Source organism: Lissotriton helveticus, assembly GCF_964261635.1.
Source record: "Lissotriton helveticus chromosome 1_1 unlocalized genomic scaffold, aLisHel1.1 SUPER_1_unloc_25, whole genome shotgun sequence".
NCBI lineage: Eukaryota > Metazoa > Chordata > Amphibia > Caudata > Salamandridae > Lissotriton > Lissotriton helveticus.
Genome location: NW_027611665.1, coordinates 15,346 through 303,703, shown reverse-complemented (window position 1 = coordinate 303,703; position 288,358 = coordinate 15,346). Strand labels below are relative to the sequence as shown.

The window sequence follows — 288,358 nt, the reverse complement described above, 5'->3', positions numbered from 1 at the left end:
GCTCATCTCCCTTCAAGATTTTACTCTCCACAACTGCAGTGCTCCTAAAATCAGAGTTGGAGTCAGCGTCGGGGTCAGGATCGGGGTTAAGTTTCGAATCCAAGACCGTGGTAATATTAGGCACCGATGCAGGCTCTGCTGGGAACAACCTCCCGGGTGGCAGCCTTTTCCCCGCTTTCGTTTCTCTGCTCCTCCGCTGGGCTCTCCCCCCCAGGAGTCCGCGAGCCGCCGCTCTGCGACTCCGCCGAAGCTCCACGGCTGCCTCCGACCACCGTAGGAGAGAGGCGGGGGATGGAACGAGGCTTACGCACATCAGCTGCGCCGCGCCGGAACCGCTTCCAAAGCCGAGAGCCTCTCTCCTCACTGCCAAGGAGCCCCACAAAAGGAGCGAAAAGGGAAAAGAAAACAAAAGGGACAGCTCTTCTTGCCTCTGAGGTCTCCGTCGCACAGATCAGCCGACTCCGCGGCCGCCATGTTTTCCTCCTATGAGCTCCTGTGAGCAGTGGGTTGGACATCTTATTTCACAAATTGCTGGGGGTTTGCACACAACGGACATGGCAGGACCCCCCTTAGCAGATATATAACTTTGTCAAGGTTCAGATACCCATTGAATCTTTGTGTGTGGGCTCTATCTGTGCCCTGGCAGCTGACAAACTTCTGCTCTCCTTTGGACGGCCAGGGTATTCATGAGGGGGGTGCTGGAATATGGCACCTTGACAAGTCCAGAAACCATACCACCAGGCAACCCCGAGACTGGTTCATCCTCTCTGACATTATTGATGTTCATGCCTTGATGGATCCATGGTGGTTGACTCACCTGAGGGACATGGACTATACTTTCACCTCCTGCATCCATTGCAAACGTTTACGCCTTGATCCTCCCAAACAGTACCTCTGATCATGATCTTCTGCTACTCGACCATAAACTTCGATTGTTGCAAACCCCTCAGGGCCGTTGGCATATGTATACAGCGTGGTATAAAGCCCCTGAAAACAAGCACAGATGGTGCTAATATCTGAGCCAGTACTTGGAGGAAAACATTGGGTCCACGTCCTCTGCACAGGTGCAGTGAGAGGGCAGGAAGGCCTTTTAGAGGTAATTTGATGAATGATTTGGCTGCCTATAAGTGCCACTGTGAGGCATATTAGCGTTGGTTGACTGACTTCACGTTTCACCTGGCTCAGACGTATAACGCACTGCTGACACCTGCTCTTCTCAAGGAGCTGCTTGGGGCCAAGAATGATCTGAACTCCGATTACACAGTGGAGGACCAGAGGGATACGCTATGCTGACGATAAGTAAGGGACGGTGAGTTGGCCCCCTTTGCTACACTCATGCGTGATTATGGGCTGCCACAGTCGCATCACTGACAGTACCGACAGCTCATGCAGAGCCTGCCACACATGCTGGGTGCTCCCCCTTACGATCTAGAGACTGACCCAATGTTGCATTATATCGTGTTGTGGAAAGGATTCAAGGACACTATGGTGGGATTGTATGTTACCACTATGGACAGCCTTTTTTCGAACACCACTGCCCATACTTTATGCTGTGTGTTGGAGCAGAGGCTGTGCCTCTCACTGTCTGAGCAGGACGGACACGACCTTTGGAAAGACCATGGCAGTTTCCTCCAGGAGGTCAGGTTGAAATTCAGTTATTTCAAGTTCCTACACCACTGGCACTGGACGCCGGAGGGGATCTATAAAGCAAATACGGCAGACGATTCCAAGTGCTGGAGGTGCTGAAGGTGTGGCGCACTCGCCTCTGACATTTTACATTTCCTGCCGACTGTACAGTGCTTTGTGCTACCGGGGCTCCGTTTGGGATACCTTGATGACCAACCTAGGGGTGGCACCGCAATTCATGGCCCGTCTGACCTTGCTTCACAAAATGTCAGCATTCCAGGATTTAACCCACCACTGTAAGAGTTAGCTGGCTACGGCCTTCATGGTGGGAGTTGGCTTTTTGGGGGCGACCATGGGGCTTGGCACCCTGACTTTTTTTTTCCTGTTCCCATGTCCCTTCCCCTTGTGTTCTCCCTTGTCCTCCTTCCCTGATCATCTGCGGGATCTCCTGAGCCATATCACCTCTATCTAGAGGGGTTATTTCATTTATTGTTTTTCCTGTTCCTACAAGTTCTAGTTTTCACAGTATCTTGGACTCTGCTGGATCGATAAACTTCCATCCCTGTAATATGCTCATTGTATATGAAAACTCAATAGAGAATTAAGGTATTTAAAAAAGGCACAGGGAGTGGTGTCACTTAACATTTGACTTTGACAATTCCAAGGGAAGAGAATTTACTGAATTTATAGACATAATCAGAAGAAATGTAAAGTGATAAGATTGACAACCAAGTCTCTCTAAAATAGACATTCAATGTAACATTCTACTGAACTGTGTGCAGTACTCATGGTGAAATATGAGAAAAGTTTTGCACCAAAATGTTGGACAAAGGGTCTGCTCTGTGCTGAATAGTCATGTGTGAAGTTCTAGTTAATCCCAATAGTTTGGAAGAATGGGCTAGGTTGTGTGAGACCTCAGCACGACCTCCAAATGCGTTAGTGTCACTCGTGATGAGTGACGCTTGAAGGCTCTGATATATGCACGTCCAAATTAATGTTGCTGTCGAGGCACTCATGGTTGCTTGCATGACAATGCTACAAAGAGTTGACTCACTCACTAACCATGGTGTATTGATGACGAGTGTACAGTGATATAGGGGCCTATGTGAAGGAGTAGAATATTTTCGAGTAAAGAAATGTCCCTCCCCTGTTCTTCAGGCCAGTAACACCCACTCATTTTTATGATACAATGCAAACTGTGTGAGAAATTTCTGGTTCATACTTGGTTGCCCTATCTTAGGAATTATTTGTTTCAAAGATAAAATGCTTTATTTTTTGTCAGTGAATCTTTGTTGAGAGAGAATGGTGGTTACTGTAAACAAAACAAGAAAGCCTGGAAGAGGCCGCTATCTTAATATTTTAGGAGACAGTTGTGCTCTTAAACCAGAAGCTCAAAACCTAATTAGAACCTACAATTCAGTCTTGTTCGAGGATATAAAACCAAATTAAATATAAGGAATAAGCCACAGACATAGGAAAATTATAAATAAGCTGTTCCTTCAATTGTCGCTTTGACACATGACCTATGCCTCATTGTCACTGATCTGGTGTTTAAAACTCCATGGTATTTACCTCGGTTTACTTTGCTATCTAGGACGTTGTGGATTTGAAAAACTGCAAATAAATTATTTAAAAGAATAAATAAGCTGCTCAGTTTAATTGGAAAACTGACTGATATTCCGATATATTCTTTGAAATACAGATATATTCATTGAAATACAGACTGTCACTTCCAGTTGTCACCTTTCTGTAAATACTCTTAAGTCCTTTACGTCAGGGTTTGGAAGATGCTCATCTGAAGTGAAGCTACAAATACTTTTCTACAGCAGCAAAGTGTGAGGCCCTGTACTTGAACTGTCAGACGCTTAAAAACATTCACGTCTGTGACATCTGAAATCCCAGGTCTTTACAGGTATAAATGCTTTTTGTGTAAGCCTGGAGGTGGCGGTTCCGTCAGCACCCACCAGAGGGCGCTCCTCGCCTGCTGATGAAACCCACTGAGCTGCACATTGGATAAAAGGGAGAAGGGTTTCCTCTTCCGGGTCAGCGGCGGCAGAGACAGCACCAGCAGCAAATGCTGACATCACTTTCTGGCTCTCCGCGTGTTCAGCCTGCTGCAGAGGAGGAAGGAGCCCTGTCTGGTGGACAGATACCGCCATCTACAGCCCATCACAGACCCCCCCAGACCTCATATCTGCCCCCCCAGGAGGAGTAGAGAGCCTGGACAGATTTCTACTCAGGTAGGAGAGCTGCTGACTCACTTGGCTGCAATTTATTAATACATGGATCTTCCTCCTGCTGAGCCTGAGTGGGGTACAGAGGAGGAGAGGCCTGTCCAGGGGTCAGAGGAGGTGAGGCCTGTCCAGGGGTGCAGAGGAGGTGAGGCCTGTCCAGGGGTGCAGAGGAGGTGAGACCTGTCCAGGGGTGCAGAGGAGGAGAGGCCTGCCCAGAGGTGCAGAGGAGGAGAGGCCTGTCCAGGGGTGCAGGGGAGGGGAGGCCTGTCCAGGGGTGCAGTAGAGGAGAGGCCTGTCCAGGGGTGCAGAGGAGGAGAGGCCTGTCCAGAGGAGGGGCAGAAGAGGAGAGGCCTGTCCAGGGGTGCAGAAGAGAAGAGGCCTGTCCAGGTGGGCAGAGGAGGTGAGGCCTGTCAAGGGGTGCAGAGGAGGAGAGGCCTGTCCAGGGGTGCAGAGGAGGGGAGGCCTGTCCAGGGGTGCAGAAGAGGAGAGGCTTGTCCAGGGGTGCAGAGGAGGAGAGGCCTGTCCAGGGGTACAGAGGAGGGGAGGCCTGTCCAGAGGAGGGGCAGATGAGGTGAGGCCTGTCCAGGGGTGCAAGGAGGAGAGTCCTGTCCAGGGGTGCAGAGGAGGTGAGGCCTGTCCAGGGGTGCAAGGAGGAGAGGCCTGTCCAGGGGTGCAGAGGAGGAGGGGCCTGTCCAGGGGTGCAGAGGAGGTGAGGCTTGTCCAGGGGGTACAGAGGAGGTGAGGCCTGTCCAGGGGGTGCAGAAGAGGTGAGGCCTGTCCAGGCGTATAGAGGAGGTGAGGCCTGTCCAGGGGGAAGGAGAGGCCTGTCCAGGGGTGCAGAGGAGGAGAGGCCTGTCCAGGGGTGCGGAGGAGGTGAGGCCTGTCCAGGGGTGCAGAGGAGGAGAGGCCTGTCCAGGGTGAAGGAGAGGCCTGTCCAGGGGTGCAGAGGAGGAGAGGCCTGTCAAGGGGTGCGGAGGAGGTGAGGCCTGTCCAGGGGTGCAGAGAAGGAGAGGCCTGTCCAAGGGATGCAGAGGAGGTGAGGCCTGTCCAGGGATGCAGTAGAGGTGAGGCCTGTCCAGGGGTGCAGAAGAGGAGAGGCCTGTCCAGAGGAGGGGCAGAGGAGGAGAGGCCAGTCCAGAGGTGCAGAGGAGGTGAGACCTGTCCAGGGGTGCAGAGGAGGAGAGGCCTGTCCAGGGGTGCAGAGGAGAAGAGGCCTGTCCAAGGGTGCAGAGGAGGTGAGGCCTGTCCAGGGGTGCAAGGAGGAGAGGCCTGTCCAGGGGTGCAGAGGAGAAGGGGCCTGTCCAGGGGTGCAGAGGAGGTGAGGCTTGTCCAGGGGGTACAGAGGAGGTGAGGCCTGTCCATTGGGTGCAGAAGAGGTGAGGCCTGTCCAGGCGTATAGAGGAGGTGAGGCCTCCCCAGGGGGAGGAGAGGAGGTGAGGCCTGTTCATGTGTGCAGAGGTGATGAGGCCTGCGAAGCGGGTGCAGAAGAATTGAGGCCTGTTCCGTGGTGGTTCAGAGGAAGTGATGCCTGTCTTGAGGGATGCAGAGGAAATGCCTGTCCGGGGGAGCAGAAGGGGTGATGCCTGTCCTGAGGGGTGCAGAGAAGGTGAGGCCTGTCCCGGGGTGTGCAGATGAGGTGAGACCTGTCCAGGGGTGCAGAGGAGGTGAGGCCTGTCCAGGGGTACAGAGGAGGTGAGGTCTGTCCAGGGGTGCAGAGGAGGTGAGGCCTGTCTAGGGGTGCAGAGGAAGAGTGGCCTGTCCAGGGGTGCAGAGGAGGCGAGGCCTGTCCAGGGGTGCAGAGGAGGTGAAACCTGTCCTGGGGAGCAGAGGAAGTGAGGCCTGTCCAGGGGTGCAGAGGAGGAGAGGCCTGTCTAGGGGTGCAGAGGAGGTGAGGCCTGGCCAGGGGTGCACAGGAGGTGAGGCTTGTCCAAAGGGGGCAAAGGAGGTGAGGCATGTCCTTTTCAGGGGGGGTTGCAAAGAAGGTGACGCCTGTCAAGAGGTGCAGAGGAGGTGATGCATCCTCAGGGGGAGGAGAGGAGGTAAGGCCTGTCCATGGGTGCAGAGGTGATGAGGCCTGCGAAGCTGGTGCAGAAGAGTTGAGGCCTGTTCCGTGGGGGTGCAAAGGAGGAGAGGCCTGTCCAGGGGTGCAGAGGAGGAGAGGCCTATCCAGAGGTGCAGAGTAGGAGAGGTCTGTCTAGGGGTGCAGGGGAGGTGAAGCCTGTCCAGGGGTGCAGAGGAGGTGAGGCCTGTCCTGAGGGGTGCAGGGGAGATGCCTGTCCGGGGTGCAGAGGAGGTGAAGCATGTCCTGTCCATGGGGTTAGGTGTAGGTGAGGCTTGTCCAGGAGTGCAGAGGAGGTGAGGCCCGTCCAGAGGTGCAGAGGAGGAGAGGCCTGTCCAGGGGTGCAGAGGAGGAGAGGTCTGTTCAGGGGTGCAGGGGAGGTGAAGCCTGTCCTGGGGGGCAGAGGAGGTGAGGCCTGTACAGAGGGGTGCAGGGGAGATGCCTGTCTAGGGGGAGCAGAGGAGGCAAGGCCTGTCCTGGGTGCAGAGGAGGTGAAGCATGTCCTGTTAAATCTGGTAGTAAATATTTGGCACACTCCGAGATGCAAGTAACGCTGAATGGCCAGTCCCACACGAAATACAGGCTGTGCAAGGGGTTTGCACCGCGTGGGACGGGATCATCCACTCGTAAAATCGATATATAGCAAGGATTTTGACTTCAGCGTTTAATAATAGCTCCCGGGAATTCTGTGCTACATGTACACGCGTGCAGTGGGTGGTGACAGGGCTTGTGAAAAGATATTACACCCATTGAATAATTTGGTAAAAACTTAAGTGCCAGGGATCTCGTCAGGAGACATGTTAAGTACAGCACATACCAACATTATAATTAAAACAAGAAGCACGTGCAACAAGCCCGGGAGTTGTGCGCGCACACGTGCAAAAAAACACGCGAGTGGTGCGCACGAAAGAAGGAGAGGCCAGGCGCTGAAAGCTGGTGGCTGCGAGCGTGAATGCAAGCGCTAGGCCGTGTGGCAGCACTTTTAAAAGCCCTAACAAAATGTTTAGCAGACAGCGCATGCGCTGGCTCAGGCGAGACCTAAAAAGGGAAAGTTAACTAAGGGCAAGCGGGGAGAAATTATCCCGCATTAGCAGGAGTATGCCCAAGCATATAGATTATTAGATGTCTTGGAGAGACAGCGCATGCACGCTGCCTAGGCGAGACCTAAAAACCACCAACTGAAACAAATGAAAATGATGAGACACCAACAATCAGCCTAATTATTCTAGTGAAAACACATCACATTTCATTTTTAGGTCGAGCCTAGAACAGCGCATGCGCTGTTTGCTCGACTTATAGTAAAGGGCAACCCGAAAGTGCTACCCAGGATTTCATGGCTGGCTACAAGCTTGAGTGCACATGGGCGTGCACACGCAGAACAGCCATCTGTCTCCTCCGTCATGGGTCATTAAATTGCTTTCCTCTCTGCCTCCGTCCGATCACTTTAACTTTCGCTTTCGTGGCTTGGCTTGTTTATACTGGTGGGGTGATGCAAAGCTCCTTATTTGTGTCCTTTGAAAAGCTTGCAATGTCCTTGTTTCCCTTGCCATGGCAAAGTTTGTTTGCATTTTGAAATAACTGTTATTTTATTGCGAAATAATGTCCCCCTCAGCCAAACTTTCTTCCCCTTTTCCCCTCTTTTTTTAAAGGAAAAATAGCTGACAGGTTCAGCCTATGTCCCTTGTTGCTAGTGCCAAAGTGAGGCGGCCAATCGTGCCAATCGTGCTACATCCACCAATCGTGCCGCGCGTCTACCACCAGCACATCCACCACCACGTCTACCACCACCACGTCCACCACCACCACAACCGTAAACCACCACCACCATGTCCACCACCGCCACCACATCACCACTAGCACGTCCACCACATCCACCACCACCACGTCCACCACCACATCCACCACCACCACCCTGTCCACCACCACATCCACCACCACGTCCAACACCACATCCACCACCACCACCACATCCACCACCACCATCACCAAGTCCACCACCACCCCCACCACGTCCACCACTAGCATGTCCACCACCACCACCACATCCACCATCACCACCATGTCCACCACCACGTCGACCACCACCACCACATCCACCAACACCACATCCACTACCACCACAAATACTACCACCACCACATCCACCACCACCACATCCACCACCACGTCCACCAGCACCCACACCAACACCATGTCCACCAGCACCCCCACCACCACCACGTCCACCACTAACACGTCACCCACCACCATGTCCACCACCACCACGTTCACCACCACCACGTCCACCACCACATCCCCCACCACCACCACATCCACCAATACCACGTCCACCACCACCACCACATCCACCACCACCATGACCACCACCAACATATCCACCACATCCACCAACATGTCCACCACCATCACCACGTCCATCACCACCACATCCACCACCACAAAGTCCATCACCACCACGTCCATCACCACCACGTCCACAACCACCACGTCCACCATGTCCACCACCAGGTCCACCACCCCCACATCCACCACACCCACCACCACCATGTCCACCACCACTGCATCCACCACCACCGTGTCCAACACCACCGTGTCCATCACCACTATGTCCAACACCACCACATCCACCACCACCACATCCACCACCACAATGTCGTCCACAGCCACCACCACATCCACCACCACCATGTCCACCACCACCACATCCACCACCACTATGTCCACCACCACCATTTCAACCACCCCCACACCCACCACCACCACCACCACTACCACCACCACTAAGTCCACCACCGCCATGTCCACCATGTCCACCACCACCATGTCCACCACCATCACATCCACTACCACCACATCCATGTCCTCCACCACTACATCCACCACTACCATGTCCACCACCAACACCACCACATCCACCACCGTATCCACCACCACCACATCTACCACCACCACCACGTCCACCACCTCGTCCACCACTACCACATCTACCACCACCCCATCCACCACCACCACCACCATGTCCACCACCACCGCGTCCACCACCACATCCACCACCACCTTCACATCCACCACCACCATGTCCACCACCACCACCACGTGCGTCACCACCACATCCACCACGTTCACCACCATGTCCACCAACACCACATCCACCTCCACCACCACCACGTCCACCACCACCACACCCACCACCACCACACCCACCACCACCACGTCCACCACCACTACGTCCACCACTATCACATCCACTACCAAAACCACGTCCACCACCACGTCCACCACCACCACTACCACATCCACCACATCTTCCACAATCACGTCCCCACCACCACGTCCATCACTACCACCACCATGTCCACCACCACATCCACCACCACTATGTCCACCACCACTGCTTCCACGGCGTCCACCACCACCGCGTCCACCACCACCATCACATCTACCACCACCAAGTCCACCGCCAGCATGTCCACCACATCCACCACCACCATGCCCACCACCACCACCATGTCTACCACCACTACGTCCACCACCACCATGTCCACCACAACCACATCCACTAACAACCTCACGTCCACCACCACGTCCACCACCACGTCCACCACCACGTCCACCATTACATCCACCACTACATCCACCACCACCACATCCACCACCACCTCCATCACCACCACCTCCACCACCACCACATCCACCACCACCACATACACCACCACTATATCCACCACCACCATGTCCACCACATCCACCACCACGTCCACCACCACCACCTCGTCAATTACTACCACATCCACAACCACCACGTCCACCACCACCATGTCTACCACCACCATGTCCACCACAATGTCTACCACCACCCCCACCACCACCATGTTCACCACCCCCACCCCCACACCCACCACCACCACAACCACTACCATCACCACCAAGTCCACCACCGCCATGTCCCCCACGTCCACCACCACCATGTCCACCACCATTACGTCCACCACCAACACATCCACCACCACCACGTCCATGTCCTCCACCAATACATCCACCACTACCATGTCCACCACCAACACCACCACATCCACCACCATATCCACAACCACCACATCTACCACCACCACCATGTCCACCACCACGTCCACCACCACCACGTCCACCACCACCACATCCACCACCACCACGTCCACCACCACGTCCACCACTACCATGTCCACCACCACACCGTCCACCACCACCACCATGTCCACCACCACCGCGTCCATCACCACGTCCACCACCATCTTCACATCCACCACCACCACATCCACCACGATCACCATCACCATGTTCACCAACACCACACCCACCTCCACCACCACCACGTCCACCACGACCACGTCCACCACCACCACACCCACCACCACCACGTCCACCACCACTACGTCCACCACCATCACATCCACTACCACCACCACGTCCACCACACCACATCCACTACTACCACGTCCATCACGTCCTCCACCATCACGTCCCCACCGCCACTCCACCACTACCACGTCCACTACCACCATGTCCACCACCACCACCATGTCCACCACCACTATGTCCACCACCACTGCTTACACCACATCCACCACCACTGCGTCCACCACCACCATCACATCTACCACCACCACGTCCACCACCACCATGTCCACCACATCCACCACCACCATGTCCACCACCACCACCATGTCCACCACCACCACGTCCACCTCCACCATGTCTACCACAACCACATCCACTAACAACATCACGTCCACCACCACGTCCACCACCACGTCCACCACTACATCCACCACTACATCCACCACCACCACATCCACCACCACTATGTTCACCACCACCACATCCACCACCACTATGTCCACCACCACCATGTCCACCACATCCACCACCATGTCCACCACCTCGTCAATTACCACCACGTCCACAACCACCACGTCCACCACCACCATGTCCACCACCACCATATCCACCACCACCACGTTCACCACCACCACGTCCACCACCATCATGTCTTCCACCACCACTACCATGTCCACCACCACCACCATGTCCACCACCACCGCATCCAACACCACCATGTCCACCACCATAATTTTCTATACAATGAATAACGTTAACAGATTTTTCAGTGGCGCATATGCAGAAAAATCCTCTTCCTGTTGGAAATTAAGAGAAACTTAACCCCTCACCCAAACAATACATTTATGAAAAGAATGGACTGAATGAGAGCCGTGGCCTGCGGCCTTAGTGCTCCAGTATTATTACACCTGGCGGCCAAGAAACCAAGTGCGTAGAAGTCCTGCGCGCACGGCCGCAGAGCCGCAGACGCACGCACTGCGGCGGCCATCTGTGGGTTCTTCCCCGGTAGCTTGCGTGGTTTAATGTAACAGGCGATTGGCTTTGAATAGATCCCACGGACTTCCCAGGGGCGGGATACACTTACAGGGACAGATTTAAACTTCCATGAAAAATCTGTGGGATGCCAGTGAAGCATGGGACAAAGAGGCGTGAGCGGTTTATAGCTGCTGCCAAAGCTACCAGTGGACAAGACTTCTCCAAACAGTATCTGTCCATCTTCACCTTTGACCCAGTAATGCACACCAGAACCGGAGTCCTCAAGGACAACTGTGGCAATCAAACCACACACACAGGTATCTAGGTAATCCATAGGATTGGTTCTGTTGTGGGGTGGGAAGGGGGAATTCCATAAATCTAATGCCATTTGAATATAATTAAATTGGGGACATTACTATAAGGACAATAGTACTTCAAAGAAGTACGCAGGCACCGAGGCATTTATGCCACACACATTTTTATTTGTTGACAGGAAAATACACTATGCAAAATGTTTCAGTAACAGATAGCTTTTGGTTCAACCTGGGTAGAATCATTCAAATTCAAACTTTGTTGACAACAAATTAGAAATGCATGGTTGTGTGTACAGCGCCCTTGGCCATAAGGGCCCACACAAAAGCTTCAAATTCAAGTTTTCTAATGTTACTAAAAAGACCATGAGACGGAAGATAACAAGCATTTGGGAAGCAACAGGTCGCACATTTACACAAGTTTAAGCTATTGGGATTGTAAATGACAAAGCATTTTATTTATGTTTTGAAAACCAAAACATAAATAAAAGGCGCTGTCATTTACAATGCCAATAGCTCAAACTTGTGTAAATGCGAGACAAATTGCTTTGCAAATGCTTGTTCCAGTTTGTTGTGTGTCCAAACACCCATTTGGTAGCTTGTAGCTGGTATACCCCAACTGCCTGGTATTTAGTGAATATCAAATGAATCGCTAGTGGGCTGCCAACTATCAGAGTCGCACCGAGATAAAGAATATTTACCGGCACCAAAATAAAAATGCTCACCATTAGTGAATTAAATAGCTGAAGAAGTGGCATCTATAAGCTAACTGTAATACTCGCTATCATGCAAAAGGAAATTAGTAATAGACTACTGCGTAGAATATCTGTGCAATGCAGTAAAAAAAAAAGTACATCGATATGCAAGTCAGATTCAGAGAGGACTATATTCATTCTATATCATGCATTACAATATTTTAGCTTTCTCCCACTGGAAACTTGCTCTGCCCAATAAAAGTTAATGTTAACATGTTCCCACACGTTTCGTTAAAACTCTCCCACATTGTTGTACCAAAATACATTTAAGCCTTCTTTATTTATGTACATGAGAGCATACACTGCTCACGTGCGTGCTTATAATATGTGAATCATGGTTCATTACCATTAAAGAGAGGTATAATAAACTTGCATTGTCCCTCTCTGTGACATTACTGCACACTGCCTATGCTACTTTGCAAACCCTGCCCCTCTAAAACCTATTTTTTGTTTTGTTTAGGGCTGGTGCCCCCTGTACTCTGCATTTTCGTACTTGTGGTTTGCTGTTTTCAGTATCTGTATAGACTTAAATATACAAAAGTGATGTTAGTACAAGCCTTAAAATAGCAAATGTGTCACAAATTGTGGAGGGACAGGAGACTGATTAGTTAAGTGGTGAATAAATACACCAGCCTCGTCACACTCACACTTCCTTGAAGACTTGACGAGCCTGTCTCCTCTGACACTTCTGGAAAGTTAGGGAAGGATTAGCAGAATGAGCAGCTTTTACTCCCATGGGACCACCGAGAGCAAAGGAGATACAGCGGCCCCGGGCTCAACCCTACCCCTTTTTGAAGAACATGGAAATACACATGTAGCTGGGGTGGTCGCCGGGAGGATCTAGATCAGTGATACTCAAGGTACGGCCCGGGGGCCACATAAGGCCCTTCAGGTCTTTACATGCGGACCCCTGGGCAGCACCAGCACTGGGCTCCCGTTTACTTGATTCAGAACTAACATGAAAAAGAAACGTACATATACAGCAAACACTTATTTACAGGTTAATTGCAGTTAGGAAAAGAGGTAACTAGGACTTTAACTTTAGGAACACCTTCATTCTTAAAGGCAGCCACTAGATATACATGCTTTGTTTTCCTACCCCGACTTTACTCCCCGCTGGCATCAGGGCGGCCCTCGGTCACATCATAGACCAAACTTTGCGGCCCCCGGGAAAATGTTTATGAGTACCCGTGACCTAGATCAACAAAAGGCGGAAGTAGTTTGACACGAGGACCAAACAGAAGCATGCATCTCTAAAAGGCACGAACAGGAACCTATGATAACAAGCATTGGCAGCAAATAGGTCTTGCCTTTGGGACCTTATAAGTGTTTAGCCATGCAACAGTTGATGTTGTTGCACCAAGGATATTGTGCTGGATAACTAAACACCTATAAGATCCTAAAGGTGAGACCTACCGGCTATGCCAATGCTTGTTTACCTGATGGGCATTGGCTGACCGCTACCTGGTTACTGAGGCCCTAGTGAGGTTGAGACATATTTGGGAGAGTTTTAGTCTCATCAGATGATGCTGTGCACGCCCAGCCTAGGTGCAATGAGGCGCAGTCGGTGCTGACTGGGAGTGCGTTCTTTCACTTTCAATTGACGGGGCTGCCCCCTTTTACTCTGGTGAAAGCCAAAAACGGAATTCAAGTCGATCTTCTTATCACACAGACTTTTCAGGTGAAAAAAATGTAAATGATTGCTGAGGCCTTCAAAAAAATGACCTAACTCCACCAGTGAGGGCCAATGAGCATTGTTGATACAAAATAATCATTGATCGATGCAGACAACAACAACAAACATGAATCCCGTACAGCAGGCTTGAGACCCTCCCAGCACCAGACAATCTTTGTATCTCATGACCTCACCTGGGGTTTCATACGGGGTCTGTGCTCCCTGCTGTGGGTTATGACCTCACCTGGGGTTTCATACGGGGCCTGTGCTCCCTGCTGTGCACGGGCGTCCTCCGCCGGCCCTACTGAGACTGAGGCCAGGACTGAACCATGAGCGCGGGATTAACAGCGCATGTGCTGAGGACAGACACTGCCTCCCGCCACGGAGCATGAGGCGCCTCGCACCACAGCACACGCTGAGATTTATGTGCAAAGGTCCTCGGGATGGCTCCTCTATGTGGAGGGGGGTAAGTGTCTTTCCTCTGCGCAGGCGCACTGAAACTGAGATATATGTCCAGGGCAGTTCACAGGGCACAGGCTGCATTCCGTGCAAGGTCCTATCTCGGCGATAGGAAGTTGTGTCTTCGCCCTGCACGTGCGCAGCTGTGACGCGCGGTGCTGCGCGTGCGCAGCAGTGAGACTCCATGTTTGTTCGTGCGCGTAGATGGGGTCAAGCCCTGAATCAGCTGCGCTTAACCCGGAATAACAACAACCACCGAAGAGAGACTGAAGTCAGAGGTATCCAAGGAGGCAAAGGTTTGATTCAAACCAGAAAGCGCTCGGAGACACATGCACAAGACAACAGAGGCCGCAAGGAGCCTCTGGGCATGAGGGTTATTAATAATAGGATTGCAGCATTTGTGGCCGTGAGCTCAGCCTGGTGACAGAAAGGATGCTCTGCAGCCACAGTGTGTGTCACAAGTTTACAAGTCGATGGGTTTAAAGCAGAGATTCAGGGCATGCATTCATTTCATTTGATGTAAGCACCGTGAAGAAATGATGCTTTGTATTTATTAGCAGGTAAACATGTGTACTTTCTACAGAGGAATAGTATTTGTATCTGTTCACATGCTTCTTTCATAGAGTCATACGCGGGGCTTTAAGTGGGACGGGTCTATATCTAGCAGGGCCACCCTTCACTCTTTATGTCAATTCAAAGAGACTCCTTATAGTTCTTTCACAGTCTCATCATTTCAGAAATGATGGTTTGTGTTTATTAGCAGGTAAACATGCGTACTTTCTACAGAGGAATAGTATTTGTATCTGTTCACAGGCTTCTTTCATATTGTCATACGCAGGGCTTTAAGTGGGACGGGTCTCTATCTAGCAGGACCACCCTTCACTATGTATGGCAATTCAAAGAGACTCCTTATAGTTCTTTCACAGTCTCATCATTTCAGAAATGATGCTTTGTGTTTATTAGCAGGTAAACATGCGCACTTTCTACAGAGGAATAGTATTTGTATCTGTTCACAGGCTTCTTTCATATTGTCATACGCAGGGCTTTAAGTGGGACGGGTCTCTATCTAGCAGGACCACCCTTCACTATGTATGGCAATTCAAAGAGACTCCTTATAGTTCTTTTACAGTCTCATCATTAAAGAAGTGAAGCATTTTCAATATTCTACACAACGAAGCCATAGTCGTTGCTTTTTTATCTTATGCAACTAGGGTGAGTAACTAGCATGGGTGCATTTTCAGGACACTGAGAGTAAACATTCAGGGCAATGGGCTGTATAGTGGTTTCCATACATTTGTGACTTAAGAAAATAAAGTGCATTCATATTGGATCCATTTATATAGAATATGGGACCCCCTCTATGGATGCTTTTATGACCAGGGAAAAGAGAGGATTACACTATAAATCAAAAATTACCAATGTTCCCCCATGGTCAATACATAATTCATTTTCTGGCTTAGCTCTCAAATTACAACAATTGACATTTACATTTAGTACAGGAACGACAACATTTTGTCTTTCATTTAAATATCTTTTATTTCTTTTTTTTAAAGTGTGAATTTTATCAAAATTATTTAAAACTGTTTTTTTCTCATTTTGAATCTTTTTTCATACTGATCATCAGTTCATTGACATTTGTATTAATCCAAGACAATTTAGACAGTGCATAAGTGAATATCATAGTTTATATAATCCAAAATATATTGTTTATTCTAAAAAGTAAATAAGAAAGAGAACAATAACCCTGTTGCACACACTGACTAGCTTACATACATATCATTCATACCGTTTCACACTCTTGCAAATCCAAAAACAATCTCTAAGTTTGGGATGACACAGATCTTATATGTTTCCTAACGCCAGGTCTACGCGCGTTTCGGTGGGTTGCGACCACCTTCCTCAGGACCAGCTTAGAAATGGCTTTCTCCTTTCATCCTCATGTGAGTGCAGGGTATCTTTTACAATGTTACTGCAAATCAGTGTGGATCTTTTCCAAAATTATTTTCAAGGGCACACTGTATTGAAAATCCAGTTATCCAACTACTAATCTTTCAACAATGGCCCTGTGTGGGACTACTTCTTGTTCCCTTGTTTCTGTAGCAGTTTATTCTTGTAGATTTTCACGATTGTTTTGCCTTTTGCGTTGTTGTGGGGCCTATTCTTTCCTTTTCTTTGCCAGCAGAGCGCAGGTTCGAATATCTTTATTTTTGTGCCTCGTTTCCTATTTATCCTGGGTAGAACTTGTAATGAAGGCAGCCATAAATTTTCTTTGTATTCTGCCTGGAATCTTTTCCATTCTGTGTCAGATTGACACCACTGTGGGATATTGCTGCACCAGAATTGTGGCACCGTTCAGAAGAGAAGGTTATCAGACAGCATGTTGGAAAAACTTGATTCAAAATCAAGTTTTTCCAACATGCTGTCTGATAACCTTCTCTTCTGAAATGAACGTTGTTTTAAAATAGAATGGAAAAAGGCAATTGAATGAGTACAATCTTGTGTCTGGAAACGGAAGTGGTGCCACAATTCTGGTGCAGCAATATCCCACAGTGGTGTCAATCTGACACAGAATGGAAAAGATTCCAGGCGGAATCCAAAGAAAATGTATGGCTGCCTTCATTACAAGTTCTACCCAGGATAAATAGGAAACGAGGCACAAAAATAAAGATATTCGAACCTGCGCTCTGCTGGCAAAGAAAAGGAAAGAATAGGCCCCACAACAACGCAAAAGGCAAAACAATCGTGAAAATCTACAAGAATAAACTGCTACAGAAACAAGGGAACAAGAAGTAGTCCCACACAGGGCCATTGTTGAAAGATTAGTGGTTGGATAACTGGATTTTCAATACAGTGTGCCATTGAAAATAATTTTGGAAAAGGTCCACACTGATTTGCAGTAACATTGTAAAAGATACCCTGCACTCACATGAGGATGAAAGGAGAAAGCCATTTCTAAGCTGGTCCTGAGGAAGGTGGTCGCAACCCACCGAAACGCGCGTAGACCTGGCGTTAGGAAACATATAAGATCTGTGTCATCCCAAACTTAGAGATTGTTTTTGGATTTGCAAGAGTGTGAAACGGTATGAATGATATGTATGTAAGCTAGTCAGTGTGTGCAACAGGGTTATTGTTCTCTTTCTTACTTACTTTTTAGAATAAACAATATATTTTGGATTATATAAACTATGATATTCACTTATGCACTGTCTAAATTGTCTTGGATTAATACAAATGTCAATGAACTGATGATCAGTATGAAAAAAGATTCAAAATGAGAAAAAAACTGTTTTAAATAATTTTGATAAAATTCACACTTTAAAAAAAAGAAATAAAAGATATTTAAATGAAAGACAAAATGTTGTAGTTCCTGTACTAAATGTAAATGTCAATTGTTGTAATTTGAGAGCTAAGCCAGAAAATGAATTATGTATTGACCATGGGGGAACATTGGTAATTTTTTATTCAAATCGAATCCGTACAGTCCCCGCAGCGCCATAGTGCACTCTCAATGATCTGGGAAAGTGAAGCCTGCCAGAAATGAATGATGTCACACAAGACATACAGCCACTTAGCAGTTTCACATTCATCTGCTCGTGTTCTCTTCTTTGTAACTTACACCACTGATAACTAGTGTTCTTCCCTGCATAGAACTGCACACGTTACCTTTCATTATTTGCCTTTCTCAAACAAGCCATAACGCTTTTTAAAAGTTCCTTTAAATTATATTGTAGACCTGCTCACCAAGCTAAAACTTAAAAAAAAATTACTAATCAGATAGGAGAAACGTAATGCATTTACCAATGCTTGTTTACATTGTACTACAGTTCATTAGATATTCAACATACATTAAAAAGCATTGGCATAGCCAATAGGTCTCGCCTTTGGGACCTTGATGTTGTTGCACCAAGGATATTGTGCTGCATAACTAAATAGTTATAAGGTCCCAAAAGCGAGACCTATTGGCAATGACAAGGCTTGTTTTCCATTTGTCACTTCGAGTGGGCCGGGTAGGCCCGGACGTTCGTCCCACACTTTCCATGCCACTGGAGTCAAGCTATCCTGGCTGATGAGGGATTAAAGCCCGAAACCGGTCCTAGGATACCAGTTTCCAGTTCAGGAAGGGCCTGGCAATTCGGGCCGGACTGTTCCCATTGGGCGCAGGGTCAAGATTGATTTGCATATGACTGGGTCCAAACTGGAATGGCATGGTGAGCAAAAAAAAATTGATTCAGGCCCAGATCTCTGTACTGGGGTGAATATATGACATTGTTCTGCATTCTGTCCATCAATTGTTCTTTTTGCATTTGTCACCCGAGTGGGATGGGTATGCCCAGACATGGGCCCCGCAGTCTCCATGCCACTGGAGTCAAGCTAGCCTGGCTGATGGGGATTATACACAAATCCGGTCCCAGTATGCCTGTTTCCACGGAGGACCTGGCCTGTTCCCATTGGGTGCAGGATCAAGATTGATTTGCATAAAGCTGGGTTTAAACTGGAATGGCGTGAGAAGTGAAAAAAACTATGAATTTGGGCCTAGATCTCTGTACTGGGGGGAATGTTTGACATTGTTCCACATTCTGTCCATCAATTATTCTTTTTGTATCCATCTGGAAGACCAGTTCCTATGTGGAGTGAAAAACCCATTCATTAATAGTGGTCAGCTGCACCGCCCAATAATATTTCTGGATGTTTGGTAGTGTCAGTCCCCCATCATACCATCCCACTTGTGTGACTAGGCCTGGTACCCGCGGCAGGTAATGGCCCAAAACGTACTATGGAGACTTCAAAATTATCACTTGCAAAACTACCTGGTTTTGCTAGGCAGTCACCTGCATTTTTGGTCCCGGGCTCACCGACCATCTTTGGAAATCTACCAAACCCAGATATTTCTGTATAATCCGTCACTAGAATAAATCCAAAACGAAATGAAATGAAATGAAAAAGAAATTTATAGAGCGCTCTGTGGCCATGCGGCTTCCTGGCGCTGAGGAACACATCGGAATCTGCCTAACTGGTGCGGGAGAGATTAGCCCGGGAAAGCCTGAAGAAAGAAAAAAGTTTTGAGGGCTTTCCGAAAATGGGAAAAAATGGGAATGGAGCGGATAGAGAGGGGAAGAGAGTTCCAGATTTGTGGAGCACGCACAGAGAAGCGGGTGCCCCCTGTGCGGGACTTACGGAAGCGGGGAACGTGAAGAAGAGAGAGGGAGGAAGATCGGAGGGAGCGAAGAGGGGCATGGGAGGAGATCAGAGAATTGATGAAGAGAGGAGCGGACCGGGCCTGCGCCCTAAAGGCCAGGCAGGCAAGTTTGAACTGGGACCTGAACTGAACGGGGAGCCAGTGAAGGGTTTTTAGGGCGGGAGTGATGTGAGAGAACTTAGGTAAACGAAGGACAAGACGGGCCGCCTGGTTCTGGATGGCCTGGAGACGACGGGTCTCGTAGGCAGGAATGCCTACATACAGGCCATTACCATAATCCAGGCGGGATGTGATGAGGGCAGTGATGATAACTTTAAGGGCATCAACAGAAAAAAACCGGGAGATCTTACGGATGAGGCGGAGGGAGAGAAAACAAGAGGATACGACAGAACTAATGTGCGCATGCATCGAGAGGTCATTGCTGACCTTGATGCCCAGAGTCCGGACAGAGGGAACCGGGGAAGGTGGGGGACCAAAAGAAAGGGGCCAGTGGGCCGAGGACCAGGGGTTAGAGGGGCCACCAGTGAGGACAAGCTCTGTCTTGTCAGGGTTGAGCTTCAAGTGATTGAAGCTCATCCACTGAGAAATAAAGACAAGACGAGGATGTCCTGTACACATTCAAGGGAATTTTTCACCCTCACTTCTTTATCAAGAACATGTACACAATTATTTTATGTTAATCCACATTTGGTGGACTCCTCTGTATCTTGGGGTTGACGCGTTTCGACCTTAATCAAATAGGCCTCATCAGGACAGTTGCGGCAGAGAAAATAATACCCAATATTAGCTGTTTTATTTGAAAGGTTTTATATAGCGCTGGCTAGACCAGGGGGTATCAGAGCGCTTTACATGAGTATCAGACCATAGTTGAAGGTTGCATCGTTACAAAGTTTAAACAGTTTTTGAGCAAAGCTACATAGTTACATGTTAGGTCGAGACAAACACGTAAGGGAAAAAGCAGGCAAAGGGGGAGATTATAGGGAGAGGGGGTAAGAGCAGGGGAAGTAGACAGAGAACAAAGGAGGGAAAGAGGGGGAGTGTGAGACATAGCCTGAAAGAGGAGGAGGAGGCTGATGGGGGCACAAACCGGTAGACGAGTAATAGCTGCGACGAAAGTCCAGTACGCTGTGATCCCAGGAGAAGTGGTATCATTCCCCGATCTCCATTGCGAGAGGCTCCCTTTACGCTTTGGACTCTCTCAGAGGGGTCTCTGAGACTCCAAGGCCTATCTACTGGATCCTTCCCCAAAAAGGGAAAAAAAGCTGTTGGCGGAGCATCTATCAGGAAGTCATTTGATTTATCCCAATTCACACAGTCCTTACAACTGGCTAAAATCATCAAAAGCCTTAAACGCACCCTCCAAATCTGAGCTTAGCCCTCTGTGGTACACTTATAGATCATCCGCATATAGGGAGATATCAATTGGGTGTTCGTCAATCACCATTCATCAATAATGATGGGTGGTGCAGAGCATCAGGACCAGAGGTTTAACAGCCATTGCAAATGGCACCGGCGACAGCGGGCAACCCTGTCGGGTGCTGGAGAGCTACCGGGCGGACTAGCAACATGGCCGCACTCGAGTGAGCCTCCTGCTGCATGGGACTAAACATCACTGTGATCACACTGGCCATATAGCTTGCTAACCGTGCAGCACAGAGTATTGTAAGGTGCCGCAATGTATCTGGATGGCTTCTTATCTGTGGAACCTCATGCAGAGAGCCTGGCGATCAGAGAGGCCTCCGAACTTGTGGTGCCTTCATGAATCCCGAGATGGCGGCCGCAGGAGCGGGACAATGAGATGCCTGCGACCGCTCCACTGAGTGAGTGCCAGGTTGCATGACAGATGTGGGTGGTGAGAGCTGGAAGATCCTTGCGCTGGGGGCTCGCTGCAGACTGCTGAGAGCTCGTTGTGGTGCTCTACCCGAGGAGAGGGCGGGCTGGCTGATTGCTTGGATGTGGGAACGTTGCGGAGGCTGCTGCAGCCCAGAGGTGAGAGAATGGCGGAGCTGCTGCATTTCTACAAGACCAAAATTCTTTGCAGGCCCACAGGACATCCTTAACCCCAGTCGCATAGCTTGTGGCCCAGACCAGGGACGAGTGCTATACCACCCCAGCACATTGCGTGAGCGGAGGGGCCTATATACCTGTGGCGTACTTAAACATACTTCCTTCGGCCACCCTGTCCCCCTCCCGTTTGCCTGTAGTGTGACCGGCCTATGCTACAGTGCTGTGGTAGGCCTTCCTGCACATATGAAGACCACATCATGTGTGTGGGTCTGCTTGTGCCCCCTCTGGAGGGTTTGACAGGGCGAGGCGGAACCTGGGGACTACAAACTGAGGATCACCGGTACTAGTAGCATGGGGGCTCAAATCAGGATTGAACCTGCCTCGCTGGCCCTGGCCTCCCGTATCACTGGGCAACTTACTACACACCCTTCCGAGATGAGCAGAATGGAGGGGAAACAATCAAAGCTACCTTTTAAGTCCTGCAAATCATCCAGAATCATAGCAACGATGCAGACCCCACAATGGCCGAGTGGATGTGGACGGGCCAATAATCCAGCGAGGATGACATGAAATTACTCCTCATCACGATGAAGCATAGCCTCACCTCTATAGAATCCAAGATGTACTCCATGTGCACATACATAGACTTTATCACCCAAGAGCTGGGGAGAGGATGTAGCCTTCTGGCTAGAGCAGCGACCTCGAAGCTGGGGAACAGGGTTCGCATCTTGGCAGCGACTCTCAACCTCCTGTGATTCTGGGTAAATCACTTAATCTCCCTGTGCCCAACAAAAATGAATGTGTCCTCATGTAACGAAACTGGTGCTCATGTAAAGCGCTCCGATACCCGATCTCTCGGGTCTAGTTCGTGCTATGTAAAACCCTAAAAAAACAAACAATGTCTCGGGGGGGCAGGGCACAGAGTATCGGATTTGGGAGACTCCTCTTCGCAGAGAGAAGACCAAGTCCTTAATATGGAACTTATACTAAAAGTTATAGTAGCAAAGAATGAGGACCTGGAGGCTTGGTTGTGCAGAAAAAATATACAAATTCTAGTGATTCAAGAGTTCACCAATACAGGTAAAATGGAGCAGTACATGGAACGCTTGCTCACCACTCCTTTTGAAACTGACGCTTTCTCTCCACTGTTGGTGGTGGAAAGGGCTCATCGCTTGCTGATGGCCCGTCCTCCTCCAGGCACCACCCCACGGCCCATTGTGGCTAGATTTTTAAATGATCGTGACTCAGCCTTCCGTCTAGCCAAGGAGTGGCGCACACTCACTTTTGAAGGCAACACAATACCCATATACCCTGACTTTACTATGGCAGTCCAGGAAGCCCGAAAAAAGTTCTTCCCGGTCAAAAAAAAAACTTCAACAAGCCAACATCACTTATGCAATGCCGTACCCTGCTTGCCTTGAAATTACCCACCAGGGGAAGCAGCATTTTGTCACCAACTCACAGCATGTCACAGATTTCTTACGACCTATTCCTTGCAATTCGCCTCCGACCACATTGGAGTTGCCTGGGATCAGATCCGCATCCCCTATGTCAGAACCAGGTCACGCTGCTTCCCCTTTGAAGATAAACTGTGCCCTGGCAGGGGTGAGGGGGGGGGACGAATTGGCAGACCACACACCAGATTAAACGCTTAAGACATCATCTACTTAATTAGCCCTGAATCATTGCTTCTGCATGGACATATCGTTCGATAACTTTATTTCGGCCTCAAAGGACCATAAAAGTGCATAGAAATGTGTTCAATACAAATATTAAGACAATAAATATGAAATGCTTCTAAAATACATTAAGTATACAATAGAATCAATACATAGTAAAATAAAATTAAACTATATTTCATTATCGAACTTACATTTGATTGTGGCAGGAGTACATACTAGGCGCTAATCAATTTCCTACGCCGATGCCACATTGCATTCAGAAAACTCGACACAGCAAAGACAATAGGGGGTGGGAGTCGTATTTTAGGACTCTCATTGCGCGTGAGCACTGGCGAAATTCCAAGTTTCTAAAAGTAGGGATTAGCCAGTACTTTCGTGCGCCCTGATACCCTGGGCAAAAGAAAAAGACATGTATGTCATTTTCCAAGGAATATCCACAAACGGGGCATTCTTTCTGGTTGCTTTTGTCCCATTTACTGGAGAAAACTCTAAGAGGCAAAGTGCCCAATCTGAATTGCATATAGAGTTTTCTTGCTGGTGCATGGAATACCACGTCCAGGAATTCTTCCCTTTTATATTCTGCCTTGACCTCAAGGAACTCTGTGGTCAGTCTTCCCACTCCAGAGCTCGCCTGAAGGGTGGCTAGATTGTAGTTCTTATAATGGCGGATGACCTCAGCCTTGGTGATCTCCGGGCAGGCAACATCCGGGGTCTCCCAAAGCTCAGGTAAGCCTATCCTACTACTAATGTACTTTATATAAGACAGCTACCTAATGTTCTTGCCTCTCAAGGCATCCCATATATCCCTGAATTCATTTCTATAGGGCACAAGTTCCGGGACGGACCATAATCTTTTCCAAAATGTTAGAGGGCGTGATGACATAACCTCTTCAATGGAGGGCAACCCTAGGTCCAGACGCAGTGGGACGAGTGGAGTGCTCACAGGGAGGCCCAGTATGTTCCTTAGAAAGGTGTGTTCAACCTTCGTTAAACTGGGGGAGTTGTGATGCCCCCAGAGTTCGGCCTCATAAAGGGCTGCTGCTCTGGCCTGCACACTATACATTTCTATGACTGGGGTCGCCGGTTTGAACTCAGACTCGGTGGAGATTCTGCATCCCCCCACCACTCTTGTTAGTTTAAGTGTAGCTTTGGCCAACTGCGGATCCCACTGGAAGTGTTCACCCAGGGTATGCCCAAATATTCAAAGATTTTATTTCTCTTTAGAGGAGTTCCTCCCAACAGCGGGTTCGGGCGTGTCTGCCTTGGGGGATTGAAGATCATAAACTTGGTACCCGGCAGGGGTGCCCGCTCTCCCCAGTTCTCTTCGCGATCTCCATTGAGCCCCTGGTGGGCAAACTCCGGCAACATCCCAATCACCACTCTTTAATATACCCGGAACGCCAGCTGCTCATTGCATTATATGCTGATGACATGACCTTATATGTACGCAAACCGCAAGATAACCTTAACCTTCTGCTGCGCGAGATCACCAAATTCGGAGCCATATCGGGGATACAGATAAACTGGTCGAAGTCTGCTCTTTTCCCCTTGACGGACAAGACCTTGCGCTTCCCTCTGGATTACCCCCTAATGTGGGAGACAGATGAAATAAAATACTTGGGCATCACAGTGACCAGAAACTGGGAAGCTCTCATTAGGGCTAATTATGGTACTGTCCTGGATAAACTGACCGACACCATCACTAAGTGGATCCATCTCCCACTGTCAATGGCGGGGCGCATCTCCCTGATTAAGATGGTAGTCCTCCCCAAGCTCCTATATCTTTTTACTAATATACCGTAAAGTCCAGGCTCATACTTCTTCCACGCCCTCAATTCCCAATTATCACGGCTCATTTGGGGCGGCAAACAGGCCAGGATTAGTCTGAAGACACTCATGTTACCTTATCACCAAGGTGGATTTGATGTTCCAAATTTTCAACGATATTATGACTGTGCCCAGGGCCACTTTGTTGTGTACTGGCTACATCCTCCTCCCTTTATGGCTCACCTGGCGGTGGAAGACGGCTATATGAGGCCCGCCCAACCATCAGGTTATTTATACGCTCCGGCTCGTGTTATAGACCGAGACCCTACCACGGTAGACTGTACGGTGCAGGCTTGGAAGCGCATAGCTGATAATATGGGGGTCAAGTTCCTATATTCACCATGTATGCCTCTAGCGCACGATCCCAGGCTAAGTGTCTCCTGTGAGGAGATTGGCCGTAAAATGCTCACGAAACATGCGACCCGTACATGGGGCGATCTATACCTACAGGGGCAATTTCACACGTCGGCTCAATTCTTTGGGGATAACGCCCCCTCAGTAATGGATACGTTCCTTTATATTCGGCTGCGTCAGAATGTCAAGGCGGTCACACCCAGTTTCCCTGATGAGCCGGATACTATGGCACCCCTGCACGCCCTCCTACAAGCGGACACCCCGAAACATGTAGTATCCATGCTATATAAACATGCGCAAGCTGCCCCATCTCCCCCGTCACTAAGAGCGCGATGCGACTGGGACAGGGATCTAGACGTACCATTGTCGGACGAGCAATGGGAAGAAAGCTGCTCGCATACCAACGCTGTGACAGGCAATGCACGTCTCAGACTGGTTCATTTAAAATTTTTACACCGACTCTACTATACCCCTGCCAAACTGTTCCGCTTTGGACTCCGGGACAATGACAGATGTTTACGATGCAGAAGCGAAGGTGCAGACTTCCTCCACCTGGCATGGAGGTGCCCTGCCGTAGCGGCATATTGGGATGAGATATTTAAGGCATTGTCTGACATGATCGGGGTAGACACTGTACCTTGTCCTAGGATTGCCCTACTGGGCCAGTCGAGTCCAGCGATAAAAGCACATAGGAAATTTTTTGCGCTAGGCCTCCTATTAGCTAAAAGTCATGTTGCGTGTCGTTGGGGCCGGGGCCGAGCGCCTAAATTCAAGATATGGTTGAACACGATGTCTACTTGGCAGGAGCAACTGCACACTTATGCCGAACTTCTACCACAAAAGTCACGTCCTATAGACCTATGGGGTCCCCTCACTACATATCTTCTTTGTGTGCAGAGCGAGGATACGTCAGAGGCAGGAAGTAACAGAGAAACAGGCTAAGCTAGCCTGTTCACTTTACTCACGCCTGAACCAGGATCCCGGAGGGCGGGGACTAGTAGACTCCGTCCCCTCCCTATGCATCATTTTACTTTAAGTTAGCCTGCCTGATAGGCCCTAGGGTGGATAGCTTGGGACACTGTGCTGTCCTTGACATTGCAGGTGATTAGAACACATACCGTACCAGCTACTGCTACCCAGCAGATGGCTTGAGTGCCGTTCGTCCCCATCACCAGATAGTTTATGTACCACACTAGAATGTCATATGTAGCACAGCTTCCAAAGACGTCATATACTGTTGTACTCACAGATCGAATCATAGACTACCCCCCTCTCCCCTCCCATCTCAGCCAGAAAGGTTAATTGGGTGCAGAATGCCATTATCCCAGACGCGGGTCAATTTTCGACATAGGCAGCGCCGCTCTGCAGCTCTGCACCTCAAGATACTTCATGCCACATACTAAGTATGGTGGGAAATCATGGGAGGGAACAGTGTATGTTGATTTTTTTCAGTTCGTTATAAATGATAAAAGGAACCTCAAGTAGATACAGTTTGAATATACCTTGCTAACTTACTTGCTAGATAATGCATTCATAAACAGCTTACATCGACTTTACATTGCGGCCGGCCCAACTGGGTTGTAGGCGACATGCTGTGTTAAATAACTGCTGCTTTACCTTGCTAGATGTAAATGCTCACATGACTCTGTCTGCGGACGCAGGTTGTAGGCATGAAGCTGTGTACTCTTTATTCTGTCACTAATAAAGGTTTTAAAAAAAAAAGATCATAAACTTGGTTTTGTCCAGGTTTATCTCCAATCCCCGCGAGACACAAAAGTCCGCGAAGCCATCCAAGATGCGCTGGATGCCCGTCGATGTCTTGGACAACAGAAAAGTGTCGTCCGCGAAAGCGGGCACCCGGCCAGTGACTAGCCTCGGGGCATCTATGTTTCCGATCCCAAGCAGGTGATCTACCAGGCCGTTATTGTACAGGCAAAAAAGGGTGGGCGCCAGTACACAGCCCTGGCGAACCCCCTGCCTGACCTGGAAACGTGGAGACAGTTCACCCTTCCGCACCTCACCTGGGCAAAGTTATCAGTGTGGAGCCTAGCTAGAACATTGAGGAGGTAACCTGGTAAAACCAACTCATGTAACACCTTCCAAAGTTTAGCTCTGGGCACCGGGTCAAACGATGACCGCAAGTCTACAAAGATCATGTAGAGGCTGCCACCCTCTACAGTCACTGTTCTCCGGTATAGAACCTGGAGTCTAAATAACTGGTCCACAGTTGATGTTCCCTGCCTGAAACCAGCCTGATAGGTAGACAAGACCTCATGTTCCTCCATCCAAGTCTGTATTTTGCCCAGGATAATGCGTCCCATCAGTTTTTGGGTGACGTCTATAAGGCTGATTGGCCTATAGTTGGACGGTTTCAAAGGGCAACCTTTTTTATAAATAGGGACGATTTCCGCAACCCGCCATGAGTCCGGAGGATCCATGCCTTTTAGAATGACATTATATAAAACACAGAGATAGGGGGCCCATATGTTCGGCTCTGAGCGGTACAGGTCACCCGGTAGCTTGTCCAAGCCAGGGGCTTTATTTGGGTACAGGTTCAGAATGGCAGACTCAACCTCCGCAGGTGTGATCTCCCAGGCCCCCTGCAGTCGATACTCGTGGGGGGGCCATGGGAGAGTCTCTAGTTCGTCATTGCTCGGGAGGGAGTACAACCCCCTAAAATGTATCTCCCAAGCCGAAGCAGCTATATTGGGTTCATTCGTCAGTTTTCCTTTCTTGCTCCTACAACTAACAATTGACCAAAAGGATTTAGAGTCTTTGGCCTTGAGTGCAGTTCTTAAGTCTTCCCAATTGTCTGCCTCCCACTCCTTCCTGGCCCTCATCGTAGCCAACTTGTACAAACGCCGGTAAATCTTGATCTTGTCTTTATCCTGGAGCCTGACCGCACAGACCAGTTCATTTTTAGCTTTCCTACAGTTGGCGTTGCACCATGGTTGGACTGTGGCTGTTTTTGCCTTAGATCTCCCCTCTGGGTAGAACACATCACCAAGGTCCCGCACGAGCCCCTGGTGCATAATTAGGGGCTCCATGCGGACTACTGGAATTTCCTCCACCTCCGCCATACCGGAAAGGTGGGGCAGGGCCCTTTGATAGACATCAGCCAGTTTGTTAGGAGAACCCAATATATATGGCCATTTAACTCTCCGCCTGTTATTAGTTAAGGATAGCGGAGGGGTGATTAAATTTTGATCGGAACCTGGGTTAGACAGGCCCAGGCTCCCAGGTTTCAGATACATGACCAGGGGATTGTGGTCACTCTTTCCTAGGAAAGATTTTGAAGTCTGAGACCATACCCCAGGTTCTAGCTTCCACCAGGATATAATCCAGGAGGGAATTTTGGCCCTCCCTATTAAATGTCATTTGGGCTGGTCTATCTGAGTTGGTCCTCCCATTACAGGCTCTGAGAGTGGTCGAAAGAGTGAGGGAATTAATTTGTAAGACCAAAGGGGTCCATGCTCTCACCACCTGAATCTGCGGTTCCGTGATGAGCTAGAGCTGGTCCTCTTCGTCTGGGCCGTCGTGGGATGAGTCAGTGAGTGGCTCGAACTGGCAATTAAAATCTTCACCCACAATTAGCGTTACTGCTGGGTCCAGAGTTGGAATGAACTGCACAAGTTGATCTATAGTTGGAGACTCCTTCCCACTTACAGTGGGTCTCGAGTAGCAATTAATTAGCGCAGCTTGCCTGTTTCAAGAGAGTGTACGTAACACACATTGCACATCTCGGAACTCAGTGGGAACCTGGACAGCCTGTGCCCCCAGGTGTGTGCCGACCCAAATGCTGAGGCCCCCAGAAGGTCTACCCCTCCCCTTCTTAACTGCTGGTTCGCTAAAGGTTGAGTACCCGCAACTTTGTTCGCCTACCAGTGCCCAAGTTTCCTGGAATAGGCAGACATCATTACGTTCCACAAAAGCTCCCCAGTCTGGGCACAACAGTTTGTTTTTAATTCCAGCCACATTCCAGGAGAGAATTTTAATAGAATCTTTTCCCAACCCCTCCCTGTTTTCGGAGACCACTAGGTTCAAGGTGTCCCCCCAAACAGGTCCCTCCTCTGGTGTGTTTGTAGGGAGTGATTGCCCTGCCTTAGGTGGCTCACTGTCTATGGGCACCTCCTCAGCCTCCGAGGCGGCAATAGACTGGCCCTCCACTCCGCCCAAAGGGGGGCACCCTGAGCCCCTAGAGGGGCGTCAATCAAGTTGGTCTAACACACTAAATCTATTGGTGAGGGCGAGCAGATCACTCCTAGGGCCGTTGTTATTATTCCTCATCCAGGGGATCCGGGTATCATGCGGACTAGGGTCCAGAATACCCTGGTCACCCCTGTTCTGTGACCCTCTCACCCTGTTTGACGTGGGATAGAAATAAGTCAGGTGAAGAGATTGAACTAGTGATTCGGGACACCCTGAGGCCCAGTTAGAGATATAGTCCACCACCCTACTATCCCTGAAATTTATGACTATACAGTTTCCCTCTATGTTTTTCACCCGTGGCCCTACCCAACTTTCACGTTGTGCAAAAAGAATTTCACTCGATACGTGCAGTGGCAATGGCCTATTATAGTTGAGCCAATGTATACATTTATTCTTAAGGATGGCATAATCCTCCCTGCTCTCTTGGCCCAGGGCTGGCACTCCAGAAAGGACAACCACATACGGGGCGGACTCACGTGGAAGATCCAGACAATTTGTTTCTAAAATAGAGGATGGGGGATTCAGAGTTACACACCTGGAAGGACTAGTATGGGGATTGGCGAGCCCACCACCCCTCGCCTGCTCAAGGGGTCTATGCCCCTCTATATGCCCAACGGTGCCCTCCCAAGCTAGATCCCCCTGACTCCGAGCCTGGAGTCTCTGGGGTAGCAGGTCTATGGGCTTGTCTGTTGGCAGTACCGGGGGGTTACAGGACACATTATTCAACCCAGATGGCCTCAATGGACTGTCCTTAGTTGCTAATGTATCAGAAACCACCCCCTCCCCTAGGACGACAGAGTGCAATTGTTCCAAGCATGTGAGTCTATTTTGATTGGCATTCAGTCTATCGTACAAAGGGCCACAAGTATTGACAAAGATATTTTCCATTTTGGCCCAGAAATCTTCACCCAAGTCCGTGTGGCAGGCATCATTAAAGTCTGAGGATGCCCTAGATGCATGATCTGGCCGCTGGTCCGCTGATGGACTCACAACGACCGTTGGCAATTGGTCCTTTCCCCCGCCATTAAATTTTTGCATTTTTGCCTTCCTTTTGTTCATGGGTGCGCCCCCCGCTTCCTTTTGGCTGATGCTACCGCAGCCTCTGTAATTCTCTTCTGACTGGTAGCGGAGCGAGTTTCGAGGTTCCTGGAGGTAGGGCCCGGGGCTTCAATCCTGGTCGCCAATGTATCCTGTACAGAAGATAGAGCGTCCTCCCCAACTAAGGATACCTGAGGTCTTATTTCTATTTGCACCTGGTGACTCTCTCCACTGCCCCCTCTGTTAGATGTTTCAGGTGATGCCAACCTAATAGGTGATGGGACCTGTGCAAACCGACCCAGAGAAGACCGTTTGTCGAAATTGGGATCCAGAGATAGCCTTTTTTCAGTAATGTCTATCTGTTGGGCCAGCATAGACGATGCCCTAGTGAGAAATTGGTCAAGAGTTCCAATAAAGGACCCACCAGGGATCGATTTTCTACCCTTTCCCAATTTTGTGCCTGCCATAACTAATTGGAATATTTTTATATAGAAAAACAATGGTTCCTATGGCATACGATTTTGTGTAACTTAATATTTATAACATGCTCATAACTAATTGGAAGCCACAGTACTTTTAATCAAGGGCAATGAAATAAAGCGGGCACTACAAAACTCTGCTGAGGGTTGAGGGCTGAAACAATCAAAATTAAATCACACCAACCTTGGCTTGGACTTTTGCGGTGAAGATGAAAGAGGGTGGGCCCATCCCGTCCTCACCCGGCCTCGAACGGGCTCAAACGGGCCCGCCCTTGGCCGGGGCTACGCCCGGCACGCGCCCGCGCACCTTCCGTGGGTCGTAAATAGGATTCTGGTTAAATACACCTATGCGTGGGCGTGGCGGTGTAGCTGGTCGTGGCCCCGCTGTCTTCTGGGGAGCGTGGTTCTCCCGGATTCGTGTGCCCCTCTGCTGTTTCAAAACACTGCTACTGCCTCCAGGTCTGCGAGCGTTTGTGGCGAAGCGGGAAACGCAAGAAGTATTTAGGCACCTGTGCGTGGGTTTGGCGGTGTAGCTGGTCGTGGCCCCGCTGTCTTCTGGGGAGCGTGGTTCTCCCGGATTCGTGTGCCCCTCTGCTGCTTCAAAACACTGCTACTGCCTCCATGTCTGCGAGCGTTTCCCATGCACATATCACTTAAGGAACTCTGAATCGTGCTCCACATATGGCCAGACATGGATGCTCTACTGCTAATGCTGCAGAAGCAGAATTGCTGCATTCCAGGCCGTCCGGCTGAGGCCTCAAACAACTGTCCTGGACGCCCTTATTAACTGAAGGAGGACCAACCCTGCCCTTTTGCGATACCACGGAAGGATACCCATTTTAGAGACTACTTTATTACTCTTCCTTCTCCTCTACCGCCTTCTTCTTGTGCTTACTGTTCCCTACTTGCTCTCCTCCTGTATCCGAGGCCTCACTAAGGTGCAATGTCTCGACTACTCGCAACCCCTACCTCTGCTGATCCTCTGCCTTCTGTCTTTCTTCGTATTATCTTCTCATCTCTTCTGCCTACTCTGTAACTATACTTGTGGTTTGAGTCATAGGGTTCAATGCCGACGTTGGGGTGTTTTGGGGGAAGTGTGAGGGTAGAGTGATTGTCTGTAGTGGGTTTGGGCTCATGTTGTGGGAGGGGGTGGGATTGGGTTGGGGTTACTATTTTGCGTGATGCATTTCACAACGTATTGGTCGCCTGTGTCTGCTCACCGTAGGCCCATGGAGACATTTGGACTTCCCACAGCAGCTTCTCATCAAACTCCACATGTGCTAGGGGAACCGCCTTCATTATCTGAAAAAACACTCCAAGTGCACACTTGACATACGTGTTGTATGCATGTTCAGAATTGAGATTATCCAAAGTGTAAAGAGTCAGAAAGTCTAGACTATTATGTATTTCATTCCTAGCTTTATCAGCATCCACGTTAAACGCAGTTACAAAAAGACTACACTTCCCAGAACCCATTGGAATGCATGAGTACAGAAAACTGCACCTGGTGCACCGTCATGGCACACTAGGTCTCATAGTTAATCCTCCCGTGCAATGAGTACCATTGAGTTGGGTAACAACAAACATCTGCTATTCAGCGCCAGGAAACCTTCGGGTAATCGTGCGCTATACAAATGCACCTGTTATGTTATGTTATGTTGTGTTATGTTGTGTTATGTTATGAAGCAAGTCCTCTTCTCTGATAATGAACATTAAAAACAAGATGCACAGGCTTTTCTGTTTTTTTCCAGTGTTTTACTAATTTAAAATAAATACATCTTATTTTTTATCTTTAAACATTTACTGGGCTGATGTTTATCCTAAAAAAAGTTGTTTCTTTCTTTCTCTTGTTTGTTCCTATTGCCGTTTCTAATATCCGTCTATCTTCTAACTCTTTGCTCTTTCAGGTAATGTTTCATTTTTTCCTTACCTCCACACCTGTCTCGTTTACCGTCGATCTCTTTCCAACAGTCTAGTCCCTCCACACAAGCGGAACAGAGGTATGTTTGCACCTCATTAATTTTTGATGGTAGCAGACAAAAGGTTAATGTTTGGCATTTAACACCCCTTCCTGTTCCTCTATTCTTCAGACAGAGGTAGAGTGGCTGAAATGGGTTGCTCAGTACTGTGCTTTTGTAAGTCATCTTCATTGTACCCGGTTCTTTATCTCAAAATGGTACTAGGCTATAAATGTATTATTTTTGTCTGTTCTGGGTCTGTACCTGCTTTACCTGATAGCAGAGGAGAAATGTGCAAAGGAATGAGCGCACATGCTGTTAGTTACAGGCTCTTCGGTCACAATGCAGCTATTAACCCATCATCCTGCTAACCTCAACTATCACTCGTAGACTCTGTGCCTGACTTGTTCTGATAGGGAGCAGCACTGATTTTTTGGCTAGGTGTGTGCTGTACAAATACCACATGCATAATACCTTTTTTAAAGGAAGAACACTTTGGTGCCAGCAACCTGTGCTGCTGTAGTAAGGCCCAGCTGAAATAGTAAAGAAATCTGGTGGCCGCCCCACGCTTTGGATCATTTGTCGGTGCGTTTTGCTCCATTAATTTATTTTATTTTACATTGTTAACCTGTGCCTATGGGATTTTGTGTGTATTGGAAAAGCAGTGCTAAGCATGTGGGCCTTAGCAAAAGCTGTGTAGGGACTGTGTACTTGCTGGGCATGTGCGAGAGTCGCAGAAGGCACGTTATCTTTCTGTGATGTGGAGCGTGTGCTGTTCTGGTGCATTCTTCATCCTGTGGAATGAATGAGCGCACCTCAGTATTGTTCCATTAAATGTGGCCACGGTGGTTTGTACAGGTGATGTTGAAAAGAATGAGTGGGAGGAAAGACCCATGAAAAGTCATAGGAATTACGTGGTTCGAAAATCTTGTTCAAAGGCTTCTGGGGTAGAAAGGGAATGTTGACAGCAGGGATATGCTAGCGAGGTGCAGGTGAATAAGGGCAAGAACAGGTCCTACTTTATGGCTGAAAGCGTGGAGGGCAGCCGAGGTGTAGGAGGTCTTGACAGAGCCATATGACTTGAGCGCCTCGGGTCCTGGTCCAGGAGTGAAAGGATGCTAACAGGCTTTGGTTTTGGCTCACCATTCATGCCCTCGCTACACAGATGCACCACAGCTGTCAACTAGTAGGCCGCCAGGCTAGTGTGCTATCTCAAGCTCTAAAGTTCAAGGTGGGACAACTAAACAACAGACCAGCCCAGCCTCAAAGCTGGCAAACTAAAAATGGCTAAAAAATATTTGAGAAAAGTAAAACCACAAAGTAAATAAAATCAATAAACTGCTGCTCTACAACATAATGTGGGGGTAGTGAATGAAATCCAGGCCCCTCTGCAAACAGTCAGATTTGATGTATGGTGCAGCATTCTGATGTTCACGCTGCTGTCTTGGGTCTTCAATGTATATCTATTACTCCAAGAGCTGTTCTTGTTTTAACAAAATCTTGACCATATGCCTCTGCGTAGAGCTGTAACTAGTGTATGAGTGCTATGCGACTGCGCCCTTGTAAAAACATTTTTTTTTACTAAGTTGCTCCATGAACACTGGTAAAAACCACTTTTGCTGAAATAAATAAGATGTGGCATGTTCAACAGAATTTTTATTTAAATATCTGTGTACGGTATACGTATGAAGGTACTGTGAGCCTTCATATGTTTCAGAGATGGCAATGAAGAGATGTTTTTACAATTAAAATGTCTATGCCCGTTCCAATATGTTTCCATTTAAGTAATGTTAAATCTCTTTACATCCAACAGAAAAAAATCCTTGAATTTACAAAATGTTTAAGACCAATGAAGATAATACTGTAAATCTGCAAAAACGTAGTCCGAAATATTGAGTTCCAGTGTTCAGGAAAATATAAGTGCAGTCAGAGACAGATGAACCAAAACATAAACTGACAGATCCTGGATGAAGCGTCGAGGAAAATTCCGTGATACTGCGAGTCGGAGCTGGGCACATCAATGCCTCAAGATGAAGAAATGACCTCTAGAAAATTAAGACAACCCTGATAAACCACCTCCTTTGGAAACATGTCCAATAGCAGCTCTGATTGTGCGAATGTAGTATGTGACTACAGCACTGCTTTCATTTCTAAAGTGATATCAAACCACTATTCAGTGCTAGAGGTGCATTGTAAATGATTTCAGGCCGTTCCACAGCAACCAGAGAAAAGCACAATGGAGTGGAGCCAAACAACTAAAAGTTAAAGTAAAGAGGAGTTATGCTGTCTACAATACAGAGTACTGTCCCAATTTTCACCGACCAGAAGGAGAACAGATCTAAAGACACAATTGCCCACAAAGAAGCCTTACACACATTATAAGTGTGGCAAGTAGTTGGTGACCATTAAACTTTGTTGTTAAATCGAAATGCAAATGTGCAAAATATCACACACATACAGGGAATGCAAGAATAATACAAGTGCTTTATCAGCCATGTTGGCCCATCAGGAAGTACAGTCATGGTATGTAAACAAATATATACCCAACTCAGAGACACTAACCAAGAGCGAAGTATCAGACACATGCTGTGCGTGCTTTAGTTGGTCATCAGAACTAATGCAGCCTCAGCAAATGCACACAGGAGAAAAACAATTCAAATGCACTGAATGTGTAAAGAGCTTTAAGAAATTATCAGTCCTACAAAGACATCAACGAACACACACAGGGGAAAAACCATACCATTGCACTGAATGTGTAAAGAGTTTTAGTCAGTTATCATCTTGCCAAAAACATCAGCAAACACACACAGGGGAAAAACCATATGATTGCAGTGAATGTGAAAGTAGTTTTATGTATTCGTCAACATTAAGAAAGCATCAACAAACACACACAGGGGAAAAGCCATACAAATGCAGTGAATGTGTGAAGACCTTTAGTCAATCGGCACACCTAAAACGGCATCAGGCAACACACACTGGGGAAAAACCCTTTCATTGCAGTGAATGTGGAAATAGTTTTAGGGATTCTTCAACATTAAGGAAGCATCAGCGAACACACACAGGGGAAAAACCATTCAAGTGCAGTGAATGTCTGAGGAGCTTTAGTCAATCATCAGACCTAAAACACCATCAGAGAACACACACAGGGGAAAAACCATATCATTGCAGTGAATGTGTGAAGAGGTTTAGTCGATTATCACAACTAAAAGAGCATCAGAGAACACACACTGGAGAAAAACCATATAATTGCAGTGAATGTGGGAAGAGATTTATGTACTTATCAAGACTAAAACAGCATCAGAGAACACACAAAGGGGAAAAATTATTCAAGTGCAGCGAATGTGGAAGTAGTTTTAGTCAATCTTCAACATTAAGGATTCATCATCGAACACACACAGGGGAAAAACCATACCAGTGCAGTGAATGTGAAAGTAGTTTTAGTCGATCTTCAACATTAAGGATTCATCATCGAACACACACCGGGGAAAAACCATACCAGTGCAGTGAATGTAAGAAGAGCTTTGTTCGATTATCAGACATAAAACGGCATCAGAGAACGCACACAGGGAAAAATCATTCAAGTTCAGTGAATCTGGAAGTCGTTTTAGTGAATCTTCAACATTAAGGATTCATCAGCAAACTCACACCGGGGAAAAAACATTCAAGTGCAATGAATGTCTGAAGAGCTTTAGTCGATTATCACACCTAAAACAGCATCACAGAACACACACTGGAGAAAAACCATATAATTGCAGTGAATTCTGGAAGAGATTTATGTACTTATCAAGACTAAAACAGCATCAGAGAACACACAAAGGGGAAAAATCATTCAAGTGGAGCGAATGTGGAAGTAGTTTTAGTGAATCTTCAACATTAAGGATTCATCAGCGAACACACATAGGAGAAAAACGATACCATTGCAGTGAATGTGGGAAGAGCTTTATATATTTATCAGGATTAACACAGCATCAGAAAAATACACACAGGGGAAAAACCATTCAAGTGCAGTGAATGTGGAAGTAGTTTTAGTGAGTCTTCAACATTAAGGATTAATCAGCGAACACACACAGGGGAAGACGCATACGACTGCAGTGAATGTGAAACTTGTTTTAGTTACTCTTCAGCATTAAGTTGTCATCAGTAAACACACACTGGGGAAAACTATTCAAGTGCAGTGAATGTGGTAAGCGCTTTAGTCAATTATCACACCTAAAACCGCTTCAGAGAACACACACTGGAGGAAAAATCATTCTAGTGCACAGAAAGCCAAAGTAGTTTTAGTTATTATTCATTATTGCGGTATCCTCAGTGAACACACCCAGGAGAAAATCTATTCAAGTGCTGTGAATTTGTGAAGAGCTTTTGCCAATTTTTAACCCTACAAAGGCATCAGCAAATACTCACCATCACTCAACACGCATGGAAAAAAAACAGAGATGCAGTGAATTTGGTAAGGATTTTAAGTACTTCAACAATAATACTGTTCCATCTGTAGACATACACTGAAGCAAAAAAGTACAGTTATTGTGGAATGAAGGCTGTAGGACTTGGCCTTTTTGGTTCCCAAAACTTTTTGCTTTCCCCCTAGACTATTTTCCTGACCTAGAGATGCCAATTTAGATGCTTTGGGTACTTTGCCACTGCTGATCAGTGGCAAAGTAAACTGTAATGGTGATTGGTTGGCCATGATTGGTATGTTGCCTTACTAGTAAAAGTTCCTAGTGATGTGCACTATGTGTGCAAGGGCTAGTAATGCAAGGGTGCTCAGAGAAGGGAACTCAGGCCTTTAGTGTAGGGCCTGCGTGCAGAATGCTAAGTTAGCATGTGTCCTGACAAATGTAACCACTTGTCAGGCCTGCCCTTCCCTTTTACATACACATGGGGCACCCCTGGGTAGGGTGCTGTGTAGGTGAAAGGCAGAACATAAACTGTGTGTGTGTTATGTTCTGTAACTGAAAATCTCACCATTTCGTTTTTCACTGTTGAAAGGCCATTCTGTCCATATGACAGAATGGGGGAGGCTGGGTGTTGTGTTTGTTAGCCTAGTTTTCCGTCAGTTTATAATGGAGAGGTGAAGTTTGTTATGTATGGACTTACAGTGTCATAATGCATCTTTCTGTGTAGGTGGTTTTGTCACTGTGTGTTTAAAGCCACTCTTTTAGAAAGTGTCTGAGTTTGTAGTCTGAGCATTTCTGTGTGTCTCTGAAATGTGGATTGTCTGTCTGGAATTGAAAGGTGAGAGGAGCTGGGAGAGGTCTTGACCCAGGGAGGGGTTTAGCTGGCACCAGGCTGCCCTGCATCTGGAGAGTAGGGGGAGGAGAAGCCCTGGAGGTGAAAAGGCCTGGCTGGTGTTGCAAACCAATTTACCCATCTCCTGCTGAAGGATTAAGGCTCCAGACCCCCAGTATCAAAGGGAGAGAGGTGACACTGGGAGGGAGACACCCAGAACTGATTTAGGGAAGGGGTCAGGGACCCCTGAGCACATACAAACTTCAAAGACAGTTAGGGGTATAACTATGAGAGCTAAAACCCCTGAACGTTGGAATGAAACAGATATGGATTGAGACTGAAAAGGCTTGGACCCATTTTGTTGTCAAGAGGACCCTCTGCTAAAGAAGGAGCAACTGAAGAAACTGCAGGGGAAAGTTTAATCCTTGCTTCGTGATCTGGGGCTGGTCTGCAGTTTGCTTTTCTAACTAAGGAAGATGCTGTTGGGACAGTGTTTGGAGGTGCTGGGTCCCCCTGCTTGAAAAAAGACTATGGTTTGTGCTGTGTCTTGAAATCCCAAGGGCCCGAGGTGAGCGGGCACCCTGTTTTGGAAACTCAGGAATATAAAAGTTTCCAGAGAAGACTCTCAGATACACCGTGGGTGTGTGTTGTCTGTCTAGCCTGAGACCTTCGCAAGTTGTGCCCTGTGATCTTGGGCACCTGGAGTTCCAAGGGAAAAACGGACGCACTAGTTGCGTGTTGTGGTGCAGCCCGGGTGTTGGTGAGGAGCGCCTGGGTCTCAGAGGCACCAAAAGAAGAAGTGAATCTCTGATGTGCATGAGTGCGTGTCGTGGTGCAGCCAGGGCATTGGTGAAGAGTGCCTGGACATTGTGTGCACCGGGAGAAGAGGAGAGGCTCAAACGCACAGGGTGCGTGTTGATGTGCAAGTGGAGCCTTGGTGAAGAGTGCTGGATCGCTGTGAGCACCAAAGAAGAGGCGAGTCTCGGACGTACGGTGTGCGTGTTGAGGTGCTAGCGAGGAGTGCTGGGTTCGAGTGTGCCCCGAGTTGAAGTAAAGTCTCCACAGTGCTGAGGGTGGGTCTTGGTGTGAACTGAGACTGCCGGAGTGAGGGCCAAGTCATTGGGGCCCTCAGAGTCAATCAGCAGCAGCCCAAACCAGCAGCCACAAAAGAACTGAGCCACTGGCCCGAGTCCGCCACAACCCGTGAAGGAGTTCTGGATCACGGCCTAAGTCGCTGACGTCGGGGAGGAGAATGGGATTGCGCCCCCTCAGGTAACATTGATTAACACCAGGGGTGGGGTGTGGGCCCGGAGGGACACTCTCCTGGCCTCCCACTTCAGTCAGCTGCGCGAGCCATTGCTTCGGCTCTGATCCTGGCCCGTGCTGACCCAGGATGGGGCAGTACTGGGACCAGAGTGGGAAGCAGTACTTTTTGTGTCAACATTTGATCCATAGCGGGGGCACTGTTAACGGAGCACGTAAAACCGCTGTATTACACTTTACCTAATTGCTGCTAACGAACTATCGAACCGTCGTATGACGCCTGACCACATTTGTGCATGACAAACTTTATGCTTGGTGCGCTACGCACTACGTTATTTCTCCCTTGCATATTACCTTATTGTAATGTGGCGAATTGCATTATTTCTTCAGTGCACAGTATCTGAGTATAACGTGGCACAGAGTATTATTTCTATATTGCACTGTACAGGATTGTAGCATGACGCATTGCTTTGTTTCTTCCTGGTACAGGGCATGCTGATGGTGATACACATTGCATTATTCCTTAATTTGCAAGTACATGACTGTGGTGCTACGTATGGCATTGTTTCTCTGTTGCACTGTATAAGAGAATATCGACACGCATTGCAGCATTGTTTCCTTTTGCAACATGTGTGATTCTAGCAATACGATTTGCATAACCTTTTGGGAAATGGTTAGAAGTGAGCTTAACTGTTGGTTAAGAAGCGGTGTTTGGGATTAGAACCTACCCACCCACCGGAAATAATACTACCCATTCTTATATGTTGATTTTGTATCATGTGGTTGGAGCGTATAATTGCTTATATAAAGATTATACTCCTTTTTATCAATACTCGTATGGAGTCTATTTGTGATGACATCATGGGGTTACTGTGAGCTTGGTTGCGCATACTGAACACTCGTGCCATGGAGATAAGCCTGGCTGCTCTTACCAAGCTTCTAAGGGGGTGAGCAGGGCTATCTCAGATGGTGTCCTTACTTAGCCTAACGATGAAGCAAGGGTCCGGACACGCACGCCCCCAGCATTTGGTGGTGTCTATAGGCGATAGGGACCTCCAGTTCCAATAAAGGCATTATAGAAAATTATATCATTACAATTATCTGGGACATTCACATACTAGCTGAAAAAAGCAGATGTTAGAAGACTGAACTAGTAAGAAAGAAAAACAAGAAATATATTAAAGAAATTATAAAAGAGTATTTTCCCTGCTGTTGATCATTTCCCTACTTTTGGGGGTGAAACATGGAATACCAGAAAACATTTGGGAGCCTATATGGAAAGAAACATTGTTGGTTTTTATTCTGTGAGAGAGTTATGACAAAATAAAAATCCAAGCACACCTGATTGTGTTGCTTGTAAAAGCAACACCATGAACAATGCTTGGATTTAAAAGGGTATTTCAGCTAATTTGAGAGATTAGTGATAAAACACAAACACCCAACACACTCATGCCAATTTAACAAGCTCCTAATGGAGAATGTTCAGATCGGGTTGTGGTGTTTGTTGATTTTATTCATCATTGATGATTCTGTGACAGTGGCCAGTGAACAGTGTAGAAAGCAGGAGAAGTGAAAGCAGAAAAATGTGAGCTGCAGCTCTCAGGGTTAACCCTCGCAGTGCTGACATTTACCTCTGAAGCTCTGATGTAGAACCCTTCCATCATCATTCAATCAAATCCGAGGAGACGGAGATGTTGAAACATTTTAGTTATTTACAGGTTTCTGAAAGCTTGACGGCTAGGTAAAGAAGCTGGAATGCAGAACTACTGACTCTCTGCTTTACAGTTCTGGTCCCTTGGCCTAGAACAGAAATCTGGATTCAGAAGAGAAGGAGCATGAATGATATTTATTTCTGACACAAAGAATATTCTGTGTTTTGTTTATGAGCAAAACGGAACCCTCATTTTACATAAACCATGCTGTTGTACGCTGTTCCTGACCAACTGCGGACAAAAAGATACGACTCGTAAATTACCTCCGCGAATACCAAAAGTCGTAAAGTTAGAATTTTGTCTCAGATTACCTGTGTGAATCGGGCCCAGAGTATTTGATTCAGTAGACACACTACAGTAACTATAACTCCTGCCTTCTCCATGAACTACTTCTACTGTTTTATATTATCTCACTTATACTGTCTAAAATATTAGTGTTTACAAGAACAGTAATGCCATTGCAGATCAAATCTTTTGTGAGAACAGAGTGCATGGTAGAGTGGCAAGTTATAGTTAGAGAAGCTTGGCTACTGAATACACTCTGTATGGAGGTGCATGAGTTATAATAATTTGTTATATGTGTTATTTATAATAAAGTTCTTCAATTAGGGTTTGTTTTACCCAGACATAAATCCCCTGAACAACTAACCATGATGGTCTCTTATGCTTTTTAGGTCTAGCTTGATGGCGCTGGTTTTTGCACATCTGTTCAGCCGCGGGCCGTGCAGGTAACAGCGGTGGAGCGATGGGGCCGGGTTGGGTTGGATTTTGAGGGACGATGCTGAATAAAAATTATTTATTTATTTAATTTTCCCTCAGCATCGTCCCTCGAAATCCCCCCCAACCTGGCCTCACCTCCCCAATATTGTTACCTGCACGGGCCGCGGCTGCACCTGTTGTTATCAAGTTGTGCACTGAGTGAGCTAAGGCTACAACCAAACAAGAATATCCTTTTCCCCTCATGCTATTGGCTATTTAGTATGATTATTCCTCCTCTTATGGAATATTTCCTTTGCAATGCTTGGCGGACCATTTCACCATCTGAAAAGTATATTTAATTATCACATAATTTTTTTAAATCTCATAAATGCATTGTGTACTGAAAGCAATCATTGTTATATAGTTTTTTTCACTCCAGCAGGCTTTTCTTTAATTTGTGAGCCAGGACACACAATGCAAGCATGACCGGTCGGCTTTGCCAAAGCCTGTTGTGATGTGGTTGGGTAGTTTTGATATCTGGACATTTGGTTTGGTGGTAATTCTGATCTACTGGGAATTTAAAAAAAACATTCTAATTGGCTGAGATAGCGTTGTTTTCTTGTTGGTCAACTTGAGAGTGGTCCCGTGGGGTTGAGCGATGTTACTGTCTGGTTGCAACATCGAGAGAAATGTTGCGGCCGCACTTACAGGACATAGAGACTCGGTTCCTGTGTCCTGCATGTCACAAAAAAATAGTACATAAGGGGGCAGGGTAGGGATACCCTAATCTAATTCAATGAATCTAGCGTCATCACAGAGCGCCAAGCGGCGCTTTAAAACCACATCAACCCGGTCGAGTGGGCGACCCGTTTTGCAGCAGTAAACCAGCACCTCCTTTGACCACGAGGAATTGCCAGGGACAGAGGGAACAGAGGGAACAGTTTCACGCAGCCTGGACCCGCCCGCCTGTCTCCAGCCGCTGCCCGCCTTTGAGCCAACGAAGAGCGGGGCCGCCTGGAGGAGACCGGCGAGGGGCTGAAAACTACATCACCCAGCAGCCCTCACTGGGGTCCAGCGTCATCACAGAGCGCCAAGCGGCGCTTTAAAACCACATCAACCCCGTCTCGCGGGACGCGAGCGGGACGCCCGGAGCGAAGCCCGGGCAAAGGGCGGGCCCTCTGTGGCCCTCCGGGGACCGAGGAGACCGGGACGGGGCCATCCCCCTGAGATCCTGCATAGCTGTCATCTACTAAGGTAAACGCCCAGTGCTATTTCAACCTTCTGCACCTCCAAGCTATTACTTCTTCCAACTGCAACATCTCCTATAGCTTGCTAGGATGAATAAATGCCGTAATACTCCCGTGACTACACGATCTGCCACCAGACTGAAAGACGTCACCAATAGCCCTCTTCCCACTATAACCGCCATAGACTTAATGCTACAAAAAACGATCAATGTCGTGGCGGATGCAATTCAGGACTCTGAAAGACGCCTCTCACTCACCCCAGATTTATGTTTTCCTGACCTTTCCTTACACACCACAGGCAACATTAACATTCTGGACAACACCACAAATTCTGAAGAGTCCATCTTAATGTTGTCATTCACAGGGCTTCCCAGCCCTCAGACAAGAGACAATACGCAAACACTCTTGCCTATCTCATCTACAGGCAACAGTAGGAATAACAGTCTTGCGTTAATTGGTGAAAACGGCAGTAGCACCCATATGTCACCCATAGCACATTTACACCCAGTAGCCCCCTCCTTGGGTGGTTTTTCTTCTACAACGTCGAAACCCGTCACTAAAGTCAGTCGCTTGATAAAGAGCAAAACTAGGACTACCGGCAAACGAGGCAAACTTAAGTCATCCATAGCAAAAAAACAAAAATCTCATCTCAAGGCTAAACATCTGAGCTTGGCTAAAGATGTTTGGTCTACTTTTAGACTGGCCAAACCTGCCCCAGAAACAGCGACCTTATGTCCTTTCATAAGCAGTCAAGACTCAGATTTGTTTTTGAATAAAGAGACGGCAGTACCTATAAATACGTCCACACACACCACAGTTAGGCCCGATCTTACAACGATAAACACAAAATCACTTCTGAGTGACCTAGAAAGCCTAATTAAGTCCCTTCTGTTACCTATCAGTGAGAGAGTCCTTAACATCGAGAACGCCTTAGGGAAGTTTGAAAGGGCCCAAAATGATGCAACATCTATTTTGCTTAAATCACTGAAGGTATCACAACCAATTTCTACCTTCGCACCAGCTAGTAACTCCCTTGCTTTGATTAGCAACAAAAACCCTAGGGTAAAAAAAGCCATAGCCATCTCTACCCCTGTCAGTAAGCAAACCCAGTTAACATGCCAGGAAAAGACTCCTCCAATTATCCCAGCGACAATTCAAGACAGAGGTACTAATATATCCCATCCAGTGGATGCCATACCAAGTAGCTCTCAAACCTTACCTGACGCTGAGATAGAAGATTGTGAATGGGCCGCCGAAAGCTCTCCAATCAAAATAGTAACTACCCAGGTAAAACAAACGAGTTCAACTAAAAACCTCAAACAGGGCATACCTTTAAAACAATCAGGTGTTACCCTGACAAAACCGGTGGTAGTTAAGAGACCACTTCATGTTAACCTCCCGCCTGAATCTAGCCCGTACACCATTGTAATGATAGGTGTACCTAAACTGGTGGGGGACAGGGTAGAATCCCATGGGGACTTAAAAAATAAGGTGAGCCATTGGCTTACAACTCATAGACCGATCCCCAAACATATTAACGGTCATATTGCACAGGTAAGAAGAGTAGATTGGGTGGGAAATAGATTTAAATCGACCGAGGGTGACTGTATTGTGGTAACCCTTGGGGACAGCCGTGCTGCCAGTTTCATAAGTAGCTGGAAAAGTGGTGTGACAAACAGTTTGATCCGTACCATGGCCTTAAGTTACTTTTACCCAAATGACCATGGTCGTCGTCCTACACAAGTACAGCCAATCTACGCACAGGAGGGGATGCTCGAGCCAACAGTTGATAATCAATCTGGGCCCTATATACTGCCTATTGGTCCATATACCCGATCAAATCTTACTGACTATAGGCTTGAACAGCCATGGCAGAGTAGGCCTAGCAACCACCCCAGTAGATATCAGGAAAGAAGTGAGTTTTTTACTCGCCCCCAGCAGCAGCTCTATTCATACCCCCAATATTCAGACACCCAATATGGGGTTCCCATCTCTAATAGATTTGGTGCTCTTTATAACACTGATTATCTAGATGAGATAGATTGACAAATCGTATCTCCATCTTCCCACTCTATCCCTACTGAGCCCCCAACCAAGGTAGCTCCCCCCCACAGAGTACCAAGTATTTGTTTAGAGGGCATAAGTGTTTCTTTCCCAGAGGCTAGTGAAGTGTCCATGACATCCCCCTCAGCACAATCCCATGAAAATACACTGAATGTGAGTGTGCGTAGCCATCCAGGTCTCTCAAACCAAATTCAACGCATAGTGCATAAAGGAGCAAAGAACTCTCTAACCACTAGTAATGTAATGCATGAACATTTAATTACGGATCATGGGGTTCAAGCAATCTCTCCTTTCACAGATAAGGTCCAGATGGCAGATATGGGCCTTATTGAACAACGTCCCATACATCTTCTATCCTGGAACATAGCCGGACTAGCTGCTAAGGTTAATGATCCAGCGTGGTTAGCCTATGTAAAAAAGTATACAATCTTATGCTTCCAAGAAACCTGGTTAACAGAGGAAAATGCACATATCGAGGGCTTTCAAAGTTTCTTCTTACCAGCAGCCCCATCAAACAGTGGAAGATCCAAAGGGGGCCTGGTAACTTACATAAGCCTTACACTTAGCTGCCAGGTCTCAAATAGAGCACTGGACAATAAACATATTCAAATCTTGGTGCTCAGGAACGGTAAAAAGGCACTGACCCTTATTAATTTTTACAACGCGGTGTCATCAAATAAGGAGTGTAACATTCTTAAATTACAAAACTTTTTACAAGCAAAAGCGGATAGTCTACCTCGAAATATCATCATCGCCGGTGACTTTAACGCTTACCCTTGTGGTAACCCTGAAACGACACCTATTGGCCTCTTAGGCTGCAACAAGAGGTCTGGCTTTCACTTCGACCACTCGCCTCGAGGCACTTGTATCAATAATCTAATTGATGGTAGGAATCTAACCGTCGCAATGACCACGCTGGAGGACTCTTACAAATTTAATGTCCCCACATACAAAGGCCACGGTAAAGGCTCCTACATAGATCACATGTTCCTCTCAAGAGATCTAGTTGATTTAGCCACTGACTTTGAAATTCAAACAAGCATCTTCAGCGACCATAATCCTTTGTCGATCAGGCTTGGAGGTGACCTTTTTGAACATAGGAAGCCGCGACCTGATCATGGTATCCTAAAACCCATCAACGGAAACCGTCGCCTGAAGTGGTCAAAGGTTAACAGTGACTCCTTGTATGGTTCAATCATCACTAGCTGTGGCAGTGACCTAGATCTTTGTGTTTCATCATCTACCTTACCCGAAGCAACTTTGACTGCCTTTGCTGCTGTTATTGACAAAATTGGCCAATTGCTGTCAGTACCAATAAAGGGTCATCATGAACACCAACCAGGGTGGTTTGATCAAGCTTGTTCAAAGGCTGGACGAGACTTAAAAAAAGCACTTAAGGCTACCCCAAGAGACCCTGTTCTTATAAAGTCATTGCGAACTAATTATAAGACAGTCCTGGCAGCGCGGAAAAAAGAAGTAAAAGCTGGAGTTTGGGAGAAGCTATGCGACCCTGCAATTCTGGGCAATAGCTCCAAGTTCTGGAGTATTGTAAACAAACCTTTGTTTGACGTCCCTATTAACTCCATGGTTGGGACTAATATATCTGAGGAAGAGTGGACGTCACATTACAGTACAATTTTTAAAAGTGATAATTCACAAGCAGATTCTGTTTTTAAATCTTTTGATGAAAATGTGTTGTGTTTCACAGTGGGGGAGATAGAAAAGGGGATACAAGGATTAACCTGCAACAAAGCACCTGGCCCCGATGGTATACCACCCGATTTATTTAAATCAAACATTTCTTTATGGGCACCAGTTATAACCGCAGTTGTAAATGCAGGAGTTCTGGCAGGTTGCCCGAAAGCCTGGGGGTCTTCGACCATCGTCCCTGTTTTCAAGAAGGGTGATCGTGGTAGTGTTACTTGCTATAGACCCATATCCCTGATTAACTCAGTTACAAAGGTGGTGGGGGGTATCATCCTAAACAGATTAACAGCTTGGGCCAATGATAATAATATACTGTCACCAATACAATATGGGTTCAGACTAGGCCACTCTACGATAACCCAATGTCTGAATCTATATTTAATAAACAGCAAATACACCTTAGCAAGAAAAGGGACGATCCATATGGCCTTTATGGATTTATCGTCCGCGTTTGACTGTGTAGACAGAGGCAGGCTTTGGGAGGTCCTGCTAAAAATGGGGGTGGAACAAAACCTGGTCAACCTTCTTGTTGACCTCCACTCGGACACAAGAGCAAATGTCCGCTATACCCATGACATGAAGGTAACAAGAGATTTTAGAATAACCCGAGGTGTCAGACAAGGGTGCATCCTTGCCCCTTTTCTTTTTAATCTTTATATTAATGAGTTGGAGGAGCACCTTTTAAAAACCGGTACAGATTTTCCTTACATTGGCAAGAAGGGCATACCTGTCCTATTATATGCGGACGACGCCGTTTTAATATCTAGAACGGCGCTCGGACTCCAAACCTTGCTAGACTCTTTTAATAATTTCATGAACTCCCGTGGCCTGAGTATTAATAACTCGAAATCCTTTACAATGATGACAGGTGTATCTTCAAAAAAAATATACCCTCACTTTGTAAATGGAGACAAAATACCCACCACCAAGACCTTTTCGTACCTTGGGGTCCTTTTCGATCATAAATTAACCTGGGCACCAGCAATACAAAAGAAAAAGGGCGAGGTAGTGCGGGCCAATGCAGCAATACTGGACTTCACTAGAAAAATGGGCAATAGCCCGGTGGCTGCTGTCCTGAAGTTATACCAAGCCAAAAGCACCGCAATTGCACGTTACGGAAGTGAAATATGGGGATCAGAATTACTAGGCGCCCTTGAAGTTACTGAGAATAACTTCTTAAAACAGGTCTTAAGGTTACCTAGGGGTACAGCCAACTTCCCAGTACACGAGGAACTTGGCATTCCACATCTAAGTGATAAGCTGGCCGTGAATCCATTGTTATGCTGGCTGAACAGCTGGCTAAACACAGCCATACCTCTTACCAGAAAAATTCTTCGAGAGGCACTACAGTGGGATGGTAGACTCAAGATCCCATGGTTAAAATATGTGCGAATGTGGCTTTTTGAACTAGGCCGACCAGAATTATTTCTATCCCCCGAAACAATAACCAAGACTGACGTAACCTTTGTTAGGAACACATTTATGCTGTCCAGGTGCATGACACGGGAGGAAAACGAATACAAGAAAAGCAGTGTGAGACAGTATGCTTTAACCAAAACCTGTTTACATATGGAACCCTACCTGTCTTGGCCCATGTCCGGTTATGACCGTTTTTTATTATCAAGGTTTCGATTTAATATGTTCCATTTTTTATTAGCTGTACCAAGCGGAGCACATAGAGGACAAGTGTTGCCAGCTTGCGGCTGCGACAATAAGTCTCCGCAAGATCTGGCACACTTTTTATTTTTTTGCCAGTTTTATATACTCCCCCGTAATCTGTTTTTAAAACCTTTACTTAAGCACCTGAATTTTGTACAACTCAGACCTGCACTTTGTCACCTTCAAATGCTAAATAGTGAATGTATTATGTTTGTATGTAGTTTTTTAAAACTCGCAGTTAAATACAGAAAAAGCATGGAAGGGTAACTAATTTTGCTGCTGATTGTACTTTTATTCCCATTGTATTTTTACCCTTTTTAACTATTTTATTGTGTCTATGCTTGTGAATGTCTTGTTGTAGTACCACTCTTCCTATTTTTATCATTATCGTATAGATCAACTTTTATGAAATGTTCTTTTATGATTGTTATATGCAAACAATCGAATAAAGATTTTCTATTCTATTCTAATCTAATTCCCCCGACCTGAACCACATTGGAGAGATGGGCAGTGACAAGGGGGCTCTTTTGTTTTCTGACACCGCCTTTCCCCTGTCAGACTTTCTGATGAGTGGCACTCTCGCTTGTGGGCTTTTGAATGTGAGATCTTTACCCAAGCACGGTGTGGAGGTACAGCTGTTGCTTGAGGTTCATGAGCTTGATGCCTTATTTATGACAGAAACGTGGACTTTCCCTGAGTGTAAGGTCGATGCCAGGAAGGCCTGTCCGCCAGGGTATAAAATCCGCCATATGCCTAGATCGAATGATAGGAGAGGCGGGGTGGGTGTGATTTATAAGGACACGCTGAACTTGACTGTCATTGAGATCGATGCATGTGATGGGTGTGAATTATTTGGGTTTTCTATCAAGAATGCTCAGAAGCATCTCTTAACGGGTATTATCTGCTATAGACCCCCTGGGACTTTCACCTTACTGCGGCAGCAGCTGTTATTGGAAGTGTTCACCAACATGGCTGCTACTCATAGGCAATTACTGATTCTCAGAGATTTCAATCTGTGGTTGAATGACTCCCTGGATGTAGGTTTTTCTAATGTGCTTCATTCATGTGAAGGTCTTGGCCTCTTTCAGCGGGTCTCAGGCCCCCCATGTAGGTGGACACCTGTTGGACTTACTCTTTTCTGAGTCCAATCTCCTCAAGGTGGGAGATATTTTACCCATGGTCTGGACTGACCATTTTTTGATAAAAATGTTCGTGAAGTCTGGCACGTGTAATGTTAGGACATCCAGTCAAGTGAGGGAGTATGTTAGTAGGGAATGGAAGACTCTTGTTCGGAAAAGAGGCGTGTCACCCTTGTTCAAGGTCGAGGAGTGCTTCTCCCCTGCTAGGCAGATTGAGAAGAATTATGCATCACTCTGCTCGAAGATCACCTCGGTCCTAGATGATTCCGCTCCGTTAAAACTTCAAAGGAGCAGGGGGAGACCATCTGCCCCCTGGTTCACGGATAGCCTTAAGAGCTTGAAATTAGAATGCAAGCAAGTGGAGAGGAAATGGAGACATGCATACCTGGATAAGGATAGGCTTACTTGGAAAGCTAGGCTGATGGATTACAAAGCGGAACTCCATAGGGGGAAGGCAGCACACTTTTCCAAGCTGATTCTTGATGCCCTGAATAGTTCTCGAAGTATTTTTAATATTTTGAACAGTCTCACTAGCCTGGACTGCTCCAAGAATGAGTTTTCCCCTCCCAGGAACTTTGTGAGAACCTGGCTAGGTTCTTTCAGGATAAACTTTAAATGATTATTGATGATTTGGGGGGTGGAGCAGCAACAGATTGGAGCCGTTTCCTTGGTGTTGGGTAGCTGTGGCGGTTTTTTGGAGCAGGTTTTAGTGGATCCTGGTGCCGTCTCTGAACAGGGGGGAGATAAGTCCCTTTTGGAGTTTGCGCTGCTGACTGCAGACGAGTTCAGTAGAGTGGCCCTTGGTATTATGTCTGGGTCTCCGCTTGATCCGATTCCATTAACAATCTAGAAAGAGTTTGAGGCCGAGCTTTTCCCTACGCTCCGAATTGTTTGTAACCATTCTCTTTCCACAGGAGTGGTCCCACCTCAGTGGAAACAAGCGATGGTGACCCCATTGTTGAAATAACCCTCCCTTGATCCTGAGTGCTTGAAGAATTTTAGGCCTATTTCACCTATACCCTACCCTTCAAAAATTGTGGAGTGGGTGGTGGCAGGTACTCTCTCCAGGCACTTAGAACAGCATAATCTCCTGGAGAAAGTCCAGTTTGGCTTCAGGCCAGCCCATGGAACCAAGACGGCTCTGGTGACCGTGTTGGTTGAGCTTCGTTGGCGGGCAGACAGGGGCCAGGCAGGTGTTTTGATCCTGCTTGACCTGTCTGCCACCTTCGACATGGTGAACCATGGGATCCTGTTGGATAGGCTGAAAGAGGTGGGGGTTACAGGTAGTGCCCTTGGGTGGTTTCAGTCCTTTCTCCAGGACAGACAACAAGCTGTGTCCCTCTCTCCTTACCAATCCGCCTTTTCCACCATCTCGCAGGGCGTTCCTCAAGGCTCGGCAATCAGTCCGATTTTATTCAACATCTATATGAAGTCCTTGATTGCGGTCATCAAGCAATATAACATCGAGATCGTCAATTACGCTGATGACACGCAGATGATTCTCTCTTTGGAGGGAGATCATTCAACTGCTTTGGAAGTATTTCACAACTGCCTGCGAGACACAGCGGGTTGGCTGAAGGCTAATTCCCTGCAATTAAATGCAGGTAAAACGGAGGTGCTTTACTGCCCAAGAGCCAGGGTTCAATCTGTCCTACCTTGCAACTTCTGGCCTGCTGATTTCTCTCTATTGGTTCAGTCAGTGAAGGCTGTTCGGAACCTGGGTGTTATATTTAACAGTAGCCTCATCTAGGAGGTGCAGGTTTTGAAGATAGTGGCTGGTTGTCTGGCCATTATTAGATTGCTCAGGAAAATCCTTCCTCTGCAGCCTTCCTCAGCCCGGGTGGAGGTGGTGCGCTGCACCGTGCTCAGTAGGCTAGATTACTGTAACTCTCTGCTGCTGGAGTTCCCAAATTATCTTCTGCACAGACTTCAGAGAATTCAGTCTGCCGCGGCCAAGCTAGCCCAGGGGTGGCATACCAGGTCTTCCTCCTCTAGGGCTCTGGCTCAGCTGCATTAGCTCCCATTGAGACAGAGAGTTCGATTCAAGTCTCTCTGCCTGGTGTTTAAAGCCCTCCATCGGTTGGGCCCTGCTCTTCTGCAAAGGAAGTTCGCGTGGCATACGCTGGTGCGTAACCTTCGATCCTCCTCGGCTAGACTGGTGAGGATACCAAGGTTTAAGAGAGCTAAAGGAGGAGGCAGATCATTGGTGTAGCGGCAGCGAAATTGTGGAATGCTCTTCCGGTCGAGCTTAGACCAATCTCTGACCTCCTACCGTTCAGGAGGAGTTTAAAAACCTGGCTATTCCCGAAGTCCTAGATTGTCACCAGTCTTGACCCCCCTCTGTTTCGAGCCTGCCAGTGCCAGGATGCCTGCTAGCTGACAGTGCGCTTTAGAAATGAAATAAATAAATAAATACATTTGCACAGTGAATTTCCTAGTTTTTTTTAACGTAAAGTAAGATATTAGTCTCGAGCCTAACCATAATGTCATTTTAATTTCAGCAATTATCCTTCGAGCACTCCAAGTCTACAGTAGTTCGATGTATGGTAGTCCAGTCACTGTTAATGTTCAAATTCTTCTTTATTAGACCTCTAGACAGGATGTGCTGTTTATTGATACAACTTCATTGGGGCTAGAAAACCATACAACATATAAAAAGGTTACCAACAAAATCTACAAAAAATACTATTAAAAGAGTAACCACAACCAAAAACAGTTACTGCTACATTCATGCCAAAAGACCATCTCCAATAGCAACTACAAGGTGTACCCATGTGTTCACTAGTCAGCTAACAGAAACATTAGTAGAAAAAAAGACCCAGAAATGCTCCACAACAAACAGGTTCTTTCTCATCAAGAACTCTGTTGCATCAAGAACAAAAAAGACACCTCCAAAAGTGTACAAGACCTCGAGCCCCTAGGCATGAAGAACACCACTTGATTTCCAGTGTACCTGTGGAAAGGTCCCCACCTATGAAACATCCAAGTGGTTGGATCCTGATCAGTTCTATCAAAAATCCACCCTCACAATCTGTATTTCATTCAGAAATGTTCAATCCTTTCAAACAAATGTTTTACGCCATGAAATATACAATCACACTTAAAACTCCACTCCTGAATTAATGTAAGCATTCTTATAATCACGCTGTATATGCATAATGAACAAATACCATCAGGAACACTCTCCCAAAACAAATATTATGTAAATCTTAAGACCATCAATGTCTGTAACTAGTTTGCCATCTAAGTTGGTTTTAGATGTCAACCCTGTCTGTCACATCTAGAAATCTAAAACACCCAGGTATAAATGCTTGTTTATGTGAAATGTATTCACTGCTGGAGCCTGGAGGTGGCGGTTCCGTCAGCGGCCACCAGAGGGCGCTCCTCGCCTGCTGATGAAATCCACTGAGCTGCACATTGTATGAAAGGGAGAAGTGTTTCCTCTTCCGGGTCAGCGGTGATGACATCACTTCCGGCCTCTCCTGGTGTGTCCAGCCTGCTGCAGAGGAGGAAGGAGCCCTGTCTGGTGGCAGTTATCTTCATTACCCCCCCGCAAGCCCAAGGGGGGGAGAGAGCCTGGACATGTCTGCACAGGTTTCTGCTCAGGTAGGAGATTGTCAGCACCTTCTTTTGTGTTTGTAGAAATAGACTAAATAATCCTGAAGAGAATCTCTGCAGGAGCCGGCTGGGCTCTTCTATCTGGGGGCCCCTGGGGCTGAGCTGGGCTCGTCTATCCAGGAGCCCCCGGGGCTGAGCTGGGTTCTTCTATCCGAGGCCCCTGGGGCTGAGCTGGGCTCTTCTATCTGGGGGCCCTGGGGCTGAGCTGGGCTCTTCTATCCGGGGGGCCCTGGGGCTGAACTGGGCTCTTGTACCCGGGGGCCCCTGGGGCTGAGCTGGACTCTTCTAACCGGGGCCCCTGGGGCTGAGCTGGGCTCTTGTATCCAGGGCCCCTGGGGCTGAGCTGGGCTCTTCTTTCCGGGGCCCCTGGTGCTGAGCTGGGCTCTTCTATCCGGGGGCCTGATAGAGCATGCAGGTCACCCAACCAACAATTTTACCATAAGTACCTTTGGGCCCATAAATTCAATTTATCATATTCATAAATCGGGTAACCTACACACTACTAACAGTAACCCTGTTCCTTCCTATTTATTTCCACTGTTCTCGACTTACCAATCCACTGTTACGGGTACCTATGATCACAATGGATCAAGGAGCTAGCTGTAAAAGAAAGGCAGTCACAAAATCTATAATACCATTTTTATACTTTGCACTCATATAATAACCACAGACTCGAGAAGTTTTAAAACCTTTATCTAATTTTCATCAAGTTCAGAAAGCATAAGATTCACAGTAAGTAAACAGTCAATGACCAAGATTATAAAGAGCACGTATCCATATAGGAAGTAAATGAGACCAACCATTTAAGAGTCTAAAGGAAGGTAAGAACAGGGAACATGCTAGTAAGCAGTTTCAGAATTCAGACTTAATTAAGGAGTGACTAAAGGACGGGGAAAACAAAGAACATACTAGAATGTCACAGTTGAATTACCCCTACAAAATGGGTATGGAAAAGAACTTTAGTTTGTACTACAAAAATTCTGAGATACCATGTAACTATGGGAAGGTAAAATTGGAACACGCTAACATTCAAAGCAATTACTGTAATTCATTAAAGGATGGGTAAAGAGAAGGAACATCTATTTATTCAGAAACCGTGTTCTATTCACCTATAGGTAAGAAAATGGAACATGCAAGTATGACAACTATAATGTAGGACTTTATCATTTGTCTGAAAGGAGGGTAAGAAAAGGTACAAAAGCAAGTACGATTTTATTCAAAGCAAAGAAAATAGAGAAATGCAAAATAAATGAATGGGTTCCCTCAGATTTATATTTACCTAGAACGGTGTGGAGGCCACGGGTCAGTTAAGGACAAGAGAAACCCAAGGAAAAACAGTCGCCAGTAGGCCAGCAGGTACAGAATGGACACCCAGGACAGGATAGGAAGACCAGATTAGGATCAGGACAGGACCACCAAGGTAAGACCAGCACCCGCAGTTCGGAAGCAACGCCTGCGCTCCACCCTCTCTGCAGCTATCAGTCAGAACCCCGATTGGGTTTTCAAATTTCTCAGCAAAGTGCTCCGCCAGCACTTAAGGTTTCCCAAAACCCCCCTTGGTCTATGGAAATTACGGACAGAGTGCTCCGCAGCTCCTCTATTTCAGGATCAGCTATTGAGTGCATTGGGTCAGTGACAGGTCAGCTATTCGGACAAGTCGGACAATTTCTCTAGCTAAACCTAGGCTAGTTATACTGTTTTCGGGTCAGTGTACCTCCGCCCAAATGTTGCAAGTGTAAGAATCCCAAATTTCGATTGGTCCACAAGTAGGACAGGTCAACACACCAACCAGGACAAGACTTTCTCAAGTACCACTTTACATCTTTTGGGACCGCCTATTGAATTTGGGGTTCCCATGACATAGTTCTCCATACTACAATGGCATATACAAATTTTATTACAATTGTTTCAAATGCAGTACATTTCGGCTCAGTTAGCTGGGCTTCAGGTCGGTTCCCAGGAGCATCTTGACTGTGGCTGCCAGCTGGCTGAGTTCCACTGGTACAAGGTTTTCTTCCCTCTGCTAGGATGACATGCGCAGTAGGGACTTCAAAGATGGAGTTTCAAATCCCTCCCAGACCCAAAAGATTCACCACATGAAAAGTAAAGGAAAACAATTTAGAACACAGAAATAAATGAATACACTGTACACCAGGAATCCCTATATGACTCCCCTTACTTTATACTAATGATAGCATTAATATTGGTGCAGAACGAACAGCAATGCAAAAGCTGCAGGGCAAACATCGGCATGTGAGAACACAAAGCGGCCATTTTAAAGGTAGTGCGCAAGCGCAAAGATTTCCCACCAGAACTGCGAGTACGTCACATCACGCGAGTGTGACCGACGCATGCGCAGAGGAAATTCCCACTAAGCAGCTGCCATTTTAATGGCAAGCGTATTAAGGTTAGTAGACACATATGCAAGCTTCACTGGGACACCCAAAATGTCAGAATAAATGGGAAATTAGTGAGACAAACAGATTGATTTAGTTTATTAAGGTTATTCGAGGTTCTTGAATACGATCAAGTCGCTTTACGTGTGAATCCTTGCTCCGTCAATCCCCTCTTTGATGATATTTTATATCATCACAAATCAAATAGAACCAGATGCCAACTTTTCACAATTTGCCCAATTCAATTTCTTCAAACATTCGATTCAGCTTCTCCTTTGTCTCTTTATTAGGGTGAGAATTTTTCACCCTTTTATAAATCTGATTATTCATTTCCTCTAATTCAAGCTCATCCACATTTCTTTTCACTCCTCTCTTGTTCACAGTGTATTTCTTCTGGTGCTTTTGACATTTGCAACATATGAATATAATGAATATTGCTAAACTTATTCCCGCAATTGGCATCAGTACTTTAATCAAAAGACTTTTACCTAAGTTAGAAAAACAATGACCTACGGCGGAGAGCCCATCAGTAAGTCTCTTCCAGGCACTGTCAACCTCCAGTGGTTTGAGTTCTTTTTCCAAATTTGTAATGTTCCTTACATACCTTTTGATTTCCACACTTTTATCAGGTATGTAAGTGCAACAATGTTGCGCTTTCAACATTCTGCAGACTCCGCCCTCTTTTGCCAATAGAGTATCAAGAGCAAGTCTGTTCTGTAAAACCATCGATCTGACCGCAACCATTTCGGTATTGATCATCAGGAAACCTCCAGCAGTGTCAGTAGATAACCGGTGCACTACTGTTGACAATTTGCAAATTCTGTGTGTGTTCAGAACCACTCCCACTGTAGATATCATTGCACTAAAAATATCTCCTACAATTTCAGCAGCACTTTCTCTTTTACTACGTACTAATTGATTTGTTTTTTCAATGCTTCCAGTGATTTTCCCCACATGATATATCTTTGGGAAGACAATACCAAAATAACATCTCCCGTACCAATGGTCGGGTAATTTGAAGTAAGCCTTATTCCCACATATAAAATAAATTCCTGGAAACACAGGCTCTGACCCATCTTTGAACCCCCAACCTCCAATTACCTTGTAATTATGTTCGCACTCACTGGAACGAATGAAAACATTGTTATAATAACTAGTCATTTCTCTTTTAAGACACAGTTTCCCCTTCTTTTCGAAATCCAAAAGCATTGCAGCATTAGCTCCACCATTTGAGGTGCTCCCTACACTCTCTGTCCATTTAGGGATTTTCTAGTTCTTGTCTTTGGCTTTCTTTTGAAAATGTTCTCTTCTCTTTTCTACCATGTCTAAAAATTCTTTCTCCTTTTCATGTAATGAACAGGTCAGGTTATTTTTGTGTGCATCATCTATATTAATTTTTCCTACAGTTAGAAAATAATCACTCATGTATTTAGCTACATCTCTAGTCGTATGTACAGGGTTCAGGTTTCTTCGAACAGGAAGTTCAGAAAATGTCACATCAAGGTTTGAGTAATAATACTGTAAAGGTCCTCTTTTATAAAATAAGCTAGTTAGTATACTACAAGAAATTCCATAGGTTAAAGGCAAGTGGTGATAAGTCACACCTTCAGCCACTGAAGTGGGTAGCTTCATACAGACATAACAATCGTCTATTTCCATAGTTTCTATATAAAGCAATAACAGGTTTGCGAAAACATTTAAAGTGTTTTATTTTTAATCTTGTTAAAGTGTAATCCTTCCTCATCTGGTGCTTCTAAATCTAGGCTTGTTTGTTTCAGGCTAAGTGGTTTGTCTAGTACGTCTACTCTTCGTGGTGTACTTCTAGTGTGCGATTCTACAATGTCATCAGGTAGGTTATTATTTAGGTACAAACTCGGGTTTTTACTCATCATAGAAGGAATAGTTATTGTTAGTCCTATCCACAGTATCAGTACTATGGCTACACTACATAAACATACTTGGCAGCATGTTTTACAACAACTCCGTCTCGGTCTCCCATTCTCAGAAGAATCAGACATTTTTGCTCAAAAGAAGCTTCAACCCCTCTTTGTAACTCTGCACAGCTTGCTTACTCGAGTAACTTTTCAGGTTGGGTTTGCTTCTTCACTGGTCTGTTCAGCAATCACTTCTTCATCACTTTCATCACTTTCGTCGCTTATTTCAAGATTCTCGAATTCTTCCAATACAAAGTAAGTCCACTCTGGACTCGAGTACTTGTTTTTTTAATTTCTTGATACGAGCACTTCTTCTCTTTGGTTTTGTCACTACTGGGTCAGTTTGGCTCGAGACCTCATTTATTTGTTCAGGCTCCTCGTTTATTGTCTTCAGACGCAATCTCAGCCTTTTCACAAATCGAGGTACTGAGTCACCTTTTCTGAGTCTTTTAACTGGCACTGTGTCTTGGCCTTCGTCCAACACTCTTTTGTTTTCGTTCAGTTGTGGCACATTGGGATCAAGTTCATCTTCTGTATTGTTCCCTAATTGACTAGGTCCAGGTCATTCATCTGTTTCTTCTGCCTGGTCCCTAAACTGGCCTTGTTCAGGTGTATGCTGCTTTTGGCTTTGATCTGTTTCGATCTCTTCTTCCTGAACACAATTGTCTAATCCTACCTGTTCCTGTTCAAGCTCTTCGAACTCTTGATTTTCTTCCGCATGAACTTCCGCCCTAATTTCTATCTGTCCCTTTTCTGGTGCAGGTGTTCTTGGTGGAGTGTCAATTACCTGCTCTTCCCCTATCTGGTCCTCCTCAGAATCAGATTTTACATGGATTTCGGTGATCTGAGTAGCTTCTTCTTTACCTGTCTCGTCCTCACTATCCCACTGTCTTTCTAACTGAGCTCGACTTCTAGTTCGTATAGGGTCGATTGTCAGGTCGATAAATGGGACCCAATCTTCTTGACTGGAGCTCGGTTGTTCTTCAGCTACTTCAGGACCGATGTCTTGGGATCCTTCAGCTGCGCAACCTTCAGCCTCAGTTTCGTCAGGTTCAGTCACTTTCTTCGTGTGGCTGGCATGAATCCAGCGAGGTACTCCTGCACACTTCACAGCTGCGGTGGTAACCAGGATCACTTGTCGTGGCTTTCCCCACCTGGGTTCAAGGCAACTTTTCCGAGTGTGCTTCTTTATTACGACCCAGTCACCCGGATTTAGGCCATATGCTGGAGTCGTTGGCCTAGCGACATCTTCTCCCCCAACCTGACGAGAGATAGAACGTACTTGGTCAGCCAGCTCTTTACAGTATTCCAGTACCAAATCATCAGATATGCTTATTATTTTGTATCCTGGCACCCATGCTTGTCGCATTGCTCTTCCCATCAGGATTTCATGGGGACTCAATCCCGTGTTCCGATCTGGAATACTTCTGAGTCCCATCAACACAAGAGGCTGAGCATCTGGCCATTCCAGTTGAGTGTATTCACACATCTTTCCCAATCTTGATTTGATTGTGCCATTTATCTGTTCTTCCACTCCAGAAGCCTCTGGACGATATGCACAGTGCGTGATTTTGAATGCTTCACAGATTTGACTTATTATTTCATTCTGGAAATGACTTCCTCTGTCAGATTCAATTAAGACTGGGAAACCGTAACGAGGTATAAGTTCCCTAAGTAACAATTTTGCTACTGTGATGCTGTCATTTCTACGTGCAGGGAAAGCTTCCACCCATTTCGAAAACAGGCAGACAATGACAAGTAGGTATTTCATTCCTCGACAAGGGGGCAACTGAATGAAGTCAAGTTGTAGTCTAATTAAAAGGGTCTTCTGCCTTTCTAATTTTCCCTGGTAACACTATGGTTTTCTTTCCAGGGTTAAATTGTTGGCAGGTCAAACACCTCTGGCAGAGTGCCTCTGCTACACTTCTGAATTTCGAATTGAACCATGTCTGACGGAACATGAGAATCATCGCATCTCTGCCTACATGTGTGTTTCCATGAATTAATCTAGCCATAGGAGCAAGCATACAGTCTGGCAACACAGGCATATCATCAAGGTAAACAATGACACCATCTGCATTTCTCCTTCGACAACCGAAGTTCCTCCATCTCTGTTTCTCCTGTGGCTCTGCTGCTTCCTGTAAGTCTCTCACTTCCTCCCATGTATTCACTCCCTCTAGCATCAAAAGTTGGCAGCTGTTTCCAGTTCCACCAACCCTTATATTGATTGAAATGTTGTACTTTGCACAATGTTGGGCTAACTGGTCAGCATATCGATTACCTGCTGTCACATTGTCATCGCCAGATTTGTGAGCAGCACACTTGACCACAGCCAATTCTTTTGGTAACTGGATTGATTCCAGTAAATCCTGCACATATTTTCCATTTCGGATAGGGGTGCCTGAAGAAGTCAGGAACTCCCTCTGTAGCCACAATTGGCCAAAGTCATGCATAACCCCATAACCATACTGGCTATCAGTATATATGGTTATTCTCAAATTTCTCCCAAATTTACAAGCTTTTGTCAATGCAATTAATATTCCATACAAATAGGATGCTTCCACTGGACGCTCTAGAGTGCTCACTGAGTAGGCAGCGCTCAGGCCACCATCCGCATGTCTCATGCATGAGCCGTCTACAAACAGCTCATAATCTTCACTGTACAGAGTGTTCTCTCTGATGTCTGGGCGTGGTTTTGTACTGAATTCAGTCAAGTCAATGCAATCATGCGCAAATTCTTCCCTCACTTCTTCTGCAAATGAGCTAGGTAGTAAGGTAGCTGGATTCAAAATGTCACATCGTTCGATGGTTAAGTTTCCTGCACCTACAAGGATTCTCTCATATTCAGTCAGCCGACTAGGGGTGAGATACTGAGTCTTGGTTCTTGTCATCAAAATTACAACGGAATGTGGAACATATAAAGTTACTGGATGTCCCATCACAATGGACTCACTCTGTTCAAGACTCATGCAGGTTGCAGCTACAGCTTTCAAACACCCAGGTAATTCAGCTGCTACAGGGTCCAATGTGGAAGAAAAGTATGCCACTGGACGTCGCGTTAAACCATGAATTTGGGTCAGGACTGAAAGTGCACAATTGTCTTGTGTGTCACAGAACAGTGCAAAATCTTTTGAATAGTCAGGCATTCCTAAGGCAGGAGCAGTACAGAGACAGTCTCGTAATTTTATAAAAGCTGTCATGCTTTCGTCATCCCACTCCACTGGGTCCTTTGCTGATTTCTTTGTCATTTTTATCAATGGTCTTGCGAGGACTGCAAATCCCACAATCCACTGCCTACAGTAGCCTACAACTCCAAGGAACATTCTGATTTCCTTCTGGGTATTTTGTAATTCCATGTTTCGAATTATCCTGATTCTTTCTGAGGTGACTTTCCTGATACCTCTCTCTATCTGGTGCCCCAGATATTTCACTGATGTTGTACAGAATTGCAGCTTTTCTGGTGATACTTTATGCCCTCCTTCACCTAAATGGTTCAGCAAGGCAATGGTGTCAGTAACACAGTCTCTTCGACTTTTAGACGCCACCAAGAGGTCATCTATGTACTGCACCAAAACTGATTTTCCGGGCAAGATTAGGGTCTCAAGGCACTTTTTCAGAATCTGATTAAAGATTGAGGGGCTTTCTGTATACCCCTGAGGGACGCGATTCCAGACATACACGTGACTGTCGAACTCAAATGAGAAAATAAATTTGCTGTCTGGATGCAATGGAATCGAAAAGAATGCATGACATAGGCCAATGACGGTAAACCATCCCGCATTCCATGGAATTTGGTATAGAATCACTGCAGGGTTTGGCACGACAGGACAACAAGGAACCACAATTTTGTTAACCTTGCGCAGGTCCTGTACTACCCTGTACTTACCGCTAGGTTTCTTGATTCCAATTATGGGCGAATTGCATAGACTGCTCATTACTTCTTGTATGATTTTGGCTTCTAACAATCTTTTTATTTCAGTGGCAACCCCTGCTTTCACCTCTGCACTCATTTTGTACTGTTTAATATTTGGGTATACTGCATTTTCTTTTATGGCTATTTTAATTGGGTCAACATTTTCCATTAATCCTACATCCTTTCCAGTAAAATCCCATACTTCTGGTTTCACTGTTTCTTGGAGCTCTTCAGGTAAGTCTTTTATTGTCAGTCTTTTAATTTCTGAGTCGGGTCTTGCTAACATTAATTTGTATATTCCATCTTCGTCTGGGGTTTGAATTTCAACGCCATTTGGTGGTGCAAAAGATAGTACAGTTCATTTTACACAACAAATCTCGTCCTAGCAGGTTTACAGGACTGGAATCGCAAACAACAAATCTATGCATCTCTTTAAAATTTCCAATTTTAATTTCCATGGGTTCTGTAACTGGGGTACTAATTAGCTGATTAGAAACACCCACCACCTGGATTGCTTCTCCTGAGAGGGGTAGGTTTGGAACGTCTGCTGTTCTCACAGTAGAACGGGTGGCACCAGTGTCCAACAGAAAGGTGACGTCATTTCCTTCAACCTTTCCTTCAATGTATGGCCCTGTCTGGTCCACCAGCAAGGAGGCGCCAAGTACGCACTTCTCATCCTCCCCCCTCAGGCACCGTCAGTAGGTGTCATCACAGAGAAACGTGTCATTTAACAGACACTGTGAAGTGGCTGCATTTTTATTCTCCCTTACTTCCCACACTTCGGTGTCTTCACCCTGTTGTGCTTTGCTTCTAAAATTTTGTCTAGGTGCACGAGGCAACTGATTCTGCTTTACCTGTTGCTGGGTCTTTCGTGGTTTCTCATTCTGCATCTGTGGATTTAAATCATTTATTTGTATGTTACCATTCTGTACAGCTGGACACTCGTCTCTCCAGTGACCTATTTGTCTGCACCCGTGACAGGGGAATTTCTTTTTGGCCTCCTCTCGGCTCATCTTTACCCTGGGCTTTCCCCACCCCAGGGGCCTTGACTCTGATTACTGGCCAATTTCTTTAACTGCTGTTCTTGGTGTTCTGCTAATTTTACCTGTGCCCACATAACTTTTTCTTTTAATTCTTTTCGTTTGTCTGCCAATTCATCCTCACAATATTTTGCATACTTCAGGACCTCATCAATTGGTTTAGACTGCCAGCAGATTTTATTGTCTTTGATCCACTGCGAAATTTCAGGTCTTAATCCTAGGACAAATCTGTAAATGAAATGGGTCATGTCCTTCATCTCAATGTTGTCTAAACCACTGTACGTCTTGAACACCTGTAACAGTCGTTCATAATAGGAATGCACAGTTTCATCTCTATTCTGGGTAGTTCTGTCTATTCGGGTCCAATCAGTTTCCTTTGCACGCACCTTTTTCTTCAAATACAACACTACCTGATTATACTTTTTCATGACATCTGCTGAAGGTGCCCCTGTATTTGGGTCTCTTGGGTATTCCTCACTAGGCCAATCAATAGCAATTTTACATTCTGTCCACAGATCTACAGGCACTACAATGTCGAAGAACCCATCTAAATCTTTCCAGAGACACTTCTGGACCTTCACAAATATCTCAACCTGTCTGTACCAATCTACAGGTTTTTCTCGTAGTTTTGGGAAGTCATTAGTAAAGGACACAATATCCTGTCTGGATCATGGAACATGCACATACTTTCCACCTGGCACTTCTCGCATAGGATACAATTTTTCTGCGTTGCCTGCTTCTTGTAACACGTACTCAGATGTCATTTGCTTTGATCTATTATCTTCCTTTTTCTGGGCCCACCTGGCTTTCCATTTGTCTAAGTTTCCCCATTTTTGTAACAGATTTATCAATTCTCTAATCTGTACCTTCTTTCCTGACTCATTCATGTTTTCCAGATCCTTGTCTGTGAATTCTGCTCGGTAGGGTTTTTGTAAGACTTTTGATTTACTAACATCTATTCCAATACTAGCCGCAGTGTCCATTAATTTCTCATGATAAATTCTGGTATTTCGGGTCAGACTTTTACAAATGAATAACAATTCCTCCTCCGTTAAGGTGTTCAGTCTGTCTAACCCCACATTTCCAGCTGATAGTTCTTCCATTTCTATTCTTAGTTTGTAAATGTCTAATGGTTTCGGCTGAGGATTTTGTTTCTCTAATTCTCGGCTCCATCTTTCAATTTCTTCAGGAGTCACTACTGTGACATTTCTAGTACCTGAAGTTGATTCCATTTGAATTTCTCTCGAAGTGAAAGGAGTATTCTTTCTCTGTGACCCCCTTTCCGGTTCCCTTACTGGTAAATTCATCAAGGAAATCACAGATTCACATTCACTTGCCTGATCATCCACAATTAAGGGCTCTTTTCTCTGCTGCACTACAGCTGGGGTAATAATCGGAGTCTTTGGACTCCCCTGTTTATCCCCTTACAAAGGAATAACTGGTCCAATAGTTATCTGAATTGTCAAGGCTTCAGGACTTGTATTTAGTTGGGAGATTTTCTGAATTAATTCTGTTCTCTGTTTGGCTAGAGCCTCTCGCTCTCTATCCTGTAGTACCCTTTCCATGGAGTTTTCATGCAATATTTGCGGAGTCAAGGTTGGAGTGTAATTCGGGGCAGTTGGATGTGTCATACTTGGTCCTTCACCATAATTAGGTTTCAGGAAGGGATTTCCTGCACTAAAAGGTCTTGCCTCCTCCCGATATGAAGGTCGTAGGCAGGTATCTCTTGCATCTAGGGATCTTGATCCCTCCTGGTAAGGTGGTCTTAGGCAAGTATCTCCTACACTTGAGGATCTGGGTTCCTCTTTATAAGGTGGAGGATTCTTCATTAATACTTCTGGTAAACTTTTACAATGCGGGAGTTACACACCTGAATGAGGGCTATATAACTCTGCTGGGGTCTGTATTACAGGATAGCATCTTGAAAGTTCAGAGTTATCACTGCATTTGATTAACAGGGGATTTTAACACTCATATTTGTGGGGACATTAGGCACAGAGGTGTGGAAGCTATGGGCTGTGCACGACAAGCAGGCTTACACATTGAACATACTACCCAGGGTATTGAGCTCAACTCCATCTTGCTTGAATATGATGTAACATCTGTAATGAATAAGTTGCCTCCGGGGAAAATAGACATTACATCCACCTTTATTGGAAGTGGGTGTGAGACCTTTATTGAATTCACCTCTGTATCTACACCCCTTATTCTCTATTTACAGATTTTTCTGTGCAGGCGAGTGAATGTAGTGACCACAACCCCATTTGTGTCTTAACAGGTTAGACCCGAACACTCTGACATACCAAGGTGGGCGGGGGCTGGTGTCCCCCTTAAAGCGGTGGAAGTAGGAAGGAGCGTAAAGTGGGTGTGTATTGTTCTAGAGCTACTCCACGAGTCCCGTTTTACTCAGTGTCGCAGCAAGTTTGCAACCTGTCTCGATGATGAGGCAAGTGCTCCGGACATCATGGGTGCATTTGGATCCATGTCTGCTGTCATAAGGAAGTTACCTGACCTGACCCTGTCAGAGCCGGTTGCTCCACCCGCCGCGTGGCTCCTCCTGAGTGCGCCGGTTCCCCCTGCTGCTGACGCCTGTTCGCCGCAGCCCCCTGGGCTTAGGTGCCCCTTGGTTGTGTTTCTCTGCTTTTGTGCCATTTTTGTGTTTATTGTTTGACCGTTGTGCCCCTGTATTTGCCCAATTTTTTGTGCCTCTCTGCCGCCTGTTTCCCGCTGTTTTTCCCCGCTCCCGACCTCTGCTCCCCCACGGCCCAGCCCCCCTTCTTTGTTCTGTACCCTCGACCCCTCCTATTCGCCACCCCACTCCCGCCTCCCAGCTGCTCCTCCCTCCCACTGGCTACTTAGGCGGAGGACACGCGACGAGGAGCTGTGACCTGACCTGACCAGACCTTGTCAGAGCCGGTCGCTCCACCCGCCGTGTGGCTCCTCCTGAGTGCGCCGGTTCACCCTGCTGCTGACGCCTGTTTGCCGCTGCCCCCTTGGCTTAGGTGCTCCTTGGTTGTCTTTCTCTGCTTTTGTGCCATTTTTGTGTTTATTGTTTGACCGTTGTACCCCTGTATTTGCCCGATTTTTGGTGCCTCTCTGCTGCCTGTTTCCCGCTGTTTTTCCCCGCTCCCCGCTCCCTGCCGCTGCTCCCCCGCGGCCCAGCCCCCCTTCTTTGTTCTGTACCCTCGACCCCTCCTATTCGCCACCCCGCTCCCGCCTCCCAGCTGCTCCTCCGTTCACGTGCAGCGATCGTGCCGATTGTGCGCCAAAGGCGCGCCAAAGGCAAGCCCGTCTGCACCCGTCCGTGCCAGGACCCCTGGCCGCCGACGATGCCAGCCCACACGACGGACCTACGACGCCGCCACACTCAACGCACTCAATCCCGACCAGAACCCCCCCTGCTACCGAGCCACCCCGAAACGCACCCACGGACCCTTCAGCTGACAAGCCTGCAAGTTCACCTGCCTCCGGACCGGCACCGCACCCAAAAGACCAGGCACCAGCAACAACCACCTCAAGTGCATCCTGATCAACACCCGATCCGTCCACAGACACGCCGTCGAACTCTGGAACCTGCTCGACACAACAGCACCAGACGTCGCCTTCCTCACGGAAACCTGGATGAACGCCTCCTCAGCGCCCGACATCGCCATAGCCATCCCGGACGGATACAAGATCACCCGGAGGGACCGCGTCAACCAGACCGGAGGAGGCATCGCCATCGTCCACAGGAACACCATACGCATCATGAGCAACTCCGACGACACCCTCACCGCCGCCGAGCACCTCCACTTCCAGATACACACCGACCCCAAGACCACCCTCAGAGGCACCCTCATCTACAGACCCCCGGGACCACGCACCCAATTCAGTGAAGACATCGCAGACTTCATCAGCCCGCACGCCCTCCCCTCTGCCGACTACATCCTCCTAGGGGACCTCAACTTCCACCTGGAGAGAAAAAACGACACCAACAACACCCCCCTGCTGGACAACCTCGCCAACCTCGGACTCAAGCAGCTGGTGAATACCCCCACCCACTGCGCTGGCCACACGCTTGACCCCATCTTCTCCTCCAGCAAGCACATCTCCTTCAGCCACTCCACGGAACTTCATTGGACGGATCACAGCTGCGTCCACTTCAGCTTCAGAAGAACCACGACCCACCACCACCCGCAACAGGTTCCTCGCAGGAGCTGGAGCAAGATCACTGCCGACCAGCTCACCACCTCCCTCAGCCTGAACCCTCCCGCCAGCGCAACAGACCCCAACGAAGCAGCCCGCACCTTCACACAGTGGCTCACCAACTGCGCCGATGACCTCGCACCACTGAAGAACCCTCCCAGCAGACCGGCAGCAAGAAAGCCTCGTGGTTCACCGACGAACTCAAAACATCCAAGAAAAACTGCCGCACCCTTGAAAAAGCCTGGTGCCACGACCAGACCACAGAAAACATGACTGCCCTCAAGAACGTCACCCGTAAACACCACCAGCTGATCCGCACCACCAAAAGGACAACATTCAAAGAACGACTGGACAACAACACCCACAACAGCAAGGAACTCTTCAGCATCGTGAAAGAGTTCTCCAACACCAACGTCGGAAACAACGACATCACACCCTCGCAAGACCTCTGCGACTCACTCGCCACCTTCTTCCACGGCAAGATCGCCGACATACACAACAGCTTCGGCGCACAAACCACACACACAACAGCCCCCCACCACCAGCCTCTGCACCTCGACCCCGGTCAGCACCAAAGACACCACCCGCACGATGAACACCATCCACTCCGGATCACCAACTGACCCCTGCCCCCACCACGTCTTCAACAAGGCCGACTCCATCATCGCACCCCAACTCCGGGACATCATCAACACCTCCGTCAACACCGCCACCTTCCCGGAGAGCTGGAAGCACGCCGAGCTCAGCGCCCTCCTGAAGAAACCAACAGCGGACCCCACCGACCTCAAGAACTTCCGCCCCATCTCGCTCCTCCCTTTTCCTGCCAAAGTCATTGCGAAGACCGTCAACAGACAGCTCGCCGCCTTCCTCGAAACCAACGGATCTCTCGACCCTTCGCAGTCTGGTTTCCGAGCCAACCATAGCACCGAGACCGCCCTCATCGGAGCCACCGATGACATCAGATCCCTGCTCGACAACGGGGAAACAGCGGCCCTCATCCTCCTGGACCTATCTGCGGCGTTCGACACTGTCTGCCACCGCACCCTAGTACAGTGCCTCAACAACATCGGAATCCAAGGGAAGGCCCTGGAGTTGATCATCTCGTTCCTCGCCGGAAGAACGCAGAGAGTCCGCCTCCCCCGTTCAGATCCGAGGCCACCGAAGTCATCTGCGGCGTACCACCAGGATCCTCACTCAGCCCCACCCTCTTCAACGTCTACATGAGCCCTCTCACAGCCATCGCACGCCAACACAACCTCAACATCATCTCCTACGCCGACGACACCCAGCTGATCCTCTCCCTCACCAACGACCCCACCACCGCCAGAGCCAGCCTACACGAAGGGATGAAAGACGTCGCCGAGTGGATGAAGAACAGCCGCCTAATACTGAACTCAGACAAGACGGAAGTCCTCATCCTGGGATCATCGCCCTTCACCTGGGACGACTCCTGGTGGCCCCCTGCCCTGGGCACCACCCCCAAGGCAACGGACCACGCACGAAACCTGGGCTTCATCCTGGACTCCTCCCTTTCGATGACCAGACAAGTAAACGCTATATCGTCATCGTGCTTCAACACCCTGCGCATGCTCCGTAGGATATTCCGATGGATCCCCACCGAAACCAGGAAGACAGTCACCCAGGCACTTGTCACCAGCCGACTGGACTACGGGAACACCCTCTACGCGGGAACCACCGCCAAACTACAGAAAAGACTCCAGCGCATACAGAACACCTCCGCATGACTCATCCTGGACATCCCTCGCCACAGCCACATCTCAACCCACCTGCGAGACCTGCACTGGCTCCCCGTTGACAAGAGGATCACGTTCAGACTCCTCACCCACGCACACAAGGCTCTCCACAACATAGGCCCGAAGTACCTCAACAGCCGCCTGAGTTTCTACACACCCACCCGCCAGCTACGATCGGCCAGCCTCGCCCTCGCCGCCGCACCACGCATTCGCAGAGCCACTGCTGGAGGAAGATCCTTCTCCTACCTGGCGGCCAAGACATGGAACTCCCTCCCCATCCACCTACGGCTGACCCAGGACCACCTCTCCTTCAGGAAACAACTCAAGACCTGGCTTTTTGAGCAGTAACGGACCCCTCCCCCCAGCGCCTTGAGACCCTTCTGGGTGAGTAGCGTGCTATACAAAATTGCTGATTGATTGATTGACTACGGGCCTCAGGTGGGGGCTGTAAGCAACCAGGTCCATGATGGTTCGACGTGCTCCCAGGCTTCCAGGAACCTGAGACAGGCATTGGGTGTTAAGCCCAGAGACTGGGTGGCTCTCAAAGGTCACGAAGAGCATATAAGGCTGCTTTAGCAACTCGTGAGTCGGCCCTGAAGATGGAGGCCTGGATCGATTTAGTGGAGGCTAGTACACTGCGTAATAGTTCAAAGTTCTGGGGCTTTTTTTTTTTTAGTTCAAATCATTTTTATTGAAAAAGAAAAAATAAAGAAGAAAGAAAAGAAAAGGAAAGCAAAACTACATCATACAATACATTGAATCATATAATGAGTGACATACATATTTCAACAAAATCATACCAAATAAGAACAGGGTAATACATAATTACATAGGTACGTAAAAATATATAGCATGGAGTCCGAGTGCGACAACCATATCAACAAATACTACACAAACATATACAGTTGCATATACATCGGGCCTATCCAGGGCACTGCATCTACAATATCTAAGGATGTCCCTGTAGCGCTTACCAGCGGTGCTAGGTTCAGAAAGGGACAAATAGCGTTGGTCAGACGATGTGGTTACCGCATATCGCCACTGGAGGGAGCCTGGCGGTTGCGGAACTACATTCCCCAGAGGCCCAGCAGACACGGAAACGGAAGCGTTGTATTGACAAAAGCCTTCCGAGGTAACGGCTCGGGGCTTGTCAATCAGGACCTTGAGTGAGGACTGGACGGAGCCTTGCCTGTTAAGTCGGAGCGGATTTCCAGGTACTTTGTTTGCCTTGAGCAGAACGAATTCTGCTTCCCAGTATTTCTCGAGACTGTTTTCTGTATTCTAGTCACGTTAGCGAGTCCCCGCATCTATAAGACGGGCGGCCTCGCTATTTTGAGTGGCGTTTGTGAGACCCGCGCAGGAGCGCGTTGTCGTCTCCGTCACTGGTGTTCCTCATGGGAAATTACTTTTTGTGAATCCTGGCGTGCCGGTACCGGTACGTGCTACACGAAGAAACTCCTTGATGATTTTGTTTATTCTTTGTTTATCATTCCTTGCTGATTTTGTCGACAATCGAAACCTTTGCTGAAACGGTACTGCCGTCATTTGTCAGGCTGCTCCTGAGGAGGCTTGGTTCCACTCGACTATCTGCTGTTTCTTGGTTTATTTTCCTGAGGGTTTTTCAGGCGCTCCAGTCCACCTCAACATAAACAACCGGGGGTTCTTAGAGACTGGCGAGAGAGTGGGTGGACGGCCTACAGACATTTCTTCGGAAGCCCCTCTGGACAACCTTTATTATTTTATCCCCTTCCCTTTTTCCCCGGGAGGCATTTATACATAGTTGTGTTACCCTTGCACTGTGTATTGTGCGTTCTGGAGAGGAGGGGGAATATTCATCTATCCATCGTTCCTGCTGACATCTTTCAGAGGTTAGTGGTAAATACCATTGACGTCGTGACAGATTGACAAGCCCACGAAATTCGTCAGCCTGAGCGATGGATACTAATACTGTGTTGGCTTCCTTGTTGGAGAGTTTATCTGCTCTCCAACAGGAGGTACATGCCACACGACAGGAGAATGTGGACCTCCGAACGGAAGTGAGTTCACTAAGACGTGAGGTGGCTGGCATTACTCGGAAAGGGAGGAGTTATATCAGAGAGGGAACACTTCCCCCCCCAAATCCGGATGGGGCGTCTATGGGGGGTGGGTTCTTTGCTTCTCAACCCTCTACTCCCTCTCCTTTAGGTCCCGGTCCCACAGTCCATGTCATTCAAAATCCAGGTATACCATTAGCACCTCCTGAGCGATTCTATGGGGACACCAAGAAGTTTGAAACATTTTTAAATCAGTGTAGGCTCCATTTCCTCTGTAAACCAACCATTTCCGTGGATGATGCATCAAAAACATCGTTCATGATGTCATACATGGGGGGCAATGCTGCCAGTTGGACTATTCCGTTGATGGAAAGGAATGACCCAGTGCTACACAACTTCCAGGATTTTTGTAGTGAGATGAGAAAGTTGTTTGATAGGAAAACACACATGCTGTCTCTAGATCGTGAACTGATGACGCTTCGTCAAGGATCACAGGATTTGTTGACCTACATTACCACCTTTAATCGGCTAATAGTGGAAACAGAATGGCCCCCTGAGAAACGCACCTCTTTGTTTTATCAAGGATTACGTGGGGAGTTAAAAGACGTGCTCTCCCAAGTTGTACAATTACCCAAGACATGTGATGAAATGATAGAACTTGCTGTTCAGCTTGACCACAGAGTGCAAGATAGAAAAGGGGATAAGAACAGAGGGGAAATACGTTCGTATTTTCCGAAGTCTCGCCCTCCTCCAGAGGATTATTCCAAACCTGGGATGGGAGTAGAACCCATGCAAATCGGAGGGGTGAGGGGTCCTTTGACTCCTGAAGAAAGAGAGAAAAGACGCCTGCAAAAGCTGTGTCACTATTGTGGGAAAAGTGGCCATTTTATCAGAGAATGTCGGGCTAGAGGAAAAACGTCAAATCCTAGTCTGGGTCCCCGGAAACAAGTTGCAGTAACACAGGAGTCGGAAAACTGAAGAGCCCAAGTACGGACGGGGTCTCCGTCTTGGGTTTGGAAGAAGAGGAAAGGATCCCGTTATACCTTGCAAATACCATGCAACCTTCAGTGGCTCATATGAACATTACTATTTCTTTGAGAATAACTGAGGATAATTCGCTTACAGTGTCTGCCCTATTGGATTCAGGGGCCACAGGGAATTTTATTGATCAACAGTATGCCTGGAGGATGGGCATTCCCTATGAGAAGAAAAAGATCCCTGAAATGGTGAAAGCCGTGGATGGAAAGGCACTGACCTCTGGCCCTGTTCGCTTTCACACAGTACCCCTTGTAATGCACGTAGGTGCGAATCATCAGGAGATCATACATTTCGACATCATTGACGCTCCCCAGTTCCGCCTGATCCTCGGCATGCCCTGGTTGACTTTACATGATCCAGTTGTGAAATGGGCTGCACGTTCGGTGTCTTTGACATCCCAGTACTGTCGAGAACATTGCTGCCCTCCAGTGGTATCCGGTGAAAACATTGAAACACAGGCTACTCTTCTTGCCCAGGGATGCATAGAAGGAAAGTACTGCTGTGCTACCTCTCTTCCAAGAGAATACTCGACTTATCTAGATGTCTTCGACAAAAGGAAAGCAACAAGGCTACCACCACACAGACCTTACGATTGTCGTATAGATCTTGTTCCGGGGGCGGATATACCCTGCAGTCGAGTGTATGCCCTCACCGAGCCTGAAACGCGTTACTTGAAGACATATTTGGAGGAACACCTTGCTTCGGGGTTTATTCGCCATTCTACCTCCCCTGCTTCTTCTCCTCTCTTCTTCATATCGAAAAAAGACTGTGATGAACTCCGAACGTGTATAGACTATAGGTCTATCAACAAAGTGACCATAAAAAATAGATACCCGTTGCCCCTCATACCCGTCCTTTTGGACTAGCTTCGAGGGGCTCAGGTGTTTACCAAACTGGACCTCCGTAGTGCTTATCACTTGGTACGTGTAAAGCCCGGTGATGAATGGAAAACCGCCTTTCGTACGAAGTTTGGTTTATTCGAGTACCAAGTGATGCCTTTTGGGCTATGCAACGCCCCTGCCGCTTTTCAGTACTTCATGGATGAAGTATTAAGAGGACTGTTGGAAACAATCTGCATCGTATATATCGATGATATTTTGGTCTATTCTCGTAACATCACAGAACACATATGCCACGTGAAAACAGTACTAGATCGCCTTCGTGTCCATTCCCTGTTCGCCAAGCTGGACAAGTGCCTCTTTCATGTTGATGAGGTTGCCTTCTTGGGATATGTCATTAACGCCCAGGGGTTCCAAATGGATATGAGCAAGGTAGAAGCGATAACCCAGTGGGCAGCTCCTTCTCATGTTAAGTCTGTACAGAGTTTCCTTGGGTTTGCTAATTATTACAGACGGTTTATCAAGGATTTCTCTCGCATTATCACTCCAATATCCAGACTACTGAGAAAGAATGTACCCTTTGAGTGGACTCCTGAAGCAGATCAAGCATTTGAAACGTTGAAAAGGCGATTCACTCAAGCTCCTATCCTGCGGCATCCGGATCCCAATCTGCCGTTTGTGGTTGAAACGGACGCCTCACAGTATGCATTGGGTGGGGTGTTGTCCCAGCGACATCCAGATACGGGACAATTACATCCGGTGGCCTTTTATTCCAGCAAACTCACACCCTGTGAGGTGAATTATTCTATCACAGACAAAGAACTGCTGGCCATTAAACGGGCATGTGAGGAATGGAGGCATTATTTGTTAGGGGCTCTACATACAGTCGAGATGTATACGGATCATCGGAATCTGTTATTTCTGAAAACTGCAAGAGCACTGACGCCCAGGCAGCTAAGGTGGTCGCTCTTTTTCTCGGACTATGATTTTATCATAAAATATAGACCTGGACCCCAGAATGGTAAGGCAGACGCTCTATCCCGTAGGGTAGACCTCACAGGACCCCCTCAGAATGACGATACAGTGCCTCCTACCATCCTTTCTCCCTCGGCTTTTCCGGAATTGACGCTGGACTTTGTGATATCACATGATTTCTTGGAAGATATTAAAGTAGCTGTGTCTGGAATTGATGGCGCTTCATGGATACAGGAAGAACCGGAACATAGAAGCTCCAAGGATGATCTGCTGTACCATTATCATGCTTTATACGTTCCCTTGAGCACACTCCAGGAACAGATTATGCTTTGGTGTCATGATTCTACGTTGGGAGGTCATCTGGGAGTATACAAGACCATCGCTAATATTGAACGTTCCTTTTGGTGGCCCTCGCTGCGAAAAGATGCCAAAGACTATGTACAGAAATGTGCTGTTTGCGCTCAGAGTAAATCCAGCCATTCCAAGCCTGTGGGGTTGCTACGCCCCATCCCAATTCCTCCTTCTCCTTGGTATACAGTATCAATGGATTTTATAGTTGAATTGCCCCCTTGTGAGACCTATACCACGATTCTAGTCTTAATTGATCATTTGACGAAAATGGGTCATTTCATTCCCCTGAAAAAGCTGCCTACCTCTTCCGAATTGGCCTTGGTGTTTCTCCAGCATGTAGTGAGAGCTCATGGTATACCTAGAGTCCTAATCACTGACAGAGGATCTCAATTTACCTCTCGCTTTTGGAAAGCTCTCTGTCAGGCCTTGCATATGGAAGCTCGGTTATCGACCAGTTTCCATCCCCAGACAGATGGTAAAACCGAGCGGCTTAACCAGTCCCTGGAACAATACTTACGGTGCTTCACACTGCAGAACTCGGGTGACTGGTTTCCTCTGGTATGGATGGCGGAATTCGCCTACAATAACGCAGAACACTCCACATTAGGGTGCTCACCTTTCTTTTGTTCCTATGGGTTCCATCCTGATATGCTCCCTTTCGAATGGCCGGTCACCTCCACTCACCCTTCCATTCAGGAGCATCATGCTCACCTCAGGGCTGTATTGATTGACGCTAGGAACCAATTGGCTCTATCTCAAGCAGCCAAAAAACGATGTGCAGATCGGAAGCGGGTCCCTGAACCCGAGTACAAGGTGGGGGATAAGGTTTGGTTATCCACTAAGAACCTGCGTCTGAAAGGGAGGGGTAAGTTGGCTCCTAAGTACATAGGGCCCTATGGGATTGAGGGGATAGTCAACCCTGTGGCTGTCCGTTTGTCACTCCCCCTTTCTTGGCGAATCCACCCCGTGTTCCATGTGTCCCTGCTTCGACCCTGTCGGGTGGGTGTGCGTCTTCCCTCACGCCCTGGCCCCATTGATCTTGACGGGGATGATGAGTACGAGGTGGAGGAGATTTTGGATTCCCGTCTGTCCCATGGGAGGTTGCAGTACCTGGTATCGTGGAAGGGGTTTGGAGTAGAGGACAGGACCTGGGAACCTTCAGCCAACTTGCATTGCCCTCTGTTGGTGGAACGGTTTCATGCAGCTCATCCTGGCAAGCCTGGTCGACCGCCGGGACGTCGGTCCTTGAGAGGGGGCTCTGTAGCGCTTACCAGGGGTGCTAGGTTCAGAAAGGGACAAATAGCGTTGGTCAGACGATGTGGTTACCGCATATCGCCACTGGAGGGAGCCTGGCGGTTGCGGAACTACATTCCCCAGAGGCCCAGCAGACACGGAAATGGAAGCGTTGTATTGACAAAAGCCTTCCGAGGTAACGGCTCGGGGCTTGTCAATCAGGACCTTGAGTGAGGACTGGACGGAGCCTTGCCTGTTAAGTCGGAGCGGATTTCCAGGTACTTTGCCTTGAGCAGAACGAATTCTGCTTCCCAGCATTTCTCGAGACTGTTTTCTGTATTCTAGTCACGTTAGCGAGTCCCCGCATCTATAAGACGGGCGGCCTCGCTATTTTGAGTGGCGTTTGTGAGACCCGCGCAGGAGCGCGTTGTCGTCTCCGTCACTGGTGTTCTTCATGGGAAATTACTTTTTGTGAATCCTGGCGTGCCGGTACCGGTACGTGCTACACGAAGAAACTCCTTGATGATTTTGTTAATTCTTTGTTTATCATTCCTTGCTGATTTTGTCGACATTCTAAACCTTTGCTGAAACGGTACTGCCGCCATTTGTCAGGCTGCTCCTGAGGAGGCTTGGTTCCACTCGACTATCTGCTGTTTCTTGGTTTATTTTCCTGAGGGTTTTTCAGGCGCTCCAGTCCACCTCAACATAAACAACCAGGGGTTCTTAGAGACTGGCGAGAGAGTGGGTGGACGGCCTACAGACATTTCTTCGGAAGCCCCTCTGGACAACCTTTATTATTTTATCCCCTTCCCTTTTTCCCCGGGAGGCATTTATACATAGTTGTGTTACCCTTGCACTGTGTATTGTGCGTTCTGGAGAGGAGGGGGAATATTCATCTATCCATCGTTCCTGCTGACATCTTTCAGAGGTTAGTGATAAATACCATTGACGTCGTGACAGTCCCACAAATAGAGTGTCACTTGATAGTAGTACCATTAAGGTGATGATTTGCCCACGAATCCCTACAGAGTCCATGGTATGTTAACATGAAGTATACAATGTCTTGTGGACTATACCACACTATCAGGCGCTAGCTTTTACTTACAGTGTCTCACGGTGGGTCAAATGAAAAAGAGGAAGCATCAAAAGATTTCCATAGTTTTTTGTGAGAAGCGTGCCATGGGGAGGAATGTAGGGCAGGGTTATCCGCTCCTCTTAAAAATGATAGCCATTCTTGCCACATCTTGAAGGACACCTCGGAAGCATTCTTCCACTTACATAGCACTACTTTACAGGCCAGGGTGAGCAGTAAATCAAGGAGGTGGCGGTCATTATCATTAACCAGCTTCGGGTCAAGCACTGCTAGTAGGACATAAACAAATTCCATCGCAGGCTTGATGTTAAAAATATGCTCTATGCAGTCAAACATTCTACCCCTGTATTTTCCCAGGGATGGGCAGTTAAAAAGCATATGGGCCAGATCCCCTACCTCTGAGTCACAGTTCCAACATTTAGGGTTGTCTCTTAGGTGGAGTCTAAAAAGCTTGTCTGGTGTCCAGTATGTTCTGTTGATCAGCATATATTTGGTTTGTGATAGTATTGGGGAGACTTTGTTTAAGAAAGCAGTAGTATGAATTGTGTCCCACTCAAAAGTTATACCCGTTGAATTGGGTTCCGCTTCCCATCGTGTCTCATTCCATCTGTGAGTTTTCCCGGGTAGAGGAAGGAGAAGCTTATATACTCTTGAGACAAAATGCCCCGCTGCCCTGATACGTATTATATGGGTCTTAAGCCATGGCTCGGAGGGTTTCAAAGAACGAGTAGACAGGAGTGCTTTTAGTTTCAGGAAGTCATAAAAGACTATCGGTGCGAGAAGGTGTGTGGCCTGGAGTGAGGAGAACGGTATTAGGTTCAATCCATCGTAAAGGTCACTCACCAAATGAATGCCTTTTCTAGACCAATATTCCCATTGGAGGGGTTCCCCGTTGATTTTAAGGGCAGGGTTACGCAATTGGGCTACTAAGGTATTGTCTTTGAGTTTTAAACCAGTTTTGTGGGATTGATCGAGTCTCAAAAGGGCACGTCTTGTGTTCAGTAAGATGTATTTTGAATGGGGGAGGTGTGTCAAGTCCATGGTGAGTAGGGCAGGGAGGGGAACATTGCCAATGAGGGATCTTTCAACATCTAACCACAGCGGGGTGTATGCCGAATCTTCGACTAACCTTGCTTACAGTGGTGGAGGCGGTTCGGGCTGCCAAGATTCCGGCGGCACTCCTCCTGGCAGACATTGACAGAGCATTCGACTCTCTGAGTTGGGTCTATCTCGTGCGCTCCTGTCTCGCCTGAACCAATGTGGGATCTTTCAACATCTAGCCACAGCGGGGTGTATGCCGAATCTTCGACTATCCTTGCTTACATAGGAACGCAGTTTGGTAATGTCTAAAGTTGGGGAGGCCCAGGCCGCCTTTTTCTTTAGCTAATTGTAGCTTCTTCATTGATACCCTGGGCTTCTTCCCTTGCAACAAGAACGTACCAAAGAGCTTATCAACCTTTTGTAAGAAGTTGTCTGAAAAGGTCATCGGGAGCATACTTGCTAAATAGTTCACCAGTGGAGTTACCATCATTTTCAGGGTTTCAGCCCTACCCCACCAAGACAGATATTTAGGAGACCAGCCGTCGAGTAATTTGGAGATTTTCATTAGGAGTATGTTTTCATTAATTCATAATGTAGAGGTCTAATCCTTATCAAAGTCCAACCCGGGGGCGTGGCCAAGGCGGCAAGCATGGCGGACGCAATCTAAGCGCGCTCCGTCCCGCCGGGGCAATATCCTCGTAACTATGCTGCATCGCCCCAACCCAAAGAAGCCCAGGCTGGGTGACTGACTGTTGGAGGCGGAGGGGGAGCCCCGGTGGCGATTTGGGCGACATCGGAGCGCAAATTCTGGCGATATGAGTCCTGCGACGGTGAGGCCTGCGCCGCACGCGGAAGCCGGGACCTCGAGTTTGGTGAGGTCCGGCCGGAAGTGCGGCGGTGCTGGGGTTGGCGGAGAGAGGTGTGCCCGCTTCCATTTTCGGCCACAGAAGATCCGGGGCCGCAGACCCCGGTGGGGGAACGACACGCAAAAAAGGGCTGCAGAAGGGTCCTGGCGCCATCCTGGAGTTGGGGCACCAGCAGATGCGGGGTAAGCTGCCATTGTGAGGCGAGCGGCTTTAAGGGGGGAGGGGTCACTCCCTCAGAACGGGCCGCTTCCATTCGGCGGTCGAGTTGGACCGCGGGAGCCCGGTAGCCCGGGAGTATTGGGGGCTCCTGGCTTCTTCCCCCCCCCGACATCCCCCCGCCGGCTGAGGCTTGGGCGCCGGGACGAGGTGTGTTGTTGCTGGAGGTGGCGGCTTAGTATGAGCCCTGTCCGGTCTGTGAGCCGCTGCACTACACATACGGGTGCCCCTCGTTCGGACGCTAAGTCGGGCCACGGAGCAGACGCCCCCCCCCCGGGGGACTGTGAGGACTTGGTAACCGACATCTGGACAACGACGTGTGGGGCTAGTCGGGCGCATGTTCCTCCGCGAATCTGCGGTGCAAGCCCGTAACGGGGGGTGCACAACCCTGTGGGACGGCCATCAGCTCTTGGACGGAGGCCGGGTATGTGTCCGGCTCTGGGGGACATAATATTGAAATGGCGCCAATGCCTGGGGGTGTCGCCGTGGTGGAGTGAGATGGTGTAACACCATGAATAGGCGCACAGGCCTCCTGGGAAGCTAGGACACGACCCCCCACTGACTCCGAGAGAGCTGGATAGATCCTGTCAGAGGCCCCCACCCAGAGCGGAAAGAGCGACTGCCCGGCGCCCCCACTGCCTACCTAGACTCTATATTCGCGACCGTGGCTCATCATGACGAGGGGCGGCAACAGTGGCGGAACTACGAAACAAGGCCCAATGGACAAATTTACAGGGCTGAGTGGTGGAGCGGGGCCTCCGGAGGTCAACAGGGACCGGATAATGCGGCCCTTATGGCAGCTATAACGCAATCTAGAGATTGGCTAGACGCAAAAATTGGGGCCATTGGTGCTGTTGTCACCTTGCTCCGACAGGATTTGCGTAATGCTGTTGCCCGTATCACTGAAACTGAGACCAGAATCACAGGGGTGGAGGATGATGTGGCGATCCTCAAGAAGAAAGTGGCCACCATGGAAGGGATTCAGAAGGGCCTTGCGCTCCGGGCCGAAGACGCGGATGGGCGGGCCCGGAGAAACAACCTGCGGTTTGTGGGATTTCCGGAGGACAGTGAGAAAGGCAACATGGAGGTATTCCTGACCCAGTGGCTGGAGGGGTGGCTCCCTCCAGAGTCCCTCTCGCGCTGCTTTGTAATTGAGCGAGCGCACCGAGCACTTCTCCCAAAGCCGCCGGTGGGTGCTCGCCCTCGACCAGTGATAGCCAAACTACTCAATTATCATGACCGAGACACTATCCTGAGACAAGCTCGCGCAAAGGAGCCCCTAATGTATGAGAACCACAAAATTCTGATATTCCCGGACTATACTAAGCTGGTACAGCAACAGCGACAGCAACAATCCTTTACTGCAGCTAAGGCGCGACTGCGAGACCTTAAAATCCAATACGCCCTGCTGTATCCGGTGATATTCCAGTCCCGGACACAGTTCATTAACTCTCCGGAGGAGGTTTTTGCTTGGCCAGATGAGACAGTCCGAATCAGGGTGCATACCGCTCCAGGTCACGATTCCGACTCGTCCTCCACGGCGGGACCCCCGAGAACTCCCCGGAGGTCGCGAAGCAGGAGCAACTGGAGATCGCGTTCTCAGAAGCGCCCACCTCCCCGCGATGTGGCGACGGGGTACACCAATGCTGCGGACACTCAAACTCTGGAGCCCTGAGGCCCGTGTTACTCTGAGATTCTTTGGCGCAAGGCCCCGGATGGCTGCTGACGGACCATGATTGCACCAGGGACGAGGATTCTTCTTGAGACTCACCACCAGAACCTTTGCTTCATAGTAAATGTATAGAGGGTGGACATGGGTCGGGGGATGCCTGAGGGAGGGCGGACATAACCCCCGAGGTTAGCGAAGTTAGTTGGGTAAGGTTTAGGTTAGGATTGGATGGGTAGTTGGTGGGGATCCATGGGAGTGGTAGATCTTTAGCCTTCCGTTGGGGGCTGGGGATACACTACACCGCGACAGGTACTTCAATGTTGCTGAGGTATGGGGTGGGGGGGTGGTGGGGATGTTGTGGGCAAGGCTTGGGGCGAGGGAAGAGTAGGGGGGCTGTTGGGGGGAGCGAGGGGGGGAGGGGGGTTGGGTCAGTTTGTATCGGCACAGTGTCCATTCCAGTCCGGTTAGAATTCTATGTGTGTGTGTGGTCCCCGACACCTAGGGCCCTGACCTATCTGCCCATCGATAGCCGTTGACACCCCCGAGACAGGCCTTCCACGGGCGTCACTGCGTGTTGTGAGTTGGAATGTGCGGGGGATGCTTGATAAAGTAAAGAGGGGCGCAGTCTTGCGGCTAGGGAAGAGGGAAAAGGCGGATGTGCTACTCTTACAGGAGACGCACCTCCTAGGAACCAAAACCCTTAAATTGCAACGGTATGGTTACCAGCAGGTATTTCATGCTGGCTTTGTGAAGGGGTCACGGGGGGTCGCAGCCCTAATCCATCGCAAGTTGACCTATGTACATGAGACACAATGGGTTGATACCCACAGCAGATATGTATTCATTAAGGGAATGGTGGGAGATGAACCCATGGTCTTGTGTATGCCCCGCCGCCGCTGCAAGAGGCCCTCATAGAAAGATTGTTTGATGTGTGGGCTGAAATCCCGAATGTGATGGCGATAGTGGGCGGTGACTGGAATGATGTAATGAATGGGCGTATGGATCATTGTAGACCTGGAGGGGGTCTAATAGCGGATACCCCCACTAAATTGAGCAGCATGGTGCAGGGGATGGGCTGGATAGATGCATGGCGATACCAACATACGCATAGCCGCGAATACACCTATGTCTCGGCGGTTCATAGGTCCTTTTCTAGAATTGACTACCTGTTTATTCCCCAAACCTGGATAGGGAGGGTGCACTCCACATCCATGCTCCCCCGCGGCCTGTCGGATCATTCCCCAATAACGATGGGCTTGCGTCTGGATAGGAGAAGGCAGCCTTTCAGGTGGCGCCTATCCACGTGGCATCTGCAACAAGACAGTTATCAGTCACATATGAGGAAGGCCATAGCTCAGTATTGGGACAACAATGATAGGCCCGGAACCGATGATATGACCCTTTGGGAAGCTCTAAAGCCCGTGCTACGCGGCGTGGATATTGCCTGGTGTGCCGCAGCCCGTGTGACTCGTAGGAGGGATATAGAGGAGGCAGCGAGTCGGGTCCGGGACCTGGAGGAGGAGAGCAGCACGGGGGGAGATGCTGATGCCGTAGGGCAGCTGCTGCTGATGCAACAGTCATATACTTCTCTGCTGCTGGATGAGGCTCGCCAGTTATGGTTGGCTACACAAAGTAGAATCTATCAATGGGAAGATAAATCCAGCACAATGCTTTATCGGCTTTGTCAGGGTACCTTCCAGGAGCAATCGCTACCAGGACTTTGTGATGAGGTAGGGGATCCGGTGACGGCCCCAGCAGCTCTGGCTACCAGCTTTGCGCAATACTATGCGGCCCAATATGCCCCTTGGGAGTCTATTCCAGAGAAAGATGTAGACAAATTCCTTGCGGACCTCCCGCCACGAGCGCTTTCGTAGTGAGGGGCGTGCTCGCTTGAGCTCCCGCTGTCGGCCGAGGAGCTGGACGCGGCACTCGGAGAACTAAACACCGGTAAGGCCCCTGGGCCCAATGGCTTCCCATGTGAATTCATGAAGACATTTCATCTCCAGTTAGGGGCGCATTACAGATGGGCACTGGAGGCGGCCAGGGAATGTGGTCGCCTTCCGGCGGACTGGTGACATGAGGAAATCGTGGTCTTTTGTAAACCTGGGAGGCCTTCTGAACAGCATGAATCGTACAGGCCGATATCGCTCCTAAATGTTGAAGCGAAAATACTGGCGAAAGCCCTGGCCAATCGTCTTCTCCCATACATTACTGACTTGGTCAACCCAGACCAGGCCGGGTTCATGCCCCACAGGGCGACGAGGCACAATATCAGACGTGCGCAGGTAGTGGTGGAGGCGGTTCGGGCTGCCAAGATTCCGGCGGCACTCCTCCTGGCAGACATTGACAGAGCATTCGACTCTCTGAGTTGGGTCTATCTCGTGCGCTCCTGTCTCGCCTGAACCTTGGACCTCATTTCCTTTCATACCTGCAGCTGCTGTACACGGATCTGACGGCATCTGTGAGAGTGGCGGGAGCGGTGTCCAGCCCCTTCCCTATAGGCCGGGGCACCCGGCAGGGCTGCCCCCTTTCACCCTATTTATTCGCCCTGGCTATGGAGCTGCTGGCAGCGCGGGTGCGAATGGACGCGCAGATGGGAAGCGGGACCGTCCGATAGAATCGTGCTCTACGCCGATGACGTCCTTTTCTTCCTCACAGAACTGAATAGATCAGGGCCCAGGGTCCTCGAAATAATGCAGATATTCGGTGAGGTGTCCGGCCTTCACTTGAACTTATGGAAATCTACGCTGTGGGTGCTGGGAGAGCGCGGGGCCTAGGATCCTGGGCGTCAGCATTGCAAGAGGTGGCTGGAGGCGTTAAATACCTGACGGATGTCCCTGGGGTCTCTTGGGCACGCAATGTGTTGCCTGTTTGGGACCGCGTACGTTCAGACATGAAAACGTGGTCCAGATGCCCCTGAACGTCTATGGTCGTTCAGCCATATTCAAGATGGTGGCTCTCCCGCGTCTCCTCTACCAGCTGCAAAATCATCCCTATCCTATTCCACCACAGTGGTTCAGACAGGTGAACTCGGCGTTGAGCCAGTTCCTTTGGGCAGGTGGGGTGGCGAGAGTGGCGCTCCGCACTTGCTTCCTCTCCACTTATTATGGGGTCTTAGCCACATCAGACATTTTGTCCTATTATCAGGCGTCTCATCTCTTGATACTAAACGAATGGTGGTATGGGGACCGGGGCGACCCGGCCTATGCCCTTGAGAGATATATGATGGACCCAGACCCGCTACACACGATTTTGTACTCGGCGGCTATAAGAAAGAGGCTCCCAGTGGTTACCCAGGTGGTTTTCCGGGTGTGGCATGGAGCCCTACGCTGTATGGGGTGGTGGAACAAATTGACGAGGGAAACCCCATTGTGGCAAAATGGGCGGTTTCCGGCACTGGCGTCCCTACAGGCCTTCCGCGGCTGGGACGCGATTGGAATATCGGCGTTGGGCCACGTCATGAAGGGCACGACCCTTAAATCGTTCCAGGCATTACGAGAGGAATATGATATGCCCCTAACTCAGTTATTCAGATGCCTGCAGCTCCGACATGCTCTGTCCCCCTCCTTGTCCCCCTCTTTGGTCGGCCTGGACTCCTTGCCCAAATTTAGCCCCCTGGAAGCTAAGGTGTTCATGGGGGGATTAGAAACGAAGAAAATATCTAATATATATCAGACACTAGTTACACACTGTTCCTCTTCCCTAGATAAGTTACGATCCGCAAGGAGGGAGATATAGGTGACTTGGAGGAGGAAGACTGGAGAGAAGCCTTGGAGGCCCCGAGGGGAGCGGCAATTGCAGTGCACCTGCGCTTTATTCAATTCAAGTACTTACATAGAGCCTACTATACTAGGGACCGATTGTGGAGAGCAGGTCTGATTGCCTACCCTGATTGCCTGTGGTGTGGTCGCGCGGCGGGCACTTTCATACATACGGTGTGGGCGTGTGATAAATTGATGAGATTTTGGACCGGTGTATGGGATTGCCTGTCTGAGGTGTTGGGATGGGACCTCCCCCGCTCGCCGAAGCTGGGCCTTCTTCATGTTATGGAACAGGTGGGAGGAAATATCTACAAACGACATCTACTGCTTCTGGGCCTCACGGTGGCCAAAAGAGATATAGCCCGGGCCTGGAAGGACCCCAGGGCTCCCTTGGTAGGGGTGTGGAAGAGGGGTTTGGATTTTTGTATGGGGCTGGAGCGCCCGGTTTTCGAGGCCAGGGGCTGCCCCCGCAAACATTTTAAAATATGGAAGAGATGGGCGGACTATAGAGGGCTGTGGCTGGAGCCACCAGCGCAACAAGATACTGATGCAGGACAATTGCTTGTTGACCCTGGGTGAAACGGTACACACACTGAATGTGTTTTTGTTATGCTTTTACTTTTGGACCACGTAGACACTGTGCGGGGATGGGGGTGGGTTCCAGGCGGGCGACAAAGGGGAGGGAGTTGGGGGGAAGGGAGTTCGGGGAGGGTCATTTATATCAAATGTTGATTGAACTGCTTGAAAGTGATGGTTGCTTATTTGCACACTGCTCCTCTGGCTCCCGGAGAGCAGTGCCCTCTTTGTAATCCTTCAACATAAAAATAATAAAATTGTGTTCTGAAATAAAAAAAAGTCCAACCCCAAGTATTTGAAGCAGCCCGGCTGCCAAGTTAGTCCAGAGTCCCCTAGTACTTTCTTGTTCCCTTGATTGTTCAATAGTTTAACTTCCGTTTTATCTTTATTTAATTTATAACCGGACACCTTCGAAAATTCCTCAATAGTGGTCATGAGGGCCAGTATAGCCTCCTCTGCTTTTTCCGAGACAACTAAGATGCCGTCCACTTAATTTTATCGTAAATCTTTAAAGGGGATTCCGGATATGTCATTATTGCTCCTTATGTGGTGGAGAAATGGTTCAATGGCTAATAGGAATAGTGAAGGGGAGAGGGGGCACCCCTGTCTGGTTCCTTGGTGTAAACGAAATGATGAGAACGACCCTCCCGCTCTGACCCTAGCTGAGGGGCAAAAATAAAGGGACATAATCATCTTCGTGAATGATGATCCTAGGTTGAATTTATGTAGACAGCCTCCAGGTATGTCCAGTCCACTTTATCGAACGCCTTTTCGGCATCGAGTGTGATTGCTGCAGTAGGGGTGGTGATGAGCTTCGCTTTCTCAAGCACGTGCGCTAAAGTCCTGGTGTTGTCACTGGACAGCCTGTATTTCAGAAATCCTGCCTGTGAAGGGCGTACGAGTTTGGGCAGGACTCTCTGGAGGCAGTTGGCTAAAATCGAGGCTAAGAGTTTACAATCCAAATTAATAAGTGATATGGGCCTATAATTCTTTGGGAGCGTTTGGTCTTTCCCATCTTTGGGCAAAACAGCGATAATGGCTTCTGATAATGTTTCTCTTGTTTCTCCTGTTTCGTTGATCTCCTGAAACAGATGGAGGAGCGGGTGTGATAGCAGAGAGGAGAAGCATTTATAGAATTTAGCAGTAAACCCGTCGGGCCCGGGGGCCTTCCCACATTTTAGCGATTTTATGGCCTTTTCGACCTCTGAGATCGTGATTGGGGTATTAAGATCTGCTTGTTCTTCGAGGGAGAGGGACGGTAGCATGCATTCCCCTAAGTAGTCTTTAATCTTGTCACCCTCGACTTCCACGTTCTTGGCGTAGAGACTTTCGTAAAAGTCCTTAAATATATCAGCGATTTTGGTAGGGTCGGAATGAGTCACTCCAGTCTGATCTATGATGGAGTTTATCGTATTTTCTGCACATCTAAATTTGAGGTAAGCTGCCAAACTTTTCCCAGCCTTATTCGACTCACACAGTTTAAACCGTTTTCTCCTGTTCAGCCACACACCCGCTCTCTCACTCACTATTTTATTGTACTCATACTTTTTGTTGGCCAGATTATTCAGTGTCACATCAAGCAGGTGTTTGGTTTCCAAGATAGATATTTCCTTTTCTGGGATCTCTAGTGCCTTATTGTGGTTTTTGTTCATGGCTGATTTAATTTTAATAATAACCCCTCTGACAGTACTTTTCAGTGCTTCCCATCGGGTCAGATCAGTGGTGTCCCCCCCTGTTGTTGTGTTCCAGATAATCTTTAATAGCAGCCTCAATGGTGGACCTATGTTGCTCTTTTTCAAGAACCTCTTCATTGAGGCGCCAAAGAGATTGGCGGGTAGATTGTTTCTCATTGGAGATGGAGTGTGATGCAGGAGTGGTCTGACAGAACTCTCAGTTCCTTCAATGTCTCCACTATTCTAGGGATGGCATTTTTCGTGATGAATAAATAGTCAATTTGAGAGAACAAGTCGTTTGGGGAAGAGTAGAATGTATATTCCCTCCCATCAGGGTTTTTCAACCGCCATGGATCTACTAGATGAAATTGATAGCAAAGATTAGTAAAAGCCTTGTGCGATCTGTTACTACGGAAGGTGCATCTGGAGTCTCTGTCTAGAGTCGGGTCAAAGGGCAGGTTAAAATCCCCTGCGAGGATATGTACAGCAGAATCAGGGATAGTGTCAATTTGCGCCGTGAGGTCCGACCAAAATTTAAAATCACATGTGTTTGGAGCATAAACGTTTGTGACATAGAATTCGGTATCATCCTTAAGTAACTTGGTTGTGACCCACCTCCCCTTAGTATCAGCCGTAGAGGAAAGTAAGTCAATATCAGATTTTTTGGCTATCAGTGTTAAAACACAATTTTTTTCACAATCGCGTCCGAGCCTGTTATCTCGGTGTAGAATGTATTCCTGAGTGTGTTAAATTGCTTGGCGTCTAGTTTGGACTCTTGCAATAAGACAATATCTCCATTTTTCCTGCGTAAGTAAGCTAGGATCTTCTGGCGCTTGACAGGCTGATTAAGACCCTTAATATTATGAGAATGTATTTTCAGGTTTCCTACCTTTGTCACCCCAAGGGGTGTATTAATTGTGGATGTTGACATGAGCGTGTATTGGAAGATCAAATACAATCAAGAAAACCAAGTGAGGCGAATACCCGTGAAGGCTACAGCCCTTCCATATTAAAATGTGACAGTGTGTGTAAATTGTAAGTGTGAGACGCGACAGCTGTGTCAGGAAGACCTGAATAACAGTCCGGATGAGGACAGCACATGTTGCAGAGCAACAGATAGTGACTTCAGAGCACTGGAAGTGTGAGCACCCTGGCATTGGTATGCAAAAAATTATAAATATGTAGACAAAGAACAAAAGAAAATCCCAAATCTTCCCCTGTGCCGTTCCCTCCCCTCTCCACCCTCCTCACCCCCCTTTCCCAACCCACCCAACCCTCCCCAAATGTAGGTGATAGGCATGGTGACTAGGAGAACAACAGCGTTATCCCTCCCATGGCCTTGTACATAGACACCTTGAGAATTGGAAACTGAATCAACAATTGAACATTTGAGAACAGTAGCTATTATATGCATTACATTCCGAAACCATTCTGTCACATAAATGTATGTAACACAATTACGACAAAACATAACTCTCCTGGGCATTCATCATCATCATCTTTATTTCGGCAACATATTGCCATAAAAGGTACAAAGAAGCATTACATTGAGGACGGCTAAAAATAGAAGATTAAGAACATTGTAAAACCAATTTATAAAATGAGAGCCAGCCTCATACATACAAACATTATTACTGTAATACATTTGCAATTTAGCAGTTGTCATACATCCCCAATTAATAGGTGTCTTCTCTTATGCCAGACTATTCCAAGGTATTTGGCTATTGCAAAAACTATAAGCCCAGATAAGTCGGTTTTGAAGACCCTATATGCATGCAGACAGTGAGAGAACACCAGGTTTTTACACACCGGGACGATCCATTTTCTCCTAGCCTGCGCATAAGCATTGCAAAAAAACAGTATGTGCAATTCAGTTTCCTGCTCTAGTTTACACCCTGGGCAATGGCTCGGCGAGGATTCGGCCCATTTACTGGTATAAGCCCGAAGGGCAAACTGCCGTACCTCCATTGAAGATACAGTTTCCTGAGAGTGATTGGGAATATAGCATCTAAAACAGGTTCAAACCTATAGATGTCCTTGGCCATTAAAAATTATTCCGTTAAGGTGCCCAACCCTGTTCTTTGTGAGTGTGTAGTAAGTTTGCTTTCCTGATACAGTGTGACAAGCTGCCTCCGTTTGACCCTAGAACATGATGACAGTGGATCGGACCATAAGGTAACTAGTCCTAATCGCCCTAGTTCATTCTTTATGTCATTTAACTAGGGAATTTTCCCGACATTTGGGAGGGTAAGCATTTCCTGCTATTCTGACCTATAATTGAGTAACTCTGGTACAGACCATAGCCTACGCCAAAATATTAAAGGCCGTGGGCCCAGATCTTCATCAAGAGGTCTCAAACCCAAATCAAGCCTCATTGGCAACAAGGGGGTGCTAGGAGGAAGTGATAAGAGCTGTCTAATAAATTTGTTCTCTGTTGCTACTATGTCACGTTTACACGCGTAGCCCCAGAGTTCGCTTCCATACATAACCGCACCCCTGGCCTGTGCTCTATAGATCTCTAACGGGGACCAACCGGCTTGGAGGAAGATTTATTTTTGCTAACGAGCTTAATAATTCCACCTGCTATTTGGGCCAGCTTTAGTTGTGATTTCTCCTGGTGGTGCCCCCAAGACATCTTTTCGTTTAGGGTGATCCCCAGGTACTCGAAGGTTCGGACCCTTTCTAGCCTGATAGCACCAATATATGGATTAGGGCGAGTTTTAGATGGTGGATTGAAAACCATATATTTGGTTTTCAATGCGTTGATTTCAAGGCCATGATCTTGACAAAATGCCTCGAAACCATCGAGGACTCGCTGTATCTCCATTGGCGACTTGGACAGCAGCAGGGTGTCGTCTGCGAACATAATCGCTGGGCATTCAGTCAGTTTACAGCAGACCTATTTGCTTATCATGTGTATAGGAAGCGGAGTGAACACTACTATATTTTAGTTAGTGTCAAACCTGTTAGCGCCATAGAAGAGCAAGTGCAGTGTATTAACAACATATTGAAACCGGCTGAGTTTCTAAGACCAAGCGATTCATTTGAATTTAATAACAACAACGGTCAAGGACCATCCATGTCATAGAACAATATAACTCTAGTGGGATAGAATGGTGTCAGTGAGTAAGATAACAACTGAACTACATGGTATCAAAGTATTGTACTAACAATTGTGCAGCAAGCAACACAAACAGTAGTATTGAGAACATAGAGAGCTTACTAAAGCTACATGAGAACCTGATATCACAGCTCTACACAGAAAAAGGATAATCATTTATAGCCAGAGGCAGAAGCAGTTCCAGAGTTCACCGTTGTTGTGCCCATAATTAGTTCTTCCTGGCCGTCTAGAAGCCTTTTGAGTCGTTGCAGAGCCGTGAAAACTTGAGGTGATCCCTGGATAAGCACCCGGAATTTTGCTGGACCAATGAAACCGAATTGGTGACCCAGTGATCGTAGTTGCGGGCGAAGAGCAAGAAAGGCCTTCCTTACGTCAACAGTCGCCTTACTATAATCCTGTGAGATGTAGATCTTGTTCGATTTCCACAATATATGGTTATTTTTCCGCACAAAGGCTAGTATTTGTTCCACATGCTGGTATCTCAGGGGTTTGCAGACAATGGGTCTGGGGCCTTTTTGATTTTTTGTGATCCTGCCTGGAACTCTGTGTGCCATGTCAAACTCAAGCGGTTGATGAAAGGTAAGGTTGGTTGCTTGTGAGAACCATGTCTCTAAAAAGGGAACACATGAGCCGTGGGCATCCTCCGATCCTTCCGGAACGCCAAATATGCAGAGGTTCCTCCTCCGATTCCTATCTTCCAACTCGTACAATCTCCTTGTTGTTTGCTCTGTGGTTATAGTAAGATGTTTAAGAGCTCCGCAGGTTTTGACCTCTGTGTCTTCTGGTCGACTTATCCTCGATTCCGTTTCAGTAAGTCTAGAATTAGTGTCACGTATATCCTGTCTGATGGCCACGATTTCTTCTTTTGTAGACTTTGCCAGATCTTGTACTTCCTCAAGCTTGTTTAATATAATGTCCATAGTGTCGCTGACATCCTTCTTACCCTTGATGGGCGACACTGGGTTCGGTGGCTCAGCCTTGAGTCTCTTGAGGTTTTTCGTCGTTTCTTTGTACCCCATGGTGACACTTGTCGTGGATGTGTGTCGAATGTGTGACAGACGAGGAGCCGGTTTTGAAAGTGTTTGCAATACTAGGCTCAGGCCGTTGGTAACGGTCAATCGTGTCAGCAGATATCGTTTGGAGCGATGCCTTGCTGTGTTGTATTTGTGTTAGTCAGCGTGTATATGCCTCTGTGCTTAGACCGTTTACCTTCCTGTGGTGATATTCGTGCTTACGTGTGTTCTTAGTCATTCATTTACCTACTCATTATGCTCAGTGACCCTTTATTGGCTCAGTATCCCCTTATTTATTGGCTCAGGAGCTTACTTCTTTAGTGCCTTTCCGTTTATCCGTTTATCTGCTTCCTTGTTGTCAGATCAATTAATGATTATCATTTAGTACACCAACACACATTGACACGGACACACATTGTACAATTGTTTAACGCTGCGTTGATTACAGTGGCCCTTCAACACACTTCAGTGCAGGCGTCCAATTTGCCACCCCACCGTTTCATGGGTGTATAGACTCAACGTTTCACTTACTGCGCACTCGTTTCAGGCGACGTTACTTTATCAGCCATGAAAGCGCCAAAGATTACCGGTCTTTCGCTGCGCCACTTCATGTACTTAAAGCACTTTAAAGCAGCAACCCCTAGCAGCAAGTTAATCTTATTTGTCTGTCCGCCATTTTGGAAAACAAAGTTCCTTCGGAAAGTAATGGGACCGCAGGGGTATCGAGGCGAAACCGCATTATTGCAGCGACAGCGCTGTATCAGAATGCTTCAGCAGATGTAAATGCTGACTTGGGCATAAGCGGGGCAACTCTTGTTTAGTGCCATTCATTACCGTTTATCAGCCAAGTTTGGTCGCGCCCGCCATTTTGTGAGGGCCGCGTTGTGTCCAGGACTTCAGGATCTGAGACTGATATGCGGTGAGAAGTGCATAGCTGTGTACTCACTCAGGGGCCTCGGAAGCCCAGTTGCGTGCTGCGTTCTCTGTCCGTTCTGTGGTGCAAGAGAAAGGCAGCAGCCCCGGTTTCAGTCTCCTCGGGAGCCGCTGAATCTCCGCCCTCTCCTTAATGTCGGCCGCGATTGGAGTTCCGAACTTTTACATTTTCTGCTGCTTAGGGACTTCCTAGTCATCTAGGAATCAGCCACACACATGGCCCTCGTTTCCGATCCTCAGTTCCGTCGCCAAATTCGAGTTTAGGATGGTGCAAGGGTTTCCAAATTCGTATGTAGCTTGTCGCCACGGGAGGAGAGAAGCTCTACGCAACCATTTCTCCCGGCGTCCAAACCACGCCCCCGTTCTGGGGAATTATTAACAGCCCATTTCTATCTGGAAATAATGCTAATTTACTGGAAGACCATATCACTGAGGACAATTGAGTAGATCATTTCGAGGGTAACTTCCAGTCGTATACCCCGCCAACGGAGGGGCAGAAAAGGGTGGAAGGCAAGTCGGAACTTATTTTCACCACGCAAGAGGTGAGAGCCGGTATTCTGGGTCTGTCTAAAAACAAGACCCGCGCCAGATGGGATCCCGCCATATCTCTACATTGCCCACGTAGAAACCTGGGTGCCTGTCCTCACAGCTGTTATCAATGCTGCAATCCAGCTTGGCCGACTAGATTCTTGGGTTTTATCGATTACAGTCCCGGTATTTAAAAAGGGAGATCGCTACAGTACCTATTGTTATAGGCTCATTTCTCTTCTGGACTCAGTGGTGGGCTGCATGGTACTTGACACACTTGTATCTTGGGTTGATGAAAACAACTTTTTATCCAATATCCAATAAGGCTTTCGCCCAGGTCGTTCCACTGTGGAACAGTGTTTTAAACCTGTACATAGTTCTGAACAAATACACTGTGGCTCGTTCCAGCCCCATATACCTAGCCTTCATGGACCTGTCCTCAGCATTCGACTGTGTCAATAGGTCCAAGCTGTGGCAGCTGATGTCCTCCATTGGCATTGACAGTAACATCATTTTATTTCTGCTGGATCTTCACCGTGATTCAACCGCGGTTGTCTGCTATTCAAAGGATCTGAAAGTGTCCAGTTAGCTTGACATCAAGAGAGGGGTGTGTCAGGGGTGCATTTTAGCACCCTTTCTTTTTAACCTATATATTAATTCCTTAGAGAAGACCCTTTTGGCCACAAATGCGGATTGTCCCAAGGTAGGCAAGCGTAGCCTGCCAGTCCTCCTATACACAGACGACGCAGTCCTTGGGCGAGGACAGCTAGGTGCCTACAACTTCTTCTGAATTCTTTTGCCCTTTTTATGAAGGACTTAGACCTTTAGTTTCATCATTTCAAGCTGTTCATTATGTAGGTGGGACCTTATAAAGCTAAGCAGTTCACTTTTAAATTCAGACTTTCGTCAATACCGAAGACCAATGTTTTCTCCTATTTGGGAGTTGTGTTTGACGATTCCTTGAGTTGGTGCCCTTTGCTTACTTGGAAGAAAGGGGATGTAGGGAAAGGTTTTGCAGCTGTTTTTAACTTTGCCAGCAGAGTGGGAGGGAAGCCAATAGGGGCTCTTTTGAAGACATATGAAGACAAATATATCTCAACGGTTAGTTATGGGAGTGAGATATGGGGCCACATTGGGGTAGGGGAAGTGCAAAGCGCTGAAAACTCTTTCCTGCGATGGGCCCTTTCTGTCCCACAAAGCACCCCGTTTTATGTTGTGCAGGAAGAGTTGGGGATGCCTTTCCTCTCAGATGTACTGGATTTCCGTCCCCTGGCTTTGTGGCTTAATTTTTGGGCTAATTAAGCAAATATACTTAGCAAAGACGTCCTACGGGACTGCCTTTCACTTGACCATGTTTCAAGCATCCGATGGCTCCAGTATATAAGAGTTGGTCTCTTCAGGGTAGGTGGGAACTATTTGCTAACCCTGAGCGCATATGTAGGAGAGATCTTTCTCTGGTCAAAGAGTGTTTTTTAAGAATGAGCCGCTGTGATAGAGAGGGAAATGAGCTGTGTAAGCCTAGTGTGCGTAAGTACATTGTGTTAAAAACTGCACCAACCACCGAACCGTATCTTCTAGGGCTTAAAAGCATCCATGATCGTTTTCTATTGACCCTGTTTTGGCTCAACCTCTTCCATTACCTCTTGGCACACCCTGGGGGCTCCCGCAGAGGCCAGTGCCTCACGCCCTGTGGCTGCAACAGTGAGTCTCCTCAGGACATGATGCACTTTAAATGTTTTGTAGTTTTTATGCTGTCCCTAGAAAGTTATTTATTATTCCCATTCTCAAAAAAGCGGGTTTTAGGCGGGTGAGACCAGCTCTTAACTTTTTACAACTGCTCTCTAATGACACTGTTTTGCATACGCTTAACTTTTCACTGGTTGCTGTTAGACTTAGGTCAAGCTGCGATTAACTTCTGTACTGTCATTCATGAATTTTTATCTTGTGTTCTGATTAACTTGGACTTAAATATATTTGTCAATCTGTAACTTTGAAAATGATTTTATGTATGACTTTTATGGTTTTCCTTTATAAAACCGAATAAAGTTTGTTGATAATAATCACTAGGGTATTCATTTACAGGGTAGCATGGTATCCCTCACATTAACTCCAGGAGTCACACAATGTACATGCTTTGTCCCCCTACTCTAACCTTACATGTACCCCTAATCACCTGCCCAAACCTCTCCCTGCTGACGCCAATGTGGTCCTCCGTCATCCCGCAGACCATCTTTTTGGCCCCTTTGAAACTGCCCATACAATAAAAATGCTGCAGTTGTAAATACATATCAACTACCATTTATTGTGTTTGAAACATTTTATTGAATAATAAAACCTAATAAACATAAGCTGATTATTAAAGCAAACCAAAACATCAGTTGCCATACACATAAGAGACAAAAGTAGTACATAAAAATCAACATACTGTAACACAGCAAAGTTATGTAGAGCACAATTCTTAATTTCGGGCAATCTTTAAAGTTCAACAATAGAAACGTTCATAAAGAACAGGAAAGGAAACAAAGAAGGTGGGATACAGTGATTTCATTAATGTAATGCTTCCTACATATAGAAAAACAAATACTAGTTATTTTCCTTAAGCAATAAAGTCCTTACTTTAAAAACTAAGAGAAATATATTGAACAATGAACATTTCATATGTAATTAGAATTCAATTTGAATATTTTAACCTCCTCAGCATTATTTGACTCATGATTACAACCTGAATGCTGTGTGGAAAGGAACCGCCTCATGGGGTTCAAAATCACATCTTTTCCAACAATAGGATTCAAATGATAAACTTGAATTTCAATTCAATTTATTGATTTAGGCCATTTTGGAGATCAACAATTTTAAATATATACAACATCCATACACTTTTATACAATTGTCACCTAAACTTGAATTCAATCACATTTTTGATTAAACACCTCCCATTCCAGCAAGCATCACAAGACCACTTTTTGTTACCTTATGTATTAGTGATAATGTTTCCGTTGGCAACAACAATAAATATGTTTAGAATTTTACCTCCGAAAACAAAAACATGCCATTTCAGAATCATGGTGCACAATAAAATGTAGGAACAGAAGGGCATATTTTGGTGTAGCATTCATTTGGTTTGACCAAGCTTGAAACTAGAATTCCTGAACTTTTGGACATTTAAATGTCATATTTTAAAAGAGTTCTAACAGACCCAGCTCGAGCTCTGCTAAAAATAGAAGATGAGTGAATTGTACTTAGAGAAAATGTGCTGATAAGTAATCTATTGATGTGAAATACAGTGGTAAGGCAATGCTTGTGGATCTAATATATTCAGATTTTAAGTCTACAGTATATTCAATAAATTGACTGAGCATAATACTTGAAGGTCCATCTCTCAGATCAGTTCTATTACAGTTTTAGTTGCGTGAACACCAATAGAGATCAATGATAAATAGATTTTAAAAGCCATGGGTGGAATTGATCCTTGGTCTAAATCTAGATTATTGTCTGCAATAGAAACCAGTACAAACGGATCAAATCTAAAAGCATTGAATATGTTTATTATAGTGTTTTAGAGTAAACCCAGAAGACACACATTGTTCGTGAAACTCAGAAAATTTATCTAAAGATTATGATTACATCCTATTTTATGTCCAGAGACTGCTTTGGCTGCTTTCCTGTTTAGATGACAACATTTGCAAATATATTTAACAAAACATTAAAGCTGGATGTCAGTAATTCTGTCTTTAATTACTGTATAAGAGTTATGTGTGATGGTTTTTATTTGAGCTGAAGCAACACTAACACTAAATAGGTACGTGCACCGGTTATCATTCAACTAACATTATCAGCAAACCTAATTTGGAGGGATTTGAGAAAAATTGCCTCATGTTTTATTGTTAAAAAAATCCACGGGTTCAGTAATTCACATGGTTTGCAAATGCTAAACCCCTTTTTGAAATGTACTAAGCTCATTTAACAATTCAGAATTTGGAAGGGGAATGTTAATAGTGTCCCTTCTGAATATTTAACACATCGTTAAGGTATGTATTGAGCTTTGAAACCATATGTGGACTGATAAACAGTAACAGGATGTAGTAAACCAAGGGGACATTTGTGAATCTGAAAGTAAAATGGGCTGCATTAAAAATGCCTTTATTTAAAAGCAATCGCAGACACAGTAGTGTGCTGACTCTACAAGCAACCACTTTTTACCAAATGGATTATTAGTACACGAACCTCAGTATTTTGTATATATTGCTGAAATTTAGTCTCTAAAATGTTTGTAATGTTGTGTAAATATTGGTTCCTGTTATTTCCCATTTCAATACTGTCAAGAAATGTACCTATTCTTTTTGTCAAACATATTGAAATATCTTTATCACAATTTTTGGGGCATTCTAAAAAGTGTTTTCACTCTCTAACTTGAAGCTTCCTAAGAAAAATACTGACGCCAGTACCTGGTTTCTCCTAGATCATTTAGTTTTTTCACTAAAACAAGCACAATATTGATTTGAGAGCGGTGGTTATTGTATTAATACGCACAGGGGTTAGTTTAGGAAAGACCAACATAAAACTTCCTTAATCTTTAGAAATAATACATACAAAAGTTTATGTTCAATGATTTCAGATAATTTACTGATAAAGATATCAGATAAAGATCCGCTAATTTCTTATACCTTGTGGTATCAAAAATCTGCTAGAATTAACAGAATTCTCTTCTAGATAAATCCAGGTATGGGAAGTTATTAAATGCGATTATCAACTTTCTGTTATTTTAACACATTTTGTCAGTGCACAGAGTATTTTCCCTACATAGATCACATTTCATGCAATGGTCTGTGCTTGAACGTACAATCAAGGGGTAAAAATGCATTTCTACCACATTCAAGAAACCCTTGGGTCTCTGAGGATTACTGTTGCAAATGAAGACCTAGCTAAGATGAAATATCCCTTTAAAAGGACGATTTCCCTCACCCACCATAGTTGGCATGCTTCCTTATTGGGAATCTCCTTGCACCATGAAACAACCCCCTTACTGAGAGGGAGGAGTTCAGGCATATTTTGTTATAGAGAAAGGTATACTAAATACCACAATAATGAGCTCAGGGTAGTGGGGGCAGCAGAGTGAAAGTTAAAACTTAAGGGGTATGTGGTTTCCATTATTTGTACGCCCCTGGGCCAGGATTAAAAACAGGGCACTGTGGTAGAAATATATATTGTAGGAAGGTGGCTACCTGACTATGGTTACCCCAGATTTTTTGCCTGTGTTTAGCTGGTTTTTTTGACTTAGTTGACCTGGTTCCCTGCTAATCAGGGCCCCAGGCCATCTGCTCTCTCTGTAAAATGGATTCCATGTACCCTAGGTACATACCAATTGGAAATGGACTCCTTGTCAGCCCCTGTAGAATGCACTATAGGTGCACAGGGCACAGGAGCCCCTAAGGCCTACCAGGGGCTGCAGCATAACTTTTGCCACCCCTGGCTGGTTCTTAAATTGACACAACTGGCTGATCACTCAGCTGGGGTAAGGTGGTGTACACACCCCTTGCTTAGACATAGTATACCTATGTCTAAACCTATATCTGGACACATGTAAACCTGTGAGCCACTCCTATAGTCAGGCCTCACCAATCCTGGAGGCTGGGTGCATGGTTTTATGTGAGATGGAGCTCTAGCATGAGCTGAGCCTGTCTGCAGCCGTCGGGAACAAATCCCTAAGCTGTTTCAGGATAAGGCCATACCATATACTATTAAGTGCCTTATAATCCTCGCGGTTATTTAGCAACTCTGGTTTGGCTTTATCAAAACATGTCGTGTAAGGTGTCATACGCTTTGGAATACCATCCCCTCGCCAGTTCTGGCGACGGGGATGGCATTCCACCCCTCTAGAGGGGTAAGACATGTTACTTCACTTTAATGCGGTTGATTTCTCCAAAGGCCTTAAGATCCACAAAATGGATGCCTCTGCCACAGACAAATGTCTGGACCCCTGGAGCTGACCGAAACCCAGTCAAGGGGGTCCTGGACAAAGGGTTTCCTGTCACAGGAGGGTGTCACCGCCCTCCAGACAGGAGATAGTGTATTGTAGCAGGGAGGTTTGAAAGAAACCAGACACTGCCTGGGGCGCACAAGGCTGCCCCTTGCATAATCCGGCCAAACCGGTTCTGGGGCACTCCAGCCCTCGTGCCAGGGCGGCCTGGATCAAAGGAAGGGGGTGTATCCACCCACTTCCTGGGTCCCACCCATAGGAGGGGACCTAGCAGGTAATCACGCCCACCAGATTCGAATAAGAGTGGGAGCAGTGCCAATGCACATCAGATTTCCTGGAAGAAACATTTGAAACGATATTCTGGACCCTTCGCCCTCCATCTCAACGTGGAAGCCCGAAGAATCTCCCTTGTGGTCAAGGAGTGGCCACCCTGCAGCAGCAGGCACCATCCAGCCCTCGACGTCTACTTGGTTGCAGTTCCCGCCGGAACTCGAGCGACTGAGATCGACGAGATCAAGCCTGCCCAGCTTCTAACAGCCCGATCCACAGTCCCTGCAAAGCTGAGACCCCTGGAGGCGACCGGAAGCGTGGGGCACGCCATCTTGAAGTGACCACGAGACGCTGACCGTGCAGCCCACGAGTGACCCTCGAAGCTGTACACCGGGGTTTGAGAAGCCCCCACCCTGAGCTACTCCTGAGCCGAAGTTCAGCCCTCCACACTCGACGAGTGCTGCGTGGGGCCCTTTGGCACGATTTGGCTCAACGCGTTGGCCCGGTCACTTGCCAGCTGGCTTGTGGTCCCTGTGCCGACGAACTACAAAAGAAGACTCGTGATTCTGGTTGCTCCAGATCCACACCAGCTCCCCTGAAAGGGAGCCCCGACTCTGACCTTCCTGGTCCGAGTGAGACGCCATCTTCCAATCCCGCGTGGATTGCTCTTACCAAGGCTTGTTTGCTCCAAACCGGAAGCCGACTGCACCGACGGTGAGAGCCTGCGTGGGACAGATCGTGACCTGCTCCTGGACGTCGCAGATGCCCCAGAGCCCACGTGACAGCGAAGAGAAGCGCCTCGACGACCACCTGATTGCGCCCGACATTGCCTGGTTCCGTCCTGGTTCCACCCTGGTCACTGCTGAGTGACCCAGACTCTGTCCCCTCTGCTTTCAGGTACTCTACAACTTGAGTCCACCCTTGGACTCCACCGGACACTTCGTCTTCACCCTGCCTGCAGCCCTTTCAGCTTCAAGCACCAAGAGCCTGCGTGTCAAAACCCGACGCCACTTCGACCCTGTGCACCCACTTCCTGTGGGTGAGGTAACTTTGCTCCGCCGGTGTTCCCACACTGGTGCACACCTCTAGGGTCTGTGTGTTAAGTTTTGTTCCTCTAGGTTCAGCGGAAGTGTCCTTAAACTTTAACTCTTTGACTTTTACGCACCATTGGTTAACATTGGTGCATGCGTGCGCTTTCCGCACATCTCCCGAATCCCGAGGGCCATTCCCGACTTCAACATTGCTTGTCCTGACTGCTCCCAGCGATTCCCTAGGCCCTAGGCCTAACCACTGTTCGAGTGGCCTCTCTTATACCACTTGTTTAGTATATGGTTTGAGTGGCCCCCTGCCCTCATCCATAATTGTGCAACTTTGTATGTTTAAACAGTGCTTTTGATTTAACGCTTGTGCCCCTTTATTCATAAAGAATACTGGGGATTGTTTTTAGTAATAAACACATATATTTTTATAATATATACTTGTGTGGTGTCCTTTCATTTGGTATTACAGGATTGTATGTGGTAAAACAGCTCGCTTAACACGACCTCTTAAGTTAAGCCTTTAGGCTGCTTAGTCCATGCTACCACTAGGATAGCTTGTCTAATAAGGTTGACTTACAACCAGACACCATAAGGGGATTGTTTGGTCAGGTAGTAGGTGGTTCCAGAATTGGAAACATCCCCTACCAGGCCAACTTCTCACATTGGTGAGCAGCGGTGCGGATTTGAGCTTGCTGTTGTTTTACCATTGCAATCTTTATATCAAATTGAAAGATCACATCAAGTACCTCTAGGTACATATAAAATCAAAAGCTTAGCATATTAAGTTCTACTGAACTTAGTAGTTGTAGGTTGAAGGGAGTAGCACACCCCTGACTACAACTCACTAGCAAGGTCCAGTAGGAAAACACTTAGTGTAGGTAAGTGCACCACTTACACCTCACTAGTAACCATGTCCGACACAGGAAAGGCCTCAGGGTCTAGTCCTGTGACAGTTGACCCTACCCAGGCAACTTCTGGATATGACAAACTAACCCGCAGAGACTTGATTGTCTTGTGCAAAGCAAGAGGGTTAAAAAGGGGCAGAAGCCCCACCTGCCTAATCCTGATAGGACTCCTAGAACAGGATGACTTAGAGAGGGCAAAAGCAGCTTCCCTAGATACAGGAACTGAAGGGAACCCCCCTGCAGTTGATCCCCCTGAAGAGGAGGATGATGATGACTTGGATGAGGACTCAGAAGTTGAGGACTTAGAAGTACAGGATCAGGGTAGCCAGGTTCCAGTTGGTAGGCTTAGCCAGGCCAACTTGGACCTACTGGGGAATGGAGAGGGCCAGCACCTCCCCAGAACCCAACATATGATTCCCCCAGGCAACAGAAGAGTGAGATCTCCCTCAGGAGACTCTCATCTTTCTAGTGCCTCCAGGGAATCACAGAGAGGCATGAATGCTTCTCAAAAGTTAGAGCATAGGGCCAGAATGAGGGCTGTCAAACTCCAGATAGAGAGGGAGGAGGTAGCCTTGGCTCAAGCTAAACTTGCCTTGGCAAGAGAGCAGAAATTGTGTGGCTTAGATGCCACTGGTGGCAGCAATATTCCTAAAGAGAAACCCAGGTCCTATGATAGTAGAAACCTGACAAAGATTGTGCCCCCCTTCAAAGAAGGGGATGACATCCACAAATGGATGACTGCTCTTGAGAGAGCCTGCATGGTACAGCAGGTTCCTGAGGAACAGTGGGCAGCAATCTTATGGTACTCCTTTTCAGAGAAAGGGAGGGACAAGCTCCTCACTGTCAGACATGAGGATGCAAACAATTACAAAGTCCTGAAGAGTGTTCTGATAGATGGGTTTGGCTTAACCACTGAACAGTACAGGTTCAAGTTCAGAGACACCCAGAAGACACAGACTCAGGACTGGACTGATTTTGTAGATTGTGCTACTAAGGCTCTGGAGGGTTGGCTACATGGCAGCAAAGTACATGACTTTACAGGATTGTATAATTTGATTATGAGGGAGCAGATCCTAAGTAATTGTCAGAACCAGCTCTTACACCAGCACCTGGTAGACTCTGATCTGACCTCTCCCCAAGAATTGGGAAAGAAGGCAGACAAATGGGTCAGAACCAGGATTAGGCCTAAGAATCAGGACAGTAACCAGAAGAAGGAGTCTACCAAGCCTCAAGATAAGGGTGGGGATAAAAGTAAAGAAAAGACTTCCCCAGGGCCCCAAAACTCCAAGGATGGGGGTGGGTCCCAAGACACTTCTTCAACTGAGAAAAAACCCTATTGTTATCCCTGTAAACAGGTGGGGCATTACAAAACAGACAGCTGTTGTCCCAAGAATAACAATAAAGAAAATATACCTCCAAAGCCAGCTTCAACACCTCCTGTTACTGTCAGCAGTAATCCCCCAGGAAGTGGAAGCACACCCAGGAATCTGGGTGGGTTTACTTTTGGAAATCAGGTGGACCCTGGCCTATCCAGGTCCCCATCACCCAATGATCTTGTTTATGAGGCTGGCATGGGGTTTGCCAACTTCTCTGCTTGCCCAAATACTTTGAGCAAGTATAGACAAGAACCCATCATCAATGGTTTAAGAGTTGAAGCTTTTAGAGACACAGGGGCTAGCATCACCATGGTGGCTGATGGCATAGTCCCCTCTAAGCAACTTTTACCTGGTGCCACATACCAGGTAATAAACATTGATGGCATCCAAACAAATCATCCCATGGCAGTAGTAAGTCTCAGCTGGGGAGGTGTCACTGGCCCAAAGAGAGTGGCAGTGTCCCCAAACTTGCCTGTAGACTGTCTACTGGGTAATGATTTAGAAATCTCAGCCTGGGCTGGGGTTGAACAGGAAATCCATTCTAGAATGGTAAATTCCAATGGAAAGGTTAGTGGGGCTGTAATGGCTACAGCCCCAATTCAAGATGTCCTTCCTGAAAAGGTTGGTAGGGCGGAGATACTCCCTGCCCCATCTTTAGCAAAAGCTCTTCCTGAACAGAATAGCAAAGCTGTTATGATAACAGCAGAAACCCAAACTGAGTCTCCTCCTGAAAAGGTTGGTGGGGCTGTGATGGCCACAGCCCAAACTCAAACTGACACGTGTGTTGTGAAACCTGAAATGATGGATAACTCCACACAAACTGAGAGCATGGAGGAGGAAGAGAAATCTCCCCCTCACCAGACTTTAGGACAGGATCAGCCTCCTCAGGGAACTGATCTTACCCCTGATGAAGGAACTGCCCCAGAGGTGGTTGGGCCTAGCCTGACAGAACCTCTGATGTCAGTGGACCCTTCTCAGGTGGGACCCAGTCTGGAGCAGGTAACCTGCCCCTCTCTCCCTTGCCTTAGCCAGCCCAGGGCTGCCGAGGACAAGAAGGACAGTGAGACCCAGAGGGCCCCCTGTCAAATAAAGCACCCCCATCAAAAGATTAGGTGCACCAAAACTAGTAGCCCTAGTAAGGTGAAAACTTTAAAAACTCCTGAGGGAGCCCCCTTAAAAACAGTTAGGGACCTCCCACAGATGGATTCTGTTGGGCACAGCCAAACCTGGGACCCAAGGGGCCCAAACCTGAACTGTCCCTCCAGCAAGCCAAACAGAGGGACCCAGCCTCCAGCTTTAGGTAGCCAGAGGCTGACCCTGAGAGCACAGTACAACTCAGTTAAAGAAAGAAGGGCACACCTGGTGGAAGATAATTGGAGGAAGCCAAGCCCTAACTTAGTAGAGCCTAACTTCAATACTCCATATCCAAACCAGCCTTTAACTTTGCATAAACACACCCAAGGTAGTGATTCCCTATGGTGGAGACCCTCCAATACCCAAAGGGTGAGGGACTGCTTAGTGGACCATGAGACAGGGGGTACCCATGCTAGTGCAGGTACTTCCTTATATGGCCACTCAGGCAATATAGGCTTACCTGGCCAAGGATAGCCTTATCTCCTTTCGTTTGGGGGGGGGTTATGTAGGAAGGTGGCTACCTGACTATGGTTACCCCAGATTTTTTGCCTGTGTTTAGCTGGTTTTTTTGACTTAGTTGACCTGGTTCCCTGCTAATCAGGGCCCCAGGCCATCTGCTCTCTCTGTAAAATGGATTCCATGTACCCTAGGTACATACCAATTGGAAATGGACTCCTTGTCAGCCCCTGTAGAATGCACTATAGGTGCACAGGGCACAGGAGCCCCTAAGGCCTACCAGGGGCTGCAGCATAACTTTTGCCACCCCTGGCTGGTTCTTAAATTGACACAACTGGCTGATCACTCAGCTGGGGTAAGGTGGTGTACACACCCCTTGCTTAGACATAGTATACCTATGTCTAAACCTATATCTGGACACATGTAAACCTGTGAGCCACTCCTATAGTCAGGCCTCACCAATCCTGGAGGCTGGGTGCATGGTTTTATGTGAGATGGAGCTCTAGCATGAGCTGAGCCTGTCTGCAGCCGTCGGGAACAAATCCCTAAGCTGTTTCAGGATAAGGCCATACCATATACTATTAAGTGCCTTATAATCCTCGCGGTTATTTAGCAACTCTGGTTTGGCTTTATCAAAACATGTCGTGTAAGGTGTCATACGCTTTGGAATACCATCCCCTCGCCAGTTCTGGCGACGGGGATGGCATTCCACCCCTCTAGAGGGGTAAGACATGTTACTTCACTTTAATGCGGTTGATTTCTCCAAAGGCCTTAAGATCCACAAAATGGATGCCTCTGCCACAGACAAATGTCTGGACCCCTGGAGCTGACCGAAACCCAGTCAAGGGGGTCCTGGACAAAGGGTTTCCTGTCACAGGAGGGTGTCACCGCCCTCCAGACAGGAGATAGTGTATTGTAGCAGGGAGGTTTGAAAGAAACCAGACACTGCCTGGGGCGCACAAGGCTGCCCCTTGCATAATCCGGCCAAACCGGTTCTGGGGCACTCCAGCCCTCGTGCCAGGGCGGCCTGGATCAAAGGAAGGGGGTGTATCCACCCACTTCCTGGGTCCCACCCATAGGAGGGGACCTAGCAGGTAATCACGCCCACCAGATTCGAATAAGAGTGGGAGCAGTGCCAATGCACATCAGATTTCCTGGAAGAAACATTTGAAACGATATTCTGGACCCTTCGCCCTCCATCTCAACGTGGAAGCCCGAAGAATCTCCCTTGTGGTCAAGGAGTGGCCACCCTGCAGCAGCAGGCACCATCCAGCCCTCGACGTCTACTTGGTTGCAGTTCCCGCCGGAACTCGAGCGACTGAGATCGACGAGATCAAGCCTGCCCAGCTTCTAACAGCCCGATCCACAGTCCCTGCAAAGCTGAGACCCGTGGAGGCGACCGGAAGCGTGGGGCACGCCATCTTGAAGTGACCACGAGACGCTGACCGTGCAGCCCACGAGTGACCCTCGAAGCTGTACACCGGGGTTTGAGAAGCCCCCACCCTGAGCTACTCCTGAGCCGAAGTTCAGCCCTCCACACTCGACGAGTGCTGCGTGGGGCCCTTTGGCACGATTTGGCTCAACGCGTTGGCCCGGTCACTTGCCAGCTGGCTTGTGGTCCCTGTGCCGACGAACTACAAAAGAAGACTCGTGATTCTGGTTGCTCCAGATCCACACCAGCTCCCCTGAAAGGGAGCCCCGACTCTGACCTTCCTGGTCCGAGTGAGACGCCATCTTCCAATCCCGCGTGGATTGCTCTTACCAAGGCTTGTTTGCTCCAAACCGGAAGCCGACTGCACCGACGGTGAGAGCCTGCGTGGGACAGATCGTGACCTGCTCCTGGACGTCGCAGATGCCCCAGAGCCCACGTGACAGCGAAGAGAAGCGCCTCGACGACCACCTGATTGCGCCCGACATTGCCTGGTTCCGTCCTGGTTCCACCCTGGTCACTGCTGAGTGACCCAGACTCTGTCCCCTCTGCTTTCAGGTACTCTACAACTTGAGTCCACCCTTGGACTCCACCGGACACTTCGTCTTCACCCTGCCTGCAGCCCTTTCAGCTTCAAGCACCAAGAGCCTGCGTGTCAAAACCCGACGCCACTTCGACCCTGTGCACCCACTTCCTGTGGGTGAGGTAACTTTGCTCCGCCGGTGTTCCCACACTGGTGCACACCTCTAGGGTCTGTGTGTTAAGTTTTGTTCCTCTAGGTTCAGCGGAAGTGTCCTTAAACTTTAACTCTTTGACTTTTACGCACCATTGGTTAACATTGGTGCATGCGTGCGCTTTCCGCACATCTCCCGAATCCCGAGGGCCATTCCCGACTTCAACATTGCTTGTCCTGACTGCTCCCAGCGATTCCCTAGGCCCTAGGCCTAACCACTGTTCGAGTGGCCTCTCTTATACCACTTGTTTAGTATATGGTTTGAGTGGCCCCCTGCCCTCATCCATAATTGTGCAACTTTGTATGTTTAAACAGTGCTTTTGATTTAACGCTTGTGCCCCTTTATTCATAAAGAATACTGGGGATTGTTTTTAGTAATAAACACATATATTTTTATAATATATACTTGTGTGGTGTCCTTTCATTTGGTATTACAGGATTGTATGTGGTAAAACAGCTCGCTTAACACGACCTCTTAAGTTAAGCCTTTAGGCTGCTTAGTCCATGCTACCACTAGGATAGCTTGTCTAATAAGGTTGACTTACAACCAGACACCATAAGGGGATTGTTTGGTCAGGTAGTAGGTGGTTCCAGAATTGGAAACATCCCCTACCAGGCCAACTTCTCACATATATGCACTGTTAGTGTTAATAAGAGGTCAACATGTTTCAGCCTATTAACCCTCCAAAGAGGTGTTTGCGGCATTCTTTAGGACTTAATCAAAAGTTCTGCCGCTCAATGTACTCAATCAATAACAAGCATTGGCATAGCCAATAGGTCTCGCCTTTGGGACCTTATAAGTGTTTAGCCATGCAGATCCAATTAACAATGTGAAATAATTTCTATAAAAAAAGACTATAAACTAAGCTAGACGTGACTTTATACATAGTTAATCGAACGTTTCTAGAGGTTTAGTATATATAAACAGCTCCTTTTTTCTATGGTGTCATAAAATTGATGCTCTAAATTTTGGTAAGAGTACACAATGTCAAGAAAATCATACTGCTTTGATATCAATTTACTTTTGAAAGCTTGAAGTGAAAGACAATTCTAAGTGGCATTTGCTTATGAGTAGGCGCTAATGACTATTTCCGGATGACAATGCAATTAGCATTTTTTGTATAAGATGTGTTAAAAGTATGGGTAGGGAAAATGGCTATTTTGGCCAAAGGCTCCCCTTTCTTTATGCATGCTAGCTTTAATTTGTAAACACAATCACAATTTTGTATGTGGTACACTGTAATGTTAGATGAATCTGTTTTACCCTTTGATAAGCAAGGGATGCCGATGAACTGTTTTTTTGTCCCTGGTTTTAAATGGATTAAGGTTGGAACAGACACAGTGTTGGTTGACTTTACCTCAGAAAATGGTTGTTTCCCACATGCTACTTTAATGCGACTTATATCCCTTCAGTGGAAGATGCGGCTGCATGCCTGCATATATGGCCAGATCAGTACTTGGCTGTTTTTGTTCTACAGTGGGGCTAGAATAGAAGCTGTTGAGGGCTTCCCATCAGTGCAGCAAGTGCAGTGGCACCAGGTCCCAGATGCCTTAAAGGCCCACTGAACGCTGATAATTGCTGTTTGTCACAGTTCAAACAGAGGCCTGAGGGGCCCACAGAACAATGATTATTGCTGTTTTCCACAGCCCAAATAAAGGGCAGGGGTCACATTTCCTTTCTTGCCCTAGGGCCCAGGGCACACTGGCTAGGCCACTGGTTAAGGATGCAGTGGGGAAGAGGTGGCGAGACAGGTGGATTATTTAAACAGCTCGACGATGACTTCATGCCTGGGTATTACAGTATTCATCACAATTAAAGACTGAAGCAGGAATAGATCTCATAATATAGGAAGGCTTATGTACAAATGCAGCTCGATTAGCGGCTGCCTTTTAACTTCTCACTTAACACCCCTCCTAATTTATAGTTTTATTTTAGATGTAGACTTAAATCGTGACCTAGGAATTTGTTTATCTATCTTTAGGTTACAAATGACCCATCTTTTCAATATGCAAGTATCAGACAGGTCGGTAATGCCTAATGGCTTTGAACTTGATAAGGCCACATTAATCACTGGTCTTGAAATGCAAATGGCAGCATTAGGCACGCAGAGGTGTAATCTATGTAATCTCATTATGTTCAGGGTACGGGAGAGTGTTTAGGGGATAAAGCACTTTGACAAAAACATTTCCGCCATCTTAGAAATTCAATCTTCCTTGTCCTTCCCTAGTATACAAGTTGTACCACATTCTTTGTATACCTAAATTAAATAGGCACACAAAATAGTACCGTATTTAAAGACCCAGTTCAGAATTACATGGAAGGTGGACTGTCCCAGACTACACAACGGTGTAGTTTTCAGTGGGTGCTACCATCCCACACACGGGGAAGTATACCAGATTATGCTGGAAAAAACATGTGGTGCCCCAACATAGGCGCAGTTGTAAACCACCAGTCTGCTTACATAGTAAAGGGTCTGGCAGCTATTAAATGAGGTGGCACGTTTCCCCTGCAGGTGGCTGGGGCTTTCACCATCCTGTCAGGTGGGGGTATACAATCGGCGCGCCTCCTGACTGCTTGTTTGCCTTTTCGCCTGTGTAAATAATACAGTGCAGTCCTTGGAGGAGGAGTCAATTTGTATTCATGAAAGACACTTGTGTTTCTCGGATGTGTAATCCCGAGATGATGCCTGAACTGTTTCGCAATGGGCTATTTGTAATTGGTATTGAATTGTATGGTCTTATGAGCACTGATAATAATAAAAAAGATGTAAAAAATAAATAAATAATACAGTGCAGTCGCAAGACAAAAGGTTTTTCCATATTTGAATGTGGCCATGCCCAATACAAAGGAAAGCATGCCCGCTTAGAATCTCTCCTACGTGATCCACACTACATAAAGGGCTATGGAATTGTCTACAGCCTCTTCTGTAAAACAAAAGCCAGAATGCCCATAGAACGCAGAAAGAGGGTGCACTCTGATGCTTCATTATGTACGAGGGCCTTTGGTGTTCGTCTCTACTAAGCGAGTGACAGAGTTAGTGGAGTGTGTATTGCCCTTTATGTCACTCTACTTCTAAGCACCTAATACAGCTTGTACAGTGGTTACTGTCATCTGTTCACCTACATTATGCTTAATATAAATAGTGCACAATTTAGGTGTTTGTGTCTGTCTACGACGTGGACCTGATACAAATAGTAGTACCTACAAGGTGGATGTTACAATTCAACACGAGTCTATGATACTGCAGCACAGATGACTTTGTATCCACATTACGGGGCATCAGTCTTGATGGCAAGCCAACTTAAAACGTATCAGTATTGTATACATTATTATAAGAGACTATACTTGTCTCTTGGATACAACTTTAAAACGGAATTTTATTAATTTTCGTACAGTTGTGTGTATATAATAAAACAACCTACCCACCATAATTGATCTATCTATTCATCTTTTTGGGTTCTGGAGTAGCATGCTACTCGCCGAAAAGCGCTTCAACACTTCATCAGGGGTAGCAAGAGCTATATAAATTCAAACCCTTCCCTCTTCTATCCCTCCACTATCTTTTTCAACCGAACTAACAGACCAACATGTCAGCTCTCAAATTAAGTTTATATTTCCCTATACTAATTCATCACTAACCATTTTTGGGTCCTGGAGTAGCGTGCTACTCGCCGAAAAATCGCTTCAATGTTCGTCAGGGGTAGTAAGCGTTATATAAATGCAAATACATTACAATTACTGTTTACATCAGGCTGCACTGACACGAGGATAGAAGTGGAGTGGGGCTTAGAGTTGATCTGCCCAGAATGAAGCATACTACAGAAAGTCTGTGAACAGTCTATATGTTGTGCGCCTGGCAGAGAAACACACAGCAAACAATATCTATCGAAGAGTCTATTGGCTCAGTCAAGGCTTGTATTTTTAATACAATTCATGTTTGCAAGCACAAGGATAGGAAAAAAGCTTTCTAAAAATACAAAACAAAATAGGATGATTTTGAAAAATGCTCCGGTCCACATCCATATCCCATGTAGCAGGAAGGATACACTGTGAATGCGACATCCTTTGTGGAAATGTGCACTTCTACAGGAGTTACATTTGAATTATCAAAAACATACCTCCTCCCTAAAAGTAAATGTTACTGGGCCAACTGGAAAGTAAATGCAAAGGAATAAATAGGCACTGTATCAATACTGAAGGCATTTTGGACAAACCGGGGTTAAATGTTTCAGAAGGCAACTATTTGATGAACCAGGCTACCATAGCACAGGAATGCAGTGGGAGCCTCCAGCTCTGGGTCGGATTCCTGGAATGATGCACGTGCCACAGGGAACAGATGCAAGGGGCATGCAGAGTTCTCATAAACTAGCTTGACTTATATGGTGCAAAAATCTAGGCGCTTTGATTATTTTGTATTAAAACGCATAGATATAGAAGACAGACCCATGCTCCAGACCTCAAAAGAATGGGTTCTTAGGCATTCTGAAATTTTTTGTGTAAGGAGGGATTTAAAATTAACTATGTCGCCTGCAAAAGGTCAGAGAGCATGGTGTGCATAATTTGGTTCCCATAACTCCTTGCAAGAAGGAGCTCGTTAATTTGAGTCTCCACAGAGCTGCCATGGGATCTCTGACTGGTCAGTTCATCTCTCCAAGCTATCACGCAATACATTTCTCCTTGGTTAAAGCTCAGAAACCGGCAGACAAGGTCCATTTTTCATGGATTTGTCGTACTCCAATCTGCCACAGCTTCCAGGCACAGGGTGATAAAATAAAAACCCTTATTAAAACAACAAAGATCGGTCAGCAGGTTTTACAGCTTTTTGTTAAACATTGAAAAGGTCCCAAAGCAAGAGAGGGAAAGGCTGAAAAGGAGAAGGTGATAAATGAATGAAATTAAAAGACCATTTGTAAAGTGCCGTGGCTATCCTTAGGCGTCCCAGCGCTGCAGAGGTCACGCCTGTGACAGAGCCGATAAGAGTTACTCTGGTTTGTTAAAGAGCAGGGTTTTTAGGAGCTTGCGAAAGGCGAGCAGTTTGGGCTCTGATCTAAGTGAGAGAGGGAGGGCATTCCAGAGCTTAGCGAGATTATGGGAGAATGAGCGCCCTCCACACCTAGCTCTCTTGTACCTGGGTATTACGGCAAGGAAGGAGGACCCTGACCTGAGCTGTCTGGTGGGATGGTAGGCGGTTATCAGGGGGCAATTGATAATGGGGCCTGTTCCCCAGTAGGATCGATGTGCAATGCACAAAGCCTTGAATTCTATCCTTGCCCTTACTGGGAGCCAGTGAAGGTCCTTCAGTCTGGATTTGACCGAGACTCGCCGGGGGATTTGAAGGAGGGTTCTAGCGGCACAGTTCTGGATTATCTGTAGCTTGTTTAGGGTGGCCTGGGAATCCCCAAGGTATAGGGCATTCCCAAAGTCTAAGCTGGACAGAATTACACCTTGGACCATTATCTGTCTGGCGTGAAAAGGTAGGAGAGGGAGGATTTTGCACAGGAGTCTTAAAAGGCCGAAGCAAGTGGCTGATAGTTTGGTCACATGGTGGTTAAAGTCGAGTGACTTGTCTAGCCAGATGTCCAAGCTTTTGATCGAAGCTGTGGGTGCAGGGGGTGGTCCCAGACAGGGGGGCCAGAGTGGATCAATGGTCTTATTAATGGAGTTCTCAAGGAGCATGAGCTCTGTTTTGTCCCCATTAAATTTGAGGCAGGAGGATGTCATCCATTTGGTGACTGCTTCCAGACAGTTTTTCAGGCCATGGGGTGAGTTAGTCATCCGCATAAGTGACGATTTTTACTCTGAAGGGGCGGACAATCTCGGCTAGTGGGCTGATGTAAACATTAAAAAGGGTAGGGCTTAGAGAGGAGCCCTGCTCTACCCCACAATTCAGGGGTTTGCTGGGGGAGGTACTTTCACTCTTGAATACCTGGAATGAGCGGTCGGACAGAAAGGACCTAAACCAGGTGATTGCCAATTCCCTTCCCGCTGAGTCGGTGCAGTAGGATGTTATGGTTTACAGATAGAGAGACAGCAAGGATAAATAAGCACACACACAAGCGTGTGTTCAGAGTTTAAATCCCTTACTAAAAGCCTCGCAGAGCAGCGCATGTGCGCTAGCTCGGGTGAGACCTAAAAATGGTGTACGAACAAATATAAGTATAAAGAAGGGTTTTAATATACAAAACCATCCAGTGATCATATTAATCTTCATAGAGTGGTGAATTCACTGGTGGTACCTAAAAGAATACATACATAGGAAGTATAAGAATAGTTTGAAAAATCTAGGTCAGACATTTGAACAACTGTGCTTGCGTTACATTTCAAAGCTATTCAGTCCAGGACATACAAACCCGTCCAAACGGGACACAACCATATACTGTATAGTCAATGTCTGTTATTCTTAGTATAGGTGAAAAATAAAATAATTTATAGACAACAAGATTCACCTCTATAACAATATTCTGTAGAAAGGTTAATCCGCTGATGTCGGGAAAAGTGCCTCAACTCACCATGGCATGCGGCTCAGGGTGACTCTCCGCCCTAATAAAGAATTATAGGAAGGTGAGCATGGTAAGAAAATAAGTCTTCTGGAAGGCTGTAACAGTTCTAGCCATTTCAGAATAAATGTAAAGATAAAATGTGCCCATGTAGATTAAAAACTGTCCATATACTCATAGGCGGTGTCTGCAATAGTGACTGAGGTATTTTCGTATGGCTGTGAAGTCCCTAATACGTTCTCCGAGCATGTATTCAGATGTCACTAAGGTTTATCGAGACAAGCGGGCAGCGTAATGGTGGTTAACACTAGGGGGAGACACGCCAAGACCGTGGAGGCAGTCGTGTGTCTGCCTTGAAGTTTGTGTATCAATGCATTTGATGGTTCGTGCCTCATAACAGGCGTGTGTTGCGGCAGCACAGGGTGAACAAAGGCAGAACCTAGTGCAGTAACTTCCAAAGGAAACATGTGGTGTTGTGGGGCAAAAAGAGACACTTAGAGCTAGTTGGCCTAACACACAAGTACAGCGTGCTTAGATTCCAGAAGTAACTGCCCCATTAAAATATGCAGCGGTAAGGCACATGATAACACTGCCTAGTTTAAACATAGATGCAGCATTCTTCAAGTTGAAAACAGCGGACGTGTTTGATGTGCACTGCAATAACAAAGCTGTGATGCAGTGGAGGAAATGGGTTTAAAATAGTTGACCTCTGCATGGGGGGAGCATGCTTTGTTTTCAAGACACAACACCTGCCACATGTGCACTGAGAACTTTCCTACGACATGAGAGAGTGTGCTTTGAGACTTCCATATCTTTAACATGAATGCAGAATTCTTTACGTTTTCATAATAAGAAAAAAAAGAAAAGATGGGCTCAATGCACAAAAGATTCAAGTTAAAGAAAAAGGTAGTTTCTGGGATCCATTCATGTATACAGGGAACACGCTGCCTCGGTGCAGAACAAACTATAGGTATAACAAACGTAAGGTCAGAGACCCATACATGTATACGGGGAGCCAGCAATCCGTTATACCACAGCAGATGGGGGACGGTGTCCAGAGTAATCGCTGTTGCTCGAATAGAGGATCCGGAGCTAGCTAAAGCCGAATTTGGTGTGTGGCTATTCACTCAGGTTGTATAATCGCATTACTCTGATGCAGTCACGTGTCCACGAGTACTTGGGAAATGTAGTCCCATGCCGGCAGCATGAATCTGAATGAACGTGCTCTAAGGGCCCGATGTAGGTGTCAAAATACCGGTCGGAAACGGCCGAAAATACAGATTTTTGGCCGTTTCCGACCGGTAATTTGACATTGATATGCAGGGTAGCTTAAAACATACATATTCGGTATTTTTACCGAATCGGTAATTTTACTGATCGGTAAAATTACAGAATTGGTAAATTTACCAAATATGTAAATATTACCGATTCGGTAAATTTACCTATCGGTAAAATTACAGAATCGGTAAATTTACCGAATATGTAAATATTACCAATTCGGTAAATTTACCGATCGGTAAAAATACCGAATATGTAATTAGCAATGTAGGTAGCACTGTTAACAGTACTATAGGCCATTCAGGATTCGGTATTTACCATGTAATACTATTACATGGTAAATAACGAATTACTGTGTACATGCACATCTGTACACCTGTGCCATGTGGCACACAGACATGCCCTAAGGGCATGTCTGTGTGTCACATGGCACACAAGCCTGAATCAGGGGTGCAACAGTGGAAGAGGTGTGGCGCCGCGGCCAGGGCGACTGATGCTGGAATCTGGGGACCACGGTTCGATCCCCGGCTCCGGCGGCAGGTTAGCCCAGCACCATGTGACTCTGGGCAATAGCTCGCTTAATCTTCCCGACGGCCCCCAGCGCCTAGAGACCCTTACGGGTGATTGTGCTCTTTAAAAAAAAAAAAGGTGTCAAAGTGACACCCTGTTCCCCCTGTCAATTTGGTAAATGTATCGATTCGGTAAATACCGAATCGGTATTTGCTATTAAATCCTATGGGCTTCAAGGCCCATAGGATTCAATAGCAAATACTGATTCGGTATTTACCGCATCGGTAAATACCGAATCTTACCGATTCGGTAAATAATTCCGAATTATTACCTACATCAGATTTACCGATTCTAAAATACCGAATCGGTATGATTCGGTATTTTAGAATCGGTAAATCTGAATTACCTACATCGGGCCCTAAATGCTGAATGCTTTCTTGCCTCTGTCACAGACAGCTGCTTTTTCACGTAGAATAGAACCACTAAAGACGGGCCTCCATCGAAGTTAAATGTAAATACCACGATGTACTGGCATGTGTTTTTAAAGGGTCAGCGCTGTATACCCAAGGGCAAAAGACCCATTAGGAAAAATCAGCACACCCGAAAACCAGATTGCCCATAGTAGAAATGAGTGATTTGTGTGTAAACCATGTCCCTTGTACTACGCATGTATCCTGTTGCAAGCGGTCAGCCCCATATGTCTAAGGGTATAGAGAGGTCGGTGCACCCGAATCAGAGTGCCCAATCTTGTATGGATAAGTGTAGGATGTTTGGACCATTTCCAATGGACAGTCTGTTACAGGTATCTGGTGGAGGTAATCTTCTTCTGAGCTTATGAGAATATAATAAAAATAAAGATATATATGAAAATATACAAAAGAACAGGCAATGTCCCTCGCACTAATTCTAAGGAACCTGGATATCAGGAGTCATAGTTTTATATGGTTAGCCATACGTATTCTCTTGTATGTTAGGTGACTGGTGGCACTTCACCACACACCCTGAAAAATCACTCATGTGGAAAAGGTCAAATCTAACGGGGCCCCCTTTGTCAGAGAAGGGACAACTCCCCTGTTCCTATTGCAACCAATGGAGATGTGTGACTATCCCACATGGACAAGGGGAAATGGTTTTAGGCCCTGTCCTATCCCAATCACTGCTTTTGTTCCCATGGTTTATCTGTGCCAATTGGGATTTAAGTTATATGTGTGTATCAACGATATTTTGGTCATCTGGCGAGGTGAAGCTCAATCTATCACTACCTTCGGGAAATCGATTTGCAAGAACTAAGAGTGTGGCATGTCAATGACTGCTTCCACAACAACTTCCAAGAAAATATTGTACTACCTTATAGTCCCTATTAACGGCTACAAACGGAATTTTCATAAAGTAAACAATTGGTTTAATAAGGAGTTCAGACTTTCACGTAGATATCCTTCACAAAGGACATCTCAGAAATCAGTCTGGACGGAGAGAGGTACAAAAGGGCCCAGGCTCGGGCTAAGAAACAATGGGAGGAAGATGGCAGGATCTCAAATTGGCTTGCTCTCTTAAGAACTCCACCAGGTTATGGGCACTTGTAAAGTGGAGGGGAGAGAGGTCTCTGTTTCACCTCTGCAAAATTACATTTCTCCCCTGACCTGGGTTGATCATTTCTCCAATCTTTATTCAGTAACTCCTTTTAATGAGCCGGACACTGTGCTGGGGACTGTGTAAACAGAGACCTCTATAGCTGTACCTAGCCCTTTCCTTGACCTAGCTGACATCCTCTGCACTGGATGCAATAACCAGAGGTGGAGCTCCAGGATTAAGACAGCATTGCAGCATATATATACTTCTGCTAGAAAGAGATAAATTGTCTTGGTATAACCTTTTCTTAACTAATGCCATGATCAGTGGTGCCCCAGTACCTGACTCTTGGAAGGGAGCGTACGTTGTCCCGATATACAAGAACGGAGATAGATTCCATCCAGCCAATTACAGGCTGATCAGCTTGATCAACTGTGCGAAGAAAATTTCTGGCCAATTGGTCTTGAGCAGGATTGAGGAATGGACTGCTCCTACAGCCATCATATCGTATCCCCCTTTCAGACAGGCTTTCGGAAGAAGATATCCACATTTTATCAGGTTTTCCGCTTCCTTTTATTTTATTGGAAGATCGTTGTGGTCGGCAGGGCAACTTGTATGTTGCCTTCATTGACCTTAAATCTGCTTTTGACCTGGTTCCACGAAGCAGGCTATGGCAGGTTTTGGGTGATATGGGCCATCCCAGGAGGCTCTTGAGCCTATTGATCCGTCTACATGAGGGTAATTATGCCCAGGCTCACTGGAGAACCCAGGGCCAGGTGACTGAACGATTTCCTATCAATTAAGGTGTTCGCCAAGCTGTGCACTGGCACCCACCCAGTTTTCTTTATTTCTTAATGTTGTTCATTAACTGCCCTCTTTCTGAATTGATGCACCATCCCTGGCTGGCACAAAACAAACAAGTTACTTATCTTATTTATTTGATTTGTAAAGCGCGCAAATACCTGAAGGTGTCTCGGCGCTGGGGACAACGAGCATGAACCAGACTACAGAGTAGCTTATTGAATAAACAGCCATGTTTTTGTAATTTTTCTGAAAGCAAGTGAGGACCGGCTGGCTTAGATATGAATTGAGAGGGAGTTCCAAAGTTTCGCTGTAGCAACAGTGAATCGCTTGTCACCCCATGATGCTGTCTTAGTACGAGGTACCTTTAGCAGGATTGCTGTGGAAGAGCGTAAGGCCCAATTTGGAATGTAAGCATCAAGGGCCTCATTCAGAAACAGAGGTCCTGAGTTGCGTGAAGCTTTGTATGCAATACAGAGAGCTTTAAACTTAATTCGATTTTTCACGGGGAGCCAATGATACTGGTGAAGTATATGTGAGATGGATTTGTATTTGGGGGGTACCTGATAGCATTCTGGCTGCTGAGTTTTGAACCACTTGGAGTTTATGGAGGACTTTGCTCTGAGCATTAATAAGGAGCCCATTGCAATAGTCAATGGTGGTCATAACTAAGGTGCTTACTGGTGTCTTTCAAGCCCCAAGAGATAGGAAAGGTAAGAGCTTTTTTATCATTCGCAATTTATGGAATGATGATGAAACCACAGCGTTGGCATGAGGGACAAAGGACGGGGGCGTGGCTTGGATGCCGATGCAGGCAGCGGTGTGAGCGCTGAGCTCTGCCCGCGAACCCTGCTGTAATCCTGTTAAATGACCCCCTAGGGCCCCCCCAGGCACCACCGGGGGGCGACACGACGGAGAAGAGCAGGCCCTGGGCGATCTGGACTCACCCGACGGCGCAGCCCGATACCTGTGAGGGGATTCCGGAACGGCGCTGGCCGCGATCAGCTCACTCAAAATGGCGGCTCCTCGATGTTGAGAGGAGTCGCGAAGCGCCGTGAGTGTTGTGGGTGGCTGCTGAGACTGCACTGCGGAGCGCGCTGCCCTTTGCGGCGGACGGACTGAGGGGAGACTACATCGGCTGGGGCCCCGAGGCTAAATGGGCAGTGACTCACTGAGCCCGGTGCCAAAGGAGCGGAGCGGTCCTGGAAGAGGAGTACTACTGGTGGGGGCTTCTCTTTGGTGGAGCCGCTGCGGAGGGCGACCCGCGCTGACTGGAGGCCGCGGCCGGAGCATCGGTGATTGCGTTGAGCGGGCCGGGGGTGCCCGGGAGGCGGGAGAGTGGGGCCCTGATCCGCCGTTGCCCTGCACTGCGGACCGGAGGCCATTGGAAAGGAGGCCGTGATCCGGAGCTCGCGGAGGGTGGGGCCTTGACCCGCTCTTGTCCTGCATCGCGGACTGGAGGCCGTTGAACGAGAGACTGTGATCCGGGGCTCGCTGAGGCCTGTGGGGCTCAATGGGCTGAACCGGAGAGCGAGGTGAGGCGGCCGCTGGAGCTCTGGATGGCGAGGCACACGCATTTGGCCCTGAGGTGCGGCTAGCGGCCTGGAAATGCGAGGGTTGAGCCAGGTGCCTTGAAACACTGGCTGACTATTGCGGAGCGCTCGGGTTGCTCTGCCCCTGACCTACGGGGGGCTGCCTGCACGTGGATGGAGCCGCGTAGTGGATAGACGGGAGGCCCACTGCCCAGGGATATTGGCTGGCACTGAGCGGCATGGGCTTGAGGTCGCGGCGGGCCCAACGAAGGAGCGGCCCTACCGGGAGCTGGGAAGAAGGGCACTACCTGCACAGTACTGCGGGGATGCTGAGATGCATGAGTACTGGCGTGGGCCCGGCGCTACCCTGCATTGAGCTGCGGGGTGACCACCTGGCTCGCGAGTGTGTTGGGCCACACAATCCTGACCTGGCTGCCATGTCTGGGCCTACGCAGTTGGCGTGATGCACGGTAGGCACTGGATTGAAGTGCTGATAGAGGCGACCCAGCGGAAGATGAACTGAACACCTGCTCAGAGCCCTGGAGGACCTGCCGGACTGAGGCTTGGCCCCCGTACCTGCCCGATGAGTGCGGTGCGTTTGGGGTCCACGGGCCCTTCCTCTGAACTTGGCCTGCTGACACCATGGGCAAGCCCCGAGGGAAGAGAGATGAAGATCCCCAGTCCTCTGACGGGGAGTCCCCATCTCAAGCTAAACAAGATGCACACGACCAGGCAGAGGAGCCTGGACTGCAGCAACAGCTGGATAAGATACTATCCGCCATCGCGGACTCGTGAACTGCCCTGCAGCAGGACATTGCACAAGTGGCGACGGGGCTGAGCCTACTGCGGGCAGACCACTCGAAACTATCAGACCGGGTGAAACATGTGGAAGATGTGATCCAAGAGGTAGCATCTGCACAGACTGTACTGTATGCAACGATGACGAGCGCCTTAGACCGGATAGCAGTGCTGGAGAAGCGCACGGAGGATGCAGAAGGAAGAAATAGGTGCAACAACATTTGGGTGGTGGGTCTGCCTGAGAAAACGGAGGGGTCAGACATGGTGAGATATCTGGAGGATTGGCTGCAAACGGAGGTGGCACCTGAGGGCTTATCTGCCTTCTACACTCTTGAACAGGCGCCCCGCGTCCCTGCTGGACCCCCACAGCAGGGAAGCCCTCCTAGACCGGTGGTGGCACGCCTGCTACATTTTAGAGACAGAGACTTGCTTCTTCAAAAGGCACGCACAGATGGACCCTATCAGGTCGGCAATAGCAAGGTCACCCTATCCTCGGATTATTCATTTGAGACTCAATGGTGCCGCATGACCTTCCAAGCCGTGAAAAAAGAACTGCGCACAGAGGGAATACAATATTCCCTGTTATTCCCGGCCAAGGTTCGTATAATACTGGATGGGAAAACGAGTTTTCATGAAGCGCCGGAGGACGCGTGGACTTGGCTAGAATCCTATCGTGCTGGGAGGGATGGACCGGAACGCGAGGCAAGGGCAATGGCTGAGGATTTGCCACCCCGAAGATCACAGCGTATAAGACGCCGGTGGCGAGGTCTGTGGAAACCATCGACCTCACAAACTGAGCTGGCACGCAAAGGGGCGTTGGCGGCGATATCAGCGATCTCTGACGAACTGTTGCTGACTTCTCCGAGAGGTTCGGACCTGAAGAACGATAAGGATGTGTCGGAGGCGGACACTTCAGCATCAGACAGTGTGTAGTTACCACTGGTTACATCGGGAACGGCGGACGGCCTGATGGATGAGTAGACTGTGTATTGTGCGGGGAGGGGGGCCTGCTACGGTCTGGTGTGGAGTGAAAACGAGGGGGTATTGCAAATGCGGTGCACCCCTTAGGGGTCTTACTGGCACTAAACTAAAGGAGAACCCGGGCTTCACTCAGGGTGGACAGTACGGACTGTAGCTTAGGTTAACGCGATGTGTGGAACTATGCTTGGGGGGAGCTGAGTGGGAGGGAATAGTGGTGGGTTCTAGGGGCGGAGGCTGGGTGTGGCGCTGACTAACTACTGATTGTGTGCTAGGCTCCTTCCAGCCACCACCGGATGGTTCCCAGTTAGATGGCCTTGATACCGGTTGAGGCATACGTTGGGCTAGTTTGGATGGGATTCACTACGTTAGTGCCTGTTCTTGGGGGGGAGGGCGGTGTTGAGGGTGGGGTGGGATTGTTGGGGGAAAGGAATGATTTATATGGGGGAGGGAGCCCGCCGGCGCGGTTAAGATTTGATGTGAGGTTTCTGTGTTTTTTAAGTCGATTCTATGCAGGGCTCGACAAATCCACTCGCCCGCTCGCATTTGCGAGGTAGAATGGATGAGGACGAGCTATTTTTAGGTCCTACTCGCCCTTTCTGGCGAGTAGGAAGACAAACTAACTTTTGTCCTCTGTCTTTGAAAACGGAGCAAAAGTGACAAGATAACAAGATTTAAAGGCATTTTTATTGCTCACTGAGGGACTGAGCAATAAAGACGCCTTTAAATCTTGTTAACTTGTCACTTTTGCTCTGTTTTCAGAGACAGAGGTCAAGTAGGTTGCAGTTGGGTCAAGGGGATTTTCCAAGTAACTAGACCTGCAGGACTAGTACAATTTTAAAGATTTGTCGAGCCCTGCTATGGGTCCGTTACCTGATGTGAAATGTGTGACTTGGAATGTGCGGGGATTGCACTCCATGCAGCGCAGGTATAAAGTCCACTCCTACTTAGTACGTAGAGGCGCGCAGATAGCCTTCCTGCAAGAAACACACCTGACTAGAGCAGAAGGGCTGGCGCTGCAGCGCAGATGGCGAGGGCAACTTTATTACACTACTTACTCAGCTTTTGCGCAAGGGGTGCTGATTTCGATTAGGGCTGGGGTCCCCTTCCAAATGATTGACCATCTGGTAGATCCCGAGGGCCGCTATGCTGCTGTCCTCGGAAGCCTCTATGGGCGGGAGGTGAAACTTTGCAGTATTTATGCCCCTAATGTGGAGCAGGCGCTCTTCTTGGAGAGCTTATCTGTCGCCCTAGCTGACTATTTTACGAACCCGGATCTGATGAGTGGGGATTTTAACTCTATTGTGGATGTGGCTATGGACAAATCGCACCCTCCGCTACCCACCGCCCCGATTCATACATTGGCGAAAAGCAGGGCTCAGTGGCAGAATCACTGGGGCTTTGTGGATGTGTGGCGAGTGCAGCACCCGGATGATAGGGATTATTCGTATTTCTCGGCTTTGCATGACTTGCATGTTCGGCTTGATGCGGTCTTATGCAGCCCCGGATTGGCGACCATGGGGCTTGATAGTGAATATTTATCGCGCACCATCTCAGACCATAATCCATTATTGGTGAGCTTCTGTTGGGTTGCGGAGCGCCATATAGTTCCGACCTGGAAGCTGCACCCGGAGTTGCTGGAAGACCCAGCCTTCCATACTGAACTGGGTGTGGGTATTGAGCGGTATTTTGTGGAAAATGAAGGCTCGGCCTCAACGACTGCCCTGGAATGGGACGCTTTTAAAGTAGTGATTCACTGGATTTGTATTAATAAATGGGTGGGTGTGCGGAAGCTATTCCTGCAAGAAATTGAAACTAAGGAACAGGCCCTTAAGGAGGGTGAAAGAGCCCACTCTGGTGGCACCGAGGACCGGGACACGGTCCAGGCCCGGAGAGAAACAGTAGCAGTGGTCGTGGAGCGCTTATGGTGCTTCGACCACAGAGCTTACTTAGCCCGCCCACATGCTGAACGGGATAAGGTGGGTAAGCTATTGGCATGATTGGCCGATCCCACCCCTAGGTGTGTGCTCATATTGGCATTGACTTCATCGTCAGGACGACTGGAATATACGCAACATCAAATAAATGATCGGTTTAGGTCCTTCTACGCAGACTTATATACCAGTTGCTTACAAACAGGGGAGATGGATGTGCAGGCATCTTTGGAGGACCTCGAACTGCCTACCGTCAAGGCAGAAGAGGCGGAGTCCCTTGGTCGGGACATCACACTCACTGAAATTCGTTGTGCCATTAAACAATTGGCGCGCAACAAAACTCCGGGAAGCGATTGGTTGCCCATAGAATTCTATTTAGCATATGTCGACCTCCTGGCCCCCAGACTGTTGACGGTATCTAAAGAGGCCAGGCAGCGGGGTGTGTTGCCGACCTCCACCAGGGAGGCCATCATCATTCCCCTCCTTAAATTAGGGAAGACCCCGACCGACTCGTCCGCGTACCGACCTCTATCTATGCTCACCACTGACTATAAAATACTGAGTCGTGTATTAGCTACGGACTCCTTCCCTTAATGATGCGGCTGGTACACTCGGACCAGGCCGGCTTCAACCCGACTCGCAATACTGCTGACAACATACGCAGACTAATACGGATACTAGATGGGGACCATGGAGCGGAGGGGCGCACAGTTGTCCTCTCGGTGGACATTGGTAAGGCATTTGACAGCTTGGACTGGCCCTACCTATTCTCAGTCATGAAAGCCTTCTGGCTTGGCAAGGGATATACACGCTGGACTGAAATATTATATTCGTCGGCAAGCGCCAGAGTGAGGGTTGGCAGAATTGTATCCTCTTCGTACCCAGTAGGGCGTGGTACTAGACATGGGTGCCCATTCTCCCCGCTGCTCTTTGCCCTAGCGATGGAACCGTTAGCGGCGAGGGCCAGGATGGGGAGGGCGTTCCGGAGCTTGAGGCTCGGTGGTCAGTCACATTATATCTCATTATATGCAGAAGATCTGCTGCTGTTTATGAGAGATGCGGGAGGCGCACTGGAGGGAGCGCGTTCCTTGCTCAGCCAATTTGGGGATATCTCTGGCCTGCGAGTAATTGGGCGAAGACATGTGTGTTTCCGGCGGCCGGAGCGTGTTTGGGGACGCATGTTTTTTATAGGCAGGAAGATCTGCTTGAAGGTAACATAGGTAGAGCGTTACGGGGGGCTTAAGGGCAGCATGCATTTCTGGGGGACTCTGCCACTATCGGTAGCAGGCAGAGTAGCATTGTTAAAAATGGTGGCGCTCCCTCGGCTTTTATATTTCTTCCGGACCTTGCCTATACGTATACCCGTCGCACTATTACGGCAACTCTGCTCTATGGTGGGGGGCTTTATTTGGGGAATAGGGAGGTGCCGAGTGGCGTTCGATAATGTGATCTGCCCAAGAGCTGAGGCCTAGCTATCCCTGATTTTGAATTATATTATTTAGCTGCACAGTTCCAACACCTCACCCAGGCGGTGGCGCAGGAGTTTCGAGGGCCTGAGCGAGAGACTGAGCCAGATGTTCCGCGGCATGTTCTATCGTTTGTGGTACTGCAGCAAAGGTTACGGGCTACCGATTTGTCATCTGCAGAATGTGTCCTGAGACATTGCTGGAGACGCTACCACAGCAGAGTTGGGGTACAGCGACCTTACTCCCCGGAAATACCGCTGGGCATGTGCACGGCCCTGCCACAATGCGGAGATTGGTCTGCCCTCGCGGAGTGGGAAACACTGGGACTCCAGATGGTGGGCGATCTATTTGGAGATAGTGTACTATTACCTTATGGCGCATTACAGGACACTTTTGGACTCCCGCAGGGTCACTTCTTATTGCATGCGGCCCTGGTTGCTGCCATCCAGAAGCACTGGGGCACTGACCTTTCGGAACCGCCAACGAGCGAGGCGTGTCAATGTGTAGTGATGGCGGCGGGCACGTATAAGGCGGTCACTTGTTTATATAAACGTATGCTGGGAGAGGGACTGGCACCGCTGCAGAGGCTACGTGAGCAGTGGGCGGTGGATTTAGCTAAAGAGATACCTGACGCGGCCTGGTCGCAGATACTTAAAAGGGCATGGAAGGGCACCAGGAATGCTAGATTCCAGCTGATTCAATTTCTTATATTGCACAGGGCATATCTTACGCCGGCTAAAATCAACCAATATTTCCATGTTAATACGGCTCTTAGCCCCCGTTGTAGATTGGACATATTGGGAAGAGATGACCGCTTTACTCTGTAATATAACAGGGCGACAGATCGCTCCGAATGGGGGGACTTGCCTGCTACATTGGTTTCCGCATACTAGCAAAACGAAGTTAACAAGCAAATTCATAGACTTGGGATTGGTGCTTGCTAAACGAGAAATTACATCCCACTGGAAAGCAGCGGCGGGTCCAAGCTATATAAGGTGGAAATCTGCATTCCTTAAGTGGGCAAACAGCGAGAGCTCAGTTCGATTACAGCAAGCCCACAGATCCCATAATGACAAGGCATTAGAGGCGGCGCGAACCTGGGAGGCAGTTGTGACAGAGCTGAAAGCGACAGATCCAGAAACTGATTCAGAGGTGAGCGCATTAATGGCTGAGGGAGACTAGTAGACTAGGTATCTTGATATTGAGGCGCAGAACGTGAGGCGATTCCCGGCTTCCATAGTAGTCAGGATGCTTAATAATGTTGTTAAAATGAGATCACCTGGGGAACCCGTACAATATGACTCACCATTTGATCCCACTTAGCCTTAAGACAGTAGCGCCGGCAGGGGGGTGAGGGGGAGGTCGATTTTGGGGCGGGCATCTCAGGAAGAGTAGGATGAGGCTTTGATGCAGAAGACATTAACCATAGTAGCATGGATAATTATAGGAACTTTTGACACTGTGGCAATACTGGTATTGAGGTGTATCTGTGTCTGGGGTTGAGTTGGGATCGTTGGATAACCTTGATTGTGTAACAATGTCACTATCTCCTTCTTGCTAATGGTCGGGCACCATGTAAAGGCAATTGTCCATCCTCCTATTTGTTGTGGGTGTTTGAAAATAACAAATAAAAAAAATAAAAAAATGAGGCACAAAGGATAGTCTGTCGTCAAATATGACGCCCACATTTCTGACTTTGGTGACTGGCAGTGGAAGGGGCACCAAAGAAGATGGCCACCATGAAGAAGACCAATTTGGCAGTAATTTGCTGAATATCATAACCTCTGTTTTTTCAGAGTTAAGTTTAAGGCAATTGTTGGCCATCCGACAACTGATGGCCAACATGCCTTTCTGGAAATTAAGCTGCTACTTCATCACCATCAGCGGTCAAGGTCTTCCGGCCCACCATCACAGGAGGGCTGGTGCAGCTTCTCACAGACAAGACAGTCAATGACGATGGTCTCATCAGGAAGAGTCACACTTAAACTTGTTTGACAGCGAGCCGAGGATTCACTGGCTGCAGTTGTTTGGTCCGACGAACAGGAGCTGGAACCGCTTAGTTGAATTTGACTTCCTCCCAGGTACGGTGCCCCGAGATACAGAAGAATCCTTACTGGGTTGTATTGAATATAGTTGCAGAGCATATTGGAGAGGGGCGATCTACCGTCCTGATGAGACCATGGTAATTAACTGGAACGGTCGAAACATTAACTATACAGGGACTATTTCATAAAAATTATGTCTTCTAAGAATCGCCTTTGCTTAACTTGTATTGTACAAAAGTATTTACAGCCCCGTTTCTGTGTACAAAATGCGGATCGGACTGTTTTATCATCATATCACTTTCATCTTGAGCACTGCGCAGTCATCACTCAACGATTTATATATACACTTGCTGCTGAGAACACAATTAGAATTTTGGGAAATGAAAAGGCCTCATCTGAATTCTAATCATGGTAAAAATGGTGAATTAATATCTGGCCAGGGTCTGCATATGTGATACAGACCTGTGAGATAATGAACTCATAGGCCTCTGTAGTTGTTCACAGTGCGCCTGGGAAGTGCTTCTTTGAGTCTCCGCTTGTCACTTCTGTAGCAGAATGATGTTGACACTGAGCTGCATGTTGTCTCCTACTCTGCTTTAAAGTTGGAGGACCCAGTCTGGTGTGTGGGGAATATTCACAAGGTGAGGAATCTGCAGGTAAAGGAGTAGCGACCAGAAAGAGCGTTACCAAAGGCAAGTAACTGGTGTGTTACGTTTTCCTGCTGTTGTATATTATCTCATTTTGGGTGGTGAACTCCGCAGGCGGAGTTTTCCGTACTCCGCGGAGCTCACGTAGTTCCTAAAAACTCCGCTCCGTGGAGCGTAGCAAGTTTTTTTTCAACGCTCACACTCTTCAACGTTATGTGCTGGAGCGAGGAAAATCCACCTCCTGATGAGATTTCCTTGCTCGCGCTCGCCATGGTCTAGTAGGCGAGCAAAATCAACCACCTGGTGAGATTTCACAAAGCGGGTCGTCGGAATTCTCAATGCAAGTGGTCGTGGCCGGTCACACCACTCGCATCGAGAAACCTTCCTTTGCATTCACAAAGCTGCCGCTTGAGTAGAAGCAGCTGCACCCTCTTGTGCTGCACATGGTGCCTTTCGCAATTATTTTTATAGGGCGGGACAAACACCAGGACGTCAAAATCATCACGAACGCCATGACCCTTACGCACTCCGATGCTTGCGGAAATCTGCGCAGACCTCCAGAGTTTTTTTGTCACTTTGCGGAGTTATTCATTGAGGAACTCCGCATAGGCTTAATCTTACCATGAAAATATAGATATCAGTCATATGTTAAGAAACAAGGGTGAGTAGAAACCTTTTGGGTGGAGTAAAATTTAAGACATTAATATTGTAATTTGTTTGGCAATTAGTTGATTTTTTCAAGCACTAACACTTCTCTGTGTCAAGTAAAGACCTTAAGAGTTTTGTAACTTTCAGATACTCAAATTGTGGATTCGGTTGCAATTAAAAAAAATTCCAGGCCTGAAATTTCTTTGGCGGTTGCATGCGGGCAGCCTAAGTTATCCTGCAAGAGTTCTTGATGAATCCTATTGCAACTACAATATGTGTTCTCTCGTAAAGTCAGGTTGTTAGAAGCTTTTCTGCAACTCAAGATACGCCTTACTGTTCACCTCATGTGGATGCATTTCTCATGTTTAGTGAGATCTCCTTTTTGAGTATAACATTTCTGGATTTCCCCTCCTGTATAAGGCTTTAGTCCAGTGTGAATTCTCTCATGTGAAGTGACATCGTATTCGAGACTAAACCTTATCTGACCTTCAGAACACACATGAGGCTTTTTCCCCTGTGTCAGTCCGCTCATGTCAAGTGAGAAGTAATTTGTAACCAAAACTTTGCTTGCATTTCGAGCACTCATAAGGTTTTTCCCCAGAGTGGGATCTCTCATGAAGCATAACACTGTCTTTCAGATTCAAGCTTTTATGGCATAAGGATTTTCTCCAGTGTGGAGTTTCTCATGGTGAGATAGCGTTTTTCTCTGCAGCTTTTCTGGCATTCAGAGCACTAATAAGGTTTTTCATCAGTATGGAGTCGCTTAAGTGAGACTGTGCCAATCAAATAGGAATTTATGGCATTCACAGCATAGGTAATGTTTTTCCCCTGTGTGCGTCTGCTCATGTAGAGTGAGATTGCGTTTAAAATTGATGCTTTTCTGGCACTTGGAGCACTGAATTATTTTGATAGTGCGTTTTCTTATGGCACTTGTAACCATCTCTACCTCTGAATCTTTTCTGACATTTAGAGCACTGATCATTTTTTTTCTCTAGTGTGGATTCTCACATGTTCAGTGAGATTAGATTTAAGGCGGAAACATTTTTGGCATTCGGAGCACTGATAAGGCTTTTCTCCAGTGTGGATTCTTATATGGTTAGTGAGATTGCCTTTTTCACTGAAACATTTCAGGCATTCAGAGCACTGATAAGGTTTTTCCCGAGTATGGATTCTTATATGCTGAGTGAGACCGATTTTTCCACTGAAACATTTGTGGCATTCAGAGCACTGATAAGGTTTTTCCCCAGTGTGGGTTCTAATATGCTGAGTGAGATTGCTTGTTTGGCTGAAACATTTCTGGCATTCAGAGCACTGATAAGGTTTTTCCCCAGTGTGGGTTCTTATATGTTTAGTGAGATCGAATCTGTTTATGAAACATTTCTGACATTCAGAGCACTGATAAGGTGGTTCCCCTCTGTGGGTTTTTATATGCAGTGTGAGCAAGCGTTTTTCACTGAAACATTTCTGGCATTCAGAGCACTGATAAGGTTTTTCCCCAGTATGGAATCCCACATGTGCAGTTAGATGTGATTTACATCTGAAATATTTTGGGCATTCAGAGCACTGATAAGGTTTTTCCCCAGTGTGGGTGCTTATATGCTTAGTGAGATTGCTTTTTACACTGAAACATTTCTGACATTCAAAGCACTGATAAGGTTTTTCCCCTGTGTGGGTTTTTATATGCAGTGTGAGATTGCGTTTTCCACTGAAACATTTCTGGCATTCAGAGCACTGATAAGGTTTTTCCCCAGTGTGGGTCCTTGTATGTAGAGTGAGTCCTCCTTTGTCACGGAAACATTTCTGGCATTCAGAGCACTGATAAGGGTGTTCCACAGAGTGGGTTATTGCATGTCGAGAAAGGCTTTGTTTGTTACAAAACCTTTTCTGGCAATCAGAGCACTGATAAGGTTTTTCCCCAGTGTGGAATCTCACATGTGCAGTTAGATCTGATGAACGTCTGAAATCTTTTGGGCATTCAGAACACTGATAAGGGTTTTCCCCAGTATGGATTCTTATATGCCGAGTGAGTCCTCTTTTGTCACTGAAACATTTCGGGCATTCAGAGCACTGATAAGGTTTTTCCCCAGTGTGGATTCTCATATGTACAGTGAGTTCAGATTTATAGCAGAAACTTTTTTGGCATTCAGAGCACTGGTAAGGTTTTTCCACAGAGTGGATTCTCATATGTTCAGTGAGTTTAGATTTATAGCAGAAACTTTTTTGGCATTCAGAGCACTGGTAAGGTTTTTCCCCAGTATGGATTCTTATATGCCGAGTGAGACAGATTTTTTCACTGAAACATTTCTGGCATTCAGAGCACTGATAAGGCTTTTCCCCAGTGTGGATTCTCACATGTTCAGTGAGATGAGATTTACGCCTGAAACATTTCTGGCATTCAGGGCACTGATAAGGTTTTTCCACAGAGTGGGTTAATGCATGTCGAGATAGGCTTGGTTTGTTACAAAACCTTTCCTGGCATTCAGGGCACTGATAAGGTTTTTCGCCAGAGTGGAATCTCATATGTTTAGTGAATTTAGATTTACGGCAGAAACTTTTTTGGCATTCAGCGCACTGGTAAGGTTTTTCCACAGAGTGGATTCTCATATGCTCAGTGAGATAAGATTTACGCCTGAAGCTTTTTTGGCATACTTTGCACGGAGAGTGGTTTTCCCCAGTGTGGATTCTCATATGCTCAATGAGATAAGATTTACGCTTGAAACTTTTTTGGCATACTTTGCACTGAGAGTGGATTCCCCCAGTGTGCATTCTGTCAAATTCTGTGAGATAAGATTTATGGCTGTGTCTTTTTTGGCACTGTTATAATCTCCTGTTCATAAATGTGCAGTACAATATTACCATACGCAGATATTATGGATGTACTTTGCCAGGGACTTTACTGGTAGTTATATGGGTTGTTTTACATATAATGTTATGCAGCACTTGGTACCTTCCTACTCCCCTCCCTTTCCTCCCCCTGTGGTACGTTCCTTGTCCTGCTGCTTTAGAATGTTGACAGTGAGGGCATGCTGAGTTGAAGAGAGCGGTGTTATAGGTGTCCTGATAAGCTATCCTGGTGGCACTGTGGAGGTCGTGAATAAAGAAGAAGTTATCCACCTGTCTGGTATCTTTTATCAGGCACATGTAACTTTTTTCCCCAAATTATGTTATTTTGCCTTCATTGAGGTGTTTTTGAACACTGAATTTGTTCTCACAGTCCGTGTTTTTATAAGGTGTATACCTAGAGTTAATAACTCTACAATTAGTTTTCTCTTGCTTACATGCCACGGTAAGAGGGAACCCGATTTTAGAGTCAGGCTTGTTTAGATAATGTTCAGCATTTATCTCTAAAAGAAATTGTGTGTAATCTTCTTAACACTTGAATTGAGGAAAATATGTCTGAAAGCAGCCCTGTAACACCTGTCGAAATGTTTCTAGCAGATAATAGTCTTTAGGTTATAGCCTCTCCGGCAGCAAATTATTATTTTGTGACTGAATATTTTCTCAAATCTATTTGTATATGTTCTTAGCAGTGCAGTGCAGTGATAAGGTGTTGGTCTGATATTTAATAATTAAACGGATAAGTAGCATTTTGCACTGACGTAATGGCAGTAACTGAGGGCGTTAGAACGTGCACAGTACTATTGTGGATCACGAGTCTCAGAACATCAGTTCCTTTACCCTTTCTATGTTTGGTGTAAGGTTAAGATTTGTAGTTCTGAAGACGAGGATCTATTTACATTACCTATAGCGCAACTGTGCTCATTTAATCCATTTTTATCTTTAACAGTTTTACATATCACTCACGCACAGCAGATAATGTTGAGGCGATTTACATAGAATTACAGAACAGTACATAATAAAAAGGAAACTATCTGAGATGGTCATGAACAAAATAAAGTGGTGAATTTTTAAGGTTTTCGCAAGAGTGAGCAGAGTGGGTCGTGGTTTTCTACCCAGAGGCAGATAGTCTCAAACTTGCATAACTGTTTAAAAACGGTTGTTGAACAAAGGTGATTTTCCAATCTTTCGGTAGTTAACGTGTCAGCTTCGGAGTCTTCTTTCAGCGTCTTTTCTTTGATGGTCTGCAGAAGAAACCTTTTGTTATAACTTTCTTTTATGCAGTGTGTGCTTCCTCTCTGGAATTACATGATGTTTTAGATGAAGGTTATTCTGTGCACAGATATGGCTTTGCTCTGGGTTAATGAAATACTAAATTAGAGACTTCACTTACAGTATAGTACTTTCCTCAGCTCCCACTTCCTCGCCACACCTAGATTTTGGAAATTGTTTAAACGTAGAAGGCTGGATGTCCTTCAGTTTTTCAAAATAATCTTTCTTATGGCACTGACTTCAGTTGCCTGGTACTAAATCTTGCTTTCTTCGTCAGTAATTTCAATCACCTATAGTATTAAAATTAAATAGTTAATACAAGAAAATTTCCAAAAATATAATGTACAAGCCAAATCAATGCAGAATTTTGAAAATGTTGAGCTGTTTTTCAGACAGAGCAGAGTGTAGAATGGTAGCCTGAGAATACTTGGATGTAGGAGTGAGGATTTATAGAATTTCCAACATTTTATTAAGCTCACAAAGGATACATGCACCCTATGGAGTTGTAACATTGAATCCCAAAGGCAGAAATTAAAGTCATATGCACTGGCACCAAACAGATATTTAAAAAAGGATACTAATAATTAATTCATAATCTAGATTTCTGGGACGGGAATTTCCCCTCCATGGACAACAGGCGTTTTCCCCTGCCCTGAGTTACCACCTACTTGTATCTGGTTTCCTGACTTTTGAGTTTTGGCCTCTGCGCACGCAAATCTATTGTGCGCTGCGAGGACTATGCCTAGACCTATCCCTCAACTATGGTCCAGAGTATGAATCAAGGGCGATGAAATTAAGGAGTACTTTCATGTGTTCATTTTATTCCACCTGATTATCCTTTGTTAGGTTTTTCTGCACCTGGATGTATCGGGTGCAGAAAAACAGGACACCATTTTTGTCCAGACAGGAAAATTAGACTGAAAAGACGCACAAGACTCTGGGTGCAGCAGAAGCAGCCAAGACTTATGCTGTTTTTTTAGTAACTGGGGGAAACACACAATTCTTCCCTTTGTTAGACATTTCTTTACCCTTCCCTCCCCTGCTTCACCCATCGCCCCCCAACCAACCACATGCATATATCTACCACCTGCTTAAATCAAGTGGTAAATAAAAGCCCCAAAACATTGTGAAATAATGAATGGCATGCGGTTTAACAGGCAGAAGAATCTGTTCCTTGTGGCAACTCCCCAGTCAATTGCGTCAAACTGGTAATTGCACGTTACTGGGATAAATCTACCACAAAAATTACATGAGATTTTTCTGCCACCCCAGTATTGTGCAACTTCTAACAAGGGACTATGAGAGGTCTTGGACTGGTCCTGTGACCTGGAGGCTCACACCAAGTGTGCCCTTATTTAAGGCAGAGGACTGTCATGGGTTTAACAGCTAGAGCGTTGATGGCAATGCACCCTGTTGTAAGGATCAATAGCCTGATGAGATCTTTGCATCATGGTCAGTGTAGTGGCTTCCTACTGACACACCCATGTAATGCTCCATTTCTATGCCTGGGTGTTAAGGGTGTTGGTGCACGTAGAATAAATGCAATGTGAGAGTGAGACAGAGTAAACAGCTTCTCCTGCCTGCTAGTTGTGTATACAAGTGGAACCATCTATTCCTCTTTTATACCCTAGTTCAAAGTCCTCTGTTACCAAGGAATAAAGTGCTCTACAAAGTACTCAGGTGCCTGCTGTGCCACCAGGGATGGTGTCAGCCTGACAGTCTATCTAAGTTGAAGGGACATCACCTGCAGGCTGAATTACTTAATGGAGAAGCTGTGTACCTGTCCTGAAGAGCCTAGAAGTCTGCCTAGAAGCCTGCCTGTCTGGTAAGATAGGGAAGGGAGGACAAGGCTGTCCTGGAAGAAGCAAGGTCCGACACATCCTCGTTATCTGTAGGGCGGGCCGGAAAGCCATCCAGCAGGACCAGCTAGTCTGAGGGACTTCCCCCCCCCAACCCCCGCCTCTCCAAGACTCTCCCAACAGTTCAAGGCAAAAAATAAAACTCTACAACAAAGTGATTGTTGAGGCCCAGTTGGAAGATTGTGTGCTGCCAACGGCGTGTTCAAGGTTGCATTTGCCAAATTCCTAACACAACAGGGTCTGAATCTACTGGCTTCCTGGAGAGCATGTGTTGGGCTTTTAGCTGCTGAATTTCTGACTACTCTGTGTCAGAGGCCCATGAGGGACTACAACTACTCCAGTGTCGACCACCCTGTCTGAGCTTATGCCTGTGGTCCAGCCGGCCACAGTGTGGGCTCAATTGCTGGCGGTCCAGCCTCCAGAGGGTCTGCACTTACCGACAGGCCAGGTGTGACTGCTACCTTGGGACTGCTGATCTTCAGGAAAAGGCAAAGAAAAGACAGAGTGGGTGCCCTACTGTATGCAGCCCTACATCCAGGACAAAAGCGCACCACAAAAGCCTGCTGGTGGGTCACTGCTCTCTCGAGTGTTCGGGCGTGCCAGTCAAGTGTCGGGAAACAGGAAAGAGACCCAAGCAAGACTGACTCATCCTGTGGAAGGATAAGATGCTTACGACAGAGCATGTACGCATTGGGGTGACAGAACTGCACATATATTATATTCATGATACTCCTAAATGCCCCTAGAGGGGAAGAGGGTATCAGAACCGGATGCACCTGTCTACAGCACATAGTAGTCTGGCATGCCTGCACCATCCTTTCACCCAGACTGTCCATAAAGTTGATTTTAGAGCTGCTACGCACATAGCATGGGGAATCTCAGACCATTCGCTGGTGGAGGTGCAACTCGATGGGCCGATTGTGGACTTCATCCTACCCCCAAGGGTTGATCCGAGATATTTAAAAGACAAGACGTTCAAAGGTCGTATGAGAGATAGAGCAGAATTCTATTTTAAGGAGAACGGGCGGCCTGTTGAATCAGCTTGCATGCTATAGGGTGAATTTAAGGCAGTGATTCGAGGCCAGACACAAGCCTTGATTGGGAGAATGTCGAAGGAACGTAAATTGAAGTGCGAGGCTCAGGACAAGGAATGTGCTTTTCCTGGAGGTTCGGTTGGCAAGTGGGGAATCAATTTCTCTCCCATTACACCATCAACTGAAGCAGCACACATTAAGAGCACTAATGGAAAATAGTGTGCACTCATGCGCTGGCTACCCAGTATTGTCTCTATGATGTCGGTGATAAAGCCAATGAGTTGCTTACATGGTTAGAGAGACAAGACAAAGGACGGAACTGGATCCTTGAGGACACTGACAACAAGGGGACGGAAATACTGGGAGAGACTTCCTGAAAGACCTGACCCTGCCAATGCTAACGAATGAGGACCGAGACGCACTAGACCAAGACCTGACAGTAGACTAAATAAATAAGACAACAGGAACCTTGCAAACAGGGCAAGCGACAGGGCCTGATGAGCTCCCCTTAGAATTATATAAAAGCATGAAGGATAAAATCAGGTAGTACCTCCAGAGTAGGTTTCAGACTGCCTGAAAATAAGGGTGTCTCCCGGAGGACCAAAGAACGTCTGTGGTGGTGGTCATCCCAAAAAGGACGAACCAGCAACTGAGTGTGGGTCTTATAGACTTATCTCCCCGCTTAATATTGAGACTAAGGTCCTTGCGAACGCCCTGGCGATCTGCCTGCGGACAGTAATTGCAACAGTGGTTCATCCGGATCATTCAGGCTTTATGCCACACCAGGGAACGCGCTTAAATCTCCGACACCTTAATAGAGTACCATATGCAATAGGGGATTCCTTTGCTGAACCAGTGGCGCTGCTGTTAAGCTCTTGTATGTGGCCCCTCTAGCGAGCATGCGCCTCAATAATACAGTCTACCGAGTCTTTGCCATCTGAAAGGGATGTTCCTTGTCTCCTATGCTCTTCACACATGTTTGGGTTCACCAGGACCTCTCATATGGGGTATTCCAGTTGATCAGGAGTGGGATGTGAGAATCTCCGTCTACTCAGACGTTTTGTTATATGACACGTAGCCAGCCTTCTCGAGTGAACGAATCCTACACATTTTTCACATACTTGGAGATTATTCAGGAGATAATATCAACTGGAAGAAGTCCTTAATATTCCTGCTGGTGGCAGGGATCCTGCGGCTGCACTCTAGGTGCACAGTTAGGGTGGCACTACATGGCTTTAAATATTTGGTTGTGTTCATTACAAGAGAGCACAGGCAGGAACATACTCCCGAAATTAGACCGTCTTCGCTGGGATCCCCCACACTTGCGGGTTCTCCCGCTTTCCTTACTGGGCCAGGTGGTCCTATTTAAAGTGATGACCCTCCAGGGCCTCCTGTACATTGTGCAAAAAACGTCCTTTAAGATACCACCAGACATTTTTTTTCAAAAGGTAGTCTGAGAACTTCGGCTCCTGTTGTGGGATGGTGGCACTTCACGCTGAGTAAGGTGCAGAGGGGAGTTTATTAAGGTCGACTGGCGGTCCGGAGCATTCACAAGTATTACTGGGCCACGCAGCTGGTGGCAGTCAACAACTGGGTTTTTGCGGACTGTGAGGATCCTGCTTACCGGGTAGATAGATTGGCCATGGGCAAGAGAGGTTACCCCACCCCGGTGCTGTATCAAACAAAGTATGAGTGCACCCTGCCTACTCATACCCAAACATTGGTAAAGGTGTGGAAAGAGGGTACCAGGTATTTAGGCTGGGAAGGTAAGCTGACTGAAATTACTCCACTGTATGATGGTGATCTCTTAAGTGCAGTGGGAGGATTGCAGGGCTTCACAAAATGGGGATTGATTAGCTTAGAACGGCCGGGCGATGTGTGGAGGGGACAAGCGCTTGTGACCTTCACGATGCTACAACAAAAGTATGAATTAGGTGACTAAAAACGGTTCTGATATTTGCAGGTGGATCACGTTCTGCAAAGTCACATCCGGGAAGGGGGTCAGTTGCCTGAAGAATCCCCACTGGAGGACCAGCTACTAACTAATCCCCTGACCGAAAAAGCCCATCTATAGGAAGTTGATCTACAGTTCTCTGGATCCCTTGGGGACGCGGAGAGCTGTGTGGTAGAGGGATCTAGGCACGCTTGGAGATGGCGATTGGGTTGAGGCCATTCAGGGTGCCAGGGAGGTGGCAATTAGAACTCGTTTTGGTCTAATTTAACTACAGATCCTACATAGGACCTACTACTCCAGAACTTTGTTGCACCGAATAGGGTGGGCGGCCACCTCTCTGTGTAAGGGAATGTTAGGGGGGGGCTTTTTTAATGCGGTGTGGAGTTGTCCGGTAATTCAATGCTACTGGGTAGAGATCATGAGAATAAAGTCCCAGGTCATGGGACTAGCGATCCCCATGGGGGCCAAATGGCACCTCCTGAATATCACGAGTGAGGTGACATGGCATAGTATTCGCAGAATATGACTGGCCCTGGCTTCAGCGGTTGGCAAGCGTAACATTGCACGGGGTTGGGGAGCCAGCCAACCACCACACCCCCACACCCCCCACTCCCACCCAGGGTGGAGGATTGGGAAGCAGATCTTGATTGGTGTCAACGGGTGGACACAGGGTGTATCTCAGCAGGGGCTGCCCTTGTAAATGGGATAAGATATGGGAGGGATGGTAGAGCTACCGGGCCATGTGACGTGCCATGAAGTAGTGAAAGTTAAATATGTACCTTCCTTGCGATCTAGTTTAATGTAGTGGGATTTGGCCAGGGAGTATCAGGAAAAGCCAAGCTATGTTACTCACTCCATTTTTGCAGACTTTGCCCTTTCGTTCTAATCACTCTCACTAATGTGCACCGTATTTTCGTTGTCAACACCATCGATTGAGCACAAGTTCAATAAAAAGAGTTTTTAAAAGTACCTGTGTCTTGGCAAGATAAGCAGCGTGCTGGTCATTTATTAAATCGAGTCTGTTGATCTATTGTTGAGCTCTGAGTTCAAGCTGGTCGACATTACAAGGCTGAGAATATTGTGACTGCTCGCCCTCGCTAACTTGAGAGTCACATGACATCAAAGGAAAGTGACCTCAACCCAGTAGCCGTTGCCTATCCCGTGGCCCCGGAACTCCACTGAACATAGAGGCGGCACTGAAACTGCCTTGCTTTGTCAAGCTGAAGCATTTGGTCCTTGTAAGTTCTCTAGACCACAATCCAGTATGACATAATTTAAGATAACCAGCAACTTGCTCAGCTGACATTGCGGAGATAAACCAATGCGACATATATAGCAGGTTTTAAAAAAAAAGTCTGCGTTAAGGTAAGGAACACAGCAGCGTCTTGTCATTTACTTATTCACATACAAGAAATCACATATTGGCAGCATTCTAATTAACTCTCTATTTTCTCCACTCCTCTATTTGTCATTTGTCAAAGCTATGGGTTTGATTTAAAGTCCAAAGGGTCACCCGACTTGTTAGAGATCTCTGCTGGCCCTGTGGCGCTCTCTGGCCCTTCAGAGCAGCAGCAGCCATGGTGGCTCCTCTGAAGGCACTGCAGGGGTGGTGAGCGGCTGCCATGTTTCAGGCGGCTATTCACCAACTTGTGTTTTTCAAAAACAAGCTCCCAAAGCTGGAGTTTGATTTTGAAAACCAATAACTAATCACCCTCACACCCTTGGAACGTTCTCCCTGATTAATTTTATCCCAGGAAGTGGGGTTCATTTAAAAAAAGATTCTCATCACGACTGCCAGGTATTCTCTGGTGGTCCTGAATAAGAGAAAAATACATCAGACTGTTTGATCTAAAAAGGAATGGCCGTCCGATGTATTTACACCGACGGCACCCGAGTAAGGCTGCACACATGACAATCCACCTGACTTGCACTAGGTCAGGCAGACCATCCGTTTGTTGGACAGGATACTCCAACGCGCTTGTGAAGGAGTACCCTGCTCATCAAACTCTAAATCAAGACCTCTATATTTTCTGTGTTATGCATATATCTCTAGGTCCGCTTCAATATGTCCATCAGTCTTTCTATGATGTACCTGTTGTACGAGTTACTTACCTTCGGTAACGATGTATCTGGTAGAGATGATTCTAGCCGCAGAATCCTTAACGTAGAATTATCCTCAGGCGTGAAACTGGATCTGGAAAACATTTTGCCACAGCATCCCTGTGCGCCGGGGGGACAGCATCACGCGACTCTGACCAGGCGTCGTCCGCGTACGTGACGTCAGCGAGGTCACATAAGTCCCACCCCGGCGCGCCAACGGCAGTTTTGTTCGGAGAACTTTTCCGCACCACAACGTGGAGCCAGCAGAGAAACTGTGGGAGCATGGGACCAGTGTGTGAAACAGCAGAAAAATGGAAAAGAAGGAATGGTGTCGAAGAACACCATAAGGACCAGTGCCAACACTGCAGTACCCAAAACAGGGAAAGAAGAAAGAACAGAGCACAGCCCAGAACAGCCACCCTGCCAGTATGAAAACAGTACCCCCCTTAAGACAAGGAAAATATGCAAAATGTCATGACAACATGCAGCAGGACTACAACCCCGACCAAGACCCATGAAGGGGAGCAAGTTCCAAGACAAACAGGGAACGACAGACGTCCAAAGCAACCCCAGCATAGAGTGCGACAACCCCCCCAAGGGAGCCAGGGCAGGGCACGGCCAAATGACCCAAACCCAGAGGGTAGCAGAGGGGCCAGGACCCTCAGGATCAAGAGGGATGAAAGAACGCCAGCCTCAATCCTGGAGCAACCAGAGCAGAAGGGCACTGGAGTACCTATAGACCCAGTCTCTACATTGCCAAGGAAGAGGAAGGAACAAAGCAAGACAACGTCTTGGCGAGAGAGCGAAAGAATGCACTCACTCATCATAGCCATCCACTGGGAGGCGAGTGCAGAAGGGCAAGCCTACAGGGGACTAGTCCAGTGGACAGGGCGAAGAGCCCCGTCCTCCCAGCCCCCCACAAGCAGAACACCACCGAACCAAAGAGGGGTGTGGGAAGAAGAAAAAAGAAGAAGAAGAAGAAGAAGAAGAAGAAGAAGAAGAAAGCCCGTTCACTCTCAACAGAGAAACCAAGGGAAGAAGAAGAAGAAGAAAGCCCGTTCACTCTCAACAGAGAAACCAAGGGAGGAGGAAGAAGAAGAAGAAGAAGAAGAAGAAGAAGAAGAAGAAGAAGAAGAAGAAGAAGAAGAAGAAGAAGAAGAAGAAGAAGAAGAAGAAGAAGAAGAAGAAGAAGAAGAAGAAGAAGAAGAAGAAGAAGAAGAAAGCCCGTTCACTCTCAACAGAGAAACCAAGGGTAAAGCCAGGTAGGCCCAAGCTCCCCACACCCCTACAAGGCAACAGAGCTTCCATCCAATACCAAGACAAGTAAGAAGAAAAGCCTTGAGGGCCCAAGGAAATGAGGAAAAACAAGGCAAGCCCACCATAGACGGAAGGCAACAGATCAGACAGCGGCGCCGGCAGTAATGAACTGCCAGAAGCAGGAAGAACAGCCCGGGGCCCCAGGAGGACCGGGCAGGCTACACCTAACAAAGGAAGAAACACAGAACCAACCCAACCTCCAGGACAGGACCATGAAGGTGAGGAAATGCTCGGACACACTACTATGAGGGGTCCGCGCACACGACCTAAAGAAGCATCAGCAACATACATAAACGCCATGGAGAGCAGAGGCCCGAAGGCGACCATAACTCCCTAGTAGAGCGCAAGCTATATAACAGCTACTACTACCCCACATAGGGTACGTTAAGTCCCAAGACATGGGAACCCTCTTTGGAAAAAACTTCCGCAGCAGAGGAAAAAACAAAGGAGCCACGGGGAAAAAAACAACCCGCAGAAGGGTTGTCAAGCAGCCCAAGAGAAAAACAACAAGGACTAATCTCAGGGCCAATTCTGTGCAGATAACTCAAGCAAAAACACACAGTCAACACAGGGCAGTTCAGCAGCCAACAAAGCCACAGTCTCAGCAAGGAAGACTCGAGTGGCCATAAAACACACCTCACAGCCAGGGCGACCTGCCCAAAAGAAAGTCCAAGAACCAGATCAACTCAGCAGTCACTGAGGGGGAGAAGGAGAAGGAGGAGGAGGAGGAGGAGGAGGAGGAGGAGGAGGAAGAGGAGGAGGAGGATGGAGCCCTGCCAAGAACCTCTGGATGGCGGAGTCTGCCGGGGCAAGGAATAACGAGTTCCACCGAATGGAAGATCAACCAGCCGCTCCCGAACATTTTCAGGGAACACACTGTCCCGAAGCCAAGCATGCCGAAGGAGGGCGACCGAGGTAGCCATGGCATGGCCCAGCACCTCCAAGATGTCCAGAGTGGAGCGGAGAATAAACGCTGCTAGCACCCAGCCATCCAACGCATGATGCCGTAAGTCGACCTGAACAGTCTCCTTCTGAAGCGGCGGATCCCATGGACTCAGCCGAGTCCCACAAAGAAGAGGTGGCCCTAGCCAACACACATAAGGTGTTAAGGGCCCGCAAAGCATTGCTGGTCGAGGCGAACATGTTGTTTCCCCAAGAGTCCAGCCAGCGGGCCTCCCACGATGGCGGAGACAACAGTGGCGGCAAGGAGGGAAAAGAAGTCCGCAAAAGTGGACTGGAAGCAGAGGGGTGGAGGGAAAGACATGCCAGGTCACGTGGCGCTAGAAGGTACCGGTGCAGGAGGTGTTGGAGCACCGGATCACCTGTGGCGGGACGCCCCCAGGTCTCCATCAGGGAAGAAAGGAGCGAACCCTCAAAGGGTAGCAATAGCTCCCTCCCACCAGAGCCCTGGTGGAGAACCTCCAAAAGATGGTCTGCCGGGAAATGAGCAACCGGGTCACCCATGCGCAGAAAACCCAGATCCGTGGACACTACGTGAGCGAAGGCCGCACCCACCTCCGTAGGGCCCCACAGTGGAGAAAGCAGGTCCTCTGTGGGCGACGGCTGTAAACTAAGGCGGCCATCACCGAAGCCAAGCGGGCGGGCAAAGGCCAGACCTGGAAGTTAGAAGGAGGAACCGAAGAGTGGGGGACCTGTTGCATCTCCGGGAAACACCGCGGCCTCAGGAATGGCAGGGAGCCAAAGAGGTTTGACTTAAACTTCTCAAGGGACCAAACCACAGCAAAGGCGTCCATCTAAATGGCACTTCAACGCTGTTACCTGGGGATTAGCCTTCTACTGATGAAAGCCAGTGGCTGATCTTGACCGTGGTCATGTTTTTGGGATAGCACTGCTCCCATACCATGTTCAGAGGCATCGGTCTGCACAATGAATTGCTTGACATAATCCAGGGAAGCCAAGGAAGGCCCTCAATTGAGTCTGGGTAGTTGGAGCCACCCAGTCCAGAATGGTCTAGATCTTAGGTTGCAAAGGTTGAACCTGGCCTCCACTAACAAAGTGACCCAAGTATGCAACCTTTCCCTGCCTTATCTGGCACTTGAATGCCTTGATAATGAGGCCTGAACTTCTCAGAGCCCCCGGTGCTTTCCTAAGGTGAATCAGGTGATCCTGTCAGGTGGAGCTAAAGACAGCAATATTGTGTAGATAAACTGCACTCAAGGATTCCAATCCAGCAAGGGCTTAGTTCACCAACCTTTGAAAAGCGGCAGATGCATTTTTCAAACCAAAGGGCATTACAGTGAACTGATAATACCAATCTGTGGTTGGAAATGCAGATATTTATTTTGCTCCTGGAGTCGTCAGACCTATCAGCCAGTACTCTGACTCTGATGTGAGATCAAACTAGCTGTTGAAGAAATGGTGCATGCCACACAACTAAGTATTGAGCTGACACCCAAATACTTTTTATTAGGCCTGTTTAGATGTCAGAAGGGCGCAAGATAACCTATACATTTGGTCAGTCGCCTATGGTAATGGTATGACGTAGAATTACAATCACATGGCTGCCCCAGCATGCCCCAGCGATTGCGCTCTGGCATAGAGATGGGCCTCTTCTTCTACGGCGGACACTTCTATCTCGTCTTGGTCAGATTCTTCCCCGAAGATATCCAGAGTGTGTTGAATGCTTTGACGCTGTCTCTCTCATCATCGAGCCTGATGATCATGTAGAGTCCTCTTGGACCGAAATGACTTACAAGCGTCGCAGTCTTCCTTCTTGTGCTCCGGAGAGATGCACAAGTTACAAACTTGATGTACGTCGGTGCGAGGGTACTTGGCGCGGCACCCAGGATAGAAATAGAATGGAGTCCGTTCCATTTGCAGATGGCTGGCCCTACGCAGCAAGGCCCGACGGTTGCCCACGAGGTTTTCTATCAAAAATGGAGAGTTTGCCAATTGATTTAAAACGCGGAGAACAGGGAAACGTGTACTGAAACAATACAGTTGAGGGTAGAGTGGACTGCGCACTGAGGGGAACCTGAAGAGCGGTTTCGGAGTGCAGTAATATACATCCAAACCCGTTTGGGGTAAAAAACAATCTAACAATGCAGTCGATGCCCATGCGCACTATCACCGAAAGGTGGAGTCACCTTACCTCGTGACTGGAAAGACTTCTTCAAAGGAAAATAACTTGCAAACATCCGGACCCAACACAAGATGGCAGGAGTATGTAAAGCAGGTGCATCTACAGCACACAAGCCTCGTAAAGAGGATTAATGGCCCCAAATCCCTGCCGTGGTACCTTGTCATGTTGTGGCTGAGTGTGCCATATGATGTGGCAGGCTATAGTGCTTGGTGTGATTTAGTCATTTTTGACAAGGTGGAGTGCTGAACAATTAGGCAAATTTTGATTTTCTTTGTTTTTGGGATCGTGGGAAATAGTGCGGTACCTACCGTATGATGTAATTAAATAAATTACATTGCTATTATACGGTAAGGATGTGGGGGTGAGTGTTATTAGGGCCAAAGCCTTGCAGATTATATGCAGAATAACAGGTCTGGGAGGTCACTACTGACTAAGGCAGGTTAGCAGCTGCACAGGCCTTGGGCATTGATCCTAGTGAGGATAATATGTGACGGGCCACTGGTGACTGGAGCTAGCTAGCAACAACGCTAGCCTCTGGTATTCATTACAGGCAGGGTAACAATGCATGTCAATATAGACTGGAACTGGTTGGCAGTAGCGTTGACCTCTGGTTTTGAATATTTGCAGGATTTAAGGTACAGGGGTCACTACTGACTGGAGTTACTTAGCAGGATAATAGGTCTCAGGGAGCCAATACTGACTGAAGCTGGTTAGTATGATCACTAGTCCTACTAATGACTCAAGTTGGCTAGAATGATAACCTGCAAAGTTAAATGATTCTATTAGGGCCCATAACCTTTTTATTTAGTGATGTCCATCTGCACACTTTCCTGCATCTTGTAGTAAATTGAACATTCACAAACAGAAGTGTTATTTCCAGAAACAGTGAATTCTGCAGCTTGTCTGTGTATCTTTTATCTGCACCTCACGGACTCATCACATTCCTCTCGAGAGAAGATCCTGCCTCCTACTCATTAGTGTCGTTTCAGTAACTGTTTCTATCATGTGTTCATGTTTCATTGACTTGTATTAGGAGAAAAGTGTATAAAATACATTGAGTAGCATTAGCATTATATACTCCAACTTGCTTTAGGGTGGATGCTCTCGTCCATTGCATAGACAATTGTGACTTGTTAGTTTACTTGGCCTTTTGCTATTTTTGCATTAAATTCATAATAGATTTGTTGGCCTCCAGGTGTGTTGTGTTTTATTTTACATATATGACAAGAGATGACGAGGAAAATGACAGTCCAGTATACACATTCTTCATTTAAATCAACTTACAGTATACTGTTCTGGAGGTTCAGTCCCACAGACATTATCTCTAACTGAACGCAGGCACCCTAGGAAGCATGTGCTTTTCAAACCAGTTGCCCTCTGATACGTTGTCCTCGCTATTGGATAAGTCAGTTTGTCCTGAATTTTAGGAGGGTTACTTATCTAGTGCACTATGTTAGACAGCGCTCACCTGTGGTACTAAGATGTTAATAGGCAACTTATCACCTATGCACGGTGCAGGGCTTTGAGATACAGAGCTCCTCACGCTGTGGAGAAGATTAGGTCACATTTACCCGTTTTCCCATATTTGGTCCTGATGAAATGATAACAGATTGCTCCATGACTACACAAAGCATGAAAAAAGTGACCTGAAGTATAGACCCCAGCTTACCAGCAGGTCCATAGGTGATCGACACTTCACACAGTGATAGGGGCCATGAGTTCCTCAATTTCTCTGCCACTGTTTTTAATCTCAACATGGACCAGGATGATCACATTAACTATATTGTGGCAACTGGTTGATGGTTGATCTTATATTCAGGCTTTCACCAATCTCACATCTTATGACACAACATCCTCTGTCCTACTATGCTCATCCGGCATACTTAATAAAAGATCTACGACAAAGTGCCCTCTTGTGGTGCCCGCCAGGCATTGTAGCTCCGGCCTGGTGAGGAGTATAGCCCAATGATGAAGCATGTCACTTTCAGGTGAGTGAGCGCAACTTGTCTTAAAAGCACATGCTTCCTAGGGTGTCTGCGTTCAGTTACAAATAATGTCTATGGGACGAACCTCCGGAACAGTATACTGTGATTTGACTATTTTATTTTAACAAATGTACATAGCAGATATTGGCGCTTGCTTGTTTCACAAAAATTATCGGATACCTGCCTCCGAGCGCACTTCTTACAGACGAGTATGGGGTTATCATGTTGCTGCTACAAGCTCCTTACCTGTGCGAGTTATCGGGAACGATGCAGGGGCAGACCCAAACCAGCCACATGTGGAGATCAATGACAAATACTGAAGAATTAACATAGCTTCCAAGCTGGTGACCATTACTTAATTGACCCTGAAAATAAAAGACATTTTTAGTATTCTGGTGACTCATGACCATAAAAACAAAGGTTATAAATTCAATATTATGTCAAATACTTAAGAAATGGAACTGGATGTGCTGAATCGATGTTGCCCCAGGTCATGCGTGACATCTTCCACCACTATTGCTTATGGGACTTGTAGTTTTGTTTTTCTCATTAAAAGGATTGGTTCTAAAGTCCCAGTGTTCAAAGCGATGTTGGTTAAAATGAGAGGCCTGACGAAGACTGAAGCATGACAATGCTCTGCTTAGCAGTGAGATGAATGACAGTTCCTCAGCCCTTCCATTCTTTCACAGACAGAGGCTCGTCAGCCGTTCATATTTTCTTGCAACGAGAAAGAAACTTTTTTGCAGCTTGTGTCAACTGAAGAGATAAAACGCCTGGGCGTGTTTCATTAACTACTGACAAACATGAACAATCAAGAACATTAGTTTCCGGAAAACTATCAAGCACCCAATTAGAATCAGCCGCCCTTCACGCCCAGGAATTCTTGAGGCTTTGGAGAGGATGAATTGCACGTGGTATAAGAGGAACAATACATCAAATTAAAGCTCACTTCTCAGTGATGTACTGAAATGCCAGCCTCATGGCACACTTAGCCAGCTCTTCACCTCCTCCTCCTCAAACTGTTGACCAGCTATCAGGGCAAATGAGCCTGCAGCAAAGCATCGCTGGCTTGGTTCCACACCGGACCAGGCAAGGTGGTCAACTCCATACTCCTCCAAGTCAGCATGCTCTCTGGTCGAGCCAGTCCTAGCCCCACATGAATGTTCCCTATCACAACTATTTTAATGGTACTAAGTTATGTTTCTGCTAAATGTAGGAGTCAAAAAGTGAAAGATTTTACTAGGAAGTACTGAAAGAGAAATCATGAAGTTTTTCAATATTTCTGAGTCTGCCACAGTACACAGGAGCATTATTTCTCTACAGCAGAAAATCATGTATGCGCCCTGTAGAAAGCTTGTTTGAATGAAACATGGAATTTATTTCAGCCTACAATTCATGCAACAACATAGAGTGCAAGATAACATGTGTTATTATTCCAGCAGAATGAAATGCCATTCCTAATGTGTACGTCATTTTAAAGACAAACCCAGAAAAATGTATGGTTAAGTGTTGTTCTTCTGCCTGTTAAAAGACAATCTCCATTAATGTGTCAGGAATTAAAACACTATGAGAAACCCTACTCTATGGCAGGGTGCTGCCTGCCAGTATATTGCAGGTTACTTCCAACATAATCTGATTTATACATACATACTCCAGGGTGCTGCCAGCTATCGGGTCCGCACACAGCAGTCTGGAGCCACTCAGGAAGGAGGTAAGCTCTTCATTTCATCTTAAGCCCTTAGGTTACATTCACAGCCTGATGGGTCCGGAGAACTTTATCCTCGCTCTAACTGCGCCGAGCAGATAGACGTGGCCCAACATAGTCTGTGTTGTGTGCTGGGTGATGCCTGGCATCTTATTATCGTTGGCGGATGGATGAAGCTCTGATAAGAGCTACTACAAGGAGAGCAGAGAAACAGGACCACAGATCGCCACAGAGTGACAACTGCCCAGAAGCTGAAGAAAGAACTCTGGAACAGCAAACCTCCTACACCCTGGATATTCTCCAGAGTAAGCAAATGATGGTAATGAAATGCAAACTGCAGCATTAAGGTCACTGTAACACTGGGCAGGGGACGGGAGGAAAAGAACCGGATAATGTTGAGTGGTGGCGTAGTGAACTAACGTCCTCCCCCTCTCTGCCTCATTATCAGCATGACTCGAACAGGGGAGAAGCCTGTTCCTGGAAACTAGCCGACGAATTGGATGACGGCCCCTTTAACTGGAAGACACACGAGTACGCAGCTCCGCCCACTGATGATGACGCGGGATTCCTAGTGGGTAAAAACACAGAAGAAGATGTCGTGGCGTGTGACGTCACCGACCGAGGATCGAGAGTGGGAGAGCGGCCCGGAGGAGCAGAGAACGGAGCTTTTGAAGGCGAACCCGAGGACGACAGGAGTAAGCCAGGAGGCCACCGGATCCGTGAATCGCCGTGCCACACTCCCGAGGGAGGAGTGTGGCTACAACAGGTACGGCAGCGTTTGGCAGGCTGGGTAGGAAGACGGGGGTTCTTCTAAACCGTAGCCGCGTGTGTGCCAGAATATCTGCCCAACCTTTCTTTGTCCTCACCGTGTAAATATACCCCTCCTCACCAGTAATCAAGCCTCTGCACCCTCGCATGTTTAATAAAGTGTTTAGCACCTCAGCACGGGTGTCTCCTGCACTTGCCCGGTTCCCTGTGGGAGAGTCCAGATAGAGTACATATACTGACGATCTGTACCTGTTTCTTTTCCCTGGCGGAGTCCAACGAGGAGTTAGGAAGAACGGAACATCCCCTGAAGTCTGCTTCTTAACCATCTGGAAACAAGACCATAACCAGACACCATCACGGACCCCAGAGCTTTTCAGAGAGACACCCTGACAACCCGCCATAAAAAAACATTTTCCAAAATAAAACCTTACCTACCCCGAACTGGTCTTAGGTCTCTTCTTGATCCCACGCCACAGTCACACACTACAACATCTTTCCCTTAAAACCGAAGATAACAGCCTACAATAAAAAACTAACCAAAAAGCAACAAAACTAGAAAATGCATTTCCAAAAGCTGCAAAAGAGAAACTGTTAATACAAATGAACAATATTAAACTTTGTTGGTACCTTAGTAATGTCCTCACTTCTGGGCTTCACTCCATCTGCAGCAATAGCGCTCTGAAAGGAGAAATTACTGCTGTGAGTCTCAGAGTCTTCAGTATTACTGGTCTCAGTCACGAAGACTGTGGTGTCGGAAGATAACTTTCTCTTATTTGGCTTCATAGATCCACCAGTCATGCCATCGCTATGAGCAGACAGGCCACTGTCAGCAGCATCATAACTTCAGGCAGACCAGTAAAGCGGATCTCACCACTCACATTGGGTGAACAGACTCGTCTCTGCTACATACATCCACTCTGTTCTCAAATTTGTTTGGGGCTGCCAAAATGCAAAGAGCTGCAATATATTCGCCACACTTTCCTGACTACCTTGTTTTAAAAAGTTGTGACATTCAAGCGTGATTCTTGGTTCATCTCCAAGCTGAATTTTTTTAGAGGTTCTATTGCCACACAATACTATTCCCATATTCCAGTTTGTCCACATGGTGCTTCAAGCCTGGTAGGTTATCACCTGCCTGTTTTGCAGATAATTTCAGATAGTTTCTGTAAGAAACGGAATTATTATTTACGGTAGATGAGGAACAATCACAACCGTTGTCAGAATGAACTTTCAAAGCCATTCAATTAACCTAGGATCAACCCCATGGTACTTAAGCACCGAACAGGCAGGCTTAACTTAAGGTAATATGTCAGATATTTATGCAGAAACCAAAAAAGTAAAAATCAAAATGCAAAACAATAAAAAACCCAAACCAAAATAGAAAAAAAAAGTAAAACGTATTGAACAAAATGACACTAAAATGACAAAATCCAATAAGGGGAATGAGATATGAACTGTAACGCTGTAAGAATCACAAGGTGCCAATGGATGAGGGGCCGGGGCATGGATTAGCCTCTCTGGAGCTGACTGCCAAGTCTGAGTGAACTTGTTCTCCCTGTTCAGCAGGAAGTCACTATACCGGAGGAAGGGCTTTAAGTGGAATGAAAAACCTTGTGATGGCTCCCAGAGGGATGTGGTCGATGTAATGAAGGGCGTGGCTTAAAAACCCAAACTGAAAATCCATGCTCTGCATAGTGTGTCGCCCCACTGGTATTTTGCTGCTTCGCCATTCCATCCATATACAACAAGTAACATTACATCTACTACAAGCCAGGACTATTGGCTTTGTCAATGGTTGTTAGTTGCGTAAGATAAATACGCAATAGCGATGACTTCAAAGCTTGAGGGGGGCTGCTAAGGGTGAGAGGGGGCTGCGAGAGGAGAGAGAACTGTAGCTGGTGTGAGAGCAGCGCTGCAAGGGTGTAATGGGTGACCGTCCTGACTCGTTCAGAAGCGGTCGTTCCCACACGCTCCCTGGCCACTTGAGTATCTTAGCGATATATTGCTCACTGCTGCATTGCTTTTCATAGCTTTTGTGCCTGATTATCATAGTAGCGCTGTACTCGCATTGCCTTAAAAGCTGTTGTGCTTGACTTTGTGCCTGATTATCATTGTAATGCTGTGCTCGCATTACCTTTAAAAACTGTTGTGCCTGACCATTATCATAGCGCGGTGCTCGCATTGCCTTAAAAGTTGTTGTGCTTGACTAATATCATAGCGCTGTGCTCGCACTGCCTTTATAAATTGTTGTGCCTGACTATCATCGTAGCGCTCTATTGCCCATTACTATCATTGCATTGCTCGCATTAATTGGTAAAATAATTGGTGACTGATTGTGCCAGTGCCACTGCCCATAGCTAAACTCCTCATTGTGCCCCAATCTCGTCCTGTTTCGCTTTTGTTTTCTGCTGCCATTTTGTTGTTGTTGTGCCTCCTAGCCCGTCTCTCCACCCCGCTCCCGCCTCCCAGCTGCTCCTCCCTCGCTCCGCCCCCCTTCACTATCCACTCATGACAGATGCACTTTCGTGCAGCGTTCACGCGCAGCGGACGCGCCCTATGCACGCCGAAGGCGCGCCAAAGGTAAGCCCGTCTACGCCCGTCCGCGCCTGGACCGCGCCCAGCGCCAAACCCCCTGGCCCTTGCAAAATCCACTCCACCCGCATAATGTACGACGCCGCTACCCTCTCAGCACTTAACCCTGGCCGACTCCCAAACTGCTACCAAGCCGCCCCAGGACACACCCATGGACCCTTCACCTGCCACTCCTGCAAGTTCGACTACACCAAATCCACACACTCCAAACAGAGCTCCGACACTAACCACCTGAAGTGCATCCTGCTCAACACCCGCTCGGTCCACAGACACGCCATTGAACTTTGGAACCTACTAGACACCACATCGCCAGACGTCGCCTTTCTTACAGAAACCTGGATGAACGCCTCATCAACGCCCGACATCGCCATAGCCATCCCGGACGGCTACAAGATCATCCGAAAGGACCGCATCAACCAAACAGGAGGAGGCATCGCCATCGTCCATAAGAACACCATCCGCATCACGACCAGCTCTGACGATACCCTCGCAGCCGCCGAACCTTCACTTCCAGATCCACACCGACCCCAAGACCACACTCAGAGGCACCCTCATCTACAGACCACCAGGACCCCGCACACAATTCAGCGAAGACATCACTGACTTCATCAGCCCACACGCCCTCCCCTCCGAGGACTACATTCTACTGGGAGACCTCAACTTCCAACTGGAAAAGAACAACGACAGCAACACCACCACCCTTCTGGACAACCTCGCCAATCTCGGACTCAAACAAATTGTTGACACCCCCATCCACTATGCCGGGCACACGCTCGACCCAATCTTCACCTCCAGCAAGCACATCTCCTTCAATCACACCACAGCTCTCCATTGGACTGACCACAGCTGCGTTCACTTCAACTACAAAAAGACTACGACCCACAACCACCCACAACTAATTCCCCGCAGAAACTGGAACAAAATTACCACCGACCAGCTCATCACATCGCTTCACCAAAACCCTCCTGCCAAATCATCGGACCCAAACCAAGCAGCCACCAACCTCACACAATGGATCACCCACAGCGCTGATGAATTAGCACCCTTGAAAAACCATCAAATCAAGCAAGGCAGCAAAAAATCCCCCTGGTTCAATGATGACCTTAAGAAATCCATGAAGATATGTCGCACCCTCGAGAAAGCCTGGCGAAAATACCCAACCACTGACAACCTGGCCACCTTCAAGAACGCCACCCGCAAACACCACCAACCGATCCGATCCACCAAGAAATCAGCATTCAAGGATCGACTCGACAACAACGCCCACAACAGCAAAGAACTATTCAACATCGTCAAAAAGTTCACCAACCCCACCGCCGGCACCAACGACATCACTCCCTCCCAAGACCTCTGCGACTCTCTAGCCTCGTTCTTCCACAACAAAATCGCTGACATCCATAACAGCTTTGGAGACCAGTCCACCCCACCCACCTCCGAACTAAAACCCCCCTCCAACAACCTTTGCGCCTGGAAACCAATCACCACTGAAGACACCATCCGCCTGATGAACTCCATCCACTCAGGATCGCCAACCGACCCATGTCCCCACCACATTTTCAACAAAGCAGACTCCATTATCGCACCCCATCTCCGAGACGTCATCAACTGCTCCCTCAACTCCGCTACCTTCCCGGAAAGCTGGAAACATGCCGAACTCAGCGCCCTCCTGAAGAAACCCACAGCAGACCCTACTGAACTTAAGAACTACCGCCCCATTTCGCTCCTCCCATTCCCTGCCAAAGTCATCGAGAAAGCCGTCAACAGTCAGCTCGCCGCCTTCCTTGAATCCAACAAATCCCTCGACCCTTCACAGTCAGGCTTCCGAGCCAAACACAGCACCGAGACCGCCCTCATGGCAGCAACAGACGACATTCGAACTCTACTGGACAATGGAGAAACAGCTGCCCTCATCCTACTTGACCTCTCCGCAGCCTTCGACACAGTCTGTCATAGCACCCTTATACAACGTCTCAGCAACGTCGGAATACCAGGAAAAGCATTGGACTGGATCATCTCTTTCCTCGCCGGAAGAACCCAGAGAGTCCGCCTCCCCCCTTTTAGATCAGAGGCCACCGAAGTCATCTGCGGCGTACCACAAGGATCATCACTCTGTCCCATTCTCTTCAATGTATACATGAGTCCCCTCGCATCCATCGCGCACCAACACAAGCTCAACATCATCTCCTATGCAGACGACACCCAACTGATCCTTTCCCTCACCAAAGACCCAAACACCGCCAAAACCAACCTACACGAAGGGATGAAAGAAGTAGCCGAGTGGATGAAGAACAGCCGTTTAAAACTGAACTCGGACAAAACGGAAGTCCTCATCTTAGGATCATCCCCCTCCGCCTGGGACGACTCATGGTGGCCACCGGCTCTGGGAAACGCACCCATACCAACGGACCACGCACGCAACCTGGGCTTCATCCTGGACTCCTCCCCCTCGATGACCAGACAAATCAACGCCGTCTCATCATCATGCTTCAACATCCTACGTATGCTCAAAAAAATCTTCCGTTGGATCCCCACCGAAACAAGAAAGACGGTCACCCATGCACTGGTCACAAGCCGACTGGACTACGGAAACACCCTTTACGCCAGAACCACAGCCAAACTACAGAAAAAACTCCAACGCATCCAAAACGCCTCAGCCAGACTCATCCTAGACATCCCACGCCAAGCTCACATCTCCGGGCACCTGAGAGACCTTCACTGGCTCCCCGTCAACAAGAGAATAACGTTCCGTCTCCTCACCCAAGCACACAAAACCCTCTACGAACTAGGACCCGAATACCTCAACACGCGTCTGTCCTTTTACCACCATGTCCACGTCCACCACCACCACACCCACCACCACATCCATCACCACATCCATCACCACCACCACAACCACCACCACCACTACGTCCACCACCACCATGTCCACCACCAGCACGTGCACCACAACTACCACATCCACCTCCACCACAACGTCCACCTCCACCACTACCACGTCCACCACCACCATGTCCACCACGTCCACCACATCTACCACCACCACCACGTCCACCACCACCATGTCCACCACCACCATGTCCACCACCATCACCACGTCCACCACCATCATGTCCACCACCATCACCACGTCCACCACCATGTCCACCACCACCACATCCACCAACACCACATCCACCACCCCGTCCACCACCACCATGTCCACCACCACCACGTCCATCACCACCACCACATCCCCCACCAAAATGTCCACCACCACCTCGTACACCACCACCACGTCCACCACCACTACCACCACCACCACATCCACCACCACCACGTCCACCACCATCACATCCACTACCACCACCTCCACTATCACCAGCACGTCCACCACTACCACATCCACCACCACCACGTCCACTACTACCACATCCACCACCACCACGTCCACCACCATCACGTCCACCACCACCACGTCCACCACTACCACGTCCACCACCACCATGTCCACCACCACCACCACGTCCACCATCACTACGTCCACCACCACGTCCACCACCACCGCGTCCACCACCACCACTCCACCACCACCACCATGTCCACCACATCTACCACCACGTCCACCACAATGTCCACCACCATGTCCACCACCACCACGTCCACCACAACCACTAACTAGACCATGTCCACCACCACATCCACCACTACCTCCACCACCATGTCCAGCACCATAACATCCACCACATCCACCACCACGTCCACAACCACCACATCCACCACCACCACCACGTCCACCACCACCACATCCACCACCACCACATCCACCTCCACCACGTTCACCATCACGTCCACCACCACCATGTCTACCACGTACACCACATCTACCACCACCACCACATCCATGTCCTCCACCACCACATCCACCACTACCATGTCCACCACCACCACCACATCCACCACCACCTCCACCACGTCCACCACCACCACCACCACGTCCACCACCATCATGTCCACCACCACTACGTCCACCACCACTACGTCCACCACCACACCCACCTCCACCACCACGTCCACCATCACCACACCTACCACCACCACATCCACCACCACCATCACCACATCCACCACCACCACATCCATCACCACCACGTCCATCACCACCATGTCCAAAACCACCATGTCCACGTCCACCACCACCACACCCACCACCACATCCATCACCACATCCACCACCACATCCACCACCACCACTATGTCCACCACCACCACCATGTCCACCACCACCACGTGCACCACAACTACCACATCCACCTCCACCACCACGTCCACCTCCACCACTACCACGTCCACCACCACCATGTCCACCACGTCCACCACATCTACCACCACCACCACGTCCACCACCACCATGTCCACCACCACCATGTCCACCACCATCACCACGTCCACCACCATCATGTCCACCACCATCACCACGTCCATCACCACCATGTCCACCACGTCCACAACCACCATGTCCACCACTATCACCACGTCCACCACCATCATGTCCATCACCACGTCCACCACCATGTCCACCACCACCACATCCACCAACACCACATCCACCACCCCGTCCACCACCACCATGTCCACCACCACAACGTCCATCACCACCACCACATCCACCACCAAAATGTCCACCACCACCTCGTACACCACCACCACGTTCACCACCACTATGTCCACCACCACGACACCCACTTCCACCACCACCAAGTCCACCAGCACCACACCCACCACCACCACGTCCACCACCACTACCACCACCACCACATCCACCACCACCACGTCCACCACCATCACATCCACTACCACCACCTCCACTACCACCAGCACTTTCACCACTACCAAATCCACCACCACCATTTCCACTACTACCACATCCACCACCACCATGTCCACCACCACCACCACGTCCACCATCACTACGTCCACCACCACCTCGTCCACCACCACCACATCTGCCACCACCACCATATCCACCACATCCACCACCACGTCCACCACAATGTCCACCACCACCACGTCCACCACAACCACTAACTACACCATGTCCACCACCACGTCCACCACTACCTCCACCACCATGTCCACCACCATAACATCTACCACCACCACATCCACCACCACGTCCACAACCACCACATCCACCACCACCACCACCACGTCCACAACCACCACCTCCACCACCACCTCCACCACCACCACCACCATGTCCACCACCACCACCACGTTCACAACAAGGCCACCACCAAGTCTACCACCACCACCACATCCACCACCATGTCCACCACCACGTCCGCTATCACGTCCACAACCACATCTACCACCACCATGTCCACCACCACCACGTCCACCACCGCGTCCACCACCACTGTGTCCAACACCACCGCGTCCATCACCACCTCGTCAATCACCACCACGTCCACCACCACCACGTCTACCACCACCATGTCCACCACAATGTCCACCACCACCCCCACCACTAGCATATCCACCACCACGTCCACCACCACCAAGTCTACCACCACCACCATGTCCACCACCACCACCACCATGTCCACCACCACCACCATGTCCACCACCACCACATCCACCACCACCATGTCCACCACCTTAATTTCCTATGCAATGAATAACGTTAACAGATTTTTCAGTGGCGCATCTGCAGAAAAGTCCTCTTCCCGTTGGAAATTAAGAGAAACTTAACTCCTCACCAAAACAATACATTTACGAAAAAAATGGACTGAATGGGAGCCGTGGCCTGCGGCCTTGGTGCTACAGTAATATTACACCTGGTGGCCAAGAAACCAAGCGCGTAGAAGCCCTGAGAGCACGGCCACCGTGCCGCAGATGCATGCACCGCGGCGGCCAACTGTGGGTTCTGCCCCGGTAGCTCGCGTGGTTTAATGTAACAGGCCATTGGCTTTGAATAGATCCCACGGGCTTCCCAGGGGCAGGATACACTTACAGGGGCAGATTTAATCTTCCATGAAAAATCTGTGGGATGCCAGTGGAGCATGGGACAAAGAGGCGCGAGTGGTTTATAGCCGCTGCCAAAAGGACCACTGGACATAACTTCTCCAAACAGTATATGTCCATCTTCACCATTGACCTAGTAATGCACACCAGAACCGGAGTCCTCAAGGACAACTGTGGCAATCAAACCACACACACAGGTATCTAGGTAATCCATAGGATTGCTTCTGTTGTGGGGTGGGAAGGGGGAAGTCCATAAATCTAATGCCATTTGAATTAATTAAATTGGGGACTTTACTATAAGGACAATAGTACTTCAAGGAAGAAAGCGGCCACTGAGGCATTTATGCCACACACATGTTTATTTGTTGACAAAATGCAAAATGTTTCAGTAACTGACAGCTTTTGGTTAAACCTGGGCTGAATCATTCAAATTCAAACTTTGTTGACAACGAATTAGAAATGTATGTGTGCGTGTACAGCGCCCTGGGCCATAAGGGCCCACACAAAAGCTTCAAATTTAAGTTTTCTAATGTTACTAAAAAGACCATGAGACGGAAGACTGAAGATAACAAGCATTTGCAATGCAACAGGTAGCGCATTTACACGAGTTTAAGCTATTAGGATTGTAAATGACAAAGCATTTTATATATGTTTTGAAACCCAAAACATAAATAAAAGGCATTGTCATTTACAATGCCAATAGCTCAAACGTGCGTAAATGTGAGACCAATTGCATTGTAAATGCTTGTTCCAGATTGTTGTGTGTCCAAACACCCATTTGGTAGCAAGTAGCAGGTATACCCCAACTGCCTGGTTTTTAGTAAACATCAAATGAATCGCTAGTGGGCTGCCAACTATCAGGTTCGCACTGAGATAGAGAATATTTACGGGCACCAAAATAAAAATGCTCACAATTAGTGAATAGCTGAAGAATTGGCATCTATAAGCTAACTGTAATGCACAGCTATCATGCAAAAGGAAATTAATAATAGACTACTGCATAGAATATCTGTGCAATGCAGTAAAAAAAAGTACATAGATATGCAAGTCAGATTCAGAGAGGACTATATTCATTCTGTATCATGCATTACAATATTTTAGCTTTCTCCCACTGGAAACTTGCTCTGCCCAATAAAAGTTAATGTTTACATGTTCCCCCACGTTTCATTAAAACTCCCCCACATTGTTGTACCAAAATACATTTAAGCTTTCTTTATTCATGTACATGAGGGTATACGCTGCTCATGTGTGTGCTTATATTACGTGAATCACGGTTCATTACCATTACAGAGAGGCATAATAGATTTGCTATGTCCCTCTCTGTGACATTACTGCACACTGCCTATGCTAATTTGCAAACCCTGCCCCTCTGAAACCTATTTTTTGTTTTGTTTAGGGCTCTTGCCCCCTGTACTTTTCATGTTTGTACTTGCGGTTTGCTGTTTTCAGTATCTGTATGGACTTAAATATACAAAAGTGATGTTATTACAATCCTTAAAATAGCAAATGTGTCACAAATTGTGGCTTACGTGAGGACGGAGGGACAGGAGACTGATTAGTTAAGTGGTGAATAAATACATCAGCCTCGTCACACTCACACTTCCTTGAAGACTTGACAAGCCTGTCTGCTCAACTGCGACCCCTTTTTGAAGAACATGGAAATCCACATGTAGCTGGGGTGGTCGCCGGGAGGATCTAGATCAGTGATACTCAAAGTACAGCCCGGGGGCCGCATAAAGCCCTCCAGGTCTTTACATGCGGACCCCTGGGCAGCAGCAGTACTGGGCTGCCGTTTACTCGACTTAGAACTAACATGAAATAGAAACGTACATATACAGCAAACACTTATTTAAAGGTCAATTGCAGTTAGGAAAAGGAGGTAACTAGGCCTTTAACTTTAGGAACACCTTCATTCTTAAAGGCTGCCACTAGATATACATGCTCTGTTTCCCTACCCCGACTTTACACCCCACTGGCATCAGTGCGGCCCTCGGTCACACCATAGACCAAACTTTGCGGCCCCCGGGAAAATGTTTGTGAGTACCCGTGACCTAGATCAACAAAAGGCGGGAGTAGTTAGACAGGAGGACGAAACAGAAGCATGCATCTCTAAAAGGCTCAAACAGGAACCAATGAAAACAACCATTGGCATAGCCAATAGGTCTCGCCTTTGGGACCTTATACGTGTTTAGCCATGCAACAGTTGATGTTGTTGCACCAAGGATATTGTGCTGGATAACTAAACACGTATAAGGTCCCAGAGGCGAGACCTACTGGCGATGCCAATGCCTGTTTACCTGATGGCATTGGCTGACCGCTGCCTGGTTACTGAGGTCCTAGTGAGGTGGAGACATATTTGGGGGAGTTTTAGCCTCATCAGATGATGCTGTGCAGGCCCAGGCCCAGGTACAATGAGGCGCGTCGGTGCTGCTTGGTCACTGAGGCCCTAGTGAGGTTGAGACATATTTGGGGGAGTTTTAGCCTCATCAGATGATGCTGTGCAGGCCCAGGTGCAATGAGGCGCAGTTGGTGCTGCCTGGTTACTGAGGCCCTGATGAGGTTGAGTCATATTTGGGGGAGTTTTATCCTCATCAGTGATGCTGTGCAGGCCCAGGCCCAGGTGCAATGAGGCGCAGTCGGTGCTGCCTGGTTACTGAGGCCCTAGTGAGGTTGAGACATATTTGGGGGAGTTTTATCCTCATCAGATGATGCTGTGCAGGCCCAGGCCCAGAGGAAGAGGTGTGGCGCCGCGGCCAGGGCGACTGACTCCGGAATCTGGGGATCACGGTTCGATCCCCGGCACCGGCGGCAGATTAGCCCAGCACCATGTGACTCTGGGCAATAGCTCGCTTAATCTTCCCGACGGCCCCCAGCGCCTAGAGACCCTAATGGGTGATTGTGCACTTTACAAATGTGGATATTATTATTATTTACAATGAGGTGCAGTCGGTGCTGCCTGGTTACTGAGGCCCTAGTGAGGTTGAGACATATTTGGGGGAGTTTTATCCTCATCAGATGATGCTGTGCAGGTCCAGGCCCAGGTACAATGAGGCGCAATCGGTGCTGCCTGGTCACTGAGGCCCTAGTGAGGTTGAGACATATTTGGGGGAGTTTTAGCCTCATCAGATGATGCTGTGCAGGCCCAGGTGCAATGAGGCGCAGTAGGTGCTGCCTGGTTACTGAGGCCCTGATGAGGTTGAGTCATATTTGGGGGAGTTTTATCCTCATCAGTGATGCTGTGCAGGCCCAGGCCCAGGTGCAATGAGGCGCAGTCGGTGCTGCCTGGGAGTGCGTTCTTTCACTTTCGATTGAGGGGGCTGCCCCCCCTCCTTCACTCTGGTGAAAGCCACAAACGGGATTCAAGTCGATCTTCTCATCACAGATTTGTCACCGTTTGCTGAGGCCTTGAAAAGAGCGACCCAACTCCACCACTGAGGGCCAATGAGCATTGTTGAGACAAAATAATCATCCATCGATGCAACAAAAACAACAACAACAGATGAATCCCGGAGGGCAGGCCCTTCAGCACCAGACAATCTTTCCACCCTGTGACCTCACCTGGGGTTTATTTCGGGGCCTGGGCTCTCTGCTGAGCCTGAGGCCAGGACTGAACCATGAGCGCAGGGTAAAGAGGCCTTGGATTAACTGCGCATGCGCGGACGACAGACACATCTCCCACCAAGGACCACGAGGCGCCTCGCGACACAGCAAACGCTGAGATTTCAGTGCAAAGCCCCTCAGTTCGGCTCCTCTGTGGGGGAAGTGTCTCTCCTCAGCGCAGGCGCAGTGAGGCTGAGTGTCTTCTGTCCAGGGCAGTTCAAAGGCTGCAGTAACCAACTCGGCGTTAGGAAGTCGTGTCTTGGCTCCGCACATGCGCAGCTGTGACGCGCGCTCCTGCGCGTGCGCAGCAGTGAGACGCCTTGTTTTGTTCGCTCGCTTGCGGCTCGGCGTGTGATTGCGCGTCACTCCGGGGTCAATAACACACCGGGCCCCACTTCTCACAGGCATCCGGGCCCCCGGCGTGCCCCCACCTCTACCCCCGGCCCTGCAGCCTCTACTGAGCGGTGCACAAGGAGAGGTGAGGCACTCTAATCCCAGTGTCCAAGCTCCATTGGTACTGTCGTCTTTGCGCGTGCTGGAGAAAGTGTCTGTTCTCCGCGCATGCGCAGTTGCACGGCGCGTGAGCCTGACCATTCTAAGCCTGGCTGCAGTCATCCCCGTTTCTAAGGTGCGTTGGTCGCTTTGTATCTGGGACATTTCAACGGCCGCTGGGGCTGGGGGGAGTTTGGAGCTGCTGCTGCCAGGCTGCCAAGCTCCCAGTGTGGTCATGGGACGGGCGGGGGGAGCATTGAAGTGTTGAAGAAGCCGAGTCAGTCACCGGTCACTCCTTGTACACACCCTCCCAGGGATCATAAGAGGGTCAGTCATCGGTCACTCCTTGTACAGACCCTCCGAGGGATCATAAGAGGGTCAGTCACCGGTCACTCCTTGTACAGACCCTCCGAGGGATCATAAGAGGGTCAGTCACCGGTCACTCCTTGTACAGACCCTCCGAGGGATCATAAGAGTGTCAGTCACCGGTCACTCCTTGTACACACCCTCCCAGGGATCATAAGAGGGTCAGTCACCGGTCACTCCTTGTACAGACCCTCCGAGGGATCATAAGAGGGTCAGTCACCGGTCACTCCTTGTACAGACCCTCCGAGGGATCATAAGAGGGTCAGGCACCGGTCACTCCTTGTAAAGACCCTCCGAGGGATCATAAGAGGGTCAGTCACCGGTCACTCCTTGTACAGACCCTCCGAGGGATCATAAGAGGGTCAGTCATCGGTCACTCCTTGTACAGACCCTCCGAGGGATCATAAGAGGGTCAGTCACCGGTCACTCCTTGTACAGACCCTCCGAGGGATCATAAGAGGGTCAGTCACCGGTCACCACTTGTACAGACCCTCCGAGGGATCATAAGAGGGTCAGTCACCGGTCACCACTTGTACAGACCCTCCGAGGGATCATAAGAGGGTCAGTCACCGGTCCTCCTTGTACAGACCCTCCAAGGGATCATAAGAGGGTCAGTCACCGGTCACTCCTTGTACAGACCCTCCGAGGGATCATAAGAGGGTCAGTCATCGGTCACTCCTTGTACAGACCCTCCGAGGGATCATAAGAGGGTCAGTCACCGGTCACTCCTTGTACAGACCCTCCGAGGGATCATAAGAGGGTCAGTCACCGGTCACTCCTTGTACAGACCCTCCGAGGGATCATAAGAGGGTCAGTCACCGGTCACCACTTGTACAGACCCTCCAAGGGATCATAAGAGGGTCAGTCATTTGATGGTTTTGCGGATTCTGTTTTCTGAGGAAACCACAGCCCCCTGCAAGATGCCGCATTTGTCATACACCAGCAGAGCTGCCAGGGTTTCAGATGTGACATTTTCTTAATTTCAGTGTAATTGTGAGTGACATTTAAACCACTATGAGTGACACTTTCTCTCGTGCGAAATCAAGCAATGAAGACGAGGGAAACCTATAATATCAGAAATGACACCCATTCGAGCAACGAGAAACTCCTAAAAAGATCTTAAAATATATCTGCAAAGCCCCAGAAATTGAAGGGCACAGCCTAGTGCCCTTGTAGCCTGTTAGGTCAGCGGTCAAAGACTCTCCGCATCAGGCAAGCCTCAGGAGAGTGAGACTGAGGCACACATAGGTTACAGTCAGCCAGACTCACTGCTGCTCTCAGGCCTGTTAATACTGGACGAACGCTTAGTCAACAGTGGAGTCACTAAGACAGGTGGTAATTCAATTCAGTTGTATGACTTTGGCCATTGCAGAAGAGCACTCGCCTTGTTGTCAGCTGTACGTATATTATTATATCCAGGGCCGGCTTGTTTGTTTGCTGGACCCCCAATGACCACCTTTGCTGCGGATTCCCTTACTAACACCCCTTTAACAGTCTCTTCAATTCTCCATAACCACTGTACCTCGGATGCATTTAACTAGGTTTATAGCGCCACTCATACCAGTGTAGGGTGTTAGAGCACTTTACATCACACACATACACTCATTCAAAATGTGTAAATCAGTGTATAGGAATGTTACTTAAGACAGAGAAATACAAGCATCCATACTGATAGACAGTATAGTTTAGGAGGACTTGGTCTGGAGAAGCAACAAACTCATAATTCAACATCTTACTCCGTGGTTGGGGGTTCTCTTTAATAATAACTGTTTATTTTTTTTATCGAAATGACCCCTTTCTGCAACATTATAATAATGAAAGACTGAGGGAGGGATCATAGCGCCCTAATCTGTACCTTCCAGTTTATTTCCAGCTCTTTTATGACAGTTATTAGTTCCCTGTTCTAAACTGGGATTTTAACTTTTACACTTCAAGAGAAAAAAGACCTCTCTAACTAAAACACTGACCTATTTTCCATATATGCACTCCCTGATCCGCATGGATCGCGTATTTTGCAGTAGGTATATTAACCTGCTGCGCTACTTTGTAATCATTCAAAACTTCCACTAGAGAAAATTATCGTACTCCAAGAAGAACATTAATCAGAGTTATCGTGCCATTTGTATTGTTGTTTGAACATTTCAGGAGGAAAGGAAAGCGACAGCAGGTGCTTCTTAAACTTAAATACTTACAAACATGGTGAACACTACTTGTAGTTATCATTAAGATATTTGCTCCGAATAGACTGTAATTGTGCTCCATTGACCAAGTGCTGCCATCCACAATTACCGTCTTTGAGCTCGAGTCTTGTAAACACTAGAGTAAAAGTCTCATACATTAATGGATATTTAGATATGGCTCTAAAGGCGCCCCGAGGGTATCTTCCAGGGGCCAAGAGACCGGAAAAGAGGAACAGAGTGCCCTGAGGAAAAAGCAGAGACTAGACAATTCAAAGCTTTATGGGACACACGAGCTGTTCTCTTGAAGCTGGTACTGTCAGATATGTGCGTTTCTAAACAAAAGTGTTCACTCCGATGATACCAGGCATGTTTAGTAAAGTAGCAATAATTACCCCAACACTATCCAGGACATTTGGTAAACAATTCTTATCACTAAATAGGACACTGCTGGCAGGCAGAGGCTCTAAATTATGGGAGCCACAACATTTGTAACTTTCAATTAACGTTCTTCAATGAATTTATGTTATGCGTCCAGGAATTGCCTTCCGCATATACTTACTTAATTATGCAGTGATGGCCGAGAGAGTACAGCTGCATTTTCCATGTCGGCCTCGCTTGTCTGATGCCTGACTGCCCGAGCTCGCTTGGGCCGGCTCAGTGTCAGCTGAGAGCTACAGACAGGGGTGCCGGCTGGTTTGCTCGGGCGGCATCAAGACCACGGTGCCCCCGTGGTGTCGTCCATGGGGGTCGGACTCATGCTTAATTGCAGAACCACAGCAGTCCTCATTTCACAGCGAGCGGGCTCAGTGGAGAATTAACTGCTGCCCGCCCGGTGTCTACCAATGATTGGCGGAAGTAGCTGTGACGTCAGGAAAGTGCAGAAAGCGCGCTGCTGCTTGGTGATTATTTCAACAATCGAATGCATGATGTGGGCTTACCCAGGCCACCCTCTAAGTGTGTGGAGCTGCACGTGCTGCGCGGCCGGCTGCTATACCTTATTAGTAATTAAACAGGCCAGGGCTCGACCGCAGCGCTTGACAGCTGAGGACCATGAGCCCTAATATGCGTGACCTCGTATTTCAGTGCGGTGATGCGGATCACCACACTGAAATGCGTTAGAATCACGCCTGATGCGTGATACTTGGCAGAACTGCACCAGATACTCCTGCAGTGCAATTAGGATGATGATACTAAGATTTGGGCTGGATCTGTGCCTATACCTGCGTAAAATGAGTGTCATTTAAGCAATACATATTCGGAGGGCACGAATGTGTGTTTGTCGACATGGCCGAACATACTATTAAGTGGACTAATAATTACTGTATTGAGTTACTCTTTCTCTTAACTATAATACATTTGCACCGATTATATGGGGCCCCGGACTGAAAGCTGGGTATTTCCGGTTATCATACCAGATTTGGGCACACATACTCATCCAATATGGCTGAGTTTGCTAAACCGTCGAATCGGGCAAAACGGTCTAGCTATTGCACGGTTGGCACTCTTTTACAGTGCTTCTGGCATCCGACTCTGAACTCTCGACCATACTGAGTTGCCGGATGACAAGTGAGGATCACGGAGGATGCCGCATACAGGTTAGAAGTGACGCCGGTTAGAGTTAACTCGCACCACGCACCCTTTTTCTTCCTAGATATGGATGTTTGCTCGGATACTAATGGTAGTCCCCGTTTGTCCTTTGTATTTGCCTTGTAGCATCCAAGCACGGACTATAATACAGTTCGCAAAGCAACACGCATACCAAACCGTGCTTTTTGAAAATAGAAGGATCTTTACAGCGCGCACACATATCGTGCGCTGATTTTGGGGTAAGCCTCATTTCTGCTTCTAATCAATACACACGGTATAAATAGGGAAGGTGAAACCCTCTGTAGACTAATGATTGCCGAGCACGTAATTAAAGCCACAAACCCCAACACTAGAAGTTGATGTATGTCACCGGATATGAGCACTTCCCCTTTAATCACATAATAGACGCTATATAAGTATGATGCAAGGGCTAAATTTACACTTGTATGATAATGATAGTACCCATCATCTTTGTACAGAGAATTTAACAAGATTGACGTTCAAGATTACGTTTATTACCCAGCCGATCTTAGGCTGGGTCGGAACTATAACCAGCCAGAAGGTATGTTTCTTATCTCCTGGTACTAAATAAATTCACAATCTTGGGATAATGAGCAGTTACTAAATATGGTCACATCTGGCTACCCTCTTTGGGCATACAAAGAGAAGTTGTACTTTACAAGGTAGGCCTGAGCTTTTCTGCTCAGTGTGTGTTTGGGAGAGGACACAGATGAGTGTATTTTCACTGACGTATATTATTAAGTATAGTAATGCGCTTGACCCTGCCTACACTTTCCACCACGAGTACCATGGTTTTTCTTTGTGATGTTCTTGATCTGTTGCTTATACTTCAACCTTTAACCCTTTAACCCAGGATATTGGGGGCTTTTGTCTCTTCCTGTCCCTCACCCTTTTTTCCCCATCTACTACCTCCAAGTGCTGGTGGGATTTGTGATGTTGTATCACAACTTTGGAAATGTCATAGCATGGATTCTGCTAAAGTAATTTTAATGTAACAATGCCCGAGGAATTGCGGGATTACATGATGTTTTCTTTTTTTCTTTCCCAGCCCTGAGGAAGTCGTGGGCCCTACCCCATACGACGAAACACATGTTGGCTGGATTCTGAGCAAGATACTAACATTAAAAGCATCTTGTCTAACTATTGTGCTCATTCTGTAACTTGAAAGTAATTTAACTTGAAAAAATCTGTACTTTGGTGTGATAGGGCTTTACATGTACGTTTGAGATCTGCGGATCTATTTTAGGGGATTTTGGATGATTGCCCCTCCCTAAGCACCCAATAAAACAAATAATCTCCAGTAACCCAATATTGCCGAAAGACCTGAGAGTGCCATAATCCATCCAGGATAAAATCATCCCAGCTTTTCTCATAAAAAGTAGTAGTCTACTTTTGTGTGTGGAAGTGGTAGGTCATTCACCAAAGATTCAAGCCACAGGCTTTGATTCCAGCAGTGCTCTTTCAATGATGAGGCTTCTAATTTGTTACTGTGTCAAATCCATTGGGTCTGGGAACAAAACTAGAATATCTGCACGAAATGTGAAATACATTGATTGCAACTGCTGTATGTATTCAGGAATTGCTGCTGCCCATCGGAATTGAGACACACATGTACATCAAATAATGCGGCTGGTGATACTAATGTTTCTGCGGAGAGATTGGACTTTTGTTGTCTATTGGCAGTTTTTACTGACCAACATGGCTAGTAGCTCTGATTGTAAATTATCCAGCTCCAAAGAATGCGTACCACACTTTTATCACAGAAATGACTGTATTTTATGAGGATTATAGCAATGAGTTACTGGTTTTGTCATAGAGATCCTTTTGCTATTCGTGCAATGTCTGGTGCACTACAGCACCTAGCACTGAGATGGGAGAGTGGAGGGTCAGGTGCTGTATATTCAGAAATAACATGGGTTTAAAACCACCTGCTGACGAATTCCTTGTGTGTCCAAGAGTTCTCAGGCAACAATAAAAATGTAAAGATGCCTCCTGTGTATAATGTTCCTGCTGGAGAGAGAGAGGCATTTTGTCTAGTGCCTGTTTTTCCTCATCATGAAGTAGCGGAAAGGGTTAATGTGACTACTGCAAAGAACGTGTACTATGCAGACCACTTAACAGCATTTTATGTGGCTAGCTCAATGAGTTACAGCTTGTCGCAGAGGTCCATTTGTTACTTGCATTTCATTAGTTACAATCCTAAAATGACACAGTTAGGTATGAACTGTCTTCAAGAACCTGCATTCAACCTGTGTGTTATAGGTTAGAACATTCTTTTCTCCCCCAGTCTTTCATTATCCTAATGCTGCTAAAAAGGGTTAGTTTGCGTAGATGAGCATTCTTTTTACTTATGCCAATTACTGTGGTATGTTTTAAATCCTGAGTTTATGCTTCTCCAGACCATATACTCTTAAAATATACTGCATACTAGTATCTATGACGTGATTCCTACAACTTGCAATCCTCACCGTCATATGTAACATTTCCTATAGACTACATTTACACAGATATGATTCATTGTCTCTGTATAATGTGTGTGTGATGTATCGATCTCTGACACTCTACATTGTTATGAGTAGCTCTATAAAACAAATAAAACGTATATGAGAAGGTAAGTACCCTTCCATCTTCATAACTTGATTTTGCGAGTGAGAAAGTGTCACTCTAAGTGTCACACATTTGGTCATTGGAAGTCATTCATAAGTACACTGAAACTATGAAAATGCCACACTTAAGCAATCTGAAACCTTCGCAGCCTTGGAGATTTAGTGTGCCTCACTCATATAAATTTCACTTTTTGCATCAGAGCATGATTGATACTGCCAGGATTCTGTTCCAGTGTTAGCCAGCTAGGTGTTCACTTGGGAACATTTAAGGGATGCTACTACTATTATGATAGTAGTATACCAGGGGTGTTAGCGTTCTTCCTTTTAGCTTTATGTAGCTCATACAGTCTCAATCTCCCTGATGTACGTACTGTACTATGCAAAGGGAGACCAACTTGGCCCAACAAAAGAGGTTGGAGAAGCAAAGATCGTTCATGGAAATGAATGAATAGTTCAAAATGTAATTTTAGGTTAGGAATCTAGGAATAGGTTATCTGATTTAAAATAATCAATACTGTGTCTGTCAAACTGTTTTTTGTAAAGAGAGTACCGCCAATCATTGTTCTTTTTATCTTTATTCCTTTCATAAGCACCCAAGGGCAAAAGGGCACCTTCATAAACAGCTGCCACCACCACCAGCGCCGCAGAAGGTGAGAAGACAACCACAACCAGGTCGACTCCCACCACCAGCTCTGCAGCCTTGGCAGATGGTTCTGCCAACCCCAGTAAATCATGTTTATTATTATTTCTAACTTGTAACTATTCCCACTAGTAAAAGTATGGCCATGTACATTTATACTATTTACTTTTCTTCAACTTTACTATCGAAGGTTTTTTATCCCTTCATTTTCCAGTGTTTTTCTATCTTGTGCGGCTGACTTTCTCCTGTCTGTAACCTTTTTCTGGTCCCCTTTTAGGTTTTGCATGGACATCGATTCACCAAAATGCCAGGGGTAGCAGAAGTGACATCACACAGCCTTTGACCTTAATGAATCATAGCATTTGTAAAGCGCACTACTTACTTGTGAGGGTCTCAAGGTGCTGGGGGGAGGAGGTGCTGCTCGAAAAACCTGGTCTGGAGGAATCTTCTGAAGGTCAGCAGGACTTGGGTGTCCCGTAGGTGGGTGGGGAGGGTGTTCCAGGTCTTGGCGGCGAGGTGGGAGAACGATCTGCCGCCGGAGGTCGCTCTTCGGATGCGCGGGACTCTTGCGAGGGCGAGGTTGGCGGAGCGGAGCTGGCGGGTGGGGGTGTAGAAGCTGAGTCGTCTGTTGAGGTACAGTGGTCCGGTGTTGTGGAGTGCCTTGTGTGCGTGGGTGAGGAGCTTGAAGGTGATCCTCATGTTGACGGGGAGCCACTGCAGGTCTCTCAAGTGGGGTGTGATGTGGCCACGGCGAGGGATGTCGAGGAACAGGCGCGCAGGGGCGTTCCGGATGCGTTGAAGCCGTTTCAGGAGTTTGTCTGAGGCTCCTGCCTAGAGGGTGTTTCCGTAGTCCAGCCTACTGCTGACGTGGGCCTGGGTGACCGTTCTTCTGGTTTCGGTGGGGATCCACCTGTAGATCTTGCGGAGAGTGTTGAAGCATGAGGAAGAGACGGCGTTGACCTGCTTAGTCATGGAGAGGGTGGAGTCGTGGATGACCCCTACGTTGCGTGCGTGGTCGGTGGGTGTTGGAGCTGTTCCCAGTGCGGTCAGCCACCAGGAGTCGTCCCAGGCCGATGGGGTGGGTCCGAGGATGAGGACCTCCGTCTTGTCCGAGTTCAGCTTCAGTCGGCTGTTCCTCCTTGGTGAGGGAGAGGATCAGCTGGGTGTCATCGGCATTAGAGATGATGCTGAGGTCGTGCAGTCGGGCGACGTGGGCGAGCGGTGCCATGTAGATGTTGAACAGCGTTGGGCTGAGGGATGAGCCCTGGGGTACGCCGCAGATGATCTCAGTGGCTTCGGAGCGGAAGGGGGGGAGGCGGACGCTCTGGGTTCTGCCGGAGAAGAAGGAGGTGGTCCAGCCCAGGGCCCTCTCTTGGGTACCGGCGTCATGGAGGCGTGTGTGTAGAGTGCGGTGGTAGACTGTGTCGAAGGCAGCTGATAGGTCCAGGAGGATGAGGGCCGCGGTTTCTCCATTGTCTAGCAGGGTCCTGATGTCACCGGTGGTGGCGATGAGGGCAGTTTTGGGGCTGTGGCTGCTGCGGAACCCGGACTGGGACAGGGCCAGGATGCTGTTCTCCTTGAGGTAGCGGTTCAGTTGTCTGTTGACGGTCTTCTCGATGACCTTCACCGGGAACGGGAGCAGGGATGGGCCAGAAGTTCTTGAGGTCCTTGGGGTCCACCTTGGGTTTCTTGAGTAAGGCGTTGATCTCGGCGTGCTTCCAGCTCTCCTGGAAGGTAGCTGTCTCGAAGGAAATGTTGATGGCTTTCCGGAGATGGGGTTCGATAGTGGTGCTGGCTTTGTTGAAGCTGTGGTGAGGGCATGGGTCTGACGGAGATCCGGAGTGGATGGCGTTCATGATCTTGATGGTGTCGTCATCGTTAATGTTGGTCCAGGAGAGCAGGTGGTTGGTGCGGATGGTGGTCATGGGGGCGGAGTTCTCAGTGGTTTTTGGGGCGGTCGTGGTGTTGAAGCTGTCGTGGATGTTTGTGATCTTGCGATGGAAGAAGGTGGCCAGTGAGTGGCATAGGTCCTGCGCAGGTGGGATGTTGGTTTTGCAGCTGGGGTTCGGAAGTTCCTTTACGATGTTGAAGAGCTCTTTGCTGTTGTGTGCGTTGTTGTCTAGGCGGTCTTTGAAGAAGGCTCTTTTGGTGGCTCTGATGAGGTGATGGTGCCTGCGGGTGGCATTCTTGTGGGCTGCGTAGCTGTCCGGTGTTCGGTTCCGAAGCCAGTTCTTTTCTAGCTTCTGGCAGGTTTGCTTGGCGGCCTGGAGGTCTTCAGAGAACCAGCTGGCTTTCTTGCTGCTGTGGCTGTTGGAGGGGTTCTTGAGCGGGCGAGGGTGTTTGCGCAGTCGTCGATCCACTGTTGCTGACGGCGGTGTCAGGGCTTTATGGGATCGGCGGGTGGGCTCTGGGCGAGGGTGGTGGTTAGATGGCCTTCGGTGTCTTTGCTCCAGCAGCGGCGAGGCATCTGTTGGGTGCGGTAGTGGGTGGTGGGTTTCCGGAATCTGAAGTGGATGCAGTGATGGCCAGTCCAGTGGAGTTCACTGCTGTGGTTGAAGGAGACATGGGGGCTTGCAGAGAAGATGGGGTCGAGCGTGTGGCCGGCGGAGTCGGTGGGTGTTGTGATGAGTTGTCTGAGTCCGAGGTTGGCTAGGTTGTAGATCAGGATGGTGGAGTTGGTGTCGTTTGTTCTCAAGGTGAAAGTTCAGGTCCCCGAGTAGGATGTAGTCTGTGGAGGCGAGGGCGTGTGTGCTGACGAAGTCGGCAATAGAGTCGCTGAACTATGGTCGGGATCCGGGGGGGTTTATAGACGAGGGTTTCTCTGAGAGTGGTGTTGGAGTCGGTGTGGATCTGGAAGTGGAGGTGTTCGATGGTGGTGAGGGCTTCGTCGGTGTTGGGCGATTCCTCCTCCTACTCCGTTGGTGCGGTCCCTGCTGGTGATCTTGTAGCCTTCCGGGATGGCTATGTTGATGTTGGGTGCCGAGGAGGGGTTCAGCTAGGTCTCCGTCAGGAAGGTGACATCTGGGGTGGTTGAGTCGGGTAGGTCTCAGAGTTCAACGGCGTGTTTGCGGGCAGAGCGGGTGTTGAGAATCAGAGGAAGTTATATCATATGACCTTTAATCCTGAGTCTTTCCAGGAGGTGAAGTCATATAACCCTAATCCTTAGGACATCACAATAATTGACATTTATATATATATAATATATATATATAGAATACGAATTCTGTTTTTCTTTCCCAGCCCTGAGGAAGTCTTGGGCCCTACCCCATACGACGAAACACGTGTTGGCTGGATTCTGAGCAAGATATTAACATTAAAAGCATCTTGTCTAACTATTGTGCTCATTCTGTAACTTGAAAGTAATTTAACTTGAAAAAATCTGAACTTTGGTGTGATAGGGCTTTGCATGTACGTTTGAGATCTGCGGATCTATTTTAGGGGATTTTGGAACATTGCCCCTCCCTAAGCACCCGATAAAACAAATAATCTCCAGTAACCCAATATTGCCGAAAGACCTGAGAGTGCCATAATCCATCCAGGATAAAAATCATCCCAGCTTTTCTCATAGAGAGCAGTAGTCTACTTTTGTGTGTGGAAGTGATAGGTCATTCACCAAAGATTAAATCCACAGGTTTGGATTCGGGCAGCGCTCTTTCAATGACGAGGCTTCTAATTTGTTACTGTGTCAAATCCATTGGGTCTGGGAACGAAGCTAGAATATCTGCAAGAAATGTGAAATACATTGATTGCAACTGCTGTATGTATTCAGGAATTGCTGCTCCCGATCGGAATTGAGACACACATGTACATTAAATAATGCGGCTGGTGATACTAATGTTTCTGCGGAGAGATTGGACTTTTGTTGAGTAGTAGCTCTGATTGTAAATTATCCAGCTCCAAAGAATGCGTACCACACTTTTATCACAGAAATGACTGTATTTTATGAGGATTATAGCAATGAGTTACTGGTTTTGTCATAGAGATCCTTTTGCTATTCGTGCAATGTCTGATGCACTACAGCACCTAGCACTGAGCTGGGAGAGTGGACGGTCAGGTGCTGTATATTCAGAAATAACATGGGTTTAAAACCACCTGCTGACGAATTCCTGTTTTTCCTCATCATCAAGTAGCGGAAAGGGTTAATGTGACTACTGCAAAGAACGTGTATTATGCAGACCACTTAACGGCATTTTATGTGGCTAGCTCAATGAGTTACAGCTTGTCACAGAGGTCCTTTTGTTACTTGCATTTCATTAGTTACAATCCTAAAATGGCACAGTTAGGTATGAACTCTGTTCAAGAACCTGCATTCAAACTGTGTGTATAGGTTAGAACATTCTTTTCTCCCCCAGTCTTTCATTATCCTAATGCTGCTAAAAAAGGGTTAGTTTGCGTAGATGAGCATTCTTTTTACTTATGCCGATTACTGTGGTATGTTTTAAATCCTGAGTTTATGCTTCTCCAGACCATACACTCTTAAAATATACTACATACTAGTGTCTATGACGTGATTCCTACAACTTGCAATCCTCACCGTCATATGTAACATTTCCTATAGACTACATTTACACAGATATGATTCATTGTCTCTGTATAATGTGTGTGTGATGTATCGATCTCTGACACTCCACATTGTTATGAGCAGCTCTATAAAACAAATAAAACGTATATGAGAAGGTAAGTACCCTTCCATCTTCATAACTTGATTTTGATAGAAAGTGTCACTCTAAGTGTCACACATTTGGTAGTTGGAAGTCACTCATAAGTACACTGAAACTATGAAAATGTCACACATAAGCAATCTGAAACCTTGGCAGCTATGTGTGCCTCACTTACATAAATGCACTTTTTGCATCAGAGAGTGATTGATACTGCCAGGATTCTGTTCCAGTGTTAGCCAGCCAGGTGTTCGCTTGGGAACATTTAAGGGATGCTACTACTATTATGATAGTAGTATACCAGGGGTGTTAGCGTCTTCCTTGTGGCTTTATGCAGCTCATACAGTCTCAATCTCCCTGATGTACGTACTGTACTATGCAAAGGGAGACCAACGTGGCCCATCAAAAGAGGTTGGAGAAGCAAAGATCATTCATGGAAATGAATTAATAGTTCAAAATGTAATTTTAGATTAGGAATCTAGGATTAGGTTATCTGATTTAAAATAATCAATACTGTGTCTGTCAAACTGTTTTTTGTAAAGAGAGTACCACCAATCATTGTTCTTTTTATCTTTATTCCTTTCATAAGCACCCAAGGGCAAGAGGGCACCTTCATAAGCAGCTGCCACCACCACCAGCGCCGCGGAAGGTGAGAAGACAACCACAACCAGGTCAACTCCCACCACCAGCTCTGCAGCCTTGGCAGATGGTTCTGCCGACCCCAGTAAATCATGTTTATTATTATTTCTAACTTGTAACTATTCCCACTAGTAAACGTATGGCCTTGTACATTTATACTATTTACTTTTCTTCAACTTTACTATCAAAGGTTTTTTATCCCTTCATTTTCCAGTGTTTTTCTATCTTGTACGGCTGACTTTCTCCTGTCTGTAACTTTTTTCTGGTCCCCTGTTAGGTTTTGCATGGACATCGATTCACCAAAATGCCAGGGGTATCAGAAGTGACATCACACAGCCTTTGACCTTAATGAATCATAGCATTTGTAAAGCGCACTACTTACTCGGGTTTATAGACGAGGGTTCCTCTGAGAGTGGTATTGGGGTCGGTGTGGATCTGGAAGTGGAGGTGTTCGGTGGTGCTGAGGGCTTCGTCGGTGTTGGGCGATTCCTCCTCCTACTCCGTTGGTGTGGTCCCTGCTGGTGATCTTGTAGCCTTCCGGGATGGCTATGGCGATGTCGGGTGCCGAGGAGGGGTTCAGCTAGGTCTCCGTCAGGAAGGTGACGTCTGGGGTGGTTGAGTCGAGTAGGTCTCAGAGTTCAACAGCATGTTTGCGGGCAGAGCGGGTGTTGAGAATCAGAGGAAGTTATATCATATGACCTTTAATCCTGAGTCTTTCCAGGAGGTGAAGTCATATAACCTTAATCCTTAGGACATCACAAGAATTGACATCACTAACATTCTATAATAACTGCATCATTATTATGAAGATACAAGTTAAACAAATGTCTGTTTTAATTTCCACCTGCATTATGGTGCTGATATGATCTTCGAAAGTGGTGGGCATTTGATCATGGCTGCCCCGCTCCCATATCCCACTGTTGTGCTCCCATATGCAAAGACTTACCTCCAATGTGCAGTAATCATATCTACAAAAACATCAGGGAACACATATAGAGGAAAAACCCTTTAAGTGCAGCTAGTCAATCATCAGTCTTAAAAAGGCATCAGCAAACACACACTGGGGAAAAACCGTACCATTGTAATGAATGTGGAAGTAGTTTTCATGACTCTTCCGCATTAAGGATTCATCAGCAACATCACACAGGGGAAAAGCCTTTCCAGTGCAGTGAATGTGTGAAAAGCTTTAGTCAGCTATCAATCCTGCAGAGTCATCAGAGAACACACACTGGCAAAACCATACCATTGCAGTGAATGCGGAAGTAGTTTTAGTAACTGCTAAAACCTAAGGATGCATCAGAGGACACACACGGGGGAAAGCCATACAAGTGCACTGAATGCAGGAAGGCTTTAGTCGCTCATCAGTTCGACACCACCATAAGCAAAAACACACCTGCATTGAACACACATGGAAATAATCCAAGAGATGCAGAGAATCTGGCAAGACCCTAAACACACTCCACCTCAAAGAGGTACTGTGTATATCCTGTTGTTACTGGAGTATACACAGTGTGTTAAAATACCCCTCACACACCAAAAGGGCCCTTGGTGTCATGCTTCATCATCGGGGTCTTCCCGCCCGGCTGCCGGACGGGGCAGTGCTGCGACAAGCGAATACGCTGGAGCACCTTTTAAATGTGGGTGCCCTGTGAGTGAGTTGGAGTGAGTGTCAGTAGGGTCAGGGGTGATTGAGAGAGGTGATGTTAAAAATACCTGGCCTAGTGATGGAAAAAACTATTTAAGAAACACTGGCTGGTATCAATAAAAATGGTGGTGTCGGACTCACTAATGTCTTGCCACAAATAAAGTGTATGTACAAAAAGTGCAGTGGTGATAATCACGGAAGCCACTGACTGAGGAGGAAGCACATCGAGGCTGGGGGCTGATTGGACCCTCAAATACCCTTCTGTCCAGTGTTGGCTCATGGGGCATTATTCCTCATCTTCCCAAGCATACTTCATCAGTATTTTTAGCTCTAGCTAGGGAAATGTATAAATATAAACTATATATCTATACACATTGATAAACTTTATCACCACTGCACTTTTTGTACATACACTTTATTTGTGGCAAGACATTAGTGAGTGACAGGGGGATCTGAACCCGGTCCTGACGAAGGGGCTGGATGCCCCGAAACATGTTGTCCCGCACAGGAAAGTAAGCCCATTAACCCGCTTACCCTTTCCGACACCACAATTTTTATTGATACCAGCCAGTGTTTATTAAATAGTTTTTTCCATCACTAGGCCAGGTATTTTTTAACATCACCTCTCTCAATCACCCCTGACCCCATACAAAAGTCAAAGGTAGTTCCTAATAGTGAACAGTGTAGTATACACGTCATCCACTCAGCAGGATGGTAAAGAGGCTTTACTCCAGGGGAGTGACAAGCACAAGAAGAGCCAACACAGGCTGACGCACAACATGCAAAATAGGCAAGCTACTGACAACATTTATCAAACAATATCCTAGGATAAAAGCAAGATATGAGCCTAGTTTTTGTTCTCTGCACTAAATAATACAAACAACCACTTACTTAGTACATGCCGTTCACTCATGTCTCTCTTTAATGAAGAGTGCTGTTACCACCAAATTTCCTGATACTCATTGTACGAAACATAGATGGAAGAAAGGCTGAGTCAGTCATACCGAGCTGACTGGTGTTCTGCCAGTTTATATTTCTATAAACCCTACCTTGGGAAGGCAAGGATAACACTATAACGCTATAAACTCTAAAGTAGAAAATCACTTGTGGGAGGGAGGCAGGAACTCGAGTCAGTCACACGTAATAAAAGAGGCACATATTTCCCCTATTGGAATTTATATCATAAGACAAACATATATGTTCAAAATCTGACTCAATGCCAATGAATATAAAAGATATTTGAAAACTGTAGACCGTATGAAGTGATTTTTTAGTGTCATCACTGCCAGACGTTCATGGGCATGTGGCATTATTAAGAAATCGTTTTGGTGTAATAGTGGAGGAAGAAGGTGTTAGACAGATGCTGATAACATAACATATGACAAATCAAAATTGATCAGCGTGTGGGGGCCATCGGTATATGTATTACACTGAAAGCTGGACTACCTGATCAGGATTTTTGTTGTTTGTCTTCATCCTGCCAACTCTCTTGCTAGGGTTGATCTTACCCCACAAATGTCCGGGAGGGGTACTGCTGGTTCCACTTCCAACTCCTTTACGAAAAGGGGACCACAACACAGGAGAGGCCACGACCCACATCATGTTTGGCTTAATCATTGGACCCACTGATGTTATCTCTCCAATTTAGCAACATTGTCCAGATCTTATCCTGACTCCTTGGGTCACAGGCCATATCAGACTGGCTCGTATAGATGAGAATTTTGAGGCACTCAGAAAAAGATGGGGGACTTTCAGACTTCCAAAGCCTACATATCTCGCGCCTCGCCACCAAAACCACATAGAAAATAAATTTGGGAACAGCAGAATGTATTTGTACATCTTCCTCTTGGTTGAGTCCAAAGAAAACAAGACAAGGGCTTACCTTAATCTGTTTGTAGGAGAGTAGGGTCTGCTATCCTATGGTCACCCCAAATTTTTGCTTTTTGCTTCACTGGTTTATGACTTAATGTGGCTGTGGGCCTGCTAATCAGACCCACAGCCTGCTGTTCTCTCTCTAAATTGTTACCCATGTACTTTAGGTGCATAACGACATTGGAACTGGTTCACCTTATTGGCCCCTGTAACAGTGTACCCAGGTACCCAGGGAATAGGTGCTTTCAAGGCCTACCAGGGGCTGCAGCATGTATTGTGCCACCCCTGGCCTGGCCTCCATATTTGACACAACTGGCTGATCACTCAGCTGGGGTAAGTCGGTGTAATCACCCCTTACTTAGGTGTAGTATGCCTATACCTAACCTAAAATGGACACATATGTCCCTATCAGCCACTCCTATGGAAGGCCTCAACAATCCTGGAGGCAGACGGCTTGGGAATATGTGAGATAGTGCTCTGGCATGAGCTGAGCCTGTCTGCAGCTTTCGGAACCATGTCCTTTAGCTGTTTCATGATACTGCCATACCATATACTCTTAAGTGCATTATGAACCTCGCGGTTAAATGCTATCTTTGGTTTGGCTTTATCAAAACATGTCGAGTAAGGTGTCATACGAATTGGAATACTACCCCCTCGCCAGTTCTGGCGACGGGGGTAGCATTCCACCCTTCTAGAGGGACACAACATGTACCTAGCCTGAACGCCAGTTAAAGTTAAACAGAGCCTCAGCATCACAAAATGGATGCTGCCACCACAGACACAAGTCTGACTTCCTGCTGCTGGGAGTCCTTCCAGCGAGGGCAGCTTGGACAAAGGGTTTCCTGCCTGGGGAGGTGCTAGCACCACCCCAGACAGGATTTTGTGTATTGGGTAGGAAAGGGCTGAATAGAATCAGACATGCCTGGGGCACACAAGGTGTCCCTGTGCATAGGCCAGTTCAAACCGGTGCTGGGGCTTTCCAGCCCCAGTCCTGGCGCGAAACTGGACAAAGGAAAGGGGGTGTAACCACCCCCCTTCCTGGTTCCACCCAGAGGAGGGACCTAGTAGGTGATCCGGCCCCCCAGATTCGAATAAGAGTGGGAGCTGTGTCCTGAGACTTCAGATCATCCTGAATCAACTTGAAATACAGAAGAAGACTGGACTTCGACATTCTGCTGCACAGAAGACGGAAGAGAATCTCCCTTGTGGCCAAGGATTGACCACCCTGTGAATACAGGCACCAAGCAGCAACTCGACGTCTGCTTTGCCGCCGCCTCCCGCCGGAGCCCAGAGCCTGACAAGACCCAGACTCCCAGACTTCTCACCGCCCGATCCACAGTCCCTGCAAAGAAGGGACCCGTGGAGGCACCGAGAGACGTGGGACCGGACCTCTTGGAAGACCCCCGAAACGCTGACTGCGCAGCATCAGAGGCACCCTCGACGCTGTGCTTTGGGGTTTGAGAAGCCCCAACCTCGAGCAGCCCTTGCACCGAAGATCAGCCCCCCAGCATCTCCACGATCTGCGTGGGGCCCTTTTGCACTGTGCCACTCGACGCGCCATCCCGTCCACTTGCCACGTGGCTAGCGGCAATCTTGGCGACGAAACCTTCAACTTACACTGCGGGTCTGGTTGCTCCAGACTTGCCCTCGCTCCTGTAAAAAGGAGCACCTGCTCTGACCTTGCTGGTCCGAGTAACAAGCCTTTTTCGATTCCTGCGTGGCTTGCATTAGCCAAGGCCTGTTTGCTCCAATCAAGTTGCCGACACCGCCAACAGCGAGAAGCCTGCGTGGGACAGCTCGTGACCGACTCCTGGACGTCTTCGACCCCTCGTGTCCACGTGGCTGCAGAGAGAAGCTACACCTCGACGCCTGTTTGCACCCGACATCGCCTGGTTCCACTCTGGTTCCACGGTAGTCACTGGCTAGTGACTTTGAACATTGCCCCCTCTGCTTTCAGGTCTTCACCTCTTCAGATCCACCCTTGGATCCACCGGAACTCTTCACATCGAGCTGCCTGCAGCATCTTCAGCTCCAAGCACCATCGACCTGCGTGACGAAACCCGACACTACTTCGACCCTGTGCACCCGCTTCCTGTGGGTGAGGTAACTCAGCAACGCAGGTGTTCCCACACTGGTATACACCTCTAGTGTCTGTGTCTAAAGTTTCATCCTTCTAGGTCACTCGGAAGGTTCCTTAATAACTAACTTTGTAACTTTTACGCACCATTGACATTGCATTGGTAAAGCGTGTACTTTCCGCACTGCACCCGAGTCCCGCGGGCCTTTCCCGACTTCTTCACTGCTAGTCCTGAACAGCTCCAGCGATTCCCCAGGCCCTAGGCCTCTTCACTTTCCCCATAGTGGTTCTTATACCACTATTTTAGTATATGGTTTAGGTGGCCCCTAGGGCTCATCCATAATTGTGCAACTTTTGTGTATTTAAACTGTGTTTTGTTTTAACGCATTTGCTTCTGTGCTCATAAAGAGTATCAGGGTTATTTGTAGAAATAAATCTATATATATTTTCAATATATATCTGTGTGGTGTCCTTTCATTTGGTATTCAAGGGATTGTGTATGGTAAAACAGCTTGCTTCACATGCCTTTACAGAGTTTAGCCTAAGACTGCTTACTCCATGCTACCCCTAGGATAGCTTGTCTATAAGGTTGACTTTACAACCTGCACCATAAGGGTTGCTTGGCATGGTACAAGGTGATCACTAGAACTAGTAAGCATCATATACCAGGCCAACTTCTCACATTGGTGGCAGCGGTGGGATTTGAGCTTGCTGTTGTTTTACCATTACAATCTTTGAAAATATCATTTGAAAGATCATACAGGTACCTGATAGGTACACTAAAACAAGACTAGATATACTTAAGTTCTACTGAACTTAGTTGTTGTAGAGGATAGGGAGTAGCACACCCTGACTACAACTACTAGATAGGTTTTGTAGGAAAACACAAGTGTAGGTAGATTGCAACACATCCACCACACTAGAGCAATGTCTGGAGCAGAGGGATCCACTGGAACCACCTCTGTTGAGAGTGACCCTCCAAGGGCACCATCCAAATTTGCTATCTTTCCATTTAAGGAACTGAGGCAACTGTGTTCCATGAGAGGAATCAAAACAGGTCTTACTCCTACAGCAGGACACCTCAGAGAGCTGTTAGACCAGTCTGAAGCTCTAAAGAATTCCAAACCAGGCCCCTCAGGGACTGGAGATGGAGGATCTCCCACTGAAGATGATAACCCTGATGCCCCTGCCCCTGTCATCCAGATAGATGAGGAAGACCAGACCACTGGGAATACTCAGCCTGAGGAAGAGGAAGAGGAATAGGAGGAGGAAGAAAGTGATTCTGATGATGGTAGAAATAGCCAGGTGGTAGTCAGCAGGCTTAACCAGGCTAACTTAAGCTTATTTGGGACTGAAGGTGGGTCCAACCCATTCAGACCCCCAAATGGACTTAACCAGGAGCATAGGAGGAGGAGGAATCACTCAGGTGAGTCCAATACTTCCCATGTTTCTAGAGGTTCTCATGGCAACTCCAGAAGGGAGTTTACTAGCCCTCAGAGAAGGGAACATGAGGCCAAAATGAGAGAGGCTGAACTTAGGATTCAGAGGCAAGAGTTAGAAGTTACCCTGGCCAAAGAGAGACTTGCTAGAGCAAGGCAGCCTAGAGAGAGTGGATTAGAATCCACTGGTGGCAGCACTATCCCTAAGGATAAAGACAGGTCCTATGACAATAGAAACCTGAGTAAGATTGTGCCCCCCTACAAAGTTGGGGATGATATCCACAAGTGGATGACTGCACTTGAGAGAGCTTGCAAAGTACAGCAGGTCCCTCAGGAGCAGTGGGCAGCAATCTTGTGGCTCTCCTTTGAAGGTAGAGGCCGAGACAGACTCCTCACAGTTAGTGATGGGGATTCTAGAAACTACCTGGTCCTGAAGAGTGCTCTGATTGATGGGTTAGGCTTAACCACTGAACAGTACAGGTTAATGTTCAGAGACACCCAGAAGACACAGACTCAGGACTGGTCTGAATTTGTTGAATGTGCCACTAAGGCTCTGGAGGGCTGGTTGCTGGGAAGTAAGGTTACAGACTATGAAGGATTGTACAATTTGCTTATGAGAGAACAGATTTGAAATAACTGTCAGAACCAGCAGTTGCATCAACATTTGGTTGACTTAGATCTAACCTCTCCCCAAGAATTGGGAAAAAGGGCAGACAGATGGGTTAGAACCAGAGTTAAGCAAAAGAACCAGAACCAGGGTGGTGACCAAAAGAAAACAGACCAGAAGGGTGCGGAGCAGAAAGCTAAAGACCAGAAGTCTTCAACAGGGCCCCAAACTAATACTGAGAGTGGGTCCCAAACTTCCAAAAAGAAGAAGAAAGAAGGTCAAAGAAAACCCTGGTGTAGCTTTTGCAAAAACACCACTCACTGGACAAGTGATTGTAAAAAGGGTGGAGCCCCCAACACTTCAGCCCCTAAGGCACCTGCACCCACTAGTACAGTTGGCAGTGTTGGTCCACAGACTAAGGGGGTAGTGGGTATCACCTTGGGAACTGATGGAGATTCTGACCTAGTCAGAGTCCCCACACAGGCTGTTCTGATTTGTGATGGGGAGATTGATTTTTCCCCTACTGTCAGTCCCAATAATTTGGGCAAGTACAGACAGACACCTTTAATTAATGAAAAAGTGGCTCAAGCATACAGGGACACATGTGCCAGTGTCACTATGGTGACGCCTAGCTTTGTGGACCCTGGACAATACACACCAGGTGATAATTACCTGGTGACCAATGCCAGCAATGTCACTACTACCCATAGTGTGGCAATTGTTAACTTTTCCTGGGGAGGGGTAACTGGCCTAAAAAGAGTTGTGGTTAGTGCGGATCTCCCAGTAGAATGTTTGTTGGGCAATGACCTAGAGAGCTCTCTATGGTCAGAAGTTGAGTACAGGACTCATGCAGAGATGTTATGGATATCATCACATGTCCTTGCTGTGACCAGGTCACAGGCCAAAAAGTGCCTCTCTGAACCTCAGGTCTTGGATCCTGGAACAATGGACTAAGTACCTTCCAAGACAAGGAACAGGAGGGTAAAGGCTGTGCCTTCCCAAATGCCTACAAGTGAGGATCAGCCTTCACAGGAAGATGATTCTGAGACCCCTGAAGGAACTGTCCCTATAGAGCTTGAACCTGATCAGGTTGAGTTTCTGGGGACAGGGGGACCTTCTAGGGCAGACTTGGGGCAGGCTCAGTTATCCTGTCCTTCTCTTGAACCCCTCAGACAGCAGGCTGCTGCTGAGGCTGATGGGAATGCTCAAGGTACCCATAAGGTTTATAGGGATGATGGGCTCCTTTATTCAGAGGGTAGAGACCCCAAGCCTGGTACAACCAGGAGGTTGGTCATACCTCTGCAATTTAGGGGCTTCCTTCTTACCTTGGCACACGATATTCCCTTAGCAGGACACCTAGGCCAGAACAAAACATGGGACAGACTTGTCGGTCACTTTCACTGGCCTCACATGTCAGAAGATACAAAGGAGTTTTGTCGCTCCTGTGTAACGTGCCAAGCAAGTGGCAAAGCAGGTGGTACCACAAAGCCCCCCCTAATACCATTACCTGTGGTGGGGGTGCCCTTTGAAAGGGTAGGGATTGACATTGTTGGACCAATGGATCCCCCTACAGCATCTGGGCACAGATTCATACTGGTGGTGGTGGACCATGCCACCAGGTACCCAGAGGCAATTCCACTTAGGACCACAACAGCTCCTGTTGTGGCCAGGGCCTTACTTGGAGTTTTCTCCAGAGTGGGGTTTCCTAAGGAGGTAGTATCTGATAGGGGTGCAAACTTCATGTCAGGATACTTGACAGCTATGTGGAAGGAATGTGGTATCAACTATAAGTTCACCACTCCCTATCATCCACAATGCAATGGGCTTGTTGAGAGATTCAACAAGACCCTAAAGGGCATGATCAAAGGATTACCTGAGAAGCTCAGGCGAAGATGGGATATCCTTCTGCCCTGCCTTCTGTTTGCTTACAGAGAGGTCCCACAAAAAGGTGTTGGCTTCAGCCCCTTTGAATTGTTGTTTGGGCACCCTGTAAGAGGACCCCTATGTCTGGTGAGGGAAGGATGGGAGTTACCTCTCAAAAAGCCCAAGCAAGACATAGTGGACTATGTACTTGGTCTCCGCTCCAGGATGGCTGAGTATATGGAGAAGGCATCCAAAAACCTTGAGGCTAGCCAGGAATTACAGAAAGCCTGGCATGACCAAAAGGCTGTCCTGACTGAGTACCAGCCTGGACAGAAGGTATGGGTGTTGGAGCCAGTGGCCCCAGCAGCACTCCAAGACAAATGGTCTGGACCCCATACAATCCTTGAGAAAAAGGGAGAGGTTACCTACTTGGTGGACCTAGGAACTCCCAGGAGCCCCCACAGGGTGTTCCATGTTAACAGGCTGAAAGCATATGTTGACAGGGCAGACATGGGCTTGCTCATGGCTACAGATGAGGGGCAGGAGGAAGAGAGTGACCCTCTCCCAGACCTGCTGACTCAGAACCCTGAGGATGGCTCAGTTGATGGTGTGGCTTTAGATGACAGCCTCACTGAACATCAGCAACATGACTGTAGACAGGTTTTGCAGTCATATCGACATATGTTCTCCCTGACACCCAGTCAGACTAACTGGTGTACCCATGTGGTGGACACTGGTGATAGTCTTCCTGTAAAGAACACTATTTACAGGCAGCCTGACCATGTCAGAGACTGTATCAAGGCTGAGGTGCAAAAGATGCTGGAGTTAGGTGTCATTGAGCCTTCAGAGAGCCCCTGGGCTAGCCCAGTGGTTCTGGTCCCCAAACCTCACACCAAAGATGGAAAGAGAGAGATGAGGTTCTGTGTGGATTACAGAGGACTCAATGCTGTCACCAGGACAGATGCACACCCAATTCCAAGGGCAGATGAGTTCATAGACAAATTGGCTTCTGCCAAGTATTTGAGCACATTTGACTTGACAGCTGGCTACTGGCAAATCAGGTTAGCTGAGGAGTCTAAAGCCAAGACAGCATTTTCTACCCCCAGTGGGCATTACCAGTTTGTGGTGATGCCCTTTGATTTGAAAAATGCACCGGCCACCTTCCAAAGGTTGGTGAATCAAGTCCTTACTGGGTTGGATGACTTTTGTGCAGCCTATCTGGACGATATTGCTGTCTTTAGCTCCACCTGGGAGGATCACCTGGTCCACCTGAAGGAAGTGCTAGAGGCTCTGCAAAAGGCAGGCCTCACTATCAAGGCAACCAAGTGCCAGATAGGGCAGAGTAAGGTTGTGTACTTGGGCCACCTTGTGGGTGGAGGCCAAGTTCAACCACTGGAGAGTAAGATTCAGACCATAAAGGACTGGACTCCTCCAACTACCCAGACTCAGGTCAGAGCTTTCTTGGGCCTGACTGGGTACTACAGGAAGTTTGTTAAGAACTATGGGTCCATTGTGACTCCTCTTAATGATCTGACATCCAAGAAGATGCCCAAAAAGGTTCAGTGGACAGAATACTGTCAAAAGGCATTTGATGACCTGAAGAAGGCCATGTGCTCTGCACCTATCCTGAAGAGTCCTGACTACTCAAGAGAGTTTATTGTCCAAACAGATGCTTCTGAGTTGGGAGTGGGAGCTGTGCTTTCACAACTTAATGTAGATGGTCAAGACCAGCCCATTGCTTTTATTAGCAGAAGGCTGACCCCCAGAGAGAAACGTTGGTCAGCCATTGAGAGGGAGGCCTTTGCTGTGGTGTGGGCCCTGAAGAAGTTGAGGCCATACTTGTTTGGCACTCACTTCAAGATTCAGACCGACCATAAGCCCCTTAATCAGATGAAGGGTGAAAACCCCAAACTGCTCAGGTGGTCCATTTCCCTACAGGGGATGGACTTTACAGTGGAGCACCGCCCAGGGACTGACCATGGTAATGCAGATGGTCTCTCCAGGTACTTCCACTTAGAACATGAAGACACAACTGGTCAAGGTTAGTCTAATGTCCCTGCGTTGGGGGGGGTTGTGTAGGAGAGTAGGGTCTGCTATCCTATGGTCACCCCAAATTTTTGCTTTTTGCTTCACTGGTTTATGACTTAATGTGGCTGTGGGCCTGCTAATCAGACCCACAGCCTGCTGTTCTCTCTCTAAATTGTTACCCATGTACTTTAGGTGCATAACAACATTGGAACTGGTTCACCTTATTGGCCCCTGTAACAGTGTACCCAGGTACCCAGGGCATAGGTGCTTCCAAGGCCTACCAAGGGCTGCAGCATGTATTGTGCCACCCCTGGCCTGGCCTCCATATTTGACACAACTGGCTGATCACTCAGCTGGGGTAAGTCGGTGTAATCACCCCTTACTTAGGTGTAGTATGCCTATACCTAACCTAAAATGGACACATATGTCCCTATCAGCCGATCCTATGGAAGACCTCAACAATCCTGGAGGCAGAGTGCTTGGGAATATGTGAGATAGTGCTCTGGCATGAGCTGAGCCTGTCTGCAGCTTTTGGAACCATGTCCTTTAGCTGTTTCATGATACTGCCATACCATATACTCTTAAGTGCATTATGAACCTCGCGGTTAAATGCTATCTTTGGTTTGGCTTTATCAAAACATGTCGAGTAAGGTGTCATATGAATTGGAATACTACCCCCTCGCCAGTTCTGGCGACGGGGGTAGCATTCCACCCTTCTAGAGGGACACGACATGTACCTAGCCTGAACCCCGGTTAAAGTTAAACAGAGCCTCAGCATCACAAAATGGATGCTGCCACCACAGACACAAGTCTGACCTCCTGCTGCTGGGAGTCCTTCCAGCGAGGGCAGCTTGGACAAAGGGTTTCCTGCCTGGGGAGGTGCTAGCACCACCCCAGACAGGATTTTGTGTATTGGGTAGGACAGGGCTGAATAGAATCAGACATGCCTGGGGCACACAAGGTGTCCCTGTGCATAGGCCAGTTCAAACCGGTGCTGGGGCTTTCCAGCCCCAGTCCTGGCGCGAAACTGGACAAAGGAAAGGGGGTGTAACCACCCCCCTTCCTGGTTCCACCCAGAGGAGGGACCTAGTAGGTGATCCGGTCCCCCAGATTCGAATAAGAGTGGGAGCTGTGTCCTGAGACTTCAGATCATCCTGAATCAACTTGAAATACAGAAGAAGACTGGACTTCGACATTCTGCTGCACAGAAGAAGGAAGAGAATCTCCCTTGTGGCCAAGGAGTGACCACCCTGTGAATACAGGCACCAACCAGCAACTCGACGTCTGCTTTGCTGCCGCCGGAGCCCGAGCCCAGAGCCTGACAAGACCCAGACTCCCAGACTTCTCACCGCCCGATCCACAGTCCCTGCAAAGAAGGGACCCGTGGAGTCACCGAGAGACGTGGGACCGGACCTCTTGGAAGACCCCCGAAAGGCTGACTGCGCAGCATCAGAGGCACCCTCAACGCTGTGCTTTGGGGTTTTTTAGAAGCCCCAACCTCGAGCAGCCCTTGCACCGAAGATCAGCCCCCCAGCATCTCCACGATCGGCGTGGGGCCCTTTTGCACTGTGCCACTCGACGCGCCATCCCGTCCACTTGCCACGTGGCTAGCGGCCATCTTGGCGATGAAACCTTCAACTTACACTGCGGGTCTGGTTGCTCCAGACTTGCCCTCGCTCCTGTAAAAAGGAGCACCTGCTCTGACCTTGCTGGTCCGAGTAACAAGCCTTTTTCGATTCCTGCGTGGCTTGCATTAGCCAAGGCCTGTTTGCTCCAATCAAGTTACCGACACCGCCAACAGCGAGAAGCCTGCGTGGGACAGCTTGTGACCGACTCCTGGACGTCTTCGACCCCTCGTGTCCACGTGGCTGCAGAGAGAAGCTACACCTCGACGCCTGTTTGCACCCGACATCGCCTGGTTCCACTCTGGTTCCACGGTAGTCACTGGCTAGTGACTTTGAACATTGTCCCCTCTGCTTTCAGGTCTTCACCTCTTCAGATCCACCCATGGATCCACCGGAACTCTTCACATCGAGCCGCCTGCAGCATCTTCAGCTCCAAGCACCATCGACCTGCGTGACGAAACCCGACACTACTTCGACCCTGTGCACCCGCTTCCTGTGGGTGAGGTAACTCAGCAACGCCGGTGTTCCCACACTGGTATACACCTCTAGTGTCTGTGTCTAAAGTTTCATCCTTCTAGGTCACTCGGAAGGTTCCTTAATAACTAACTTTGTAACTTTTACGCACCATTGACATTGCATTGGTAAAGCGTGCACTTTCCGCACTGCACCCGAGTCCCGCGGGCCTTTCCCGACTTCTTCACTGCTAGTCCCGAACAGCTCCAGTGATTCCCCAGGCCCTAGGCCTCTTCACTTTCCCCATAGTGGTTCTTATACCACTATTTTAGTATATGGTTTAGGTGGCCCCTAGGGCTCATCCATAATTGTGCAACTTTTGTGTATTTAAACTGTGTTTTGTTTTAACGCATTTGCTTCTGTGCTCATAAAGAGTATCAGGGTTATTTGTAGAAATAAATCTATATATATTTTCAATATATATCTGTGTGGTGTCCTTTCATTTGGTATTCAAGGGATTGTGTATGGTAAAACAGCTTGCTTCACATGCCTTTACAGAGTTTAGCCTAAGACTGCTTAGTCCATGCTACCCCTAGGATAGCTTGTCTATAAGTTTGACTTTACAACCTGCACCATAAGGGTTGCTTGGCATGGTACAAGGTGATCACTAGAACTAGTGAGCATCATATACCAGGCCAACTTCTCACACTGTTTACCTATTACTTCCCCAAGAAAATCACACACCGAGGTCCAGTAAGAAGCGATCTTCGGACACAACATAAACATGCAGATCATCTGCTGATGGAAGCATACACCTTGGGAAGTTGTAGATATTACCTGTGACCTTTGATAGCTTCGCTGGGGACCAATAAACTCTATGGGTGGAAAACAGATGAATACGTTTAAGCGAGGCGGGTTTTTCCAGAGTCCAGAGACATTTGCTTCAAATATCCATCCCCAAGCTCCTTTGCACATAAATTTGAGATTTCAATCTCGATGTTTTCATCCGCCTCCATCAAGGTCCAATACCAGAATGAGACTTCCTTTTCCCATCGGTCGACTCTCATGACTTGATCGAACTTAGAGTGGTAGAGTGAGGGCGGTAGAGTGGTAGAGTGAGGGCGGTAGAGTGGTAGAGTGAGGGCAGTAGAGTGGTAGAGTGAGGGCGGTAGCGTGAGGGCGGTAGAGTGGTAGAGGGAGGGCGGTAGAGTGAGGGCGGTAGAGTGGTTGAGTGAGGGCGGTAGAGTGGTAGATTGAGGGTGGTAGAGTAGTAGAGAGGGCGGTAGAGTGGTAGAGAGGGCGGTAGAGTGAGGGCAGTAGAGTGAGGGCGGTAGAGTGGTAGGGGGAGGGCGGTAGAGTGAGGGCAGTACAGTGGTAGAGTGAGGGCCGTAGAGTGAGTGTGGTAGAGTGGTAGAGTGAGGGTGTGAGGTCGGTAGAGTGAGGGCGGTAGAGTGAGGGCGGTAGAGTGGTAGAGTGAGGGCGGTAGAGTGGTAGAGTGAGGGCAGTAGAGTGAGGGCGGTAGCGTGAGGGCGGTAGAGTGGTAGAGGGAGGGCGGTAGAGTGAGGGCGGTAGAGTGGTTGAGTGAGGGCGGTAGAGTGGTAGATTGAGGGTGGTAGAGTAGTAGAGAGGGCGGTAGAGTGGTAGAGAGGGCGGTAGAGTGAGGGCAGTAGAGTGAGGGTGGTAGAGTGAGGGCTGTAGAGTGAGGGCGGTAGAGTGGTAGGGGGAGGGCGGTAGAGTGAGGGCAGTACAGTGGTAGAGTGAGGGCCGTAGAGTGAGTGTGGTAGAGTGGTAGAGTGAGGGTGTGAGGTCGGTAGAGTGAGGGCGGTAGAGTGAGGGCGGTAGAGTGGTAGAGTGAGGGCGGTAGAGTGGTAGAGTGAGGGCAGTAGAGTGGTAGAGTGAGGGCGGTAGCGTGAGGGCGGTAGAGTGGTAGAGGGAGGGCGGTAGAGTGAGGGCGGTAGAGTGGTTGAGTGAGGGCGGTAGAGTGGTAGATTGAGGGTGGTAGAGTAGTAGAGAGGGCGGTAGAGTGGTAGAGAGGGCGGTAGAGTGAGGGCAGTAGAGTGAGGGTGGTAGAGTGAGGGCTGTAGAGTGAGGGCGGTAGAGTGGTAGGGGGAGGGCGGTAGAGTGAGGGCAGTACAGTGGTAGAGTGAGGGCCGTAGAGTGAGTGTGGTAGAGTGGTAGAGTGAGGGCGGTAGAGTGGTAGAGTGAGGGCGGTAGAGTGAGGGTGTGAGGTCGGTAGAGTGAGGGCGGTAGAGTGGGGGCGGTAGAGTGGGGGTAGTAGAGTGGTAGAGTGAGCGCTGTAGAGTGAGGGCGGGAGGGCGGTAGAGTGAGGGCAGTAGAGTGGTAGAGTGAGGGCGGTAGAGTGAGTGTGGTAGAGTGGCAGAGTGAGGGCGGTAGAGTGGTAGAGTGAGGGCGGTAGAGTGAGGGCGGTGGAGTTGTAGAGTGAGGGCGAGATGGTGGTAGAGTGAGGGCGGTAGAGTGAGGGCGGTAGCGTGGTAGATTGAGGGTGGTAGAGTAGTAGAGAGGGCGGTAGAGTGGTAGAGAGGGCGGTAGAGTGAGGGCAGTAGAGTGAGGGTGGTAGAGTGAGGGCTGTAGAGTGAGGGCGGTAGAGTGGTAGGGGGAGGGGGAGGGCGGTAGAGTGAGGGCAGTACAGTGGTAGAGTGAGGGCGGTAGAGTGAGTGTGGTAGAGTGAGGGCGGTAGAGTGGTAGAGTGAGGGCGGTAGAGTGAGGGTGTGAGGTCGGTAGAGTGAGGGCGGTAGAGTGGGGGCGGTAGAGTGGGGGTAGTAGAGTGGTAGAGTGAGGGCTGTAGAGTGAGGGCGGTAGAGTGAGGGCAGTAGAGTGGTAGAGTGAGGGCGGTAGAGTGAGTGTGGTAGAGTGGCAGAGTGAGGGCGGTAGAGTGGTAGAGTGAGGGCGGTAGAGTGAGGGTGTGAGGGAGGTAGAGTGAGGGCGGTAGAGTGAGGGCGGTAGAGTTGTAGAGTGAGGGCGAGATGGTGGTAGAGTGAGGGCGGTAGAGTGAGGGCGGTAGCGTGGTAGAGTGGTGAGGGTGTGAGGGTGAGGGAGTGTGTGAGGGTGAGGGGTGTGTGAGGGTGATGGGGTGTGTGAAGGTGATGGGCTGTGTGAAGGTGAGGGTGTGTGTGAGGGTGAGTGGGTGTGAGGGTGAGGGGGGTGAGTGAGGGTGTGGGTGAACAGCCACTATCAGCGGAGCAGAAGGCAAGAAAAACGAGTGCAATCAGGGGAGCAGAAGGCAAGAGAACAGGCACAATCAGGAGAGCAGAAGGCAAGAAAAACGAGTCCAGTCAGGGGAGCCATAGGCAAGAGAACAGGCACAATCAGGGGAGCAGAAGGCAAGAACAACAAGTGTAATCAGGGGAGCAGAAGGCTAGAGAACAGGCACAATCAGGGGAGCAGAAGGCAAGAAAAACGAGTGTAATCAGGGGAGCAGAAGGCAAGAGAACAGGCACAATCAGCGGAGCAGAAGGCAAGAAAAACGAGTGTAATCAGGGGAGCAGAAGGCAAGAGAACAGGCACAATCAGGGGAGCAGAAGGCAAGAAAAACGAGTGCAATCAGGGGAGCCGTAGGCAAGAGAACGGGCACAATCAGGGGAGCAGAAGGCAAGAAAACGAGTGCAATCAGGGGAGCAGAAGGCAAGAGAACGGGCACAATCAGGGGAGCAGAAGGCAAGAAAAACGAGTGCAATCAGGTGAGCAGAAGGCAAGAAGAAGGAGTGCAATCAGGAGTGCAGAGGCAAGAAGAACGAGTGCAATCAGGGGAGCAGAAGGCAAGAGAACGGGCACAATCAGAGGAGCAGAAGGCAAGAAAAACAAGTGCAATCAGGGGAGCAGAAGGCAAGAGAACGGGCACAATCAGGGGAGCAGAAGGCAAGAAAAACTAGTGCAATCAGGGGAGCAGAAGGCAAGAGAACGAGTACAATCAGGGGAGCAGAAGGCAAGAGAACGGGCACAATCAGGGGAGCAGAAGGCAATACAACCTAGTGCAATCATGGGAGCAGAAGGCAAGAAGAAGGAGTGCAATCAGGAGTGCAGAGGCAAGAAGAACGAGTGCAATCAGGGGAGCAGAAGGCAAGAGAACGGGCACAATCAGGGGAGCAGAAGGCAAGAAAAACAAGTGCAATCAGGGGAGCTGAAGGCAAGAGAACGAGTACAATCTGGGGAGCAGAAGGCACGAGAACGGGCACAATCAGGGGAGCAGAAAGCAAGAAAAAGGAGTGCAATCAGGGGAGCAGAAGGCTAGAGAACAGGCACAATCAGGGGAGCAGAAGGCAAGAAAAACGAGTGTAATCAGGGGAGCAGAAGGCAAGAGAACAGGCACAATCAGCGGAGCAGAAGGCAAGAAAAACGAGTGTAATCAGGGGAGCAGAAGGCAAGAGAACAGGCACAATCAGGGGAGCAGAAGGCAAGAAAAACGAGTGCAATCAGGGGAGCCGTAGGCAAGAGAACGGGCACAATCAGGGGAGCAGAAGGCAAGAAAACGAGTGCAATCAGGGGAGCAGAAGGCAAGAGAACGGGCACAATCAGGGGAGCAGAAGGCAAGAAAAACGAGTGCAATCAGGTGAGCAGAAGGCAAGAAGAAGGAGTGCAATCAGGAGTGCAGAGGCAAGAAGAACGAGTGCAATCAGGGGAGCAGAAGGCAAGAGAACGGGCACAATCAGAGGAGCAGAAGGCAAGAAAAACAAGTGCAATCAGGGGAGCAGAAGGCAAGAGAACGGGCACAATCAGGGGAGCAGAAGGCAAGAAAAACTAGTGCAATCAGGGGAGCAGAAGGCAAGAGAACGAGTACAATCAGGGGAGCAGAAGGCAAGAGAACGGGCACAATCAGGGGAGCAGAAGGCAATACAACCTAGTGCAATCATGGGAGCAGAAGGCAAGAAGAAGGAGTGCAATCAGGAGTGCAGAGGCAAGAAGAACGAGTGCAATCAGGGGAGCAGAAGGCAAGAGAACGGGCACAATCAGGGGAGCAGAAGGCAAGAAAAACAAGTGCAATCAGGGGAGCTGAAGGCAAGAGAACGAGTACAATCTGGGGAGCAGAAGGCACGAGAACGGGCACAATCAGGGGAGCAGAAAGCAAGAAAAAGGAGTGCAATCAGGGGAGCAGAAGGCAAGAAGAACGAGTGCAATCAGGGGAGCAGAGGCAAAAAGAACGAATGCAATCAGGGGAGCAGAAGGCAAGAGAACGGGCACAATCAGGGGAGCAGAAGGCAAGAAAAACGAGTGCAATCAGGGGAGCAGGAGGCAAGAGAACGAGTCGATTAGGGGAGCAGAAGGCAAGAGAGCGGGCACAATCAGGAGAGCAGAAGGCAAGAAAAATGAGTGTAATCAGGGGAGAAGAAGGCAAGAGAACGAGCACAATCATGGGGGCAGAGGCAAGAAAAACGAGTACAATCAGGTGAGCAGAAGGCAAGAAAAAGAAACTGTCTCTCACCACTGCGGTTTTGTGTTTTAAACACAACTAGTACATAGATTGCACGACCAGAGTTTTCCTAATGCAGACTGCATAAATGAAACCAGCGGCACCGTTCGCTTTTGTAAAACAAGCTCTTGGCATTGCTGTGGGGGGGGGCGGGAGCGCATTGCTTTGAAGTCTGATGGCGGGGGAGCAGCTTGGGAGGCAGCATTCCATTGCGGTGCGAGGCTGATGGGTTTGACGTGCACGCGCGTCTCACACGACTGGTTCACATGAACTGGACGTAATCTGAGCTTGGTCAAGAGTTTGTTTCGCCTACTATATACTCTCGCTATTAATCCCTGCGGGATATAATAGCGAGACCTAACAATGTACATATGCAAGCATATAAAAACTGTATATAGCGTTTTCCTACTATGCTTTCCCGTATGTGTGTGTCTGTTGGTCTCTGTGTTTCTGTCTCCCATTCCCTGTAGGGAAAGTATGTAGCTCCCCGTTGTAGAAGAGTCGGTCAAGAAGGAGCACACTGCATTGAATAATTTCTTGGTATGCACTTTTTATTAGTATTACAGGAAATCACAATGATTGATTGTCTCTGTTATATTCTTCAGTCCCTTAGGTGAGCCTTGGCCGCCGCCGTCACTAGGACAGAAGGAAAAGACTCAGGTAAGTGTTTTTGCTTTATGGTTTAGTCAAGGGAGGATGTGAGGGATAAATAATAACTATGCATAAATGTGAAGGGAGGGTGTAGAGCACAGCTTTCCAAATTTTTCTTGTTGGTGACACACCCTTTTGTGAAAATATTTTCAGGGACACGGTAACACGAGAAAGCGCAGCGAGCGAGCCCGAACCACCTATGGTGGGTTCGGGCCCCACACATACACATCCCACCCCACACACACACCACCCCACAGACACACCACCCCACACACACACCCCACACCCCCACACACACAACCCCACACACCCAACACCAACCCCACACACACATACCCCCACACACACCCCCACACACACCCCCACACACACACCCCAACCCCCCCCCCCACACACACCCTCCCCCACACACACACCCCACACACACACACCCCACACAGAGAGACTTGAGGGGCACTGTTAAAGGGTACTAGTGAGGGAATCAGTGGCAGAGGTGGCCTCTCCCTCCATCTGTCTCCCTCCATCGGTCTCCCTCCCTCCCTCTCTGTCTCAATCCCTGTCTGTCTCACTCCTTCTCTGTCTCCCTCCATCTCTGTCTTCCTTCCTCTGTCTCACTCCCTCTCCCTCAGACTGTCTCCCTCCCTCTGTCTCCCTCCCTCCCTCCCTGTCTCACTCCCTCCCTGTCTCACTCCCTCCCTGTCTCACTCCCTCTCTGTCTCATTCCCTCTCTGTCTCACTCCCTCTCTGTCTCACTACCTCTCTGTCTCACTCCCTCTCTGTCTCACTCCCTCTCTGTCTCCCTCCCTCTCTGTCTCACTCCCTCTCTGTCTCCCTCCCTCTGTCTCACTCCCTCTCTGTCTCCCTCCCTCTCTCTCTATCTCTCCCTCCCTCTCCCTCTGTCTCTGTCTCTGCCTCTGTCTCACTCTGTCTCTCCCTCCGTCTCCCTCTGTCTCCCCCTGCGTCTCCCTCTGTCTCACTCTCTCTGTTTTACTCTCTGTCTTCCTCCCTGTCTATCTCACTCCCTCCCTCTCTGTCTCACTCTCTCTCTCTCTGTCTCACTCTATCCCTCTCCCCCGACCAACATATTCTGTGGGTTCCATAAGGGTCTGTGACAAAGAGGAAAAAATGTTGCTTTCATTCTTAAATCTTTTTTATATTTTCCTGTATTGGTGGTGCCCAGGTGCCCAGCGCCCCTACCCACTCCCTCCCCCGCACTCCTCCATGCCCAAGGCTCACACGGGCATTCTCCATTGAACTGAATTGTTTATGTTTTTGTTTTCGTAAGGTTACAAGCGTGCAGTATGATGTAAATGTGAAAGCTTCTACAGGGCTTCTTGCCAGCTTTTCTTCCCAATGCACCGCGATCCCGGGGCTGCCCCCAACACCAGGCCAACCCCCTGGACCCAATAACTCACCGTATTCACTCATTGAAGGGCCCTTTGCCAAATGGACTATCCACAAATGAAGACCATTTAACGTGCTAATAAGGCTTTGTTGTTATTCATATAAGAGCCCCTGCAGCGCCACTCTGCCTGTTGCTGGAAGGCCCACGGGGGTGATCTAAACAGCATACTAAAACCGGGACATTTGGATGTTTTACCCGGACGCTGTTGTAAAACCCGGACATTTCTCTACTTTGGAGAAAAGTGTCGGGACACTGGGACACTCTGCCAAAAACGGTGGTCACCCTACTTCAGCACCCCCTCCCCCTGCCCCGTCGTGTGTGGCAGCCCGGGACCGCTCACAGCCGCACCCGAGCACTTCACAGGTCTTTAAGACCTTGTGCATGTTAATAGGGCTTTGTTGTTGCTTCGCCCCTTCTAAGAGCCCCTGCAGCTCGACTCTGCCGATGCGACACACCTGCATATGGGTCGCGCCACATAGTTTGGAAAGCTGTGGTGTAGAAGTTGGAGCAACCAAAAGAAAAAGAGTAGCCGATGATTTCTGCTCTTGTCTCTGTTTCCGTCTCACTTATTTCCTTTTCCCTTGGTCCCTTTCACCCCTCAGCCTTCCCTCCCGTCCCGCTCTTACTCAGCCCCTTTCCAAAAGCCCTGTAGACGCCCACGCACCTGGAAGAGCCACGTCACTCCGGGGCCGTGGCGTGGTGACTCTGCGTCCTTCAGTGAGGTCTGGTCTTCTGCTTCGGCTTTCCCTCCTCTGCCAGGTTCGGGTGTTCTGCCCGCCGACAAGCTGTTACATATACAAGGGGGTCCCAGTACAGATAACAGACAAACAATTGAATACTAAATGAAAATACAACTTGTTTTTACTCACAGTGTGATAACATAGCAAAGGATTGCACAAATTACAAAACCAATAAAGGCATTTCATAATCATCATAGAAAAATGTGTGCCCCAAGGGAAGAGGGGAGAAGGGGAGGCAGTGCAGGGTGAAAGTAAAATATAGCAGATCTTAACTCCTATCTAAAGAGTAAACATTTCTTCATAGTTTATAAAACAGTCCGTAATAGCCCTGGCTTCAAATGTGAGCCAGTTATGAAGAACGACATCAACTGTTCATGACCATTTAGTTAGACAACATGCTCAAAAAGCTCCTGCATGTATCAGGTTAACTGTTAGCGTAAGCCGTTGTTGAGGTGAAAACAAAAGTCGACGTTTTCACCCCAATATGAAGGTAGGCGGCAGTTACAGCCTTAAAGCGCAGACAAGCTGTGACCTCCCCTGGGCTCCGGTTCTCCCTCTCGTAAGGCTGTTAGTCCTTCTCTGTCTTTCCGGTCTTCCCCCGCTGGTTTCTCCGCCTCGCGTTCCCATGCCGCGTGTAGCTGGACTACTGACCAACCTGACACGCTCTCCGCCCCCGCCTTCTTCAAGTGTGTATCCTCTGATGTCCGTCCTCAGCTCCGGCTTAAAAGGGCCGCCTGCAGATTTCCCTCTCTCCACTTCTTGATGACAGCAAAGCGGACAACTGGTAAAAGGGGACTGTGAATATAGGAGGGGTGAAATATATGAAGGGATGGCATGGCACTCCTTATCCTCTATCCCATCGTCTACCACAGGGGCTACCTGACACACCCCACCCCCAGACGTTTCCCGTTCGGGGAAATGAGGGATGCGTGAAAGAAAGTCAGCAACTTGGTATGCAGAGTATAAGAGATGACAATGCTAAAACTAGTGCCCGTCCTGGAATAAAAGAAGTCACACCTAAAAATAGCTTATCCTAAAAACCCACTTTCTAAAAACAAGATACCAATCAAAAGGAGAATCTTAGGAGCTTCAGGTGATGTCCCTAGTGTCTGATTACCGGTGTTTGTTTAGGTTTACAGGAGTCCAGAGGTTACATAGCAAACCTTGTCTATGCATGCCGTGTATTTTTCATTCATTGTTGTAGTATTTATGTAATCCACTCATCGCGTGCCAGAAGGGAGATGTGTGTGGCTAGAGTTTATATAGCGCCAGACTAGATCTGGTCTGTGTCTCCTGCTCCACAGCTTGTACACGTAAAAGTGCATCAATGTCTCCTTCCCTTGGAAGCAAATCCACTTGTATTCCAGTTTAAGCATATTTATTCTCATAGAATCACTTTCAAAATCCACTGTTCCGCAAGTAAATTCAAATTCAGTCTGCCCCAATTCATTTTGGGGGTTCTCCCTTCATCAGGGGGCGCATGTGAGGAATCTATGTTGTGTGCGGAAAATAGTGACATAAGAATTAACTTGCAATGCAATCTAATCCTACAGATACATAAATTAATAGTTTACTACTTGTCCTTGTAGAGCCTAACCGCATGTCTGCGTTTGTGTTATACCAGGGTCTTCACCTTTTCGATAGTGAGAGCTACTTCTGATCAAGGAGAATCATCCTGATCTACTGCCTTTATCACTTGGCTTTGCTAAGGGTAGATAAATGCTGTAGGCGTGGGAGTAGGGACGACCGTGACACCAGGTGTAGGATTCAAAGAGGGTTTTATTTGAATGGTTCTCAGAGGTTTAGACATAAACGTCCTTCGGTTTCCCAAGGTCAGTCTTTCTCTGGCAAAAGTACTTTGGTCCGTGTTGAAGATCTTCTCCCGTCTCTCCCTAGGGCTTGGTGGGTCTTTACTCCGGATACTGTCGGCTCCGCGACATGGAAGAGACCAAACAAAGAGGGAGGCCGTTAGTGTCAAGTCCTCTATGGGAGGTGCACCAGGGGACCCGGGGGATGTGAGGGTGAACACCGTGACGCTTGCTCTCTCTATGTACAGTGCTCCGTGAACTAAGGAAAAGGAGGGGTTGAAGTAAGGAACCGGGAAGGGAAAGGTATTGGAATGGTAGGGAAACCAGAGGGAAGGGACGAACTGGGATATATACACTTTTTACACTCAAGCGTTTCTGCTCCCCACCCAGGCTGCCCAACGCCGCCGTACCTGTGACAGCCACACTCCTCCCTCGGGAGTGTGGCACGGCGGTTCACGGGGTCGTTGGCCTCCGGGCTTTCCTCTGGTCTCGATCCCTCCTTCTTCTCCACGCTGTTCCTTCGGGTCCTCTCCTCCGCTCTCCTCCGTACCGCTCACTTCCGCCTTCTCCTCCGGGGTGATTACACACCCTGTGTACAGTACTTCCTGTCTTTTAGACAATCCGGTCGCTCTGACGTCCTTCGGGGCCGGACCTTCCTCCTCAGACGTGAACGCCCAATTAAAGGAGCCGCCATCCTCTTCCTCGTCGTCCGGTCCGGTCAGACCGTCCTTCCACTCGTCAGTCTGTGAAGAAGGCAGAGACGTCAGGTCAGCAGGGCAGGGATTCCACCACTCACGAAGGCTACGCCCCCCTACCTCGTTACAAATGCCAAGTAACTTAATTGCACTCCTAGAGCGCCCAGTCCCGCTGCAGTGAGCACATAGCATTTGTAGCCTGGGTTAGGAAAGGTTTACCTGTAGGGCCCCTAAGCCTTTGTAGCACTGTTAGGTTTGCCTGCGGGACCCCAAGCATTTATAATACTGGTAGGAACGGTGTATGTGTGGGATCCCCAGGGACGGGTTATCTTAATTTTATTCTTATTAACGAATCCCATCTGAGAGGTGAGTGTTTCACTGAGGGTTGTGGCCTCTTTGTCATGCAATACATGGGATGGCATTGTTCTCTCTAAGTGAGTGTGAAGACAGAAGACTTCTATTATCTGGTGAGTTGCCCTCCTGTTCATTGGCTCCTGTCCAGATCCTGGCCCTGCTTTAACAATTCAAGATTAATGTTCAGTAGTGGCAGTCACAGTATAAGGACTGTGAGCAAGACCTGCTGTAGAGTTTTCGCTGTCCTAGGAAAAATGTCTCAATGTAGGAAAGGGCCTGTTTTGGACATGGTTAACCTTCACTTTTTACCTGGAAAATGATATAGTATTTACTGGAAGTGGACAGGGTCCCTGCCAACCAGGTCCCCTGAGCTGATCTCCTTCCCTTAAGTGTACTTATCGTTTCCAGGATTGTCACCCCATTAGCTCACTTATAAGTCCCTTGTAAAAGATACCTCTGGTACCAAGGGCCTTGTTGTTAAAGAGGGTCTCTAAAGGCTGCAGCATAAATTATGCCACCCTAAGGGACCCCTCACCAAGCACATACATTCATACACACTGCCACTGCAGCTGTGTGTCTTGGTGCAGACAAAACTGAAGAGTCGACATGGCACACATCCCTGTATGCGATGTCTATAGGGATTGTCTCAGATGTAGGTAAGACACCCCTCTAGCATGCCTTATAGTGCACGCTGCTTTAGGGATATCTCCTGTGAGGGCATACCTGCATGAGCAGATTTGCCCCTGCAATATCCTTGTCGATTCCTGGATATTGTAAGTGACCAGGGAAGCTCTATAGTAAGTACATTGGCTGCACACTTGTCATTACGAGTTCCACAGCTTCATGAAGGTTTCACTGAATTATAGGATAATATGTACCAAACATCTCAGCATAATAAACCTGCACTGATTGCAGTGTCCGATTTATTAAAAATTGCACACAGAGTGCCCCTTAGAGGGGTCTCCTAAGATCTACCAATCCTTAGTGTGATCATCGACTGGCCTGAGCCAGCCTGCTACCACCAGAGTGTATTCTGTCCTCTTGGGGAGAGTGCCTGTGCACTTTGAGGTCGATAACAATGCCTTTCCTGGGTGGAGGTGCTCACACCTCCCCCTGGTCAGGAAGAGCCATCTGTGACAAGGATTTTCAAAGGCCTTGCCGCCTTTGTAATGCGACCCCAGCCTCTCCTGTTAGAGGGAGCAAGCGATCTTCCTACCCTCACCCCCTTTTTGGGCGAGGACAGGTGGAAAACCTTAGATAGAATAGGAGGTGTGCCCCACCCGTCCCCTCTGTCAACTCCACCCCTCAGGTGCTGGAGGCGAGGTGAAGTACACTTTGTAGTGCCCACCATCTTGAAGATGGTGGGACTTATCCAATCAGGGCTAGGACTATGTCCCCTTCCCACAGGAGGTGGGCATGATAAGAGGGTGTAGACACCCCTGGAAAGTGTCCCATTGGCCACTACCTTTTACTCCCTTGTAACACTCTTAAATCAAGATTTTAGGTGGCATCCCTAGACCCTGAATTTCAGTTCCTGGCGACCTATGAAGAGCCGGGCACTGCAGCCTTCTCTGCTGGTGAGGCTCTGTAGAGAACTATAATAATAATAGGTCCACTTATAAAGCGCAATGGTTACACTTATGCCAGTGTGTTCCCGCGCTGCGGTAGAGTTAGCCAGTAATCAGATGCCCACTACCCTCACCCTACTAAACTTGGGGAAAGAGAAACGTTTTTAGTTTTTTCCTGAAGCATCTCTCCTGGGCCTCCATCCGGAGCTCCATTGGGAGAGCATTCCATTGCTTGGCCGCCAATAGGCGGAAGGACCGACCTCCCATCCTGACTTTCTTAATGGCGGGTATGCACACCAATCTTACCCCACCTGACCTCAGCTGACGTGTGGGGACATAGGGGGGTCAAGAGATCCGACCGATACGGAGGGGCCCTTCCCTGCAGAATCCGATGACAGACACAAAGTGCCTTGAAAGTGACTCTTTCTTTAATCGGGAGCCGGTGTAACGCGGCCAGGGCTGCCCTAGCCGATGCCCTTCTCGGACGCCTCAAAATAAGGCGGGCTGCCGCATTCTGCACTCCCTGCAGACGGAGCATACACTTGGTTGTTGCGCCTAGATAAAGGACGTTACCATAGTCCAGGCGCGACGTCACCAGGGCATGAACCAGAGTCTTCCTAGCCGCCACAGGGAGTAGGTCCAAGGTTTTACGCAGGACCTTCAGGATCCCAAAACAGGCGCCTGCCACCTGTCTTGTTTGATAGTCTTAGGAAAGACTGGGATCTAACCAAACTCCCAAGTTCTTTGCCTTCCCACAGGGCGTAGGTGACCCCCCAAGTCCTGGGGCCACCATGCCGATGACAACACAGTCTGGGCCTTACCCACCACAAGCACCTCTGTCTTGTTGCTATTCAACTTCAGGCAGTTCTTAGCCATCCATGCAGCTAATTCTTGCATGCATGCCATGAAGTTGGAGGCAGCCGACTACTGTGCCTGGGTCAGGGAGACCACCAGGTGCGTTTAATCGGCATAGGATACAACCCTGATCCCGAACCCCTCAGCAGTCTCCGCTACGGGAGCTACATAGAGATTAAACAGGGTCGGGCTCAGGGTCGAGCCCTGCAGCACTCCCTGGTTCAGCATGATGACCCTGGAGTAGTATTTGCCCTGTCTCACCTGGAAGCAGTGACCCGACAGGCAAGATTTTAGGCAAGTCAGGGCATTGCCAGACACCCCACCCTTCCTCAGACACTACCAACGTGTGATGGGCTACAGTGTCAAAGGCGGCACTTAGATCCAACAGGATCAAGGCCACCGTTTGACCTGCATCCACAAATTGCCTGATGGATTCAGTGGCAAGAAGCAGCGCGGATTCTGTCGAGTACCCAGCTCGAAAGCCAGACATGGTCCCAGCCCTACTGGCCTGTCTGCATCCCTGGATGATCCTGAACCAAAAGTCAACTCGTCTTGCAGCCCAGCGACCTCCAGAACCTTGGGAGGACTGCCTGCCTTCGATCAAGACCAAGGCCTCCAGGGAAAAGTAGACCTATTCACAAAGCAACCCTCTTCAAAGTAAAGACTCTGTGACCGGAAGAACTGCGCAGCCTGCCCCCCAGTTGTACCTCTGCACCCGATGTCACCAGCCCGAGTCCAAGTGGCCCACCGGTTCAGCAAGGTTTCCCTGCTCTCAAGAGCCTAACTCCACCATGAGCTGACCTCTCCTGGACTCCTAGAAGTTGCCTGCAGCTTCTGCAAGAAGACCCCTCAACCGCGACGTGCACTGGTTAGCCATTTCTGACACCAAAAGGCACCCCTTCACCCGTCTATCCTGGGCCTTGGTGAAGAGGACAAAAGGTGTTCCTACGTCCCTGAGCATCATCACTTACCTCAATGGCTGTTGGTTTCCTTCGATCGGCCTCCTGGCTGGAGCTTGCAGCCCTTTTCAGATTTGGCCTGCCTCCATTGCTTTTCATTTGGCACACGATGCTGTGTTGGCACCCTGCATCCAGCCGCCCCTGTGGCGCTAGTGTTGTAGTGTTGGTGCTGTCTTGGCCCCTGCTCAGTGTTAGCCTCAGCCCTGGAGACTGTTCCTCCAAGCTACTGCTTCTTAGCTGTAAGCAGCCTCTGTCCGATCGCCCCAGTCCCCTTTAATTTGTATTCAGTGACTGACCTTGAACTTTCACCCCTTTGTCGCTTGTGGTGCACTGTTGGTGCTGAACTGAACCTTGCCCTGTACTGACCTTAACTTCCGAAGACTGGTCTTTTAAGTGAATGTTCAGTATACGTATGTTTAAAAAAAATAATAATAATTTATTAACGCAAGAGTATACATTCAATATCAACAACTGTACACATGTGTGCCTACAACCCTGAGGCCGGCTCAAAAGGTGTCACATGCATGATATCCAAATATTCATTCTGCCCTACTCAGGTTGTCTTTATATTAACGGTCAGATAGGTTGTTGAATCTCTAGGGACATGTTAGATATGTGCATAATGATAACTTGAATTTTGTGTTTTATGTAAAACTAAAAAACTCAACACATGACTCAGTTGTAACTCACAGAACGTATACTTAGCTGACCGACATCAACGCTACCCTGATGTACGTCATGCCTGCAAGCCATATAAAATTATAACCCCCCTCCCAACCGCCCCCCCCCATCTGCTCCTATCGCATCAGACAAGGTCTGTATCCATTGTGTATACCCTCTACTGTAATCCTCGGCCGTCACTCAATTTCTTCCTCATCCTCTGAACTATCAGTATCATCCTCCGGCAATGGTTCGCAAATGTCCCCTCTGTATGTGTTCCAGGGTTGCCAAATTCCATTCCATTTACGCGGACTGGCTCTCGGTTTGTACACCGCCCTCTCTGTTAACATGAGCATGTCCATATTTCTACTCCATTGTGCCAAGGTGGGGAGCTCGGCCGTCCCCCATTTTTGTGCAATGTCCCTTTTAGCTGTCATGAGGCCTATCGTGACCCATAACCTACCGTAAACTGTTAAATCAGTAGGCCCCCATACGTTGAGCAAGCACACACGTGGGTCTAGTGTTAGTGAGGTGTCAAGTGTTTGTACGATGGTGCGGAGCACCCGCTGCCAATAACACACGAGGCTCGTGCAGCTCCAGAGTGTGTGTATGAAAGTACCTTCCTCACCGCACCCCGTAAGACAATAAGGGTGATCCGCCCTCTGCAATTTATGTAGAGTAGTCCTTGTGTAGTATATCCTATGCAGGATTTTTAACTGTACCAGGCGGAATCTAGCTGATATGCCAGCTTCACGAGGGGAAGCAATAGCTGCGTTCCATTCAGAGTCGTCGAAATCTCCGACATCCTCCACCCATTTATCTTTCAGTTTTCCCAGTGGGTCAGGCATGTTATTAAGCAGCTTGCGGTAGGTTAATGACGTTGCACCCTCTTGCATAAAGTCCGTGAGCAGGCGGTCTTCAAGCGGGGAAGACTCTGGTGGTGTGGTATGCGATGGTATCACTGCCTGGAGGGCATGCCTAATTTGTATGTATCTAAACAGTTCAGTGTCCCCTAATTCGTATTGTTCCTGAAGGGACGTAAATGGAACCACCCCCTCACTGGACCACATGTCTCCCACTGTTGAAATCCCAATGTTGTCCCATTGGGTGAAGCCCTTAGTACGTCTCAAATGTCCCAAAGCCTTGGTGTCCCACAGTGGTGTGAGTTTCGTGATGATCCCTTCCCAGTGTAGTTTCATTTGCGCCTTGTACCATAACTGTACGGTATGCTTGGTGGGTCCTATCAGTTTCGCCGCAGCACCCTTGTGGTACAGAGGCGTCAGTAGGGTGTGAGTGCCTAGTTGTGCCCTGTCCGCCTGAAACGCCGGGTCATCCTGTGGGGCATGTATCCATTGGTTGAGAACCTTCAGTTGGGCCGCCCAGTAATACAGTTGCACGTTAGGCAGTGCAATCCCGCCATCATACCAGCTTCTGTTAAGCTTCACATGGGCTATCCGGGCCGGACGATTCCCCCATAATAAACTCGACATCAGTGCAGTCACCTTCTGAAAGTAGCTGGGGGGTATTAGTGTTGGAGTGTTTTCAAGTATGTACAAAAAGCGCGGCAGTGCCATCATTTTAAATAATGCTGCTCTGCCTAGCAATGTCAATGGAAGTTCCTTCCAGTGTTTTACGTCATTGCGTAGCCGCACGAGAGGGGGTTGTAGATTAAGAGTAATGAAGTCTGTGGCATCTCGGGTGACATGTATGCCTAGGTATTTAAAGGAATTGTCAGCCACCTCCAGAGGGCAAGACTCTGGAAGGGGCGGCATCGGTCCCCTAAGCTCATAAATTGTCGATTTCGACCAATTGATAGTGTAGCCGGACAACCGCCCATGTGAGTTACATATTGTGAGGAGGTTCGGAAGACTATTTCCCAGGTCCGTGAGGTAAATCAACATATCGTCCGCGTATAAGGACACTCTATCTTCCCAAGTATTATCCCATCTAATCCCCTTCAATAGCGGCGTCTTTCGAATATTAACTGCCAGTGGTTCTAGGACCAACGCGAAAAGGAGGGGTGAGAGCGGGCACCCCTGTCTAGTTCCGCGCGCCAAACTTATCTCACGTGATATGTGTCCATTTGCCACTACTCTTGCCACTGGGTCTTTGTACAGCAATCTGATCCATGCGATAAAAGCGGGTCCAATCCCCATGCGGGTGAGTACTGCGAATAGGTAGTTCCATTCCACCATGTCGAACGCCATTTTGGCATCCAGAGACAGTATCGCAGCCGGTTCTGTCAACAGTGGGGTTCTCGCCAATACTCCCTGCACTCTACGAAGATTCAATGCTGTGCTTCTGTGCGGCATAAATCCAGATTGATCTGGGTGGATCAGCTGGGTTAAGCACGGCATGAGTCTGTTTGCCAATAATTTTGCTAGTATTTTTGCTTCAGGGTTCAGGAGTGAGATAGGCCTATAGGACTTACATTCGTTAGGCGGTTTACCCGGTTTCGGAATGGCCACTATGGTCGCCATCCGTTGGTCTGGGGGCAACGTACCCTTCCCTCTACTCTCCTCATACATCTGAAGAAGGGGAGCACTCAGGGATTCCGACATCATTTTAAACTATTCAATGGGCACCCCGTTTGGGCCTAGAGCCTTGCCTGAGTGGAGCGCATTAATAGCCAACTGAATTTCGTCAGTTGTCAAAGTGGCATCAAGGTCTTTTGCCGCCTCCTCTGTCAGCGTTGGCAGGGACACATGATTGAGGGCCTCCCCAGCCTCTTCTTCGGTCACAATTACCGCCGGGGTGTACACCTCGGTAAAGTAATCAGCCAATACGTCGACAATTTCTTCCGGCCGTGTACGTACTGTCCCATGTGAGTCTGTAATTTGCAGTATATTCCTGTTACCCCCCTGCTTTTTATCGAGCCATGCCAAGAGTTTGCTAGCTTTGTCCCCAATGTCGTATACCCTGTGTTTAGTGGCTGCAATATCCGCCAAGGTTAATCGCCTCAGGTGGTCGTCGAGGCGACGCTGATGCAATTGTAGTGAATGTAGTGTGTCATCCGATGGATCCGCCATATTGGCAGTGTTGGCCCTTTCTAGGTCCAATTCCAGCTCTAAAGCTTCCCTCCCTTGCGTTCTCTTGTGGTGCGTTATTGCTGCAATGGCTTGCCCTCTAAACACTGTTTTATACGCCTCCCATAGTACTGAAGGTGACTGCACCGAAGACTGATTCTCTTCAAAATAATATCGGGTTGCTTTCTTCAATTCCTTACTAACAGACGGAACCTTAAGATACCCTGGAAAGATCGGGTAGATCCTCTTGCGCGTTTTCCCTAAACTAGACATAGTCAAAGTGATCGGTGAATGATCCGAAATACCCCTCGGGTGTATCTGTGCTTCGTCTATGGTAAGGAGACCGTTTCCTAATGTGAGGAAGTAATCTATCCTTGAGAGGCTATTGTGTGTAGCTGAGTAATAGGTGTAGTGCAGTTGTTCTGGGTGTAATAGGCGCCACACATCCACCAACCCCTCCGCTTCCAGAAAACTATGGAGCTTACTGGGACCGGCTGTGTGTGCTCGTACCGGGAATCGATCAAGTGTGTTATGTAGTATTGTGTTAAAGTCTCCCCCAATGACTAAATCCCCGTCAGGGATATGGATAGCGATTGGATATTTCCTTCAAGTCAGGTATACTACCTGAGGGGTGGAAACAGGCGGTCGTGCTCCCCCTCCGAAAGAAATCTCACATCGGTTTTGAGGTGTTGGAAAATCTGAGGCCCATCTCACTACTACCTTTTCTGTCCAAAGTGGCTGAGAAGGTGGTAAACACCCAAATTATGAATCATGTAGAGGAGGCGGGTTTGCTCCACGATACGCAGTTCGGTTTTAGACCGCGTCACTCCACTGAGTCCGCCCTTCTCATGGCAACAGAACATCTGAGACAGGGTGTAGACGATGGGGCAAACCATGGCCTTAATCCTGCTCGACCTCAGCGCGGCGTTCGACACTGTAGCACATTCCACCTTGCTACAGTGTCTGAGCAAAGGTGGCATCGCTGGCACCACGCTGAGGTGGATCCAGGCCTTCCTAACGGGAAGGAGCTTCCAAGTGAGGCAGGGTGATTGTTACTCCAGAGGGGTACCTTTGGGCTAGGGCGTGCCTCAGGGCTCGTCCCTGAGCCCGACCCTGTTTAACTTGTATGTGGCGCCTGTTGCATCTATTGTGGAGAGTCATGGCCTCCAACTGGTATCATATGCTGATGATACGCAACTGGTCATCTCCCTGTCGCACGCGCCCTGTCTTGCTGCGGATGGCTTCCGATCGTGCATGAAAGATCTTGCCGATTGGATGGCCATGAATTGTTTGAAGCTTAACGGCAGCAAGACAGAGGTGCTGGTGGTAGGGAGAGCCCGGTTGGCCTGGTCATCAGCCTGGTGGCCATCCTGTCTCGGGCCGGCCCCCACCCCCTGTCAGGAGGCAAAAAACCTTGGCGTATGGTTCGACGCGGGTCTTACCTTCGGGCCCCAGATCAATCGTGTGGTCGGCGTATGTTTTGGGATCTTGAAAAGACTGAGGAAAGTCCTTGACTTACTGCCGTTGGAAGCTCGCCAAACCCTGGTACATGCTTTGGTGACCGCAAGGTTGGACTATGCGAACCTGCTGTATCTGGGGGCACCGAGTAAAAGTGTTGGACGCCTTCAAGTGCTGCAGAATGCGGCAGCACGCTTGATCCTTAGGTTGCCCAAAAGGGCGCCCTCGAAGCAGGCCTTGCAAAAACTACACTGGCTGCCTGTGAGGAGCAGAGTCGAGTATAAAGCTCTCTGCACCTGCCATCGGATTCTGAATGGCAGGGCACCTCGACCTCTGCAGAGTTTGATCGAAGCTTATGAACCTGCCAGAGCGCTTAGATCTGCGGGCGGGGGACTGTTGAGGATCCCCAAGGGGAAGAAGGCTCGCATGGGAGGCAGATCCTTCAGGCACTTAGCACCAAACCACTGGAACAAACTTCCAGTAGATCTTCGCTTGGAACCAGCAGAAACGAGGTTCCGAGCTAAATGAAAAACTTACCTCTATGTCAGATAAGTTGGCCCGCTTAGCAGCCTCATTTCTCTGTTTTATGCCCTCTCATCGTCAGCGCGGGGACACGCCGGTGCGCGTAACTCAGCGCTCTACAAATGCCCCTATTATTATTATTAAGAGGAACTTGCCGAGGTCTGGCATTGCCACGGCATGCAGCGCCGGTGGGATGTAGACCGACACCACATTTAGTGGCCTGCCTTCCCACTGGCCATGAACTGCCGCAAAGCGGCCCTGGTCGTCTATCTTGGTGGACTTCACTACGTATTGGGAGGATTTTCGTAGCATTATGCCAGTACCGCGGGATCCCGAGGTGAATTCCGCGTGTGCAATCATGCGGTAAGCCCTTCTATCCATCGCTCGTGTGGCAGCACCCACTAAGTGTGTCTCCGCTACAAGGACCAGGGCGGGACCCAACCTCTTAATTCCCTGCATAACCAAACCTCTTTTGATCCTATCGCCCAGTCCCCTAACGTTCCATGACATGATTTGTCATTTGCGGGGCTGTCGGGGTGAGGCTATCTATCCTGGCCATGGCGGTGGCCTGTCATGGTGCCCAAATAGTGTCTCCGGATTCATTCCATCCTGTAGCCCATGGGAAGAACTGATGTGGGGGCTAGCCCACCGCCTCGTGCATGGGGCATTGTGTCTAATAAGGAGCAAAGCAGGCATATCGCCAGCATGCCTATTGTTGTGTGTCCGTACGTGAGTCATGTAACGCTGTGTGGTGGTAGTGTCATATTGTATAGTGTGGTTGTGAGTCAAACCCTGAGCCTTTAGGACCAACTGATCCCGAACATGAACCTTTCCCCTTCCCTTAAACGCCCCCCTCCCTGCCCCCCTGCTACACGGACTCAAAACTGCCCGCCCCCCCAACTTAGCAGAGTGCATGCCCCATCCCCACAACAGTGTACTTGCGCGCCGGGGTAATGGACTCTCCGAAGTCAGCGGCCCCTCAGTCTCTTCCTCGGAGGCCCAGCACCCAGTGTCCAGTGGCGGGCCTTAGGCGTGCTGTACAATGAAACCGACAGAATGTAGAACCTGGAAGTCATTGTTCTTCGTTGTCTTCTTCACCCACGTCTTCTCTTAATGGTGTGCCGCTCTCCGTTCCTCCACCTGACGCTTGGGATTCCGGATGACGTCCGGCGTTACAACCTTTCTGATGCCGGTTAGATCTCCGAGGGTGTGCGTCCGTTCGCCACCCCTCCAGCCAGTCTTGCGCGGATTCCGGGGTATCGAAGAACCACGTTTTATTGTCCGCTACAACCCGCAACCTGGCCGGGAAGAGCATTGAGTATGGGAGTTCTCTTGCCCTAAGTTCTTTCTTTACTTCGAAAAAGGTTCTTCTCCTTCGTGCGACATCCGCCGTATAGTCTGGGAAGAAAGCCACAGTGGAGTTCTGAAGTCTGACAGGGGGGACGACCGTGCTGCCTGCAAGATGGCATCCCGGTCCCGGAAATTGAACAGGCGGGCAACAGTTGGTCGTGGGGTCGCCCCCGATTTAGGTTGGCCACCTGGCACGCGGTGCGCCCTCTCCACAGAAAAGAAGGTGGACAGTCCCTTCGGTTTAAGTTCTTTCGTGATCAGGCTTTCAACGTACAAGTCCATGGCTCTCGTGCCTTCCGACTCTGGCACGCCAATAATGCGGATGTTATTCCGTCTAGAGCGCCCTTCCTGCTCGTCGAGCTTCTCACGTAGTACCTTGTTGTCCGTCGCCAACTTCCCTACCGCCTGCTGAAGGTCAGACACATCCTCCACTAGGGATTTTGTTACCACTTCCATGGCGTTTATCTTCTCCGTCATTTTATGGAAGTCGGCCCTGAGCAATGTTATATCGGTGGAAATCGAGCCCACTGTCGTTTGTAGATGTGCCAAGGCCTGCATCACATCGTCCAGCGTCGCCTTCTTGCCCCCTGGTGCATCCGCCGATTTACCGGTTGTCCCTGTCCCCGTTGCCGGGGAGGTGGTAGGTTTGTCGCAAGCGTAGCGATCTATTCGGGTCTGTGTGGTGCCAGTCTTTTGTCCCCTTCCCGCCATGTCTGTGTTCTTCGCGATCTTCAGGTACTCCTGACCCAGAGGACAGCGTCCACTCCTCCTGCAGTCGGTATTGTGTGCTGACGTCGTTGCCCGAGTTCGTGGTCAGGCAGGGAACCCCACAACTGTCCAGGGGGGCCTGCGAGCAAAGTTCTGCAGATCCCCACAGCCTTGTTTGTGCCAGGCGAGGTCTACAGGACGAGACCCGCTTTACATTGCTGAATGGTCCCAGCTCTGCTCAGCATGAAGCGTGCCGCCGACCAGTTCCAGAGCAGGGGCTGGATTGACTTGTATGGGGTTGTCTGCGTATGGCGCTGTGCAGGGGTACCAAACGATCCTTCGCCGCCTAATTTCCCAATGACGTGTGTTGGCAACGGGCGGTTGGATCCACCCGCTGGGCAAAGCTATGTCGTGTGTGTCGTCCTGCTCCACAATCCCAAGGTCAGGGTGCGTTGCCCTTCGAGTGCGGGCCCTCCGGGTGGTAGATCCCGGTGTGCTGCTGTGTCAATAGGTCCCCTGTGTCGCCGGGCGGGACCAGTGCCGGAGGTGTGTCACAGGCCCCTCTGTTACCTTCAAATCTCAGTTACGTGGATTTGATCTAAGTTCATGCAGGTTAGTGGTATATTCGGGGGGCGGTGTCTGTCTCCCCAGCGCCGCGCGGTCCAAGTTGATGGCCCCACCGGTGGAATTTAGAGTAGAGTGTGGGCGGCTATCACAATCGTCCACCGTGCCCTTTATCTTGGTGGGCTTGATGTTTCCTCCATCCCTCCGGTTTGCACCCAGTCGTCCTGCCCGTTGCAGGAGTGTCTACTCCCCACAATCACTGCGTCACACAACGCCGGGGACAGAGTACTCAGCCTGTGTGCAGCTTGCGCCTGGTGAGCAGCGACCCCCGTTGTGCGAAATGGCGGCTCTCCTCTACTTTTCGCAATCTTCCCTTCTATCGGGCCGCAACGCCTGATGCGACCACCGGGGTGAAGGGGGAGGAGAGTAGGCACCGTTGCTGTGTCTCCGCTTCCGATCGGAGTGGAGTTGATCGGTGCACCCCCGGAGCTCCGCACTCCCTCGATGTGCAGGGGTACTTCCGGCGTGGGTCCCCGGAGCGGCCTCACTTCCTGTCGGTCACGGTCGTCAGGACAGTCCCCGGCCTGCTCAGTCCATGTGGGCCTGTCCGCAGCTTCAATGACAGTCGGCTTCCAGACGTCGGATTCGGACACCGCTTGCCGCCGCTTGCACCGCCCGGTCCTGGGCTCTGATTCCCTCCTGCAGGGATGGAAAATCGTGTCGGATCACTTGCCGGATCGTCGGAGAGGCCGCCTCAACCACGGAGCTCATCCCTTATGCTGCCGCCATCATCGGCTGCTAGCCACGCCCCCCGTATACATATGTTTAATGTTTTTTTCCTCCCATTGCTTAACATTGTAAAGTCTGAAAATTGCAGTGTGTCCACTTTTTATATTGAAAATGTATTTCTATTGCAAAAAGTATTTACCTAAGAAAAGTTCTGCAAAATAAATCCAACCGAGTGTCATTTTTATGAATTGGTCTCAGATTTAATCATTGAGTGTGTGTCTCTTTAATTGCCACGGTGTGTACAACAAATGCTTTCGACTACCCTCGGATAAGCCTAACTGCTCTTACAAAAGAGAGCATTAGTATTATCTACTTTAGCCTGTGCAAAGCCTTTGGGGATCCACTGGACTCTCTGCACACTCTACCTCTTTTTGGTATAGTATAGTGAGAGCCAGCTTCCTACACTGGTGGCGCAGCGGTAGGGTACACAACTTTGCATTTGCTGGACCCATCTGACAATAAGTGACAACAAGATTCAATCCAGAAATTGCCTTTCGTTAAATTGTAGTTTTGCAAATTGACTATTTTTCCAAATTTTGAAATATGTCAGGGCCCTGGTTCGGTCCCCTTGAGTACAGCTGTTTCAAAGTCAAACTCTTGCTGTAGTTAGAAAACCAGTATTAGGGATTTTTCCTTTCCAAAAAGGTTCTCATCTTTGTAAAGACAATGAGTGCTAGAAGTAGTCACTCAGAAGAGCTGATACAGTTGAAGGAAATCGACCTCACACCTTATGTCTTTAAATATAAAATAGCTCTGAGGCATGGGTAAAACCTACAGGTTCAGGACTGGGTCAAACCCTACCAAAGAAAGCTCTAGGATCTTTTGGCAGAATATAACCAAGAGCATCCAGAGGATGACTCTGATCTTACAGATGAAAATACTGACAGTAGGAGTGACAGTGTGACACCCCAAGACAAAGAAGCCTCTTGAGACGAAGAGCTTGCTCTGCAAAGACGAGCCAGGAGGGCAGCTCCAGAAGCCCAACTCCCGGCTACAGAAGAGAGAGAAAGGAGTGTGGACGAGGACCCATCTTTGGTGGCATCACACTCATAAATAAGGAGAAAGTAGATTCCTTTGACCCTAAAAACCCCAAAGGGATTGTCCCAACATTATTTGAGGGTGATGATATCACCAAGTGGTTCATTGCTTTTGAACGGGCCTGTCTTGGCAGGCAGGTCCACAGGAAGCCGTGGAGTGCTATCCTGTGGGAAATGTTCTCAGAAAAGTGCAGGGATAGACTCCTGACACTTGTGAGAAAGAGGCTCAATCCTATGACCTCATGAAGGGTACCCTCAGTGAGGGCTTTGGATTCAGTACGGAGTATAGCACCACTTTCAGAGAGGCTCGAAAAACCCAAAGCCAGGCCTGGGTAGATTTTGTCGACTATTCACTGAAATCAGTAGGAGGTTGGTTAGTAGGTAAGAATGTGCATGACTTTGAAGGGCTTCATCATTTGATAATGAAGGATCATCTTTTAAGTAATTGTTACCAAGGGAAGCTACATCAATTCCTGGTAGACCTTGGTCCACTTTCTCCTCAAAAGTTGGGGAAGAAGGCAGACCACTGGGTCAAAACAAGGGTGACCAAGACTCCTGCTGGTGGGGGAGACCAAAAGGAAGAGGTCAGAAAGCGACCCTAAGGAAATAGGGTAACCCGAAAAGGAAAGATTCTACTTCTGGCCCCCAAAAACCTGTTCAAGAGAGTGGGCCCAGAGACTCTTGACAGCCAAAGGGTGGGTACCAGGGTAAGAACTGGGATCCTAAGAAGGCTTGGTGCCATGGCTATAGGTCACTTGGGCACTGACCTTGAGACTCTGGCTGTAAAAACAAGAAATATACCTCTGGTCCACCTGCAGTACCTGCAGCTGCCAATCTCCAGATGGGATCTCAGAGAGCAATGGCCAGGCCAAGGAGCTCACTGAGGCGACTCGAGTAGGGATGTGGCCTTAGCCGCCTTAGCTGCCTGGCCCACTAACATGCACATGGGGTTATTAGGGTAGAGGCCTTGGGAGACACTGGTGCCAGCATCACCATGGTGACTGAGCAGATAGTTTCCTTGGAACAGTATCTGCCTGGAAGGACCTTTCCAGTCATCAATGCTGAAAATGTGACAAAAACCCAGGCGAGGGTGTCTTTTGATTTGGGAGGAGTTGCAGGCAACGAAGAGGTAGCAGTCTCTTCATCCATACTAGTTGATTGTTTTCTTGGCAATGATTTGGAACCCTTAGCCTGGGCTGAGGCAGAACTGAGGATCCATGCAGAAATGCTTGGAACCTCACACTGGGTGTGTGTGAAAACCATAGCACAGAGCAGAGCCCGGGTGTAAAAGAGGTGCTGAAGTCTGGAATAATGCCCCAGTCCTTCAAGAGAAAAGGCAGGAAAACTGGAGAACCAGCTTCTAGTTAGACACCAGACCGCTCTCCTCAGGAGGAAGAAGGGTCAGCCCCAGAGACAACTGAGCCTCAGGAGCTGAAGTTTTACCAGGATGAGCTTTTGGCCCTGGGGCGACCCTCTAGGGAAGATCTGTGCCAGGGACAGAAAACCTGTCCCATTCTTGAAAACCTGTGACGGCAAGCTGCAGCACAGGAAGGAGGTGATGGCAGTGGTGCCCACAGGACGTATTGGGAGGAATCCTTTACACTGAGGCCAAAGACCCCAAACCTAGTGCCACTAGGAGAGTGGTAGAGCCTCGGGCGTTTGGGGAGTTCCTGCGCCTCCATTTGTGCATCACACACAGCCACATATACGACTTATTCTGTCCAGACTATTTGAGATTATCAACGAACGGACTGTGCTTTACGGCTTTCCATGATAGAACTTCGGGTCAGAGTTGTATATGACGTATTGTTTGGCGTCTGTGCAGCCACATCTGCTTTAAGATCAGTGAAAGCAGCCATGAAGCATATCTGGATGAGAGTCTTGAAGGTAAGTAACTCTCAGAAGCTCTTGTTAAGCCATCTTCCCTTCAGTGGGGCAAACTTGTTCGTATCTTTCCTAGAGGACCTGGTTATGGCATCCCCGTAGCTGGACACCTTGACCAGACCAGAAGGTGAAGGAGATTTGTAACTCCTGTCCCATCTGTCAAGCCAGTGGCACGACAGGTGGGCACCCAAAGGCCACCTTAATCCCGCTTCCAGTTGTTGGTGTTCCCTTTGAAAGGCAATGATTGACATTGTTGGTCCCCTTGACCCCCTACCGCATCAGGGATCAGTTCTGCTGGTAGTAGATCATGCCTCCAGGTATTCCGAGGCTATTCTCCTCTGGACTACCACTGCCCCTCCAGTGGCTAGGGCCCTCATTAGCATCTTTACCAGGGTGGGCTTCCCTAAGGAGATGGTGTCATACAGAGGTACCAACTTCATGTCTGGCTACTTGAAACACATGTCGAAGGAGTGTGGAGTGAATTACCGGTTCACTACCCTCTACCACCCACAATGTAATGGCTTTGTTTTTTTAATTTTTTTTAGAACTTTATTTTAATTTTGTCAACATACAACCTGGCAGTCAGAGTATACATAGACATATCATACCAATATGTTCTACGTAAGTAGGTTAATCAAGAAGCAGTCAATAATTACACATGCACTAATCTGCTTTCCCATTCTCCAGGTGATCAATAAGTGCCCCATTCCCCTAATTGGGAATGTACCTTATAATTATCATGTGGAGACACCGCCCTGCTCGTCCCCAGTGTCGTAGTGTTCTGCTTCGTCAGTTTCAGAGCCAGAGTCTTTGTCTGTTGTCACTCGGGAAGCAGGAGCTAGGAGTTATCTGTATGAGCACGGCAAGTGTTTAGTGTATCCTCAAATATGTCATCCTTTCTACTAAGGCGCATATGTGTCTCCTCAGCTAGGGCCCAGTCGAGCGCATCTCTATGCCAGAGCGCAATCGTTGGGGCATGCTGGGACAGCCATGTGATTGCAATTCTACGTCATGCCAGTACCATAGGCGACTGACCAAATTTATAGGTTATCTTGCGCCCTTCTGGCATCTAATGAGGCTTAATAATATGCATTTCGGTGTCGGATCAATACTTAGTTGTGTGGCATGCACCATTTCTTCGACAGCTTGTTGCCAGAAGGAGTGTATTGCATCGCAGGGCCATCGTTAATGTAAGAAATCAGCCCCCACAGTGTTGCAGCGCAGGCATATATCTGGGCAAGACACGACCATTCGATAAAGGTCTTGTGGTGGTCTTGTGGCGTTAAGTAGGTTCTTCACAGAAATTTATAATGTATCATTCGAAAATGGGCATTACTAGAAACCATGTTTGTTAGTTCACAGGACCGCTGCCAGTCTTGATCTTCCTTTGGAATGTCAAAGTCTAAATTCCAGGCCTCTTGAGTCCGTGTGTAGTGTGAAGTGTCTACTGTACAGTTTAAAATGCAGCCCTTTGGGGGTGCGAGGGGTCGTGGCTCCTCCTCTCCCTTTCGGGGATGTTACAACCAATATCAGCAGTACCGTCCCTATCCGGGCCAACCGCGTTACTCCTCCTCCCTGCAACAGCAGTCGTTTCGACAGCTGCAGGCTGCCTCTTACAAGCAGTACAGAGGGAAATCCTCCTGCTGAGGTAGAGATTCCTCAAAAAAGCGCTGCCAACTGCCAACCGCTCTTCCCATCAATCCGACCAAAGTTGGAGGGCGGATCTCCCATTTCTTCTCCAATTGGTCTGTAATAACTACAGATCGATGGGTTTTGGACATAGTGTCCAGAGACTACACTCTGGAATTTGTGAAATTCCATCAAAAATCTCCCCCCAGAGGTCCTCCTCCTGCCCGTCTGATGGAACTCATATGCCAAATCCATCTCATGTTAAGGAAAGGAACGATCAAAGTGTACCGAATCTTCAAGGGGATGCAGGCTTCTATTCAAGATTCTTCCAAATCAAGGAACAATCGGGGGAGTGGCGCCCCATTCTAGACCTTCGTTCCCTCAAAAAGTTCCTCAAGAAGCAAACTTTCCGGATGTTGTCTCTCCTAGAAGTGCTTCAATTAATGCGTCAAGGGGATTACAAGCCAACACTGGACCTTCAAGATGCCTATTTTCATGTCCCTATCCTACCCAGACACAGAAACTTCCTGCGCTTTAGAGTAGCTGGCAGAGATTTCCAATTCCAAGTCCTTCCATCTGGCCTTCGCTCTGCACCTGAATGTTCACTAAAGTCTTGGCACCGGTGGCAGCATATCTTGGTCAAGCTGATGTCCAAATATTTCGCTACCTCGACGACTGCCTTATAAAGGCCTAGTCGTTCGCAGTCGCAAGCAGACACACTCAGTCATGCCTGTCTCTGTGTCTTTCCATCCCTCTGGAGAAGTCTCAGTTCACCCCCTCTCAAGTGAGGACCTTCTTGGGGGCCATCATAGACACACAGCAAACAAGGGCTTTTGTCTCCAATGAAAGACAACAGCAGATTTCCAAACTGGCAACTCTCCTGTGCACATAAAAGTATGTTTTTGTTCGACAGTTCAAATCGCTTCTGGGGATGCTGTCTTCCGGTATTCCCCTAATTCCCAACTGTCGCCTCAAAATAGAACTCCGACTGGAGAACTCGACAACCAATTGCAACAAGTCTCAGGGTCCTTCGACAATGTCATCAACATCACGTCTCAGATATGAAGAGCATTGCTATGGTGGACTTGCATACCAAACATCTCTGCAGTTCGTTTGTAGTGGACACTTCAAGTTTCATCCTCACGACAGATGCCTCCCTCGAATGGTGGGAAAGTCATCTTCAAGCCCTCACAGTCAAGGGGAAATGGGACAACCACCTATGAACTTGGCACATAAACCTTTTGGAGTTACTAGCAATATTTCCGGCTCTGAAGTCCTTTTGCACCCTCATTCAAGGAGCTTCAGTGTTGATCCGAATGGACAACACAACAACCTGACCCCAGGCCACCCCCCATGCCGCACGGCTCCTCCGCTGTGACCGCGTCTTTGACCCTGGCGCCGCAGGTTCGCCCCTGACCTCGGTGTCCCCCTGCTGCTACCTTCTCCTTTCTGCTGCTGCCCTCACTTGTGAATTGTGCTTTTTTTTCAGGACTTCTACATTTTTCTGTATTTTTCGTAGTTGCTGTTGTATCCCTGCACTCTGTGTGTGCCCCCCCGCTCCCCGCTTCCCGCCGCAGCTCCCCCGCGGCCCGCCCCTTTTCTTTTATACCCCCTGCTCATTGGCCGCCACGCTCCCGCCTCCCAGCTGCTCCTCCCTCCCACTTCGTCTCATATGGAGGCCGCAAGGCGGCCGCGCGCAGAAGGCATGCCAAAGGCAAGCCCGTCTGCGCCTGGACCACGCCCAGCGCCAGGACCCCTGCAGGCATATTAAGGCGAACAGTCACAACAAATTAATATAAGAATATTGTAATTTGGTAATGTAATATATCAATGCACGTTGTGGCATTCATGTGTAACCAATTATCGGTGTTAAAGAAACCATGTGAGAAGTTGGCCTGGTAGGGGATGTTTCCAATTCTGGAACCACCTACTACCTGACCAAACAATCCCTTATGGTGTCTGGTTGTAAGTCAACCTTATTAGACAAGCTATCCTAGGGGTAGCATGGACTAAGCAGCCTAAAGGCTTAACTTAAGAGGTCGTGTTAAGCGAGCTGTTTTACCACATACAATCCTGTAATACCAAATGAAAGGACACCACACAAGTATATATTATAAAAATATATGTGTTTATTACTAAAAACAATCCCCAGTATTCTTTATGAATAAAGGGGCACAAGCGTTAAATCAAAAAGCACTGTTTAAACATACAAGTTGCACAATTATGGATGAGGGCGGGTGGCCACTCAAACCATATACTAAACAAGTGGTATAAGAGATGCCACTCGAGCAGTGGTTAGGCCTAGGGCCTAGGGAATCGCTGGGAGCAGTCAGGACAAGCAATGCTGAAGTCGGGAATGGCCCTCGGGATTCGGGAGATGTGCGGAAAGCGCACGCATGCACCAATGTTAACCAATGGTGCGTAAAAGTCAAAGAGTTAAAGTTTAAGGACACTTCCGCTGAACCTAGAGGAACAAAACTTAACACACAGACCCTAGAGGTGTGCACCAGTGTGGGAACACCGGCGGAGCAAAGTTACCTCACCCACAGGAAGTGGGTGCACAGGGTCGAAGTGGCGTCGGGTTTTGACACGCAGGCTCTTGGTGCTTGGAGCTGAAAGGGCTGCAGGCGGGTTAAAGATGAAGTGTCCGGTGGAGTCCAAGGGTGGACTCAAGTTGTAGAGTACCTGAAAGCAGAGGGGACAGAGTCTGGGTCACTCAGCAGTGACCAGGGTGGAACCAGGACGGAACCAGGCAATGTCGGGCGCAATCAGGTGGTCGTCGAGGAGCTTCTCTCCGCTGTCACGTGGGCTCTGGGGCATCTGCGACGTCCAGGAGCAGGTCACGATCTGTCCCACGCAGGCTCTCACCGTCGGTGCAGTTGGCTTCAAGTTTGGAGCAAACAAGCCTTGGTAAGAGCAATCCACGCAGGATCGGAAGATTGCTTCTCACTCGGACCAGGAAGGTCAGAGTCGGGGCTCCTTTTCAGGGGAGCTGGTGTGGATCTGGAGCAACCAGAATCACAAGTCTTCTTAGGTAGTTCGTCGGCACAGGGACCACAAGCCAGCTGGCAAGTGACCGGGCCAACGCGTTGAGCCAAATCGTGCCAAAGGGCCCCACGCAGCACTCGTCGAGTGTGGAGGGCTGAACTTCGGCTCAGGAGTAGCTCAGGGTGGGGGCTTCTCAAACCCCGGTGTACAGCTTCGAGGGTCACTCGTGGGCTGCACGGTCAGCGTCTCGTGGTCACTTCAAGATGGCGTGCCCCACGCTTCCGGTCGCCTCCACGGGTCTCAGCTTTGCAGGGACTGTGGATCGGGCTGTTAGAAGCTGGGCAGGCTTGATCTCGTCGATCTCAGTCGCTCGAGTTCCGGCGGGAACTGCAACTAAGTAGACGTCGAGGGCTGGATGGTGCCTGCTGCTGCAGGGTGGTCACTCCTTGACCACAAGGGAGATTCTTCGGGCTTCCACGTTGAGATGGAGGGCGAAGGGTCCAGAATATCGTTTCAAATGTTTCTTCCAGGAAATCTGATGTGCATTGGCACTGCTCCCACTCTTATTCGAATCTGGTGGGCGTGATTACCTGCTAGGTCCCCTCCTATGGGTGGGACCCAGGAAGTGGGTGGATACACCCCCTTCCTTTGATCCAGGCCGCCCTGGCACGAGGGCTGGAGTGCCCCAGAACCGGTTTGGCCGGATTATGCAAGGGGCAGCCTTGTGCGCCCCAGGCAGTGTCTGGTTTCTTTCAAACCTCCCTGCTACAATACACTATCTCCTGTCTGGAGGGCGGTGACACCCTCCTGTGACAGGAAACCCTTTGTCCAGGACCCCCTTGACTGAGTTTCGGTCAGCTCCAGGGGTCCAGACATTTGTCTGTGGCAGAGGCATCCATTTTGTGGATCTTAAGGCCTTTGGAGAAATCAACCGCATTAAAGTGAAGTAACATGTCTTACCCCTCTAGAGGGGTGGAATGCCATCCCCGTCGCCAGAACTGGCGAGGGGATGGTATTCCAAAGCGTATGACACCTTACACGACATGTTTTGATAAAGCCAAACCAAAGTTGCTAAATAACCGCGAGGATTATAAGGCACTTAATAGTATATGGTATGGCATTATCCTGAAACAGCTTAGGGATTTGTTCCCGACGGCTGCAGACAGGCTCAGCTCATGCTAGAGCTCCATCTCACATAAAACCATGCACCCAGCCTCCAGGATTGGTGAGGCCTGACTATAGGAGTGGCTCACAGGTTTACATGTGTCCAGATATAGGTTTAGACATAGGTATACTATATCTAAGCAAGGGGTGTGTACACCACCTTACCCCAGCTGAGTGATCAGCCAGTTGTGTCAATTTAAGAACCAGCCAGGGGTGGCAAAAGATATGCTGCAGCCCCTGGTAGGCCTTAGTGGCTCCTGTGCCCTGTGCACCTATAGTGCATTCTACAGGGGCTGACAAGGAGTCCATTTCCAATTGGTATGTGCCTATAGCACATGTGTCATTAATTTAGTGAGAGAACAGCAGGCTGGGGGTCTGATCAGCAGGCCCACAGCCTCAGTAGTCGAAAACCAGTGAAGCAAAAAGCAAAAATTTGGGGTGACCATAGGATAGCAGACCCTACTCTCCTACAAACCAGTACCCACGCACCGTGCCGGCCATATATTGGACCTAATTTTCTCCAACGTGTTGGATTCTACTATCCTTCCTCCCTTACCCCTGGTATGGACGGACCATTTTTTTATTCCCTTCTCTATCTCCCTTCCTTCCTATTCCCAGAAAACAGGCAAACGTTCCTACATAAGTAGAAATTGGGATAAACTATCTGCTGACACCCTATGTTCTGCTCTTGCTGCTACCCGCCCCACACTGACATCGGAGGTGAATTTCGATGCAGTGCTGCTAAACCGCTGGATAGGCAACACAGTGGAATCCATCGCCCCTGCCAAAACTGCAACGTCTCGCAGAGAATCCCCTACCGCCCCTTGGTTTTCTGCAGAATTGATGGAGAAAAAAAGTAATTGTAAAAAGTTGGAGCTCCTTTGGAGGGCAAACTATTGTTAAGCAGCAAAAAACTGCTACAAAAAAGCCCTACGAGGTTTACACCAATCTATAAAAAGAGCCAAAAAATTATTCTTTGCAACCTCCATTCAACAAGCTGAGCAATCTAGTAAAGAAGTCTTTAAGATTGTTCAATCCTTTTTTAAACCAAGAGCCATTGACACTGAGATAACCCCATCAGAGAGACTTGCGGATTTTTTTGATAAAAAAATTATCCAGGTCTATGAGACCTTTTCAAACCCCACGCCCACTGTAATGGCAGACTTTGACATAAAAGATTCGCCCCCTCCTCCCTTAGCCCAATTCCATCACATCTCCCGTGATGAGGCCATGAGTGAGCTAAATAAATGCAAATCTGGAGGTCCAGACGACTCTTGCCCACCAAAACTCTGGAAAATGATGTCGTCAGCTATTGTTGCACCTCTCCTTCATATCTGGAACACATCCATTGAAACTGGCACGTTCCCTGACTGCTGGAAACATGCCACCCTCCTCCCTCTAAAAAAAAAGCCCAATGGTGCCCCTGATGACTTGACCAATCTGCGCCCCATTTGCCTGCTAGCAGCCCCCGGAAAAATGCTCGAGAAACTGATTCAACGCCAACTGAACAGTTTTATAGAGAAAAACGGAATCCTTCATGAAACACAGTCGGGTTTCAGGACTGGCTTCAGCACCGAGACGGCCCTTATTGAGGTCGCTGAGTCAATCAGATGGTCTTTAGATGCAGGGGCATCAGCTATGCTGGTGCTCCTGGATCTATCAGCCGCATTTGATTCAGTGGACCATGGAAGATTGATGTTAAGGTTAAGAGACACAGGTCTGGAGGATAAAGCACTGAACTGGCTTCAATCCTACTTAACAGATCGCTCCCAGAAAGTTGCATTGGGCACTTTTTCCTCCAAACCAAAACGTCTCTGGTGTGGTGTCCCCCAGGGGTCTGCACTCAGCCCGTTACTTTTTAATATCTACTTGGCCCCACTCTTTACCTTGATCACCAAATGGGGGGTCAAGGCAATCTCATATGCCGATGATACTCAATTGGTTTTTCCCTTTGATGAAGTATCTGAGGTTGCTTTCAGCAAAATTAAGGGCTGCCTTCAAGACATAGCCAACTGGATGAACACTAACAAACTTAAGCTGAATGCATCCAAAACGGAAGTGTTATTCTTTGGAAAAAATACGCGTCCTTCTCCAGACCTATGGTGACCCCCGAAATGGGACCAGCTCCAGTCCCTGGAACCAATGCGAAGAACTTGGGAGTAAAATGGGACGTAAACCTCTCTTTCTCCTCTCATGTTCAGCAGGTCTCCACAGGTTGCCTTCACAAACTCAGGAACCTTCGCAAAGTTCTGTCTCTCCTACCTGCTGAGTGCCGCAAAACGGTAGTCCACGCAACAGTTACCTCTAGACTGGACTACTCGAACGGCCTCTACCTTGGTCTTCCCAAGTATCTGGTGCAGCGCCTGCAGATCGTGCAGAATGCGGCTGCGAGACTCATAAAATCGATTCCTTTTAAACATCATGTCTCTCCGCACCTGCGCGAACTGCACTGGCTCCCAGTGGCGAGCAGAATTAAATTTAAAGTTCTTACCCTGGCGTTTAGAGCATTAAAAGGCACCTGTCCTAATTATTTAAAACTCAGACTCACCCGCTACCATCAGGATAGACATTTACGTTCCAACTCCTTGCTTCAGCTAACTATACCTAGAGTTAGGAAGGCCAGACTTGGGGGCAGATCCTTTTCTGCCGGTACGGCGAAACTTTGGAACGCCCTCCCTCTGGCCATTCAATCCACCTCGACAGAAGCAAGTTTTAAGAAACTCCTGAAGACCTGGCTTTTCATGCAAGAAACCTAAGCATTCGACCTAGTTTCTGTCTCAAGCTGTAAGCTCTCTACTAGCGCCGGGACACCTCCTTGTGAGGTAGCTGTTTGCGCTTTACAAGCATCAGTATTATTATTATTATTATATCCAGTTATGCTTTCTCAATTCCTTCTTCCTAGAGGCCACCACTGCTGCTATCCAGCTGTATTCAGCAGTGCCATGTGTGACCTATAATCCTGCACTAATCAATACCAACGGTTGTCAATGCTTCTAGCCAACTCTGGTCACTGGTGCCACTCGCACCCCTCGCACCCCCACCACCCTTGGGCCTGTTATTCTTTTAGCTAGCTCCAGTCAGTAGTGGCCCCTTGGGCCTGTATGTAAGCCTACTAGCCAGCTCCAGTCAGTAGTGGCCCCTTGGGCCTGTATGTAAGCCTACTAGCCAGTTCCAGTCAGTAGTGGCCCCTTGGGCCTGTATGTAAGCCTACTAGCCAGCTCCTGTTAGTACTGCCCCCTGGGACCTGTTATCATTCTAGCCAGCTTGAGTCATTAGTAGCACCTTGGGACTAGTGATCATACTAACCAGCTTCAGTCAGTATTGACTTCCTGAGACCTATTATCCTGCTAAGTAACTCCAGTCAGTAGTGACCCCTGTACCTTACTACCGACACCGAAAACGTTTCATTTTTAAAAAAATGCATCCCGTTTTCCTTTAAGAAAAACGGGCTGCATTTAAAAAAAAGAAAGGGAAAAAAAATCTTCTTCATTAAAAAGCAGTCCCAGACATGGTGGTCTGCTGAGCCCAGCAGGCCACCATCCCTGGTAGGGCTGGCATTCCCAATGGGCTCACAAATTGTGGGAGGCTCATTAATACTAATGAGCCTCGCAATTTGCGACCCCGACCTAGTGTTGGTAGACAGCGGCAACCATCGCTCGCTGCAGTGGTGGAACCCTCAAAACTTAGCAAAAGGGCGGCCTTTCATAGACCCGATTCCACAGTAACCGGTTGGGGTGCCCATGTTCAACATTACAAAGTCCAGGGGCTGCGTTCAGACAAACACAAACGTCTCCACATCAACTACCTGGAACTTCTAGCAGTGTTCATAGCACTCAGCTTTTCTCACCCAACTTGTAGGCAAGACTCTTAGTTTGCACGGACAACATGACAGCAATGTACTACCTACAGAAATAGGGAGGGACTCACTCTCTCCAGCTGTCGCACCTTGCACAAAGCATTTGGGATTGGGCGATTCGCCAGAAAATCTATCTCCTAGCAGTACACCTCCCAGGAGTAGACCATCAGATTGCAGACCTGCTCAACAGACACAGGTAGCAAATACACAAGTGGGAACTTCATCCCCAAGTTCTTCTTCCCTACGTTCAAAACAGGTTTTCCACAGATAGATCTGTTTGCCACAGTGCACAACGCAAAATGCCCAAACTCTGCATCCAGGTTCCCACACCCAGCATCCGAAGGCAATGCCCTATGGATGATTTGGTCAGGGATATTTGCTTATGCTTTTCCGCCTCTCCTGCTAATTCCATTACTAGTTCGGAAGCTCAGACAAATGTCCCTCTCTGATCTTAATAGCCCCCACATGTTCTCGTCAACCGTGCTACTCTCATCCTTGGAACTCTCTGTGGTTCCACATCAAAAGCTACATCTCACACCTTGTCTCCTCACTCAGAGCCATTGAGAAATCAGACATCCAATTCACAGAGAACTCAACCTAGCCATTTGGCTCCTAAAGTCATAGAGTTTGGTTATTTACAACTACCACCAGACTATATGAATATTTTCAAGGAAGCTAGAAAGCCTACTACAAATGGAAACTTTAGCATTGTCAATGCCCATTCTCCATTCTTGAGTTGTGTCCTCAGAATCCTCGGCATCTTTCACCCTCAGGCTTGCTACCTTCTTTTTTTCAAATTTTTAATTTTTTACTTGGTAGAGCAGGTTCCTTGTCTTTGGACTTCACGTGCTCTTCTTTATGGTCTGAAAGGATCGAGAGGAACGTGTATCAGTATCTTGATATCTGTCAGGTTTTTTCAAATTATCTCTATTTCTAAGATTGTATCTTTTCTCAGAGCGCTCCCTTTGGGGAGATCTATCTACCCGTTCTGGAGATCTATTTCTCCTCTGGGGTGACCTTCCTCTGACTTTGAACTGTTTCTCCTTGGGGCTTGTATCTTTGTTACCTTCCCATTTCTTTTTAGGAGTATTTATATTAATTTTTATAAAGGGTTTCCCTGCATTATCAGGTAGTTGTGGTTTCAGTGGTTTACCACCTAGACTATCTCTACCTAATTCTTCATAGCATTTTTCCATTATTCTGGCAAGTTCAGAAGGCTGATCTTCGATAGGTGTTTCCCTTAATTTTTGGCGGATCGCCACAGATGCTGCTTCTCCCCGTACATTGGCTAATAGTATACCTGAGACCTGCTTAAAATCTTTCAGTAATTTCATACCTAGATTTAAAGCAGGTTCTGGACCGTATTAATTTTGAATCTGTCTTAGTACGTCTGTTATTACCGCAATAGACGGAACACCATGTGTTTTTGTATAGATTGAAGCAAAGACTGTACCCCAAGTGTCACAGTCCTCCACATGTGGTGCGATCCCCATTGGTAAACATATTGTCAGAATCCTGTGTTTATCATTAGGTGTACTATCTGGGAATACTGCCTCTATTTGAGTGATCTTTTGAGCCAACCAAAATGGAATCTGTTCTCGTTTGGCTGGTAATTTACCAATTACTGACTGTATAGTCTGTGGTGTTATTTTGTTTGTGTTCGCCTGATGAGGGGTGTATTGGGGAACTCTTACTGTCTGTTGGACTGTTAGAGTCCTCATGACATATTGGACTAATTGTCTGTGTATTTTAATCAGTTCTTTCAGCTGGGCCAAAAGTTCATCATGTCCCATTTTCTCCCTGTCAGGATGGGGTGTGTAACCGGCTAATATTGGCCACGTTGCTCCTGGTCTGCCAAGTGGACCGAGCCTACTGATGTGATTACTGTGTTGTAGGGCGCCATTAAACCACAGCTCGTGCTGTTGGTAGGTTAGTGGAATTTCTATTTCCTCATAGGGAGTATATTCCTCTGGAGTTTCACCTGGTTCATAGTAGTGGAACTCATTTGTTATAGTATCTGCTGCTGGGAATTTTATCCATGAATAGAATACTTCTGTCTGTCGATACTCATGTGCCTCTATTACAAACACACCTGTACCACCTGTAGCTGGTAATCCGTTGTTTATTAGTTTTAAAGTTAGATTTTCTCTTATATTTACCGGAATGAGCCTCGCATTTTTGCTAGTTAATAAGGGATGAAGTAAGTGAGAAGTACCTTAAGTTGAATCGTTTTGCTAAAAGTTTAAAACCAAGAATTCTCTTAGAGTCTAATCAGCTCCGTACCTTGTTTAGAATGCGGGAGGGCTTGTATCTCTCTCTCTCAGAACTCGATCTCCCGGCAACCCGCAAGGGCGGCAGGGGAACACTGGAGCTGGATTTCTCGGCTGGAGAAAAGACAGCGTCTTTCTCAGTGCCTCGGACGGGAGGGTCTGCTTCCTTCAGGATTTTCAGACAGCAGGGCGTCGGGCGAGAAGTCAGTCAATCTGCTCCAAACCACCGTGTGTCTGACTAGGCAAACCTGGGCATATTTATACTAAAAAGTTGCCTGGTTTGACGTCAAGGGTGGACATATTAACGTCACTAGAAGCATGAAGTGCGTAACTCACTCCAAGGGTCGGGTACAAATCAATACTGGAGGCACGGGTAATTTCCCCCGGGACTTCAGTGGCGGATTCTGTTTCAGAGCCTGTTGTACTTTTCTAGGGGCTTAGTGGCAGAGGAAACGCCATGTTAGGATTGCGTTGATCCATATTTGGGCATGAATCAGGAAATTAATACTAGGGTCCTAGATACTTCACAACACCTGCTTCCGAGGACGCCAAGTCACCCAGCTTTGGATCCAACTTGATAAGCAGGGAGCGCCGACGCTCCGTGGACAGGGCGCAGTTGGCATTACCCAAAAAGGCTATCGCCCTCTGCGCCCAGTTAGACAAAACATCAAGTGAGATGACTGATCCTGTTGCCTTCGCCTCCTCCGCCATGTCTAAAAAGAATTTCATTGGCCCAATGGCGTCCAGGAGCTTATCCTTGCACGAACGCCAGGAACGGTCTATCTCCTTACGCGGATCCTTAATGTATTTTGCAAGGAAAGTCGTCATTTTAGCGTCCAACTCTGGAGTCAGTGCCACCTTCCCCTCCTACGTGGGGCGTGGACACTCCGCCCTAAGACGCCCGAGCTTCCTTTTCCAGAGGCTTGCGGAGGCCCCCGCCACAAACTTGGCCACCTTGTCCCCAGGAGCCTAGGCCGCCGACCGTGGATGTATGATTTCATCTGGGTCCAGCATGCCAGAGACTTGGCCAGAAACGCTGTTTTCAGGCGTTCAAAGGCATCCTTGTCCACCCCCTGTGCCTCCCCTACGGAGCCTTCTCCACAAACCTTCTTGGGTGGTGGGGGATCCTCCCCCAGGGTGGGTAGGGGTGCAGGAGCCGGGGTGCCCCCGTAGGCCTGGGCCAATCTTGCGCATTCCGCCGCCAGCGAGGTCAAATCAATGCCAGAATACGGACCCCCAATGGGCGTGAATGCTGCAGAAAGGGTGACAAATACAGACCCCGCAGGGCGTAACGGTTTGGCGGCTTGGGGACAGGCTCCGGCAGACTCGTTACTCCCTCAGCGCGGCTCCTCTATGAAGACGCCGTGCTGTGGGAGCAACGAGACGCGCGAGTGCCCCCTGGTGGCCCCGCAGAGCACCGCAACTGGACTGCCGCGAAAGGAGTAGGAAACACTCCCGCGGCCATACATCGAGGGAACCTGTGAAGGGAAGGTCAACCCCAAACATATAATGTATTCCGGAATCCCTTCATCGACGTTCCCTCCCCGCAATAAGAAAAGAACACAGTTAACACACAAATGCACAGAGAGCAAAAAAGGGTACTTAACTAGCTGCGCAGCAGCGAAGAAAGACGAAGTCTGCGTAAGGTGGTGGAGCTTTCTAGGAGTTGGAGACCGTGAGGAAGGACTACGTGGCAGGCTACCTCTTGGACTTATGGGATTTGATGTTCATGGACTGAGTTTTACTTTTTCTTATAAGAGCAAATGACGTTTTTTCTCTGTATGTTACAAGAAAAAATCTTTTTATTGCTTTTCTGGCTGCTGTGTTTATGATTTTGGATTAAATCGGAGAAAGAAAAGCATAATCAGAGCCTCCGGTCCTGACATAGAATTAACTTGCAATGCAATCTAATCCTACATATACATAAATTAATAGTTTACTGCATGTCCTGGTAGAGCCTAACCGCAAGTCTGTGTTTGTGTTATACCAGGGTCTTCATCTTTTCGATAGTGAGAGCTACTTCTGATCGAGGAGAATCATCCTGATCTACAGCCGATATTACGTGGCTTAGCTAAGGGTAGATAAATGCCAAGCAGCTTAATTGCGCCCCTAGAGCGCTCAGTCCTGCTGCACTGAGCACATAGCATTTGTAGCACTGGGTTAGGAAAGGTTTACCTGTAGGGCCCTTAAGCCTTTGTAGCACTGTTAGGTTTACCTGTGGGACCCCAAGCATTTATAGTACTGGTAGGAACGGTGTATCTGTGGGGTCCCCAGGGACCTGTTATGTTCATTTTATTAACGAATCCCATCTGAGAGGTGAGTGTTTCACTGAGGGTTTTGCCCTCAAAGTCATGCAATACATGGGATGGCATTGTTCTCTCTGAGTGAGTGTGAAGACAGAAGACTTCTATTATCTGGTGAGTTGCCCTCCTGTTCATTGGCTCCTGTCCAGATCCTGGCCCTGCTTTAACAGTTCAAGATTAATGTTCAGTAGTGGCAGTCACAGTATAAGGACTGTGAGCAAGACCTGCTGTAGAGTTTTCGCTGTCCTAGGAAAAATGTCTCAATGTAGGAAAGGGCCTGTTTTGGACATGGTTAACCTTCACTTTTTACCTGGAAAATGTAGTATTTACTGGACGTACACAGGGTCCCTGCCAACCAGGTCCCCTGAGCCCGATCTCCTTCCCTTAAGTGTACCTGTCGTTTCCACGGTTGTCACCCCATTACCTCACTTATAAGTCCCTTGTAAAAGATACCTCTGGTACCAAAGGCCTTGTTGTTAAAGAGGGTCTCTAAAGGCTGCAGCACAAATTATGCCTCCCTAAGGGACCCCTCACCAAGCACATACATACATACATACTGCCACTGCAGCTGTGTGTCTTGGTGCAGGCAAAACTGAAGAGTCGACGTGGCACACATCCCTGTATGCGATGCCCATAGGGACTGTCTGAGATATAGGTGGGGGGAGACCAAAAGAAAGAGGCCAGAAAGCGACCCTAGGGAAATGGGGTAACCCGAAAAAGAAAGATTCTACTTCAGGGCCCCAAAAACCTGTTCAATGGAGTGGGCCCAGAGACTCTTGACAGCCAAAGGGTGGGTACCAGGGTAAGGACTGGGATCCTAAGATGGGCTTGGTGCCATGGCAGTAGGTCACTTGGGCACTGAGCTCGAGACTCTGGCTGTAAACACAAAAACTATACCTCTGGTCCACCGGCAGTACCTGCAGCTGCCAATCTCCAGAAAGGATCTCAGGAGAGCAATGGCCATGCCAATGAGCTCTCTTAGCCGACTCAAGTAGGGATGTGGCCTTAGCCACCTTAGCTGCCTGGCCCACTAACATGCACATGGGGTTAGGGTGGAGGTCTTGAGAGACACTGGTGCCAGCATCACCATGGTGACTGAGCAGATAGTTTCCTTAGAACAGTATCTGCCTGGGAGGACCTTTCCAGTCATCAATGCTGAAAATGTGACAAAACCCATCCCGCAGGCGAGGGTGTCTGTTGATTTAGGAGGAGTTGCTGGCAACGAAGAGGTAGCAGTCTCTTCATCCATACTAGTTGATTGTTTTCTTGGCAATGATTTGGAACCCTTAGCCTGGGCTGAGGCAGAACTGAGGATCCATGCAGAAATGCTTGGAACCTCTCACTGGGTGTGTGTGGGAAAACCATAGCACAGAGCAGAGCCCGGGTGTAAAAGAGGTGCTGAAGTCTGGAATAATGGCCCAGTCCTCCAAGAGAAAAGGCAGGAAAACTGGAGAACCAGTTTCCAGTCAGACACCAGACCGTTCTCCTCAGGAGGAAGAAGGTTCAGCCTCAGAGACAACTGAGCCTCAGGAGCTGACGTTTTACCAGGATGAGCTTTTGGCCCTGGGGCGACCCTCTAGGGAAGATCTGTGCCAGGGACAGAAAACCTGTCCCAGTCTTGAAAACCTGTGACGGCAAGCTGCAGCACAGGAAGGAGGTGATGGCAGTGGTGTCCACAGGACATATTGGGAGGAGGAAATCCTTTACACTGAGGGCAAAGACCCCAAACCTGGTGCCACTATGAGAGTGGTAGAGCCTCGGGCGTTTGGGGGAGTTCCTGCGCCTCCATTTGTGCATTATCAGCAGCCACATATACAACTTATTCTGTCCAGACTATTTAAGATTATCAAAGAACGGACTGTTCTTCTCTGCTTTCCATGATAGAACTTCGGGTCAGAGTTGTATATGACGTATTGTTTGGCGTCTGTGCAGCCACATCTTCTTTAAGATCAGTGAAAGCAGCCACGAAGCATATCTGGATGAGAGTCTTGAAGGTAAGTAACTCTCAGAAGCTCCTGTTAAGCTATCTTCCCTTCAGTGGGGCAAACTTGTTTGTATCTTTCCTAGAGGACCTGGTTGTGGCATCCCCGTAGCTGGACACCTTGACCAGACCAGAACTAAAGGCCAGGGATGCACCTGAAGGTGAAGGAGATTTGTAACTCCTGTCCCATCTGTCAAGCCAGTGGCACGACAGGTGGGAACCCAAAGGCCCTCTTAATCCCGCTTCCAGTTGTAGGCGTTCTCTTTGAAAAGGCAATGGTTGACATTGTTGGTCCCCTTGACCCCCTACAGCATCAGGGAACAGTTCCGTTGGTAGTAGATCATGCCTCCAGGTATTCCGAGGCTATTCCCCTCTGGACTACCACTGCCTCTGCAGTGGCTAGGGCCCTCATTAGCATCTTTACCAGGGTGGGCTTCCCTAAGGAGGTGGTGTCATACAGAGGTACCAACTTCATGACTGGCTACTTGAAACACATGTCGAAGGAGTGTGGCGTGAGTTACCGGTTCACTACCCTCTACCACCCACAATGTAATGGCTTTGTTTTTTTTTTTTAGAACTGTGTTTTAATTTTAACAACATGCAACCTGGCAGTCAGAGTATACAGAGACATATAATACCAATATATTCTACGTAAGTAGGTTAATCAAGAAGCAGTCAATAATTACACATGCATTAATCTGCTTTCCGATTCTCCAGGTGATCAATAAGTGTCCCATTCCCCTAATTGGGAATGTACCTTATAATTATCATGTGGAGACACCTCCTTGCTCCTCCCCATTGTCGTAGTGTTTTGCCTCGTCAGTTTCAGAGCCAGAGTCTGTGTCTGTTGTCACTCAGGAAGCAGGAGCTAGGAATTATCTGTATGAGCACGGCAAGTGTTTAGTGTATCCTCAAATATGTCATCCTTTCTACTAAGGCGCATATGTGTCTCCTCAGCTAGGGCCCAGTCGAGCGCATCTCTATGCCAGAGCGCAATCGTTGGGGCATGCTGGGACAGCCATGTGATTGCATTTTTACGTCATGCCAGTACCATAGGCGACTGACCAAATTTATAGGTTATCTTGCGCCCTTCTGGCATCTAATGAGGCTTAATAATAAGCATTTCGGTGTCGGATCAATACTTAGTTGTGTGGCATGCACCATTTCTTCGACAGCTTGTTGCCAGAAGGAGTGTATTGCATCGCAGGGCCATCGTTAATGTAAGAAATCAGCCCCCACAGTGTTGCAGCGCAGGCATATATCTGGGCAAGACACGACCATTCGATAAAGGTCTTGTGGTGGTCTTGTGGCGTTAAGTAGGTTCTTCACAGAAATTTATAATGTATCATTCGAAAATGGGCATTACTAGAAACCATGTTTGTTAGTTCACAGGACCGCTGCCAGTCTTGATCTTCCTTTGGAATGTCAAAGTCTAAATTCCAGGCCTCTTGAGTCCGTGTGTAGTGTGAAGTGTCTACTGTACAGTTTAAAATGCAGCCCTTTGGGGGTGCGAGGGGTCGTGGCTCCTCCTCTCCCTTTCGGGGATGTTACAACCAATATCAGCAGTACCGTCCCTATCCGGGCCAACCGCGTTACTCCTCCTCCCTGCAACAGCAGTCGTTTCGACAGCTGCAGGCTGCCTCTTACAAGCAGTACAGAGGGAAATCCTCCTGCTGAGGTAGAGATTCCTCAAAAAAGCGCTGCCAACTGCCAACTGTCAACCGCTCTTCCCATCAATCCGACCAAAGTTGGAGGGCGGATCTCCCATTTCTTCTCCAATTGGTCTGTAATAACTACAGATCGATGGGTTTTGGACATAGTGTCCAGAGACTACAATCTGGAATTTGTGAAATTCCATCAAAAATCTCCCCCCAGAGGTCCTCCTCCTGCCCGTCTGATGGAACTCATATGCCAAATCCATCTCATGTTAAGGAAAGGAACGATCAAAGTGTACCGAATCTTCAAGGGGATGCAGGCTTCTATTCAAGATTCTTCCAAATCAAGGAACAATCGGGGGAGTGGCGCCCCATTCTAGACCTTCGTTCCCTCAAAAAGTTCCTCAAGAAGCAAACTTTCCGGATGTTGTCTCTCCTAGAAGTGCTTCAATTAATGCGTCAAGGGGATTACAAGCCAACACTGGACCTTCAAGATGCCTATTTTCATGTCCCTATCCTACCCAGACACAGAAACTTCCTGCGCTTTAGAGTAGCTGGCAGAGATTTCCAATTCCAAGTCCTTCCATCTGGCCTTCGCTCTGCACCTGAATGTTCACTAAAGTCTTGGCACCGGTGGCAGCATATCTTGGTCAAGCTGATGTCCAAATATTTCGCTACCTCGACGACTGCCTTATAAAGGCCTAGTCGTTCGCAGTCGCAAGCAGACACACTCAGTCATGCCTGTCTCTGTGTCTTTCCATCACTCTGGAGAAGTCTCAGTTCACCCCCTTTCAAGTGAGGACCTTCTTGGGGGCCATCATAGACACACAGCAAACAAGGGCTTTTGTCTCCAATGAAAGACAACAGCAGATTTCCAAACTGGCAACTCTCCTGTGCACATAAAAGTATGTTTTTGTTCGACAGTTCAAATCGCTTCTGGGGATGCTGTCTTCCGGTATTCCCCTAATTCCCAACTGTCGCCTCAAAATAGAACTCCGACTGGAGAACTCGACAACCAATTGCAACAAGTCTCAGGGTCCTTCGACAATGTCATCAACATCACGTCTCAGATATGAAGAGCATTGCTATGGTGGACTTGCATACCAAACATCTCTGCAGTTCGTTTGTAGTGGACACTTCAAGTTTCATCCTCACGACAGATGCCTCCCTCGAATGGTGGGAAAGTCATCTTCAAGCCCTCACAGTCAAGGGGAAATGGGACAACCACCTATGAACTTGGCACATAAACCTTTTGGAGTTACTAGCAATATTTCCGGCTCTGAAGTCCTTTTGCACCCTCATTCAAGGAGCTTCAGTGTTGATCCGAATGGACAACACAACAACCTGACCCCAGGCCACCCCCCATGCCGCACGGCTCCTCCGCTGTGACCGCGTCTTTGACCCTGGCGCCGCAGGTTCGCCCCTGACCTCGGTGTCCCCCTGCTGCTACCTTCTCCTTTCTGCTGCTGCCCTCACTTGTGAATTGTGCTTTTTTTTCAGGACTTCTGCATTTTTCTGTATTTTTCGTAGTTGCTGTTGTATCCCTGCACTCTGTGTGTGCCCCCCCGCTCCCCGCTTCCCGCCGCAGCTCCCCCGCGGCCCGCCCCTTTTCTTTTATACCCCCTGCTCATTGGCCGCCCCGCTCCCGCCTCCCAGCTGCTCCTCCCTCCCACTTCGTCTCATATGGAGGCCGCAAGGCGGCCGCGCGCAGAAGGCATGCCAAAGGCAAGCCCGTCTGCGCCTGGACCACGCCCACCGCCAGGACCCCTGGCCCTCAATGATGCCTGCCCACCCGACGGACTTACGACGCCGCCACCATCCACACACTCAACGCCGGCCGGAACCCCGCCTGCTACCGAGCCATCCCGAAATGCACCCACGGACCCTTCACCTGCCAAGCCTGCAAATTCACCTGCCTCCAAACTTGAACAGCACCGGCCAAGTCAGCTACCAGCAACAATCACCTCAAGTGCATCCTGCTCAACACCCGCTCCGTCCACAGGCACACAGTCGAACTCTGGAACTCTGGAACCTCCTGGACACATCACCAGACGTTGCCTTCCTCACAGAAACCTGGATGAACCCCTTCTCAGCCCCCGACATCGCCATAGCCATCCCGGATGGCTACAAAATCACCCGGAGGGACCGCGTCAACCAAACCAGAGGAGGCATCGCCATCGTCCACAGAAACACCATCCAAATCACGACCAACTCCGACGACACCCTCACTGCCGCCGAGCACCTTCACTTCCAGATACACACCGACCCCAAGACCACCCTCAGGGGCACTCTCATCTACAGACCCCCGGGACCACGCACACAATTCAGCGAAGCCATCCCAGACTTCGTCAGCCCGCACGCCCTAACCTCCTCAGACTACATCCTCCTAGGGAACCTCAACTTCCACCTGGAGAACAACAATGATAGCAACACCGCCGCCCTGCTGGACAACCTCACCAACCTCGGACTCAAGCAACTGGTGAACACCCCCACCCACTACGCCGGCCACACGCTTGACCCCATCTTCTCCTCCAGCAAGCACATCTCCTTCAGCCATTCCACCGGACTACTCTGGACAGATCACAGCTGCGTCCACTTCAACTTCAGGAGAACTACGACCCACCACCACCCGCAATAGGTTCCTCGCAGAAGCTGGCGTAAGATCACCACTGACCAGCTCACCACCTCCCTCAGCCAGAACTCTCCCACCAACACGACGGACCCCAACGAAGCAGCCCGCAACCTCGCACAGTGGCTTACCAACTGCGCCGATGAACTCGCACTATTGAAGAACCCACCCAGCAGACCCGGCAGCAAGAAAGCCTTGTGGTTTACCAACGACCTCAAAAACTCCAAGAAAACCTTCCGCACCCTCGAGATAGCCTGGCGCCACAACCAGACAACAGAAAACATGACAGCCCTCAAGTACGCCACCCGCAAACATCACTAGCTGATCCGCACCACCAAAAGGACAACATTCAAAGAACGACTGGACAACAACACCCACAACAGCAAGGAACTCTTCAGCATCGTTAAAGAGCTATCCAACCCCAGCACCTGCAACAACAACATTAAACCATCGCAAGACCTCTGCGACTCACTCGCCTCGTTCTTTCACCGCAAGATCGCCGACATACAAAACAGCTTCGGCGCACAGACCAGGCACCCTACCACCGAACCATCGCCCCCCGCCACCACCACCCTATGCACCTGGACCTCGGTTAGCACCGAAGATACCACCCGAACGATTAACACCATCCACTCCGGCTCCCCAACCGACCCCTGGCCACACCACATCTTCAAGAAAGCCGACTCCATCTTCGCACCCCAACTCCGGGACATCATCAACAGCTCCTTCGCATCCGCCACCTTCCCGGAGAGCTGGAAACATGCCGAGCTCAGCGCCCTCCTGAAGAAACCCACCGCGGACCCCACGGACCTCAAGAACTTTCGCCCCATCTCGCTCCTCCCGTTTCCGGCCAAAGTCATCGAGAAGATCGTCAACAAACAACTCTCCGCCTTCCTCGAGACAAACGGATCCCTCGACCTCTCGCAGTCCGGTTTCCGGGCAAACCACAGCACCGAGACCGCCCTAATCGCAGCTACCGATGACATCAGGTCCTTGCTCGACAATAGGGAAACAGCTGCCCTCATCCTCCTGGACCTCTCAGCAGCCTTCGACACTGTGTGCCACCGCACCCTAATACAGCGCCTCAGCAACACCGGAATCCAAGGAAAGGCCTTGGAGTGGATCATCTCGTTCCTCGCCGGAAAAACCCAGAGAGTCCGCCTCCCCCCGTTCCGATCCGCGTCCACCGAAGTCATCTGCGGCGTACCGCAAGGATGCTCGCTCAGCCCCACCCTCTTCAACGTCTACATGAGCCCCCTCGCAGCCATCGCACATCAACACAACCTAAACATCATCTACGCTGACGACACCCAGCTGATCCTCTCCCTCACCAACGACCCCGCCACCGCCAAAGCCAGCCTCCAGGAAGGAATGAAAGACGTCGCGGAATGGATGGAGCTCAGCCGTCTGAAACTGAACTCAGACAAGACGGAAGTCTTCATCCTGGGACCATCCCCCTCTGCCTGGGACGATTCCTGGTGGCCCCCTGCCCTGGGCACCGCCCCCAAGCCAAAGGACCATGCACGCAATCTGGGCTTCTTCTTGGACTCCTCCCTCAAGATGACCAAGCAAGTCAACGCCGTCTCGTCATCCTGTTGCAACACCCTGCGCATGCTTCGAAAAATCTTCCGGTGTATCCCCATCGAAACCAGGAGGACGGTCACCCAGGCCCTCGTCACCAGCCGACTGGACTACGGGAACACCCTCTACGCTGGAACCACAGCCAAACTCCAGAAAAGACTCCAGCGCATACAGAACGCCTCTGCACGACTCATCCTGGACATCCCCCGTCACAGCCACATCTCTCCCCATCTGAAAGACCTGCACTGGCTCCCCGTCAACAAGAGGATCACATTTAGACTCCTCACCCACGCACACAAGGCTCTTGTTGGAAGGGGGAGTCTCTGGTTGGCGCAGTGCAACACTGGCGACAAGCAGCGACCCTCTCTTCCTCGTCAGGGCTAAGGGTTACCTTCAAGAACAACCTCTGCTTACCCTCTAGGTAGTGTGGCGCAAGCAGTCTAGGCTAATCTCTGGGGCACATAGGGTTAAACATTTGCAATATCATACCATCACCACCAACCCACCACACAATGACACCAAACTGTATTTTGTAAAAATATATTCTCTTTATATATCGTTAAAAGCAGGCTTGTAAATACAGTCTTGGATTACTTTGAAAATGCAGGTTCCAGTTATTCTTGGTAAAAAGTCACAGTTCTTAAGCAAATGCACTCTTTTGGGCCTTCTGCCCAGGTTTGGAGAGGTTCAGTGCTTTACAGCGCCTCAATGCGCTTTCCGCTGCCTCCGCTCGCTTCCTCGGAGAAAATCGGGCCCGGCCTGCCAAAGCTCACGCTTCCCGCGTGAGCCGCGAAAGGCACGACCGGGTCCGCTCTGGAAATGAGTCACCCTTCGGGGCTCGACTCGAGGAGAGGGGGCCGCGGGCCACAGGGAGCGTCAGGCGGGGCCTCGGGGGCCAGGAGCAGTGCGAGCCTCTGTCTCAGGGGCGGCTCGCGCTGTGAGGCAGACAGCAGCTGCGAGGCTCCCGGGGCGCCTGAGGTCACACAGTGCGGTGCGAGCTCAGCTGGCAGGACGCTCGCACCGCGAGGGGCAAAGACACAGTACCTTAAGATTCTTGTGGAGCGGACGGCTGGAAGGGGGGGCCTGTCCCACGTCGCGTTGCTTCTCTGGGGTCGATGCGCGCTGCGGCTCTCAGCCGGGCAGGTCACGGGTCACCCGGGGCGGCGGTGCTTGGTTGCGGCAGGGTCCTTCCTTTGGAGTTCGCTCCGACCCTGAAGGCGGCGGCTGTGTGGTGGCGGCAAGTGGCAGTACGGTCCCCATGTGCTAGACGTACCCAGCCAAAGTGCCGGTTGCAGCTGTGCGCTCACAGCTGAGCTGTCGGGCAGGATGCCGACCAGAGGGGGGTTATCACAGGGCGGCAGTCCGTCTTTGCAGAGGGGTTGACGGCGCGAGGCGCAGTCAACTCGGGCGCTTGGACCGGACGGGTCCTCCTTCACGTTGCTCTCGGGGCTCCCAGGCAGAGGCAGTCACGGTGCTCGGGCCAGCGGCGGCTGGGCCTCACGTTGCTCTTGCTGTCGCTTTCGGCCCCTGTCACGGTGCTTGGGGGGATATCGATGCCCTGGATCACGGGGAGCGTGGCAGGGATGCACAACGCTCCCAGACTCCTCAGTCAGCGCTGCAGCGATAAGCAGCACACACAGTAGCTTTCTTCAGGGGGATAGCGCCCACTGTTCCTGGGGCGCTGGTCAGGGGGCAAGTTCACAGGCAAGCCCTTGGAGATCTTTCAGCAAAGTTTGGCACAAAGTTCAATAAAGCAAAAGTCTCTTGTAGTCTTTTCTTTCCTCTCCTTCTGCAGCAAGGCACCAGACACAGGCCAGAGACAGCACTCCTCCTTGTAGTCTTCTTCCAGGTCCTTCTCTTCGGGCAGAGTTTCTTCTGTAGCACAAACAGGATCTAATTTACAAGGAGCAGGGCTCCTACTTTTATACCCAGATTCTTTTGTTCTAGCAGGCCAGGGGGGCCTCTGCATAACTGCTCCAGTCTCTGAGCACTTGTTGTGGGTACTTCTGGCTTCTGCATGCAGTGTGAGGGCAGGCACATCAGCCGCTCCCCAGGGGGGCGGAGCCGGCATTGTGAGGACAGGGGCAGCCTGAGCACTTTGTTGACAAGCTTCGGTCCTTCCTGGGCCAGGTGCAGGCTGAGTCATCAGTCGCTCCCCAGGAGGGCGGAGCCAGCATTGTGGAGGCAGAGCACAGCCTGATGCATCATTCAGGGGAAACTCCCACCACCCACTAAGGTGTCATCCTGCTATTCACTACCTGTCAACTCCCAGCCCTGTCACTCACACACACCAGACAGTCAGATCCACATCCAAGCAGAGGCGGGCTGAAATGGTTAGGCCAGCAAATGCTAACTTTCTAAAAGTAGCATTTGCAAACCCAGGATATTAAAATAAACTTTACTAAAAGAAGTATTTTATTATTCTGAGTTCAGGCATACTAAACATTAATTTCTACCATGTTCCCTGAGCCTGCTGGGATTATAGAGTGTAATAATTCCAGCAGCCCATCTGGCCTAGAGGGGAACTGGTAGCCTTACAATAGTGAAAAACGAATTTGGCAGTAATTCACTATTAGAACATGCCACACACACCAGAGCATGTCCTACCTTACACTTACAATGCACCCTGCCCTCAGGCCTACCATAGGGGTGACTAATATGAAGTTAAGGGAAGGTTTAGGGGCTGGCAAGTGTGTGCACTTGCCCAGCCAGCATGACAGTACCAGACTGCACGCAGGTTCTGCAGTGGCAGACCCTAGACACATTTTAAGGCTGCTTCTGTGGGTGGCGCAACCAGCGCTGCAGGCCCACTAGCAGTATTGGCATTCACAAGCCCCGGCACTCCTGGTGCACTTTACTGGGGACTAACAGTAAATCCAATGAACCAATCATGGACATCAATCATATGTACACTTTACAGTAGGGAGAGCATATGCACTTTGGCACTGGTCAGCAGTGGCAAAGTGCCCAGAGTCATTAAACCAACAAAAACAGGTCAGAGAGAGTATTGGAGGAAGGCAAAAAGTTTAGGGATGACCCTGCCAAGAGGCCCAGGTCCAACACAACCCCCTTCCAGCCAAAACGCAGGGTAGACCAATCACCACTGTGATGGGCTTCACTGCTTAGGGCGATAGAACATGGACCTGGCCCGCAACAGCAGGGGCACACTCCAGTTCTATGCCAATCTGAACCTATTTCAAATCCTCTGTCCATACTCTCAGGGTCCACCCAGCTAATCCATGGGGCACCCTTCTCTTCCTCTGTGGACACCACCTGTGCAGCCTCTAACCTTAACTTGCTCACAGGTGTGTCCCAACAGACTGACATCAAATCACAGTGGCCACTGACAGTAGTCAGGGCTGAGACCCAGGCCTCATGCCTCTCAGGGCTCTCAAACCTCTGTGGCCTCAGAGAGCGGGGGGCGGTAGCCCCAGGTGCTTGGCACCCTTTGTCCACTCTCCCTCCTGTCAGGTCAGGTATGACATCCTGGCACTGACCCACCAGCCCCAGGCCTGTACCTGGCGGCTGGACCAAAGACTGGGGTGGGCTCTCCCACACCCGGTCCTCCACCTCGGGGCTCTGTACCCTCCTACCTGGAGTGTTACCCCCTTCCAGAATTGTCAGGGCACCTGTGGCAGGTGACCTGCACAATTCGCCCACCAGTTCAGGGGTGCTATCCTGCAACTGGGGCACCAGGTCAGGGGGGACACCCTGCACCTGGCCCTTAAACCTAGGGTCTAAACCCTCAAACTGTACCGGGGTCAGAGGCAAGGACTCCCTCCCTCTGCACCCCCTTCCAGAGTACTGCCCACTCCCAACTGGAGTGGTACCCCTAGAAGAGACATGGGTCAGGACACTGATTACAGTGGTCCCACCCTCCAGGTCAGACAACACCTGAACCTGGCTCTCCAACTCAGGGACCCAACCCTGCAGTTGAACACTTGCCTGGCGCACCAGGACTTTCCGGGGGGCACGCCTGCCCCCCCTGAGGGTGGCACATAGCTCATGTGCCGTGCGACAGTCTGCCTGGCGCAGATCTCCCAACCCCTGTCCCTCTGACAGTGTGGGAAGATCCCCCAGGACAGAAGTGGTGTCCCCCTGGTCATTCACTGGGGACGCAGCCCTGCTGGCTGGCCCCTGACCCACTGGTTCTTCCACTGGGGACTCTTTCCCCATCTCGCCCCTCTTTCTGGACTTCTGTACCCTCCCAACTGGAGCGGTACTGCCAGACACCAGAACTACTGGAGCCCTGTTTACAGAGCCTCCACGTTCTCTAGCCACTGGGGGATCCACCTCAGCGGGTGACTCATCCGGACAGCCTAGGCTCCCCACCTGGTGTTCCCTCAGAGAACCATCCAGGCTCTGAGACTGAGGTTGGGCACTACCGGGAGAAAACCTATTCTCACTCCTTCCCCTTAAGGACAGGACGTGAGGCCCTACACCCCTCTCACTACTACAGGACCTAGCTGGGCTACTCTGCGCCACTTCCACCACTCTGGGCTGGAAGATACCTGAGCCACTCCCCACAGGATCACACCCCAATGCCTCTCCAGAACCTCTGGAATCCACCACAAGGTCTGCCTCCAACGTGAGCTCCCTGGGGTCAGAGAACTCACTCTCAAACAGGTGTTGGCATAGCTCTGGAAAACTGGGACTTAAAGTATGCTCTTCCACAATTGGATTACACAGCCCCCTAGCAGGGTTAACCAAACCATCCTTCACCTCTCCATCCAGTGCCTCACACACATACTCCACACCATTCTTCTGAGACTGGCCAGACAGTAGCGAACTGTCTCTGTCACACAACCCACACTCTTCTGGGCGGTCCTTACACTCACCCACCAGGACCTCAACCATGGGGGAATCCCTCCCACCACTAGGACCATGAACTCCTACGCCAGCAACCCTATTCCCTTCAGGGACGCTGCGCACTACTGGAGCTACCTCATGCCCTTGAACCTCCTGGTGTATGTTAACCCCTTCCAAGTCAGGTGCCATACCTCTAGGTGCGCGCGCTATGCTGTCAGCACTAGATACCTTAATGTTGCTGCCACCATCTGAGCTGGACTCCACCTCCAACTCAGCAAAGCTCAATCTCTGAGCTACACACATTTCTTGTTGCTGGGCTGACTCCCTCCTGGCCTCACGCCCCTCGAGCTCCAAGTCAAGTTTCCTCATTCTTAAGTCATGCGCAAGCTCCATTTTCATTTCTTCCAGGGCTAACTTCCTAGATTCTAACTCCAGTTGGCAATTCAATTTCAGCTCCGCCAACTTCATTTCATGTATTCTGGCCTCCTTCCTGTCCGTCAACTCCTCTGGCGACAGGGCTCTACCAAAATCCATGATGCTTCCTGCTGATCCAGGCATGACTTCACAACAAATGGGGATTCTCTCAGTAAAACATAAAAAAAAAGTCTGTGGCTTAGTTACTGGACTGTCATCACTGTGCAATGGTCAATAGTAAATGTATGAACACTGCAAATGTAAATTCGCGATCCTCACCGCTGCGTCCAATGTTGGAAGGGGGAGTCTCTGGTTGGCGCAGTGCAACACTGGCGACAAGCAGCGACCCTCTCTTCCTCGTCAGGGCTAAGGGTTACCTTCAAGAACAACCTCTGCTTACCCTCTAGGTAGTGTGGCGCAAGCAGTCTAGGCTAATCTCTGGGGCACATAGGGTTAAACATTTGCAATATCATACCATCACCACCAACCCACCACACAATGACACCAAACTGTATTTTGTAAAAATATATTCTCTTTATATATCGTTAAAAGCAGGCTTGTAAATACAGTCTTGGATTACTTTGAAAATGCAGGTTCCAGTTATTCTTGGTAAAAAGTCACAGTTCTTAAGCAAATGCACTCTTTTGGGCCTTCTGCCCAGGTTTGGAAAGGTTCAGTGCTTTACAGCGCCTCAATGCGCTTTCCGCTGTCTCCGCTCGCTTCCTCGGAGAAAATCGGGCCCGGCCTGCCAAAGCTCACGCTTCCCGCGTGAGCCGCGAAAGGCACGACCGGGTCCGCTCTGGAAATGAGTCACCCTTCGGGGCTCGACTCGAGGAGAGGGGGCCGCGGGCCACAGGGAGCGTCAGGCGGGGCCTCGGGGGCCAGGAGCAGTGCGAGCCTCTGTCTCAGGGGCGGCTCGCGCTGGGAGGCAGACAGCAGCTGCGAGGCTCCCGGGGCGCCCGAGGTCACACAGCGCGGTGCGAGCTCAGCTGGCAGGACGCTCGCACCGCGAGGGGCAAAGACACAGTACCTTAAGATTCTTGTGGAGCGGACGGCTGGAAGGGGGGGCCTGTCCCACGTCGCGTTGCTTCTCTGGGGTCGATGCGCGCTGCGGCTCTCAGCCGGGCAGGTCACGGGTCACCCGGGGCGGCAGTGCTTGGTGGCGGCAGGGTCCTTCCTCTGGAGTTTGCTCCGACCCTGAAGGCGGCGGCTGTGTGGTGGCGGCAAGTGGCAGTACGGTCCCCAAGTGCGGGACGTACCCAGCCAAAGTGCCGGTTGCAGCTGTGCGCTCACAGCTGAGCTGTCGGGCAGGATGCCGACCAGAGGGGGGTTATCACAGGGCGGCAGTCCGTCTTTGCAGAGGGGTTGACGGCGCGAGGCGCAGTCAACTCGGGCGCTTGGACCGGACGCGTCCTCCTTCACGTTGCTCTCGGGGCTCCCAGGCAGAGGCAGTCACGGTGCTCGGGCCAGCGGCGGCTGGGCCTCACGTTGCTCTTGCTGTCGCTTTGGGCCCCTGTCACGGTGCTTGGGGGGATATCGATGCCCTGGATCACGGGGAGCGTGGCAGGGATGCACAACGCTCCCAGACTCCTCAGTCAGCGCTGCAGCGATAAGCAGCACACACAATAGCTTTCTTCAGGGGGATAGCGCCCACTGTTCCTGGGGCGCTGGTCAGGGGGCAAGTTCACAGGCAAGCCCTTGGAGATCTTTCAGCAGAGTTTGGCACAAAGTTCAATAAAGCAAAAGTCTCTTGTAGTCTTTTCTTTCCTCTCCTTCTGAAGCAAGGCACCAGACACAGGCCAGAGACAGCACTCCTCCTTGAAGTCTTCTTCCAGGTCCTTCTCTTCGGGCAGAGTTTCTTCTGTAGCACAAACAGGATCTAATTTACAAGGAGCAGGGCTCCTACTTTTATACCCAGATTCTTTTGTTCTAGCAGGCCAGGGGGGCCTCTGCATAACTGCTCCAGTCTCTGAGCACTTGTTGTGGGTACTTCTGGCTTCTGCATGCAGTGTGAGGGCAGGCACATCAGCCGCTCCCCAGGGGGGCGGAGCCGGCATTGTGAGGACAGGGGCAGCCTGAGCACTTTGTTGACAAGCTTCGGTCCTTCCTGGGCCAGGTGCAGGCTGAGTCATCAGTCGCTCCCCAGGAGGGCGGAGCCAGCATTGTGGAGGCAGAGCACAGCCTGATGCATCATTCAGGGGAAACTCCCACCACCCACTAAGGTGTCATCCTGCTATTCACTACCTGTCAACTCCCAGCCCTGTCACTCACACACACCAGACAGTCAGATCCACATCCAAGCAGAGGCGGGCTGAAATGGTTAGGCCAGCAAATGCTAACTTTCTAAAAGTAGCATTTGCAAACCCAGGATATTAAAATAAACTTTACTAAAAGAAGTATTTTATTATTCTGAGTTCAGGCATACTAAACATTAATTTCTACCATGTTCCCTGAGCCTGCTGGGATTATAGAGTGTAATAATTCCAGCAGCCCATCTGGCCTAGAGGGGAACTGGTAGCCTTACAATAGTGAAAAACGAATTTGGCAGTAATTCACTATTAGAACATGCCACACACACCAGAGCATGTCCTACCTTACACTTACAATGCACCCTGCCCTCAGGCCTACCATAGGGGTGACTAATATGAAGTTAAGGGAAGGTTTAGGGGCTGGCAAGTGTGTGCACTTGCCCAGCCAGCATGACAGTACCAGACTGCACGCAGGTTCTGCAGTGGCAGACCCTAGACACATTTTAAGGCTGCTTCTGTGGGGGGCGCAACCAGCGCTGCAGGCCCACTAGCAGTATTGGCATTCACAAGCCCTGGCACTCCTGGTGCACTTTACTGGGGACTAACAGTAAATCCAATGAACCAATCATGGACATCAATCATATGTACACTTTACAGTAGGGAGAGCATATGCACTTTGGCACTGGTCAGCAGTGGCAAAGTGCCCAGAGTCATTAAACCAACAAAAACAGGTCAGAGAGAGTATTGGAGGAAGGCAAAAAGTTTAGGGATGACCCTGCCAAGAGGCCCAGGTCCAACACAACCCCCTTCCAGCCAAAACGCAGGGTAGACCAATCACCACTGTGATGGGCTTCACTGCTTAGGGCGATAGAACATGGACCTGGCCCGCAACAGCAGGGGCACACTCCAGTTCTATGCCAATCTGAACCTATTTCAAATCCTCTGTCCATACTCTCAGGGTCCACCCAGCTAATCCATGGGGCACCCTTCTCTTCCTCTGTGGACACCACCTGTGCAGCCTCTAACCTTAACTTGCTCACAGGTGTGTCCCAACAGACAGACATCAAATCACAGTGGCCACTGACAGTAGTCAGGGCTGAGACCCAGGCCTCATGCCTCTCAGGGCTCTCAAGCCTCTGTGGCCTCAGAGAGCGGGGGGCGGTAGCCCCAGGTGCTTGGCACCCTTTGTCCACTCTCCCTCCTGTCAGGTCAGGTATGACATCCTGGCACTGACCCACCAGCCCCAGGCCTGTACCTGGCGGCTGGACCAAAGACTGGGGTGGGCTCTCCCACACCCGGTCCTCCACCTCGGGGCTCTGTACCCTCCTACCTGGAGTGTTACCCCCTTCCAGAATTGTCAGGGCACCTGTGGCAGGTGACCTGCACAATTCGCCCACCAGTTCAGGGGTGCTATCCTGCAACTGGGGCACCAGGTCAGGGGGGACACCCTGCACCTGGCCCTTAAACCTAGGGTCTAAACCCTCAAACTGTACCGGGGTCAGAGGCAAGGACTCCCTCCCTCTGCACCCCCTTCCAGAGTACTGCCCACTCCCAACTGGAGTGGTACCCCTAGAAGAGACATGGGTCAGGACACTGATTACAGTGGTCCCACCCTCCAGGTCAGACAACACCTGAACCTGGCTCTCCAACTCAGGGACCCAACCCTGCAGTTGAACACTTGCCTGGCGCACCAGGACTTTCCGGGGGGCACGCCTGCCCCCCCTGAGGGTGGCACATAGCTCATGTGCCGTGCGACAGTCTGCCTGGCGCAGATCTCCCAACCCCTGTCCCTCTGACAGTGTGGGAAGATCCCCCAGGACAGAAGTGGTGTCCCCCTGGTCATTCACTGGGGACGCAGCCCTGCTGGCTGGCCCCTGACCCACTGGTTCTTCCACTGGGGACTCTTTCCCCCTCTCGCCCCTCTTTCTGGACTTCTGTACCCTCCCAACTGGAGCGGTACTGCCAGACACCAGAACTACTGGAGCCCTGTTTACAGAGCCTCCACGTTCTCTAGCCACTGGGGGATCCCCCTCAGCGGGTGACTCATCCGGACAGCCTAGGCTCCCCACCTGGTGTTCCCTCAGAGAACCATCCAGGCTCTGAGACTGAGGTTGGGCACTACCGGGAGAAAACCTATTCTCACTCCTTCCCCTTAAGGACAGGACGTGAGGCCCTACACCCCTCTCACTACTACAGGACCTAGCTGGGCTACTCTGCGCCACTTCCACCACTCTGGGCTGGAAGATACCTGAGCCACTCCCCACAGGATCACACCCCAATGCCTCTCCAGAACCTCTGGAATCCACCACAAGGTCTGCCTCCAACGTGAGCTCCCTGGGGTCAGAGAACTCACTCTCAAACAGGTGTTGGCATAGCTCTGGAAAACTGGGACTTAAAGTATGCTCTTCCACAATTGGATTACACAGCCCCCTAGCAGGGTTAACCAAACCATCCTTCACCTCTCCATCCAGTGCCTCACACACATACTCCACACCATTCTTCTGAGACTGGCCAGACAGTAGCGAACTGTCTCTGTCACACAACCCACACTCTTCTGGGCGGTCCTTACACTCACCCACCAGGACCTCAACCATGGGGGAATCCCTCCCACCACTAGGACCATGAACTCCTACGCCAGCAACCCTATTCCCTTCAGGGACGCTGCGCACTACTGGAGCTACCTCATGCCCTTGAACCTCCTGGTGTATGTTAACCCCTTCCAAGTCAGGTGCCATACCTCTAGGTGCGCGCGCTATGCTGTCAGCACTAGATACCTTAATGTTGCTGCCACCATCTGAGCTGGACTCCACCTCCAACTCAGCAAAGCTCAATCTCTGAGCTACACACATTTCTTGTTGCTGGGCTGACGCCCTCCTGGCCTCACGCCCCTCGAGCTCCAAGTCAAGTTTCCTCATTCTTAAGTCATGCGCAAGCTCCATTTTCATTTCTTCCAGGGCTAACTTCCTAGATTCTAACTCCAGTTGGCAATTCAATTTCAGCTCCGCCAACTTCATTTCATGTATTCTGGCCTCCTTCCTGTCCGTCAACTCCTCTGGCGACAGGGCTCTACCAAAATCCATGATGCTTCCTGCTGATCCAGGCATGACTTCACAACAAATGGGGATTCTCTCAGTAAAACATAAAAAAAAAGTCTGTGGCTTAGTTACTGGACTGTCATCACTGTGCAATGGTCAATAGTAAATGTATGAACACTGCAAATGTAAATTCGCGATCCTCACCGCTGCGTCCAATGTTGGAAGGGGGAGTCTCTGGTTGGCGCAGTGCAACACTGGCGACAAGCAGCGACCCTCTCTTCCTCGTCAGGGCTAAGGGTTACCTTCAAGAACAACCTCTGCTTACCCTCTAGGTAGTGTGGCGCAAGCAGTCTAGGCTAATCTCTGGGGCACATAGGGTTAAACATTTGCAATATCATACCATCACCACCAACCCACCACACAATGACACCAAACTGTATTTTGTAAAAATATATTCTCTTTATATATCGTTAAAAGCAGGCTTGTAAATACAGTCTTGGATTACTTTGAAAATGCAGGTTCCAGTTATTCTTGGTAAAAAGTCACAGTTCTTAAGCAAATGCACTCTTTTGGGCCTTCTGCCCAGGTTTGGAAAGGTTCAGTGCTTTACAGCGCCTCAATGCGCTTTCCGCTGTCTCCGCTCGCTTCCTCGGAGAAAATCGGGCCCGGCCTGCCAAAGCTCACGCTTCCCGCGTGAGCCGCGAAAGGCACGACCGGGTCCGCTCTGGAAATGAGTCACCCTTCGGGGCTCGACTCGAGGAGAGGGGGCCGCGGGCCACAGGGAGCGTCAGGCGGGGCCTCGGGGGCCAGGAGCAGTGCGAGCCTCTGTCTCAGGGGCGGCTCGCGCTGTGAGGCAGACAGCAGCTGCGAGGCTCCCGGGGCGCCCGAGGTCACACAGCGCGGTGCGAGCTCAGCTGGCAGGACGCTCGCACCGCGAGGGGCAAAGACACAGTACCTTAAGATTCTTGTGGAGCGGACGGCTGGAAGGGGGGGCCTGTCCCACGTCGCGTTGCTTCTCTGGGGTCGATGCGCGCTGCGGCTCTCAGCCGGGCAGGTCATGGGTCACCCGGGGCGGCAGTGCTTGGTGGCGGCAGGGTCCTTCCTTTGGAGTTTGCTCCGACCCTGAAGGCGGCGGCTGTGTGGTGGCGGCAAGTGGCAGTACGGTCCCCAAGTGCGGGACGTACCCAGCCAAAGTGCCGGTTGCAGCTGTGCGCTCACAGCTGAGCTGTCGGGCAGGATGCCGACCAGAGGGGGGTTATCACAGGGCGGCAGTCCGTCTTTGCAGAGGGGTTGACGGCGCGAGGCGCAGTCAACTCGGGCGCTTGGACCGGACGCGTCCTCCTTCACGTTGCTCTCGGGGCTCCCAGGCAGAGGCAGTCACGGTGCTCGGGCCAGCGGCGGCTGGGCCTCACGTTGCTCTTGCTGTCGCTTTGGGCCCCTGTCACGGTGCTTGGGGGGATATCGATGCCCTGGATCACGGGGAGCGTGGCAGGGATGCACAACGCTCCCACACTCCTCAGTCAGCGCTGCAGCGATAAGCAGCACACACAATAGCTTTCTTCAGGGGGATAGCGCCCACTGTTCCTGGGGCGCTGGTCAGGGGGCAAGTTCACAGGCAAGCCCTTGGAGATCTTTCAGCAGAGTTTGGCACAAAGTTCAATAAAGCAAAAGTCTCGTGTAGTTTTTTCTTTCCTCTCCTTCTGAAGCAAGGCACCAGACACAGGCCAGAGACAGCACTCCTCCTTGAAGTCTTCTTCCAGGTCCTTCTCTTCGGGCAGAGTTTCTTCTGTAGCACAAACAGGATCTAATTTACAAGGAGCAGGGCTCCTACTTTTATACCCAGATTCTTTTGTTCTAGCAGGCCAGGGGGGCCTCTGCATAACTGCTCCAGTCTCTGAGCACTTGTTGTGGGTACTTCTGGCTTCTGCATGCAGTGTGAGGGCAGGCACATCAGCCGCTCCCCAGGGGGGCGGAGCCGGCATTGTGAGGACAGGGGCAGCCTGAGCACTTTGTTGACAAGCTTCGGTCCTTCCTGGGCCAGGTGCAGGCTGAGTCATCAGTCGCTCCCCAGGAGGGCGGAGCCAGCATTGTGGAGGCAGAGCACAGCCTGATGCATCATTCAGGGGAAACTCCCACCACCCACTAAGGTGTCATCCTGCTATTCACTACCTGTCAACTCCCAGCCCTGTCACTCACACACACCAGACAGTCAGATCCACATCCAAGCAGAGGCGGGCTGAAATGGTTAGGCCAGCAAATGCTAACTTTCTAAAAGTAGCATTTGCAAACCCAGGATATTAAAATAAACTTTACTAAAAGAAGTATTTTATTATTCTGAGTTCAGGCATACTAAACATTAATTTCTACCATGTTCCCTGAGCCTGCTGGGATTATAGAGTGTAATAATTCCAGCAGCCCATCTGGCCTAGAGGGAACTGGTAGCCTTACAATAGTGAAAAACGAATTTGGCAGTAATTCACTATTAGAACATGCCACACACATCAGGGCATGGTCTACCTTATACTTACAATGCACCCTGCCCTCAGGCCTACCATAGGGGTGACTAATATGAAGTTAAGGGAAGGTTTAGGGGCTGGCAAGTGTGTGCATTTGCCCAGCCAGCATGACAGTACCAGACTGCACGCAGGTTCTGCAGTGGCAGACCCTAGACACATTTTAAGGCTGCTTCTGTGGGTGGCGCAACCAGCGCTGCAGGCCCACTAGCAGTATTGGCATTCACAAGCCCTGGCAACTAGTGCCTGGCTTGTGTTATTGCATTGTTTGCATAAGATTCTTCTGGTGCCTGGCCTATGTTATTGCATTGTTTCCCTCAGATTCTCCTAGCGCCTGGCCTTTGTTATTGCATTGTTTGTGTCAGATTCTCCTTGTGCTTGGCCTGCGTTATTGCATTGTTTGCATCAGATTCTCCTAGTGCCTGGCTTGTGTTATTGCATTACATGCATCAGGTTTTTCTGGTGCCTGGCCTGTGTTATTTCATTGTTTGCATCAGATTCTCCTAGTGCCTGGCTTGTGTTATTGCATTGTTTGCATCAGATTCTTCTAGTGCCTGGCTTGTGTTATTGCATTGCATGCATCAGATTCTTCTGGTGCCTGGCCTGTGTTATTGCATTGTTGCATCAGATTCTCCTAGTGCCTGGCCTGTGTTATTGCATTGTTTGCATTAGATTCTTCTGGTGCCTGGCCTGTGTTACTGCATTGTTTGCATCATTCCTAGTGCTTGGCCTGTGTTATTGCATTGTTTGCATCAGATTCTTCTGGTGCCTGGCCTGTGTTATTGCATTGTTTGCATCAGATTCTTCTGGTGCCTGGACTGTGTTATTGCATTGTTTGCATCAGATTCTCGTAGTGCCTGGCCTGTGTTATGGCATTGTTTGTGTCAGATTCCTCAGTACCTGGTCTCTGTTTTTGCATTGTTCGCATGAAATTCTCCCAGTGCTTGGCCTGTGTTATTGCATTGTTTGCATCAGATTCTTCTATGACACGGCCTGTCTTATTGCATTTGTAGGACCTAGTACCAATGGCGTGGGTCTCCCATCCACTTTTTGATGGATTGCCTCCTCTGTTTTTGATGTTTGCTGGTTTAGACGCTTTGGGCACCTCGCCACTGCCAATCAGTGCCGCAGTGCAAGTACTCATTGGATTAAAATGGTGTTTAATTCGAGATTCCATGATTGCCGTATTTGATTTACTGTCAGGCCTGTCAGGCCTTAGTATTGTTCACAGGGGTGCCCAGGGCTTGTAAATCAAATGCTGCTGGTGGGCTTGCAGCACCAATTGTGCCACTCGCCGGAGCAGCTCGTAAAGTATGACTTGGGCCTGCCACCGCAGAGCGCCGTATGCAGCCTGGGGCTGCTGTGTGACTCAATAAGTGCAACCACTTGCCGGTCTGTGAACCTTCCCTTTACTGCCTGTTGGTCACCCCTACAGAAGGCCCTGCGGGCAGGTTGTGTTGTATGTGGGAGGCTGATCATGCCCTGGAGTGTGAGGCATGACCTGGTACTGAATCAACCCAGAGCGCATTTTTCACTATTGTAAGGCAGCCTGTTCCCCCTTAGGCCAGAATGAGCAGTTTGGTTATAGCATCCTATAATCCTACCTGACTCAGGGAACCAGGTAGAGAGTCGAGTTTATTATGCCTGAACTCAGAATGATAAGATGCTTCTTTTAGTAAAGTTTGTTTTACCATTCTGTGTTTGGAAATACCACTTTTCGAAAGACAGTATTTTCTTGCCTGACCATCCAGCCTGCTTCTGCTAGCGTGTGTATTGTGTGTCTGAGTTTGCGAGTGACAGGGCTGGAGGGACTCCAGGAGGTTGGGCGTGACGGCACTAGGCTGATAGTCCTGAGAGTGATGGGAGGAGTAGGCACCTGGGTCTGCATAGAGATTTTCGACTTATCTCACAAGACAGCAGACGCCACGCCGATGCGGTTATCACCACGCTCAGCTTCCCACAGATATCCAAATTGCATTTTTATGCTTTTATCGGCTCGATAACATATGAGGCCTCCACTGCCTCATATCAGATTCGTTTTATTCCACGAGGCAGTAGACGCCACACCGCTACAGCAATTACAACGCTAAGCTGCCCACAGGTATCCAACCTGGGTTTTTATGGTTTTATCATCTGATTTTTCATCAATATATGAAGCACTACATATGCCATATCAGCAACTGAGGATTTCTGAAGCCCCGGCCTTCTTAATCAACAGCTATCCACTGACCTTATTCACCTGCACAGTACAGTGCCTGCCGTTTGGGAACGCAAGATCACTTCCACCAAGCCATCGAGTTTTCGTCAACTTTTTACTTTATTCGCCGCAACTCATGCTGTCATGACTTTTCGGCTGGATTTATACCTCCCTTGTTTTTTCTTTCAACATCCTAAAGCACCTTTATATGCTACAAGATGGTAGCGTCCTGAGGAAGACACTTTCCATGTGTTGAAACGCGTAGACGAAAACCATCTTCCATTCAGATCATTGGAAATATCTGTATACACAACAATTTATATATATCGAATTTCTAACGAAAGAATTTTTTACTGTTATTGTTTAGTTATCCTCATGACATCTTTTATCAATTTTATTAAACCAAATCCGTAAATGCTAATTTTGTGCCTGATTATCTCTTACTAAAAAAATGTTTTTGCTACTTGAACCGCGCCAGTATTTTGTTTTGCCTGGGTGTGTTATTTTCTCATAAAATCTGCATAGAGCTGGGCCATCTCCCACAACATCGGCTCCACTCCCTGTAGTGAGTCTGAAGACACTGGCCTACCCCGACAAAGGAAGAAAACACACACTGGTAGAATGCACCAAAAACTGGGTTTGACCAGGCAAATACCCTCTGCCTTCAGAGAACAACGGATTTATGGGTATAAATACTGGGGCCCAGACCCCAGATCTTTGGAATCACTCTGGAACGAACAAGACGTCCCTCTGCCGAGGAAGATCACCTGGAGACAGGAGGAGTTGTACTGCCCCTCTGCCAGAGCGCTGTAGTGGGTTGGCCTGTGGTGGTGTCTCTCGTGCCAAGGAGAGGTAGAAAGGACCAAGGAAGATACTTTCATCATCCTGCCGATTATTCCCCGAGGGCTAGAGTTGTGCTAGTCTCCTGTTTGAAGGCGCAGGTGTTTGAAGGCGCAGGGCTACCAACAGCTTCACCTCTTCTGTTTGAGCAAAGCTGGAAGTGCTGTTTCAGCCACTACAGAGGAACTCTGCAACTCAAGCCAGCTAACTTCGCCACCATCTGCCACGAGACCGTGAGTGCTGCTCTGACTCGCACCGTAGACCAACACCTGCCGCTGGGCTGCAACCGGCTCCGAGATCGCCATCATCGACCAGAGTGAGCAAGCACTCACTGACTCAATGACATCAGCAATGACCTGTTGCGCCAGCGCTGCCGTATCGCCACTTCCTCTCCCATAAGGACCGAAGCCACCTCCTGCCTGCATCCCCAGCTGGGGTACCGCCACATCGCTTTCCCCCAAAGCAAGGAACCGACGCAACCAACATGCCACACAACCTCACAGCTCCCTGACGCTGAGAACAGCCTTTGTTTGTTTTCTTAATGGTACTGTCCCTTGAGAGTCTAGTTGTGACTCCGGGCCCGACGCTGTGCTCCTCGCAGGCAGACTGTCCCCTGAGAACTCTTTTGTGCGTTGAAACGATAACTCCTGTTGGGATTATCTGTTGCCAGAGACACTTGAAACTAAGAACCTATTTTTGAGTAAACGCTTAACACACTGCATCTGAGATATGCCTGTCTGCTCATGCCAAGCTACCAACCGGGTGAGCAGGGGTTATCTACAGCATGTAACTCCCTTGCCCTGATGTAGACAAAGGGTCCCTACTTGACAAAGGTCCATACTGTTGCCAATTAGAGACTCCGGGTTCTAACAGCATTGTTTGCATCACAGTCTCCAAGTGCCTGACCCTTGTTATTGCACTGACCCCCCAGCCCCCGGACCCTGCCCCCAGTTCAGGGACTCCATCGCCGACTTCATCAGCACGCACCCCCTGACCTCCACCGACTACATCCTCCTTGGAGACCTGAACTTTCACCTTGAGAACAACAACGACAACAATTACACAACCCTGATCAATTACCTCACCAACCTCTGACTGAGACATCTCATCACAAAGCCCACCCACTCCGCCGGCCACACGGTCGAGCCCGTCTTCTCCTCAAGACCGCACGTCTCCGTCAGCCACACCACCGAACACCTCTGGACCGACCAAAGCTGCATCCACTTCACCTTCCAGAAACCCACCACACACCACCGTACCCAACAGATCCCCCACCGCCGCTGGAGCAAAATCACCGAAGACCAACTACATGCAAACCTCACTCTCAGCCCACCCACCAAACCCTCCAACACCAATGCCGCTGCACACAACCTCAGACGCTGGATCGAGGACTGTGCCAACACCCTCGCCCGCTGAAGTAACCTCCCCACAGAGAAACCAGCAAGAGGGCCAGCTGGTTCACTCCAGAACTCCTAGCCTCCAAGCAAGCCTGCCGGAAACTAAAGAAGAAATGGCACAGTGAACAAACTCCAGACAGCCACTCAGCACACAAGGAAGCCGTCGGCAACCACCACCACCTCATCAGGGCTGCCAAGAAGACATCCTTCAAAGACCGCCTCAACAACAATGCACACAACAGCAAGGAGCTCTTCAATATCCTGAAGGAACTCTCCAACCCCAGCTCCAACACCAACGACATCCCGCTGTCGCAAGCCCTGTGCGAATCCCTCGCCACCTCCTTCCACCGCAAGATAGCAGACATCCACGACAGCTTCAACACCCAGACAGCCCCAACAGACACTCCGCACACCATCGAACACGTCCCCTTGCTAGCCTGGACCAGCGTGAGCGTCGATGACACCATCATGACCATGAGCACAGTCCACTCCGGCTCTCCGTCAGACCCAGTCCCGTACCACGTCTTCAACAAAGCAAGCAGCTCCATCGCACCTCACCTGAGCAACGTCATCAATCTCTCCCTCGAGACCGCGACCATCCCAGAGAGCTGCAAACACGCCGAGATCAACACCCTACTCAAAAAACCCAAGGCAGACCCAAGAGACCTCAAGAACGTCCGGCCCATCTCTGTGCTCCCCTTCCCGGCCAAGGTCTTTGAGAAAATCATTTACAGACAGCTAACCCGATACCTCGAAGGAACAGAATCCTGGACCCTTCCCAGTCAGGGTTCCGCAGCAACCACAGCACCAAGACCGCCCTCTTCGCCGCCACCGAAGACATCAGGACCCTGCTAAACAACGGGAAGATCGCGGCACTCATCCTCATATACCTCTCCGCCGCCTTTGACAGCGTCTGCCACCGCACACTACATGCACGCCTCCACACCGCAGGGATTCGAGACAAGGTTCTGGTATGGACCACCTCCTTCCTCTCCAGCAGAACCCAGAGCATCCGCCTCCCCACATTCTGTTCCAAAGCCTCCGAGATCATCTGCGGCGTACCCCAGGGATCCTCCCTCAGCCCGTCACTGTTCAACATTTACATGACCCCGCTCGCACACATTGACCGACAGTACGACCTCAACATAATCTCCTACGCCGACAACACTCAACTGATCCTCTCCCTCACCAAGGACCCCATCACCGCCAAAGCCAACCTCCATGAAGTAATGAAGGCCGTGGCAGACTGGATGAAGAACAGCCATCTAAAGCTGAACTCGGAAAAGACAGAGGTCCTCATCCTCGGCTCCAACCTGTCAGCCTGCGACGAGTCCTGGTGGCCAACGGTACTGGGATCACCCCAGACCCACACCGACCACACACGCAACCTGGGAATCATCCTCGACTCAATGCTCTCAATGACCAAGCAAGTCAACGCCGTCTCCTCCTCCTGCTTCAACACCCTCCGCATGCTCCGCAAGATCTACAGATGGATCCCGACAGATACAAGAAAGACAATCACCCAGGCCCTCGTCAGCAGCAGACTTGACTACGGAAACACCCTCTACGCGGGCACCCCAACCAAGCTCATCAATCGACTAGAACGTATCCAAAACGCCTGCCACAACTGATCCTCGATGTACCATGACACGGCCACATCACCCCCCACCTGAGAAACCTGCACTGGTTCCCTGTCAACGAGAGGATATCCTTCAAGCTTCTCATCCACGCACACACGGCACTCAACAAGACCGGCCCAGCCCACCTCAACAGACAGCTCTTCTTCTACACTCCCAAACACCAGCAACGCTCCGCTGACCTCTCATTCGCCACCGTCCCGCGCATCCGAAGAACAACCACCAGAGGGAGATCCTTCTCCCACCTCGCCGCCAAGACATGGAACACCCTCCCACTGAACCTACGACAGACCCAAGACCTGCTGATCTTCAGGAGGATACTGAAGACCTGGCTGTTCGATCAGTAACGGCCCCTCCCCCCCAGCGCCTTGAGCCCCTCCCGGGTATCTAATGTGCTTAACAAATGTCTGATTGATTGATTGCATTGTTTGCATCAGATTCTCCTACTGCATGACCTGTGTTACTGCATGGTATACATCAGATTCTCCTAGTGCCTGGCCTGTATTATTGCATTGTTTGCTTCACATTCTCCTAGTGCCTGGCCTGTGTTATTGCATTGTTTGCATCAATCCTAGTGCCTGGCCTGTGCTTTAGATTCTCCTTGTGTGTGACCTGTATTATTGCATTATTTGCATCAGATTCTCCTAGTACCTGGTCTGTGTTGTTGCACTGTGTGCTCTGCATTGGTTATGTTATTATTCTAGAAGTTGCAGCTTTTCTAACAAAGTACCTTTAGTCCCAATAAAGTGTATCTTAGTGCACGCTTCCTGCAGCAGTAATCCATTAACTATTTACGTAGAAAAAGGCAGCACAACATTTCTTCCAGAGATTTCTTTAGGTCAGAAATAGTAAACAGCTAGGTAGGTATGATGTAAAACAAACTGGTGAGTGAAGTTTTAAATGAAGGACAGCAACACGTCCATGTTGAAACAACAGAAGTAAGACAATGGTACATGTTATGAAAAAATGGTTGATTAATATACAGTTCTGTGCGGTGTGTCATTATTTGTTCTTGTCTTCCAGTCTATTGTGATTTTACGAACTAACTTTGCGCGTGGAGCTTCCACGAATCTCAGAGACAGGCAGTTCCAAAGATGGTAACAGAGAATGTTGAAAGATTGGATTCTGGATGCTGGTAGATGGTTTTAAAGATTGGAGTCTGGATTGGGCTACCAAGTGCTGGTGGATCGATTGGTAGCTCCCGGAGAGTGTTTAGTTGGTCTGTGTGTTGGCACAGCTGTCCAGGAGGCCTAAGAAAATGTCAGCAATTTACAAAGGGCTTGCTGAGGACTAAGACCGCCCAGCTTCATGCAATATGGACTTGAAGGTGTGTGTTTGGGCAAGATTAATTGGATTCTGATAGCAAAATGTATGACCTTGTACAAAGAGCATTGATGTGACCAAGGATCACCATCTTCTGTTACAACAGATAGAAAAGATCAATGTACCTCGAGGTTCATGAAAAGCTCTCTGCACTGTGCTGGTACAGTGGGTATGTTCACTAGTTGCCATTTTCAAGGGGATGTTTAGTAAGAGTAGTTGAATTCATCCTTAGAATTGTATTTCTAGCTTCAGCTCTTGGAGTCTTGCAGTATGTGGTGGATGCGGTAGAACTGTCTCAATTTTCCACGGAGCTTAGAAAATCCAGATTGTCCTTCATCTCACAGCTTGACACCTGTGACTTGACCAGTAGAATTGCAATAAAGAAGTTGACCTAGACCAGTTGTACCGCACCCGACCTTTGAACTGATCATTGAGGAAAGAAGCCCCTGCCTGGAAGGAAGATCTGCACAAGGCACAGCTAACAGAAGACCCAGCTGGCGGTGGCCTCAAAGCAGTGAGTGACCCACAAACCACACGATCCTTCAAGCCCAGCTGGCCACAGTAAGCAAAGCAACAGGAAGCTTGATCCGGGGCCCTGGAGCTGTAGTAACACGTTACCAGCAGAGCGTATCTTTGCCACAGTGGTCAGGGGCCTGGGGGACCAAGAATTGACTGATAGGATTATAACAGGCAGACAAAGTCCAAGCTAACAGAACATCACATCAGCGGAATAAGTATGTTGTCAAGTCGTTCCTGAAGCCACTATGACTTTACTGAGGGAAGGGTTGAGTCGAGGAACAAAAAGAAGAATTTCAGTTTGTGATACCTGCACTCACTGAAGGTCCTCCACCCTCATCCAGCCCTCTGGAAGCGAGGGCAGTAGGTAATGCCTCAGGTCACTGAAGGTCCTCCACCCTCATCCAACCCTCTGTAAGCGAGGGCAATATGTAATGCCTCAGTTCACTGAAGGTTTCCACCCCTATCTAGCCCTCTGGAAGTGAGGAATGTGATTTAGGACCCAGGCGATGGGTCTTAGAAGTCATGTAGGAGTAGTGTGCGGGCACTAACACGTCAGGCCAGGAGGTTGGACCACCTTTGTACTTTGTAAGACGTCTGATGAATGAGACAGAGGAGTTTGAAGCTGACCTGTTTTTCATCAACGGTGATGGATTAAACCCAGATCTTTTGACTGGGTGTGAATGTTGGATTGATTCAGATGCTCCGTCCATCACCACCCCCTTTTGTACCGCTGTTTTTCATCAAGGCGGCAGTGAAAGCACATGATGATAGTTCTGCACTCTAACTCTATCATTTTCAGCATATTCAGATCAGCATATTGTGAAAGTGTAGCTGTCTTCCCCGTGCAGCCTTCCACAAGTTGAGGTAGATAGTCCAGCCAAAAGAGAAAAATAAGCTCTTACCCCCTCAACTCTGTTAGGAGAGGTTAGTAGTTTTGTTGAATCATTCCAGTAATCCTGTTGTAAAACTCAAGAAGACCAAACGTTTTTGAATTTGAGGAAGAAATCAGACATCGCGGGCAAATGAACTTCCAATGTTTTTAACCTATTCAGGCTCAGCTTGTGTGGGACAAAGCTCTGGCTTTCCTGTTGAGAGTCCTCTAGCTATGAGAAGAACTTCAGTTTGAACTCTATTCATATTTATACATTTAGTAGTCATCAGGAAGTAAATGGCTGTCAAGCACACCCTCAGACCGCTGATGGAATTGTCAGAATCCCTGTCCAGCCTAAGGATCAGCTGTTTGTCACCATCAAAGGATAATACTTTCAGACCAAAGGAGTGGACTAACCTCTCAGTGGTGCCACATCCGGATTACGGAGAAAGGGTGAGATATCACATCCATTGGGTTCCTCCATAAACTATTGCCACCATTGCTGAGCAGACGAGCAGAAGAACAACAGTGTTGGAACGCCCACGCTGAAGAAGCAGAATGATTGTAGAGCTGCCCTTGGTGCCTCCCACCGAAGGACATTCAAAACGAGAAGTAATTGTTCAACAGTGTCTAAAGTGGCCATCGGCTCTAGAAGGTTTAGGCCGGCCTGAAGGTTATCATCTTGGCTCATTTGAAGCTCCTCCCGGAAGGGTAACAGAACTGTTCCTGTGCAGGGGCCGGGCTGGAATCCTGGGTGTTACCCAAACAAGAGCATAGTCCACTAGACTTTATATTCAGATGGTGTTTGATCACAGTATGCAACGCACGGCGCTTCTTTCTTTGGGAGATAGCGTTTGGATGATTGTGTTTACTCCCTTTGAAAATGGCTACAGTGGTTACTTTGGTGATCGGTATATTTGTTGATAGAGTCCGTTTTCAGTGTTGGTGATAACTACACACTACAAACGAGGTGGATTCAAGCAATGGCGCGAGACGTCTTGTTTCAAGGCAGTTTGGATTATATCGGGTTACGAGGCTGAGTACTACTGTTTAATACATTGACGACACCATTAGAAGGTAAATGGGTATTTTGGTTATATATGGGATTGAGAGCAACATTAGTTTTACTGTTGTAGAACAGTCGCAGTGAGACACCATGGAGCTAAAAACTACTCGTTTTTGTGTTTTAGGTTAGAACTTAGCGAGTATGAGGTGGGTGATTTGATATTTAGCGGCGTTTATGGACACTTGGAGTCCGTTTTGGATATTTTTCAAAAATATCATATTATATATATTTTCTAGATTGGAAGAGTCAACGCAAATCAGGTAGGACCCAAGTTTCTTTATTATTGAGATTTTACGTTGTGAATACTATGCGAATTAATAGGTGTACATATTGTGGCTGTTACTTGTATTTACAGGGCAACACATTTCAGTTTCATCTAGGTAAGCGGATCTTTTGTTTGTTGAATTGGCATTAATATTTTTGCACGAATGGTACTATTTTTTTATCTGGTTTAGGCAATTTTAATACTGGCTTCTTCTTCGGTTTGTTGTTTCATTTTTACAGTGTTATAAGAGGAATTAACGTCCACCAGAGGTATGATGATGCTTCATTTGTATATATACACCCCCATGGAATTCATCACACATAATACACTTACCTGTTCCATTGTTTCTACTTTCATTACAGATCAGCCCCTGATGAAGGCACACCCTTTGTGCCGAAATGCATTGGGCATGAAATGAAAATGTGAAAATCAATTATCAAATGTTTTGCGTTGTGTTGATTTGTAAACAAAAATGTTTTATGAATTGAATTGAAAATCAGAAAATTATATGTTCAATTGAATTATCATTTGCATTTTGTAAAAACGTTCAGATGCTCAGAGAAGCAATAGGTTATGAATTAAAATAACTGAAGTTTCAGTTTGGTTTTGTGTTTACATTGATGAGTGTTGGATAACACTGAGTGAACAGTGCGCAACTAGCTGAGAGTTTTTCTCACTTAAACCAGAATTTAGTCCCAGGCGTGACACACCTGATTAGTTGCAGCACCGATTATACAGGTTGAATATATTGTTTATATCGGAGTGCTCCTCACAAACCCATTAAACTTCACTAGACTTTTATGACATGATTTAGAGTTTGGGTACTCCTTTGCAAACACAAAAGAATAAACTGCCTGGATGGCAGACCTTAAGGGTTTCAAGCTTCCTCTGACAGCCAATAGAGTAGGGATCGTCAAAGGAGGGGCATTACACTGCCCACTTTATTTAGGGTGGGTGATGTACTGTCCTTTTTAGGTCTCGCATAGCGATGCAGCGCATTTGTTGCTCACTTGGCAAGATCTATTGTCGTCGAGGTACAGGAGATATGCATTCGCCCGGACAGGACATGTGCACGCGTATGGTGTGTCGGCATGGCGCGCCTACGTCAGCTGCTTCCATTTACCAGCTTGTGAACGGGCAGCATTCCATTTGTCGCTGCTTGTTGTAGTGTGGCGTGGTTAGGATTATAGCTCCTTCCCCACGCCGCTGCTCGTAGCTTCCAGTTTACAGCTGAAGCTACATGTTGGTATCCTGCCCTCCTGCCCACTAATGCTGGTACACAGGACATTTGCAGAACAAACAAAACCGATGCAGTTTTTTTAAAACTGATTTAGGACTGACTTAGATGCGAGGCAGCGCCTTAAAAGGGAAGAACACGGTGCAGTTAAAAACTGGTACAAAACTAATCTAATAGTGAAAGTAACACCATATTATGTGCCTACTGAGGACGCAGTAAGTGTATTGGGTGCAGATGTTTGTCTTCTTTTGATTACTTCCCCTGCCCCTGGGAGAGGACTTGCTCTCATGTTCCCTGTCTCGAACCTAGGATTTCCTTTGCTAAAAGAAGTGTTGTGCAGGACAGAAGGTCATAATACCAGTAAAACTTAAAACAATAAAAGCATATATAACAAGAAACCCAAACGACGCAATGTTGAACACGGAGTAAACTGTGCAACACAGATGTGTGTGTGGTACACAGTGTGTGTTTAGTGCTGCAGAACAGGCACCTCACCCCCAGGTAGAAGCAGGTACACAGAAGGATGCAGACAGGCAGTCACCAGCCAGCAGTGTTCTGAACAGGAATGCCCGCTTTATCACCCTTGCCCTCCCGGTATTCTATAATAGATTAGTAGAGTGCATACATATATTCATTTGTTTAATTTTATTGTGTACATTTGAGTATATATACATGCATATACCATCTGTAGGTATGTTTAACATGTGGTGGTTAATTATGATATATGACTTGTGTGTGTCACACCTCTCATTCACTTTTTCACATTCTTTCGTAGTAGCGGCCACGCCTTCCTTTTCTGCACACCGCTTCATATTGAAGTTAGCGGCCATGTTTTTTTTTTATCCTGCCGGGTTCGCCACAAAGAGCTTTTCTCACCTACCTCCCGGTCACAAACGCTATCTTACAGGAAGAACAGCGGTCGGTAAAGACAAAGTAACTGGCACAGGATCATCTGATAACATATTATAATTGGACTTGTTCCTTATCTTACATGTGCTTAATAGTTAAATACCTTTTGATTCTATTTTCATTTAACATTTACTTTTTATTTTACCTTAAATAAGCTCAAGTTTACATGTATTATTTTTTAAAACACATAATCAAACCAAACCTCACATTTTATAGTTAGGTAAAATACTTTGCTATTTGCAATGCGCATAGCTCTAACTCTTGAAAATGCGAGACCTATTGCATTGCAAATGCTTGTTTTTGTTAGTCACCTCCAGGTAAAACCTGGTAGCGATGGACAGAAAAGAAAATAATGATCCATACTTCCCGTGAAAAAGCTCCCAGTGTGTTTTTCTGAAACAACATTTGGTGGATTGACATCAAAATTGAATGTGGGCGTCCACCACATTTTTATGCTCTGAAAAGAACCCCTGTCAATGTACAAAGGTGACGACTGAGTCAACAGTTTTCTACAAATTTAAATTTGAAGTTTCAACTGGACTAGTCAGGCCTTTTGTTCGGTGGTGAACCAAATACCAAAACTGCCTCTGCACTAAAAGAAGCGTAAGTGCTACTGGAAGCTTTCAAGACACTGGTAGCAAAGGCCCTTTGAAGTGGACTCCGTAGACGGCATTGACTCAGTTTAGGTCCATGTCCCATTGAGTACCATGACGCTATGAGACCAATTGGGGTCTTAATTAGTCTAATCTGCACTATCTCTTGATGTGATACTAAACCCTAGGCCTTGATAAACTGGACATAGAGTGAAATAGCATTTACAATGCACCATTTATCATGCATGCCTTTTCCACGCATGCCTTTACAACAAAATGCCAAGTATATATATCCGATGTGTGTGTATATATCACCTACAGGCGGTTGCCAATAGGTAGTAGAAGCAATTCTCTCTCAGCACACAAGTTTGCAAGATTTATTGGGAACCCTATCAGCGTGCAGCACGGAGACCTCAGCAAAGCTTACTGAGTGCCCAATTGGTATGACAGTGCAGAGATATTTTATAGATACAAGCCCTAGAGGATGGGCATCACAAAATACATAACACAGATCAGATTATGTCCTGCTGGACCAATCAGTGAAGGCTAATACTGGTGTGATACCTTCTAATGACCGAAATACGTCTACGATCTAGTGTTGCTGCCCACGTGTCATCGGCAAAAGCAGATTTGGGATATTTCCATAGAGGTGAAATATGTGTTTCTGATATATGTGGGAATGGCACGGGCGTGACCGGTCAGGTCACGTTGACACAGATAGGAAATGTGCTGTTTCTGCAATAGCTAGCTGGAAGCTGGCACGCGTATTTATCAGAAAGCCTTGCGTTGCTTTGCACGTTGCAGCTGGCTGACACAGAAAATGAAACGCGTGACCATTTTGTGCATTCTTGCTGGTGTCAATTTTAAGTAGATTAAAGAAAGCTACAGGCCTTAAAGCAAAAGGCATTTGGTATCATAAAATATCAGCTACATCATCGCCACATCTGATACCAAATCACATGCTAATCAGAAATCAGCTTTGTTCATCATCTCTTGTCCCTCATGCTGATGGGTGTGGTGGTATGTAATACCATCCCTGGATATGCAGCGGGCACAGGAGTTGGAAATGACTGTACAACAGGCCGGGCAGATTTTGACCAGGAGGCATAGTGTCAAAAGGACTGCTACCACTATTATAATGGCCTGTAGTATCCAAGAACCCCAGTCTGCAAACCAGTTCGTCATGTCTTCCCACAGGCCCCCTGTGTGTATACCATGAGCCTCATCTCTAATTTCCTTGATCTTATCTATTGCTATATTTATATTCCCACTGTTATCTATGAATATGCAGCACTGAGAAGGTAATTGATGAATGATGTTGCAGACTCCGCCTTCTTTGGCCAGAATGATGTCTAGAGTAATCCTATTCTGGATTATTACGGTCCTCATGGAGGTGAGTTCTTCTGTTATATTCCCTAAGGCGCCAGTGGTAGAGTCCGCTAGATCCTCAATCATTCTGGATAACTGGTGTATCCTTACTGAGGTATAGGCACCGCCTACCACTGGGATAATCGCCCCAAAACCTGTTAATATGTTGTCTACCCATGCTGCCGTTCTCTCTGCCCTAACCAGCGCCAACACTTGCTTTTCTGCTGGAACTAACTTGGTGAAGTGGGTCATCTGCGGAATGATGGATGCTCGGTAGCAACTTGCATACCATCCTGGAGGCAGATAGAAGTATGCCCATGGGCCACAGACAAAGAAAAGGCCCCTGTAACCTACCAGACCTGGAGATGACTTGTCACGGCTCCTGACTCGTGTCAGTCTCATGGTGTGGTTACAGCTGCTGGTGCCCATATATATCTGTTGAACTGTCTTTGCTGGTTGTATACCTTTTATCCTGTTTATCCTGTCTTCACAGTCGAACAATCCCTGATGACCCTGAGCCAGTCGGCTGCATATTTGTGCAAGGGACCCTTTTAGGTATGAGAGGAGAGTCTGTTGCTTGCTTGCTATCGCTAGGAGGGGCCAGTACTTCAAATACAGTCACACCTACCGACACCTACACAGACATGCTGTGTTGGCTTAGTAGCATGTCGCGCATTAAGACACAGCCTACATACTTGGATACTGGCTGTACGTGGTACTTTAAACTATGTGTGGCATCTGTGGGCAGATGTGTGCAAACATAGCAATCAGATATATTTAAAATTGTTACATATGGCTTTAGCATTTCAATGTATTGATTTCCTTCATATGTTTCCCACAATCCTCCTTGATCCCCTTTATTCACATCCACCCCCATTTCAGCATTCTTTGTGGTCATAGTCAGTCATATTCAGTTCATAATCCTTTGGGGATTTCGTTGGTTCATTTCCCACTCTTCCATTAAGATGCGGTATCTCAAGATCTGCAGAATAGACTATAATCATCGTTGTCACTAGTATTGCTGGTGCCGGTAATAATATTGCAAGGACCACTGCTTTCCAGTTACATGTGTGTGGTTCAGTGGATGGCATGGCTCCAGAACAAACCTGTCCCTTCCCTATGCTTTTTAATCTTCTTGTGAAGGAGCCCTAAGTTTATTCAATGGTCCACTCGGGCTGGTGAATAGGCCCTAATTTTGTTCTTCTTCCTCTTGGCGCTATGCTAACTAACCCTTAGAGCCAGGTATTTTACCCACTGTTTTCCTGTTCTATTCAATGTCTCGGATAGGTCTAGGACCAATGTTCTCTATTGCAAAAACGGCACAATGGGGAATGTTCCAGGTCTTGGATAAGGCTAGAACCAGTGTCCTCCATAGCAAAAATGGCAGAAAGTTGAAAGTCAAAACGTACATTTGTTAATTCTTGCTCAGGTACTTGTGCCAAACGCGTTGGAGAGGAAATGTCATGAAAAATCAGTCTTATTAGTTCACTGAGCAACAGGGGATCTGGCATAAGTAATGTCAGTGTGGCAAAGAGTTACTGCCGGCCAGGAATCCTGCTGAAACTTGCCGTCACCAGCCAGGGAATGTCTGAGACCTGGGCCAGACCCTCCAGGACAAGAAAAAAATTGTACGTGAGAAAAGGCAGCGGACAGTAGGCAGCAATGACAAAGGTGAACACACGCCCGTGGCGCAGAATCGAAGAAAAGTCAATATTACAGAAAGCGAGATAAATGGCTAAACAGTATTGACTTCCTGGGCCTTGTGATGGCAGAAGCAAAAATAGACCATGAGAACCAATAACAGGAGAACGAAGAACGTGACCATAAAAGGGACCATGAAAGACATGGAGTCGGGAAAACAAGCAGTGTAAATATCCCCAGGACATAAACACACTGGCGCAGTCATAGGAAGCCAAGAACAAGAGGCAGAAACAACACAAGCGTGCTGAGAGGGAAAAGAGCAGAATCACCCCAAAGACAACAGAGAGGCAACAACGAGAGCATCCACCGGTATCGACGCTCCAGCAACCAGAGAGATCGGAGAGAGATAAATAAACAGAACGTTATCACCTCAAATCCCCTCTCTCAGAGGGTGCAGAAGAGGCCAAGCACCAGTGTCCGTCAATGGAGCCAGTCAGTTGTGATGGGACCGCATTCTTCACCAAATGTTGAAGCTGAAATAATAAAGGATAATAAAATGACACCGAAATAATTCTCTCTCAGCACACACGTTTGCAAGATTTATTTGGAACCCAATCAGAATGCAAAATAAACATGCAGCACGGAGACCTCAGCAAAGCTTACTGAGTGCCCAATTGGTATGACAGTGCAGAGACATTTTATAGATACAAGCCCTCGAGGATGGGCATCACAAAATACGTAACACCGATCAGACTAGGTCCTGCTGGACCAATCAGTGAAGGCTAATTCTGGTGTGATACCTTCTAAGGACCGAAATACGTCTATGATCTGGTGTTGCTGCCCTCGTGTCATCGGCACGTGTCATCAACAAAAGCAGATTTGGGGTATTTCCATAGAGGTGAAATATCTGTTTCTGGTATATGTGGGCATGGCACGGACGTGACCGGTCAGGTCACGTTGACACAGATAGGAAATGTGCTGTTTCTGCAATAGCTGGCTGGAAGCTGGCACACGTATTTCTCGGAAAGCCTTGTGTTGCTTTGCACGTTGCAGCTGGCTGACACAGAATATGGAACGTGTGACCTTTTATGCATTCTTGCTGGTGTCAATTTTAAGTAGATTAAAGAAAGCTACAGGCCTTAAAGCAAAAGGCTTTTGGTATCATAAAATATCAGCTACATCAGTTTTAGTTAGGATGTAGTTTACATAGGAAGAGCGTTTTTTCATTTGCCAATAACTTTGGTGTCATTTGACGAATACTCGTGAAATTTCTAAAAGTAGTTTGCAACTCACTTTAGCTGCTGTCTTTTTTCGGGGTGATCTGTCTTAGAAAAAAGGGGGGTCCCAAAACGCTTTTTCCCCATGTTAATTTCCATAGGAAATGTTGGCATGTCTACAGCCCTGACCTGCTTAACAGAATGACACCAGATTTGTCAGGAAAATGGATGTTGATTCTGGGAAGTGCCTTTTTGTGATTTCTTTAAATCTGTACAGTAGTTGCAGAGTTATTTACAGAAATACCTTGGGACACGGAGCACCCGCAACCCCTCCCAATCTCATACCTTGATCTGATTGGCTACCAACACTTCAAACGAGGAAGTGTTGGAAGCCGTCTTGTGACTCTGTTTGAATCAACTCACAGAAAAAACCATTAAAAAAAGAAAAGGGGGTTGGGTAGAAACACCCTGACCCCACTGGGTCTCTTCGGGGGAGTCCCACAAAGACCTCGCATGGCCAAAAAAAGCATAAAAAAAATAATTTCGGCAGGATTCGATGCCTGCCAACTTTTTTGTTGTTAAACCTAGCGTGGTCTCCTGTGTTGGCCCCAAGTGGGCCAGGTCCTGAGGGCATTTCTAAAAATAATAGAGTGAGGCGAACACAGGTCCCCCCCATGAAGCTGAATATTGCCCTAGGGGCCATCACCTACCCGGGGCTTCTTTAAAAATGAAAGTGGGAGAGGCTCGCACAGCAGGGCTCGAAAAATCTGAAAAGTTGTACTAGTCCTGCAGATCTAGTACCTTGGAAAATCCCCTCGACCTAACTTTAACCTACTTGACCTCCATCTCTGAAAACAGAGCAAAAGTGACAAGATAACAAGATTTAAAGTCATCTTTATTGCTCATTCCATTTGTCAGCAATAAAAATGCCTTTAAATCATGTTATCTTGGCACTTTTGCTCCGTTTTCAAAGACAGAGTACAAAAGTTAGTTTGTCTTCCTACTCGCCAGAAAGGGAGAGTGGGACCTAAAAATAGCTTGTCCTAATCAATTCTCCCTCGCAAATGCGAGCAGGCGAGTGAATTTGTCGAGCCCTGTACAGCCTCTTCCACTGCCCAGGAATCACCACCTCCCCGGTGCTTATTTAATTATAATTGGGGGGGCTCTTTGACTCCCCACGTGCCCCGGTGTCCGCCACCTCCCTGGGGCTTTCTCTTTACACAAAGCATGGGTTGCGCGGACCCCCCTTCCTCCACCCTGTGGGCTGCCACCTTCTCAGGGCTTTAATTTTAAATAATGCGGGGGCACAAAAAACCCCTGCGACCCCGGGGAATGCCAACTCCCTCGGCCTTTTGTCAATTTGGAAGGGGGGGCCTGCATGATCTTCCCGGAGACCCAGGGACCACCTCTCCAGGGGTCTAATTTTAATTGATGTGTGGGGGCCACACAGACCCCCCTGCACCCCTAGGGACTGCCACCTCTTTTTTGTTAAATGTATTGCGGGGGTCACATGGCCCCTCCGCAGCCCTGGGGAAAATATGAAGAACCTTCAGCCAATAATGGCCCTGGGCACCCCTAGGGCAGACCCCTGCTATTTCCCTGGCCACCCGTGGGACATAGCTGTTTGTTGTGGCTTGGCGGGAGCTATACCGCTCCGGCCAAGCCACAGAAAACTGTGTTCCAGTTCTAGCAAGCGAGAGCAGAAAAAAATGCTCTTGCTTGCCGAAAGCGGCGCATTCTGGGGCAAGATTCTAGAGTTTAGTGAATATTATTGTATTAGCTCTCAGCTGAGCCGGAGAGCCTACCCCTGAGGAGGGTTTTGCTATTGGATACTATAATAATCACTGCACTCTAGAATTTCGTCCCATAATGCTTTGCAGGGCCTTTGGTTGGGATTGTATTTTTGCCCATACCTGTGCTTGGGGTGGTCCTAGGAGGATGGGACCACCACCAAATCATGTCAGCATTGTGTGCTGTTTGTGTTCAAGGATTCTTCTTGGTCCTTTCCCTAGGTTAGGAAGGACCCCAGAATCATCACGTCTCTCACTGCTTGCTGTATTTTTATTTTCACTTTTGTTAGATGATTATATGCATTTTAGCATGTGATAATGTTACTTGTCGTTTTCCCAAGGGTATGTGAGGATTCTGTTTTCTTAATTGTGGTGAGATGGAATGGAGTTACGGAGCAGAATTCACAGAGTTTTTGATCAATTCCACAGAATTCGGTATAGTGGTACTTATCTGTGTGTTCATATTTTGTGTGTGTGTTTGTTATGTTATGTTATGTTAATTTCGATTTATATAGCGCCAAATCACCGACAGGTCTCTTAGCGCTTGCTTCGGGAACCCGTCCTGGCTTTCCCTGCGAGATAACCCCTACTGGGCATCCCCAAGGTGAAGACCAGGCATCCCATCGCACTGGGGCCTTAGTGGAGATTAAGCAAGCTATTGCCCAGAGTTGCAGAGTGTGAACCCATGATTCGTGTAGGCACTGAGGCGAGAATTATCGAGTCCGTGGATATTTTGAGCTCAAGACCCTGCCGCATCGGGAATTGAACCCTGGTCCCGGGTCCGACCTCTGCATCAGGGTCTGCCTCCTCTAACCAGTGAGCCACACTTCTCCACCTTTGTATGTGTATTTCTTTGTAGGTACACCCTTTTCTGCCGTAGAAGAATGAAAGCCTCTTTTAATGAGGTATTCCACAAGCCTGCCTTACAATTTAAAAAACATATTAAATGACATGAGCACACCCGCAATTTTCTATGTAATGACATTTATCCCAAACACGGATTGTTTTTCCTCCATTCCTACTTTCAAACTAGAGGCGTAGCTTCCATTTGCGCAGCAGGCGCAGTGGCACCAGGGCCCACTGAACTCCTAATTATTGCTGTATTTCACAGTTTCACATGGGTCAAAGAGGGAATGTCTTTCTTGGACTAGAGCCCCTGACACACTGGCTACTGCTGTAACCTAGCCTTGCTGGAGAACAAATGTTATTTGCGAGAGGGATGCTGTATGAAAGAGTGACGACTCGTTGGATATTGTTCTATTCGTGAAATACATCTGCTTTAGAGTTGGAAATGATTATCAGCCCGTCAGTGGCGGGAAGTTCCATCGGGGAGCATGGCAGTGCCTAACAGGGCTGAATGTAAACACAGCTAAGTACGGGAAGCTGCCCAGCGCATTACCTTTGCTTGTGTTCTAGGCCTTGTCATAAAGTTTGGCCAACTTAATTAGATATGGTGATCTCCTGTATGTGCTGCAAGCAAGTACACCATCCCACCGAGATATTAAGGTGTTAAGAGCCCTGTTCGTTGGGGAACGTTACTTGCGAACCACAGAGAATTGAAGGTGGAGCAGCCATAAAGACAAGCCCCAGGACAGTCTGGAGGTCAGCCAGCGTGTAAGCCTCATTACGTATAATCTCTTTAGTTCAAATGGGGCTGGTAAAAGCAGATATCTGCCCCACCATAAATATGAAATCTGGAAATATAGAGAATCTTTTTACTTTAACACTGAAAACTGCCAACATTTCTGTGTGACAATGTGGGCGAAATGAGGAATTAGAAGGGGAATTGGAGCAGTATATCACTAAACGTGTAATAGGTGATTAGGTGGAGACCGTAAATGTGTAGTGTTCATGTGATGTTTGTTTTAATAACACTGTGGTTGTGGTACACTGGGTTGCTCGGTTGAAGGCGTGAGCCGAAATGCGTAGGCATCATGTGTTGGGTTTTGCTGCATTATAGAATGAATAAAACAGTAGTGAGCACTTGGACAATGATTTGTCGTCTTCGTGGCACACCGAGTGAGAGTACGGCTGATCGTCCTTTGGATAAAGTCATTTTGAGGTGGTTTATGGCAGGGCCATTGTTGTAAATCATTATGCGTGGTCAAGGCATATGCATGGTAAAGACTTGCGTGGTAAAGGTGTTACGTGGTTAAGGCATATGCATGGTAAAGACTTGCGTGGTAAAGGTGTTACGTGGTAAAGGCATACGTGGTAAAGGCATTTGTTGGAATGTATGACATTATAATTAGTCTAATCCTGCACTATCTCTTGACTTGAAACTAGACCCTGAGCCTTGATAAACTGGACACAGAGAGCCCAAAAAAAGTGTAAAAGCACGTGTATTGGGAAGGTCATGCCACATTGTCATCACATGCCATTTTCCCAGTGCCTTGTACCATTTCCCCAGTTTTTCTCGCATAAATGGTGCAATGTACCGTATAGCACTACTCGCCACCACTTTTAGAGGGTGATCCATTTCTCTGCCTACCCTGGATGGAGAGTTACTGCAGCATTTTGTTGAAGTGAAACTCTAAGTGTCAGAAAGAGTCAGATTGGCGTCTGTGAATTTTCACTTACTCACAAGTTAGGGTTCATTCACAAACTGACGAGGTGAAGCATGCAGGCGCTGCATTTACTAGTGTGTGATTCTACACATGCATACTACACCTGGTGGCGATCATCTGACTAGTTTTGTTTTCAAACATTGTTGAAAGAGCTGCTTAGTCCTAAAAGCTCCAACTCTTTGAGCATAAATAAGATAAGCTGCAAAACAACTCATCTGGGGACACAGACAAGCCCACTGACACCAAGATAGAGACAGTAAAGATGGTTATTCACAGGCCCTGGAAAACCCCCTAGTCCTGCTCATCATACAGACCCATCTCCCTCCTAAACGCTCATGCTTAACTATTCACAGGCAGGGCTCGATAAATCCGAAAAAGTGTACTAGTCCTGCAGGTCTAGTACCTTGGAAAAGTCCCTTGACCCAACGGCAACCTACTTGACCTCCGTCTCTGAAAACAGGAGCAAAAGTGACAAGTTAACAAGATTTAAAGGCATCTTTATTGCTCATTTCCTTTGGGAGCAATACAAATGCCTTTAAATCTTGTTATCTTGTCACTTTTGCTCCGTTTTCAAAGACAGAGGACAAAAGTTAGTTTGTCTTCCTACTCGCCAGAAATGGCAACTAGGACCTAAAAATAGCTTGTCCTCATCAATTCTCCCTCGCAAATGCGAGCGGGCGAGTGCATTTGTCGAGCCCTGACAGGCATTCTGGCACACATCTTAGGCCATTCATAATGGCCTTATGACTGCGAGTCACAGCAGTGGTGAGATAATACTGTGCCGTTGATGCAATGCATTCTTTCCAACACTGAGAAGACACTGGACACAATGTCCGCCAAGGGCCCGATTTATATTCAGGTGGATGGTTTATTCTGTCATAAATGAGGCAGGTGTCCTGTCTACCCTATTAAAAATGCATTATATTCTGTGGCAATTGTAATAAAGCGATCATGATCTGTCATGTTTGAGGCAATAACCTGTCGGATAAACTCTAAATCAGGCCCCTTGTCTGCAGCAAGTGTTGTAAAAGGAGCAGGAGCCAGCGTTATAGGAAGAGGGTCTAGAAGCAGATATAGTCCCAGAGTCACTGAAGCACCTACCTGTTCACTTCCTCTGTTTATACCTCATTAGCACCTTCCTGTGCACCTGCTCTGTTTGTACCTCATAGGTACCTATATGTGCACCTCATCTGTTTATACCTCATAAGCACCTATATGTGTACCTCATCTGTTTATACCTCACTAGCACCCACCTGTGCACTCTCTCTGTTTATAGCTAATAGGCCCCTTCCTGTGCACCTTCTCAGTTAGTACCTCCCAGGTGAGCTTCTTAAATGAAGCTTGTGATCAGTGTACTGACAACCACGGCCTCTTCACTATCAGGCCATTATCTCCATCTGCTGTGTGCATGCTTCAAGCGTGCCCCCCTGCTACAGCTAACAAGGAACCCTGAAGAGTGAGTACACAGACCGAGGGGAGTAGGGGAGCTGAAGGACATGGAATGAGGTAAACCTGGATAAAAGAAATATGGGAATGGAGGAATGTGACTTCACCTGTGAACAATCGACATCCCCTTTCGCTCTACCAAAGCCCTGTTGAGTTCCAAAGTAGCATCCTGGCCTTCAGACAGACCACAATAAGTCAAATATCATGGAAAACAGGAACATGGAAAGCAATTATTAATATGCACACATCTGTTGGATGCTTGATATTTCAGATAATTTATTGGTTGTGATGGATTCTATATAAGGATTAAATGACTGATATCGTTGAATAATAAATGTCATGATTTAATGTTTGTTTGCCATATCTGTGTGCGCAATATAAAGACGGGCCATTAGAATTAACCCCTCATTCTGTTTCACAGAAAGCTCTGGAAGGAGCTGCTGATTGAAATACAACAGGATCTTAACTTTATCTACTTTAGGAAGAACTAAAGACTAATTTTTTAAGTTGTCTTTCAGGGCAGAATCAGTCAATAGTTCAAGGGAGATGGATATATATTACGCTGATAGAAAATCCACCTCAACTCGGGATAATGCTCCAGTCTTCCAGGTTAGAAGGATCCAGAAATGCTTGAGCCCGGAGGGCTGTAAAATGTGTTGAAGGTGACGTAGGGCTTTATTACGAGTGTGGCGGTCTTCCAATGGGACTACCACAGCGGAGGTACCAGGCAGACTGCCAAGCCCATTGAGAGCCCGCCGCCGGATTATGACCTAATCCATGGTGGGTGGGCGGTGCAGCAGCGGTCTCGCGGCGGCTGTATTAGGCTCATTTGAGAGCCTTAACAGCATACCACCACCTTAAAAGTGCCTGCAGTACGTTCCTGTACCATGTCATGCATGCCACACTGTGCAGGAACAAGGGTGCCATTCCATGGGATGGCACAGCATGTGCCCCCTGCATGCAACCCCAGGAGCAGAATCGGCCAGGGCCCTGTGAGGGCCCCCTTACCTGCATGTCCTTTATCCTTTTCATGGTAGAGTCCCCGCCATGAAAAGGGCGGTGGATATGCAGACTGTAATATGCTCGGCGATGACGGCATCGGCACTGCCAACATATTCAGGGTGTTTGCAGACCGCCTCCACAGCGGGATCCTTGATCCTGGTGGGGGGGGGGGGCGGTCTCACCACCACACTCATAATACGGCGGTCAGTCCGCCTGGATGGTGGCAGTTTGACCGCAACCGTGAGTACGGCGATCATGAGGGCAGTCGCACTCATAGAAAGACTCTTAATAAGCTGCAAGGTAAAGGCGGGAGTTGGCATTTGAACTGATCCAGTGTGAACAGGAAAGCATTGTGGAAAAAGGTATCTGGAGTTACCTTTGTCATATATACTTCCTAAAGAGCTACCTTTGTCATGTATACTTCCTGAAGAGTTACCTTTGCTATACACTTCCTGAAGAGTTACCTTTGTTATTCACTTCCTGAAGAGTTACCTTGGTTAAATACTTCCTGAAGAGTTACCTTTGTTGTACACTTCCTGAAGAGTTACCTTGATTAAATAATTCCTGAAGAGTTACCTTTGTTATACACTTCCTGAAGAGTTACCTTTGTTGTACACTTCCTGAAGAGTTACCTTGGTTAAATAATTCCTGAAGAGTTACCTTTGTCATGTATACTTCCTGAAGAGTTACCTTTGCTATACACTTCCTGAAGAGTTACCTTTGTTATACACTTCCTGAAGAGTTACCTTGGTTAAATAATTCCTGAAGAGTTACCTTTGTTATACACTTCCTGAAGAGTTACCTTGGTTAAATAATTCCTGAAGAGTTACCTTTGTCATGTATACTTCCTGAAGAGTTACCTTTGCTATACACTTCCTGAAGAGCTACCTAAGGTAGATACTTCCTGAAACTGAATTAACGGCAGCGCTTCCTGATTCCTCTCTTTTTCCACAATCTGTTCTGTTTAAATGAAATCTTGTCCATGTATATCTGCCTAAAACTCTACCTGTAGCACGAGTGCTCTGTGGCTGCCCTTTCTTTAGTAAGTTACTCAGTGAATAATGGTAAATCACTATCTTTTCAGAAGTAAATACAATGTGACATGTTCAACCACAGTTTTAATGAAATATCCATGTATGGTAAAATGTTCCTCACTAAATTTCAAATATGGTAGAGAAGAGATGTCTTATCCAGCTGGTTAAATATTGTGTATTCACATTCTATTACATTTGCATTTAGTAATATTACATTTCTTTACATCCAACAGAGAATAAGCCTTAAATGCAAGGATTGATTATGAATAATGAAGATAACACATCAAACCTGCAAAAATTATCAAAAATAAGGAGCTCCAAAAACATCAGTGCAATCAGAGGCAGAGGACAGATCCAGGAAGACGAAGTCAAAGGCAATTCAGTGAGTGTCCGAGTCTGAGATCTGCACCTCGACACCCCAAGACGAAGAAATGACCACAACAAAACCAAGACAACAAAACTGACAAACCACCTGCTGTATAAACAAGCGTCCAACACCAGCTTTGATCATGAGGCCGGTATGAGAGTTGGAGGAAGGTCTTGTGTCTATTTGGGATCCATAGCTTGGAACAAACTCCCTCCTCAGCTTTGAGCTGTTAGTATCATGATAATGTTTAAAAAAGGTTGAAATCTTGGCTTTTTGTCCATGTTTGAAACAAACTGATTTACTTTCTTTTCTGACCTGTGCTTTGCCGCGGGACACTCTTTGGAGTAGCTGTACACATTACGAGTCGCTTCACCATCATGATATGGCTAGAGCAGTGCTTCGCTATCTAAATTGGCAACAGACCACCATTCAGTGCTCTAGGTGTATTGTTAACTCTTTCTAGCCAAACCTCAGGCACCAGGGAAAAGCACAACGAAGTGGAGCCTAACCACTGAAGGCTAAAGGAAAGCGGAGTTCTCCTCTCTGAAGTACAGAGTATTGTCCCAATTTGCACCTACCGGAAGGAAGATTAGGCTTTACCCGCAAGCATGCAAAGCCATTATCCAATCTAAAGATGCAATCACCCTCAAGGAAGCCTTACTGATATTATGAATGTGGCAGGTATTTAGTGAGTCTTGTATTTTTATTTTTAAATCGGAAATCACGCGTCCAAAATATAACACGCATACAGGGAATGTGAAAATAACGCAAGTAGTTTATGAACTATGCTGACCCTTCAGGAAACACGGTCAGGAGAAAAATCGTGCAATTCCACTGAATATGTCAAGAACTTTAGCCAATTAGAAACCATAAAAGAGCATCAGCAAATACACACAGGGGAAAAACCATACCATTGCAATGAATGTGTGCAGAGCTTCAGTTGGTTATCACTCCTCCAAAGACATCAAAGAATACACACAGGGGAAAAACCATACCATTGCACTGAATGTGTAAAGAGCTTCAGTCATCTATCAGACCTCCATAGACATCAGAAAATACACACAGGGGAAAAACCATACCATTGCAAGAAATGTGTGAAGAGTTTCAGTCAATTATCAAACCTCCATAGACATCAGAAAATACACACAGGGGAAAAACCATATCATTGCAAGAAATGTGTGAAGAGTTTCAGTATGTTAGCAGAACTCCAAACACATCAGAGAATACACACAGGGGAAAAACCATACCATTGCAAGGGATGTGTGAAGAGTTTCAGTACGCTAGCAAAACTCCAAACACATCAGCGAACACACAGAGGGGAAAAACCATACCATTGCAGTGAATGTGTGAAGAGCTTCAGTCAAATTACATGTCTCCGCACACATCAGAGAATACACACAGGGGAAAAACCATACCAGTGCAGTGAATGTGTAAAGAGCTTCAGTCAATTATCAAACCTCCAGATACATCAGCGAATACACACTGGGGAAAAACCATACCATTGCAGTGAATGTGTGAAGAGCTTCATTCAATTATCAAGCCTCCATACACATCAGCGCACACACACGGGAGAAAAACCATACCATTGTAAGGAATGTGTAAAGAGCTTCAGTCAATTATCAAGCCTCCATACACATCAGCGCACACACACGGGAGAAAAACCATACCATTGTAAGGAATGTGTAAAGAGCTTCAATCAAATTTCACAGCTCCACAGACATCAGAGAATACACACAGGGGGAAAACTATACCATTGCAGTGAATGTGTGAAGAGTTTCAGTACGTTAGCAGAACTCCAATCACATCAGCGAACACACACAGGGGAAAAACCATACCAGTGCGGTGAATGTGTAAAGAGCTTCAGTCTGTTAACAGGCCTCCGGAGACATCAGCGAATACACACTGGGGAAAAACCATACCATTGCAGTGAATGTGTGCAGAGCTTCAGTCGGTTAGCACATCTCCAAACACATCAGCGAACACACACAGGGGAAAAACCATACCATTGCAGTGAATGTGTAAAGAGCTTCAGTCAGTTAACAAGCCTCCGGAGACATCTGCGAACACACACAGGGGAAAAACCATACAATTGCAGTGAATGTGGAAGTAGTTTTACTTACTCTTCAGCATTAAGAAATCATCAGCGAGCTCACAAAGGGGAAACAAATCGTTTAAATGCCATGAATGCTTGAAAAGCTGAAGTCCATTATCAATCCTAAACAGGCATCAGCGAACACACGCAGAAGAAAAGCCTTCAAGTGCAATAAATGTGTGAACAAATGTAGTCAATTGTCAAGCCTATGTAGACATCAGCTTGCACTCACTCTGTAAATACCGTACGACTGTAGTGAGTGTAGAAGTACCTTTAGTGCATCTTCCGCACTAAGGATTCATCAGTTAATGCTCACAGAGAAAAATCCATTCAGGTGCAGCGAATGTGTGAATATCTTCTGTCAGTTATTAAACCTACGGATACATCAACTAACATACACAGAGTAAAAAAGAGCATTGCAATGAATGTCAGAAGTGATTTTGTCAATTGCAAACACACCTGGGGTAAACCTTACAATTGCTCTAAAAGTGTGACGAGCTTTTGTCAATTTCTGATCCTACATAGCCTCAGCGTAAACACACCTTCATTTAACTCACTTAGAAATAATCCCAGAGATGCAGTGAATTCAAAAAGAACTTAAGAACATTAACAATAATATTGACTCATCTGAGGACATAGACAGGGGCAGAACAGTGCAGTTATTGTGAGATGAAGGAATTACAGGAACAAGTATATAATTATGTTAGTTATTCAAATACCAGATGAATGAAGACTCGACTAGAAGAAATGAAGAAAACCAAAGATTTGTAGAATATTGAAAGTGTCTGTTCCCAGTGATTGTTCACTTCGGTACACATAGAAAAAACAACGTGATATAACAGGAAATCCACTGGGAGACTAGCACAATGAGGAATAAAAGAAAAGAAACACTGGTAGTTTTTATTTGGCAATGAAGAGTTACAAAGAAAAACATCCAAGTGTTCCAGTTCATGCCACCTATGAAAGTGTAGGGATGAATATGATGTAGTGTAGTTCCTATTATCCCAATAGGCTCTGCGCATTGGAATAATACCTTCAATAGTATAGGCCTAGACCAGACGTTAACTAGGTCTACTACTGTCGATATTAGACTTAAAGTTTTGGGTTTGCCAGCTAGCTCAGAGTTCACTAGAAACTTTCTCGAATAGGCAAGGAGGAGTTGAACCTCCCTGGATAGACAAGAAGGGATTTAGTTTCTGACAACCATAGAACATGACAACTTTGCTCTCCCCTAATCAAGAGTGTATCTCTAGAGTCGTGTGAACAAAAGGCAATTTATTTTACTCAGTCAGTACGTGCATTCTTAGTCTCACCAGATTGTAGAGAAAAGGAAGAGACGGGCGTGTTCAATAAAAGATGTTATTTATTGATCAGTCTCTTTTCTCATACAAGAGAAATGGATCGATATTATTGCAATACTTATGGTTAAGTAAAGTGCATACATTAAAAGCAGAAGTATAAAATAATACTGTAAAAACATTGATATGGTTTCTGAGCCATATGAAGGTTTAAAATGAATAAAATGAATACATACACATATACATTTGACTAATCGTACTCAACTGGTGTTTCTAACTACGCCTACCCCGTGTACCTGACCTAAGCCTAATACGTGGGCGGGAATAGAAAGTTACAGTTTAAGTTAAGTTTGTTTTGCCAAGTGACTGACTAAAGAATTCTCTGCAAGGGGTTATTCAGTTCTGTACCTGGAATCTAGGATGAATGAGGGATGGTATCTCTCGTCTCTGGTCTCGATATTCCAGGCTGCCTGCGAGGGCTACCCGGAAGCGCCAGAGCTCAATCAATCAATCAATCAAGACATTTCTAGAGCGCACTACTCACCCGTAGGGTCTCAAGGAGCTGGATTTCTCGGCAGGAGAAAAGGCAGCTTCTCGTTCTCAGCGCGTCAGGAAGGCGGGGCTGCGCCAGCGGGGTCTGCTCTGCTCTGGGCTTCGGCAAGTCTGGCTGCTCCGATCTCGTCACCACCGCGTGTGTTTGCATAGGGCAATATCGGTAATATTTATACCTTTAAGGTGCCGAGATTGACGTAAGGATGGACATAGATACGTCAATAAGGATGTCATACGACCTGGTCGTTAGCACATTCTTTTGCTGAAGTTCTCGGTGAAATCAAAACAATGGCCGCAGGGTTTTTCCCAGGTCTGTCATAGGTTTGATTTGTTTTGAGAACTCCGTATTCCTTATCAGGGGCTGGAGGAATATCGCTTGTCTAATTAGATGGCAAGCGTTATGACCTAATCAGAAAACACGTTCCTGTGCCGTAGTGTGGCTTTATCAGATAACGGTTCCTGCATCATGGGGGTTTTCTGCCTCATGGGATGGCTGCTAGTTAACTTGTTAACCAGAATAGGGTCAGGAATAGGGGGATCGATACAGAACCTATAGGAATACATCACAATGATTCTGCCTGCACATATTGCTATATTAGCATAAGTGAGTTAGTTGTGAAAACGCCATTTTGCTGCTTTTGCACATGACACAACATCTCTGTTTTTATAAAGACAAACTGCTTGCTTTTCCTTCACATGAGAACGGTCTGTTTTTCATATCTCTAGACTCACACTGCGACCTCAAGTCTACACAAAGTGTTCAAGGTTAAAAAAACAATGTATGCTGTTGATGCAGGTTGATCGGCCCACGCTCTAGACACAACACAAACACAGCTGCTCATTTCTAAAACTCAGGTGCTTTTAATATTGCACTGCATGCATGAGTCTAGCACTTGGAAAAAACCTTTCAATCGACAAAGAGCTGTGCTGATCTGGGATGTGATTCACTTCACCTGACTTTGGAGGTATGGGTTTCCCGGTTTTAACCTAGAGATCTTCTATTATTATAATACCTAGCTCCTATCAAGGGGAGGGTGGTACACAAGGCGCTATAGACCATTATAATATGATTTCTCCCTTTGTATTTTATGGAATTGTAACAATGTTGATTGTATTGATTTTATGCATCTTTTTACTTATGTTAGCAAAGATACTGCATCTTAGAGCACGTAGTTGAAATAAACATTTTAAACTATACAGTGTCTCTGATTGCTCACGTTGTGGACATTTATGAGAATAAAAACAAAAGAGTGTTCTTGATTCCCACTATTCCTGAGAGGTCCCAAAGTCGCTTGTTCATTGGTAGCTTCACTTTAGTACGGAGAATGAATGAGACACTGTTGCTAGTCGGATAGGGGTTCTGGGCACTGAGGTGCATTTTTGGTACACCACAATACACTGAAGTCCTGGTTTCCTGCGCATAGTTCTGTGCATGAGCTGAATTCCCGTAACATGGCACCCAAAGTCTTGATTAGTGCTCGTATCTGTCCCCAATACCCTCAACACCTTTTCCGGTTAACAGGCATGACGGATTAACCTACCTATACGAATGTGTTATAGGTTAATTCAAGCATAAGATTTATAAAAAGGTACACATTTTGAATTACTACCCTTTGTTGTACTGCAATTTATATAAATTGTTTTTCTTCTCTATGTCCTCATGGGTGATATTGACATAGCTCAGCATAGTTGGGCAGCGCTCCGGCGTCATCAGACGCAGTTTGGAGTACCAGACGATGATATGTCTGTAATATTTGTAGTGAGTGCTGATTCGGCGTTCCCCTTTGAGCTTTTCTACTATTGGGTCACGTTTCCTGCAATAAATGTGGATGAGGATACGTTTCATACATACACTCACACTGCGATTCCTGTGAACTATACTCCATATAGGACACAAGAGATTCCAATTTCGGCATGGCAGCATCGTGTTTGGTTTAATGGCACCCTGCCCCACACAGTAACTCCGGTTCGGTTAGGTCCCTTGTCAATTCCTGGGGCCACTTGGCCAGTCTTAGCCGGGTTCACACCATATCCACGTTATCTCAATGCCCCGATTGATGACTTGTGTCAACTTTATACCTCTTTTGTTGGGGTACATAGGGCTTTAGTTCAATATGTTTCTTGCAGCGGAACAAGTTGGACCGGCCGGGATGTAGATTGGTCCAGTCATGGTTAGTACGGTTAATTTAGTAATGGGCAAGCACCCTCAAACTAAGTACGATATGCCTTATTGGCTTGCCGAGAAATTTGACCCACTGGAAGCAGTGTTTCCTAATAACACTCCTGTGGAAAAACACAGGATTCTCTCAATTAGTTTGCAGAAAGACCTATTGCCAGAGGTAATAGATTGTGAGATTTGGGGTAAAGTATTTGCAGCAGAATATGCGAAGTGTTTCTGCACGCCGTCTATAAATGTCTTGCCCTCTGTGATCAAGCATGTTCCGGATGAGCACAGTGCGGAGGCGGCTGTCGAGTTGAGAATGAGGCTCGTTGGAGTGTTTGACGTAGTTGCTGATCTCATCTTTTGTAATGTAAAGGGAGATGCGGTTAACTTTCAGGTGTCGAATGCTTTGCGCCTTGTCCAAGACGTTGACAAACCCGAGCGTTACCTTGAATTATTGCGGAGGCTTATAAGACCATTGGCCGCAATAGTTTGGGTGTTAAGCCTTTTGCTAAAACCGCAACTCAACCGCAGACTCAGATAGCAAAGTCTACTAAAGAGGATCATCCAAATTTTCCAAAACAGAATTGGAAGAATAAAATCAGGGGAAGCAGCAATAGAAACAGGGGTCGCGTCCGGCGTCGCCGATACCAGCGTCTACTGAGCGCATTTATGATTTGTGCAACCACGCAAGAATTAGGGCTCCTGATAGATTACAGGTTCCTCAGCAACGTTCTCCTTGTTCTTCACAGGAAACATCGCGCACAAGCTGGTGGAGGAGAACACGGCAGGGGTCAAGGTGCCCCACAAGGACGTGAGCAGCCCCGCCCGTCTGATGGTAAAGGCAAGCAGGAAGACTTGCCACGTTAACGCCCTCATTTTCAGAAAAAGAAAGTTGCTGCGTTAACCGTAAGGTATGCCACGGATAGTGAGAACACAGGTTTGGATCCTGACATGGGCATTAACGCTGCTCGACAGCGCAGCGGAGGTTACAATAGTGCGGCAAGCACTGCGTCCATATCTGAAGGCGACAGCAACTGACACTTTTATCACAATGGAAACTGCTGCCAGTAGGGTGGCTCCCCCTGACAGACTATATGATATAGTTCTTTTAATAGAAGGTGACATCCAACGTGTAATAAAAGGGATTTTTTGGGAACATCTGACATTCTGTTAGGTTAGTTGAGTCAGACTGGGCCCTGCTTTTCATTTTTGCCGCTCCAAGAGGGGAGGAGGTCACCCTCCCCAGCTTTCCGCACACCGTGCCCAAGGAGCAGTCCGCAGAACTTTGCAGAAGAGTGTGCTCTGGTGCTTGCACCTGTGTTGTACCATACTCAAGTCGGTGGGATAAAATTTCTCCCAGACACGAGATTCCATTGCGGTTTATGCCACAGCCACCACCCCGCTATCTCATGCGGTGATTGGCTAAAGCCCCCGTTGCGGAAATCCTTGAACAATTAGAATATCAAGGTGTGATTGAGACATGTGTGTCACCCATAAATAATCCTCATTTCACTGTTACCAAACCTGATGGGTCGTACTGCCTGGTTTTGGATTATCTTTGTGAAACAAAGGAGTTAGGTCAATGTAGAGTATGGGGTAGACTGGGTCATAATAAACTAGAAAACACAAGAATATGTCTACACCCAATTAATTTCCAAAAACTTATTTCAGATCATAGGAGAAACACAAATGTATTGAGTTTGACCCAGTATTTTCATTTATACCTGTCTATTTTGAAAAAAAAATCATTCTTCTTTTGAACGTTTCGCAAAAAAGGAGAAAACTGTACATCCAACACATTTAAATTCCAACGTCTAACTATTTACAAACAAAATATTTACAATTCATATACACAATTATCATACATTCCACAAAAAATTCACTATACAAACACAAACAATTGAAATTTTCAATGAAGTTAATCTGAATTCATATAGAATGAAGAGACAAAGTCAAAAGGAAGGAGCACGTCCTAAAATAAGGATGACTTTTACAACCAGCCAGAGCTAGTTCAAACACTTAGTGATATTGATTGCTCCCTCAGATGTGCTGACGCGTTTCTAGTCCGAGGAAACCAGTTCCCAGATAGTCATCAGGGCTTTGTCACTTTTCTGTGTAAAATGCAGAAAAACAATAAAGTTTTAATTATCTAGCTTGAAGCCTCTATTCTTTCTGGTATTGCACTAAACTATCTATAATATGTACCTGTTGGTCTCTGATGTCTTACTCATTCCGACTACAAATGTCGCTTTATTTACAAATTGCATCAAAACACGTATTAGGAACGGCCCCTTCAGTTGCTAGAAACTACGTGTCCCATAACCCCCAGCCTAATAAAAAAAGAGTTTGAAGTGCAGACGTTTCCAAGATGGCCACCGGTCAAGCGCAATAGAGAGAGCACCCGTCCTGCTCACACATTGACAAAGGTACGTTATATAGCAAACTGGTGGGTACACAAGATTATGGGTCCAATATTGTTACAATTTCTTTTATCAGAACCTGCTTTTGAAAACAGAAGCACAGGCGAACCACTTGCCGCTATTAAGACTCTGACCCTGAAACAAAGGTAGGAATGAGTAAGATTGTATCTTCTTCCTCCTCCCCGCTTCGTGTACATAAATGAGTGGAGAAACTCTGACTTTTTCCTTCTATCACAGGCAGTCAACATAAAATGTCCTGTTTCACAGCTTGAGCCACTTCCTTGAATACAAAGATTCATAAAAAGGTTTTCCCTGAGCCTGACGATACCGTGAGAGGCCAGGACATCAGAGACACACAGGTACATATTTTAGATCATTTAGTACAATACCAGAAAGAATAGAGGCTTCAAGCTAGATAATTAAAACTTTATTGTTTTTCTGCATTTTACACAGAAAAGTGACAAAGCCGTGATGACAGTCTGGGAAGTGTTTACCTTGGACTAGAAACATGTCGGCACATCTGAGGGAGCAATCAATATCACTAAGCGTTTGAACTAGCTCTGGCTGGTTGTAAAAGTCATCCTTATTTTAGGACGTGCTCCTTCCTTTTGACTTTGTCTCTTCATTCTTTATGAATTCAGATTAACTTTTTTGAAAATTTCAATTGTTTGTGTTTGTATAGTGAATTTTTTGTGGAATGTATGGTAATTGTGTATATGAATTGTAAATATTTTGTTTGTAAATAGTTAGATGTTGCAATTTAAATGTATTGAATGTTCAGTTTTTTCCTTTTTTGCGAAACTTTCAAAAGAAGAATGACTTTTTTTTCCGAAATAGACAGGTATAAATAAAAATACCGGGTCAAACTCAATAAGTTTTTGTTTCTCCTATGATCTGAAATAGGTTTTTGGAAATTAATTGGGTGTAGACATATTCTTGTGTTTTCTGGTTTTGGATTATCGACATTTAAATTCACATTGTCGTACATGTGCGGTACAGAACACCCACAGTTCAGCTCAGCTCTCATTAACAGTCTGATGCGAAAAAGATTTAAGGTCACACGAGATATTTCAAATGGCATTTTTAGTCATAACCTGTTCTCCGTTAGTAGTCAATGGACAGCGTTCACTTGTGGCGGCAAACAAAAACAATTTAAAAGATTGGCCATGGGCTATAAAAACAGCCCAGGTGTCTTTGCTGCACGTGTCGTCTCTTTCTTAGATGGCATTGATCCTGATGCGTACTCGTACATTGATGATATTTATCTAATGGACGACGAATTATGGCCACATCTTTGACCGCATTATAGTTATGTTTGCGGACTTCGGTTATACATTTATCTTTGCAAAGTCAAACATTGCGGAGTTCACAGTGTTGTTCCTGGGCTCAACAATGAAGGTAGAGGTCTTGCACCTCACTTCCTGGAGAAATGCGCATATTTATGGTCTCCTACAACTCTGAAAAAACTACAATCCTTGCTGGGATTTTTGAATTTCGGGCGTACTTATATTCCCTATTATGCCCAGCGTATCAAACCTCTTTATGCTTTGATACAACCAACTTTTACCAAGTCATGCTGGCTGCCTGAACGTTCAGCTATTCTGCAATTCTTGAATCTAAGTACTTATTGACTCATGATGACCACACTAACCTGGTAATAAGAATTGTGCCTGGTGCCGTGGGTTTCATGTACTTGACGTTTAATGAAAGAGACACAGTGCCTATCGCTTACAAGTCACACTTGTACACTTCGGCTGAAAAGCGATTTTCTTCTGTCGAGAAAGTCTTGACAGCTGTACATATGGCAATTCTACAAGAGAGAGCGCAGTCACAAGGAAAACACATGTTTGTTGTTACACCTTACACTGCATTTGAAGCAGTGATGAAAGCCAGTGTGCCAAATTCTAAAGTTTTATATCCTAATCGGATACAATGGGCAACTTCGTTGACATCTCCGGATGTCACATTTATCTTTGACCCCTCATTGCAAACTCAGGAGTTCTTACAGTATGAGTTTGTTCATACTGCTCCTCTGTTCATGCGCACGCTTGAGAATTAGCATTGTATCTATAACACTGACGGTTCGGCGCAACCGGCGATAGGATCTAAGCATTCTTATTCAGTGGTCTGCCCAATCGTGGCTGGTACCATGGTGAATGGAGAATTCAAGTCCGATGTCGTGCACACGCAGATATTAGGTGACTGTACCGCCCAGTTGGCAGAGCTACGTGCTCTAGTGCTTGGGTTAGTGAGAATGAGGGGTAAAAGGTCTGAGTCCCTTACTAGCCGTTTATTGAGCAATGGTCCCTCTTTTTTGTCAAGCTTACCCTCGGCATGGGGAAACCCCTAACCCCCTATTATAGCAAAGTTTGAGAAAGGTGTGTCAGGGCAAGCTTTGTTTTTTATAGTCTATTATGGAAAAATTCCAATCGCACGAGACGACTCGTACCAGCATTACACCAAAATCAGGGAATCTCTATTTATCCAAAGAAAAGACCGACCAGATATACTTCTTCAACCTGATTCGTAAAGCCCTGAGGAAGCCCCAGGCCGGATGGCCATGTAAGGGGTGAAACAAGTGTTGGCTGTTCTCCTACGTACTATCACGAATATAGTAACACCTTTATTAAAACCAAAAAATTAACCATCGTGTGATTGGAATTTTTCCATAATAGACTATAAAAAACAAAGCTTGCCCTGTCACACCTTTCTCAAACTAAGCTCTAGTGTTTGCATTGAAGTTTGCTGACCCTCGTGTGACTACTTTAATTGGGAGTGACTCTTATTACTGTGTTCAGTCCTTCAATGAAAATGTATTCTTTTGGACTCAGAATGACTATCGTGATTCCAAAGGTGGCACAATTAAGCACAAGATACTATGGGTTTGAGTCGCAGAAATAAAGAACGTCTGCCTCTCGTAAATGTAATTCATACCCTTGGTCACCAGCATGTAGGAGTACACGCTGTTGGCAACAGTCTTGCTGGTGAAGCAGCAAAGACCGCAGTCGCAACATATGTAGTAGCAGCAGTTACAAGGTCCAACAGTAAGAATGATGATGACATCTTGGCAGCTATAGCTGCTACAGAGATCGGTGATAATTACCCTAAGGGTTTCCCTTCTAAATACTTTTATCATTTAAGTCCTGATAAAGTTCCCTATGTGAGAATTAACAACGTTGGTGACAGGCTGATTTCCGACTCGGACCGCAGGCTACCCTTGATAACAGTCGCTCACTAAGGCATAGCCTCGGTTCATGCTGACGTTTCAGCGTATGTCTCGATCTTACAGCAGCGTTACTGGCGGCGTGGATTGTGTAAATAAACTTGTGAATATGTCTTGTTATGTATGTCAGCAGATTAAACCTTCAACTGCTGCACGGCCGCCACAAACTCAGCTGTACATATCTAATAGACCACTTGGTTGTGTTTATTTAGATCACTGCTGACCTTTTTCTGCTGATACTGCGTATAAATATATCTTAGTTGCAGTGGATTCATGCACACGTTTTCTCTGCGTTTGGCCACAAAGGAGTGCTGATGCTCGAACTGTCATCACAGATTTGCATGTCTTTGTGGGAATTTTTGTATGTGGCACCTTCCATTCTGATCAGGTCCAGCGTTCACCTCTAAGGTGTACAAGAAAGCCATGGGGTCTTTGGGGGTGCAGGTAAAATTTTTGTCTCCATACCAGCCTGAGGGCAATTCTGTTGTGGAGTGAATGAACCGTGACTTAAAGCGATCTTTGACAGCTAGGGTTTTAGGTACTACGTGCACTAAATAAGCTTCCTAGAAGATCTCTGGGTGGGCAGACCCCTTACGAAATGCTCTTTGGCATAAAAATGTTTGTCCTGGACCTTGATGGTCTAGACATGGCGGCGACAGCCGTACCCTATGACTTAGATAATCATTCTGCTGTGTTACAGAACCTACAAGAGACTCGAGACAGTCTTGCAAAGGAACACTTGCCCTCCACATATGGAGCTGAAGCTGCTCTACAGATTCCGGTAGATTCCTGTAGTTAGCTGGCTACCCCGAGTCAGTGACCTGGTCTGTGAGAAGGTGGAGAACAAGAAGGAGTTCAGCCGCTCGTATCATGCACCCATTCCAGTGCTTGGCATGCAGGGCACAAGAACAGTCATTTTACCACCACTTCCGATTCGCAAGGGAAACAGGTACGACTCCATTGACAATGTCAAACTACAACGAGCGGCCGATTCTTCTTAGTATGACTCCTGCTGTCTCTTGTCCAGTACTGCTGAGAAATTCTGTTTTGGCCTCTGCTGACACCAACATCCCTGACCTTGCTATAGAGATGACCACAGTCACTAATCCATTATTAAATTCGCCAGCTGGCGATCCACATGAAGTTACTGAGTATACATATCCCACGGATGTGTCATTGCCTGATGTGTAAACAAGTCTAGCTGACCAGTCACATTTTTCCTTTGACTCTGACTCTATAACATCGAGTGTACCATTGAAGTTTTCTATTTTTGTTACTTGGTTTAAAATACATTTTTTGGTTCCCCCTTGGACTTACATCTGGTTGGTTCTCATCTCCATTTTTTTGTTCATGTCGATTGGATTTGTGATGGTATTTTTTCGTCTGGTAAATGGACACTATATAACTGAACGATCAAAAATCTGATTCATTGATGGAACTTTGGCCCCACACTCCTCATCACACATCATGAAAAGAGACCAGACTTTTGTCAACATCACAGCCTAGCCCGTGCTAGATGTTATTGTATGAGATGCTGTAAAATTTCAAACTCATGGACCCACAGAGGTGATTAATGTTCCTAATGTACTTTGTGTTTCAATGGGAGATGTTGTGAAACAAAACATACAATCTGATGATTGGGATGTCCAAGCCATTGAATCTCTCTTTTCTGATTTGAAATATTATGCTACCTTTCATGCTGAGGATTTATATTTAGATTCAGCAAACTACGCTGACTTGTTCTGTTACCAACACTATGGCTATCACTTTCTGCATAATGCTAATACATTTAGAAATGTGGTTAATTACACCCAATGGGAGGGGCGTGGCCGAGAGCCGAGCATGGCGGACGCTTGCTGAATTAGCTCCGTCCTCTGCCCGGTAATACAAGCTTAATATCCTGCTACCCTGATGGCCCCGACGACCCGCCCGGGTCTGCATGAGACGGAGGTGTCGGTGGGCAGCCTGGTCGGGGTCCAGCACCCGGCACAACAACTTACAAGGCGCCGAAGCACCCGAGGCGGAAGAGGCCTGCTACCAGCCCAGAAGCCGCGGCCTCGAGTGAACTGTGGGGCCGCAGAGTGAGCGACCTGCCGGAAACACTGAGCGGACGATAGGCGGAGCTGTCGGGACATCGGCGGCAGAGGTGGGGTGGTGACACTGCTTTTACCCCGGACCCTGTCAGGACACTTGGAGTGCACTCCCTGCGCAATCAGCCGGAGAGACACTTGCAGAGCGCGGAGCCGCCCTGCCGGGCAGAGCCTGGTGGAGACGGGGAGGCGACGGCCTTGACTGCTGTGCGACGGATTGGGAAGTGCCTAGTCGGAGACGGCGAGCGGAGGAGCATCGGAGCATAGCGGAGGCCACGACTTCTGGGACCCGCTCTTTTCACAGCTCCCCGACGGCTCACGGCGGTTCAGGAGGTGAGGACTGCGGGCCGATGCGGGGGTGCGCACTAACGCCGGTGAACCATGATGGCGGACTAGAGGAGCTGCCGGGGCAAGCAGAACAGGACGTTCCTAGACGCACATAAGGGGCAGGTCTGCCATAGAGGATAAGACACTACGACGTTGGAGGAGGGCCCGGTTCTTGCGGAGGTGAGGGGCGGAGAGGCGGCCGTGCTGTTCACTGCCTGGAGACCGGCTTTGAGACATAGCGTCTGGGAGAACACCCCCCCGCCACCTGGTTGATACTAGCGGTACCGGAGGCCGAGCGGCTGCGACCGCTGACATACATTGGGACTGGTGGAGTAGAGGAGGCTTTCATCGCACCTGCGGAGCACTGCAGGGTCTGTGGGAGGAGAGGACACGCCACCACGGGATCCCCCGGGGAGCCGGACGGAGGGACATTGGCTTTCCTGCTTGTGAGGGGTGGACCCCATTGAAGTGCAGTGGTCACACACGATTACGTGCATTGAGGTGCCGGTGGGGAGGCGCGTGGCCGGCCGATTTTGCCCCGGACGGCGCCAGGACAAGGGATCAGTACTTGTGTGCCACTCTCGCCTGGCCGCGGTGCGACCAACCACCACTGGGACGCAGGCCAGGCCTATTGTTATAGGCTTAATACCACCGTAGGCGCGCCACGTGAGCGACTTGTCGATACCACACCACTCCGCCAGCACACGGAACACTGGCGGTAGAAGAGTCGGGAACGGCGCAGGTGGGACGCCTGAGGCACGACCTGCTGTCCGCTGGAACGCTGCCCCCCGGGGGCGCACACGCCGCCATCCAGTTGCTGAGAAACATGGTCAGGAACAGGGCCAAGATGCCTGAGAGGGGCGCTGATCTAACGCAACAGTCTACTGGCTCAGAAGATCCACTGGCCTCGTCTAATGTAGAGATGGTGCCTCCAACGGGCCAGACATCGCAGGAGGCCAAACTGGACCTTATCCTGTCAGAGATACGGGCTTCCAGGGAAGCGATGGAAACGCGCATGGACCAAATGGCGACTGGCATGTCCCTACTACGCGCTGATCACAACAAGCTGGCGGAGAGGGTCACGGAACATAAACTGGCCCTGGACGATCTGATCCCGCAACAGACGGAGCATTCCACGAAAATGGAAAACATGGAGAAGCAGCTGAAACTAATATGGGCGAGGATGGACGATGCGGAAGGGCGGGCGCGCCGCAACAATGTGCGAATACTAGGAATTCCGGAGCGGAGTGAGGGGAGGAACCCGACGCAGTTCGTAGAGGATTGGTTGAGGAACCTTGCAGGGCCGCAGGTGCTTACGCCCCTATACAGCGTGGAGAGGGCGCATAGGATACCAGGTAAACCGCCAAGGCCGGGTGCGGCACCTCGTACTTTAATAGCTCTCCTGCTCAACTACAAGGATAGGGATATAGTCCTGCGAGTGGCAAGAGAGAAGGCGCCTATACGCTTTGAGGACAAGACTATCTCGATTTACCCAGACTTCACCCCCAGGTGCAAAGGGCCAGGTCTACGTTCCTGCATGTGAAGAGACGCTTGCGGGACAAGAACCTGAAATATGCCTTACTGTTCCCAGCCCGCCTGAAAATAATTCACAACAACAAATCACTTTTCTTTGACACGGCTGAGGAGGCGGCGGAGTGGATGGAGGTGACGCTGACGCCGCCCAGCTCGCAAGACCCTCTTGCGGAGGGACAGCTGAGGGACGACCCGCCGCGCGGGAGGGAGGAGAGGCCTGAAGAGGGTGCAGCACACGAGGAGGTGGAGATAACGAGCGGACCAGACGGCCTGACGGGACTGAGGGGGACACAGGAGAGGGCTCGGCTGACGGAGGCCGCACTGGCTGCACACAACGTGGGCGACGCGGTGGTCCTAGATAGCGCCTCTGATGCCAGGACGGAGGTATCTGGTTCTGCGGACAGCCTGCAACTTTTTCCGAAAATAACTGCACAAGAGGCGAATGAACTTTAACGGGACTTCGGAAGACACCGCTTGGTAATGTATAGCCTGCATGAAAGACCTTGGGCGGGCTAACCGGGGTCGGGGGTACGGACACTCGCTGGGGCACGCCGTAAGGACTCCGGCGAGGCCCAGGCGAGGGAGAGCGGGACCACACCCCCAGGGCGCAGCAATGGTACTGTTTGCTTGTCACCCCAGTTGGGTGCTAGTGTTTGGACCTCATAGTTCTTTGAATGGGGACCTTGATGTTTTGGGGTTGTTAGTAACTGGGGCACACACGGCAGCAATTACTGGGAAGTTGGTAACATGGTTGGATACACTGAACCTAATTGTCGCAAACGGCCATGGGGTCACTTAGCGAATACAAAATGTGCACCTGGAATGTGAGAGGTATGAGCTCAATCCATAAAAGGTATAGGGTGCTTGCGCAACTGAATAGGAGACGTATTGCAGTGGCATACTTACAGGAAACACATCTGAATAGGGATGAAGGTGCGAAACTGCTCAAGAAGTGGAAGGGGCAACTATTTGCTACTACTTATTCTGTGTTCTCCCGGGGAGCGGCGATATGGATTAGGAACTCAGTCCCCTTCAAGGTGATGGAGGAGAGGTTAGACCCCGAGGGCCGGTATGTGCTTGTCAGGGGATTGTTGGATGGCTCCCCTGTTGTGCTTGGCTGTGTGTATGCACCGAATGTGGGACAGGG

The 288,358-nt window shown here is 48.2% G+C and overlaps 1 protein-coding gene, 1 long non-coding RNA gene and 1 pseudogene across 4 annotated transcripts; 2 read left to right on the top strand and 1 right to left on the bottom strand.

The window, feature by feature from the left end:
- Positions 1-35,350: 35,350 nt before the first annotated feature.
- On the top strand, positions 35,351-42,106 carry LOC144805791 (uncharacterized; annotated as a pseudogene).
- An 87,371-nt stretch (positions 42,107-129,477) lies between these two features.
- LOC144805789 (uncharacterized) lies at positions 129,478-158,005 on the bottom strand. Of its 2 annotated transcripts, none has more exons than XR_013605600.1 (5): positions 157,853-158,005; positions 146,327-146,377; positions 143,473-143,591; positions 129,996-130,164; positions 129,478-129,900 (listed from the first exon to the last, which is right to left on the bottom strand). It is a non-coding gene; the product is annotated as an uncharacterized LOC144805789 (long non-coding RNA). The 2 variants fall into 2 exon arrangements; XR_013605601.1 differs by having other exon boundaries at positions 129,565-129,846.
- Positions 158,006-158,237: 232 nt separating this feature from the next.
- Positions 158,238-276,641, top strand: LOC144805787 (uncharacterized). Of its 2 annotated transcripts, XM_078672272.1 has the most exons (5): positions 158,241-158,372; positions 165,737-165,871; positions 171,034-171,168; positions 190,723-190,777; positions 271,379-276,641. In XM_078672272.1, exon 5 carries the CDS (start codon positions 272,298-272,300, stop codon positions 273,702-273,704), a length of 1,407 nt encoding a protein of 468 aa, XP_078528398.1. In that variant the 5' UTR covers positions 158,241-158,372; positions 165,737-165,871; positions 171,034-171,168; positions 190,723-190,777; positions 271,379-272,297; the 3' UTR covers positions 273,705-276,641. The 2 variants fall into 2 exon arrangements, with proteins under 2 accessions (XP_078528399.1, XP_078528398.1); XM_078672273.1 differs by lacking the exon at positions 165,737-165,871 and having other exon boundaries at positions 158,238-158,372.
- Positions 276,642-288,358: the final 11,717 nt, after the last annotated feature.

Coding starts and splice junctions, on each gene's coding strand:
- LOC144805787 (XM_078672273.1), top strand. CDS start 272,298: ATGCTGACCCTTCAGGAAACACGGTCAGGAGAAAAATCGTGCAATTCC.